The 288,358-nt window shown below is 38.4% G+C and overlaps 3 protein-coding genes across 3 annotated transcripts; all 3 read right to left on the minus strand.

The window, feature by feature from the left end:
* Nucleotides 1-39,963: 39,963 nt before the first annotated feature.
* Nucleotides 39,964-203,642, minus strand: LOC120308280 (metabotropic glutamate receptor 7-like; the record flags this gene model as incomplete). The annotated part of the gene is made up of 2 exons (XM_039344142.1): nucleotides 202,042-203,642; nucleotides 39,964-40,180 (listed from the first exon to the last, which is right to left on the minus strand). Coding segments are annotated over exons 1-2 (736 nt in total), but the record flags the coding sequence as incomplete, so codon positions are not given.
* A 32,938-nt stretch (nucleotides 203,643-236,580) lies between these two features.
* Nucleotides 236,581-238,472, minus strand: LOC120308281 (metabotropic glutamate receptor 7-like). Its single transcript, XM_039344143.1, has one exon. The coding sequence runs from the start codon at nucleotides 237,718-237,720 to the stop codon at nucleotides 237,016-237,018; it is 705 nt and encodes a 234-aa protein (XP_039200077.1). The 5' UTR covers nucleotides 237,721-238,472; the 3' UTR covers nucleotides 236,581-237,015.
* A 4,150-nt stretch (nucleotides 238,473-242,622) lies between these two features.
* On the minus strand, nucleotides 242,623-244,448 carry LOC120308282 (endogenous retrovirus group PABLB member 1 Env polyprotein-like). The gene is made up of 2 exons (XM_039344144.1): nucleotides 242,885-244,448; nucleotides 242,623-242,791 (listed from the first exon to the last, which is right to left on the minus strand). The coding sequence occupies exons 1-2, from the start codon at nucleotides 243,252-243,254 to the stop codon at nucleotides 242,673-242,675; spliced, it is 489 nt and encodes a 162-aa protein (XP_039200078.1). The 5' UTR covers nucleotides 243,255-244,448; the 3' UTR covers nucleotides 242,623-242,672.
* Between the last annotated feature and the right edge of the window lie 43,910 nt (nucleotides 244,449-288,358).

Here is a 288,358-nt window from a genome sequence, read left to right on the forward strand (position 1 = left end):
GTCAGCTATTTAGGGGGATATTTAGACAGAAATTTTGTCCTGGCTACAGATTGCTACATCAAGATTTTTGTTGAGTATATGAGAGCCAGAGGCTATACTTTGAAAGAGGGAAATGAATGGGATGAATGAGTCAATTCATTTAACTAAATTAATAACTATTGGTGAAAATTAACTAACTGCATTGTAAGGTACCCCATTTAGAAGATTCATGGATTCCCATTTACATATAAACAGAAAAATCATTCTCTGTCAAACAAACTCTGTGTCTCTCTCTTACACACACAAACACACATATTGACAGAGTTCCCTCTTCAGCAGCTGTAGGAAAGACCAGATAAGATAAGTGTACTTGCACTAGGAAAGGAATAAACACAGTGGGATAGAGGCAAGGGGATGGGGATGATGGACAGAGAAAGAAAGGAAATAGATTTTAGATAGCTCAGCAGGAAGACTATCAACCTACAATATGCATGTTTGCCCTGTAGTAAGTGATATTGATTTTAGTGTTTCAAATTACCAAGATTTTGCTGGATAGCTCTTGCGGGTGTCACTAGCAGTATTTAATATAGCACTTTCCAATCCTGTCTGAAAAAAGGAATAATATTTCTGAACATTTGACAGAAGGAGAAATATATGTAATTCATTATGAGCTGAAGTTCTAAATACAAACTTATTTTCCATAGATTTGTTCTGTAAGGCATGCACTTATTCCCAGGGCTTTTTTTCTCATAGAACGCCCAGAACGGAATTCCGGCACCTTTTTGGGATGGAACCTTGTAGGGTAGGCAAGGCGGGTTGTATGATGTGTGTGAATTCCGCCACCTTTTTTTTTTTTTTTTAGAAAAAAAGCACTGCTTATTCCAAAGAGTCTAATATCAGTACTACTGTTCACATGAAAGTTGTAATAAAATAGTTTCCTTCACACTAGCAAAGTGTATTGTAATGTGATGGTAATATTGTAGCTCTTACATCAACTTATGTTGCCTCTTTCAGAACTTTGTTATGACTGGGAACTCTCAGTATAGTTGACATCCATTTTTTTCTCCAACTTCTAGTTGATGAGTTGTTAATTTGGGATCTCTTTTAAATATTTGTCCTTATTTATAAGTTGTATAAATCTATATTGGCACTGCATAAAATCAACAGAGTTTTCATCAACAAAACGTGACAGAAAAGAATATTAATAATAATGATGATGATGATGATGATAAAGTTAGAAGGGACCTTGGAGGTCATCTAGTCCAACCTCCTGCTCAGGCAGGAAACCCTATACCATTTCAGACAAATGGCTGTCTAGTCTCTTCTTAAAAACTTCCAGTGTTGGAACATTCACCGTTCTGGAGGCAGGTTGTTCCATAAATATATTTCTGGATATGGTTGGAACTTATACCACTATTGGAGATTATTTTCAGAAATAAGTTTCATGAAGCCCAGGCTGCTTTCTCAAGAACAACACAACAAAAGGAAATTATATTATACAGTGTATTCAGAAAGTATTCAGACTCCCTTCACTTTTGTCAATTTTGTTATGCTGCAGCCTGATTCTACAGTTGTTGAAATTTTTTTTTAATCTACACTACAAGCCAATGTGATATTTCTGTTTTTTCTTTTTAATAAATTTACATATATTTTTAAAATTCTGTTTTCATTTGACATTATGAGGTACTGAGTGTAGATTAATGAGAAAAAAGTGAATTTCAACAACTGTAGAATCAGGCTGAAGCATAACAAAATTGAAGTGAAGAGGGTCTGAATACTTTCTGAATGAATGTACTGTATATAGTGAGTATGGACCCATACAATTAATAATATTCAGTGCCAATTGAAGAGTTGGGCAAGATCCAATAATACTGCTCCTGACAAATATTATACTCATAAAATATTTGATGGGGAACTCATCAAATTTACAGGCAACACCAAGCTGGCAGGAATAGCCAACACTCCAGAAGACAGGCTTAAGATAATGAAGGATCTGGACAGACTTGAACACTGGGCACTATCTAACAAAATGAAATTCAAAGGTGAAAAAAGCAAGGTTCTACATTTAGGCAAGAAAAACCAAATGCATAGGTATAGTATAGGAGGTACCTTGCTCAATAGTAGTAACTGTGAGAGGGAACTCGGAGTCCTAGAGGACAATCACCTAAATATGAGCCAGCAGTGTGCTGCAGCTGCCAAAAAGGCCAACACAGTACTAGGCTGCATTAACAGAGGGATAGAATCAAGATCACATGAAGTGTTAATATCACTTTACAATGCCTTGGTAAGGCCACACTTGGAATACTGCATTCAGTTTTGGTCACCACGATGAAAAAAAGATGTTGAGACTCTAGAAAGAGTACAGAGAAGAACAACAAAGATGATTAGGGGACTGGAGGCTAAAGCACATAAGGAATGGCTGCTGGAATTGGGTATGTCTAGTTTAATGAATAGAAGGATGAGGGGGTACATGATAGCAGTGTTCCAGTATCTCAGGGGCTGCCACAAAGAAGAGGGAGTCAAGCTATTTTCCAAAGTGCCTGAAGGCAAGACAAGAAGCAATGGGTGGAAACTAATCAAGGAGAGAAGCAACCTAGATCTAAGGAGAAACTTCCTGACAGTTAGAACAATTAACAGTGGACCAACTTCCTCCAAGACGTTGATGCTCCAACACGGAAGTTTTTAAGAAGAAGACTGGACAGCCATTTGTCTAAATGGGTATAGAGGTTTCCTGCCTGAGCAGGGGTTGTGGACTATATGGCCTCCAAGGTTCCTTCCAACTTTATTATTATTATTATTATTATGGATCATCGCACAGTCAGCCAGATGTTCAGACTGGATTTGGCATTTTGTCTACTTATCGAGTCCTTACACAGGACCTGGGATAGGCAGATGTGGATGTTTGATGGTATTACAGATATCGTCGCAGGATGGAAGCAGTTCCTAGTAAGGCCGCCTTTTGCAATTGACTAATAGCAAAATTGTCAATGCCAATGGTGTTCAAGTGGTGCTCCAGTTGTTTTGGGATTGCACCCAAGGCGCCTATTACTATTGGTACTACCCTTGCTTGCTTTGCCACAGTCTTTCTATTTCTATTTGTAGGTCTTTGTATTTTGTTATCTTCTCCAGTTCTTTCTCGTCTATTCTGCTGTCTCCAGGCACTGCCACGTCCAGTATCCAGACTTTTTTGTCTTTCTTATCGACAATTGTTAATCTGGGGTGTTATGGTTGCGGTGGCTTTGTCTGTTTGAATTCTGAAGTCCCAGCCGTTTAATTTATAATTTCTATGACTTCTCTATTTTATGATCCCACCAGTTTTTTGCTTACAGGCAAATGATATTTTTTGCAGATCTTCCAATGCACCATTGTTGCTACTTTGTCATGCCGCTGCTTGTAGTCAGTCTGTGCAATCTTCTTGCAACAGCTTACCAGGTGGTCCACTGTTTCTTCAGCTTCTTTGCATAGGCGGCACTTACTGCCTGTTGCTGTCTTCTCAATTTTGACTTTATATGCATTTGTCCTTAAGGCTTGGTCTTGTGCAGCCAGAATTAGTCCCTCGGTCTCTTTCTTCAATTTTTCTGCTTTTAGCCATTGCCAAGTCTTGTTATTATCTGCTTTCCCAGCTATTTTTTTAATGTATTGGCCATGTAGTGCTTTGTCTTCCCATGCCTCTATTCTGTTCTTCATTTGGTCTTTCTTGTAGGCCAGTTTGGTCTCTCCATTAGTTAGTAAGCCTTCCTGATATACTAATTTCAGTGCATCTTCATCATTGTTCTTCAGATATTCTTCCAAAGCCATTTTTTCTTCTTCAACCATCTGATGTACTTGTAGCATTCCATGCTCACCTATTTGCCTTGGTAGATAAAGTCTATCAATGTCACTGCGTGATGAAGGGCATGATTCATTGTCATTATTTTTCTGGTCTGCCTATCCATTGCTTTTAGTTCTCATTTGAGTCCGTCCACTATTCGCTGTGTACCTATGACTGGGATTGCCAAGTGTTGATTGCCTTTATGGTAATTTCCTCCATTGAGTTTTGGATTTTTAAGATCTTCCTTCACTCTCTTGATGTATTCACCTCTAATCTTTTTTCTTGACTTCAGTTGTGCTTGATGTTGATCCTCTTGAAGGATACCCCAAGTATTTGTATGTATTCCTTCCTCTTTCCGACTCTTAATTTATTTTCGTGGGCATCTTGATTCCTTCAGTTTTCACTATTTTTCCTTGTTTGATAGTAAGTGTGGCACATTTGTCCAAGCCAAACTCCATTACAATATCTTGGCTATATATACGGACAGTGTTGAGCAGAGATTCTATTTCAGATGATGTTTTTCCATACAGCTTCAGATCATCCATGTAAAGGAGGTGGGATAGTCTGGCAGATGTTTTTGATGTTTGATAGCCATGTCCTGATTATTCAGTATTGTTGACAGAGGAAACAGTGCAATAACAAATAGTAATGGTGATAATGAATCTCCTTGAAATATCCCTCTCTTGATATTAACCTCTCCCAGCTTCTCACCATTGATCTGCACCTGTGTCTTCCATTGTGCCATCGATCTTTGCACAAATTTTCTGATGTTTCTACTGACTCCTGTTATTTCTAGGCACTTGATTATCCAGTCATGTGGCAGAGAGTCAAATGCCTTTTTGTAGTCATTCCATGCCACATTCAGGTTGGTCTTCCTTCTCTTGCAGTTTTCCAAGATCATTTTGTCTATTAGAAGTTGATCTTTTGTTCCTCTGCTATTGGAGCAGTTTCCTTTCTGCTCAGGTGGAAAGAGATTGTTTTCAACTAGACTGCTGTTGTAAACTGCTTAGCTTACCTACATAGGATACAGTTAGTAATTTAGAATGTTGTATGGTAGCAGGTATTGGCCTGGTATTTACCTGTGTTGCCCCTTTTGCTGTATTTTCATTATGTAGGTAGGTTTTCCCAGTTGTTAGCCACTTTTCAATTTCTCCTCCTTGTAGTATAATTGTTAGAATTGCTTGCGAATGAGTGGGTTATTAACATTAGATGTTTCAACCAAAACCCATGCCGTTCATTTCACCTGGTGCTACCAATTTTTTTGATTTCTTTGCTCGTTTTTTCTACCATTTTGTTTGTTTTACTAGTTCTTTCATTTCAAACTTCTGTTTTATTTTGATCACCTTCTTTTACCAAGCTGCTCCTTTGTTGTCTTTTCTTTGGTTATCCCATATCTGCTTCCAGAACTGCACTGTTTCCTCCTTGTCAGGTACTGACTGATTCCTTGCAGTTTCTCCATTGATGGATTGGTAGAAACTTTTCTGATTGGATTGAAATTGGAGGTTCTGCCTATAGTTTGCAATTCGAGCTTCATATCTACTGATTTTCCTGGCTATAGCTGTTATTTGTTGCTTTATTATTTCCAGTGCTTCCTTGATCTTCCTGTTTCTAAGTGGTATTTCTTGATTAGGTATTCTTTGGTCTTCTTGTTCTTCAGCTTCTTTTCTTTCATCTGTTCTAGCTTGCTTTCATGTGATCTTAACTTGCTGATCTTATTTTCTAGTCTAACCTTCCATTTTTGTGGTGCACTGTTTGTTTGTTTTTCTTTTTGTTGATTTTACATCCCAGGGATTCTGTTATAACTGCAGCTGTGCTGTACATTAGTTGGTTTGTTTCTTGCAGTGAATTGGTGCTTATACTTGCTATTGCAGTATTTGCATCTGTTAATGCTTGTGCTAGCTGTTTCTTTGGAACAAGCTTCAATGCAGGCAGCCTTATTCTGTTGTTTTTGTGCTGTTCTAGATGCTCAGTTATTCTTTGTTTCAATTCTTTTATTTCTTTAGTTAGAGGGTTTTGTTCTTCCTGAGGAAGAGGTGCCTGGTTTCCAAATGAGAACAGTTGTATATTATTATTATTATTATTCATCGCACAGTCATCCAGATGTTCAGACTGGATTTGGCATTTTGTCTAACCTATCCGAGTCCTTACCCAGACCTTGGATAGGCAGATGTTGTGGATGTTTGATGTTAGTACAGATATCGTCGCAGGATGGAAGCAGTTCCTAATAAGGCTGCCTTTTGCAAGTGACTAATAGCGAATTCGTCAATGCCAATGGTGTTCAAGTGGTGCTCCAGTTGTTTTGGGATTGCACCCAAGGCGCCTATGACTATTGGTAGTACCCTTGCTTGCTTTTGCCACAGTCTTTCTATTTCTATTTGTAGGTATTTGTATTTTGTTATCTTCTCCAGTTCTTTCTCGTCTATTCTGCTGTCTCCAGGCATTGCCATGTCCACTATCCAGACTTTTTTGTCTTTCTTATCGACAATTGTTAAGTCTGGGGTGTTATGTTGCAGGTGCTTGTCTGTTTGAATTCTGAAGTCCCAGAGCAGTTTAATTTTATCATTTTCTATGACTTTCTCTATTTTAATGATCCCACCAGTTGTTGCTTACAGGCAAATGATATTTTTTGCAGATCTTTCAATGCACCATTGTTGCTACTTTGTCATGCCACTGCTTGTAGTCAGTCTGTGCAATCTTCTTGTAACAGCTTCCCAGGTGGTCCACTGTTTCTTCAGCTTCTTTGCATAGGCGGCACTTACTGTCTGTTGCTGTCTTCTCAATTTTGACTTTATATGCATTTGTCCTTAAGGCTTGGTCTTGTGCAGCCAGAATTAGTCCCTCGGTCTCTTTCTTCAATTTTCCTGCTCTTAGCCATTGCCAGGTCTTGTTATTATCTGCTTTCCCAGCTATTTTTTTAATGTATTGGCCATGTAGTGCTTTGTCTTCCCATGCCTCTATTCTGTTCTTCATTTGGTCTTTCTTGTAGGCCAGTTTGGTCTCTCCAGTAGTTAGTAAGCCTTCCTGATATACTAATTTCAGTGCATCTTCATCATTGTTCTTCAGATATTCTTCCAAAGTCATTTTTTCTTCTTCAACCATCTGATGTACTTGTAGCATTCCACGCCCACCTATTTGCCTTGGTAGATAAAGTCTATCAATGTCACTGCGTGGATGAAGGACGTGATTCATTGTCATTATTTTTCTGGTCTTCCTATCCATTGCTTTTAGTTCTGCTTGAGTCCAGTCCACTATTCCAGCTGTGTACCTAATGACTGGAATTGCCCAGGTGTTGATTCCCTTTATGGTATTTCCTCCATTGAGTTTGGACTTTAAGATCTTCTTCACTCTCTTGATGTATTCACCTCTAATCTTTTTCTTGACTTCAGTGTGCTTGATGTTGTCAGCTTGAAGGATACCCAAGTATTTGTAGTAATCTTCCTCATCCAGACTCTTAATGTTATTTTCGTGGGGCATCCTGATTCCTTCAGTTTTCACTATTTTTCCTTCTTTGATAGCAAGTGTGGCACATTTGTCCAAGCCAAACTCCATAACAATATCTTGGCTATATATATGGACAGTGTTGAGCAGCAATTCTATTTCAGATGATGTTTTTCCATACAGCTTCAGATCATCCATGTAAAGGAGATGGGATAGTTTGGTAGATGTTTTTGATGTTTGATAGCCATGTCCTGAGTTATTCAGTATTGTTGACAGAGGAAACAGTGCAATAACAAATAGTAATGGTGACAATGAATCTCCTTGAAATATTCCTCTCTTGATATTAACCTCTCCCAATCTCTCACCATTGATCTACAACTGTGTCTTCCATTGTGCCATCGATCTTTGCACAAATTTTCTGATGTTTCTACTGACTCCTGTTATTTCTAGGCACTTGATTATCCAATCATGTGGCAGAGAGTCAAATGCCTTTTTGTAGTCAATCCATGCCACATTCAGGTTGGTCTTCCTTCTCTTGCAGTTTTCCAAGATCATTTTGTCTATTAGGAGTTGATCTTTTGTTCCTCTGCTATTGGGGCAGTTTCCTTTCTGCTCAGGTGGAAAGAGATTGTTTTCAACTAGATGCTGTTGTACTGCATCAGCTACCACACCAGTTAGTAATTTGAAAGTTGTTGGTAAGCAGGTAATTGGCCTGTAGTTGCCTGGTGTTGCCCCTTTTGCTGGATTTTTCATTATTGGGTAGGTTTTCCCAGTTGTTAGCCACTTTTCAATTTCTCCTCCTTGTAGTATATTGTTGAACTGCTTGGTAATGAGTGGGTGTATAACAGTTAGATGTTTCAACCAAAACCCATGCAGTTCATCTTCACCTGGTGCTGACCAATTTTTGATTTTCCTTGCTCTTTTTTCTACCATTTTTGTTGTTATTACTAGTTCTTTCATTTCAACTTCTGTTTTATTTGCATCCACCTCTTTTAACCAAGCCGCATCCTTGTTGTATTTCTTTGGGTTATCCCATATCTGCTTCCAGAACTGCACTGTTTCTTCCTTGTCAGGTACTGACTGATTCCTTGCAGTTTCTCCATTGATGGATTGGTAGAAACATTTCTGATTGGATTGAAATTGGAGGTTCTGTCTATAGTTTGCAATTCGTGCTTCATATCTACTGATTTTCCTGGCTATAGCTGTTATTTGTTGCTTTATTATTTCCAGTGCTTCCTTGATCTTCCTTGTTTCTAAGTGGTATTTCTTGATTAGGTATTCTTTGGTCTTCTTGTTCTTCAGCTTCTTTTCTTTCATCTGTTCTAGCTTGCTTGCATGTGATCTTAACTTGCTGATCTTATTTTCTAGTCTAACCTTCCATTTTTGTGGTGCACTGTTTGTTTGTTTTTCTTCTTTGTTGATTTTGCACCCCAGGTATTCAGTTATAACTGCAGCTGTGCTGTACATTAGTTGGTTTGTTTCTTGCAGTGAATTGGTGCTTATACTTGATATTGCAGTATTTGCATCTTTTAATGCTTGTGCTAGCTGTTTCTTTGGAACAAGCTTCAATGCAGGCAGCCTTATTCTGTTGTTTTTGTGCTGTTCTAGATGCTCAGTTATTCTTTGTTTCAATTCTTTTATTTCTTTAGTTAGAAGGTTTTGTTCTTCCTGAGGAAGAAGTGCTTGGTTTCCAAATGAGAACAGTTGTATATCTCTGCTGGATTCCTTCACTGCCAACTCCCCCTGGTTTGCCTCTACATTCTGGTAAGGCTTTGATTATTTCTTCTTCTTCTTCTTCTTCTTCTTCTTCTTCTTCTTCTTCTTCTTCTTCTTCTTCTTCTTCTTCTTCTTCTTCTTCTTCTTCTTCTTCTTCTTCTTCTTCTTCTTCTTCTTCTTCTTCTTCTTCTTCTTCTTCTTCTTCTTCTTCTTCTTCTTCTTCTTCTTCTTCTTCTTCTTCTTCCTCTTCCTCTTCCTCTTTTTCTTCTTCTTCTTCTTCTTCTGATTATTATTATTATTATTATTATTATTATTATTATTATTTCAATTAACTGTACCTTATATCAATTGAAAATATTTCTATAATAAAAATGAAGTATAATACATAGAAAAATGAATCACGAGAAGTGAACTTGAAACTCCATTTTATTTCATATATGAGAAAACATTTTCTACTGCTTCATGAATGTTGTTGGAAATTATTATGAAGTGGAAAAATGAGCTTCTTTCCAAATGTTTGTTGTTGTTAATTGCGAAGTCGTGTCCGACCCATCGCGACCCCATGGACAACGTTCCTCCAGGTCTTCCTGTCCTCTACCATCTTCTGGAGTCCATTTAAGTTCACACCTACTGCTTCAGTGACTCCATCCAGCCATCTCATTCTCTGTCGTCCCCTTCTTCTATTGCCCTCAATCTTTCCCAGCATTAGGCCCTTCTCCAGTGAGTCCTTCCTTCTCATTAGGTGGCCAAAGTATTTGAGTTTCAACTTCAGGATCTGGCCTTCTAAAGAGCAGTCAGGGTTGATCTCTTCTAGGACTGACCGGTTCGAACGCCTTGCAGTCCAAGGGACTCGCAGGAGTCTTCTCCAGCACCATAGTTCAAAGGCCTCAATTCTTTTGCGCTCAGCCTTTCTTATGGTCCAACTTTCACAGCCATACATTGCAACTGGGAAAACCATGGCCTGGACTATACGCACTTTTGTTGGCAGGGTGATGTCTCCAAATGTTATTTCATTATAATTTCTAAAAGTTGGCTTTTAGTAGCAGGCTGCAGAGAAATGGGGTACAGCAGCAGATTTTTATAGGGGGAACTTGAAGTGTCTGCAGGCTGATTCTAGGGTGACACTTGAAGGATGTGTGTTTGTGTGTGTGTGCATAAGTATGTTTATTGTTATGAACATGCAGTTCCTCTGAGAGACATAATGTAATGAACTGTTTGTGTTTGCAGACCTTAACCTTTGATATGAGGACTAGGTCTGGGTAACTTATTTGGGGGTTTAAGGAAGATTGGGAAAGGGATTTTCCTATTTACTATTTTTACATGATTAATTTAGTTTCAGCTTGACATCAATTACCTAGTGGAGACACTGATTCTCAGACCATTTGGAATTCTATCAATATTTTAAGGGAAGATGTATAAAGTATACATTTTTATAAAGAATAAAATATATTTTGATATAAAACTTCTCACAGTTGTTAACAAGATTTTACCATTACAACCTGGTTGGTAAATTTATCACAACATTGTCAAAAATACAGCAAAAAATCCCCCAAAACTGAAAAATGCAGGTCTCAAAAACACATAAACTGTGTTATTGTCCCTGTCATTAGTAGGGTATAAAATTAGTGCATTAATTTTCCTGTTCTTTAATTTATTCATGAGCATTGTAGCTATTATTTTGTCTACTTATATCTACACAGTTCTTCTAATTGATACTAGCAATAGGAAATAAACTTTACATCATTGTTTTTGGCAGTATTTTCCCACAATCATAGCTTGTTCGAGAATGAGGGCTGCAAGGCATTGACATATTGTTGCTAATTCATTCTTACTGTCCTTTTACAAGTTTCGTAAATAGGTTCTCTGAACTTGTACATTTTCAGGTTGCTGCCTTGCTTCCATGCTTGTTCATTGAACAGGGAAATGAATAGTAACAAACGTAAGTAAAAAAATTAAAATGGTTAGCTGGTAGAAAAGATGTTAAATGCAATGCATAAATACAATATAAAGTCTTCATTACTATTAATGGGGCTTACTTTTTGGAACTGAAGGAGCAAATTAACTGGAACACAACATTAAAAAAAAAACAGAGATTAAGAAAGAGCTGGTCTAGTTTAATGTTCTATTTCCAAAAGCATGAGTGGGACAGAAGGGCAGCCACTCCCAAATCCTTCATTCATTGGATTCACAGATTTTATTTACCATGATATATGGTAAATAGCTGATAGATCTATCATTACATCTAAATATTTCTTAAGTTCTATAAGTTAGTAGACATTGATGCTCTCTTTTTGGTAACCAGAGTCTTAGCAACTTCAAGCGGATGATTTATTTTTCAGTTAGAAGTTGAGAAACACCTCTGAGAACAGTCTCAATCCAGATAATAGCTTCTGAATCCATTAACACAGCCCCCATGACCCTACTTGAGAAATGCTGTTTTTGAAAAGAACTCCTCTCTGACATAATGAATAGTTTACATATTTCAGTGGTTGCCTAATATACCATATTTTCCGGCGTATAAGGCGACCCGGTGTATAAGACGACCCCCGACTTCGGCGCCGAGTTGCATGCCTAGAAAGTCATCTTATATGCTGGAAACTACCATAATTTCCGGCGTATAAGACGACTCAGTGTATAAGATGACCCCCAACTTCGGCACCGATTTCAACGCTTTAGAAAGTCGTCTTATACGCCGGAAAATACGCCTTTTATAGATAGTTCATTCCACATATGAATCCAAACTATAGCCAACAGTTTAGAATCTACAGAGTCAAGATCCTGGAGCAGTATTTAACCAGTGACTTATTTTAAAAAGACTGAACTAGCACATAGCCTTCCATTTTATTTTTCCTTATAGCTTTGGATATCATTGCAGGTCAGAATCTTAACTAGACTACTGCAGCAGATTTCATAAGAACTAAACACTGATTCAGACCATAGCTATTAGGACTGGACCAGCCACAAAACAGATAAAGTCAGAACTTATGTTGCAATATACCATAGGTTTGTTTGAAATATTCACCCAGCAGGGAGAGAATTTTATTTGGATTCTGTTTCAAGGAAGCAAACATTTTTTTTTTATCTAACTCTGCATGTGACATTTTGCAAAGCCACAGTAATGAAACAACATCATTAAGAAACCCATTTTCAAACAAACCGAACTGATAACGCAAACAGTAGATTAATATTTTCTTTTTGTCTGTTTGCTTTCTTTTGATATAAGCTGCTACAGGAAGACAAAAACAAAGTTTGGGGACTTTTTTTTCTTCCTCTAAAAAACTAATCAAGGAAAAAAACTTAGCTGAAAAATTATTATTCTTTCTTTCCGTTTAAAGACTTTCCTCTAAAAAAAGAGCTCGTCTTTAAAAAGGCTACTCTCTTTCCATAAGGTCAGCATGACATCGTTTAGATAAGTCCAAACAGAAAAATATGATCACAGAAGCTAAATTTTTAGATTACTGTATGGGAGAAAATTAGATCTTAGCAGTTTATGCTTCCCAAAATGAACAGTCACATTAGCTTTTTTCCCCTTTTTCTTTCTTTAAGAAGCTCTTTTTTTTTCAGCATAATTTTGCAATGCACTGAACTCTTCATTATATATGAAAAATAGAAGTATCTGAATACAGACCTGAAGATGGCCTGCTGATGCCTGTCGAACATTTCAAAATTGTGCACTGATCCAGAACCTATTGATACACTCCAGCTATGCCCCTGCGGTTATGTTCCACATGACTGAAAGCATATTATGTGTAAGCAAAGAAATCCTGCAGCATTTTCCTGGTGTATTTGCAATCCAATATAAAATGATGAGTGGGACACTAAAATGCCTTATGGAGTTTTGTGTTGGTACAGCTTTGGAAAGCTCATCTGCTGCAAATGATTAAGAGATTTCCAAGTTGTAAATTATCTTTGAATGAGTTATAGAAAACTGACTTCCACCCTGGATAGGAAAGATCACCTGGAGCTTAACTCTTATGGTTACACACACTCTGTGAGCTCAAGTTCAGTGTTTGGTTATTTCAATCATTTTAGCTGCTTGCATGGCTATAGCTTCATGTAATGAAATACGTAGGGGGTTGAAGTAGGAGATCTCTCCAATGTCCCTTCCAAACACTGATCTATGAAAAAACAAGATCAACCAAATATAAGATTTACAGTAATAGTGTCATAATACAGATGAGCAGAATACTTTGCTAAGCTGCTTTGTGAGGTCAAATCAAGAGAGAGAGAGAGAGAGAGAGAGAGAGAGAGAGATCTGATATACAACTTAATGTAAAGGCAGCACTATAGCAATAGCAGTAGCACTTAGACTTACATACCACTCTGTAGTGCTTTACAGCACTCTCTGAGTAGTTTGCAGAATCAGCATATTGCCCCCAACAGTCTGGGTCCTTATTTACTGACCTCAGAAGAATAGAAGGCTGAGCTGATCCTTGAGCAGAGTCAGGATTGAACTCTTGCCTATGGGCAGAGTTAGCTTGCAATACTGCATAAGAGTGGGATTTTGAATGTAGACCAGATCTTTAATTTTGACTGCTGAGTAGAACTGTCAAGGATAATCTTTCTAAAGATGATAATTAACATATTATAGTAAAGAGGACATCTCTTTCATGCTTTTCTATTCTAAATATGTATCCTTATTTCACTAGATTGTATTAGTTCCTATTTTAAATTTTTTGTATACCTCCTTACAAGAAAAAAAGAACTGTAGTATTGGTCTTTAAGCCTCCTTAAATCACAGCATCTGGTTACTCAAGGAAGACTATACTTGAAATATCAATAATGAAGCCATTTATATAGCAAACCAGGATAATCAAAACTAAGTTAATAATGTGCACAGTTGAAAGTATACAGTACATCTCTGTAATCAAGCTAAACAATTCATAAAAGAAAAATATCTGCTTGAAACAATTGACTCCATAATTCAATGGGGAAGATGAGAAATTATACAAAATACCAAACAAGAAGATTTCTAAGTGATTCTTTGGCAATCCAATTAAAAATTTCACAACTTTATATATTCAGAAGCCATTTTGGAGGGTAGGGTAACATTGCAGAAAACGTGGCTAATTTAATTTGTATAGAAAGTCTTGTAGCAAAATACAGACTCCATTCTATAGGTTGTTGACCATGTTAACATCCACAAATAGGAATGGAATGGATATAGTTATATTAATAATAACTATACATAACAGAAATAAATTCTATTCAGCGAATCCATAAAACCTTTAAAAAAGCTATCAGGAATAAATTTATAAATCTAATAAATAAACAAATGTGTATTATATAATGAAGAAAGATTTGGCCTTTGGTGAGAGATGATGGTTGATAACCTGGCATTTACTTAAAGAAATTGTGAAGGAAAATTAATATATTCTAAAATTCTTAAACCTAGGGAGCTGTTCTAATCACTGGATTGCTGAAGTGGTGCTGTAATGCCAAGGCACATTAACACTGAATTCCTTAATTCATAGTTGCATATGCTATTCTAGCTACATACCATTCATCTGATAAATGTAAAAATATGGAGATGTTTGGACTGAATAAGTACCCTAGGAAGCTGATTCTCGGTCATAGCTTTTAAAAGTTGATGATTTATAAAAATGGCATTTTTTCATGATTACAATAATAACAATAATCTGTCATATTATTGTACTAATGGTATCAAGGCTGAATAGATCTTCTTGATCATGTAGACTTTTCTCATAAAAAAGACATGCTGAAGAAAAATGCTAGGAGTAGAAGGGAACAAATACAAATTACAACATATACTGCAAATACCATCAGAGCACCTCACAACCCCCAGCGGAATTGTGTTATGTCACTCTACAACAATGAGAGATCAATGAATGCTTCTGGTGCCCTTCACATACATTTCTGAGAGTGGATTATTTTTCTGCTTCTGCATCTTTGACCATTTCCTTTCAATTTCAAGGAAAAGAAATGGTTTTAGGCTGTTGTTTTTCTCTTCTTCGAAGGAAAATAAAGGGTAGGGGAAATTCTTGTATATAACTTGCATGAAGTGTCCACAAAGTATATAGGTCTGTGTACTATGTACTATTTCATTATTTAAAAAATATATCAAGTGATTTGTAGACTCTCTGGCTTTACATAATGATCAAGCAATTATATTTTCACTTTTTCTAAGGTAATTTTATTAAAGATTACAATTTAGAACAATAAACACTAATACAAACTAAAAAACTAAAATTAAAAAATAGAAAGTGCAGAAAAAAGGGAGAAAAAGAAAGAAAAATAAAAAAGAACAAAGTTTAAAAAGAAATATGTAAAGAAGTAACTCGCCTCTTCATCCCAAATTGTAACAATTTTAGTAACTTATCATTTTCTCTTAAAAAGTCTTCTTCTCATATCATATTTTCTATCCATAAGCAAATCCATAAAATTTCATCATTTCAATCCTGATATCAGAAAAAGTCCTTTAAGGGTTTCTATTTTAACCTTGATAAAGTAAATTTTCTATTCCTTCCTTTTATTTTTAACAACCCTCTTCAAATCATGTCCTAGAACTTGATTTTTTTTCATTGTTTCTTTCTCCCTTCTCACAATTTTTTTTAAAGCTTTAACAAGCTTATTTTCTATATCCAATATAGGAAAATCATCCAAGACATTCTCTTGACTTATTATTGTGTACCCCTTTTAATTATTAAGACATCCACTAATTTATTTTGTATGACCAGAGTAACATCTTTTTTCATGTAATTCTTGTAGCCTGCCATTTTTAAATCCACTTTCAAGTTAGCCTCAGCCTTGTCAGGTAATATTTGTTCCACAACATCTTTTAAACACAACCTTTCTATAGAAATGGACCCTCTTAAAATTATCTTCAGAGTCCATTGTTCAAAAATATCCTTTAATATATTCAATATTACGATATTTTGCTTTACTCTATATTTAGTAAATCAAGTTGAACTTTTCATTTCCTTCTAGTGTCCAAAGTTCAATAACTCATCCTACCATGTTTTGTTTTCCTCTGAAAAGAATTCAAAACAAAAGTATTTTCCCAAAGACTTTTAAAACAAAAGACAGATGGAACTACCCCAAAGTGTAAGAATGATTTGTTGGTATTTGTTTTTCTTTAAGAATATATTTCAGAAGTTTAGTTTGTTTTTTTTTGGGGGGGGGGGAAGTAAAAGGACTTGGGTCAAATTTCAGAGTTGATTTTGAAAGTATCTAGAAAGAAATCTAAATCATACATAAAATAAAACTCCATGATATATTCTTTTTTGTTTATAATAACTGAACTCATACTTTATGTCCTTTTCCATTTATCAAAACTAAGTACATATATCTATATTGTCTATCTCCTTAGAATAATATAGGTTGCTTTTTACAACATAAATGATACAGATAGTAGGAAAAGAAGAAGGGGGAAAATGGGAAAATATAGGAGCTGAAGAGTATGCTTCTCACAAATTAAAAAATAAATAAATTCTTGGATTGAAATTAAAAAAAAGCTGTCCTATTTCATGCCCTGGGTTTCAACTGTGCCTACAACTTAGGCAATATTGCAAAGCTGTGGATTTAAAAAAGGAAGGAAAGAAAGTAAGTCAGTGCACAAATACCTCAGTTGTCTTAGATAGCATATATTGCTCCATTAAAAAAGTGTTTCAAAAGATACATGGAAGTGTTCATTGATTCCCCCAGTAGACTGGCAGTTCTGAGAGACCACAAAGTTCATATAGCAATAGCAATATCAAACGAACTTAGTGTCAATGCTGCAAATACTGTATATTCTTGCTTTGACAAAATGCAAAACTGTTGGGCATTTATTGGGTTAATACTTAGCTTAGACTGGGCGGGGGAAAAAAGCCCGGGAAAGAAAGAGGAAGTAAACTTTTGACCTTCTCACTAATTGGATAATGTGACCTGTGACTGCATGAGAAGGGAGGGGTTGAGCAAGGAAAGCTTGATGCCAGCCACCGGAAGTTCAGATTCTGGCATCAATTAGTCCAATGTTGACCGGCATAATTTGTAGCTCTGCAAATAAAGACTTTAGGAAACATGCCTGAAAGTTCTTTGAAGTGCTTCATTAGTCGGAACTGTGACATCATGCCAGAATCCAACACTCTTTTCAAACGATCTACGTCCCGATCTATCAACAGTAGCCTCGGGGGAGATCTCATTATGGAGAAAAAAAAAATTGCCTGAAACCAGCCCCGTAGCTGCAACAGTCTCCCCGGGGGGGGAAGCGACAGCCAGCAAGCCGGGGGAGAGAGAAATTTGGCAGATTTCCCAGCTGAGAGAGAAGACTTCAAAGGCAGAATGGACAGATAACACAGTTATGGGTGAGTCGTTGGAAAGATTTCAAAACTTAGAAATGAGAAACAGAAAACAGTCCCTACAAAGTAAAACCTTCATCCCTAAGAGAGAGAATCCCAGTTTGAATCCTCTGCAGCAAAGGGGAAATTGGGTTCCCCAGCAAGCGGCTGATCCATGTCCTCTGAACTTACCACAGCCAATAAAGGCCTTGCAATGCCTTGGGGTGGTACAGATGCCAGGAAATCAGCAGCTGGGGGGAGAACAGCCACAGCAAGGAGGTTGGCCACAGCCCCCAAACGTGCAACCCCTGGGCATAAATCTGCAGCCAGGTTGGGGCCTACAGCAACTGGGGTGGCCACAAGAGCGATGGGGAGCCCAGCAGGAAGCCTGTCAGACCCTGCCTTTGCCAGCCAGAGACCCCAACCCTGAAGAGAGGGTGAGTCCCAGTCTGAGGCATCTGCAGCAAGGGGTAGATGGGTTTCCCCGGCAGATGAATGATCAGCAGCAGCAGAGGGCACCACCACCCCCTCCAGTCCAACAACAGAGAAGACCACTACAACCCCCACTTGCGCAGCCACCATTGGGAGGCCTACAGCTGCAGGGGGTACCATCCATCCCCGCTGGCCAGCAGCCATGGAACCAGCCCCAGTGGGGGCCACAGCAGCCTGTGTTTGCACCACCCTTCAATGCAACGTTTGATGGGGACCCAGAGAAGCTGATTTTTTTCCTCAACCAAGTGCGTTCTCATCTAAATCGCTGGGCCTATCTCTATCCGGAACCAGGGGCCATGGTTGACGTCATTGGGGCCAACCTAGAGGGAGAAGCATCTGAATGGCTGAACAATCTATATAGCGAGCAAGCCCCCGAATTGGAAGATCCTCATCTCTTTCTCTTAGGACTGAGAGAACGATTTGAAGACCCATCCATCGGCCTCAAAGCAGCAGGACAAATTCACAAAATAAAACAAGCGGGGAGGCCTGCCCTAGAGTACGTGCGAGAGTTCCGCAAGATGGCAGGGCGAATAGAGGGGTGGCCTGAGCAGTCCCTCATCCATCACTTCATCGAGGGATTAGATGATCACCTCTCCCAGGCTTGCATCTATCGAGAAGTACCTGATCGGCTGCAGGAGTGGTACCAGACGGCCGTGAAGCTGGATGTTAAGCTCTCTCGCTATAAAAAGCCTCCCCCACAGGAACCCGAACAGCAACCAGAGCTACCTGAACAGCAATCACCCCCACGAAAGCCTTCAACCACTGCAAGGGCTGAGAGACCCAGGCCACCTGCACGCCCTTCCTTCAAGTGTTTCCGGTGTGGACAAGGAGGACACCGAGCGGCCACCTGTCCAGTCCCCTACCCTCGACTGCAGAGCAAGCCAGGACCGGCGATGCAAAAGAAACCTGCTCAGTGGCTACCAAGAGAAAAATCTAATTGACTCACGCAAGAACCAGTCGCCCAGGTTACACCCCACACACAGGAGAATGCCAAGACTCCAGGTGGACCTGCCCCTGCCCTTCCCTTCTTTGATAGCGACGATGAAGGAGAAAACGACCCAATGGTGAGTCAACAAATCCTGCCTTTTTCACTGCCCGCCAAGCTCGTAATCCCTACGTCTGGGGCACAAATAGACTTAAACGTACTAATTGATTCGGGATGTACCCGCTGCATTATTAGTCTGGCGTTTGCCATGAAAATGGGCATAAGGGCAAAACAGCTTTCCAAACCGATGAGATTTGAGCAAGCCGATGGCTCCCTGATGGGAGGGACTCTTATTACACAAATAACTGAGCCTTTACGCCTAGAAATAGGTGCACACTGGGAGTTTATTCGTTTCCTGGTGGCTCCAAAGATGACCGAGGCAGTGATCCTGGGACTAGCCTGGTTGGACAAATGGAAGCCATTTATCTGGTGGGAGAAAGGAATGAGAATTGTGAGACTACCTATAGGGCCTGATCCCCCCATTGATTCAACAGATGTTACCGGGCATCTTAGGCCACCCAATGAGCGAGCGCACATGGCCGTCTCACTGACCCCAGGTGAACCAGTCATCCCCAAAGAATACTTGGACCTGGCGGAGGTGTTCAGTGAAAAAGAATGTGATGCCCTACCCCCTCACAGACCCAATGACTGCTCCATCGAACTGGTGCCCGGAGCCAAACTCCCACGTCCGAGGATGTATGCTATGTCCCCCCTCGAAATGGAGGAGATGCAGCGATATGTGAACAAGAACCTAGCGAGGGGGTTTATCGAACGGGCCAAATCTTCCGTGGGAGCCCCTGTGTTGTTTAAAGAGAAAAAAGATGGGTCTCTTCGTCTCTGCGTAGACTACAAGGGACTCAATGCTGTAAGTGTGGAAAATAAATACCCCCTCCCCCTCCTAAAGGATTTATTGACCCACCTGGCTAAGGGGAGTGTCTTCACTAAGTTAGACCTAAGAGAGGCATACTACCGGGTGAGAATAAAAGAGGGAGACGAGTGGAAAACTGCCTTCAACTGTCCAATGGGGAGCTATCAGTTCAAAGTCATGCCATTTGGACTACAGGGGGCCCCAGCCGTATTTATGCAGTTGATTAATGAGGTTCTACATGATCACTTGTACAAAGGGGTTTTGGTGTATCTTGATGATATCCTGATATACAGCACAAACATGAATGATCACATAAAACTAGTGAGAGAAGTGTTAAAGAAACTATTGAATGCCAAGCTTTATGTCAAATTGTCAAAATGTGAATTTCACCGAACCCAATTAGACTATCTTGGCTACCGAATTTCCAATGAGGGTATTGAAATGGATCCAGCCAAGGTAAAAACTATAATCGAATGGCAACCCCCAAGGACTCGCAAACAGCTCCAAAGCTTTCTGGGTTTTGCCAACTTTTATCGTCAATTCATCCCTTCTTTTGCCGAGATTGCCCTTCCTCTTACAGAGCTACTCAAGACAGGCAAAGGAGGAGGGAAGCCACGACCGGGCCAACCACTAGCATGGACAATGAGCTGTCAAACAGCTTTTGAGAATTTAAAGAGACTATTTGCCGCTGAACCGGTTCTAAAGCACCCCTGCCCAGGGGAACCCTTTGTGATTCAAGCCGACGCCAGCGATGTGGCGGTTGGAGCAGTGTTACTTCAAAAGAACAAAAATGGGATCCTGCAACCCTGTGCCTACACCTCTAAGAAATTCACGGAGAGCGAGCGAAGATGGGCAATCTGGGAGAAAGAGGCCTTCGCAATTAGGTGGGCGCTATTGAACTGGCGACACTATCTAGAAGGGAGCAAGGTGCCATTTGAGGTATGGACTGATCACAAGAACCTAGAGGCACTGAAAACTCCTCGCAAATTGTCACCAAAGCAAGTACGGTGGGCACAGTACTTTAACCGCTTCAACTTCACTCTAAAGTACATACCAGGAGGAAAGAACTTTCTAGCTGATGCGCTATCCCGGTTACCCCAGTACAAAAGTGAGCGAGAGCAGGTTAACGAGGCAATTATTCCCAATCCACAAACTGTCACTCAACTTACACCTCGCAGGGTCCCCAATCCGGATGACCCTGGAGTGAAGAAAATAAAACGAGAGCTCCTCACTGACCAATGGTTCAAAGATAATCAATCGTCCCTAACATGCAGGGATGGCTTGGCTTACAAAGGGGGGAAGTTATATTTGCCAGAAGCGCTCCGTCTTAATGCTCTCAACCACAGCCACGATGTAAAGCAAGCTGGACACTTCGGATATTTGAAAACCCTACACCTCACCCGCCGGCAATTCTGGTGGCCGGGGCTGAAAAAGGATGTGGAAAACTATGTAAAAAGTTGTACAGTATGTGCTACAATGAAAAGAATCCCGGGGAAAACTCCTGGGTTACTGCAACCCGTGGCGGACCCTTCTCAACCCTGGGAAGAAATAGCTATGGACTTTATAGTGGACCTACCTGAAAGTAAGGGAAATACTGTCATTTGGACTGTGATAGACCTGTTCTCGAAACAAGCTCATTTCATCGCCTGCAAAGGACTCCCATCCGCCCAACGCCTGGCCAAATTGTTCCTGAAACATATCTACCGGCTGCATGGTGCCCCTAAGCGAATAATCTCAGACAGGGGGGTGCAATTCACAGCGAAGTTTTGGAGAAATTTCCTTACATTGATTGGATCATCTCAAGGGTTATCATCTGCTTTTCATCCAGCCACCAATGGGGCCGCTGAAGCCGCTAACAAAATGGTGGAGCAATATCTTAGGTGCTATGTTTCCTACCAACAGACGAACTGGACTGATCTCCTCCCTTTTGCGGAGGTGGCATACAACAATTCCGTGCACAGCAGCACCGGCTACACGCCTTTCAAAGTAGCCACAGGGAAAGAATTCAACCCAATACCTGAATATCCTCAGTTGCCCTCCGCTTCACAGACACTTGATCAATGGGTGAGAGGATGGGAAGAAGTTTGGAAAAACACAAAAACTGCTTTAAAAAAGACTTTTGAAACCTATAAAAAGCAGACCGATAAAAAGAGGGCTCCCCAAAGAACATTCCAAGTTGGGGAAAAGGTCTATCTGTCAACTAAATATCTACGCCTCAAATTGCCCAGCAAGAAATTGGGACCAAAATTCTTGGGGCCTTTCCCCATAGTAAAGGTCATCAACCCAGTCACAGTACAACTAAAGCTCCCTAAACTGTTAGGGAAAATTCACCCAGTTTTCCATTGTAGTTTGTTGAAGCCTTATCGGGGCTCCACTTTGAGACCTCCTCCAAAGAAGGCACCTGGACCCCTCGTAGTGGCAGGGCAGACCCACTATGAAGTGAAACGTATTCTTGACTCCAGAATCTTTAGAGGGAAATTACAGTACTTGGTACAATGGAAGGGATACCCATTGTCTGAAGCCACCTGGGTGAAATCTAGTGAAGTGAACGCTGACAGATTGATCGAAAAGTTTCATGTGAAACACCCCAGCAAACCGAAAGATAACCCTTAACAAATGCTTTTGTTTTCCTTACAGGATCTGTCCTTCTTGTAAGGGGGGCCGGATGTCAATGCTGCAAATACTGTATATTCTTGCTTTGACAAAATGCAAAACTGTTGGGCATTTATTGGGTTAATACTTAGCTTAGACTGGGCGGGGGAAAAAAGCCCGGGAAAGAAAGAGGAAGTAAACTTTTGACCTTCTCACTAATTGGATAATGTGACCTGTGACTGCATGAGAAGGGAGGGGTTGAGCAAGGAAAGCTTGATGCCAGCCACCGGAAGTTCAGATTCTGGCATCAATTAGTCCAATGTTGACCGGCATAATTTGTAGCTCTGCAAATAAAGACTTTAGGAAACATGCCTGAAAGTTCTTTGAAGTGCTTCATTAGTCGGAACATGTGACACTTAGACTTATACTGCTTCATAGTGCTTTACAGCCCTGACTACAGCAGAGTCAGCCTATTGTCCCCAACAATCTGGGTCCTCATTTTACTGACCTCAGAAGGATAGAAGGCTGAGTCAACCTTGAGCTGGTGAGAATCGAGCTGCCAAACTGCTGGCAATCAGCATGCAGCAGAATTAGCCTGCAATACTGCATTCTAACCACTCTGCCACCATGGCTCTTATATGGCATAGTGACATTGCTAAGGGTCAGAAGATGGTAATGTTACACAATTCAAGACTTTTGCTGGCTTCCAGCTGCCCTGGCCGATGCCCTCTTTCTTCAGAGTTCAGAATCTCTGTTTACATTATCTGGTTTGCCATTCAGATAGGAATAAAGAGCCAGCCACTCTTAGAGAACTGTCACTTCCATAGGTCCTCTCTCACTGGAGTGCAAAATAGCTTCATTTAAAAAAAAGGGGAGGGGAGAGGAGGACATGGGGAGATACAGGTACTCCTTAATTTACAACTGTAATGGAGCCTGAACATCATGGTCATGAGTCATGACTGTAATAAAACAAGTCGCTCACATGACCGATCTGATTTTATGACCATTTTGCAGAGTTTGTTAAGTAAGCACCACAGTCATTAAGCAACCCAATGGATCACCATGGGCCAGTTTTGGTGAAAAATCTAAGTAAATGCTAATATTTGGCAAAACAATTATAAAACATGGCCTATGGGATGCTGCAAAAGGCCATAATTGGGGACTAGTTGCCTGGTTGCAGTCTGTGAGAAGGCAGCCATCAGAACTTTGGAACTAGGTTATAAGTACCTACAGGGAGGTCCATTGTAACTGTGAATTGTTCCTAAACAGCCAATCGTAAGTCAAAGATTACCTGTAGCCAAGAAACCAATCTATAACTCAAATGTAACTGTTATATAGCAGAGGTTTGCCACTGTTGGAATACTTATCTAATTCAAAGCAGACTCATGATGCTTTGAAACAAAATCTAGGTCTGTGGTACCTTGGTGAAAAGCCCCATCCAGCTACTATTTTGTAATGCTGCCAGCCCTGCCTGCTGTTGGTCCTTGTTCACAGAGTGCAAACCAGAGGACAGGAGCTAAATGTCAGGATAATATAAATATATGTGTTGATATTTTTCTCCTTTTTATCTTAACTTGGCCTTATCTATCATCTCTCCTTTTTACCCCAAGACTGGAATGAATCATTTCTTTCTCATTAACGCTGCTAAAACTTGGGGAGAAAAAAGTAACACAAATATTTTCTCTACCAAACTTGACAGAAAGTCATAACATAGTTCTAGGCAAGTTTGCTCTAGATAGCTCCAGGCACATATTTTATGTCGGTATCATACTAATAAAATAATTCTTCCTATCATTATCAGCATCACAGCCAGCCAAGTCTCTAGCTTTTTAATAGAAGGATTCCAAAATCAAGATTTAGACAAAGCTCCATACTGTAATATTTTCAAATAGTAAATAAAATAAACCTTAATATGTGTTTCATATAGTGAATCTAATGCAAGTTTCTGCATTTGTCACATGCATAGATGCATGGACAGCATTAGTGAAATAAATATGTCCCAGTATTTAGTTTTTGTCATGATTTTGTTCTAATATCCAACTTTTTACTTCCTGCTTTCTTTGAAGAAAATAAATTTTAATTATAGGTTGTTGTTGTTGTTAGTTGCAAAATTGTGTCTGACCCATCGTGACCCCATGGACAATGTTCCTCCAGGCCTTCCTGTCCTCTACCACCTTTTGGAGTCCATTTAAGCTCACGCCTACTGCTTCAGTTACTCCATCCAGCCACCTCATTCTCTGTCGTCCCATTCTTTTATTGCCCTCAATCTTAGGCTCTTCTCCAGTGAGTCCTTCCTTCTCATTAGGTGGCCAAAGTATTTGAGTTTCAACTTCAGGATCTGGCCTTCTAAAGAGCAGTCAGGGTTGGTCTCCATTAGGACTGACCGGTTTGATCGCCTTGCAGTCCAGGGGACTCGCGGGAGTCTTCTCCAGCACCATTGAACTGAAGGCCTCAATTCTTTTGCACTCAGGTTTCCTTATGGTCCAACTTTCACAGCCATACATTGCAACTGGGAAAACCATGGCCTTGACTATACATACTTTTGTTGACAGAGTGATGTCTCTGCTTTTTAGTATGCTGTCTAGATTTGCCATAGCTTTCCTCCCCAGGAACAAGCCTCTTTTAATTTCTTGGTTGTAGTCCCCATCTGTGGTGATCTTGGAGCCCAGGAAGTTAAAATCTATCACTACCTCCATTTCTTCCCCATTTATTTGCCAGGAATTGAGAAGGCCGGTAGATCAATTAAAAACTTGCTGTTGTTTTGATGCAAAATATAACTGCATATTTTCTTCATTTCTAGTTTCAGTAGTTTATAAACTGTAGCATATTGTAATGAAAACCCAAACACACAAAATATTTCTACTGCATGATAACTGTTCCCAAAAAAACTATCTACAATCTTTATCCATCAACATAAGAACTTCAGTCTCTCTGTGAATCTGAATATAATTCAGGTTTGGGTTTTCTTTTGTTTACAGAAATAATATACGGTTTACTACAGCAATGTACTAGAGAAAGTAATCTTGCAACATTTCAGATTCAAATTCTTAATGCTATGTGACAACATCCATTTTCAATGCTCTATCAAATTCATCAAATTTTCAAAAGTCTCTTGAATACCACATTTCACATTTCAAAAATTATGAAGATTGCACATTCATTTTTTTGAGCAAGCACAAGCTGCTCGTGCTTCCTCCTAACTGCTATATGATTGCTTGGAAATTTAGTTCAAAAATATAGACTGACTATTTTGTTCATTCACAATCCACAAAGCTGTTGTTCCTATTTGTCTTGCTTCAGGCAGAATTAAGTCAAACACTTCATGTGGCTTTCTTAGTACTCTTATGGTTGACTGCACAGACCATCATATGTTTAGACTGGATTTGGCATTTTTAGGTTACCTTCTGGGACCTTCCCAATGACTGATGCAGACAGATGTTTTTGGTGGTGTTAAAGGAATACTGCAAGATCTAACCTATTCTGAGTAAAGCTGCCTTTTGCAACTGGCTGCTGGCGATTTTGTCAATGGTGTTTAAGTGATGCTTCAGATGTCTTGGCAGTGTATTCAAGGTGCTTATTACTATAGGTTTTCAGGTATCCACTTTTTGTTGACTTTATTTGTAATAACAAATCATTATTTCTTTGTTTTCTATTTATATATATTTGGGACGAATAAACAACATCTCTTCCAATAGTCCTGTAACTGTGGGCCCTGGTTACTCAGCTAACAATTTTGAGTCCCCTAGGCTAATTTCACCAGATGTCTGAGAATTCTAACACCTAACGTGGTCGCTGTTGATTTAGGTGATGACCAATCCTATAGGGGTTTCTGTAAATTATGTCTCAACACATTGTAAGTTAGAGAGACTCTCTTTGACTAATGAGACCATCATGATTGAACCTCTGGCATAACTCTCATCTTTGTCAGAGCAACACATGATTATATCACAGTGTTGCCCATTATTATATTAATTATAGTTATAAACCATTTAACATTCAATCAGTTACAATAATGACTTTTTTGTTTTTGTTTGCTGCAGTATTGCTGCTTTTGCCTGAGTTCAGAGGACAAAAATAGGCTCCATAATAAATGTTCACAATGAGTGTTTTTGTTTCCTAAGCCTGATAAAAAAAATCTTCTTCTCCTGAGATTGGACTTCAGGGTATGGAATTATCTCTGCACTTTACAGAGTGCAGCCCAAATCTACTAAATGTGCTTCCACTGAATTTCTCCGAGTGAATCTGAATTGGGTTTGTTTAGTCTAGAGAAAGGAAGGATGAGGTGTGACAAGATAGCAGTGCTCCAATATTTGGATGGCTGCCACAAAGAAGAGGGGTCAATCTATTCTCCAAAGCATTAGAAGGCAGAACAAGAAGCAATGGATAGAAACTAATCAAGGAGAAAACCAACCTAGAAATATGAAGAAATTTCATGACAGCAATAGCAATAGCACTTAAACTTATATATCGCTTCATTGTACTTCACAGCCTTCCCTAAGTGGTTTACAGAGGCAGCATGTTGCTCCCAACAATCTGGGCCCTCATTTTACTGACCTCGGAAGAATGGAAGGCTGAATCAACCTTGAGCCAGTGAGAATCAAACTGCTGAACTACTGGCAGCCAGCAGTCAGCAGAAGTAGCCTGCAGTACTGCATTCTAATGACTGTGCCACCAGGGCTCTTAGAACAATTAACTAGTGGAATGGCTTGCCTTCAGAAATTGTGGGTACTCCATCAATGCAGTCTTTTAAGAAGAGACTGGACAACCACTTGTCTGGAATAGTATAGGGTCTCCTGCTTGTGCAGGGGGTTGGATTAGAAGACCTCCAAGGTCCCTTCCAGCTCTGTTATTCTCTTCTCTTTTGTTCTGATCTGGGCAACCCCATTTCAGCCTCAGTAGCTAAACTTTGAATTGGGAGTAAGGAAAGGAGAAATGAAGCACTGAGGAGGTCTCCTAAAAATGCAAGACAAGCAAAGATTCTAAGAGAAGCAGATGAGATTCTGGAAAAATGACACTGAAGAATCTCTAATGAGAGAAGCCATGTGAGGATATTAGTATGTACTAAAAGCCACGCCATCCAAATTATGAAAAGTAATGGTGTATTCATCACTTGTTCCTTTTTTGATTGGCACTTGTCTCATGTCCAAAAGGGATTTTTCAGCCATGGACATAGTGAATTGGTGCAATATCCTTGCTGTGACTGAACAACACAGGCTGGGCTCATATAAGACATTTACTAGTTCTGGTAAATTGGGCATTGAAGCTCCATGAGCTGCTTACATAAATCCTCTCAGGGTAGAATCCCTTTTTAATACAAGCTGCAGATGAAAACTTTGATCTATTGGGCAAGTGTAAAAGAATTATTAGGGTTAAACAGCTAATGAGCTAATTCAAGCAGATTATAAATAAGTAAATATAGCTATGTTTTAAGCAGATGGGGAATCAGGTCTCTGAGTTTAAGCTTCAAACTCAAATTTACAAGTTGTCATTATCTTGTTATATTCAACCTGAGGAGCTAGTTAATCATCTGGTTGAAAGCAAAATCTTTGGACAAAGAATGCTTTAATTTAGATTATAAATATTTAGTTTCATGTTTGATAACTTGCAATCGTATGTGGCTTTAATTAAAAATGTTTTGAAAATCAAATATTGTAAGATTCATTACAGTCTGGTCCTAGGGGACCTACATTAGACAGACACTGCATATAAACTAAGGTCACTGAGTTAGTTAATTCAATGAACTACTAGTTAGATATTATATGAATATAGGACTTCACTTGAAACAGGAAATGAGAGCAAAGGAGAACCCTCCTGCAACCATTATCCATAGTGCTCAACAGCCAAACACTGAGATCTAAAGCTACTTCTAAACCCAGAATTGTTCAGATAGAGACATTTTTTGCAAAATTAGCCTACCTGATCCAATTCTTCACCCAGGCCTTCAGCAAGAGAGTGAGTTGTTTCATCATGCTTGTCATCTTTTATCTTTATTTTATGTTTTATTGATTTTATTATAATTTATTGTGAGTTGCCGAGAGTCATTGAGAGTCAAATGGCATACCGTTTAATAAATTATGATTCATCCACAGTCAGCTAGATGATTAGACTGGATTTCTATCCATCTATTGAATCCTTCCCAAGGACTGGAATAAGGAGATGTTGTTTGATAGTATTTAAGGTGTTGTCACAGAATATAAGCTGTTCCATAAACTGCCTTTTGCAATTGACTGATGGTGATTTTGTCAATGATGGTGTTCAAGTAGTGCTCCAAATGTTTTGGGATTGCACCCAAGGTCCCTATATCTATTTGCACTGTATCTATTTTCTTTTACCATAGTCATTGTCCTTCTACTGTATTTGCAGGTCCTTATATTTTGTGGTTTTTCTCCAGTTCTTTCTCTTCTATTCTGCTGTCTCTAGGTACTGCCACATCCACCACCTAGACATTGTTGTTGTCCTTGTTGATTGCGAAGTCGTGTCTGACCCATCGCGACCCCATGGACAATGTTCCTCCAGGTCTTCCTGTCCTCTACCATCTTCTGGAGTCCATTTAAGTTCATACCTACTGCTTCAGTTACTCCATCCAGCCATCTCATTCTCTGTCATCCCCTTCATTTTAGCTACTTCATTTTATATGATTTTGTCTAATTGTGGTCCCTACAGTTCTTGCTTGCTTGCAGATATTCCAATGCATCATTGTTGCTACTGTGTCATATTGTTGTTTGTATTCAGTCTGTGAGATCTTTTACAGCAGCTAACTAGATGTTAGTAAATAACTGTTTCCTCAGCTTCTTTTCAGAGGCAGCGTTTGCTGACAGGATTACTATTCTTTGCTGTAAATTAAGTGGTCACTTATCCTTAGAAGCTTAAAATATAGCAGAGGTTATGTACTTTAAGCTCCTCTGCATAGCTATTGCCTAGCAACCAGATGAAATTAAAGAAATAAATCTTCCCTGATTTTTACTTAAGACTTCTTTCTTTCTGTTACTGTTGAGTTCCATATTTTTTTTTTACTATTTTTGAACAGATTGGATTTAATCTCAATCACTCTTCTTTTTAAAATTGTTTATATATTCTGAATGTTCCTTTCATTTTTCCTATTTCTATTAAATGAATTTTATTTATATTTTATATATTGCTTTATGGGATAAGTACAACAAAAGGAACAAGATGATTATTTCTGTGTTGTTACTATGCATTCATCAAAAGAGAAGGCTTTATTTATGAGCCAAGTAAGTTGAGAAAGACAGCAACAAAATTATGAGAAAGGATGTACCAAGCAGAATTGATAATTGATTGATTTCAAAAAATTCTTAAATTCTAAGCTTTACTGGCAGAAATTCAGTTTTAACTTTTTTAGAAAGAACTAGTGATTCTAGTTAATGGGCAACATGTAAAAATTAATGTTCACACCACAGATGATAATCCTTTTCCAAAAACTAGATGGCATAGATACTGAAGCTTGGTATGGAAGCCCAACGTTTTAGTCATAGAACAGATATGTCCCATATTGATTGCAGGGGATGACCAGGTTTTTTAATATTCTCATATATGAGTTTCTAAATTCCCAAAACTGGTATAGCACGAAGGTTTAAAGTTTTCTTATCAACCATACTTGTTGGAGGTATATATCACCTATTGTATTCTAAGCAGCATAGTTCAGATAATGTTCTTACAATGAAGAGTTATACAAGTAATGGATTGTGATATATTATTCATAACTGAAAATGCTGGATTTAATGCATTGTTAACGTTATCAATTTATTACATTGGAACAAGGAAGGAAAAGAATATCACATCAAAGAGATTCTCAATGCAACTGCATTATTTGAAAGAACCATCCTCAAGAGCTTCAGAACTAATAAAAAATTTGCAAAGTACTCAGAAGTGTTAATTGCTTTTTAGTACATCTTACAGAACATTGGTACAATAGACTATCCAATTGTAAGGAACAATAATTAGTTTCTTTTAAAAGGTTATTGCCGAGATCTTGCCAGCTCCCCAAAAATTATATTTAAAATGCTTCCATGATTACCATTTATATATTACCTTCCCTGAAACATTTCAACATTAAAGATCAATCTCCCCAGTTCCATACAAACGTACCTCGGAGAAAGCATCACTCAGAACAGTGGTACTTACTTCTAATGAATTATGCTATAAAGGTTTTAAAAAGCAATAAGCTATCTGATTACAAGTAAAGAGGATTTGATGAACATAATCTCTATCATTGCCAGGACTATAAACAAGATGAGACAGGTTACCAACTGTTCAGATTTTTGACAAATCTCATTGATTGAAGCCTAACTATGCAAGTGCAAATCCAAAGGTTATTCTTCGACTTAATTTCACTATTTTGCTGAACAACATCAACACAGAAATTGAAGCCTTAATTTGTGGTTTCAACTATATATCCATTCACCAAATATAAAATATTCTTTACTTTAACTATTAGGGACATAGAGTAACATGTTTATATTGTTTAGAATTGTATTTCACTATGACTTTTGTAGTTCTAAAGCTTTACAATTCCAATATGATTATATATAGGGTTAAGGAAAACATTATATATAGGGTTAAGGAAAACATTAATAAAATTTAATGCAAATGCAGTTAATATTGAGTTTTCAGATTGGGAAGAGAAATAAAAAAAAATTCTTCAGCCTTCTGGAAGCCACAAAACACACACACATGATCTCATTTTGTTTTGTTCTAACAGAACATTTCAGATTTTTTTTTAAAAAAAAAACATTTTGACAAGTATGGATGTGCTTCTTGTTAATATCTTACTACTCATGCTATTACTGCTCATATTATTCTTTTATTTTATTGCCAATAAATTTTTATTTTACCTTTTCTATTCTGCTGTGGAGAATAAATCAACTGAATTTCAAAACTGAGGTTGTTGTAATTTGCAATAGATTTGTACTCATATCACATGCTGTCTTTCTCCCCTATGGCTTACCAATATGCACAAGCATACAAAGGCATATTAATTCAGATGCATAATTGCATCATATTTTTAACTTTGGTTTAATCAACATGGGTATTTAGAATTATATTGCTAAATCACAGTACAAAGTAGAATGCAAATAGAATGGAAACAGGACATGGCCTTGCAATAATTTCCTAAAATTAGTAAATAAAAAAGGGAAGGAGAATGTTAATCAAAATTTAGGGTATAGCAGTGGATTTTTATTTTTTGTTTTTAGCATTTCTGAATCTGCAGACATGAAAACCATTTCCCTTTATCCATGTGTATGTACCTATCTGTGTATTTGTGTAACTGGAAACAGATCAATTCAAATACTATCCCATTTAATATCCAGTGCCAAACCTGAAAAGCAATTCAGAAACTTAAGATTCTAGTTTACATTGTGTAATACAGAAAGTACTACTTTTCTATAATATACAATTCATCTATAAAGTTTTGATCTGTTAGCAGAATTGGATGGATTTATAACTATCCAACTGACGAACTGATGATGTCAGGTAATGAATAACAGAATAACTGATTTGAAAAGGACCTTGAAGGTCTTCTGGAAGTGTGTTCAAGCAGGAGACCCTACACTATTTCAGATAAACTGTTAGGTTTTGTTCAGACAAATAAGTTCACTCATTTTGGTGCTAGCTATCTTTCATTCTTTCTACACTCCACAATCTCCTAATTTTTGAGATGTTTCTTCATTTGAAATCAAATGTGATTGCTCCCTCTTTGCCATACGTCAATTATTTAGAACAAAACTTCACAACTTGAAGCCCCTGGATTTACTTAAAAGAAGATGAAAAGAATTTCCATCTTCTCTGTAGCTGAACACTCTTTATACATCCAGTACACACATTTCTTTTTAATTTTTAATCAGCAATAATGCTTATTAATCAAGTAAATGATGAAGGTCATAAATCACTTTTTTTCAGTGTCATTGTAACTTTGAAAAGTTTTAAACCTATGGTCATAAGTCAAGGGCTACCTATATGAAAAACAGCAAGAAAAGTTAAGTCTGGAAGTGTGTTTAAAATGCTAACAAAAGAATAATACTCTTAATACTTTGGCAAACATTCTGGGAAACAAGTCAGGATTTCAAATAATTTGGCATAATTATCAGGGTGATGATATAGACATTCTGAAATATATGAGGAAGTTGTATATTTGTCAAGAAAAGTGTAGCTTGGAAAAAGAAGAGAGGACAATCAATATCTCCAAAATTTCTTCTTATTCCAGAAAATACTTTAAATAGTATCGGTTCTGATAAAATATCAGAATCACACAAGTCATAGCTTAAAAATCATTACAAGAGGACCACCAGATTACTCTTCACGCCCATATATTCACCTGACAGTACTATCAATGTGCATAATACCTTGTGTGTGTGTGTGTGTGTGTGTATATATATATATATATATATATATATATATATATATATACACACACACACATAATACCTTTCACAAATACATACATAGAGATGCAGTGATTCATGAGACACCTCATATGTTGGACTTCCACATATATGTTCTGTATACATATACGTCATGCTCACAAATTATATAACCAGCATGCTGCACGATCACTATCTACATCAACACTGGTAAAACTTCTTAAAGTTTAAAAGCTGAGATATTCCTATACTACTATCACTATGAATCCTATATGGTTCCCAGAGCCAGAATGCTACGTTAATTGTAATTTTTAATCTGTAACTAAATGCTGTTTGTTATTGTTACTATTATAGTGTTGGTTGTGGCTGCTTTTGTACCCCACTTAGAGTTGCCTGGACCATATCAGATCATAAATTCACAAATAAATAAATAAAAACACTAGTTCTTTCTCAAATTCTCTATTCTGAGCAATTTTAGGAAAATAAAATCAACCAGGAAAAATAGCCATAATGCAAAATATATATCTACTGTTCAGATTTTACAACATTTTATAATTGTATCTGCTTAAAAAAATCTATATTCAGATGTGAAAATGCATTCCTCATTCTTATAATATTTCTTCTTTCTCTTTCTCCCTGCCCTCACCTTCATTTCTTTTATTCTTATGCATGAAGCAGAGGAAGTCAGAATAAAATTTGTTCTTGAGAAAATAGCCACTTTCAAAGGAATTTATAATTGGCCAATTGCAACCAAATTGCATGCCAGACATTGGAAAGAAAATAGAGACTGAATGACAGAACTTATGTATCTTTTTTCTAAGACTATATTTTATAAAATTCAGCATTGGTGACACAAGAATGTCATATAGTTACAGTAGTGGCCAAAATTGTGGAAACCTTTTGGGAAAAATGTACAGTAGAAATGCCACCTTTGGTTAAGTTTCCACCAATTTTTCTTCTAATTTCTTTAAACCTGTAGCCTTGTTCACTTAATAATACTATTTTGCATCGCTTTCTGGGCAACCAATCAACTCTTTGTACCATTACTTTAATTTTATTACCTTTTACAAGCTCACTAAATGAAAGAACACAAAAAACCCCAAACCAACTTGATAGCGATCACATAACACACTGACAAATGTCCTCCTTTCAGCTTCAATACATGTCATCAATAACTGAATCCTACTGTGATCTGATTGGCTCATTGCCAAAACAAGATGACACCTGATTGGTTCTCTAAACACTCATGTTCATTGGCTACAATCAGATGAAAGAAAGCTACCTGATATCAACCTAAGCAAGTTGTGTTTCCTTTTTCTGGTTATTTGGCTATAACGTTTCATAGAATACGTTACAGATAATTGAAAAAAACTTTGTTGCATTACATTTTTGATTAAATTATCTTTCCATTGATATATAATTTTATGGAACTACTCAAAAAAAAGTGGTGTTATTAGCCATACCAGTATACCAGGTCTATCTTGCATTTACTGTAAATAAAGGGGGATTTGTAAAGGAATAAGCATTTATCAGGATAATTATGTAGGAAAAAAGGTGTACCAGGCTAAAAAATAAAAATGCATAAGACTGGGCTTTTTTTTTTTTTCATTATTTGCACTGCTTGGGTTGTGCAAAGATACCTGGCCAGTCTCAATTCTGGATCCATTCTTGGAAGGATAGTAAATGCATCTTACATTGCCTATTGAATAGTGCAATCAACTGAATTTCATAGCCCAAATAATGGGAAGATAAATAATAAATAATATAATTTATGATAAATAAATGCATGTAAGTTGGATTTTCTCTGATTAAGGTGGGATGAAATTTGCAGAAAATTTAGCATATTGTAAGTGGAGAAAACATGCTATATTGCAATGAAAATTACATTTTACATGTGCCTAATTTAGATAGGTAAACTGGCAGATGATAAACAAAACAGTTTCCACCTGCCTAAAATCCTATTTTGAGAACTTTCTCTAGCTATTTTCAAACAAATAGATCAGGGGTGTTAAACTGGCAGCTCATACGCCAGATGTATCATACACAGGCCACGCCCACCTCTTTTACAAAGGTAAAAATGTCACAATACGTCACGATATGTCACATGACACAATCAAGTTTGACACTTATACAATAGATGGAGAGAGGGGAAGTACAAAAGGAAGAGATTGTGGCAAGGAGTAAATGTATAGATAAGGCCTACTCTGAGGCCTCCTATTCTAAGAGAATAGAAAAGGTAATTGTTAAGCCAATCAAGTACATAAATCAGCCAAATGTTCACATACTTGCCTATTTACTCACACACTTATTTTAAAAGACTTTGTATGGCTACCTATCTCAGGGTCTCTTACAACAATATAAAGCACAACAATATCAGAAAACCAATGGTAATAAAGCAATAAATAATTGTCTAAACCTAAAAAAGTGAGGTAAGAAAAAAGTTAAGTTCTTTCACATTTTTTCCACTGCTGTGCCCAGGGTGCTATGACCAGAGCAGCTGATGGCAGTCTGATTGCAATGATCACTGAAATTTCAAAGTGGTCTTGTCAGATACTGAACCCACCACTTCCATAAAAGTGTTACAGAAAAACCAGGAAGCCAAAAAGCAAAACAACATATAACAGACCAATCTATTTATCTAGTTCGACTGGGGATGCTTCCTTTTCATTCAGTATATTCCCAGCTTCTATAGAGTGGCACAGTAGCTTTGTGGAGGATCTTGAAAGAGTCATAAAGCAATTTAGAGAAAGATTTCTATGTCAACTTCAATCTTCAAAAATCCCAAATTGCTCCACTCTGCTCTGAATTTTTGTTGGTACCATCCACAGTTTACTGAATACAACAATAAATAGGGCAGATTTAGACAGATAAAAGCATCCCCTGACAAACATTCATCCTAATCATTAAAATAGCTGGAATTCCTCAGAAAATCTCAATAGAAACTACTTTTATTCTATATCCATTTCTGCCCATTCCATTCTTCTTCCTAGTATTGTAGATCCAGTTCCAATTCCACTGCTGAAGCTCACATGTGACATGCTTATCCATGGTTAATCCATTTTTTTAAGTTTCCACAAACTAGGCTAAATTCTTGTTAAGGATATTATACAAAAGCACTGTCTCAACATTTGTAATCCAGCCCTGACCTCACATATTAAATACTATTTATTGCAATGTTAGATTAGAAAGGAAATTGCAATGGTTTATCCAGTGCTTTTTTTCTTAAAAAAAAAAAAAAGATGCCCGAACTCACACATGTCATACAACCCGTCTTGCCTACCCTACAAGGTTCCATCCAAAAAAGGTGCTGGAGCTCCGTTCTGGGTGTTCTATGAGAAAAAAAGCCCTGAGCTTATCCCTTTAAATGATTGGTTTTTCTATAGCAGCTTGCTGTTACATACAACATTACAATATTTCACAAGTAGCTCTTTTGGTATTATGCTTTTTTTTTTTTAACCATTACTGCCAGAGGAAACTGATTCTATACTGCTTGGAACCATTTTTGTCAAAATAGGCCTGAAGCCAGCATGAAGATCAGTTTAATCTCCCTCCAATCTGTCCAGAAAATTGACAGAAAATAGAGGTGGAGTTTCCCCCCCCATCCTATTCAAGGCATAAAGACTCTTGATGTAGATTGAAGGAGAGGGCAGCCCCTAGCCTTTTAATTCACTAGAAAACAGAAGGTGCAGCTATTAGATTTCTATTTATTATCTGATATATGATAGTGCAAGAAATCTATTAAGTTTTCCCAATCCAAATCAGGATTTCTGAGCCAAGGATACTTTTCTGGAAATAATCCTGCCAGGAATTTTCAGAGGGGAAAAGATTTAGAAGAAGGAAATATGACAGAGAAAATGCCATCATAAAAGTCCTTCATCACCATGGAAGATGACAATATATCTACAAATGATCTAGAGATTCAGAGTTCACTGCTTAAGTATCAGCTTTTGCACTTCTCACATATAACTTTTTTCCTTTCTACTTCATGATTTGTGCAATTCCCCAAGTGTGCCATTCTATCCAACCCAGAGGAAACATTGGGCAATACCAATCTGGACTGGAAGTAGTGCAAGATTGGAAGATGTGGAGAGACCTGCCCATAGAATTGCCAAGAACTGGACACCACAGAATGAATAACATCATCACATCATCAATATGAACTGGGATAAAGTCTCTAATTAGAAACAAATCTGGAATGAGTTTTCATATCATGATATATAACAACGTACTTCTGTATACCATAATTTTCATTGAAAAACCTATTGGAAGAGAAGGAATTGGTGGAATAATATTTCATGGATGGGAAGCAAGATGCCCTATCCCACAGTACATATCTAATCTCCAAGCCATTAAGTGTGATAAAATAAGTAGAAAAGAAGAATACCCATATTCACATATCACACTAAAACAGCATATTTAATTCTGCTTTGTGGGACAAATTATAGGAGCCTGTTTTAAGCCACAATTAGAAAGATCACAAGTGGCATGAAACCAAAAACAGATGATATAAGTGCTGTGTATGAGCCCAGACAATATAATGGGACAATGAATCCATCATGGAATAGAGATTTTTTTTAAAAAAAATATCAAAGCTGAAACTTGGAATATTAATTAGAGGCCAGCTGATGTTAATGTCATTTAAAAATCGTAAGATCCAAATATTCCAGAACTCTTAAGCATTATAAGTGTTTCATTAATTATTTTAAGTAGAAAGATTATGTTTTTAAAACTGAATTTTTTTCTAACATTGTTAGAAACATTTTTTCAGCATTGTTTCAATCTAAATAAATTAATAAAATGCATATTGAAAATATGGTTGAATCATTAGTATCAGCATCTATTGCAGAGGTCTGCAACCTTGACAACTTTAAGACTTGTGGATTTCAGCTCCCAGAATTCTTAAAGTTGTCAAGGTTGCAAACCCCTGATCTATTGGATATGTTGATAATTTTACATAGATATCTTAATCAATAGGCAATTGTTATACATGTGCACAACTCATCAATGCAAAAGCTTTGGAAATGGATAAACTTGTATTTCCATTATTAATCCACATTTGGGTTTCATCCATTGCTGTGACATTGAATCTCAGAAATTTTCCCTATCTAATATTATATAAATATGTATCCAGACAAATAGGAAAATGCAAGCAAATACCTACATTTTATTGATTACCATCATAGAGAATCTTTCTCATAAAGAATTCTGTTTTAAACTGCAGCAGTGCCACAAAAGCCAATTCTTACATGGATTACAATGAAGAATAGAATACTTTTAATTACTCAGTGACAGTTTATAGCATTAGTAATTATGGAGGTGCTCTTTAATATATGGATAATATAGGCAGACCAAAAATTTAGTTTCTGCTGCTATCTGACTGATCATTTAATCTAAATAATCAGTCAAATAGAATAATCTCTTATTCAGATATTGCATGAAGTTTATCGTTTCATATGAACTGTTTTAGATTTAAAAAATCTCATTTGACAGCAAATCTATCTGATAAATATTTAATAAGAATTTGTAATCTAATACTATGTATTTGCTTAATCCAGTTCACTTTAGCACAAAATCTTTAGCCGAAGAAATGAATTAACATCATTTATTTCAAAGGCTTTCAATTGGGAGTAGAAAACCTGTGACCTTCTGAATGTTTCAGAACAACTAATCCAAAGATGAGTAATGCTGAACACTGCATTTTGGTGACAATGGGAAGACCACAAGTTCCCTATCTCTAGTCTGGAAAATAATGTATTTAATAAAGTAATATATGTTTCAGTCACAAATCAGTTGTATAGCAATGATTCTCAGTCATTTATATCTTATATCCATCAATAACTTTCAAAGAACCTTGGTTTCACTAAATTGGGCATACCCTCTTTTCCAGTTTAGGCAGATGAATGGCTTCCCATCTAGATTACTACTGGATTACAATGGCAAATAAGCACAATACTCTATGATGTTTCCTGCACTTGATATAATTCTATTTGTCCTCCTTGTAATTAAGGAACAAGCAAAATTAGAGAGGTATATTAGGAGTGATTTTTTTCCCCACTAAATTATTGTGATCTTACATGTGATACAATGCACCCTCAACAACACAATGAATGTGCTTTATATATATTTCACCATTATTATGATATTTTAGTGAATGATGCCAGTTTTGGATTATTTTCCGTGAACATTTTCTTTTTTATTTCAACTGTTGTCATTATTATTGTTCCAATATTATTGGTACACAATGGATACAATGAATTATTTAATCAAAATGCATCCTATTGTTGTCTCAAGTTAGTAAGGCAATAATAAATAACCACAGCAAAAGCCTTTCACTTAAATCACTTCTTTTCATGTATCCTTATTTGTTAATCTATCAAATATTTTAAGAATTTGAACTAACAAAAGACTAGCTTTCTCATACCCTGGGATATTCCAGAATCATCTCTTTCACAAACATTAAATAACTGACATATTCTATTGTAGAAAAACAGACTACATATTTTTATATTAGTTCTTTTAAATATGTTCTAAAGTATTCTGGGATTGTTTGGAAATTTGTCAGGGACCTATCAGTGAGATTCTTCACAACACCAAATAAACACAGACGGAATAGAGCTTTCCCACAGTTACTGATCTAGATTATAGTATACATCTGTAAAAGAGTGTATACTAATTCCAGAATGAGCTACAGAAACTTGTTTGAGCATTTTAATAAAATGTAGGAGAAGTTCCTTAAATCCAAAAGATTTCCAGCAAAAAAAAACATTTAAAAATCATAGATTTATTTGAAAATGTTGGAGTAGTGAGAGAGTACCTTCATGGACATCTATACAGTCCCTGAATATAAAGTGCAAGATTCTGAACCTCTTTAGGTTCCAAAATACAAATCTCAGGATTATTTCAATACTATTTCAGAGGTGATAGCATTTGATCCCTCTATCAGAAACAAGAGATTTCCTTCTTAAGAGAGCCCATCCAATTTAAAAAAAATGTAAAGCTACTTGAAAAATATACAAGAACTATCTGACACAGAGTTTGTTTTCTAACAAATTACCAGATTCAGAAGTACTCCTGACTTGAAGAAATAAAGACTCAATATGTTAAACCTTTGCTTGAACATTGTTCCAAAATATAAGATTTCTAACCGTGGGGAGTCAGAAACTCGCTTCAATTTCACTGTTCTATATTTTCCTAACAGAGTATTAATGCTGTTTAGTCCTTATATCTGAAAATTCTTAAAAAAGTCAAGAACAGTCTGAAGGACCTTTGAAACAAAATTATAAAATACAGAACTGTTAAAAAAAGTATTCTGAAGCACACATATATACACACATTCACAGATACAACTGAGGTATTTATTTATAAAATATTATAGTTTTAATTTACATAATATTATATTACATGCAGGATGATTTCTCACCTACCTGACTCTCTGGAAATTTGTATAAAAGATTCCATGCCTTTTTCGCCATAGCTGCCTTCAGAAGCCAAGGTGGAAACATAGTTCCATCTCAAAGCTCTTACAATGTCCACCATTGCCTGTGCTTGGAAGGAATCTGGAGGAACAACCCGTGAGAAGAAATCGTAACGCCGGTCATCACTTAGCTCTGGTGCAGTTGAAGCATAACTGATTTGGGGTATCTGTGGGGAAAAAGAACAGTTAATTGTACTTATGAATTGATAAATTCAACACATGTACAATACACTTAGTTTGAGCAGTAATACAATTAGCCTTCCAGATATTCATCTGTTACTTTCTATCTTCATCAGCCCTTAAGTGAAAATCAATGAAGCTATATTTCAAATAATTTTGATCATAGGAATGCTAATTAGTATTTCTATCAACCTTGAACCCCAAATTTACATTAACTTGTTTTTGATGAAGGGTAAGTCTATATGTAGATAAACCTGAGGTAAATACAACTGCTGAATCAGTCTTGTCCTGGGTGAATTGCCCCTATCTGTAGTGATTTGATATTTGAACTCCCTCAGGCTACAGTATACTACCATCATTTTGCACTGGTTTATCATCCATTTCATTAATAACTGTTGTCTAAATAACAATAAATCCAGTTAATCAGACACCACCACCTCCAGCACGATGCCTCCCCAAACTCCAGTCATTTAGTGAGGTATAACAACTTCAAGGAGCAGTTTGATTCTTAAATAAAAAAAAATGGGCTGCTTACTAAATACATTTCTTTTGGCTCAGGTAGGAAAGTGGCACAGGAATGTATAGCAAAATCGTAAGGTGTTTTAAACCCAATAAATGGGGTCATTTTCTCTGCCTTTTACTGAAAAAAGGAAGCCTTTATCCAATAATATTTTACCCAACAATAGCCCTATGCCACAAATTTCTGAAAGATTCCCTGAATATTTCACATATAAACACAAAACCCTACGAAGTGGAGAGGAAAGTTCACTGCCATACTACTACTATTAATATTTTTAGTTATTTAAAACATTTATATAGCTGCTTGTCTTCTAACCAACCCTGAGTGTCTCTCAATTAATATATGTATATATGTATGTATGTATGTATGTATGTATGTATGTATGTATCTGCTGTGATGGTACAGTGGTTAGAATATAGTACTGCGGGCTACTTCTGCTGACTGGCGGTTGCCTGCAGTTTGGCAGTTCGAATCTCACTGGCTCAAGTTTGACTCAGCCTTCTATCTTTCCAAGGTCAGTAAAATGAGCACCCAGATTGTTGGGGGCAATAGGCTGACTCTGTAAACTGTTTAGAGAGGGCTGTAAAAGCAATGTGAAGCGGTATATAAGTCTAAGTGCTATTGCTGTATGTATGTATGTATGTATGCTAACTAATAAATCCCTTCAGATTCATTGGTCCTGATTCCAAGTAACAAATCAAACTGTTTTTCAAATTTATCAAAAAAAATCCATCTAGATTAACAGACAATATTTTAACTGCTTACCAAGGGGCTAGATAAATTTATTAAAAGTGAACATGATTAAATTATTACATAATCACATTCAGAGCTTTAGGTCTTTGCTTTTTACTCTAGTGAAAAAAAATAGTGAATACAAGTATGGATAGCATCGAAGACTCTGCAAGAAATATTATCATCCTTTTAATTTTTTTCTTGCTTTTCTCATTTTATTCCAATATATCTTGCAGCTTTGTAGTCAATTTTTTATCATCTCCATTCCCTAAAGGAACATTGCCATTTGTAGGTCCATAGTTATCAACTTAGATGTACAACGCAAATAACATCTCCTCAAGTCAGTCTTTTTTTTTAAAAAAAAATGCTTCCTATAAATCTGGTTCATTCACTAAATTCAGTTCCTGAATAGTCAGGTCACTGATGAATTATAAGCTGCCAATTTGTTCCCAAGATAATGCTACATATCTGTAAATAAACATATCTACATATCTGTAAATAAACAGGTATATTTGTAACAAATATAAATCAAGCTGAAAGGGAGTCTTAGGAAATCTGAAATTTACATCTTGCTGGGCATTAAATTAGTGAACTACTGTGGACTGTGCATAGTCAGCTCTCAAAGGCCTTTTCATGTGGAAATGACAACATTGTTGTGTGCATAAATGTGCACATTTATTGAAAAATCTATCCTTTTTTCTGATGCTGAATTCAGTTGATCTCCCTATCTCAAGCAAAAAGTGCATACTCATGAAGGTAACAGAGGTAACCCACATAGTAAAAGAGAAGGAGGAAGAGGAAAGAGAAAGAATGAAAGAAAGAGAAAGAAAGAGAGAGAGAGAGAGAGAGAGAGAGAAAGAAAGAAAGAAAGAAAGAAAGAAAGAAAGAAAGAAAGAAAGAAAGAAAGAAAGAAAGAAAGAAAAAGTTGGAATACAGATTTTGTCAAACTCCAAAGTAGGCACAAATTAAGGTTAATCTCCCCAAAGATTTGAACAATACAATCAGAACTAAATAGTTGTTTTATTTCAGAAATGGTCAACATTGCAAACTGTTGACAACCATTGATTAGTTTGATAGTTTGATGGTGAAACAGAACTTAACATACATTTCTAATTGATATTTAGCACTCTCTGTTTCCATGCCTACCTTCTCACACATGTGCATGTCATGTAATATTTATTTATTTAATTTATTTATTAAATTTCTTTGCCACCCATCTTGCCACAGCAAATACATTTCTATTTCTTTGATAAATATTTGACATTCATGTCTCAAAATTGCTCATTAATGCAGTGGTTCTCAAAATGTTTCTCTCAATTATCCCCTTTCTTTATCTTAAATAATGTAAAAACCATAACCAAAAAAGAACCCAGGCTCAAGTGTCTCTATAGTAATGGCCTCAAACTGGCTCCTTGACTTACAAACAAGCAATTACACATTGTTCATTACATCAATTACTCCACTTTAAAAGGCTCTGCATTAATGGCTTTTGCATGTTTCTGAATTCCTTGCCATTTAAAGAGGCAGAATTAGTTTGGAAATTATGTATGTTGTAATATTATGCTGACTTGAGGATAGATATATAGCAGCAGGAAAAGGCCTAACCCAGATTTGTTGATCTTGCAACAACAACAATGGAAACATTTACCCTGTTTTCCATTTCAAGGGATTTCATCACAAAGCTTTTCTTTCTTTGAGTAGCATTACTAAGGTCAGATTAGCAGACAGGGTGGGAAAAACTGAAACCTGAAGGAACCACCAAGTACAAGGTGTTTGAGGAGGAAAGACGGGTTGAGACAAAGGGGCTGTGGAGAGTGTGAAAAATAAAGAATTGAATATAGCATACAAAACATGTATGGTCACTATCTTTATCCCATAGGCATTGCTGCTGGCAAGTTGCTACAATACTTCTCTAAACTCTTGCTGAATTTGTCAGCCGTGAAGCCATGTATTATTATATCAAATTTACATGAAATATTTACATATCAAGTCTAGTACAGATTTGCAACATATTCACCATGTTAAATGAGAGAATCTCCATTGCAATCAATTATTATGATCCTCATAAAGTTGGCTGGTAGGTTTAAGAAATGACCTCCTCCTCAATGGGTTCTAATTAATAGAAGACTGCCTTATTAGTGAGGTCGACCCATTCAACCTGTCCTACTTCACACAGAGGAGTAAAATAGAACAGCTTTTAATTTGGAATTGCTGAAATTTAAGTTAATTAAGATGTGATGCTTTTAAAACACACACATACCCATACTGAATATTGCCTTTTGGGTATTATATCATTTTTAAGTTTTCTTTTGTATTTCTTTCTCTCCATTGAAAAGCAAAATTTGGATCACGTGGATGGAGGGTAAGGACAATAGAAAAATGAAACAAACTTGAGCAGAGGATGAGAAGGAACATTGTAAACCAAGATAATCTTGATAGGGGATTTAGGTTAATATATAATAATTCAAACAGAAAGAGTTTTCTTCCAAATCGATATGATAACAAAATCTGGCACCACCACATCTTAATGGAAATAAAGGAGAAAGCATCTTGCCTTTGAAAATTATAGTTTATACTACTATTTAAAAGTAAAAAGCTGAGGTTTGATGTTACTAACTTATTTTACTTCATCAAAGGGAGTTGGAAGTCAATGCCTTTTCTTTCTTTTTCCCTTTTTTCTGCACTTTTCCCTTCCTTTTTCCCGCCCCTATTTTTCCTACTATTTGTTTTTGTATTTTTGTATTTTATACTATAAACTAATAAACAGAGAGAAAGATATAGTTTTTACAAGAAGATAAAATCATATCAGTTTATTTACTTAATGGAAAATAGGCAGCATCTCCATACAAACACAAAAGAAGTAGACTAAAGTGTTCTGTGGTCTTACATCCCTTGCTCCCCTCCCCCGCCCCTGCCGTATGAGTGAATTCAATTTATTCTTCCCAGGTTCCCAGTTTGTCAATATGTGTAAATCAAGAACTCTTGCTTTAAAACAAACTACTTTTTTTCAAGAAACATACAGTTTCATGGATGGCTTGTATAATAATTCTTTAAATCAATTCTCATGCTTGAGAAATCCATAATTTTTGATGTCTTGAAAGAACCACAGAAAATTTGTAGCTGGCTGATTTATCACTTTCTTTTGAAATACAGCTTCTAGCTTATATATAAAAACTAGTTCGGTATTTGCTAAAGTAGAAATAAATTTGTAGGGATGAGAGAAAGTGAAATCTCAGGGTTTGAGATGGATTTCTATTTATGCCTGCAGGTACTTAACTTTTTTATTGTCACATAACCAGCATGAGATTTTATTTTTTTTAAAATCAGGAGGGAATAGGCTATATGTGGTATAACATTATAACATACCAAGAAGCAAACATGGTGACATTCTAATGGAAAGCTTCAATAAAATAAATTTCATTTTCACTCTAAAAGTCTGCTAAATGCTCTGAATGCTTCTACTTCATATACCTGCTTGTCTTCTCTATTTGTGAAGGTAAAGGGATAAGGTGCATTTTCCTGCAAAAACAAATGTTTAAAATGTTACAAGAATATCTTAAGCTCTGATTCTTTGGGGCATTTATGTGAGATTACAACACAATATAAGGGGACCAGCTTGCATCATGATAGCACAAGATAGCTTTTGTCAGACTAAGTGTTTTGATATCACCCAAAGGTTCCCCTGTTTTAGGAAGAAGTAGTTTATAATTAGAATAGGACATGGCACAGAATCAGTTAAGAGAAAATTATATGAATCAGAATATAATCAAAGAAATTATAATTTCAAAAACTGTAAGGTAGTATCTAGCACTGTAATATAAGTAAGCAATTAAACGGAAGTTAGAATATCTATTATTTGCATTTTGTTCTGGCTAAACTGAACCCATTAGAACTTGGAATCCAGGTATTAAATTCAATAAACATTTGTCTGAATTTCTGAAGTAAGCTTGCAGGAATGCTGTAGAGTCTAGGGCAGGGGTAGGCAACCTCGGCTCTTTTATGACTCATGGACTTCAATTCCCAGAATTCCTGAGTCAGCTGCTGACTCAGAAATTCTGGGAGTTGAAGTCCATGAGTCATAAAAGAGCCGAGGTTGCCTACCCCTCGTCTAGGGGACTTTTATTTTTTCCCTTTATTTCCCAAGCAAAAAAGAGAACATTGACCATTGTAGAAGGCATAATGCAGAAAACTGGTATACAGGGATGGCTATTTTGAAAGATGTGTGGGCTTTTTAAGAAATTAACCACTGCTTCTATTACTATTATCAGCCTTCATGCATTACTTTACTGGTTTGTGATGAAAATCTTGTCAATAACTGTGGAAGTGACATTCAACCATTTCTATATGAGAAATGGTTATTGCAAGGCTATCATTAGTGGAACCCAAAAACAGTATAGTATGATAGTAAAGATGTCACATTTGAACCAACGATCAATGAGTCACGTTAGAACCAGTCATGATCTCTGTCAGCCTCAAAAGGTTGTGGGGATAAAATTAGGAGATGCTTCTCCATTAGCTACCTTGAACATTATAATATCAACAACATTTGCCTCTTCTAGATCCTTGGGAAACTGAATAGGTAGATAAAATGTCAAATCCAGTCCAAATATCTGGCTGTTTATATGATCAATAAAAAGCCTAAACATCTAGCTGGCTGTGCAACCAGTGTGGGATTCAGCTGGTTTGCACTGGTTCGGTGTTCTACTAATTTTTTGTTGACTTTGGTGAACCAGCTGATGCCCTAGCCCTTTTTCACAAGGCCCAGAATGGACCACCAGAAGTGCATGGACGCCACTTCCAGAAGTCCGTTCTGAGCCAGGGAGGCCTCCCCCATGCCTCCAAGGCTTAGAACGGACTTTTGGAAGTGGCATCCACATACTTCCAGTGGGCTGTTCTGGGCCTGGGAGGCCTCCCTGGCTCAGAACGGACTTCAGGTAATGGCATCCACACAGACACCTGGTAGTTCAGGTATTTGAATCCCACTACTATGTGCAATTAACCATAATAAAAATAATACACCTGAGACATTAGAAAGTCCAGCTTTAGCCATACGATTTCAAAAGTCTCCGGTTTAATTTCAGCGTGATGAATCTATACACATGAGAAATATGATGAAGCCAGATTAGACATACCAATTAACTTTCAAAAAGCCAATATCTGGATTAGAATCAGACAAATTATGACATAATAAGAATCCTTATTTTGGAAGGCAAATTAAGGGATACACAACATTGTCATATCTCATTTACAAACACACTGCACTGCCACCACAACTGGTATATTCATTCATATATATATATATATATATATATATATATATATATATATATATTCGCATTTAAGAAAATTAAAAACGTGAACCCTGGGAATATTCATGGTGAGAAATAAAATGATCACCAGGGTAATAAAAAACTATAAAATTTATTAAAAAGCGCCTAGCTTTCGCCGTCACCTGCCGGCATCCTCAGGGCTAGTGCGCCAGGGAGTGAGAGAGTCACTTTTATAGGTGCAAACAGGTCTGCGCACGACTCCTCGACCTTGTCATCGGGCCTGAGTAGAGTGACTGCGCATGGCTGGTCTGTTCTTTTCTATTCATTTCAACTGCACATTCATCCTCCTCCACCCTTCTTTCCCTCAATCTTAAGGTGGATGGGCAAATGTCTCTGTAATTGCAATAGTCTCTATGTTTTAACTCTTCTCCGCCGGGGGCAGGTGGCAATACACATTTCATGTTTATTTTGCGATCCTCCTTCGTCTCATTGTTCTTCCTGTGGCAGGTTTTTCTTTTAGTTTTGATGTTTTTACTTCTTATATGGATGTCGTCTGGGTGGTCCTGTGGGTCCTTTCGGGGTAGTTGTAATTCACCGCTGGTCTGGAGCTGGAGGGGAAGCCGTTCGATCACAGAGGGGGGGGCGGCGATTCCTCAATCACCCCTGCATCTGGCCGCTTTGCGCGCGCTGCACCATAATCAAGCAGTCCGGGAGGGGCAGTGACGGAACCATGTCCTCGCTCTTCCCTCTGGGGCAAGCACCGTCCAGATGATCCCACAGACCCCTCCCAGATGGGTGCAGCTCGTCGATGGTCCAGAACTAGAGAATGAACCGCTCGATCGTGGGTGGAGGGGGGCGGCGGCTCCCCGGTCGTCACTACGCCCAGCCGTCCTGCGCGTCCCCTACTGCGGGTAATCGGTCCGGGGGAGAGGGTAATGGTGGAATCACGATCTATTTGATCCTCGCAGCGTCCCTCCTCCGCTTGTCTCCTCCCTCTTGTGTCGTTGGTGGCTACACAGATCCTCCGGAGTTCTCTGGGATGCGCAAGCAGGGGGGATGACAGTTTGATCTCCTGAGTTCTTTCTCCTTCTCCAATGCCATTCAAGGGTCCGCCTCCGATCGTGCTCTGCGGTTCCCTCCCTCCCAAACCAGTCATCCTGATCTGACAGGGGGATCTCTCCTTTCCTTCCAAAATAGCCAACGCATTTTCTTCCATGTGCGGATGGATTGCCGTGTCCAAGAGTCTCTCCCCCCCTCCAATCGCAATATCTTCCTTTATACTGGTCACAACACCTCGAGTATCTGTGGTATCTGGGTTCTGAGTTTTGGTTCCCACAGTCCCTTTAATCCTTCGGAGCTGTGATGGTGTTACCGACATGGTAGAGGTGTTTTCCGATTGTATTTCCTCATTCGGATTACTTTGGGTCAATTGGGGAGTTGGTTCCTCCTCCTTAGTGTCATTAAAGTTGTTATTGGGACGTCGGGGGTGCTGTCTTTGATTATTTGTGCTCCACAACCTTAAAGCCATATATGCCGGGCACAGGTCCACATGCCGATTAATAGAATTGTCATCTGAGAGCCATGCCTCCTTAGTAGGTGGCCCCCCTTGGTGTTGTCACCAGTCAGTATGCTAACCTCACTGAAATTGAATTTATGGTCGAATTCCGCCATGTGTGCCCATATCTGGGAGTGTTGGTCTCCCCTTTTCACTGCTAACCTATGCTCATGGACCCTGGTTTTAATCCGTTTAGCTGTCTCCCCAACATAGTTGGACTGGCAGTCCATACAGTTGATCCTGTAGACGGTTGCCGATCTTTCAATGTTGGGGAGCGGGTCCTTGGGGCGCATTATAGCTGCCCGCAGTGTTTGGTTGGGTCTATGGGCCACTTGTATCTTGTGCGGTGCCAAAATCCTTGCAGTAGCCTCTGAGACATTGTGAATGTAGGGGAGAGTAACGCGTGTGGTTGCCTGAGGTGTAAGTCTTTGGGGTGTGGGATCACTCCGGGGTCCAGATGGTTTATTGAACCGATTAATAAACTTGGCCAGGTACCCATTATCTTTGCACACCTGGAAGAGATAATTTCTCTCCTCTCTCTTGGCTCTGGCAGTGCTGCAATGCGACTCCACTCGCTTAAATAAAGTCCTGACACAGCTGACTTTATGGGCCATGGGGTGATTACTCTTGAAGTGTAAGTGTAACTACTGCAAACTAGCATTCCTCCATGGATGTATTAAGGAGAATTTAACACCGAAATCATTAAGGAGAAGACCTACGGTGGACTCCTTGGAATGCTGGCGAGCGGTTCATCAATTCCAACGACGTACGCTGTACGCATTAATCAATGACCAGCATAGGAGGATACGGTACCTAAAGGCATGGATTCAAGAACACCGAGACTTTTGCAACATGGAATTGAGAAACCAACATTTCATGATGCTAGACCAATATATCCGGCAAACCATGACCCAGATGACTCGGCGCATGATGGAGGTGTTCCTAAAAAGAATGAACACGCTACGTGAGTCTCGTAATAATATCCCACCGGGAAAAGTAGTACCCAACCTATCTTCTAAAGTATTAAGCCAGTCACAACTCTCCCTGTTACAGCGAGACACAGGCCATAATCTCACTGACGCCAGCGCACTTGATTTTGTAGCAGCATTAGAGCCTGCTTTGCTCTGCATGGGAGCGGGAGAGGAGACTAAGAACTTAGTCAGGCAACAGGTCACAAGCCTTATCATGAGCCATAAACGCTACCAAACACTGTCAGCAAGGGAAAAAGTAGCCCTGAGCCAGCTCAGAAAGGATGACACTATTGTCATCCTTCCAGCTGATAAGGGGAGAGCAACGGTTGTCTTAGATAAAGAGGTGTATGTAAGTAAAGCTTTGGAACTACTTCAAGACAGTGCTGCCTATAGAATAATCAATAGAGATCCCTCCACTACGCTAAAGAATTATACCAATAAACTCCTTGATGCCCTAAAACGCAATGGAAGAATGGGGGAGGACGTATTGAGGAAAGTACGCCCTGGCGATTCAGCGCTTGCCAGATTCTATGGCTTACCAAAGGTGCATAAACCTGACGCCCCCCTACGCCCCATTGTCGCGTTCAGAGGCACACCCACTTATGAACTAGCTAAGTGGCTGAGCACACGCATCAGCCACTTGACGGACAACGGCAACACTACTGTGATGTCGGCAGAGGAGTTCCTTGACAAAATTAGGGCCCTGAAGGTGGAAAAAGATGAAGTCATGGTCTCCTTCGATGTAGTCTCCCTATTTACTTCCATCCCGCAGGAACTTGCCATTGCGGTTTTAAGGGACCGACTGAATCAGGGAGACCAAGGATTACACCAAGACTCCCTTCGGACGGAAGACCTCATAAAATTAATGGGAGTCTGTCTTAACACCTATTTCACCTTTCAGGGCACGATATATGAACAGATTAAGGGAACTCCTATGGGGTCGCCGATCTCCAGTGTGATTGCGGAGGTGGTGCTCCAGCGATTGGAACACATAGCGTTGGCCCAATATCAACCAAAATTTTGGGCCCGCTATGTGGACGATACGTTTGTGGTCATCAAGGAGCGGCACAAGACTGACTTTATGAACGTCCTGAATTCGGTATACCCAGACATCCAGTTCACCATGGAAGAGGAACACCAGGGCAGTTTAGCGTTTTTAGATGTGTTAGTGCAGCGCCAGGTGGACGGATGTCTGACTACTAAGGTATACCAAAAACCCACATGTACAGACAGGATTTTACACTTCGAGAGTAATCACCCCATGGCCCATAAAGTCAGCTGTGTCAGGACTTTATTTAAGCGAGTGGAGTCGCATTGCAGCACTGCCAGAGCCAAGAGAGAGGAGAGAAATTATCTCTTCCAGGTGTGCAAACATAATGGGTACCCGGCCAAGTTTATTAATCGGTTCAATAAACCATCTGGACCCCGGAGTGACCCCACACCCCAAAGACTTACACCTCAGGCAACCACACGCGTTACTCTCCCCTACATTCACAATGTCTCAGAGGCTACTGCAAGGATTTTGGCACCGCACAAGATACAAGTGGCCCATAGACCTAACCAAACACTGCGGGCAGCTATAATGCGCCCCAAGGACCCGCTCCCCAACATTGAAAGATCGGCAGCCGTCTACAAGATCAACTGTATGGACTGCCAGTCCAACTATGTTGGGGAGACAGCTAAACGGATTAAAACCAGGGTCCATGAGCATAGGTTAGCAGTGAAAAGGGGAGACCAACACTCCCAGATATGGGCACACATGGCGGAATTCGACCATAAATTCAATTTCAGTGAGGTTAGCATACTAACTGGTGACAACACCAAGGGGGGCCACCTACTAAGGAGGCATGGCTCTCAGATGACAATTCTATTAATCGGCATGTGGACCTGTGCCCGGCATATATGGCTTTAAGGTTGTGGAGCACAAATAATCAAAGACAGCACCCCCGACATCCCAATAACAACTTTAATGACACTAAGGAGGAGGAACCAACTCCCCAATTGACCCAAAGTAATCCGAATGAGGAAATACAATCGGAAAACACCTCTACCATGTCGGTAACACCATCACAGCTCCGAAGGATTAAAGGGACTGTGGGAACCAAAACTCAGAACCCAGATACCACAGATCCTCGAGGTGTTGTGACCAGTATAAAGGAAGATATTGCGATTGGAGGGGGGGAGAGACTCTTGGACACGGCAATCCATCCGCACATGGAAGAAAATGCGTTGGCTATTTTGGAAGGAAAGGAGAGATCCCCCTGTCAGATCAGGATGACCGGTTTGGGAGGGAGGGAACCGCAGAGCACGATCGGAGGCGGACCCTTGAATGGCATTGGAGAAGGAGAAAGAACTCAGGAGATCAAACTGTCATCCCCCCTGCTTGCGCATCCCAGAGAACTCCGGAGGATCTGTGTAGCCACCAACGATGCAAGAGGGAGGAGACAAGCGGAGGAGGGATGCTGCGAGGATCAAATAGATCGTGATTCCACCATTACCCTCCCCCCCGGACCGATTACCCGCAGTAGGGGACGCGCAGGACGGCTGGGCGTAGTGACGACCGGGGAGCCGCCGCCCCCCTCCACCCACAATCAAGCGGTTCATTCTCTAGTTCCGGACCATCGACGAGCTGCACCCATCTGGGAGGGGTCTGTGGGATCATCTGGATGGTGCTTGCCCCAGAGGGAAGAGCGAGGACATGGTTCCGTCACTGCCCCTCCCGGACTGCTTGATTATGGTGCGGCGCGCGCAAAGCGGCCAGATGCAGGGGTGATTGAGGAATCACCGCCCCCCCTGTGATCGAACGGCTTCCCCTCCAGCTCCAGACCAGCGGTGAATTACAACTACCCCGAAAGGACCCACAGGACCACCCAGACGACATCCATATAAGAAGTAAAAACATCAAAACTAAAAGAAAAACCTGCCACAGGAAGAACAATGGGACGAAGGAGGATCGCAAAATAAACATGAAATGTGTATTGCCACCTGCCCCCGGCGGAGAAGAGTTAAAACATAGAGACTATTGTAATTACAGAGACATTTGCCCATCCACCTTAAGATTGAGGGAAAGAAGGATGGAGGAGGATGAATGTGCAGTTGAAATGAATAGAAAAGAACAGACCAGCCGTGCGCAGTCACTCTACTCAGGCCCGATGACGAGGTCGAGGAGTCGTGCGCAGACCTGTTTGCACCTATAAAAGTGACTCTCTCACTCCCTGGCGCACTAGCCCTGAGGATGCCGGCAGGTGACGGCGAAAGCTAGGCGCTTTTTAATAAATTTTATAGTTTTTTATTACCCTGGTGATCATTTTATTTCTCAATATATATATATATATATATATATATATATATATATGTGTGTGTGTTTGTGTGTGTGTGTGTGTGTGTGTGTGTGTGTTTTCTGAGGTTTTCGCGGGTATTTGTATGTAGGTCTTTGGTTGTTCGGGTTTTCTCCTGCGTAAAATTGGAAGTGTCTTGGCAACGTTTCGACGAAGTCTCATTCGTCATCCTCAGGCTGGTGTCTTCAGCTTCGTGCTTTGAGCAGCAATGTGTGGTCTTAGCTGTTTCTTCCTTTTAACTGCCAGTGGGGGTATGAACTGATTGGGTGGGAGCTTGGCTGTGTTCTGATTGGGTGGAGGTGTGTTCTGAATGGTTAGGGGCTTGGCTGTGCTCTGATTGGCTGGGGGAGTGTTCTGTTTGGTTGTGCTCAGGTTAGTCTGAGTTGCAGAGGGGTTTAAGATTTTGGGCTGCCTTGCTATTTTTTGGCTTCTCGTTCGTGGTTGTGTCTCCTCTTCATGGAGGGTGTCAGTTTGCTTCATGTATGGATTGGAGGGGTTTAAAGTGGCTAATGATGCAGCTGTGGTCTGGCTTCTGGTTTGTGGTCGTGCCTCGTCATCGGTGTGGCTTTGGGTTTGCTTTTTGCGTGGATGTGTGGTGGTGACATCCTGTGTGGTTTTTGTGAGTGTGGGTCTGGTATCATTTTTTGTGTTAGGGAGTCGTTTGTCAATAAGGGCGGGTTTCCAAATGGCTGGTAGGCGGGAGGTATCATCTCGCTTGTTCATGCTGTGTGGGCGTTTTTCTATCTCGATGGCTTCTCTGATTATTCTGTTATTAAAATGTTCACTTTTGGCAATGGTTCTGGTATTTTTAAAGTCAATTTCATGTCCTGTGGCTTTAAGGTGTTGGACCAGGGAAGATGTTGGTTCCTCTTTTTTGACTGAGTTCTTATGTTCTTCAATGCGTGCACTTATTCTTCTGTTGGTTTGTCCGATGTATGTGGTGGGACAAGTGGTGCATGGGATTTCGTATACTCCTTGATTTTCTAATTCAATTTTATCTTTGGGGTTTCTAAGGATGGTGGATATTTTTCTGTTTGTGCAGAATGCTGTTTTGATGTTGTGTTTATGGAGGATCTTACTGATTCTGTCTGTGGTGCCTTTTATGTATGGGAGGAGGGCTTTGCCGTTTTCTTGTTCTTTGTCTTGGATTTTAGTGGGGGTTTCTTTTTGGATTAGGTTTGTAATCTTATTTCTATGGAATCCATTGGATGTTAGTACATTGGTGAGAGTGTGTAGTTCGGGTTTTAGGTGTTGTTCGTCAGCTAAGCGTTTTGTTCTGGAGATGAGTGTCTTGGCTACAGAGTTGATCTGTGCTGGGTGGTGGTGTGAGAGAGCGTGCAGATAGCGGTTTGTGTGTGTTTTCTTCTGGTAGATGGTGTGTCCTAGGGAGCCATTGGATTTCTTGTAGACTAAGACATCCAGGAAGGGAAGTTGGTTGTTAGCTTCTGTTTCCATGGTGAACTGTATTTTGGGGTGTAGGCTGTTGAGGTGTGTGAGGAAGTTGTCCAGTTTTTCTTTCCCATGTGGCCAGATTATGAAGGTGTCGTCTACGTATCTGAGCCAGAGTTTGGGTTTGTGATCCGATTTTTCTAGAGCTTGGGTTTCAAAGTGTTCCATGTAGAGGTTGGCAATGACAGGTGAGAGGGGTGATCCCATGGGTGCTCCTTCTGTTTGTTTGTATTTTTGTCCATTATAGATGAAGTATGTGTTGGATAGGCAGTGGTTGGTCAGATCTAAGATGTGTTTGGGGGGGTTATATTTGTTTTGGATAGCTGTCAAGGCTTCTTTGATAGGCACTTGGGTGAAGAGGGATATGACATCGAAGCTCACTAGTAGGTCGCTGGGCTGTAAGTTTTGTTTCTTTATGATCTCTATAAACTGGAATGAGTTTTTTACGTGTGAGGTGATGGATTCTGCATAGGGCTGTAGTTGTTTGGCGAGAAATTTGGCTAGGTTTTGTAGAGGTGAGCCTATGGAGCTGACTATAGGTCTGAGTGGGGTTCCTTCTTTGTGTATCTTGGGGAGACCATAGAGTTTGGGGCATCTGGATGATTTCTCTCTGGGAATGATTCTTTGCTGGATCTCTTCGCTAATGGGGGAGGCTTTTATTTTGGATCTGGTGGTTTTTTCCAGGTAGGTGGTGGGATCTGTATTTAGGGGTTTGTATGTGGAGTCTTGGAGTAGGTTGGTTAATTTGGTTTGGTAGTCAGATGTGTTCATAACCACCGTGGTGTTGCCCTTGTCTGCTGGTAGGATTATTATGCTGGTGTCTTCTTTCAGGTTATGTAGTGCTGTCTGTTCATCTTTGGGTAAGTTGCTTTTGGGTGGCTTGCTGGTGCAGAGGATGTTGGTGATTTCGAGTCTGATTCTGTTAGCGTTGTCGGGGTTGATTTTGGTCAGGCTGGTTTCAACTCCACATATAATGGTTTCAGTGGGGATGTGTTTGGGAGCGACTGCAAAGTTGAATCCTTTGGAAAGGACATTGGTTTCGGCTTTGGTGAGGATCCTATCTGAGATGTTATGCACTGTTTGTTTCATGTGTGGCTGTGAGGGAGGAGGGGTTTGTTTCTTCGGAGTTTGTTGGTGTGTGTATCTGTCTTGAGGGTGGTCTGTGTTTCGGCTCTCCAGACAGCTCCATAGGCTCACCTCTACAAAACCTTCCCTATCCCTCCACTATTGGTCATCCGGAGAAAAGAACATAACGTTATAGACACATCTTGGTTATCAGCTGGCCAATCAGGGCCAGTAACATGGTCTAGGAGCCATGCGCAAACGCTACTTGAACCTACTTAAACCACCTTTATTGTAATGGCCTTTTAGCCCTGACGATGCTGAGGAGTTCCCCCAGCGAAAGCTTGGCAACTTTTTAGTATAAGTATATTTTTAGTAAAGTATTCTTACCCTCCCGGTGATCGTGTTTTATTCTTTTATTCATAATTATGCCCGGGAGTCGCATTTTTACCAATGTTCTTGAATATATATATATATATATATATATATATATATATATATATATATATATAGTTTTATAAAGGTAATAAAGGGATAGGGTCAAAAAGGATAAGACAACGGGAAACATACAAAAAGGTTAGACCAGGGGAAAGGGGTAACACAAAAGTGGGATTAATCCCACAAAATAACATTGCTTCAGCAAGTCTACCAGTCTGGGTTTACATATTAAATCTTAATAATTACTCTATTATTAAAAGCAGTAAAAGTGCTACACTCAATTTGCCAACAAATTTGGAAAACTCAACAGTGGCCACAGGATTGGAAAAGGTCAGTTTACATTCCAATTCCAAAGAAAGGCAGTGCCAAAGAATGTTCAAACTATCGCACCATTGAACTCATTTCACATGCTAGTAAAGTTATGCTTAAAATCCTACAAGCTAGACTCCAGCAGTATGTAGATCGAGAACTACCAGAAGTACAGGCAGGATTTCGAAGAGGCAGAGGAACTAGAGATCAAATTGCCAACATACGCTGGATCATGGAGAAAGCTAGGGAGTTCCAGAAAACATCTACTTCTGCTTCATTGACTATGCTAAAGCCTTTGATTGTGTGGATCACAACAAATTGTGGCAAGTTCTTAAAGAGATGGGAGTACCAGACCATCTCATTTGTCTCTTGAGACACTTATATGCAGGTCAAGAAGCAACAGTGAGAACTGGACACGGAACCACTGATTGGTTCAAAATTGGAAAAGGAGTCCGGCAAGGCTGTATACTGTCGCCCTGCCTATTTAACTTATATGCAGAGCATATCATGAGAAAGGCAGGGCTAGATGAAACAAAAGTTGGAATTAAGATTGCCGGGAGAAATATCAACAACCTAAGATATGCCGATGATACCACTCTAATGGCAGAAAGTGAAGAGGAACTAAAGAGCCTCTTGATGGGGGTGAAGAAGGAGAGTGCAAAAGTAGGCTTGAAACTCAATATTAAGAAAACCAAAATCATGGCATCCGGCCCTCTTAATTCTTGGCAAATAGATGGGGAAGAAATTGAGGTAGTGACAGATTTTATTTTTCTGGGCTCCAAGATCACCTCAGATGGGGACTGCAGCCAAGAAATTAAAAGACACTTGCTCCTGGGGAGGAAAGCTATGGCAAATCTAGACAGCATACTAAAAAGCAGAGACATCACCCTGCCAACAAAAGTGCGTATAGTCCAGGCCATGGTTTTCCCAGTTGCAATTTATGGCTGTGAAAGTTGGACCATAAGAAAGGCTGAGCACAAAAGAATTGAGGCCTTTGAACTATGGTGCTGGAGAAGACTCCTGCGAGTCCCTTGGACTGCAAGGCGTTCAAACCGGTCAGTCTTAGAAGAGATTAACCCTGACTGCTCTTTAGAAGGCCAGATCCTGAAGTTGAAACTCAAATACTTTGGCCATCTAATGAGAAGGAAGGACTCACTGGAAAAGGGCCTAGTGCTGGGAAAGATTGAGGGCAATATAAGAAGGGGACGACAGAGAATGAGATGGCTGAATGGAGTCACTGAAGCAGTAGGTGTGAACTTAAATGGACTCCAGAAGATGGTAGAGGACAGGAAGACCTGGAGGAACGTTGTCCATGGGGTCGCGATGGGTCGGACACGACTTCGCAATTAACAACAACAACAATTATTAAACAACTTTCCATATAATCATGTAAATAACAAATTAGTCAATAAATCTCATTCATTTCACTACTTAACAATGCTTAGTATTAATTAATTATAATCACTTTAAAAGAATAATATATTACATATTAATTATAGTTTACCATATTATTTAAGATCACAAATATACAAAGAGGAAGAAGAAGAAGAAATAAGAAAAAGTTCATACAAATAATCATGGAATATAAATACAAATTATCAATTATCTCTTTAAATTTCATAACCTTTTCTCATTCTAGCGTGTTTCTAACCAATAATAAAAATTTCCCCATGTTTTAAAGTAAATTGTTTCTTCTTTCTCTTTCATTTCTAAAGTCAATCTATCCATTTCTGCACATTCAAGTATTTTTGTTATTACAGCCTGGTCAGATGGTAAATTTTCATTTTTCCAAAATTGGGAAAATTTCTGGCATTGATTTAACATGGTAGTCATACTTGCAAATTCAAACAAGATATGAAAAAGATGTAAAAGTAATGGGATTTTACAAAGAACAGACACCACTAGATAAAGTACTTTTGAAAACAGATGAAAATCTGATTAAGAAACTTTATAAATTCCTGGTAAACTGGAAGATGGAAGAAGAACAAATGAAAGAAACAATGATAGTGTGGGCAAAGAATTTTGGGTATTCTATAGATTTAGAAGATCGGCAAAAACTATGGGACCGAAATATTAAATTTACTAAAGCAGCTGCATATAAGGAAAACTTATATAAAATATTTTATAGATGGCACATGACACCAGTTAGATTAGAGAAAATGTTTAAAAATGTATCAAATATGTGTTGGAAATGTAAACAACAACCAGGCACTTATTACCATCTCTGGTGGATATGTCCTAATGCTAAAAAGTTTTGGTTTAAGATCCATATGTGGCTAGAAGAGATGGTTAAAATAAGATAGAATTTAAGCCAGAACTCTGTTTGTTAGGAATATTAGGTTTGAATTATAGAAAAGAGAATGAGTATTTAATATTGCATGTGTTCACAACCGATATATTCTTTATGTAAATAGGAAATAATTATTAGGCTGAATAAGAGCACTTAAGGCAAGCTGTTTTGTCCCATATCTAGGGTTACTAGAGTCCAGGAAAAAGGGGACAAGTCCTCTTTTTTGTCCTCATGTCCTCCACCTGCGAGACATCAAATATTGCCCAGCTTTTTGAGTGTCTTTTTTTTTGGTGTGGGAGGGAGACTCTTTCCAAAAAGCAGTCAGTCGGACACGACTTCGCAATTAACAACAACAACATTATTCATAAATATTTTAGTGTAATTTTTGTACAATGATCTACAGAATTGATTGAGGTGCTCCCCTTGTTCTTCTTGAATTTCTTGCATTTGAGGATTTTCTAAACAGTGTGATCAACAGAATGGGTGCAGTGAAAAGTAACTTTGGCAGATGAATACAACTCAAGTCCAAAGTGAAAGAAATCAAAAGGTTTCTCATTGTCTTTTCACAAAAAGAAGAAAGCAAAGCTCTGGAGAAAAATATTCAGAGAGATGCTTGACTCATGATTTACAGCCCTTTTGAGAACCCTAAAATAAATTAAAGCAAAACGGGATAGTTCTCCCTTCCTCATAATAAACAGAGGTAACAATCGCCAAATGTAACTAAATATTCTGAATTACAGACATGGTTTTTACTTAGCTGTTGATATTTAAGGAGAGTGGTCTTGATGCACCTCCAGACTGACAACACAGTTGCAGAGGATTGTCCTCTGCAACATTCAATAATGTTATTAGAATTATAGATGCTGTTTGATGGCAAATACATATGTGTGTATGTGTATGGGTATCTGTCTGTGCTCCAAGATGCTCTAAAGCATGGCTTTTCAACCAGTGGTATGGGTACCACCTGTGGTACATTGGCACCTGGCAGGTGGTACGTGACCATTCTAGAAAAGTAGCGGGGGAGGGGAATGAGCTAAACCGGTGGCAGCACCGCACAAGCCTGAGCGAGAGATGGCTGGAGCTGCAGGGCTGTCAGGGCTCAGCGGAAGTGCCAGGATCAGCACCAGGCTCCAGCTGAAACTTGGTGCTGATCCTGGTGCTTCTGCTGAGCCCTGAAGAAGCATCAATCAGCTGGAAAGCAACACTGATCCTGGCACTTCTACTGAGCCCAGAAGAAGCACTGATCAGCTGGAATGTTGCAGCATCTCCAGGGTCTTGTGATTTACATTCAGATGCTTGGCACTGATTCATATTTATGATGGTCACAGTGTCCCAGGGTCATGTGAACGGACCAAAACCTGCTGCAACCACCCAGCAGATGGGGATAATAAAAACCAAATACCCCCCATCCCAGCCCCGCTGCCAATCCTCAACAGAAATGCTCACAACAATGAAAACCTCGGACAGGAGGAAGAGTGCCGCCGGGCGGGCAGGCAGGTGTCTTGCTCAGCTGTGGCTTGGGGGGCACTTTTTTCAGTGCCATTGTAACTTCGAACAGTCACTAAGCAAACTGTTGTAAGTCGAGGACTTCCTGTACTTTATCGCTTTTTTCCTTTTTTGCGAGGGTCATCAAGTTTTTGACACCTTGCTAGGCGACTGGTGGTACTCGGAAGTTGCCATATCCTAAAGTACAAAGTACAATGGGTGAAAAGATTGAAAAGCCCTGCTCCAAAGTAATAGAAAAATATTGTTCAAAAACCAAATACTGAAGATTTCATTTTTTAATAATCCACAACCAGAAGTATCCACAGAGAGGGGTCAAAAAGTCAAGTTGGTTGGTGCATCAAAGATCTTCTCCTTTTTTACATTCATCCTCAGATAGTGGTGATCCCCTTGACTTTTTGATTCCCCAGGGGACACTTCTGCCAGGAATAATAATGTAAAATTCATAATATTGGTGAATCAATCCTTATACCATCTGCCATCCCTCAGTTGATTTCAGTTAAATGTGCCAAATGTGTTCTCCTCCTCCTCCTCCTCCTCCTCCTCTTCCTCCTCCTCCTCCATAGCTGCTCAACTACAGTGAATGCCAGATGATGCACAAAATTAAATAAGAAATTAAAATGGCTACATATATTAAATCTTGAATATTTGGGGCAAATGTCCAGCACATTGCAGTTTAAGCACATTGCAGTTTAAGCAAAATATTTTAAAAAGAAAAATAAAAGTAGTGATTCAGCTGTGCTGATCTCATGACTGCAGAGAAATCTGAAATACAGATGATTTTCCAACTGGAAACAGGATAAAGCAACAAATATAGCCAACTTGGTTGGCTCTGATATGTGTCCTAGTAATTACTGACTTGCTTTGCCCTGTTCTTGTTCTGATTCTTCACTCCTTGCAAAGAACTACAGGCACTCATAACAACATAAATGCAGCATCTCATAGATCAGAAATTAGTAGTTAATTTTCCTATTAATCTTTTGTTTTACTACACAAGTGGTATTTAATAAAATAAGATCAGCTTAAACTTAAAACAGAAGAGTTGTCAAAAACATTATATAAAATAAAAAAGCAATTTCCTGAAGAATTATATGCGATTAAGATTTATTTGCTGACATATTAATTAAAGCCAACTAGGGCATTATTAAGTGCCCAGTTTGCTCTAATTTCACTTTCAGCTTTCTATTAAATTTTATTGATATAGTTTTCAGACAATAGGGTGAAAATGTACAAAAACAAATTTCTAACCTTTTGATCTGTAACTTAGTATTAATTTTCTCAATGTCTGGTTTTTTTTAAAGAGGAGCAAGTGAAGAAGTTTGAATTGTGCACCAAAAATACTAGAATACTCGATGGGTGATCAACACCATCCATTCTGAATTTACTAGCATCTTTAGTCAGTCATAGTGATATAGAAATGTTCTTTTGACATAGCTTAAATATCAGGTTTCAGAGATGTCATTTGCCAGTTTCTTTATTCATTACATAATAATAAACTTTAATATTTTGTCTGTAATAAATACTTCTTTTTAAAGAACTTCTGAATTAAGATTAATTTAAAACTTCTATTCCTAGTACACTGATAGCTAGCAAGAGTAAAAATGTGTAACTTCTGTTCTTAAATACCCAATAACATGATGGGGGTTAGTCCAGGGACAACACACTGCTTTATTAGAGGACAATATTTGTAGCTCAAGGTTGAAATGATGGGTTTCAACAGGCACAAAGACCCAAACAACAACGTATCATTCAAAAGAGATAATCAACAAGCCCAAAAAAAGGGAACAAAAAAGAACAAAACACCTCTTCACCAGCAATCAACACCCAGATGAGCAGGGATTAATGCCAAGATTAACATTAGACTAACAATCATGAAGCAAACCAGTAGTGGGATTCAGCCACTTTGCACCATTTCAGCAGAACTAATAGCTAATTTTTTGTTGCTCAGGCCCAGAATGGACTTTCGGAAGCAGCATCTACACAGAGAATCGGTTGTTCACATATCTGAATCCCACCACTGAAGCAAACCATATCCCAATCAAGGAAGCCAATAGCAAGCAGCCCAACCAAAGAACCAGCACAACCACTCCCACCAGTACTGATAGGCAAGCCATTGGAAGATAAAATGAGAGCAATTCCCACTCCCTACTAGCACTAATACCGTTACCTAGTTTGAGTAATGAAATGTCTGCAAGGAAACAATCAAGCTCACTGCATTATTAACACGCCATTTTCCCTTTACACTGTTATATTTGAAAGTCTGTAATCTTAGTGAGAATTGAGAAATTCCAGAATGGTGACATTCAAAGCATGTGCCCAGTTCAACAATATAAAAAGGTTTGCTGCCTAGTGTGATATTTAATCTGTGCATTTTGCTTTAGTCCCAAAGGATTTTTATTTCTCAGAGAAAAAAGGTGGAAAACAAATGTCTGACCAGCTCCTGAAATCCTAGAAGCAGCTTTCTAGGGTTGGGATATTCCCCAAGATCAGAAAACCTGTTTGGAGCATTTCGAGAAAAAGGAGAAAGGGAAAATCACATTGATTCATGCATTGTTCAAATGCCTTAAATATGCCCCACTAAAAAGAAAGATTTTAAAAATACTACTTTACTTTCTATCCCTTACCTATACAATATCTGCACCAAAGATGGCACATTGCCTATGCAAAATAAAGGCACTGTATTGATACTAAAATTATTGTTTCAAAAGAAATTAATGCCTGTCCTGTGATATCCTCTTTATAATAATTCTTCTAAACTTTAAACAATTTCCAGTTTACAAATCCCTAGTTTTCCAGCCCATGTTTGACACCTACTAAAATTATTTATGTTCAGGCAGAATTCTGTGTCTGACATCACAAGTTTCCTGCTTTGTTATCTTAGCTATATATTTATAACAGAGAATAAACAGTTCTTTATGCCAGAGTAGGAAATCTATAGTATTTTTACAGAAACAAACAACTGAATACAAATAAGATCAACTGGGAAATACAAGTTACAAAATGACAAAAACACAAACTATTTTCAGCGACATAAGATGTAAAATTGGTAGGCAAATGGCTTATGCTGATACTAAAATCCGATTTCTGTTCAAAATATGTTGACAAGAATTTTTATGAGAAAGGTCAATAGGTGACTCAGCCATTTTTATTTGTGGCTTTGACCTTTTCAGTCCCCTATTCCTGCGATTCACATTCATTATAAATAAAGCCCATAGTTTTCACTGTTTTCATTCTATTCAATGATAAACAAACACTCCTATTGCTAAGAGCCTCCTGGTATAAAATGAACAAATACTGCGGAGGGTAGAGCACTTAAATGTACTTTAAAACATTAAGGAGTCAGGTGATGTAGTTACAGTGCCTTTAAAACCCATTATTGCATAAACAGTTGAGATAATCTAACATAATTACCTACAATATACTACGCAAATGTTTTGGTCATGAGCTATTAGAGAAAAAACTCCTGCTCTGGAGAGCCAAATAATATGGAATGTTATATTTGGAAAATACAGTTCCTGGTGATCAAAAGTTTTTTTTGTTTTGTTTTGTTTTGTTTTAGTTTGAGGGGCCATCTTCAAGCTATGCCATGATGCATGTGGGGGGTGTTTTAATTTTTTTTCTCCCCAGCCTTGATTATGATGTGGTTATTAAATGTAATAAACTTTCATTGGCACTAATGGAATGTTTACACAACTGCCATGAATAAGGCCAGTTCTTGGGACATTGTAATTGAAAATCACATACTACCAGTGGTGGGATTCAAATATATGAACAACCGGTTCTCTGTGTGGATGCCGCTTCCGGAAGTCCATTTTGGACCTGGGCAAGAAAAAATTAGCTACCAGTTCTGCCGAAGTGGTGCACACTAACTAAATCCCACCACTGTATACTACCATTGGGATAGAGACTGTATATGAGGCTGTGTATGAACAATCCCACAGAACTGAAGGTTATATAAGTATGCAATTTGGCAATGCAAGGGAAGTTATTTTTTTTGTTGTTGTTGTTTTTCACTGGGGCTCCAAGAATACAAACTGATGATATTTTGATTTACTATTAAGGACAAAGTTCAACTGAACTTTGGTTGGTAGGTCATTGTTAGAACCTTACAGATGAAGACTTAAATCAGCAACTTACTGTAAATTGTCTCATGTATATACATACCTACATACATACATACATACATACATACATACATACAAAAATAAAAAGGTGATTCCTGGGTAAACTCATGTTTAGCTAACAATAAACATAAGAACACCAGGAAATTATAAAAACTATAAAAAGTTTTAATAAATTTAAAACACCAAGCTTTCGCCGGCAACTGCCGGCATTGTCAGGATGGTTTCCAGTCGATGGGAGAGGCTATTTATGGCTGTGGCGTTCTTTGTACCCGACTCATGGATCTCATCACGGATGGATTGGCTGGGGCCCGTGACGAGATCCATGAGCCGGGCGGAAAGAACACCACAGCCATAAATAGCCTCTCCCATCGACTGGAAACCACCCTGATGATGCCGGCAGTTGCCGGCGAAAGCTTGGTGTTTTAAATTTATTAAAACTTTTTATAGTTTTTATAATTTCCTGATGTTCTTACATTTATTGTTAGCTAAACATACATACATACATACATACATACATACATACATACATACATAATTTGCACTGTTGGTATTTGAATTGGCTTCATCATTCAATGTGGTATTCCTGGAAACAAATTGATATATTTGTATGTCTGTATATACTGCAAATGGCTGTGTATAACTATGTATACTGCAAATGGCTATCAATATACTGTAAATGGAAAAAATATTTTTTTGCATTCAATATACATTGAAATAAATAAATCCATTTATATTTATGTAAAATTACATTCAAATATTGCTGAGAGAAAATATAACTTAGAAAAAAATCTCTAAGCACTCTCAAAACACCCATAGGGACTGGGATGAAACATCCTAATCATTCAGTTACCTCTGAAAAGGTCAAGAATGCCAACCAACCACATCTGAAATTGATCTAAAGGGATGACCACAATGTATTTTACATTCAGATTTCCTTGCATCTGATCAGATATAAAAAGAGGTGTAACAGTTGACTCCCTGCTGGTGCAGTGGTTAGAATGCAGTATTGCAGGATAACTCTGCCATAGCGTGGAGTTTGATCATAATGGGCTCAAGATTGACTCAGCCTTCCATCCTTCTGAGATTGGTAAAAGGAGGACCCAGAGTGTTGGGGGCAATATGCTGGCTGTCAATGCTGCTAACATTGGATGATTTTGCTTTGACAACAGATGTAGCCATTTTCTTCTTTTCGCTTTTAGAATTAGATGATGCTGGGGAGGCGAGAGATGTGCATGAGAGTTCAGCTAAACATAATAATACTGAACCTAGTGTGAGAATCAAGGTTGTTGAAATAAGAGATGATAGGAATTGGCAGGCTGGAAAGCTGGAGGGAAATCCCACACTTTAAACTAATTGGGGAATGTGATTTATGACGGTTAATTGGAGGAGGGAATTGTGCTTTGATACTATGTGCTCAAGGGGGGGGGGGATTCACTTTTTGGCTTTGCTTATGTTAGTGCCGATATTTTGCTTCTTAAATAAAGATTCTTTAAGGTAAACAATACCTCAAAGTTCTTCAAAGAGTTTCATCTGTCGGAACCATGACACTGACATTGTAAGCCACCCAGAGAATGCTGTAAAGCACTATGGAGCAGTATATAAGTCTAAGTGCTATTGCTATATGATGGAGCCAAATCATTTTGGACAAGTCTATAGTTGCCGTGAAATACTGAAGCTCATTTAGAATACACTCCTAGGACTTGAATAACCTGAAAAATTCCAAGATCACTCCTATTATTGACCTAGGAACCAAAAAAAAACCAAGTTATTGAATGAAAAAGTTAATTATTGTCATGCCCCTGAAAACACTGGAGACTGATCACAATGCTAAACATAGGAGATCCACAATCTAGTGGCAACACAGAAGAAAGCCCTTTTGTAGATTCTTGAAAATGAGACTCTGCAAAGGGTGTCATCTCCACAGTTTACTTCCTGATCATAACTTACGGCCAGGCTCATACCGAAATGGATATTCCTTCAAATAGATATGCTCCAAGTTTTTTAGTGTAAGGTAGATAAATTATAGTCAATGAGCCCCATTTTTGCAGTTCCTTCCTCCACCCCAGAGTTCCTTATGGAAGTGCTGAAAACTGATGGAAGTGCTGAAAACTGATGGTGTTTTATGACACTTCAAGACAGGAAGCATTACAAAACTGTAACATACATCCCAAAATAGACTTAACAAAACTTTTAAAAAACATCAAAACTCCTTTCAAACACCCAGGAATATAAAATAAAAAATCAGGGCATTATGCCCAGAAAACAATTGGCATCCAAAGCAAATTTCCATTGTTGGAATGATATATTCCTAGTACTGCATACCAGTTAACTGCCTAGCTGCTACATTTAACACCAATTTTTGGATGCTGTACAGTGGTACATCCACATATACTATAGCATGTAGCAGTTGCTTAATTAAGATATAAACATGGTAGGAGTAATTGTTGCCATGTCAATCTAGCTCCAAAAGTTAAAAATTGAGACCCAAGATATGAGACTGAAACAGCCTGGAATGGCTTGTATTATTCATGCAGAAAGTTTAAAAAGTTTCCATGCAGGGTACAGAATAATAGATGTAATTTTATGGAGATGAATTCCACCCAAATGTAACAGAGAACACTACCATCTAATAGTCAAAGCAAATCAACAGTGGAAATAATGACCCAGAGGTGGGGGACTCTTTAAACAGATGTGTTCAAACTATTATTGTGGATACTTTCATTTGGATCCCTACATCAAAGGGCCCTAAATGTTATATTGTCATTCTCATCATTATTATTACTGTTTGCATATTCATGAAGCTCAAGGCAGTTTGCACAAGGGTCTCTCCTAACTGTATCCCCTTAACAACAATCCTGCAATTAAGATTGAGTCCAGATAGAGGCAATCATCCAAGTCACCAAGTTAGTGGGATGGGGAATTGAGTTGGGGCTTCACAGACTTTACTCATTAAATCATGCTATACCCTCTCATTAATAATTATCAAGCATGACATTGCAATAATTATTTCTTAGGAAGAAACAGGTCAATCTTATTTTCAGAGTGTTTTTTGCCAGGATTTCCAGTCCAAATCAACAAGTTGGATGGAGGATCAAGACAGTAATAGGGAGCATTCGTATATTAAAGGGGATAGGGTAATTTCTTTCCAAAATGCTCTTAAACTATCCATTCTAAAAAGCCACTTTCCCACAAGTCCTCTATCATTCATTTCCTCCACTATCTCCTCTGTTCACAAATGGGAGCATTCATCCATATTTTGACCTTTGGGTCTTCTCAGTTTATTCTACTAATATCATCATATTTTTCTTAGGCACACAAACAGCTATTATACCCCATCCTGCCAGATTAACATTCTTCTGCTTCGCTGAGAATTGGTTATTTTTGATCTTGGCCTTGAACATGATTTAAATAAAAAAGGGAAAACTCACAAAGGCTTTGCCAGCAGATATTTTGAAGAGCCTTTGGGTGACTAACCAGGGTTTAAAAAAATCAGATAGAAAGGAAAATGTTACAAAGAATAATGTTTAATAGAGTAAAAGATAGTGCCCTAGGGACTAGACACATAATTCATATAATTACAGCAGGTCCATTCACCATCCTGGCTTGGCTCCCGGTGGGGAGAATCCAGGTCTTCAGGGACTTCTTAAAGGCTAGCAACCCTTAACTACATTCTGTTCACTTATTGTAATGACAACCCTGATCATGTACTCTTTTTTGACCAATTAACTCGCCGTGACCTTTCCATGCTGCCATAAAACCTGGCACAATAAATTCCAAGTCTTGTTCAAGGAATCGGTAAATGACATCAAGTTATTCATTGACCTGTCATATTTTATCACAGCAAAGCATGGAGCTCAACTGAATGAATAGTATGAATTACAGGTCTCACTTCAGAACTTGCAAATGGGCATCCAATAAACGTGTGGGTTTCACACAAGGAGCTGACTGTGGAGAAACATGAAACAAACAAGGGTTTCTGCTGAAATACAGAATTGACAGAAATCTATCTTTCTTTGGATCAACTAACTATTCTCTCTCTCTCTCTCTTTCTCTCTCTCTCTCTCTCACACACACACACACACACAATGCACATACCAACCCCTCAGTATGGGAAAACTGACAATAAACTACATGACAGAGTTGCATGTATATATCACAACATTCTCCTCTCAACATACTCAAGTTATGTATACCCATGAATTAAGCCATACAGTAATTTTGGTTAGTGTTTTGGTTTTGGTTAGTTTGCAAACCATTGTTTATAGGTTAACTTGGAGGATACATTACAGGTAGCCCTCAACGTATGGCTGGTTATTTAATGACTGTTCCAAATTACAATGAACCACCCATTTTTAAAATCACGATGGTTGTACATGTCATGGTCATGTGATCATATTTGGGAGGGGACTTAAGAACCAGCTCACCTTTACGGCCATTTGCAGCATCACCCCAGAAGACAAACTCAGGATCCAAAAAGATCTTGACAAACTCGAACAATGGGTCCTATCCAACAAAATGAGTTTCAATGTGGAGAAAAGCAAAATCTTACACTTAGGCAGGAAAAACCAAAGGCACAAATACAGATTGGGTGAGACCTGCCTTAAAAACAGTAACTGTGAGAGGGACCTTGGAGTCCTAATGGACGATCATTTGACTATGAGCCAGCAGTTGCAGCAGCAACCAAAAAAGCTAATACAATCCAGAGTTGTATAAACAGAGGCATAGAATCAAGATCACATGAAGTACTAGTACCACTTTACAAAGCCCTAGTAAGACAACACCTGGAATACTGCAGCCAATTTTGGTCACAATATCACAAAAAAGATGCTGAGAGTATGGAAAAAATTCAGAGATGAGCAACTAAGATGATCAAAGGCCTGGAGGCTAAAACTTACAAAGAACAGCTGCGGGACTTGGGTTTGGCTAGTCTAAAGAAAAGAAGAAATGGGGGTGACATGATTGCAGTGTTCCAGTATCTGAAGGGCTGCCACAAGGCAGAGGGGGTTAGGTTGTTCACCAGAGCACCAGTGGGAAGGATGAGAAACAATGGTTGGAAACTGGTCAAGGAGAAAAGCAACCTGGAATTAAGGAGAAACTTCCTGACAGTGAGGACAATCAACCAGTGGAACAGCTTACCCCCAGAAATTGTGGGCGCTCTATCACTGGAAATTTTTAAGAAGAGACTAGACAATCACCTGTCTGAGATGTTATAGGTTCTCTTGCTTGAGCTGGCAGCTGGACTAGAAGACCTCCAAGGTCCCTTCCTATTCTATTCTATTCTATTCTATTCTATTCTATTCTATTCTATTCTATTCTATTCTATTCTATTCTATTTCTCAGTCATGAAATTTTTTGCCAGTTTTCAGGATTTACTTTTGGTTACTGACAGTAATGGGATTCAAATATGTGAACAACAGGTTCTCTGTATGGATGTCGCCTCCGGAAGTCCATTCTGGGCCTGGGCAATAATAAATTAGCTACCAGTTCTGCCAACTGAGTCTCACCACTGGTTATGGGTTGTGGTGATAAAAATCATCAATTGAGAAAAAATTGATTTGCTAAACAATGTTTGTTTTCAGTTACATTCTGTAGCATTCATTTAGTGATGGCAATATTCGTTTAATGTTTGTGACATTTGCTCAACAACTTTCACAAAAGATATCAAAAAATTAGGTCTGATCACCTGATACCTTATAATGATAAACTGAAGATTTTAATTATTAATAAGTTGAGAACCACCTTACCTTTTTTTTCTTGAGCATTGTTTATTGGTTAAAAAACAAATTATAAATGAAACAAGTACAGTAATAAATGAAAAAAAGGTACTGGTTCTCTTAATGGGTAAACAAGAAAGATGTGATTAGATGGAACTGAGAGAAGCCTGCAAAAGAGAAGAGAACTTTAATAAATAAAATTATATGAAACAGTGAATGGATGTGGTTGAAGCATGGATGGTTTGCAAGAATAGATGATGCAGAAAAGTATAGAAAATGATGTTGCTGTAAACAAATTTATCCATCTTCCTGTCCTCTTAACATGCTTTGAATATTCTCTGAATATAATTGCTTACTCCAAAAGAGAATTGTGCAATAGATACGTATGAATATATATATTTAAAAATCTTGAAGGGAATTGTTATATTACTCCAAACTTCAGAGTGAAGCATTTTATTTATTATTCAAGCTATCTGTTCTAGACTTTAAGATTAGACTTAAACTAGGATTTAAGGCTGCCTCTAAATGCACTGAATCAAAGTGAAAACTGACTTAGTACAAAAGTAGATTGTACTGATGACTGCAGAGTGGATATGAAATCTGAATGTGGGACTTCACTAAACAAAACAATTCCTTTCAACAGCATGACTGTAATTTCCAAACTCAAAGAGAACAGTTTTAGAGCAAAAAACTTGCTACATTTCTGTCCTGAACTTTTATTTTCATTTTTTTTTAAGTAGGAAAGTACCTGCCTCTCACTTCTGCACAATAATGTTAGAAATCTGATTATTTCCTGTTTTCCTGGATTTTTTTGAAGTTGTAAAATAGGGCAAAATTTCTTGCCGTTGATGCTTGATGCAAACAGCTTTATTTTGTATTTTAAAAGGAAGGAAAAAAATAAAATATACAAGTACTTCTCATTTAGTACTGCCTCATTTAGCAACGGTTTACAATTCTGACGATGAAAAAGTTAACTTTACAACATGCTTTAGAAAAGTCCTTGTATTTATGACCTCCACAGATCTATAAAGTAAAGGAAAACTGAAGTAAGACCATAAACACTGTCGCAGTTTTACTTAGTGAACATTTTGCTTAGCAACAAAATTGTTGGTCTCAATTGTAGTTACTGAACAAGGATGATCTATAAATAATTCATATAAAACATGGGCCTCCAGTTGGCTAAAGTCCAACTTCTCTTTGATAATTTAGGACATTCAGAGATCACTGGATGAGGAAATAAAGTTAGCTGCAGCATTCTGGGATTTTAACTTGAGTATCTTTAACCGAAACTCCACCAAATTAAGCCTAAGAACTTCCTGCATACCAAACATAGATAGAACCCTAATTTGTGCTTCCTAGGTAGCATTGACGCAATTTTAAACAGGAGGAAACATGAAAAAGCATTTTTAGGACAATTTTCCTTTAGCTCAGATGCCTTGATTTAATGCATACCAGTCAGTCAATATATTTAAATGTCTACAGGCTTCTGAAAAGTTTTTTTTTTTGTTTTAGATATGTTTCATTTACCTCTGCACAACACAAGTCTTTCAAAATTATTCATTTTTTTTTTTTAAAAAAAAACAGCAAACACTAATACAATGACAGCTTTACAAACCCTAAAAAAAGACTCGGCTATTCAACTTACAACATAATAGGTTTCATGCATAAGACATTTTGGAGGAGAGAAATGAGCTGCATATGCATGGATAATTTTGATTTATAAATGTACAAGGATTTAAAGTGAAAGAAACTAACAAGATATGGCCCTTACTTGTCATGAATCTATGAAAAGGAATGACAAACAAGATACAGACAACATTAGTTCATAAAACATCCACTCTCACACAAATACCAATAATAGGCTGGGGTCCTAGTTTGGAAGCAGCTATATTGTCTCATTATTTGCTTGCTTATTTATTAGAGTTGCACCCCACCTTTCCTGTATTAGCTCAAGGCAGCATATACAGCACTCTTGATAAGGTTCCTATTGCTCTCTGAACTTGGTTGCTTTCTTGCAGAGATTTCATTACCTGGCTAGTTTACATTATCAGAGCAAGGGATGTCTGGGTTCATTGGTGGTTTACATATATAATAGCTTGCCCTGCCACTTTGGGTAGTGATATGGGTTCCTCCTGAGTGGTACCTTGATTGGGGTATTTAATTAATCAATTAACAGATTTGTATGGCGGCCCAAGTCACACACTGTGAAGCCAGGTGGCAGACAAGATTAAAAATCAACAATATAAAAATCCCAAAATCACACTCCCCCATGGCAGTGATAAAAACAATCATACAAGGTACTTGACATAGTCTGAATCAATTTGGGGTTCCATGTCTTCAGGGCCTTCTGGAAAAGTGACAAGGAGGAGGCCAACCTTATTTCTGAGGGAATAATGTTTCAAAGGAATGGAGGCCCTTCTAAGTCCCATAAGATATAACTCCTTAGTAGATGGAACCCACAGCATACCCTGCTTTCTTGCTCTGGCAGGCTGGGGTATATGTAATTGGGGAGAGGTAGTCCTTCAAATACTCTGACCCCAAGGCATGCAATATTGCTCCTCCCTGATTATTTATCTGGTATTTATTGGGGTGTTATCTGCTGGATACAGCCACGTATATTCTCTTCTATGACTGTTGTTTCTGTTACCCTGCTGGTTAAGGCAGGGCTGGAAAAGCTGCTACTGATAAAACACCATCAAGTCAATTTTGACTCCTAGCAACCACATAGATCAGACATATCAAACTTGTGACATCACGTGATGTCGTGCGACGTATCGCAGCTTTTTTGCCATTGCTGGCAATGGGGTGGGTGCAGCTCTGGTATGATGAAACCAGCCTGCGGACCGGCAGTTTGACACCCCTGACATAGATAGATTTCTCCATGCCTGAATGCCCCACCCATCTTGTCCCATATTGCTGCTGTGATGCCCCACAGTCCTGCTGTCATCCTGGGGGAGGGGTGCCCAGTTGTTCCTGGTGGGATGAGTGAAGAATGCAGAGTTTGCACGCCAAAAGTGTATATTCTCAGCAAGGGAATCACCCATGGTACGAAGGTCATCCCGGCTTTCCAGCTAAAGCAAGCAGGAACCTCTATTGGGCAGCTATAATATAAGAAGATGCTTGTAGCTGATGATCACTTTAGTGCAGGGGTCTTCAAACTTGGCCCTTTTATGACTTGTGGACTTCAACTCCTAGAATTCCTCAGCCAGGCACACTGACTGAGGAATTCTGGGAGTTGAAGTCCACAAGTCATAAAAGGGCCAAGTTTGAAGACCCCTGCTTTAGTGGCAATGGCAAGGGCATCAATTCCTACTGTAGAGGAGAAGGCAACGGGAAACCACTTCTGTATTTTTACCAAGAAAACCGCATGGATAGGAGCAAATGACTTAGCCAAAATCACCCATGCTGTGAGTCCAACACCCTAATTGTTACACCAAACTGATTACTGCAGAGATACCGTCTCTTCCACAAGGAGCAGGATAATCATCATCAATTGAATAAATGAAGAAAAAAAGTGATTATTAATATTCATCCACTGTAAGAATTGTATAGCCTTTTTGTTAAAATTTACTTGTAATTGTTTGCTGTAAATGAACAAAAATCCACAATAGGGGATTCAGTGTTTGTTATCATAGTGCAGAAAGGAAATGATTATTATGTCACTATATTATTTGAAACTTAAAATTAGATTATGGCATGACTGGGATTCAGTTCTTATTGTATTTTATCTGAGTTCAAAATATGAACTGGAATTGTGAATTTCTTTGAAGAAAGGCTTATGTTGTATTACACTGAGCTCATAATTTTAGCCATTTTTCTACCTTATTGTTTTCATAAGCCCTTTCAGTAAAATTCAATAAATTTAACTTCAAGGGTTTTTTTTTGTTGTTGTTGTTAATTGCATAGAAAGCCAGTTTAATGCAGTGGTTAAAGACAGAAACTGAGAGGCCAATATATATCTATTATGTATATTCTTGGATCTTGTACAGCAGACATTGCAAATTTGCTTCAGTGTAACATTTATTTGCCTTAGCAATTACCTGTAAAAATAACTTCAAAAACAACAAACAAATACAAAAGTGCCAGATGCAAAAAGTGTGCTAACAGAAGAACAAGGAAGAAGTCTTAAGAAAAAAGTGGTTTCTGAAACTAATTCAAATGGGGTATTTAATTTCATGTCATGATGATTGAAATGTATTGTTTGTATATGTATATGAATGCCTGTAATGTATGTATGTCTTGAAACCCCCTGATCATTAATGCCATCTAGTGGTCATTTTAAACTGTTGTTCTAAATCTGAATTTCAGTTTTCAAATGCCTAAAATTGAATTTCTTTCAGATTGGATATCCATTTTGGAATCCCTACTTTGCAGCTCTCCATTATTCACAAGCACTTTTATTACTCATCTTAATCCTGCATTCTGCCTAATATGCCTTCTAATTTCTGAATAGTGTTTCAGGAATTAGAAAGAATAGCTTTCTAATAAGAATAGCCTTATTTGAGGCCTTCAACAATTTATTCTCTAGGAAATCTATGTACAGTATTCGAGTGGAATTATTCTGCTATGCTTTTGTGGCTCAACCAACAGTCCACACATGACTGTGGACTCAACCAACATCCTCATCTTTCACAACTGTATTTCTCAGAGTTATGAAACATTATCAGCAGAAGTACTGAAAATCATTCTAAGAAATGCATGCACTGTTAATTTATCATCTAAGGTAAGAGATGAAAAAAATCTGCTCCATATCTTAACTCTTCTGTACATTCTAAGTCTTCTTCCATACGAGGACTTTAATTGGAAAAATAGAATAGAACAGAACAGAACAGAACAGAATACTTTATTTAGCCAAGTGTGATTGGACATACAAGGAATTTTCTTTGGTGCAGAAGCTTTCAGTCTACTACTACTACTACTACTACCACAACTACTACTACTACTAATAATAATAATAATAATAATAATAATAATAAAACCCTATATCAGCGGTTCTCAACCTGTGGGTCGCAACCCTTTAGGGGTCGAACAACCCTTTTGGGGGTCAATCAACCCTTTCATAGTGGTTGCCTAAGACCATTGGAAAACACATATTTCTGATGGTCTTAGGAACTGAGACACCGCTCCTCTATCCAGGCAAGGGGAGCAGGAGGTGGAGGAAAGCCCAAGCAGGGAGGAATCTGGCCCAGCGAGGGCAGAGCCGCATTCGGGCACTGCTTCTGAAGGCTTATTTATTTATTTATGAGACTTATATACCGCTTTAAGTGCAAGCACTCTCTAAGCGGTGTACACCAGTAAGCAATGTATATATATATATATATATATATATATATATATACATTGCCCCCAACAATCTGGGTCCTCATTTTACCTACCCCGGAAGGATGGAAGGCTGAGTCAACCTTGAGCCGGTGAGATTTGAACCGCTGACCTGCTGAACACAGTCAGCTAAAGTGGCCTGAAGTACTGCACTCTAACTGATGCGCCACCTCGGCTCATGGAGATGAAAGCTGTTTTGGGTGGATGTTTTGGTCTGCAGCATGTGTTTCCCTTTCCCCTCCTGCCTGCCTTTTCTCTGTTTCCTAGTGTGCCTCTTGAAAGCCGGGAAGGGGGGGGCAAAATGAATCTGCTCCTAGTGTGGAATCAAGAAGCTCCAAGGAGCCTTTTCTTGCAGTTGCTGAACTAATGCCCCCCATTCTTCCTGCCCTGGCTGCTGCACCAAAAGCAGTTGATTATTTTCAGTGGAACCAGCAATGGAGTGGGAGGAAGGAATAGATTTCCCTTCTGCTGCCTACCTCAGTGGACAAGACCTCCTTCCAAATATCTCTCCTAAGATTCTGGCAGGCACAGCTCCAGAACTGAGCTATGCTGGCTCAGGAATTCTGGGAGTTGAAGTCCACGAGTCATAAAAGAGCCAAGGTTTCCCTTCTGCCTTCTTCAGAGAGAGAAGCTCTGAAGGTCATTAGGATCAATTGTCCTGGAAGGACAGGGGTCCTCTTCCACACCCTCAGTGAATTTCAGCTGGAGGTAGAAAAATGGGCAGTGGCTCAGGCTGAAGAGGCAAATTGTGTGGGCCACATCACACACATGGACAACAAATAGCTACAAGTATAGTTCCCCTTGAGTATTACCTCAACTAATCCTTATTTTCTCCCACCCCAGAAGCACTCCCCCCCCCCATGCACAATCATATTAATTTTTCACAGGTCATGCTTAACCTAATCAGGCAACTTCAAAGGCTCATTTAAAGAAGAGAAAAGGTCAGGTCTCCCTTCAGAGCCATAAGTGGAGCAGCTGAAGGTGTGATTCGGCACCCATGCTTCAAGACAAAATTTCATTTATTTGTAATTAGAAATAAATATTTCACAATATATAATTACATATTGTTTTTGTGATTAATCACCATGCTTTAATTATGTTCAATTTGTAACAATGAAAATACATCCTGCATATCAGATATTTACATTATGATTCATAACAGTAGCAAAATTACAGTTATGAAGTAGCAACGAAAATAATTTTGTGGTTGGGGGTCACCACAACATGAGGAATTGTATTAAAGAGTCACGACATTAGGAAGGTTGAGAACCACTGCCCTATACCATTTCAGACAAATGGCTGTCCAGTCTCTTCTTAAAAACGTCCACTGTTGGAGCATTCACAGCTTCTGGAGGCAGGTTGTTCCACTGGTTAATTGTTCTAACTATCAGGAACTTTATTGAATTTGTACAGAGAATCAAGAAGCAATTGTGTGGGGGTTTTTTCTTCTAATTCAATTCTATATAGTTGCTATAAGATATTTTAAAAAACAGACCCTTTCTAATTGTTTTTTGTTTAGCATAGAACATTAGTGATTTCTAATTCATATATATATATATATATATATATTTGTTTTCTGAGGTTTTCGCGGGTATTTGTATATAGGTCTTTGGTTGTTCGGGTTTTCTCCCACGTAAAATCAAATATGGGAGAAAGAAATCTTCTTTCTTTTCTTTTCTTTTGCCTGTATCAGCTCAATCCAGAGCCATCCACAAGCAGCAGTCGCCAACTGCGACATCATATATATATGATGTACAGGGTGCACATTCAAGGTTATATATATATATATATATATATATATATATATATATATATATATATATATATCCTTAATGACTGTAAAAATCAGAATCCCGGGCATATCTGTTCAATAATATACAATCTTCGAACTCCGGGAGGTCTTGGGGGTGGAGAGATCTCTTATAAGCCTTGATAACCTAGTTTCTTACTCACTGACCGTATGATAGGGCGAATGGCTTATAAGAGATCTCTCCACCCCCAAGACTTCACTCTGAAGACGCTGACAGTGGATCAGTGAAAGCTAAGTTTGTTTTAGTATTGTAAATAGTTGCTTTTATTGTTTTTAATTTTTTTAACAATAAACAGCTGATTTATATTCCTCCCAGAGTTCGAGGATTGTATATTATTGAATATATATGTAAATGTGTATGTATATATATACAGACACACACACACAGACACACACAGACACACACACACATACATGGAAAGAAACTTTAAGTAACAGCATTTTTTTTCATAGGAAAATAAAGTTCAATAAAACAAAGGACAAAATAAAGAGAAGAAGCCGGGTGCTTAGAATGGTACTTGGTCATTTAAAAATAATGGATCACTAATGTATTAAACAGGAAACAATGAAATACAAAAACTGCTAGGAAATATCTTCTAATTAAAGCTGTACAATGTCACTGCACATATAGCCTGATTTGACTAGTGTTTAGACATGATTTAGAAAAATGGAGCTCCATTCTCCTACAGTTTAGTATGAAAAAGACTCTTAAGTACAGTAGCTGTAACTGGCAGATACGTTATAGCTTTATAAAGAGATAACTGTGCTTTATTTCATTAAAAAACAATGCTGGGATTTTGAATTAAGCTTCATTAAAATCAGATGTGATCTTTTTGCAGCTATCATAGCCATTTTTTCAACTTTCAGATGCTTATAGAAAATCCCACTGAGTGGGATTTTAATTTAAAAAAATGATGGTTAAATTAGGCAAAAGCAAATTTACAAATGCTTTCCTTAATCTTCCTACCATCATCCCACTAACACCACCAATATTATCCCCCCCTTCTGATCTTCTCAGTTTCTTTTAACTGACCCATTAACTCTGATCTTTCCAGCATCTACTTGCCATCCAGCTCATTTTCCAATGTTTTCATTGATATTGCCATTAACCAAATCCCAAAATCTTTTCAGTGTATTCTTATTATTGCTACTGATTTTTCTGCTGCTTGACCACTATTCTATCTTCTGCAATATGTTGGAGCCTGCTGCAGAACATCAATAGGTAAGATGTAATTTAGCGGGGGAAAAACTATTTCATATGAAAGGAATCCAAGTGGCTAATTGACACCGTTGGATTTATACCTAAAGAAAGAGGTGTGCATATAAACAACATTGATATCCCTTCCCAAATGTGCTGTACTAATTATCAGGAACTGAAGTAGAAGTATATAGAATTAAATTGCTGTTTTGTTTTTACCCATAACATAAACCACTAAATAGACCAGATTGCTGGCTAATGTCACTAGATGTGACTAAAGATGACACTAAATCCTGTCAAAATTAAATGCCAAACAGCTCCACTGGGGAAATTATTGGAATTAAGGATCTTTTTTCAAATACAGCCCTCTAAACTGTGATTGTGCTGACTACAAAATTTACTTGTCTGCCTCTGAATCAAGTTCTCCATTTCCCTTTTTTCACCATCATGGTGTTTTATCATATCTGTTTTCAGCCCCTACCCCAAAAAGCTCTGACAAACTCCTGGATCGGATCAGCCTTTCTCTCTCTCACACACACACACCCTGGAATCATGAAAGGGCAAGGAAGGGCATGGATCATGGCCACAGGTGATGGAGGTCATACTCTATACACTTCCTTGCAACTAACAGATCACAAAATGGTATTACAGAGTCCTGTCATTACACTGAATTTTACCCACGATGAGTCCACACATACATGTTAAAATGCTGTGCAAATTTATCATTACAGGCAGGTGGAGGAGATTTTGTTTTCTTTTGTTTTCAATAATTTTTAATTAAGGGGTATATATTAAGCAGACACAACAGATACAAAAACCTAATACAAAAATACATAAAAAAGAAGCAAAAAATATTTAGAAAATGCAGAAAGATCCCCTCCAAAAAAAGAAGAAAAAGAAAACATAAGAAAAAGAAATGTTCATCCCCCACAAGTATATTCAACATTAACAATTTATCATTGTCTCTTAAAGTACAACCAAATACATCTTCATTGTATATCTCACCCCGTTTTCCTATAAAATCATCTCTAAATTCTCAGCCCACCTGATTAATTAGCACAGTTCCAATAACAAAATACTTAACAACACTGATACATATTCTCACTTCTGTTTGAAACCTAATCCCCCTAATGCCTCTCTATAATAATCAAAATCTAATTTAAATTAACTAATCACTAAAATTATTCAATATTACCAGAAATAATAATCCCTCACTTATATATCAAAAGCACTAATGTACATATTACAAACTAACCCATTACACCCAATAAAACATTTTCAGAGCAAAAAGTATCCAATCAAATATCACTAAATAACACTAGAGATGATAAACCTTGATTATAATAATCCCTTGTTTATATACCAGAATAACATAGATATTACTGACTAAACCAGTGCCCAATCAGTCAAAATAACCTTTAAACAAAAACAGAAGTAACAGCCCATTGTGTAAGCATAATCAAACAAACCAATCTTGTATTTGTTCTTTCTTCGAGAAATCTTTAAATCATGCACATCTGCTTTCTTCTGCTTCTCTCCAAGTCCTTGTCGTTTTTATCAAAGTCCATTTGTAATTACAGGGTAGCCTGCCCAGCAAATCTTTCATATTTCAACTTTTAAAAAGTGATCCACATTAATTGTTTGATAACTTATTTGTGTAGCTCTGTTATTATTTAAACAGTCCTCCAGCTCAATTTGTAAATCTAATATTTTCATAAGTTATAGGGTAGTTTTGGGGCCTTCTATAATATCCTTATCATTTATACAAAAACATTTTATTTACTCCAGCACTTTTTGGGCTGCAATATAGGATTAGATATGGGTAACTTTCACAGTTCTTGAGTCCACAGATCATAAATCCCATCTAATTCTTTTCAGTGGTTAGCCTTATAAGTCTTTTTATCAGCAACTTGTAAATAATGAAACTCTTTCATATAGGCAGAGTTATTTTAAGTGAACCTCCATACTTTTCTTTAAAATAAGTTCATCCAAATTCTAAACAGTACTATAGTCATCTTTTTGATATATATTACCAAATAATAATAATAATAATAAAATGTTACAAAACTGAAAATTTTGACTTTTTTATTTTTTTAAACTTGATTAAAGAGAGACTCACCCAGGGAATAGAAAGCTTGCAAGTTCTAAAGAATTTTCAATTTAAGGAGATAACAACAAAAATTAAACTCCAAGGTGATTTTAAAAAATGAGTTTGGGTTGAATTTTGAGTCCTTAAAAAGGCTACATTACTGACTCAGATCATGATGAAATCCATGATTCCCACTTGATCACAAGTGGTTGCATAACACCCATTTCTGCTGTTAACTCACCCAAAAAAACAAACAGGAAAAAAAGGGGGGAAATCCAGAATACAGAAGAGTGACCTCAAGACCTCTTATTCTAGAGAAAATTATCAGCAGTCTAGATCTTGTGTCCAGCTGCTTTGGGGCTGCAATGTCCCCTGACAATACAGAGTATCTATTGCCCACCTCACCAGAAGTGTTCCAGGGAAGATTTTGTTTTCAATTCTTTCCTAAAAGAAAGTTTGATATCCTAATAGGAGCTGAGATCTTGTTGATGCAGGAGATGTGGAGATGTTTTACCTCCCTTATCACCATTGTGTAGACCCGAACATGAGCACATACCCATTCTCACCTAGATTCATCTCTCATCTTCCACAATTTATATTCCAGGCATTTATTCTGCTCTTTCATTTCTTGCAGTAAAAGGAGCCAAATAGCTGCAGAGGGAGGCAGCTCAAATACAATCTCATCAGGGGACCTGCTAGTACCTGATGTTGTCAATAATACCTTGACAGAATTCATTTGTCAAGTTTAGATACTGCCCATCTCACTTACAGGATGACTTTAGGTGATGGACAATTAAAAAAAAACACAAAGTAAAAATGTAAAATACCATACTTCAATAAAAGAACCAGATAAATACAAGAATAAAATAAGTTAAAAGTTAAAAGGTGGGAGGAGGACCGTCAAGTGTTATATACTGCTTATTAAGCCACATGCAAGTTGGTACAGCCAGGTCTTCAGATTTCTTTGAAGGCCAGGAGAATTAGGCCCTACCTTGCCTCTGGAAGGAAGGTATTGTAGAAGGCAGAGGCAACAGAAGAAGGCCATCTTCCTGGATCTTGCCAGTCAAAATTCTTTAGCTGATGGGGTCATATTCTTATCCTACCTGACCAGGTGTGATGGGCTGATGTGATGGGAATGAGATAATTCCACAAGTATCCCCATGCCATGTAGGACTTTAAAGATAATAACCAACACTTTAAATTGTACCCAGAAGCAAACCAGTATCCAATGAAACTCCTATAGCAAAGGGGCAACCAAAAGTGCTCTCGCAGTCACATTCTGTACCAGCTAAAAAAATGGCCTGCCAGATGAGTGGGAAAGTCCCCAAGTACCCAGCAGGATCCAGCAGGATCATAAAAGTACCTGGAGCTGACCCTCTGAACCAGTCCATTTGCTTATGTGGCCAATCGGTGGGTCGTCTATCTCATCTGAACAAGGAAATAATCTATCCACAGCAATTGAGTGTTGACAATCTTCTTATTTGGATCAATTCTTCGCTGTTGTGAAATTTAAAAAAGGTCTAATTTGTGTCCATCTATATGGATCAACCCTAAGATTATTTGAGGTAAATTTGTGGTTGCCCTGGAGGCCATGAAAACCTGCACTCTTCATAAATTTGGTTTAATCAAATATGATGGAACTCATTCTGTCACATTTATTGTGAGTTGTAGAAGTGACACGGTTAAAAGGAAGCCAGGATGAGAGACCTGAAGAAATTTTCTCTGGGGAGCCAGCCTAGTTATGGGTTCAGTTTCATCTGCATGCATAGTCTCCCTGATTTCCCCATAGTGTACGCCTGCTTTCATATAAGCAAACACTGCACAGACGGATGTGCTAATGAGAACCTTATAGCATTTTGAATTTATAGATTTAAATTGCTAGGGCAGGCCATAGCTAAAAAGAAGCAAACCCATTTTAATCCCATTTTACCTTCCCTTAAATAAATGATTGGAAAAGGGAAGGAAAACAATAATGGGGAATATTTGTAGTTTTGGGTTGAAATGAGGGGTTCTTGATGCTCTCTGAGCTTAGTTGTTTTCTTGCAAATGTTTCATTATCTAAACGAGGTAATATTACCTAGTTTAGGTAATGAAACGACTACAAGAAAACAACCAAGTTCAGAGAGCATCAAGGACCCACTCAGAGAGAAAACATTCTCCCTATCCTTGTTTTTTTCTTTACCCAGATGATATAAAGAACATCATAAATCCCACAGTGAAACATAGCCCATGACATCCTCTAAAATAGGGAGACATGAGCATTGCATTACACAGGTCTCAAGATCCAAAATATACAATTCAAAATTGGGGAATAGCTCTTCTTTTTTCTGTTTGCCTTTAGATCTTCATAATTTTGTTCTTCACATCAATTTAGAATTTGAATTTGGGCTGACCTCTAGCTGACTTTTGTCTACTTTATTTTTGCCCCCATTTCCCACCCATTCCAGACATTGAGTCAAGATGTTACTTTTACCCTTCTCGTGTATTCTGAAAAATGCATTCTGGAATCAATGCAGTAAACAAGGTTCATGTAATGTCTTGTATTGTCTACCAAATTAGGACAATGAAAAATCAAAATACCCATTCATCTGGAGATTCCCTTTTGATTAAAGATGGTTGCCCTTCATGTGTGAGAATGCCATTTGAGAAAGAGAGAGGCTAGTGTGCTTCTTTCTGATTCCTTGAACGAGAATAATACCTCACAATTTCTCTGAATACCCGAACAGAGCTTAAAGGTTTGCATAATTCTTATCTCTGACTGTAAACTCTCATAATAGAACTTGTTCTGAACAGGGGCCTCCAAATGACATAAACAAATAAATAAAACCAAGACTGCTCTAGCTAAATAAAAGATGCTTCTCTATTCTCCTTCTGAAAAAGATTCATTTTGCTTTTTCAGTCCCATACCTCCTAAATAAACATTTCTTTTCTTTTCTTTTCTTTTCTTTTTGTTCTGTAGTTAACCATTCCATGGAAAAAGCTCCACTTGCCTCTGTTATCAAAATCTGCAGGCTAGCTATTAATTACTCAGTTCACAGTGATCAACGACCTTACAAAACACTTCAGAATAGGAATTCAATTGGTTTCTTTTCACAGAGACACAACAAATATTAGGCCTGATCTCCCCACACCCGCCCATCTGCATCTCAGAAGTCCTGCAAATAAAGGACTTTCCAAGATGCTAGACTCTTCTATTATAGCAGCCTAGGAACAAAAGGGGGGAAAAAGAACAGAATTTTGAAATGACAGCCCCCTTTATGTAAGTGCTGTGAAATGCCTTTTCCATTTGGTCACAAGTGAAGCAAATCATTTTTCTCCTTCTCCCTACCCATTCACATCTGATATTATTATGACAGAAATATATTTTGCTAGTTCTGCATGATGTTTGAAGCGTAGGACTGACAATCCACTGGCAGGTCTACTTAGTGGCAGGGACATTATTATTAATTATCCAACATAGCTGTCAGCCTGAAGGAAGGAGTCAAGTGATGAGGCAGACATAATCCACTGCCAAGGAGTTAGAAGTAAGAAAATTATGGCCACCAAGAAATAGTCCAACTTTGCTCATAGAATGTGCTGAGCTTTGCCCTTTTTGAAAGGAATGGATCAGATTTTGAGAAAAAAAAAGCAGCTAGACATAGTTCTGTCACATGCAATGACTTACTTTCTGATAAACAAGGATTACAAGTCATTTTATTGCATTTTTGGGCTCATATGAACACCTTATGGTAAATGATCTGTACATCTCAAGAACATATTCTGATTAAATATGAACTTCTCCAGGTTTTTTTCTTTTTTGAGCATGCTTTAATAATTACCTTTAAGTATCTTTTGAAGCAGAAGAAATTACAACCTGTCCTAGGAAAAGAAAAGACCACTCAGGAGAACTATATTCTTTCAGACTACATGAATATTACGATAACAATCCAAACTAATGTTACCAATTATGACTGCTACCATACCTTTATTGTGTTATTCAGACTGTATCCAGTTAACTGAGCAGCAGTGAGATAATGGTTATTATTATTTTTGAAATAATTAGTATGAAGTGTTCCCAGTTATTGCACAGGCAGCAGTAATTTTTCAGAACTGCTAAAAATGATCATTTTTCTGGAGCAAAAAGAGGAGTGTGAATGACATCAAATTAGGGCAGAAACACATAAATCGTACCTTTGAAGTTTCTATCAAAGATGGTTCTTCAGGCCATATCTAAGGACTAGCAAGAGGCATAAAAGAAGAAAGAATGCCTGCCCTAGATTCACATATTATCTAAACTAGTTGCTGTTCAGTAATGTAAATCCAAAATGTATCGCAATCATTTTGTCCTTATCTCAATATTAACTTTTCATAGAAAATAATTCCCTGGGTTAAGTGCTCTAGCTTTTCATGATAGGCTTCAGCCCATGTAATATTGGTGGCTCTCTTTTTAAATCTTCTTTAGTTCTGCAGATGCCATACAGGAATTTGGATATAAAGCAGGAGAGCTGGGTTAGATCTGGTGGGAGCACACTGCACTGTAGCTATATCACGAAAAGAAAATGCTTGTTTGAATTAAGGAAAAGTATGGCCATTTGAGTGATGATGTCTTGAAGCAAAGGGCATGCTTGTGGTTTACCACAGATATTTATGCTGTACTGGAGCATGGCACACAATATATAGCTCTCTAGATATTGTTCAACGTTGCTTAAATAGTCCTACCTGTTGGCCATATTGTTGAGTCTACTGGAGATACAATTTAGAACATCTTGAAGAAGGCTTATTAAATTTATGAAATAGGCTATGCCATCAACTGGGAGACAAACTCTGCACCAAGTGGAAGATCAAACAGATTCCTGACAAACCTAGCAGACAACTTTGTCTCCCAAAAAGTAGAGAAGGGAACTAGGGGATTAGCCATTTTGGATCTAATTCTCACTAACAGAGATGAAATGATAGAAGGTGTTGAAGCCTAGAATACCATTGTGGGGAATTCCTGGGCACGCTATAGAGGGGATAAGGAAAGGAGTGAAAATGGATAGGATCTCTTATAAACAATTGCTTAAGTGGGAAGGGAATAATTGGCAATTAAAATCTATGGAGGAACTAACGCAAGAAAATATTATTTATTCTTGGTTTCAGTATAGGCAATTATTAGAAAGATGGAGTATAGATCAAAAATTGGGTTTTATTACGGAAGATGTGAATTTGATGAAACAAATTAAAGATCAAAATCGAGCTCATATAAAAAGAGTTTATAATGTTTTAGTGGAATTGGATTCAGAAACAGAATTAGTTAAGGATTGTATGGTTAAGTGGGCTCAAAATTTTGAAGAGCCGATTTTATTAAATACATGGGAGATGATTTGGGTGAGGAATGTTAAGTTTACCCAAGCTCAAAATTTATGAGAAATTTTTTATAAAATATTTTATAGGTGGCACCTTGATCCACAAAAGATGTCTTGTATGTATCCGAATCTACAGCCCAAATGCTGGAGATGTGGTTGTTTGGATGCAACGTACTATCATATTTGGTGGTCATGTAGAAATATAAAGGCTTTTTGGATTAAGATTTGGTGGAACATTCAGAAAATTTTTAATAGAAGGATAAAATTTACATCACAATTATTTTTGTTACTTATTATTGAAGATTGTGATGGTAAAGAGATTATCTTAATGTTGAATTTTATTACGGCGGCAAGGTTATTGATTGGGCAATATTGGAAGAAAGATTCCTTGCCTACTTTAGAGGAATGGTTTCTTAAAGTTTCTTATTTATCAGAAATGGCTAAAATTTTGGCTTATCTGAAAGACCATTCACAAGAGAGATATAATTCTGTGTGGAAAAGATGGGTAAATTTTGTACAGAATAAATATGGGATTAGAAAGTATTATTTAGCCTTTGAATAATTTATAGTTTAAAGTAGTTATGGTTAGATTTGTTGTTTTTAACGTATTGGAGTTAAAGCATTTTTAATCTTTTTGGATGTATGTATATTTGATTGATGTTTATTTAATTTGTATGTTTTTTCTTGTTTTTTTTAACCCTGTATTCAACTCTGGGAAGGAGGGGGGAGGGTTATGGGGGGAGGGAGGGGGGAGGTATTTTATTGTAAAAAGTTTATAAAAAATTCAATAATTAAAAAAGAAGGTGTTGAAGCCACAGGAACCTTGGGGGGAAGTGATCATGAATATTGGAATTCAACAAGCAACAGAACACAGTCAAACTAGAGTCTTGGATTTTAAGAGAGCTAATTTCAATAAACTTAGAGAGAGCTTGGGAAGGATTCCACGGATGAGAATCCTCAAGGGGAAAACAACTCAAGAAGCTTGGGAAATTTGAAAAGTGAGATAATAAAAGCCCAGTCATCATGATGTAAAAAGATGTTGAGACTCTAGAAAGAGTACAGAGAAGAGCAACAAAGATGTTTAGGGGACTGGAGGCTAAAACATATAAAGAATGGTTGCTGGAATTGGATATGTCTAGTTTAATGAAGAGAAGGATGAGGGGGAACATGATAGCAGTGTTCCAATATCTCAGGGGCTGCCACAAAGAAAAGGGAGTCAAGCTATTCTCCAAAGCATCTGAAGGCAGGACAAAAAACAATGGATGGAAATTAATCAAGGAGAGAAGCAGCCTGGAATTAAGGAGAAATTTCCTGACAGTTAGAACAATTAACCAATGGAACAACTTGCCTCCAGAAGCGGTGAATGGTCCAACACAGGAAGTTTTTAAGAAAAGACTGGACAGGAATTTGTCTGAAATGGTATAGAATTTCCTGACTGAAAAAGAGGTTGGTCTAGATGATCTCCAAGGTCCCTTCCAACTTTATTATTATTATTATTATTATTATTATTATTATTATTATTATTATTTGCTTAATGGATATTCAGTCTGTATAACATATTCTTTAGTTGTTTATTGACTAAACAACAGCAAAGAAAACTTTGGACCATGAATGAGAACTTCAGGACTTGTAGTCCAAACTGAGAAAAATTCTGAACAATGAAGTTTGAAAGAAATGAAATGCTGAAGGTACAATGAATGCTAAATAGCCCAGTAGCAACAAACTTTGACAAAACAATTAGCACACATGCTACAGTCTTTTTGTAAGATGAGCTGGTTAATAAGTCAGTGTTCAGTATGGATACCTATAGAAAATGCGGTTGGGGGGATAGATAGTTGAGAGAGGAGTTGTAACCTACTGCATTTTGCTGTTGTGTCTATTCTTGTTTACATGTATTGTGTACATGGCAGCAGGTGTCCCAGGTTTCATATGGCATCTTAATAGGAAATAGAATGAAGTATCTATCTATCTATCTATCTATCTATCTATCTATCTATCTATCTATCTATCTATCTATCTATCTATCTATCTATATACACACATTGGCACCTGCTAAACCAAAAAAGCAAATGTTTATTGGGAGTTCGTTATGATTGATTCTGAATAGTTTGTAAAAATATTTGGTTAAAGGTGCATTGCTCTCATCACAAATTATAAAGAAATATGTTCATAAATTCACAAAGCTCTATTTGTTGTAGCACTGTGTTTAGATAGAAAGTTAGAAAGCAGTGTGGGAGGAGAATTGTCAAAATCATTTTTGTCTTCTTTACAGAAGAGATTTGATAAGATCTGTCTGTAAGATTCTCATAAGGCTGGCATGGAGACAGTGGGCTAGAAAACAAGAGAACATGAATTCCAATCCTGCCTTAAGCACAATATCATCTGTGTGACTTTGGGCCAATCACTCTCTCTCTCAACCCTAGGAAGAAGCCATGAAAAACCATTTAAAAAAATTAGTGCCCAAATCAATTGCCTTGGTTTATTCATATAGTTGCTAGGAGCCAAGACTGACTTAAAGACCCACCCTCCCCAATCCACACCCTACAATGTTAGGAAATGTCAGGAAGCCCTTTATGTGTACACTCATTGATTCTAGTTTGAACCGGAGTACCACAGAAATCTCTCACCTTTGAATGATAAACCAGATGATTGCAATCTTATATCCCATCTTTCTGGTTATACAAGCAGTACATGCTCAAGAGTTCTTATAACAATAAAATAAAATGCAAAATATGAAACCCATGCAATTAAAATCCAAATTAGAGGCAAGAGAATTGAAATCAATTTAATAATGACTTAGTGAAACAGTCACAATTTGTTTTTGCCTTTTTTTCCCTAAATGCTGGAAGGCTGAGGAGGAAACTTTTCCACAGTCAGGGTGCCACATGGGAAAAAGCATCCTCCAGCACATTCAATAGATGATCTTCTGTCAGAGAGGGAATCTTTGCATGGACCTGTCCTACTTTGCCTCTTGAGTATTTGCCAGGAACATCACAAAATGTGCACCATTGAAGACAAACTATTTTTACACATTCCCCCAGGACTCCATGGTGAAATAATGCAGAAATTAAAAACACAAGAACTTCAGTGAGAATTTTGAAAACATTCACAAAGCAAAACAAAAAAACAAAAAAAGCAGCAATGAATCCAATTTGGCTGAAACATCAAACCCTTCTAAATTCTTGAAAATATGATTTGTTTTCACTCTTCCATTAGCTACCTAGACCCAAAAGGAGAGAGTTCAGGAATTCCACTAGAACTCTGGAATACATAGGACCAGCCCCACACATTGCTAACTTGAAGAGGAATTGTTTGTTAGCAGCATATTTTGCAGAATTCATAAACTCATAAGTGCAACACTTGAATGGGATGGATGATCTTAATTGTTTTAATTAATAATTAATCAATTAATCAATTAGGTACATTTCAACAATCTGGTTTCCATGATCACTAGCTACTAATTTCTAGCTTTGCATTAAATTTTTGTATTTATTTCAAATAATTTCCCTATTTATTTGCTTCCAGTATCTTCCCTTATCCCCTTACTACAGCTTTATGATTATTTCACTTTATGCCTATTACAATTTCCACTCAGTAAGCCTTTACATCCATAATTCAGAACAAAGTTCCTTTTTTATTACAAAGTGCTACCAGCCAAGCATCTGTTCGTACAGTAATAAATGTATTACCAGCCAGCCCAGTTTACTTAAAATGGAGTGTTTGCAGTTTTTCATCTGAATAGAGAAATAAATCTTTTTTTCCCTTTCCTACCCAGGAATACAGTGGAAAGCTTAAATTCAATAGCATTGCTTTCAGAATGTCAAGTGAATATTAAAAAGGGTGGAATCACACATACTTCCTTCAGAAATGTATGTATAGGACAGTTACAATTAAGGGATCAGGGTCAAGTCTGAGGTAAGTAGATTAATCATAAACAATTAAAATCATCACAAACTTTCATCAGAAAAATTAATCACTCTGTGCGGATCTCTAAAACAAATGCCTCTTACAAAGAATTGCTCAAGCTGGTATGCAACATGGGGGCTGCAATAGTGTGGTTTCCTAATTTTCCAAATGTCCATATATTCATTTTGTTGAAGAAGATGCAAAACCCAAATAGGATCAAAGGTGGGGCTGGATCAGAATCCAATTTGGTGGGAACATAAGTTTCAATATTTATTTCTGCATGGATCTTTAAAAATTTAATGGAAGTTTTGGAATGAGCTTTTGATTCATAGAATAGTTGGGAATTATTATGATCAAAGATACTGTATTTCCTTGGACAGCCCATTCATTTTTTGCCCAGTGTAAAGACTACGTATCAGAAGAGGAGCTGTAACCATTGTGAGATCTTTCATTCCAAATACTGTCCTATTTAAGAAAACAATCAATATCATGCACATTAAATCAATCTTCTCTGTTTGACGGTAACTGTTTGATAGGGGTTTTTTCCTTCAGCATTTGTTGTTCTTTTATAAGATATTCTCAAATGTTTTACAACCTGCTACTTCCCTATGGCATATTCCCTAGAAAATTAAAAATATAAATATTCATATTTGGCTATACCCAAAATTTAATGGTCAGATTAAAGATTTGCTGTTTGTTTTTTACTGTCTACCAAAAAGATTATAGCATTACTCTATTGCAGGCATCCAATACATCAGATTAGATACTCATAATGAGGCATTAGTTTAGGTCAAATCAACTGTATTAATTCCTCTTAAATAGGTTGCTAATCTGGTTATCAGGCAAATTAGTTGGGAATGCTAAGAAAATATCAATTTTCAGCCGATCTAGTCTGTAACAGCTCAGGAGCTTGAGCAATATGGCACATTTTTACGAATGCACCAGGGAAATCATATGATGCAAGATAGCAATAATTCAGTATGTCAACAAAGAAAAAATAATAATTGAGAAGTTGTGCGTTCTGCAGAAGGACATATGTGGAGTCCATTTCAAGGGTATTTCTGGTTCATAAAAAATTAATTGGTTGAAGGTAGCATCTGCCCAACTAAAAGTAATATCAGCTAATATAATTTAACATTATCAGAGTGATCTAGTACAGTCATACAATAAGGATGTATAGGATTTGCAGCTGAGCCAAGTATGGCTTCTAATTCTGATGCAGAAGTGAAAATGGAAATGAGATGACACGTATCATAAATTGTAATCCTGGGTATATTAAAAAAAGATATGAGTTTAAATATGAATATTATTCATGGTATAATCAAATCCAATCCAATTCAAGTGAGTAAAATTACAACCAATCGGCCTAGAGAGCATTAGATAGATAGATAGATAGATAGATAGATAGATAGATAGATAGATAGATAGATATTTGCATTGTCTCTGGGCATAGGGATACCAGTTTTGCCCCTGTACGTCTCATATAAGGACTGGTTGTGATATACACTATACACAGATACAAGTATAGTTTTTCTCCCTTCCTTGCTAAATCTCTTAGTTGAATTCGATCTTGGCTGCAAACCAAGATAAAACTCTTTTTTTAAAATAACAAATTTTAAAATAGGCATAATTATCATCAAGTTAATTATTTAAATGTAAAAATATTTATGACTTTTCATCAGTTACTGCAGTTGTAAGGAGGTGCACACTTATCTAGATAATTTATTTCCACTAGAAACTCCTATTAATTATTAACCAACCTGCCTTAATTTGTATTCTTTTCCTCTGCCTCACTGATGCAAATTAGTAATATTGGGGTGCTCTTAAATAGTTAGCCTAGTTTTGAAAAATTCTATTGTCAGAATAGTGTCCAGAATAACCAAATGTCCAAAATATCTTTACTTTCCTAACAGTGTTGTTGTGATGTTTTGACATTTTCATGCTAGTGTATAAAGTAAACCCACATAAGTCACTCTCCTGATTTATCTACATCTCACTAAATAAAGATTCCAACTACCTCTGCAGGGCTTCTGGAGAAAATACAATGTGCACAATGGATTAGTCTAATACAATATCTCATAAGTAAAAAGTTCCAGCTAAATTATTATCACCTGTACTGTGCAAAAATATATTTTTCTTTTAAAATCAGGTATTAAGCTAATTCACTTTATAGCTGCATAACTTACAGATTCAGATTCAAGAATCATTTTACAAGCCACTGCACCACACTCAACTCCCAAAGATTATACATTCAGTATATTTTTTAGGCACTTAGCAGGTTATCAGAATATTAATGCAAAGTTATGCTGCTCTGTACTTTCCTGAAATATTTATACAAGATTACATAATTACTTTATAAATTTAATCATATCTCACTTCAAAAGTTAAGAATATTCAACAAGGTTCTTGAAAAGGTGGCTAACACTACTTTCTGGGAGACTAAAAAAGACACAACTGAAATATCTCTTTTGGAGGTTATCCCATAGACAAATCTGGGCCACCACATTAAGGATTTTTATTTCAGAAGCTCTGCTGATTGCATGCCTTATACAATGCTTATTTTAACTCAAGGAAGTATAAAGAAAAAATAGCTTTGAGCTTGAAAATGTCCTTTAAAAAGTATGTCGCTTTTGTCTCTGCATTATTCTAAATTTGCAGATACTTTCACCATCATGTGCCCATATGATAAGAAGCCATATGATAAGAAGACTTTAGAAGATGCACCTGCCATATGGAGATCACCTTGAAAGCACCTGCATAATTCTGTAATTTTTAAAATCAGACCAAAAAACTGTGATGGGCTTTTCAACCATGTGCACATCCTGCATCTTTTTATACAAGGAAATACCAATCAACATAAAGAACTTGCAGTGAGGAATAGTCTGAACACAGCTCAGTGAAATATGCATTACACAGAAAATATTTATTGGAATGGACTATGAGTCACATAACGTTTCCTATAATGCTCAATCACAGTAGACATCTCTAATCCAGGGCTTTTTAACCTTTTCACCCATTGCCCCATTTTTAGGATATGGCAATATCCAAGTACTACTAATTGCCTAGCAAGGTGTCAAAAACTTGATGACCAAAAAAAAAAAACAAAAAGGAAAAAAGTGATGAAGTACAGGTAGTCCTCGACTTACAACAGTTTGCTTAGTAACTGTTCGAAGTTACAAGGGCACTGACAAAAGTGCCCCTCAAGCCACCAGGTGGCGCTCTTCCTCCTGTCTGAGGTTTTCATTGTTGTGAGCATTTCTGTTGAGGATTGGCAGCGGGGGTGGGGGGTGTTTGGCTTTATTCCCCCCATCTGCTGGGTGGTTACAGTAGGTTTTGGTCACTTTACATGACCCTGGGACACTGTGACTGTCATAAATATGAATCAGTTGCCAAGCATCTGAATGTAAATCACAAGACTCTGGAGATGCTGCAACATTCCAACTGATCGGCTCTTCTGGGCTCAGCAGAAGTGCCAGGATCAGTGCCGAGCTCCAGCTTGAGCCTGGCGCTAATCCTGGTACTTCCGCTGAGCCCTGACAGCCCTGCAGCTCCAGCCATCTCTCGCTCAGGCTTGTGCGATGCTGCCACCAGTTTAGCTCATTCCCCTCCCCTGCTACCACTTTTCTAGGATGATCACGTACCACCTGCCATGTGCCAATGTACCACAGGTAGTAATCGTACCACTGGTTGAAAAGCCTTGCTCTAATCCACTTCACCCATCCCCCTCACCTGCAACCATATAAGGGGATGGAACAATGAGAAAGATGTGAAATTTTCAGGGCTATCTATTATCAGAAGAATAATTTGGGGCTCCAACTTGAGCTGAGGTTAAACAAGAATAAATAAAAATGAGATCCAGACAGGTGTGAAGAAAGAAGAAATATTTATTCCTAAAAGCAAACTGTTTGCCTTTAGGGACAGGTACAGAAAAAACGGATACAGTGATAGACTTTTATAGGACAGCTTGTCCTGGTGTGCCCAGACAAATAATTAACTCTATTTGTGTTTTCTGGCCTTAACTTTCAATATGTGGATTAGGCCTAGGTAACTTATTTGGGGGGGGGGGGGTTTGAGGAAGTTTGAGTAATGATTGCTATGTTTACTTGATTAATTTAGTTTCAGCTTGATCGTCAATTATCGATTGGAGTCCCCGATTCTCAGTCCACTGTGGATTCTGTTAATGTTTAAAGGGAAGATGGAAACAGTATAAAGAATAAAATATATTTTGATATAGAACTTCTCATACTACTGATACACAACCGGAAGAATGAATACCATCGGTGATTTCTGAAGAGTTCCAAGTGCTGGTCCCTATATTCAGCCAAACCAAAGGCAGAAAGAATTTGGATGCAAAACAATGCAGAGAAGTATGAAGTTTTTTGGGGGGAAAGCAGACAACAAAGACAAGAACAAGGAGCATGCCAACAGTATTCACTAAAATATAAGGCATAAATAAAGATGAAGTTTGTCACTGTTCCTATTCACCCATCTTGTAATGAGCTTCTATAGCAGACTTGTCAAACACAAGGCCCAGGGGCTGGATGCAGCCCGCGAAGTCTTTTCATGTGGTCCGTGAAGCCATCCTGGAAACAGTGAGGGAATGTCCCCTGCTGCCTTGGCTCTGGCTCAGGCTGGTCGGGAGCCAATGTACAATTTTGTGGTGGACATCTATGCTGAAACGCATTCAGTCTTAGCTCCACAAGCCTGTCCAGAAACAGCGAGGAACCAGCCCCTGCTGCATTGGCCCTGCCCCCTGGGTGCATGCTGGGGAGGTGTCACCCTTTGTGAGGAATGAATAAATGCTCCATGCCTTGGCCCTTGCCACAGTCCCACCCCCTTCTGCCAGAGACCCCCAGATCTGTCCCACTCCTGCCCAGGCCCCCACAGGCACCCTTGACACGAACGATGTAGAGCTGGCCATGCCCACCCAGTAGGCCACACCCATGACATCCACACACACCCAGTGGGCCGCACTCACCCTGGCCACACCCACCCAGCCCCCCAAGGACAACTGCAATGCTGATGCGGCCCTCAATGAAATTGAGTTTGACACCCCTGTTCTATTGTCTGTTACTTAGAATTCTTGCTAGTTTCTCTATTCTGGCACTATCTTTTGCTTTCCCAGCACACACAGATCTCAATTACCCTGAAAGCAAAATGGCTGAAACAAGTAGAAAACATGGGTGCAGTTGTGAACAAAATCAACAGTCTTTTGCTAAAAGCAGAATAATTTAGAAATCATACGCAATAAAACATATTAATATACACAAAAGCTTATGTCATTTTAAGCTTGCAGGTTGTGAAGGTGCAAATGAATAGAGGTCATCCTCAACTTACAACCACAATTGAGTCCAAAAGTTCTGTGGTTAAGTGAGACGTGTGTTAAGTGAATTTTGTCCCATTTTACATCTTTTCTCGCCACAGTTGTGAAGTGAATCACTGCAGTGGTTAAGTTAGTAACACACTTGTTAAGTGAATCTGGTTTGTCCCTTGACTTTGCTTATCACAATGCAAGACCCCAGAAAACTGCAGCTGTCATAAATAGGGGTCAGTTGTCAAGTGTCTGAATTTTGATTGTGTGACCACGGGAATGCTGTGATGGTTGTAAGTGTGAAAAACAGTCATAAGTCAATTTTTCACTGCCGTTGTAGCTTTGAACAGTCACTAAATGAATGGATGTAAGTCGAGGACTACTTGCTACTATCATTCTGGAGAAATTAGGAAAGAAAGAGATCCTCTGGGTCATCTTTATTACAAGTCATACTTCATCAATCAAATCCACAGGCTCATTCATGCAAGGAAGTAACAATAAATACTTGGATAGATAAGTAGTTGTCCTGATGTAAGTAAGAATGGGGGGCTATAAGGAATTAAAACTTAAGACAAATATTAGAAAAGAGGTGATGGATTGAAGAATACATTGAGATATTGATTCTGTTGGAGACTAAGATTATTAAACTGCTAGTAAAGTGAAGATTTAGGAAGGTTGGGAAAGATACCGTATATGCCGCCGTATTAGGCGACTCAGCGTATAAGACGACCCCCATCTTTATAGCCGGGCCGCATTCCTAGAACATCGTCTTATACGCCGGAAACTACCAGTATTTCCGGCGTATAAGACGACTCGGCATATAAGACGGCCCCCGTCTTTGGCGCCGATTTCAGCGCTTGCGGAAGTCGTCTTATACACCGGCATTTACGGTACATAAGATCTCAATAAAACCTTAAAGTAGGAAAGATACATAGAACATGCAATATGATGCTATAGTGTGGCTTGTTCAAGTAGCGAATAAGTTCACCACGGCTCTTTTAGTGCTTATTCCTTATCATTACTTTGCTTTCTCCCCTGCCTCCCACTCTCCCTCTAACTGGCACACAGTAGCAGCCATTGAGCTACTGGTATCTCAATTCTTGTTGAGATTTTTACACACAAACATCCATAAACTTCATAGTTTATCTCCAAAGCTGGGGTTTGGTTTTGGGCAGGCTGATGTCCTCTTCTACATGCATGGTGCTAATCTATTTACATAAGAACTGACATTCAGAAAATGAATTTCCAATTGGAAAATAGGGGTAATGGTGCCAGACTTTCCATTTGCCTGTCATTTGTTCCTTTTATAAAGATTTCAGGGAGAATGAATTCAAAGAGAACAAACAAAAAAAATGGGATAGGATGGGGAAAAGTATTGTGTTTTATTTAAATCCCTACTCCATCTACAGTGTGTAATCACTTACAGCAAAGGCTCATTTGTTTCTGGGAATGATCTCCTGACCATGAAGTGTTGAACGGTCAAGTGATTTTTTATTTTTTGGTAAAAGAAGCTGAAATATGAAGATACTGCTGGTATTGCTAGATTGTAAGGTTATTATTTTTGGAAGGTTTGAGTTAAAGAAGTTAAGGTGAAGGCAGTTTTTTACCCCTTGTGTGATTTATTTTTTCCCCCCAGAAATTATTTCAGTACCTGTAAATGCCACTTTGCAGGGTGAGCCTTGAAAATACATGGCATTTGATTTGGTGCAGCTCTTGTATATATGATAATAATTCAGGGCAAAGGCACTGCAGTGAAATGATGCAATTCCAGAGCAAGAGGAATGAGAGAGAGTGAAATCTTCTGCCATTCTTCAAAAGAGATGAAAAGGCTGGCCACTTGAGGAAATGGACAGAACGGTATTTGAGGAGAGCTTCTCTAAAAATATGATTAGAGAGCTGCCATGAACTAATACGGAGAAGCAGGGAAGTGCGACCTAGAAGCTGCATATTATACTCAGAAGGATCTTATGTGAGATTGTAATCATAGCTCAATAGCAGATTAAACTACAAATCTAACAGACCAGAACATAAACTACAAATCTCTGACACTGCCAAAGCATGCCAGATTTATTCATCTAAAGGCTCTTCAGTGTATTCATGGCTCATGGCTTAGTGTACTTTCTGAACTATGAGACCAGTCACTGCTAAGTAGAGAGGGGAGAAGTGATCACTGTATTATATCCTGGTCATTTAGCATTAATCTAGGTAAATTTATCATGATGATGTGATTAATGCTGACCATCCCTTGTACTGGGAAATTTAAGTTTTATAACACAGACCTTTGGAAGTCATACGGAAAATGTCAAGCAGTGGGAAGAGAGGCGCAAAAAAATTAATATGGTGGTTTCAACTATGACTACTATCTATGCATAATAAAAAGTACAATGGATGGCTATATCCAGTGGCAGGATTCATATACGTGAACAACCGGTTCTCTGTGTGGATACTGCTTCCGGAAGTCCATTCTGGGCCTGGGCAACAAAAAATTAGCTACCATTTCTGCCAAACCAGCTGAATCCCATCACTGGCTATAAGCTTTAATATGATTCTTGGACAATGTGTCAACTGTGCCCTTGATGGTTACATGTGGAGTTCACTGTCTTGCTAAAATGGTTCACCAAATATACTGAATATAAAAAGAAGCCAAGAAAGATATTTTTAAAGAAGAAAACCTATATTATTTTTGCTTTTTCTGACTCCAATCTTATATGAAGTGACTAAGTTACATTCAGGTAGTCCTCGGTTTACAGCTATTAAGTGACCATTCAGTGACAGCACTGAATAATGTAACATATGACTAGTCCTTGCACTTACGACCACTGCAGCATTCACATGGTCTTATGATCAAAAAAATCAGACCCTTGGCAGCCGGCATGAGCTTATGGCAGCATCCATGAGTCATGTGACCACCATTTGAGACCTTTCCAGCAAGCTTCTGACAAGCAAAACCAGTGGAGAAAATTGAATTCGCTTAATGACCACATGATTCACTTAATAAGTTCAGTGATTTATTTAAGAACTGTGGCAAAAAAAGCTGTGACTCACTAAACAACCCCTTAGCAATAGAAATTCCTGTCTCGGTTTATGGTTATAAGTCGAGGACTAACCACAGTTACAAAGAAACTCTGATGGGTTGTGGTTTGCTATTAACCCAATAAGCAAAAGCTGGAAATAAGTATGCCAGATCCATAGCTTCCAATAAACTAAAGTACCGATAAAACTGAATTATAATATTTGGATATTTATATGAAATTCAGTCCTCTTTACATTCAAAAGAAATTATTTCTTTGTAAATTCTGCAGATTAATTTATTTAAGTATTGCAAAGGTCTCCCTCCATATAGAATTTACCAAGCAGTCAGAAGACATGATAAAAATACCTTAATTTCACCACACATGGGTAGACTTAACCATCGTTTCAGCTGGGAAACTGTGAGCACCTGTAACTAAGCTAAATCCAAAATATTCTAGGGAACTTCTAGAAGTTTGACATTCAGACAAAGTAGCCATCAATGGACATAAATGTAAACAACATTTACATACTGTTCAAAATTGACAATAAAAAAGCTAAAAAGGGAACCAAAAAGACCAAAACCCAGTCAAGCAGAGATTAATACCAAGCTTAATACCAGATGAACAATCAAGCAATAAACAATACACTAATCAAGGAACTACCAACTCAAACAAAAAAATTAAGCAGTTAATAACAGCTCAATAAAGGAACTACTATAGAGAAAAGATCACCCCAGAAACATTGACAGAGCAAAGTACTGCATATAAACAGAAAGCAAACACCTTCTAGCACTGAAGACATTACCTAGCTGGGTAATGAAACATCTGCCTGAAAATAAACTCAAACAACACCAAGGATTCTACAATCCTGTCTTTCATTTTCCCTCTTGAAAACCAGATATGCTGCACTGTGACTAATTTGCACAAAAGAGTAATCTTTCATGGTTGGGGGTGACTGTTATCTGAGTCTCCCCCCCCCTTCTACTCCCAACACTTTAAGTACTGCATTACAGTGTTCTTGCATAAGAATAACCCTGTGCAAATCTCAATATGTGGAGTCTTTGGTGCTCTCTGAGCTTGGTTCTTTGCTGGCAGACCTTTCATTACAATCATTCATTATATGGATAATGTCATTCTTTGCATGGATAATGAAACATCTGCAAGCGAACAACCAAGCTCAGAGAGTACTCAGAACTTCACAGTTCATCCTGATATTCTCTTCTATTGAAATCTCAGCATGACTGTTCAAGAATGGAAATCTCTACTGCAATAGGGAACAGTAGGTGAGGTACAAATATCTAATGTGATGGAACTTGAAAGAGAAAGCATAAGACCATTTATTCATTTAGACTGAGTAGGCTACCTAACTCCTTAATGACTTTGAGCAGATTAAAATTTAAAGAATAAATAGGGGAAAAAAACCCTCATAATCAATCCAAAAGAACCACCCAACACTAAGAACTAGAAGAATCATATTTTAACAGGATCTTTTTTTAAAAAAATATTCAGGGAGCTATATGAAACTTGAAGCAGATGGTTCCGGATGACAGAGTGAGTGAGAAAAAATACCACATGGACAATACCACTCATACATGATATTATATGCACACCAACCAGAACTGCAAATATAAGTGGGTGTTATTAAGCAGAGAATAATAGCTAAGTAGTTAATATTAATCTGGATACAGATAGAGCAACTTCACCTCATTTGTATGCCATTACAATATCCATGCATATAATATTATGATTCCTAGTCTATATGTATGTGTTTCTACACCAACTTTTATAGCTCAACATTAACTATAAAGACACACAGTCCCCACCACCACCGCCACAATTTTAGTTTCTATCCAGAAATTGCTTCCAAAAGCCGGCATCTCATGCTCTATCTATAATTCTCCCATCTATTTTGACATTTTTCGCTCACATAGCCCCTGTTGTTTTTCTTGTTACAAAAGAACTGGACATTTTGCCTTCTTTCTCCATCCACTGAGCTTTTGATTACCTTTGTAGGCAGAAAGGTTATTGTAAGAACAAAGTACCCACCACTTCACAATAAATAAATAGAAAATAATAAATACTGCAATTCTGGTTATTATTCTTTCCCTATCCTTTGCTTTTGCTAATTTTGAGGTCATTTCCTTCCTTTTGTTCTTTTGTTTAAAAATCTCGTAATATAGTTGATAGAGATACTTTTCTGGATGTGATCTAATAGGACGATGTTATATCAAAAAATGAAGAGAGAAGATGAAAGCCAGCAAGCACTTTCCATCTTCAATTTTTTTCTATCCACTTCTCCTTCCTTTATTATTTACCTCAGAAGAATGAAAGATCTCCAACTAATTTGCATTTGCATTTAATATAGAAGGTTTAAGGAAAGCAGCAGAAAGCAAAGCAATGAAACAAATGTGCATTTTTTAAAAAAATGTATTTTATCCTAACATCATTGTTTCATTCATATGATATAAATTTCAGCAGCTTTTCATTTTCCAGTTTTTAGTCATTTCATATTTTCATTATATCCAGATCTGTTGGACCTTATGTTGATTGAGACTTTATGACAGCTGAAAGTCAACAAAACTGAAAGACATTAGTCTTCAAAAAGTGAATTTACAGGTTATATTCAGAAATTATGATTTTAACACTAGAGGTTTTTTTTTAAGGAAGGTTTGACTTAACATACACAAAACAAACATTTTTGTCTTTTCATTTTTTTTCTTTTACAAATTATGTTACATTTATCTTGTAGCTCTGTAATACAATGAGAAAGAAAAAAGTTGTCATTTTAGTTCGAAATAGATTGAAACAGTCCTTTTTCTTAATATGAAATGTAATTTTGTTTTCAGACTGTAACTTGATAAGACTCAAGCTGTTTCAATAAAAAATGTATATGTATGTAGCACAATTCTAGGATAATATTTAATATTTTCAGATTTTTTAAAAATGCACTTGAATTCTTGAAACAAAACATACTAAGAAAGCATAGATGCATCATTGCATCTGTTACGTTGGAATTCTGTGAACTAAAACAAATATTACATTTTTTTGTATTTATTGCTGATAATTGTGATCCAATAGCTATGTGGAATTCCATAGAATTTCTTGTGCAATAAAAATGTATATCACTCTCTAATGTGAATCTGCAAAAAAGATTGATTATGTGCCATCAAGTTGGTATTAACTCTTAGAAACCACATAATTTTTTCTTGATTATAATCTTTCCCTAATTTGGTCCTTCATGTATTCCAATATTGCATCCATTGGCACTGTAACAGAATCTATCCATTGTTTATCTTCTTTTTCCTTCCACTTTTTCCAGCATCAGAGTCTTCTCCAGTGCCTAGGTCTTTGCACAGTGTGCACAGTGTGAATTTAAGCCAGATCATTTCTATCTTGACTGAGAACGTTGGGTTGTTTTGTTCAGTGCTCCATTTTTTGTCCTGCCTAGCCACAGTATTTTCAGAAATACTTTCCAAGTCAAAGTTAAAAAAAACCCTCATTTTTCTTTCTAACCTGCTTCTTGGCAACTAATCATCTACTACAGTCTAGATGAAATGAGTTCCAAATCATGGTAGTGTAGAAACTGATCAATCTTGAGATTCAGTGAGGAGATGTGAAGTTAAATTTGGGAAAAGGAAAGGGACTTTTATGTACTTTTTTTTTACTATTTCAACTTCTATTAACTCTCAAACACTTTGTAGCCTGATGTTCCTGTCAAAATAAGAATCTGACCATCTGAATCTCCACCACTTACTTACTTGCTGGTTTTGCAATTTCTAATTCTTTTCTAGCAAATTTATGCTTTGCCCAACGTGTGCTTTCAAGAAACTAACAGAAGCAACTCTAATATTAGTTTTCTATTAAGACAAAAGAAAGTAGCTGAGGGAGAGGAAACACTTGGCAAATATGAGTAGGAATAGGAATAGGAGTAAGAAGAGTATAAGTAAGAAGAAAGAGGAGGGAGTTCCATCTTGCAAAGACCCTCAAAAGAGCACATCTTTTAGAATATTTGTAAAAGAAGAAAATAAAAACAAGTGGACTCTGCCATCTAGAATTCTCTCAACTCATTCGGTCATATTTGCAAGAAAGGAGTAACTACCATTCTGGTTTTGTCTATAGAGAGGAAGTGGGTATCTCATTTGCTCCTGGCATGTGTATTAAAAATTAATTTGCACAAATATCTTTCACAGCTAAGACAGCTAATTATATTGCATCCATTTAGTTTCCAAGCCATTAAATAAAGATTTTTTTTATTGATTTACAGATTACAGGTTGATGGCCTATAGCAGCAGCATTTCTTCCTATTTCCATTTTTGGCTCCAAACATGGCTTCTTTTTCAAAATCAGTACTGATCTTTGTTAATCAAGCAAGAAAGGTGAAAGGTTTCAAACATCAAGCTTTCAGTTGTTGACATTTTTAAATACTTGAGGTAAATCCTACTTTAAAAAGTATTAGAAAACTAGATTTCTCAGAGTGTCTGCAAAAATATAAATAACCAATATAGCTGCTATTCAAATTACAAGGTGTTACCTGACCTGCATGTCTAGGCTTTTGATGTGGAATCATTGGATTCATTCCTTACAAAGACAATGAGATTTTGAAAGTAATGGCAAAATTTTGATCAGTTGAAATAATTGGACATGATCAAGATCAGATTTAATCAACTTCCTGGTATAGGCATTCTACAAAATACAAGGACAAAACATGCATTGCAAAGATTGCTTGGAAGTGGGAAATACTTCTCATGTAATCTACTAGATGTCCCTGTGACTGTGTAGGACAGATGGTGAGGAAGCTAACCACCAGATTGCAAGAACAAAATGAGGGGTCAGATGAGAAGACCCAAATTCATGCGTAGCCTCACACTGCAATGAACAAGGGCACACACTCAATTTTGCAGCTACTAAGATTGTTGGTCATGCCAGGTACAAAGATAGCCAGGGAAATTATTGAAACCTGTGAAACAGACCCTTTGTCAGTCAATAGCTGATTTACCATCAACTTATCAGGAACTTAGGAGCCAAGACTTGGCATCACAAGGAAACAACAGCCAACATCTCAATAGCCAGCCATCAACACCCCAATCAATCAATCAATAAGAAACCATACCCAACCAAGAACCACATAAATACTACAATAGAATAGCCCAAAGCCCACATTCCAGTAGACAGATGTTTCCTGAAGATGAGCTCCAGCACAAGTCCAAAATCTCAGAAGACTAAACCTCTGGTCCCAGTGACTGCCCAGATTGGATCCTGCAGAATATTTCATTTTAAAATATACTTATATGTAAAAATTAAAAAAATATTGCCAACTGAAACCATGGATCCTTCTGGATCAGTATTCACTGGCTGACAGAAACTCAGCAGTTTTTAGTCTTTTCCAATCCTATTTGGAAATCCTATATCCTAGCTACTCAATTCTTCAGAGAGTAACATCGACTACACAATTAAATGCTAGAGCATCTGGTGAAAATTACCGACATTTGTGGATATTCAAGTCAGTTTTGACTCCTCATGTTTACAAATCTTTGCAGTTTTCTTGGAAGAGTTCAGAGGTGATTTGACATTGCATCCTTCTTAGAGCTGAGAAAATGTGACTGACCCAAAGTCACCTACTGTAGCTGGCTTCATATCTAAGACAGAACTAGAATTCACAGTTTCCCAATTTCTAGCCTGATGCCTTAATCATTACACCAAACTGGCTCTCTACTTCCCTATACATTATTTCAGACACATCTAACAAGAACCCTAGGAGGAGAGGAGAATAATTTTGCTTGAACTTTGCAAGATGACAGTCACTGTAAATAAACTGTCAAGCTTGGTGGAACTATTTCTGAAGCAATTTACATTATACCATTTGAAGGCTGGGTTTACCATAAATGTGGAACATCATAAATAAGCAATTAATATACAGAACTTCCAAAACTGTGGACTTATTTAAGCTATCTCATCAGTAGGCATCTTCTTCATCAGCTGACAGGAAGACATATCTAGTTTGTTCATATACATTATTAAACAGTGTTTTGAGGCAACAACAGGCAGAAAGATATTGGTTAGGATACAGAATCCATTCCAGAAGTTCATAGAATAGGATAAGAGAAATTCCAACAATGTACAGAATAGAATATGGAAGTGGAGTCAACAAAAAAAAAAAAAACTTGACATGCCTGATGATAAAGGAAAGTTGTTGCTATTCCAAATATAAAGGAGAAAGGGTAAAATATTGCTACCAGCGTTTTGAAAAGTTTTAGTACAAAGATTTAATTAGAAGGTGATGCAATAAAATCACAATTTTGAAATAACTGAAACCAATTTTGCCTTCAACTCAACTTGGCAATTCAAGGGACTTTACCATAGGTACACATACACTTTTTGGCTGTCTGATTTGCTGATTTAATTCAGAATCAATCTGACTTTTCAGCTGACCCAACTAATCAAATTGGTGATGAAGAATGGATGATTTATGCATTCCTATGTCTTATCTTCCTGTCTACCAATGGACTTCTGTGAATGTTCTCTAAACATCATTATCATTGCTGGGTTTCTGTGTTATTTCCAATTTCAGCATTCCAAGTTCCTACTGGCAACTCTACTCAAAACATCTTCAAGTTTTCTTGATGATTGTAGAGTTTTCCATGCAAGATAAATAAGAATCTTCTTAAATTCTAGGTATAGCAAGAAGCTCTTTCTTGTTTAGTCAACTTTATTACCTGTCTCATTCTCTTCCCCTCAGAAAATTTAAGCTTTTGAAGTTTTCTATACCATCCCATATATGCTAATATATTGGGAGATCATGCACTGTGATCTGCACTTCTTGAAATAAATAACAGAGCTTCGGCATGAATGGGAAAAGGCTCAGCTTCAATTCAAAGGCAGCATATCTTGGTTTGATGAAAGAAAGGAAGAATATCTAATTCTCCCACCAATAAAAAGCTTTAAATTCTACTAACATATGGAACCTTAAGTTGAGTCTTTCATTCCAATACCCTTTTGAGAGAAAGCAAGTATGAATGAAAATCCTTACAGAAACTGTTCACTTAGAACTAAATCAATTTACTTCCAACAATCTCCTAGAGTAGGGGTTCTCAACCTTGGCAACTTTGAGACTTGTGGACTTTGTATCATTTCAGACAAGTAGCTGTCCAGTTGCTTCTTAAAAGCCTCCAGTGATGACGCACCCACAACTTTTGAAAGCAAGCCATTCCACTTAATTGTTATCTCTCATAGGAAGATTTTCCTTAGTTCTACGTTGATTCTTTCCTTGATTAGTTTCCATCCTTTGTCACTCTAGCTCTCTTATTTCTATGCCAAAGTATAGAGACAATGACATTTCTAAAAGAGTAGTGGTGGTTAGAACTTTATTTCCAAGTCTTTGTCTTCACAGATACTCAAGTGTACTGGGATGTTATTCTATCCCAGCAACAGTGCTAGAATTTGCTTCTGCTTTTTGTTTCAGCTCTGGGAAGTGCCTCACCTCATTCTTCTCAAATGAAGGTAACTTCTAATACAGGTAATAAAACTGCCTTTTTATGTATCTTTCAATGTACTCAACCAACAGATTATTATCCGAAGTAGCAAAGGTCACTTCAGTCTGCCTTTTACAAAGCAATTTTGTAAAGCAAAGCAAATCGATCTGTCAGCTATTTTCATTGAAGAGACACAGAATGGTGGAGATGTAATAGAGACCACCATGGCAATCTCCAGCAACAAACTAACCAGAGATGTTGCAACTAGTTTGTGGGCATTGCCTTTGGCAACTCTTATTAAACACCAACATTCTTTCTGTCATCCCACTCAACTATAATCCAGCCCTCCAAACCGTTTTCAAGACTTTAGATTTTAGGTGGAGAAAAAACTGCCCTACCCTGACTTATTTTTCATTTATTATCAACTAGGCTAGCTGCCAGTGCAAAAACAAAACAAAACAAAATCAGCTTCTTAATGTCCTTTTCCCACTTCTAATTCATCTCTGTGGTCATCCACATTTGAATTATATCTCTAATAACACTATTTTTTTTTTGCTTAAAAGTATCCAAATAGTATAAATTATGCAAAACAACCCAGCTGTAATGGGAAATTATACATTCACTGACCAGGGATAAAGAAAAAAAAAAAAAACCCTAGCAAAACACATATTTGTATACAAGCTAATTGAGGCTTGTTGTGTTATTGAGTAGAATGGTCATTTTGGCCATAGATGCTCCAGATTAAGTGGGGAGAGCAGACTATCCATTTGTGCTTTATTATAATCTAGTTAGAGGTCTCTGCGGGTTGAGTCTGGAAAGCCCAGATGATGACCACGAGCAGATCATTTAGATTCCATCACTTTTTTTGTTTATTATACATGGAGGGAGGGTTTCAGGTTGAGATCAAGGCCATCATCTTGACTTTTTTAAATCCTGCCCCTGGCTGGGTTTAAATCAGATGTTGTGAAAGACAAAGTCTTTTTTCCAGTGTTGACTCAGGATTCAAAGATAGTTATGTGATTTCCATGTATGGAAATACGTATTGGGTGAGATGGGGTGTGGAACCTGTTGATTTTTTTCCCCCTAACCTTGAATCAAACTCATAGTTCAGCCTCATCTTGCATCTACAAGTTTACAATAAGTTAGATGCATTTTTCTTAGAGAAGAAATGCCATAGCATAGGGAATTTATGACAAAAGTCTGCTCCAGTGCTTTCTTGAGATATATCTGAGCAATTTTATTCACAAGTAAATTTATATGGTAGCAAGTGGTGAGCTCTGCTTCCTATTAGTACATAATGATATTACATAAACTAGTTACTGTGTACTCAGATGTACAATTTCCAGCATAGCTCCACAATATAAAACTGAAGAGTAAATATGAAAATAATCTAGAGGCTAACTGTTGTGCAGCAAAGTGTCTAAGATCATAAACTACTTCACTTGGTTCATTAAACAGATTTCATAAGAACTAAAATCAAAAATAAGGGAAGTGGTAGAAGTATAAGCAAAGCAATATAGTTATTACAGTACAAAAGTTCCATGGACTGATGTACTGATCAGTGGATTTAGTTTGTGTGGGGAAGAAATCAATACATTATAACATTAGACCATATTCTGTTTTAAATTATTAAAATATACTTGAATGTGCAGAAAAATATTTTTCAATTTCACATTGCTATTCTCTGTTCTCCAAGCTCAGTGGTTCTCAACCTTTTTAATGCCACAACTCCCAACCGGTCGTAAGTCGAGGACTACTCAACTGGTGCAGCACCATTTGCAGAATGGGACTTTTGGCGGGCTCAGCAGGGCAGAGACAGCCTGGACAATTCCCATTGGCTTTTGAAAGCCAATAGAATTAGACTCTGTTCAAGAGAGTCAATTCTATTGGCTTTCGAAAGCCAATAGAATAAAAGGGAGTAGCACAGCTAAGGAAAAGGGGAAAAAAATGGCAGACTGCGTTGTTTGGCAACCCCCGTGAAATGGGGTCCCATCCCACAGGATGAGAACCACTGTCCAAGCTACACTGCATAGGGCTGTCCTTGAAGAGTACTTGGAAACTACAGTTAATCCCAGATGTAATACCTTGCCTGTTAGCCAGTGACACCTGTTACACATATAGAACCTTCTTGCTATGGGCTTTAGATAGATTACCAATAAGATTCTGGGTACAATTCAGTGCTAGTGAAGTTCTATAATTCTTGGCACCTGAGTATATGCAAGACTGTCTGCTTCAATCTATCCATCCAAAAGACCAATATTCCCCAACCTTGGCTACTTCCAAGAATATGGGCTTCAATAACCAGAATTCTTACCAATCGCCTGCTGGTATTGGAATTCTGAGAGTTGAAGTCCATACACACACAGAAATGGCCAGAGTAGGAGACATTGCAACAGATGCATATTGGATAGGAATGCTGACAGTTCCTTCCTGAGTAATCTAATGGATGAGAAGGAACAACTGGTGTTTTTCAGGCACCAGATTCTAGAAACCTTCTTCCTGATGATACTCTTGTTTCTGCTGTTTAGGAAGAAGTTAAAACTAGGCTGTTCAGAAGAGTGATGAACTCTTAAGTTTTGGAATATCCTGCAACAATATAATGAATGCTATAACTTATGAGATACTGAAAATGTGTTACTCTGTTTTATTGTTGTTCTTGCATGATGCTTCCTTTTCTTTATAAAACATCAGGAGTCCTCTGAGGGAGACTCAAGGAGAGTTAAGGAGAAAAATGGGTATAAAGAGTAAGACAAGCTTTTCAGATCTTGAAAAAGAAAGCCAATATCTAGCCACCAAGAAATCTGGCTGAATCCAATTCCAGTAAGTGGTCAGAAGACTAGAAATGCACTGACTATATAATGGAAAACTAAATTAGCTGGACATTTTTTTTCTTCCAGAATGAATTCCTGGGAATTACAGACTGATCAAATTCTCAGCCTCTTTTTCTACTTGCCCTGAATTACAGATATTAATCAAAACTGCAAAAAGAAGGTTAATTATTAATTGGAATGACTTTGAATTGATTTTCAATTACAGGATATTATTTTTGTTGACATTTCAAAAAAGCTGCAGGAATCCATTTAAATCTTAAATGGTCATCATTAATTACCACTAATATACAAGCATACAGAAGCAGTTGGCAACAGTGAATTCCATTATCTATTCCCATTAAATTTCATTCATTTCAGGCAGTTCCATTTCAGTCCCACAATAACGGCTACCTGGCATATCAATGCACTGAGGGTTTCAGTTTGACAGGAGCACAACCTACCTACCAATACCAGTTTTGGCATATTTTTCAGTTTAAAATATCAGCATATCTTCCATGCAGTTGAAGGAAGTAGCCAATTCATTTTAACAGTGGTTTTTAGAGACAAGTAATTTCCAGGCATATATTAAAGATCCTGACACTTCAGAATTCTGACACTTGGAAATGTAATGCATTCAAGAAATAAAAATAACTCCCATCTTGCAAGTACCTTTCTAAAAATAAGCATGCAGCAGCCTTTTCCCTCCCCTCCCCACAATGATTTATTCCCTGTTCAACTTCTTTCACATTTTTTTCTATAATGTGTGCATATATAAATTAAAAGAGTTTAAGTAGCACCCAGGAAATCATACTCCCTATTTCTAGTTAATAAACCCAAATAACTGCCATTGTAGAGTTTGTCATTTCATTTTATGAATAGGAATTAACATAACAATCATTGTATACATATTTTGAAAAACAGAGAGGGGCCAATAGACCTTACCATTACTCAGATATTTGAAATTGCCTAGGAAAATTCCCACCTGTTGAATGTTTAACTAATAGGTAGAAACAAGGAATTTACAAAAAAGTTCTGTTTCCTAGGACTTTCCTCCACTTACTTATTATCTCTGGGCTACAAACAAGCAAGTATCATATTTAGCAATGTTTGTACCAATATAAAAGAATATTTGTGATTCTGGGTTGAACTGAAGGCTCGTTAGTGCTCTCTGAGCTTGGCTGTTTTCTTGTAGACATTCATTACCCAGGTAGGTAACATCATCATGGTGATCTTACCTAGTTGAGTAATAAAATGTTTGCAAGAAAACAACCAAGCTCATAGAACAGTAAGGACCCCAATGTTTCTTCAACATAGATAATCAAACAGTTGCTGGTAATACCACTCAGCTTCCCATGACAGATAGCCTGAGATGCACTCTGATGTCAGCTATGTATCTTAACTGCTTAACATCCCATATGAGAGAAGGGTTTTCATCTTAGCTTGATGTACTGCTTTCCCTTCAGGACTTTTGGCTAGAAATATACCATATTCATTATAAATCAGCCCCTAAAACTCAGGACAGGTCCAACTATTGAACAGGTTCTTTTGTATTGCCAGCTTTATATAGAACCTCAAAACGTTCCAATTATCCCATTCCTAACCAGCAAAACAGGATTCACCAAACAACACCATAAGCAATTTTTGTTTTCTTACACCAGCTCTGCATAATGCACAAGGTTGTCAGGCTTTGTGTGGAGGTATGCCAAACAGGCAAAGAATAACTAAGAAACAACTGAACCTGACTGAGTATGGACAGCCAGAAATAGCTGAGGATTAACCATTGGCTACTTTTATGCTTTGGTGAATGCATGCCATGTCAGCTATTATAAGTTTATAATCTTGTTATTTTATCTACTTTTTTGCATTTCTATTTTATATTACTGTTTTAAAGTTGCTTAATTTTAATACCTTTCCCCTTCTGCTGTATACGTGTAGTCCAAGCAAGCATCTTAGCCTATTCTTAATGCAATATTATTTTTTGAGACAAACTTCTTTCTTTATAGGTACCTTTCCTAATGAGCTTGGTATCGTCAATTTTGTTTTAGATATTTTAATATCAGGTCTATAGTGCTGGTTAATAACCACAATAAAGCTATTTTGGTTTAGCTAATAGCCTAAAACAATCAGGCACTTTGGGCTTCCGCTTTTGCGGAGTAGCACAGCAGCTGAAGGATCGCGGGGCTCTGCACCCTATGGCCGATTTCTGCCTGTTAGGGGACCCTAAATGGGCCAAGGTCGCCCCATAGAGGCAATAAGGAAAGAGGGAAGTCCCGCTGAGTGTGGAGAGATGATGGTTGATCCAATCGGTCTGGGAAAAGCCCTCCAGAAACCAGTAGGAGAAGGGCTAGCTTAACTTCAGAGTCTAGCCCAAGTTACAAGCAGCCGAAGCCCAAAAGCACTATTTTAAGCTGATTGTAAACAATGTGCTTAGAACTGGGTAAGAACAGTGATTTTTCTTCTTCTACTTGATAATTGATTTCCTAGAAAAAAAGCAACCCCAGGAAGCAAAAAGCCTCCAAAAGTAGAAGGAGGGGGATCTTTGCTCCACCCTCCTATAGACAGAAGGGGCGAATTAGACCTTTAAGTGGGGACAGAAGTACATTGAAATGAAATGAATATAAGACCTAAATCTGGATAAGTTTGAAATTAGTGGAATGTGTGAAGATGTTCCTTTTAAAGCATGAAAATAAACGAAAACAACCGTTTATTTTGAAAACTGAAAAACTAGTGCCGACATCTAGTGGTGGATGAAAATATTGCCGTTGCTTAAATACAGCCCAGGAAAAGATAACTTGTTTTTGATGACCTTCAATGTCTTAAAAACAGAGAAAAAAAAAGAAAACATTTTGGGCTACTTACAAAGCGAGAATTATAAACCTTAGAAGAAGAAAAAATGACCTTTCTGGATTATAAATACTTATTCAACTGAGAGTTTAAAGCTGTCTGCAGAGAAAGGAAAACCCTGATTTCTGGCTATCTGCAGAATGAATATACCAAGAAAAAACAAATACTTTCCAGGAGGAGATGTATGCTATGTTGCAACTAATTCAAACAACAATGTTCTCAAACCACAAGGAAATTAAAAATAACTTTGAAAACATAAATGAATACATCTCCAATTAAACTTTACAACAAAAAACTCTCAGAAAATAAAAATAGAGAGTGAGCAGATAAAACAGACAACTGATGAACCATAGGAAAGAGATTTAAAGATGGAACATAACAACAGAAGGAAGTATGACTCACCTCAGGTGGGAAAAAAATTACAGGAAATAATGTACATGGAAAAGATAACTTATACTCTAATATCACAAAATAAGTCTGAGGACAAGAAAAAAGATTTGACAAAATGGATTACAGAACTTAAGAGACAAAAAATGATAATGAGAAATTAAGAGATAAAGAAAGGGAAAAAATGAATATGAAGGGGTAAAACCTTCCTATAAAAACATCTCACCTGATTTGCCATTTGTACCTACAACAACATCCATAAGACTATTGGAAGACTTTTTGATTCAGAGAAACATATTGATCAGGAAAGATGTTTGGCAAAAAAAAAAAAAGGCTAAAGTGAGAATCAAGAAATTAGATTATGGGATCTATCAGACAGAATATTTGAAAATTAAACATCTGTTTGAATATGGTTAAAGAAATAGAAAGATTTTGGATATAAATGAATTTTAGTTTAAGAGGGATGCGTGCTTCAAGTAATATAGTATTTCTTCTTTTTTTCCCTTTGTGTTTTGTTTCTTGATATGAAAAATGTAAAAATGTTGGGATGGTTCATATAAAGAAAATGTTTTAGATACTTAAGTAAAATTCTCAAAATTGATTTTGAGAAAACTGTGAATGGATAAAAATGTTTTGATTAGATCCAAAAGATTAGATAATTGAATTTATTAAATGGAATACTTAAAGATTAAACGTATGTCTGAATATGGTTAAAAAGAAGAGAAAAATTCTGGATATAAATGTACATTAATCTATGAGGGATATGTATTTTAATTAGTATACTATCTTTTTATTTCTTTTTCTTTTTTTTCTTTTTTTTTTAAAAAGATGAGAAATGTAAAAGTGTTGGGATGGCCTATATGAGGAAAAATACTTAAATATTTAAGTGTAATGATAATTTTAACCAGTAAGAATGTTTCAAATATTGTGGGGAAAACAAACTTAAATAAGAATTTTAAACAGGATCTATGATAAGGCAATCAAGATGATCAGTTAGAAAAGAAACTTTATATCAATGTGGTTATTATTTGCAGAAATATTAGAAAAATGTCTATATTTGTTATTTATCTAAACAATAAGAATTGTATTAATTAAAGGTTGGCAAAAGACAACATTTTTGGAAGAAGAGAACATCAAGCAAAGCTATTATGTGGACTATAGAATTATAGAAACTAATTGTTATTAATTGTTTTTTAAATATAAACCCAGACAACACGATATTAAGGTGACTACATAAAAAAATTAATAAAACATATTTTTGAAAAACAAAACAATCAGGCACTTTATCATGTAATCACAGAATCTTATGAATGAAAGAGAATTGGAGATCATCTAGTCTAACAGGAAATTACTATTATAATATTTATAACAGATAGTCATTCAGCTTTGAAACCTCTTCATTGCTATGAGTACATATCACACTCAAATCAAACACACATATTCAATACCTATTTCTGAAGCTCCAAATAAACTGTTATTTTCAGAAATATACAGATTTTTTAAAATTTGCTTCTAAATATGTGGATTTTCCTTCCCTTTTTTAATGGTCCAGACAAATGAGTTTTGCTGCTATTAATATCTTGAAACATGATTTATCTTGCCAGCTGTAAATATATCCCTTTTACAATGCTGATGTCCCTTGAATTTTGAAAATGATCTCCTAATATATGGGAGCTAATTATCTTTGTAGAGATAATGGCATTTGCAATGAGAACACTGGTATTCTTTTTTCCAATACTCCTCTAAATTGAAAAGCTGCAATAATTCACACTGTGATATGTTTTCCTATTATACTAGGAATTACAATAGAGAACTCTTTTCAAAATTACCATCTTTCATTTTTTACAAGTTAGTGATCAAACTGAGATGGATCGGATATGCACAGTTCCATCTTGTGCAGAACAGACAATTACTGCCAAACAGATGGAAAAGAGTTCTAAGAGATATTTGTACAATTAATGATCCATGGGGTTTGATCTGGTAACTTAGATAGAGAAATCTTGATCATAGGCAGCTCAATGCATGGGAGATCCTGTGGATTCTGAAATCTTTACATTTGCAGATCTCCATTGTACAAATCATGGATGTTAGAAGACAGGACCAAACTAATATCTGACTCTACTGTCAGTTCAAAAAAAGTGAAAGATAAAACTGAGTTTATTCCTCCCTGAAAACAAGATTTATTCTGTTGATTGACCAACTGTGGAAATTTCAACTCCCACCATCTTACTTCCTGACCAAATGGTAAATGAACACCTTCTAAAAACAAATAAGTAAAACTTATGTCTCCTAAATTTTTAAACTCATCTTCTCAACTCTACACAAATGATTCAAAAAGTTTGTGATAAAAATATATGGATTTTTATATACCGTAAATGCCGGTGTATAAGACGACTTCTGCGAGCGCTGAAATCAGCGCCAAAGACGGGGGTCATCTTATACGCCGAGTCGTCTTATACGCCGGAAATACTGGTAGTTTCTGGCGTATAAGACAACGTTCTAGGAATGCGGCCCAGCTATAAAGACGGGGGTCATCTTATACACCGGGTCGCCTAATACGCCGGTATATACGGTAAATAAAATTATATGGAAAATCCACAAATGTCCACATTTTAAAATAAAAGTAAATAATATTCTCTTTGGCAAAATAAAGTATAGAAAGAAGTAGGGGGACTTCGGACTTTCTGTTCTTTACATTCTGCTGTTTTTATTAAACATTCCATTCATAGAAACAAAATAGATAGATAGAATTAAATATTATGAATAGTTATAGATGTAACCCATACTCAGTTTCTGAATAATAGAGGTGAATATTTTGCCTGTGGAAGAAAGGAGCTTTGCAGTTTGAAAAGCGTATTAAGAAGATTCAGTATTTTTTTCATGTTTTCTTTGATGAGAAATAGTAATCAAAACTGGCTACTGCATCCAGGATCTTAGATAAGTTCATCAAAGAAGGTAGAGTATGTGTTGGGTGCCTGACTATGTTTTGTTTGGTTCTGGCTATCAAAGACAAGATGATTATTTAAACTTTTGCCTTAAATGGTTTGTTTGGCCTGGAAGAATTCCAGCTTTCAGATACTTTGACCCAGAAATCTACCCTTGTTAAGAAAAGACAAATGTTGCCCAAACTGGGAGGAATTTCTTGCAGCTATCCATGCTCACTCTATTCAGAATGTTGTATTATCAGATTAATCTGAGAATCTCATTTCTTTTTGTTTCACATTATCTTTTTAAAAAATAGGGGGGGGGAGGTTGTCTTGCTTTTAAGATAAAGCTGTTTCTTCAAAGGACATTCATGCACATTACTTTATCTAAACCATTTCTTATCCACAATGCGGAGTTTTTTAAAAAGTTGACGGCAAAGATGCTTTCTCTCTCCCCCAAATGAGAGACGTTTCAAGAGATGATTTTCAGTTAAAGTGCTGCCCCACTAATTAAAATTAATCACTCTTTACAAAGGTACTGAGCAAATATCTCAAAGTAAACGTGTCTTGAGGGAAATTTCCCTTTATCAAGAAATTTGCTTTTTTAATATGCCAGCTAAGCTATGAATACTTTAACTGCGTAAAGCGATCTTGTATCACAAATATATAAACACATCTGAAACCTTTATTCAAAGGTTCTAAAGGGGATGGGAATGTGTGAAGATAGAAATATATATTTTTAACTGCAATGTTCACATTTAGTTACATATCTATATGTATAGAGAGTCTGTCTAGTAATTAAGGCACCAGGAGTGTATGAGGTCTTGCCTTGGGCATGAAAACTGGTTGGGTGACTTTGGGCTAATCATTCTTTCTCAGCTCAGGATGTCAAGGTCAATTGACAAGCTGGTCAATCAATTCATTCCAACCAAATTGATCAACACTTGGTTGACTAAAAATAACCCCGCACTTGCAAGAAAATGTATAGTTCTAAACTCCAAAGACTAATTTTCTCAGTGACATGGGAGGATCTATGCAAGCATCCATGCCTCAAACAATAAGGAATATTCTTTATTGGTGAGGTGTGATGGGAGACTTAAAGAGTTTGTCTCCGATGCATAAGCTCTCACTGTACATACAAACAACAAAGTGGTAAGTTCTAGATCATAAATCATAAGATACAAACAATAAATGATAAATCATGAGATACCAATAGGAGAAGATAGTAAAAAAGATGAGATGAGAAAGATGAGAAGATGAGAAGGATAATGACAATACCACCTACTATATGAATAAATATTTTTAGGCATGAGACAATGCTGTGGGAATTAGGTGTTTAGCAGAGTGATGGCATGGGAGAAAACTATCTTGGTGTCTAGTTGTTTTGGCCGTTTTAGTTTTATAACTTTAAAAAGTTTATACTTTTCAGGCCAATCTTGGAGGGATCAGGTATTAATTTGTTTTGTGAGGGGAGTTATATGTGAATAAAAGAGAGAGAGAAAGCAGAGGAAAGGAAGGGAGGGAAAAGAAATCGTGGGTCATGTTCTCTTCCAAATACCAGCTCAAAGCAACCAAAGTAGAAATGTAGAAAGAGAAGAAAGAATTGTCACAAAAACCCTGTCCCTGGGCACATATGTAAAAGAAGCTGAGCTTCAATTGTGCTTTCCTGCTTGCTTCCTTCAAGATTTTGCCCTCTCCTCTGTGAACATCCATGTTCTGAAAAAGTAGTTGAAAATTAAAAATAAAGGTTAAAATACTGAGGGATTTTTGAATACAAACTGATAAAATCTTGTCTCATAACAAACCAGATTGAAAAGAAAAAAGTGTAGATAATTGATATGGGAATAGGAGATAATAGACTAGAAGAAAAAGAATTGGAAAAGATCACAAAACATCAGAATTTGAAAGCTGAAATTGAAACATTATGAAATAAACTGGCCATGATGATCCCAATGGTTATGCACTCATGCACCCACTTTCTCTCATATGCACATTCCTCACTCACTCCTATGTCACTGCAACTGTTTTTTCTCCCATTACAGTCAATGTCCCAGGAAATCCCAAATATTAAAATAATTTTTTGTATTGTATTTTAACGTACTTAGTTTTACAAGTGTCACCAGCCACTAATCCACTTGTCATTTCAAACTTTGAAGCATTCTGGAAGGATGCTTCTCATCACTGCCCCCATCCTGGCAGGCTGTCAGAAGAACAAATGAAGGAAGCAATAGGCAATGTGTAGAGAAGCACAAGAACACCCTTTAGGTCTCTGCCACTGTCCTTCTAGGAGGAGAAAGAAGTTGTTGAAAGCATGTCTTGGCTGGTATCCTTAGGCACTATTGTGATGGAGAGGGTCAAGTAAACCCATCTGCACCTTTGATCCATACCAAACTGAATGATTAGAAAGGCTAAGTTGTCCTTGAATGTAGAAACAAAAGAGTTTAAAGCCCAAACAGTCTCCATTAAGAGACTTGGACTTCAATTCCCAGAATGGGACTTCAACTTCCAGAATTCCTCAGCCTGTCCATATATGTATGCTGACTGAGGAAGGCCCTATGAAGAGAAAAGCCTAAGAAAGGCCTCACTGGACTTTTTCAAGGCTTTAAAAACTTGGCTACATACTGAGGCTTTGGTGCTCAGATTGTAAGGGCCCCATTAGTTGGCTTTACTGCTATTGATTAATCATCACGGTGGCTGTTTGTGCTTATTTATTTTACAGATGTTTTTATTATTTTATTATTTTTAATTGTTTTATAATTTTAGAATTGTAAGCCACCCGGAGTCGCTTGGTTGAGTTGGGCAGCTACAGAAATGTAATGAACAAATGAATGAATAAATGAGAAGGGAGAAGAAAGCAGAATCAGGTGAGGCAGATTGATGAGGTCACAATCTAGGAAAGGAAACGTTAAGTCAAAGGGAAGGGTACAAATGCAAATAATCCTTGACAGCAGTCATGGAGTGAAAATTTGAAGTTACAAATGACATAATGAAATGAAAAAAAATGACATAATCTGTCCTCGCACTTAGGACCATCAAGCCTCCCCATGGTCATAGGATCAAAATTCAGACATTTGGCAACCAGCAGGGATTTATGACAGTTGCAGAATTGTGGGATCATATGATTGCCCTATGCGACCTTCCCAATTGGCTTCTGACAAGCAAATTCAATGGAGAAAGCTGGACTCGCTTAATGACCTCATGATTCACTTAGCAGTAATTCACTTAGCATACATGGCAAAAAAAAATTGTAAAATCAGGCAAGATTCACTTAACAATCGCCTTGCTTAGTGACAGAAATTGTGGTTCCATTTGTAGGTTGAGGACTACCTATATCTGTGGGCATATTTAGGAATTCAGTCTTAAAACCACTTCCAGAATCATGATTAACTACCCAGACTTATTAGGATTCATTTGAATTAAAAGGTCAAAATAAAGTAGTGCAAAATTGCTATAAACCTGAATTATATCAACTGAAAATTTGCCAGTGGTTTAAAACAGAGCTGAAAAAAGTGCTAATATTAAAATAAGCTTCATTAATTAAACGGTGGTTTATAAGTTACAATAAGCCATTATTCTACTTTATTTTGTACTTTATCTCAGTAAAACCTCACACTGAAGGCAGGGTGACCCCTGTGCTAGGCATATTAGGAACACCGAAAGCTTAACAATGCTGGTTAGTTAATTATGGTGCCAGCCAGAAACATATCTAACAATGACAGAATGCAAACTTATGCTTCTTACATATAAAATAGAAAAAAAATAACTTTAAGGCAGTCCAATGTTCTCCAGCTGAGAACTCGCCCAAACAATATTATTACAAAAGTTTATTTCTTAGCAATGAAAACTCAGAAATCCCCAGGAGCCCACAAAGTCATTTTAAACACAGTATAACCAATTCAGGAAGTCCAAAACTATATATTAGTTGAGGTTAATACAATATGGAGAACTCTGTTGCAACTAATATGAGGTTCTGTTATTGCCTTTCAAGATATCTACAAATCATTTCATTGCCATGCAATTTGTTTAAAGATCCTGCCCTGTTCCATAGAACCACAACCAATTACATTGTTCTCATAAGTGTAGAAGGATCAACATATTTATCTAAGTCGAAATCTATACTTTGGTTGCAAACAAGATGGAGAAGAGGAGAAGTATGAACAGTAGAGCCACCACAAATTAGATGATCCTATCCCAGGGGTGGTCAAAGAGGACTTGTTGCTTTAAATAAAAAGACCCTATTTGCAATGAAATGAAGATCATTATACAGTGGATCTCTCATACTCTACTTCTCCAGTGGCTGCTGCATTGGTTCTCAATCTTGGTGACCTACAGGGATCACTCTGAAGGACAAGGGATCCACTTACTCTGTAAGGCAGCCCTGTTAAATGTAGATTTCATGACCATCTCAAACTGTACTGAAATCCCTACAGTATGTAGGATATGCACTGGATGGGTGGCTTAACTGGGAACATGCTCTGAACAGCTATTCACTTCAGCAGTGGCTATTCCCATCAGGCCTCCAGAGAGATGTAAATTAAAAGGACAAGCTGTCAAGAAACATAGCTGAGCCTAGGGAGATGCAAGCAGATGGGGAAAAAAAGTGCTCCATGATAGGGTGTTCAGAACATTAGGTAGTTTTTATATATTATTGTAGAACTGGTACTTGTTTAGGGGAGAGAACCACACTTGTCCTTCAACAGGGGTGCTAGTGGCCATATTTTTTTTTTTTAAAAAAGACAAAGTATTTGATATAATTTAAATGTACAGTATTTCAATTAAAATTAACTTAAAGCAAAATAATAATTTGGAATTTTTCACAATTCTTTGAGAGCCAGTTTGATCTAGTGGTTAAAGCACCTGGCTAGAAAGCAAGATACCATGGGTTCTAGTCCTATCTTAGCCACAAAAGCCAACTGGGTGACTTTGGGCCCGTCATTCTCTCTCTCTCTCTCTCTCTCTCTCTCTCTCTCTCTCAGCCCAACCCACCTCACAGGATTGTTGTTGTGGGGAAAATAGGAGGAGGAAGGAGCATTAGATATGTACATCATCTTAAGTTGTTTATAAAAAAAATAATAAAGTCGGGATATAAATTAAATAAATACAAATATATAAATGGGTTTCTCCATGGTTGACAGTAACAATTTCATTTCGGCAGCAATATGAAATTTTGTAAGTTATGGGGCAGGAAAAGACAAAGCAAAGAAAATCTATGGGTGCAGCGGAATTGCTGAATTCTGTTAAACTTTGTTAAATGTCTTTCACTGCTTTTAAGAAACACAAGATCTGGTTCATATAATACTTGGCTTCCTCTCCCAACCAAAAGTTGAGTAAGAAGGGAAGGGAAAGTTTGGTTAATAAAAGTTTTCATATGACTTAGGAACTATAAAGTTTTTAATTAACCTTCTTTTCAGCAGAACCTCTTTTGTTCAGATACCTATTTCCAAATATAGTAAACTTCTGCATTAAATCCACCTTTCAGACAGCTCAACAGCTATTAATTTCTGCATCTGATAAATTATCCATACCATTTCAGGTATTATGCTTTTCATTTTAGTCCCTTATTGATTATCATTTTATTACTGTGCCTTTAATTTTTCTTGGATCATTAATATAGAGAGATTTTTGTCCTTTGCTGCAGTGTTTGGAAATCAAATCTTTGAAGAATGGCTTTGTGTGAAATGAAAATGAAGGTTGAGCTGTCCTTTCTGTTCCTTGGCTGAACTACACTTACTCTCCTCCCATCAGCATTTTTTTTAAAAAAATATTAAATATATATCCTACCCTCTTCATGAATTCTACAAACCTGAAAAAAAAATAGAACCTGAAATCAAGATGTAAAGTACAACCTGTCTTTAGATTAATTCTAAAGATATAATTAGAGACTGATCTTGGGATCAATATGTACTCATGAGAGGAGTGTCAGTTTTGGGGTTGCAGTAGGGCTTGTGAAATCTGCTTGTTAAAGCATCTTTTCCTTATTATTATAAAAGTATTATTTAATTAGAATGTAACTGATGAAACAGTTACATTATAGCTGATGACCATTTTATGAACATTTATTTTAAAATACATTGGAGTTATTACAACAAACTGATTAGGCATGTGGCCACCAAAAGGTTCTCTCGTTTCATGAAGCTTTAGATTGTTCATCAACCCTGAAACATACTACTTTAATAGTACAAAGAAGGGGAAGGGGAAGGAGAAGGAGAAGCGGCAGGAGAAGGGGCAGGAGAACGAGAAGGAGAAGAGACAACTCATAGTTGCTCTTGCTGGCAGCTGACCATCCAACCCTGGGTAACACTGCTATTAATCACCTCCCTTTTAGGATTAGGGACTGGCATGGGCCTCTATGGAAACCCCAAAAGTTTAATTTACCCCGATTCACCTTCCATCATTTAACAACCACTTATTGAACTTCAAACATTTACTGACCTCCTTTTCATTCCCAGCCATTTGTCAGCCTGTTGGAAAGGTCCATTGACTCTTGGAGGTTGATACTAATCCCTTTGGAGATCCTGATCTGAATCAATTCTATATTTTCAAGCAAGAACACATTCTTCTTAACAAAAAGTGTTTGAGACACACTGTAGTGTTTGGGTAAACAAAGATTCCCAACATAAAATCACAGAATAACAACTCAACTTAATACATTCGCTATCATCTCTCTATTTCCTTCAAGTAACATAATAAATTTAATATATTTCATTTCTATCCTAAATTTCAATTACTACTAAACCTGTTTATTAAAACTTTATCAATTTCAATTACCATAATCAAATAATGTTTTACATCAACATATTACCCCTTCAAATATCTCTTGCAAATAAATTCAAGTTCTTAATCTCTCTCATCCCTTTTTATCACCAATCTTATTTATTTCTTCTTCCAATAATAGCTAATTTAGTTTAAAAAAGACAATATTATCATATCTTATCAAATTGTATTATTATACACAAATATCTCCTAATTAATTAAACATTACACATATATATAGTTATAATTTTCTTACTTCTAAATCTAGATCATTATCTTTAACCTTTCAGCCAGTAAGTCCATTTTTGTTACTTATCGTAATCATTAACTTAATTCATTTCCATTCATTAAACAAACCAAATTCCATCCATTTAATTACCATATCGAAATATATTATTATACACAAAAATCTCCTAATTAATTAAACATTTCAAAATTCCAATCTAAATCAATCTATTACTCCAAGAAATACATTCTTAGTCTCTGTAAAGCCAAGTTTCTTTTTTTATTCCACATTTAACTTTCATATTTCTATACCAAACAAACTTCCATGAAACAAAAAAGCCATCAAACTAAATTAAACACATATGAATATAATTGTATATTTCTTACCTCTAAGTCTAAATCATTATCCTTAAAACAATCCATAGAACCAACATTGCCTTTTAATCCATTCAACAATTTTTACTAATTTAAACACACGTGTATAATTGCGTTTTTCAGCTCTAAATCATTATCCTTAAAACAATCCATGAAATCAACATTACCTTTTACGCCATTAAACATTTTTAAATTTGTTTTTGACTCTAGTTCTGGGTTTCTTTCTCTGCCACACCGGCTTCCATGAAGACACTTCCCTTTCAACCAGTAAATCCATTCTTGATGCTTGTAGTAATCTTTGAGCAAATATATGTCCCTTTCTCTGTAGTAACCATCTTTTTTCTCTTTCAACCATTAGATCAATTCTTATTGCTTGTAATAATCTTTGAGAGAGTATAACTCTCTTCTTCTGCAGTAAACATCTTTTTCTGTTCTCTTTGCGATGTAGTTGCTTTGTATTTTGAAGTCTTAGTCTTTGCTTCTTCTGGTTCTCTAAGTTGCTGGAGAAGGGATTGTCAGATGAAGTAAATTCCACTTCTATCTCTGTAAATTCCTCTTCTGGCACATTTTTATTTATGTCATAATCAGTTGTAACCCGGATATCAGTTTGGGCAAATATAGTAGAGACTCTAGATCTTGATTCTAAAGTACAGTTTTTAAATGTAGCAGAAATTTCTGCAGTGGCCTCATAAATCTTTTCCAATATAAGTGCACAATTCAGTTGTATCTGAGGTTTCTCCATTTTAATACTAATGCTTAAAAGGAGATCTCTTTTTCTTTTTTGTAGAGGCTTTGCTTAATGTAAAAACATCCACCCCCACATCTTCACAGGTGCAGAGCTTATCTTTAGTGTTTTAAAGTTCATAAGAAAAAATAATCAAAGTTGCAGTGTTAAATTTTCACCACTAGATGTCCTCAGTAAGTTAAGAGAATCCTTTCTAAAAATCAATTCTTTTTTTTCCTGTCTTTTAAGGCAGTGTTTCCCAAACTTGACAATTTTAAGGCATGTGGACTTCAACTCCCAGAATTCCACAGCCAGCAATGAGTTGAAGTCCACATGCCTTAAAATTGTCAAGTTTGGGAAACACTGTTTTAAGGTAATGTATATACATAAAAAAGTAAAAATAGTAAATTTCTTAAAAAGAAAGGAGAGAGAAACATTTTCCTTTTTTTTTCCTTTTTAGTGGCCCAATAAAAATAGATTATAGCCTTTCAGTATTTATGAAATGTCTTTCTTCCCATAAAAAAGCAGAAGCCGCCTTTCCAAGCCAGGGAAATAATTTCAAAAGCTCTTTACAGGCACACAATCGAAAAAATAAACGGAAAGGAGAGAAAAATAAAAAGAAATTCTCACCCGGATTCACCACGGGAGCACTAAAAGCTTAGATGTTGTTCGACTTATGGTCTGAAGCGGCAGGGCAATCGACCATTTTCATGGCCGATCTTCTTCTCCATCAGTCCTTAGAGTTTCGTCCGGACAGCTGGAGGAGCTGCCACTCCTCCACAGCCAGACCGCAGCCTCCTCGACAGAAGTCGCACCCTCCAGGGCGACTTTGGACCCGTATAAGGGTCCACCGACGGAGGGAAACCTAGTCGGCGAGGAGAGAAGTCTCCCCGTATGACTAGTGACGCCGCAAACCAGAACTGGAAGTTCAGAACACATTCTTAAGGCTTCTTATAAACTGTCATTTGATCCTTGCAAAGAAGCTTGCACTTTCCATGTTTATCTTACAAAATGAAGTGCTTTACTACTAAGAACAGATATACTTCACTATTCATTAATGACTTCTCAAAAGAGAAGGCCCTACTTCCTCAGAATTACTGTCTACACAGTCACACATTTCATTGTCACAACATCATCAAATAAAATAAATACTGAACATGCTGGTAGTTAGGCTAGTAATAATTTATCTTTACCTGGAATGAACTAAGAGCGTAGGTTTCCCGGGTTCAGAAGCTAAAGTACAGACTGAGAGAACTTTGGGGGGGAAAACTGTCTCAAGAGCAATCTGTACTCTGTCTTGGCAATTAAAACAAGATATGCAATCAAAATATTTCTATTACGGTACTTTGTATCAGTATTGTTTTCCAATATTGAAAATGTTTTTCATTTATCTGAGTTCAGCAGAAGGACATGATCTTATCCCATTCCACACCTGGCTCCATTTTGGAGAGAGGTGAAGAGAAATTATACATTTTAGAAGGAATTTAGTTTCGCTGCATTGATCGCACATTAACCCTGAGCAATTATATGACAGTTTTGTAAGCCTGGTTAATTGACAATCAATCAATCAATCTTCATTTGAGTGGTTAAAAATATTTTCAGATGCAATGTGGTATTGTGTGCTCTTTTGCAATATGGAAAAGGAAATAATAACAGTAATCACATCGAGTGTATTTCCTCCTTAAAGTCCAAACTCAATAGAGAAAAGTTGATAAAGGCAATGAGTTAGGGGAGGGGTGTCAAACTCAATTTCATTGAGGGCCGCATCAGCATTGCAGTTGCCCTCGGAGGGCTGGGTGGGTATGGCCAGGGTGGGTGTGGCCTACTGGGTGGTTGTGGATGGAGTGGATGTGGCCTACTGGGTGGGCATGGCCAGCTCTACATCATTCGCATCAAGGGTGACTATGGGGGCCTGGGCGGGAGTGGGATAGATCTGAGGGTCTCTGGCAGAAGGGGGTGAGACCAGGACAAGTGCCAAGGCATGGTCCACTGGAGGAGCCTCACTGGTCCTCTCAGGCCATGCGGGGGGGCTCGATGGTGGTGCGAGCTGCCGGGAGCTCTGGACAGCAGAGGTCAAATGCCCAGCCTGGCCCTTAAGCACCTGCGGCACCAAGCCCAGCCTGACTTCCCCAAGGGGACGCCCAGTTGCACTTACCTTCTCCTCAAGGCGGCTGCTGCTGTGCTTCCTCTCCTTACCCAGGTTGCTCATGATGGGTACAAGGGCAAAGTCAGAGGGAGGCCCATTCCCTCTCCATAGGAAGAGACCCGGCTTTGTATCCAAAGCTTCTTTAGCAATAGGATGGGAGACCCCCAGGATAGGCCAGAGGAGGGGGCAAGGGGATGGAGAAAGGACAGCAGGGCAGGACTAAGGCAAGACTTCCTTCAGATCCTCCCTCTCCTTTCCTTCTTTCCTTCCTAAGTACAGAGTGGTGGGAAAATATTTGAGATGAGGGAGGGAGAAAAACAGGCAAGAAATACAGCTGGGGAGGTGTCACCCTTCATGAGGAATGAAGAAATGCATCATTGCCTGGAAGTGGCCAGCACATGGCCCTCACCTACTTCACATATCTGGCTTGGTGGGCTCTGGAGGAGGGGATGTCATGAGCAGTGTGAGAGTCAACTTTACCTGCGCAATGCCATCTAGCCCCCGGCCTGCCCGGTTTCGGCAGGCAGCGAGGCACTCTCTCACAGCACCAAGAGGCTGAGCCAGGCGGCGCAAATCTGAAAAGAAGCGTGATGCTGCCCAGCCCCCAGCCTGCCCAGTTTCAGCAGGCAGCGGGGCACTTTCCTCACAGCGCCGAGAGGTTGAGCCAGGCAGTGCGAAGCTCGCCAGCTTTGCACCTTGCTGCCTGCTGAAACCGAGCAGGCTGGGAGCTGGGTGGCCTCGTGTTTCTTTTGGGATTTGCCCCGCCTAGCTTAGTCTCTCGGTGCTGTGAGGAGAGCGCCCTGCTGTCTGCTGAAACTGGGCAGGCTGGGAGCTGGGTGGCCTCACGTTTCTTTTGGGATTTGCCCCACCTGGCTTAGCCTCTTGGCGCTGTGAGGTGAGCGCTCTGCTGCCTGCCGAAACCCCTCCCCCAAACAGCATCAAGCCGGATATGTGAAATAGGCGAGGGCCATTTGCTGGCCACTTCCAGGCAATGGTGCATTTCTTCATTCCTCACAAAAGATGACACCTCCCCAGCATGCACCCAGGGGGTGGGGCAGACGTGGAAGGGGCTGGTTCCTCACTGTTTCCTGACAGCCTTGTGGAGCTAAGACTGAATGCGTTTCAGCATAGATGGCCATCACAAAATTGTACATTGGCTCCTGGCTGGCCTGGGCCAGGGCCAAGGAAGACGGGGCCATTCCCTCACTGTTTCCAGGATGGCTTCGTGGGCCACATGAAATCACTTCGCGGGCCACATCCGTCCCCCGGGCCTTGTGTTTGACATGTCTGAGTTAGGGTTAGGGTTAGAGTTAGGGTTAGGGTACACAGCTGGAATAATGGGCTCAAGCAGAACTAAAACACCTGGATAAGAAGACCAGAAAGATAATGAAAATGAATCATGATCTTCATCCATGCAGCAATAATGGCAGACCCTGCTTACCAAGAAAAATAGGTGGGCATGGACTGTTGCAAATTCACCAGACAGTTAACAAATAAAAAGGGCCATTGGAAGTAAACCTCAACAACAGTGACAAAGATGTACTGAAGCTAGTATACCATGAAGGTTTACTGAATGATTAAGAGATCAAACTGACCTACAAGAAGATGAAGAAAACAAAAGAGACATGGCAAGGCAAGTATTACATGCCTGGTACATGAAGAAAAAAAAAGGTAAAGCAGATAACAACAAAACCTGGCAATCTCTAAGAGCAGGAAAGCTGAAGAAAGAGCAGAGGAGCTAATTCTGGCTGCACAAGACAAGAACAAATGCATATAAAGCAAGTATTGAAAAGACCGCAACTAGCAGGACATCCTGCCTCTGCAAAGAAGCTGAAGAAACAGTGGACCACGTAGTTAGTGTCTGATTACACAAACTGACTACCAACAACATGACGAGATAGCAACAATGATGTATTATAATATCTGCAACAAATATCATTCCCTGCAAGCAACTAGTGGAACAAAAAAAAAGAAAAACAGACCCCCCACAAAAAATAAAAACAGAAGAAGCTAAAGTGATCTTGGACACTAGAATTCAGATAGAGTGGCACCTGCCACAAAGCAGCCCAGATTTAACTATTGCCAATGATAAAGAAAAAAAAAAGTTTGGATAGTAGACATTGCAGTACCTGGAGATAGCTGAAGAAAAGAGAAAGAAATGGAGAAAATCATAAAATATAAAGACTTCCAAATAAAAGAACAAAGGTGGCAAAAGAAAGCAAAGGTAATACCAATAGTACAATCCCCAAACACCTGCAGCTCCACCTGAACACCATTTACATCAGGGGTCTTCAAACTTGGCCCTTTTATGACTTGTGGACTTCAACGCCCAGAATTCCTCAGCGAGAGTGCCTGGCTGAAGAATTCTGGGAGTTGAAGTCCACAATTCATAAAAGGGCCAGGTTTGAAGACCCCTGATTTACATTGACAAAATCACTATCAAACAATTGCAAAAGATAGCAATAATATCTTTAAAACCACCAAACCATAACATTTGCATGTCCCAGGTCTGGGATAGGTGGGTAAAAATGTCAAGTCCAGTCTAAACATCTGGTTGATTATGCAAATAATAATAATAATAATGATGATGATGATGATGATGATGATGATGATGATGTGTCATGAGGCTTCAGCAATCTTTTCCTTGAATTTATTTCTCTACTAATAATCCCCAATTGGCATAGATGGAATGGTTTTGCAAGTTACTTGCTATAGATCAGGGAGATCCAAACCTAACTTGGCATTTCCATGGGTTTCTATGCATGAGGGTGAACCAGCTTCCGGGCCAGGAATCTGCTTAACAGGAAAAACATTTGATGCTGTTTTTCGATGATGCATAAATTACATATATGTTGAATAACTATAGTATCACATTATTGGTACTATAGTTCACTTGCTGGCTCTATTTTTTCCCCAGTAAGATGATGTTGACAGAGTTATCTGTCTTTAGCTGCAACTGCTCTTAAGCTTGGCAATGCACAGGCAATATCAAAAGAGCTGTGAAGGCCTCCAGGAGCCAGGCCAAGTCTCTGAGCAGCTGTAGCTGTTGTATGGTTTTGAGAAGCAAAGCTGGGGGTCTTATACAAATTCAAAGGCCTAGTTTTACAGCTTTTACAGGATCAACAGAGTAACAAACCACATGGCATTGACTTAAGAACTGGAGACAAAAAGGGAAAATTCTTCATATTTTGCTACTGCTGCTGCTGCTGCTACTGCTGCTCAAGGGAAGTGTCCATTCTAAGCAAATTTGAATTTAATTTTGGCCTTCATTGGCAGGTGAAGTGTTGTACAGCACAGATATGATGCTTCCACCCTGTTGAGAGGATAAATGATGTTCTTGTTATTCCATATAACAAGGCTCCCCTGTTGGATTATAATAATGCAATCTTGAAAAAAAGAGTTCTTTATTATAGTCGCTGAATGAATGTCTTTTATTATTATAAGCAGTTTATTGTAAAACTAGAAGAGAATGAAATCTGAAATCAACCCAGCTGAAATATTGGAGCCCCCAGCATAATAGTCAATAGCCGCCTATTTGCGGAAATTATTTTCAGAAGATTCCTCCCTTCTTAACTGAATTTAGTCTATTACGAATCTTTTTACCACTAATGTCTATGGTGGGGGAGGATGGGAGGTTTACTTTCATGTACTTTGTAGTCCTCAAAATCATTCATGCAATCCTGAAATCGAGACTATTGTTGCATTTAGTGTGCTTGATATATTACTTTTCATTCCCCCAAAAAGCAATTCTCAAGGAGTTTTTGATTGTGTTCCAATTATTCTGATCAAGGGCAACAATATTGGCCTGACAGATTATTTCTGAGCAACTAGCATATTTCTTAATGAAGCCAAATGAATTGACAAATTATAGAAAATGTGGAGCTACCTGCATGGTGTGTCTCTTTTCTGACTGTACAAGATGTCAGGAAAAGATGTCCATAAAATGAGCTTTTCTCATTAGTTTGGGTTATTCTTGTGGACGAAAGCTAGCAAAAACAATAGTGATGGGTACCAAGAGGTATTTCCTTTTGTCTGGGTTTTTGTTAGAATTAAATTCAGCAAAGACAAAAAGTTTTCCTCTTCTTGTTTCCCCATAATATCGAGCATGGCTCACCTATTTCCAATGCTAGCACAGATCCTCTCTTTGGATATGTTTGACTTAGTTATACTGTTTGTAAAATGGATATCTACAGAAAAAAAGTTAAATGTTTAGCAATCCTATAAAGGGCGCTGACTTCTGACTCCTTTTAGCACAGTACAAAATAAAAATACTCCAGCCTCAACTTTTTACTTTTATACATTAGTATATAACTAGCTATTTCTATAACGATAAATCTATCTAATCGACAAAACCAAAGTCAAAATTTCATTTTTTTTAAATCACAAGCACAAAATCCAGAAGTTATATCCAAGTGAAAAATGTTAATGCCTTTTCTCTCTTTTTTCCCTTCTACCTCACATTTTTCCCACTCTCTTTCCCCCCCTTAATTTCTTATTTCATTTTTCTTTGTATTATATATATAGAAAAGGCAGTACGTTGAGATAAGAAAAATATCAAAAGTAGATCTGAGTAGTGGACTTGTAAGAGGTAATTCTGCTTGATCTGGAAAAAAACACTTTTCTACTTAATGTTATTTATTTATTGTAAGAGTGTATCATACCCTATAGTTGTCTGCAGAATCCAGTCCCAAGATGGGAATCTTGAATCATGAACATGATGAGACTTGGCTTCCTGATCAGCTTTCTAGAAACAGATTATATTTCTAGATTACAAAACTATTGTAGATGATGAAAGAAAAAAATGAAGTACGACTAGATTTATTTATTTACTTTGATGTAGTTTAGGGAAAGGTATTTTAATATTTTGATATTTATTCAGAGGTGAACCTCATTAATACTCAGTGAGACTTTTTTCTGAGTTTATATACATAAATTGTAGTGTTCAGCATTGTTCTCTTCACTTCTGCCAAGATAAACACTGAAATAAGTTACATGTTTGATTTTTTTGCTTTTATTTATATAGAACCCCAAGTGGTTCTTCTCCTAAAATACAATTGCACTAGGTAAAAAGAAAAGTAATAAAAGAAAGGAAGCTACAAAGATATATGAGTGCTAAGGAAGGAAACTGAGGATAGAAAAGAGAGAAAAGAAATCTCCAAAACATAGGCAGAAGTTGGTTCCTCTGAACAAGCAGGAAATGGGAAGAAAAATGATTAAGATAAAAATAATATTCATAGGAAGGTCATTTCCAATATTTAGTAAGGTCTCTTGTAAAAAAAAAGTGGTGGTAAGTATATCTCCAGTAAATTTTCATAAACTTGGATAATGCAGCAAGTCTATGGTAGGGGCAGCATATTGGGTGAACCCATTAACCCATACAGTGTTCTGGCAGGAGAGAAGCACTTTTAAATTAAAACTTTATCAAGTAGCTCCCCAAACATTCATCCATGTTTTATGAACCACCCCCCCCCCACAAGCCCAGTCAACTGTAGGATGGTATCCTGACTTCAAGGAAGCAAAACATACAGTGTATAAAACAAAGTTCCCATGAACAGATCCACGTGGAGGGGATAGCAATAATTTATAATAAATATTGAAATATGGGCACTATCTCTAGAATGCACAGCTCACTATACCATAAAACAATAAAAAATAATTAGGAATAATTAATTAAAAAACAACAATGGTCACCAAGTACAAATCCAAACAAAAGATTAACAGAGATCCTATGATTCTATGATTCTAACTCTCAGTGAGTCACCTAATCTCCTGATCCCAGGCCTTGGAGTGCATCCACATCCCAAAAGGCCAGTAGAGTCTGATCTTGGGAATATATACTATTCCAAAGGGCAGATGCTATGACCAAAACAGCATATTTCTGAGGCCCCACAGGATAACATTCTTTACTCGTAGGAACCCAAAGCATGCCCTTCCTGTTAGACCTAGTAGGACAGGTACCAAAGAAATATATATATGTATGTGTATATATATATTTAGCTTGAGTGTTTTTTGATGCACCCTGTCGGCCCAAATATGGGAGAAAGAAATCTTCTTTCTTTTTCTTTTTCCAGGTTCGAATCTCAGAAGGGTATGTCTGGCTGAAGAGAGTTAAGAAGCTCAAAATAGCTATTCCAGTTCTCTCTTTATTCTTTGTTAGCAATCTAAAAAAATGTATGTATATCAGCAAGATTACTTCATGCACAAAAATGGAAAGATACTTTGATTCCCACAATGGATGAATGGTTGCAAAAGTTGATGGAGTTAGCAGAGATGGCTAAATTGATGGCTTTGATTTAAGAAAAGAACACAATTACTTTTCTTTCTACTTGGAAACGACTTCTGGACTTTGTGCTTGAGGTGGAAAAAAAATGAAACTTTGATTTTGGGTTTTCCCGATTAGATAAGTTTGTTGTTATAGAAATGGCTAGTTTATATTATTATGTAAAAGTAGAAAGTGGAAGTTTGATGCTATTATCTTATTCTACTGCACCAAAGGAGTCAGAAGTCAAAACCTTTTCTCTCCCTTCCCCCTTTGCCCTACACTTCTCCCTTCCCTTCTCCTTCCCTTATTTTCCCACTATTTTCTTTTGTATTTTTGTATTTTATATTATAAACTAATACAATTTTAAGCACAAAAAAGATCTAGCAGGACAGTAGAAACAACCAGGGAGAAATGGTCCTGCAAATAACTTGGCTTCATGTTATGGTGGGGACTCTATAGGTGACAACCTTGAACTCCACCCAGCAGCACACTGGGAACCAGTGCAAGTTCTGGAGTGGAGACAATATCAAGAAATGATATAGGTGCCCATGCTGCCACTACATTTCACTCTAACTACAGCTTCTGGGTGGTTTTCAATGATAGAATATAAATGATGTGCCAATGGTCTACCAAACCAGTGGTCAAATAAAAAAAACCTGGCTCTGGAATAGAACCATAATTTGAGAAAGCCTCTCAGACAAAGCCCTCCCTAACTCTCACAAAGCTGAAGAGAGGGAGGGAGGAGCACATTCAGATTTGCAAGATGTTGTAACTATAAACTTACAATAAAAGTAACATTGCCCTGCAAGAGTTTAGTTTTCGATCATAAGTGGTACTTCCTGATTCAGAAAAGAATGCATTTCCCCCCCCCCACAAAATGAATGTGCACAACGGCTCTCCAACCACAACTGCCATCTGTTCCTTCAACAGAAGCTATGAGTCCAAAAAGACACCTAAATACAACCCTCTCAGAGATTACAGATGAAAAATCCTCAGATAACAACAACAATAATAATAATGTTGGAAGGAGCCCTGGAGGTCATCTAGTACAACCCCTTGCTCAGGCAGGAAACCCTATATCATTTCAGACAAATGGCTGTCCAGTCTCTTCTTAAAAACTTCTAGTGTTGGAACATTTACCGCTTCTGGAGGCAGGTTGTTCCACTGGTTAATCATTCTAACTGTCAGGAAATTTCTCCTTAGTTCTAGGTCGCTTCTCTCTTTGATTAGTTTCCATCCATTGCTTCTTGTCCTGCCTTCAGGCGCTTTGGAGAATAGCTTGACTCCCTCTTCTTTGTGGCAGCCCCTGACATTGGAACACTGCTGTCATGTCCCCCCTCATTCTTCTGTTCATTAAACTAGACAAGATCTGGAGCATGGTAAAGTCAAAGCCATTTGATCTTGCTAGGTTGAATTGTAACTTGCTCTTCCTCTCCCAGAACCCCAAAGCATCCAGGCACTAAGAAAGAACCTCAACCAGTGGTGGGATTCAGCCAGTTCGGCAGAACCGGTAGCTAATTTTGTGTAGCCCAGGCCCAGAATGGACTTTTGGAAGCAGCATCCACACACAGAGAACCAGTTGTTCACATATCTGAATCCCACCACTGACCTCAACCATATCATTGGGGTAGAGATGTATTCCTGAGTCTCATCAGTGGAGTGGTGATACCTAACCCCTTGCTTGCAAATGACCTCACTCATGTATATATTAAACAGAAGCAAGGAGGAGAAAATGAGTGGTTAAGGCACCAGAGACCATGAGTTTGACTCCTGTCTTAGCAATGAAAGCTGGTTGGGTGACCTTGGGCCAGTCACTCTCTCTCAGCCTAACCCACCTGACAGAGTTGTTGTTGGGGGGCAAATAGGAGGAGGAAGGTTTATTAGGTATGTTTGCCAGCTGGAGTTGTTTATAAAATAATAGATATGGAAATCAATCAATCAATAAATTTAGGTCAGAATGCTGCCCCATCTTCTCTTTTCTCCAGAGTAATATACATTGAAAATTATAATTGATCAGAAAGCAGTATTCATTATTCATGAGGGTTGCCATAAGTTCTCTGATTTATTCATCATCATCATCACCACCACCACCACAACAACAACAACAAACATCACCATCATCTGTCACAGTAAACAAAACTGGGTCAGTTCACAGGAAAATTTATCTTGCTAAGATCGCATAATGTGGAGTGGTTTTTTTTGCTGAATTCTGGCACTTCATTCTTCACATTTCTAAGCAACAAATCAAATTCCTCCCACACAACACCCATATATTTTCACCCAACTTCAAGGCAGAGCTAGCCTCATATCATGGATGCCAAGTATCATGTTGTTATTTCCACAGTGTCATTTCAACTAGCATAGAAATGTATTTTTATCATGACCTACCTAAAAGACACTATTTTACTTCCTGATTTGTTCCCTTTCATATGACCATCAAACCTTAAAAAAAAAATGCAAAGCAGAGGAAGCAATTATTGCCATATTCAGATAATATAACATGCCAATTATAGCAACAAAACATAATACCAAAATAAATAAAGGAGGAGGAAAAATCAGTGATATTTATTCCTGCATTTGAAAGCTCATCATCTACAGTTACAAAACTATAATTTGTCTATTTCCACTTTGGCCAGAATTTTGCTGAATGCCCTAAACTTGTAGTTTTCAGGGAATGAAACATGGGCTGATGTTGCTTAAAATGCCACTAGCAAGGAAATGTGCAACTCTTTTTCATCAGTACGGCTGGCTTCTACATAAAATCCTGGGGAAAATAAGCCTTTCATTAATCAGCTTCTATTTCCAGAATCAGGGACAGCAAAAATTCTACATTCAGTTTTGCTCTCAACATAGTTGATGTGCATATACCCATAACTATAACTGCAGTATGGATAAGAAAGGAAAGTGATGCATTTAATTTTTTTTCCTTCAGTTTAAAATTTGCACTTTGACACTGTTCTTAAAAAAATATTATCCTGTCAAGATTTAAGAATTAACAGAAAATGTGTTAATTTCTCTGCCAACTCCTTACCAAGTCAGATAAGATAGAATTCAAGGCAGCCTTGTTATTTCATCATCCAGGCAAGCTACTCCAATATAAAAATAATAACTTAAATAACTTTGATGACCTTTGATGGAATCCAAAACTGGCTGCCTGAAGTCACCACTTCACTAATAACCTTGGAGGTCATCCTTGCTCAGGCAAGAAACCCTATATACAATTTCAGACAAATGGCTGGCCAGTCTCTTCTTAAAAACTTCCAGTGTTGGAGCATCCACAGCTTCTGGAGGCAAGGTATTCCACTGATTAATTGTTCTATCAGGAAATTTCTCCTTAGTTCTAGGTTGCTTCTCTCTTTGAGAGAACTTCAAACACAAAGGCTGGCTATGAATCCTCATGATCTTCTGAGATCCTCCTGTATTTCTATTGCAACTCTTCATACACCCAACTTTACATGCAGTACCTGAAATACCATGATGAACGCAATGAATTTAATCTTGCAGGTACCAGAACACACATAAAACAACTCTAAATATGCAGGGCCACTGAAAAGGCTGTACACCTAACAGGTGTCTCACTTTTGTTTCTTAATATATGACCATTCCTTATTTCTTCTTGCTCCTTTCTCCTCATTTCTCAACACACAGTATAGTAATTTATAAGGAAAAATAGTTCTAGACATACTGTAAACTCTCTGGCAAACTCGTATTTGAGTTTCTTGTTTGTTGGTGAATTCACATCTAATACTTGGTTGCCTTATAATTCTCTTATAGCCATTATTAACTCAGTCACTCCATCATCTACACTCTTTGCCAGCAGTAGCTATTCAAGAGATGACCTTTTAACTCCTCAACACTGATCTGATTGTAGAATCCCTCAGAATATATAATTTGTCTCATCAGTCTTCCCTCTTCCATGCTTCTTCTTCCGGTTGAACTCCACTGTGACAGCCATCTGTCTGCTCTCCCTCTCCACTCACCCAATGACTTTGAACAACTACAAATAATTATTTAATGAAATAATGTAATCTCATGGAAATTCATCTCCCTCCCATTAATTAACATTTACGTATATTTAAATAACCTGGAAAACAGAAATGTTCTACTTTGCCTAAAGAACAGCCATAAAAAAAAACTATAATGCATCAACCACCCACAGCAGCAGAGCGATATTTTCCAAATGAAATGCAGTTCAACTCGCAGCATATTCAGAATAATTTTAATGCAAATCAGACTTCAGATATTTTGGCTGCCTGAGGCAGAAGCTCATGCTCTCATTTCATTATAATCATAAACCCAAAAACTCTCAGAAGAATCTCACATTGTGCCTTCCAAATCTGCACTAGAACCCAGACAGATATTGGTACCCAGGCTCTAAACTGAGAGAGAGATTGAGCATTCCAGTCTGTTTAAAAGTCACCCTGTGCCTTTAAAAAAACTTTATGCTCCATTTTCCAACACATCCCAATTCTACAATTCAGCTTGCACTGAAATAGCCTCTATAATCTTTTAGGAAGTGGAGCAGAACCGACAAGATCTATTCTGCTTGCTAGTAAAGAAATGAATGACATTCTCATAATATTGGGCTGCTGGTGCTAAAGGAGGTTATCCTTCCTATTCTCCCAAAGAGTTAGGAGGAAGAGGAGAGGGCTTCCTTATCTTGTAAAGATGCCAACATTTTCCACACATACAATTTATCTCAGTTTTTCTACTTGTGGAAGCTTTTTCTTTTGATCAACATAGAACATCAATAGCATTTTGTCTACATACAGTGAATGCATGTGTAGTGTGAACTGTGACTTCATTGTATTTGTTTGCCTCATAGTGGGGGCAATATTTTGTATTTGGCAAACCCTCCCTCACATGACATAACAATATAACCACGGAGGTATTGCAGACAAAACATTCCTTCACTGCAGTCAAGAGCTATAAGCAATCTCTGAATATAATCTCAATTGTTAAGTGATTCAATACATAAAAAAGCTACAGTGATAACCTCAAACTTGGATGAAGTAGAATGATGCTACGCAGTTTTTCAGCTGCTGGAAATACTATATAAGGGGATAAAAATCAATATTGGATTTACAACACAATAACCTAGTTCTACAGTATGGTCAAGACTCAGAAAAACAGAAGAAAATCAAGTGTACACATCTGCACAATCTTTGCATATATTTACCTATATGGAGGATGATATACATTTCAAAATCTTTAGTATAAAAGAAGAAAAACAATTTATTTCCCCTAAGAGAGGAGGTGATGACTAGGTAAGGTGAGTGTCTGCTTAAGTCTTCTGTCCATGTGCTAGCTACTGATGGACACTTTTGTGGTTCCACAGGGTTCTTTATCTTTAAAGTGCCCGAGGATTGGACAGAACCAATCACTCAATCTAGGATGAAATAGATTGCTCTCTTGAAGCAATGGTCAGCAAGCAGAAAATCACATACTTAGGCATGTGATGCCAGCAGATGATGGTCTAGAAAGCTGATTATGTTTGACAAGATTGTGGAAAGTAGAAGGGAAGGTAATGGACAAGGAAGATGGATGAGATTAAAAAGATTACATGAATGTCCTTGGAAGAGTTACAGGTTATTACCTAATGGCAAGCATTTGTCCATATAGTCTCCAGAAACTTAACTTGCCTCGATGGCTCATAATTAACAAACTAGGAGTGGACAGCCTTTCAAATAAGGCTTATTTATCTTTGGGAAAATAAGTCACATGATCCATTTGAAGATCCTTTTCCTGTTCTGTTGGATAGGAAGCTAATGACAGAAGTATATTGGGATACATTGTTCTTTAACCAGAATGACATTTTAAAAACCTACAACAGAATAGAACAGAATAGAATAGAATAGAATAGAATAGAATAGAATAGAATAGAATAGAATAGAATAGAATAGAATAGAATAGAACTGGAAGGGACCTTGGAGGTCTTCTAGTCCAGCCCCCCACTCAAACAAGAGAACCTATACTGTTTCAGACAAGTGACTGTCCAGTCTCTTCTTAAAAACCTCCAGTGATGAGGCACCCACGATTTCTGAAGGCAAGCTGTTCCACTGGTTAATTGTTCTCATTGTTAGGGACTTTTTTCTTAATTCCAGGTTGCTTCTCTCTTTGGTCAGTTTTCAACCATTGTTTCTTGTCCTGCCCTCTGGTGCTTTGGAGAATAATTTGACCCCCTCTTCTTTGTGGCAGCCTCTCAAATACTGGAATATTGCTATCATGTCACCCCTATTTCTTCTTTTCTTTAGATTAGCCAAACCCAAGTCCTGCAGCCATTCTTCATATGTTTTAATCTCCAGGCCTTTGATCATCTTAATTTCTCTTCTCTGAACTTTTTCCAAGGTCTCAACATCTTTTTTGTAGTATGGTGAGCAAAATTAATTGCAGTATTCCAGATGTGGTCTCATTAGGATTTTATAAAATGGTACTAATATTTCACTTGATCTTGATTCTATCCCTCTGTTTATGCAACCCAGGATTGTATTAGCTTTTTTTGGCTGCTGCTGCACATTGCTGCCTCATAGTCAAGTGATTGTCCACTAGGACTCCAAGATCCCTCTCACAGTTACTGTTTTGGAGCGAGGTCTCATCTAATCTGTATTTATATCTTTGATTTTTTTCCTGCCTAAATGTAAAACTTTGCTTTTCTCCACATTTAAACTCATTTTGTTGGATAGGTCCTATGTTCCAGTTTTTCAAGATTTTTTTGAATCCTGAGTTGTTTTCTGGGGTGTTGGCTATTCCTGCCAGTTTAGTATCATTTGCAAATTGGATGAGTTCCCCTTTTATTCCCTCACCTAAGTCATTGATGAAGATATTGAAGAGTACTGGGCCTAAGATAGAGCTTTGTGGTACCCCACTGCTTACTTCTCTCCATGTGGATGTAGTGCTATTGAGGATTACTCGTTGAGTATAGTTTGTCAGCCAGCTTTAAATCCATCTGGTGGTGATGTTGTCTATTCCACCTTTTTCTAGATTACCAAGCAATAGATTGTGGTCTACTTTGTCCAATGCCTTACTGAAATCTAAGTATACTATGTCCACAATGTTTTGCTGGTCTACTAATTTGGTCACTTTAACAAAAAATGAAATAAGATTGGTTTGGCATGATCTGTTTTTAACAAACCCATGCTGGCTACCACTTATAATTTTTTGATATATAGCTATACATTTATAAACAATTTAAATTCTTGCCTGTTGCTTATGTCTAACTCTTTCCCTGCTTTTGCCTGCCTTTTATCCTGTTTTAGCAAGTTATTTCTTTTGCTGCTTGAAAATGTTTAATACACAAACACCAAACTAGCTGTATCTTGTGCTTGAGCATACAGATTGACTGCATATATATTATTGGTGGAAACTAAACAGGATATTACTTATACTAATTGATTGCACACATGTCTACAAACTACCAAAATGAAAGCTGTATACTCACATATCACTAGATCAAAATTTTATTGGTCTAAGTCAGTGTTTCCCAAACTTGACAATTTTAAGGCATGAGGACTTCAACTTCCAGAATTCCACAGCCAGCGTTGCTGGCTGTGGAATTCTGGGAGTTGAAGTCCTCATGCCTTAAAATTGTCAAGTTTGGGAAACACTGGTCAAGAGGAACATCAGGAATAATTTTGAAGTCTTGATCCTTATTAAGGAGGAATCAGAAGTACAAAGGAATAAAGTCAAAGTAGTTTGTAAAACTAAATGTGCAAACTGGATGTCAGAACAAACAATGTAAATTACTAAAAAGGGAAGGGAAGTCCAAGCAGAGAGAAAGAAAGCTTTCAGAAGAACTTAACAAACAAAGGATTTCAGAGATTAGAAAACACAAGAAACAGTATTATAATGACATCTGTAAAGACATTGAAGATGGAAACAAACATGGAAAAGTAAGGAAAATTTTTGAAAACATCTCCAAAGCCAGCAGATGGTTACAATTTTGAACTGATATGGTAAAGAAGATTAATTGACAGATAGCAACTGATTGAAAGATAAAAAATTGAAGAAATATATTGAAATTCTTTATACAGTAATGATGTCAACATCCAAGCTTCTTTAGAAAATGTTCCTACTTTTAAAAATTTGAATATTAAAAGTTAAAGTTAGGTCAGCACTCTAGTCACTATTACATTGGAAAATTTCTGAAATTGATAGAATATTAATAGAAATATGGCAAGTAATAAAGAATCAGAAAAAGCTCTAAACAAAATGCACAAGAAAAACTGGAGAATGATACAATGGCCAGCAAATTGGATGAGGTTAGTGTACATATCAATATAAACAAAGTAGATTTAACAGAATGTGGAAACTATTATAGAGTATACTTAATTTCAAATGCTGGCAAAATAATGCTTAATATCATCCAAAACAGATTGGAACCCTAAATGCAACTGGAGATGTCAGATATACAAGCTGGCTTTTGAAAAGGCCAAGACATTAATACTGATACAAACTGGATAATTGAGAAAACCAAAGAATGCCAGAAAGAAATCATTGATTTTTAAAAAGCTGTCAGTTATCTTAATCAACTCAAGTTGTGCTATATATTTAGAAAAATGGAAATCCCAGAACTTCTCATGTCCTTATGCAAAAGCTATGCACAAGTCAGGAAGCCATAGTCTCTATGGAACATGGCAAAACAGACTGACTCCAGGTTGGCAAAGAAGTACACAAAGCTCCATACTCTCCCTTTATTTATTCAATCTATATGCTAAATATGTTGTGAGGGAAACTGGATGGGAAGAAGACAAATACAATTTTAAAGAAGGAAGGAAGAAGGAAGAAGAAGAAACATCAATAACCTGAATTCTACTAATGACATTACTCCAATAGCTGAAAATGCAAATAATCTGTAAGCCCTTACAATAGAAGTCAAGAATAGTGAAAAAATTAGGACCAAAATTAAAGGATGAAAATTAATGAAAATAGATGCAGCAACCAACCTCACAATTGCTAATATTGAAGAGGTGGATAATTTTTGCCCTCTAAGATCAACTGCCAACAGGAAATAAACCAGGAGTCAAAAACATAGGACTAGGTAAAGTAGCAACAAAGGCTTTAGAAAAGTTATGCCAAGTTGTGTCAATACCTACAAAGACCAGAATCATGCAGTTGATAAGTTTCTCTGTGACACTCTGCAGAAGCCAAAGTTGGACATTGAAGAAAAAGGATAGAACAGGAGTGGGCAACTGTGGCAATTTCATGACCGTGCTGACTCAGGGATTCTGGAAGTTGAATTCCACAGATCCTAAAGTTGCCATATTTGTTCACCCTTGGGATAGAAAGAGTATTGGTATTTTTGAATGTAGGGGTTGAAGTAGATTGCTAAGAATACCATGGACAGCCAAGGCAAAAAACAAATGGATTGTTGAACAAATCAACCAAAAGTTCCCATTTGAGACCCAAGTGATAGGGCTCACGTTATCATATAGGAATGCAAACAAATTCCTAGACATATTCAGAAAACTTGAACTGGATACGTCTGCATGAAAATAGGACTCCCCCCAAATTGCCCTATATTTGCATTTTTTCTATCTCTCTAACACACGTCCATAATCTTCAGCCCTTAGAGAAATCTGTGGCATCCTGCAGTTCAGCTGCTCTATATTTCCTCAGAGAAATCCAACTAATTTTTTGCACTTCAGTAAATTTTGCCTGGCTGTCAACACCTTCTGAATTTCAGTTGCAGCCAAGATTGTCAGTTAAGTTGGCTTCTTTTTTTAGCATTAAAAATAGCCTTTGGGGAAAACCTCAAATACAGAAATTGGGGTGTTCTAAAATGATAATTCTTTAGGAATGCACAATACTGAAAATCTTTTGATAAATGGATACTTTATGGTAATGCTTTTGAAAGTGCGGCAAACCATGATAACATACATAGTTTGACTGTGGATACTGTTTTCTGGTCACTGACCTTGCTTTTCTATTATATGCTTCTCTAGAGATGATAAGAAGAGAAATCTGCAATTAGAAATGTCCAAACCTTTAGAGTTGATTTTTTACATAATTGGGTGAAATAAACCAGAATCTAATCAATGTGTGTATTTGTGTGTGTGTGTGTGTGTGTGTAGAAGCAAATGTCTTGTGTTGACCGATTCACTTTAGATTTTGAAAACACGTGATAAACACTGAGAAAATACCTACTACAAGGAGCTTTGCATTTACAAAGGAATCGCCCATGAGCATAAAAAGTTACAAATCATTTAGTAAAAGAGAAAAATGATGAGCCCTCTTTCCTGGCTCTCCCATTCTTGCTTTCTACCACTCCAGATCTTTGTCTTTTTTTCTCCAGGGCATGTGATCCCATTTCCAAACAAAAGGAACACACCATTTTTATGTTCCAAGACACCTGATAGATTTATAAGGGATTAAAGGCATTCTGATAAATAAAAAAGGTGCTAAAGACTGGCATTTTGATTTATAATGTGCCAGTGTCATGGTTCCGATAGATGAAACCCATCAAAAGAACTTCAAGGCAAGAATTCCTCCTCAAAGAACATTTTATTCAGGAAACAAAGTATTGGCACTACATAGTTGAACCCAAAACTAGTTTCCCTTCCCCCGGATACAAAGTAACAAATTGCAGTTCCCACCCCCAACAAGCAGTCATAAATCACGTTCTCCAATTAGCCTGAAATGCGGGCTTTCTCCCCAGCTTCTCAGCCCGCCATTCGTCCTTGGGTTCCCACCAAGCAGCGATTATTATTATGGCTAGCTGAGTTCAAGCATTCATCCCAACCCCCTTCGGCACCTGATTTCTAAATAGAAGAAAAAGCATGTTAAAAGCAAAGAGAAAATGGCTGCGATTTTCATCAGAGCGGGAACATCCAATGTTTACAGCGTTGACAGTCACTTTTGTGTTTAATATTTAAACCAAGACACAGCAGGCAAAGAGTACAGCAGATAGCATGAGAGGGGTATAGGTAAATGCCGGTTCCCCTGGGTAGTTCTTTGTCTATGTCTGGTTTAACCTCCTGGAAATAGCCAAATCATCCTCTTACATGGAGATTAAAATCCAGACTAGACTGCACCAAGAAAGCAAAGGACCCACCGTGTTACAATAACACAGTCAGGTTTTACAAGAGGATTATGGAAAATTAAGAGGATGTTAACCAGAAAGTCCACTCTAGCCATTGCAAGGTAGGAAAAAGTCATAGTCTTGCCATTTCTTGGATATCTTAAGGAAGGATTCCTGGTTTAGGATTTTAAAATTTATTCCAGATTAATAAGAAATGCAATTGTTTTCTTTCTTTTTGCCCTGAGGCAGAGTGCAAAAAGAATCTTTAATCTGTTGTCTAAATAAATTACTTGAAGTTTTATTACTATACAGCTCTACTCTGCTTTTTTAAAGCTGTATTTCTTTCATTTTTTTACTGTTTTCATCAGATAATTTTCAAATTACGCTCCTGGAAAATTCTATTGAAATCAATGAGTTAGTCATCACAACTAATTTAACTATTATTAATTTCAGTGACTATCAGTCACATTACGCTTAGAAAGGCAAAATGTATTTTATATATTTTATTATATATTGTGATAAAAGTACTATTCGTGCTCAGAAACATGTAAATAAGCCATCTTACTGAAGTCTTGCAAAGTGTTGCTCTTCAGGTGACAAACCTAGGAAGCTTACTTTCCAGTAATGCTAATCCATGCGCATCCATGGTCCATTTGCTCCATTTTCCCCTGAAATAAGTCGCCATTTCCATTGTTCTGAGATACTGAATACTCTAGAACAGTGGTGGCGAACCTATGGCACGCATGCCAGAGGGGGCACTCAGAGCCCTCTCTGTGGGCATGCGCACCACCACTGCCAGCAGCTTGCGCAGGTCCATTAGGCTGCTACCACCCAGAGCAGCAGCCCCACTCAGCACAAAGGAGGTAAAGCAGCCAGCTAGCAAGCCCGAGTAGAGGTGGTAAAGCACACCCACACCCAGTAAGCCAAAGGCCACCCCAAGCAGGGAAAGCCAGATACCCACCGGTGCCATGGCCCTTCAGTGCCAGCTAGGATTGTGTGCCTACCCCCATCTATGCGGGCCTCCTGCCCACCGCCTCATCCATCAGAGATTCCATGGATCTCCACCAACCCTACCCGTCCCCCACAAGCATCCCCCCATAAGCAACATCGAGGTGGCCATGCCCACCCCAGGCATGCCACCCAGTCTGCCATGTCAACTGCAGCCATGCCCACCCAGTGGGCCATGCCTCCATGGTCCCCCTGAGGGCACCACAATGCTGATGCAGCCCTGGCACTTTGAGATAAATAAGTGGGTTTTGGGTTGTGATTTGGGCACTCGGTCTCTAAAAGGTTCACCATCCCTGCTTTAGAAGCAAGACCCCAAAACCTTGTGACAAGAGGGACCAATCAAACATATCCAAGAATACAGAAAAGATCGCAGCCGCAAAGTAATGTTAATAGAAAGAATACCTTTTCCCCTTTAAAGAACCTGCATGTTGCAGCGTTAAAGTTGTTTATGTCAAATCTTTCTTTTTATTAATCTGTCAGTCTCTGGATGGTGTGGTGTCCTTATTTAGAAACTTCAGCGTTGTTCAATATATGCATTAGCCTCGTGAGTGCTGATTTAGGACTTCACTTATGAACAGGACAGTTATATTGTTGTCAGCTAGGAATGAAACATCAAGCTTTATTAGTTGAGCATGGCGCGCATAGCACATAAGCCAAAGTGTCGTTGTCTTGAATAAGAGAAATTAGGTTCTATATTTCAACAGTTGCTAATTTAAGGTTGAATTTGGACAATACACATATAGAGTATATATTACAATTCCCTTCTGAACCTTATGGGTGCTATTTGTGTTCTTTAATCTTGGGTCCTCTACCAGAGGCCTGGGAGTTTGAGGGTTCTGCATAGGATATTAGCTGTTTCTAGCACTGCACTCTTCTGCACAGAGAGCTCTGATGTTGTTCTTGGGATCAGCTGGAGCCACTCTCCCAGCTTAGGAGTCACAGCCTCAAGTGCTCCTACCACCACTGGGACCACTTTGGCCTTTACTTTCCATGTCTTCTCCTGTTCCTCCTTCAGGCGCTGATACTTCTCCAGATTCTCATATTCCTTCTTCCTGAGGTTGATGGCACCACTACATCAATCACCACTATTGGCTTTGGTCCTTAACTACTACTATCTGATTGTAGCATCTGCCTGTCTTTCTGGGCCTGGAAGTCTCACATGCTCTTAGCTTTTTTATTCACTGTGATCTTCTATGAGATCTCCCATATGGACTTAGGATAATCTAGTCCATATTACTATGGGGGGTAGAGTATCCTAATTCCATGTGGGAAGTCCCACAGAAAGGAATCAAGAATAAGATATATGTGTGTGTGTGTATTTGTGTGTGTGTGTGTGTGTGTGTGTGTGTGTGTGTGTGTGTGTGTGTATACAGTTACCAAGCAGAAAGGTAATGTGAAAGCTAGCAAGGATCCAAAATTAGTCCATTCCAAAGTATATTAACTATTTACATTTACTTACTGTTCAGTTACTTAAATATTACATGATGATGATGATGCCATGCTGGACTCCCCTCCTGGGGACTATCCAAACAAATCCATGCAGTTTTCTTGGTTATATATTTGGAGGTGGGTTGCCATTGCTTCTTTCCTACAGCTGAGATATAGGAACTGGATTACTCATCAAACTGACTTCAGGCCTAAAGCAGGACTAGAACTCATAGTTTCCCGTTTTTCTAGTCCAATGTCTTTAACCAGTACATCAACTGGCTCTGTTTACTATAATATTATTTGTTACCTTCAAGGAACTGGCGCCACATGAGTAATGACCAATGTATCCCGTATGCCTCTTTCTCCCATACGGGCCAGCGCTATTCCATTTCCGTGAGTTTCTTGGATGTATATGCACAGGGTTGCAATACCCCTTCATGGTTTTCTTGTAATAGTACAACCCCCATTGCCACATCACTTGCATCCGCCTGTATTATGAAGGGCTTATCCATGTCTGGGTGCCTCAGTACTGGTTCAGCAGAGAAAAGTCTCTTTAATCTCTCAAACACTGCTTGGCACTCCATTGTCCATGTTAGTGGCTGGCTAGGTTTTACTGAGGATGCTCCCTTCATTTTTAGTAAGTTCGTGAGGGGCAGGGCTATCTGGGCAAATGAGGGGATGAATTGGTGGTAAAAGTTTGCGAAGCCCAGGAAACTTTGCAGTGCTTTCTTTCTTTCTTTTCAGGTGCCCATTCTAATACTGTTATGACCTTCTCTGGGTCCATTTCAATGTCCTGTGGGGATATGCGATAACCTAGGTAGTCTATCCTTTCCTGGTGGAATTTGCATTTTGAGAGTTTGGCATATAGGTGGGCAGCTCGCAGTTTCTTTAAAACTACTCTGACTAGATTGACATGTTCCTCTTTTGATTCGGTGAAGATAAGAATGTTGTCTAAGTAAACCAGGACCCCCTTAAATAGGTGCTCCCTTCGAACGTCATTAATTGCATAAATACTGTGGGCCCCCTTGTAATCCAAATGACAAGACTTTGAATTGGTAGCACCCCATGGGGCAGTTAAATGTTGTCTTCCATTCATCCCCTTCCTTAATTCTCACACGATACTAAGCTTCCCTTAGGTCTAGTTTAGAAAAAAAATTCCCTTTCGAGAGGTGTGACAACATGTTCTTCATGAGGGGCAGAGGGTATAGGTTGCTTTCACTGATTATATTCAGGGCCCTATAATCCACGCATAAGCGTAAAGAGCCATCCTTCTCTCTAAAGAGGACCGGGGCAGCCACTTTAGGCTTGGCTGGCTTAATAAACCCCCTTTCTAGGTTTTTCTCTATGAATCTTTCCATTTCTCCTTTTCCTTTGGGCTCACAGAGTATAATCTGGGCTTTAGGAGTTTTGCCCCAGGCTTGAATTCAATGGCACAGTCTGTGGGTCAGTGAGGGGGGAGCTCATCCGCCCTTTCCTCACTGAAAACTTCAGCAAGGTCTCTGTATTCCTCTGGTATTTCTGGTAGTCCCTCTTCCTCTCCCATGGATGCTTTTTCTGTTCTTGATTCTGGTAGCCCCCCTTGGGATTTTAAGTCCATAGGGTCCCCCTTCAGGAATTTGATTTCTGCTGTCCTCCAATTCACCCAGAGGTTCCATTTTTTTAATCATTCCATCCCTAGCATCATTGGGCATTCCATGCCTGGGGTCACCACAAACGTTATGTCTTCCTCATGTTTGCCCAGGGAAAGGTGTATTGGTAAAGTGCTAGGGTAGCTGGCACCCCCCCTGCTATGGACCCATCTAGCTGGCCAAATGAGATTGGTCGTTCCAGTCTCCTCAACAAAATGCCCAGAGTCCCCACTAGTGTTGGGTGCAGCCAGAGTCTATTAAGGCTTTCACCTTCACAGCTTCGGGCATGGGGGGAATTAATATAGTCACTATCTTGAGGATGGGTGCGATGCATCCACTTACCAGGGGTTTGCCCTCCGAGCTGTCGTCTGAGGCGTCCACCGGTGTAGGCTGGAGTTCTTTCCCCCTGATGAGCAGTGGTGGGGGATTCCACAGCTTCCATCATTCTCATGGCAGGTTCTTTTGGCTTAGCTGGAGACTTTCCAGATTTGCTGGCTGGTGATCTGTCTGGGTTGTCCTGGGGGGCTTTTGAGTGGCATTCTACAGCCCAATGCCCTTCTCTCCCACACCTGAAACACCCATTTGCTGCTTGGCCATAGCCAATGGTTTCACTGGTTCGCGTGTCAACTCAGGCAGTGAGAGGCTCCATTGTTTTCCTTGGCGGTGCCTCTTCAATATGTCGATCTCTGCTTCCTCTGCCAAGACGTACCATTCCTCAAGTTGGTGTGGGTCCCCTCGGAGCAGGCAAGCGTTATATAGGTCATAATTTTGTCTGTCTTTGAAATGGCTAAGGAGGATGTTTTCCGGCCAGTTCAGTTTGCTGGCAATGGCCCTGAATTCTTGCATATATCTGGCTACTGAGCATTTGCCTTGCCTCATCGTTTTTATCCTTTTGCGGGCTTTGCGATCAGCCAGGGGGTCCTCAAATCGCCTTCTCAGAGAGGACATGAAATGGTTGAAGTTGTTGAGCTCTGGGGCATTGGAGTCGTGCAAGTTCACCACCCAATCTGCGGCCGGCCCGTCTAGGGCAGATTGCATGATCCGGATACAGGCTTTGTCGCTGGGTATGTCCCGCCCATATTCCTCCATGTAGCTGAGGACTTGGGTTAGGAAAAACCCCAAGTGTGTTGGCTTCTCCTTGAATTTCACGTCCAGCGGCAGGAGTCTTTGAATGGACCGGTGCCTTCGTTGTCGCCATCTGTGGGTTGGCAGGAAGTGGGGACTACTGGATCAGCAGATGTCCCTGGGCTGCACTTCCCCCTAGGTGTCTCTCCCTTTGTGGCTCCAGGAGCTGGGACAGCCGTAGGGCTCAGAATTCTCCTCTCCTAGGGAGATGAGAGTTCTCTTCATCAGGTCGATAGCTTTCTTTAGGATCCAGCCCGAGTACGGTGCCCAGCTCCCTTCCTCTTCACTTGCGTGCAGGGATCTCTCCATTTCCTGTTCCATTCTGGTTGGTTGGCCCCATCTCAGGGTCACCTTTCTTGATTTTTTTTCCCACTTGCCTTTCTTTCTAATGCCCATTGACCACCGAGGTTTGTCGTCCCCTGTCTCCACCACCTCTTCTCCTGAGGAATCTGACCTCTCAGATCCCGACATCTGGCAGGGTTTCAGTCGGGGCAGCGGCTCCCTTTCCGGGGAGTTTTTTCCCTTCCTTGCTCCGTCGTCTGAGATGGTAATTTTTGCAAAGTCCCCCGGCAAGGTTCTCCCTTCCAGGTGACTAATTCTGCAGGTCCTATCTAATGTAAGGACCCACCCCACTTTGCATCTTAAGAAGACAGAACTCTTGGAATATTTCTTCTAACAGGCATCCTTTATTAAAAGAAAATGGTTGCAGGTGTTCTAGACAGGACCTGGGGCCCAAGCCCTACGGTTCAAGGTTTTAAGGGGTCCCCAGCAGCCTCACCCCACCATCTTTCCAGTGACAATCCCAGGCATTACATTTCTACCCCCTTTTTCCTCACTGCCGGTGGAAGGGAGACTTCAGAGAGGAATAGATGAAAGCTGATGGCCCCATTGTTATGATTTAGTCCTTTTGGTGGTATCCACATTCAATCCCTTTGAAGTTGTACCAAAGGAAGTGAGGGCCATAAAACCCCTTTGTTTACCCCCCTTCCCGTTCATCGCATGACAGAATCCAGAGAGGGCAGAAATGGGGTTTTCCAATCGATAACTAGAGATGAAATATAATTGGATTCTGACAGGTGTCATCAGTTTCTCCTGTACACTGACTCTAAATTGGAAATGGATAAAAATACTTTTAAATTCACTCTTGTACCATACAATTACTTCCATACTGTACTTCCAATTTAACACATCATTATTTTGAAAAGGAAATTTGCTGTTGATGCAGTATTGAGTGATTGATGTGCTTAGTTAATAAGATGTTAATTATTGTACAATGGTTACTGTACGGTGTGTATATATATGTGTGTGTGTGTGTGTGTGTGTGTGTGTGTGTGTGAAGTATGTTAAAATCTTTACTTAAGACAGAATATTAGGATGCAATTGCATTACAATCTATTTGATTTGGGGCCTTATGCTGTGGCTTGGCTGTTTAGTCAAGATAAATAAAAAACTAGCATACAGTACTTAGCTAAAATATTACATGCCAGCTGCTGTCAACCTGATTTCCTCCAGGCCAGCCAAGCTAAGTAGGCAGTGGTTCTCTTAGGCAGAATGTATTCAGCAAAATGAGCAGAAAAGCTACCAACTGCAGCACAAGCAGCTTGTCAGCTGGTGAAGTAAATAAATGCATGTGATGATCAGCTAAAAAAAAAGGAGTCTCCCACAGGAAAACCATTCAATCTGGAGTTTAAACTTAGTAACTGCATTGCAAATCTGAGAAGGCCGCTATAAACCTCCTGTAGAGATAACCAAAAGGAACCACAGAAAGGCTTCTGAGCATAGCAGAGTGATTCTTGTCAGACATATTTTGTCTCATAGTGATATAATCTCTTTCTATCCAGCTCTTCATGACAATGTGTATCCACAGATATGGCTATTATCCTAAGCAAAAATTCAATAAAATAAATAACAAGATAAATTCAATAAAATTCAATCACAATAGAAGCACTCTATGTGCTTCATGATCAACTGTGAAAGATAGGAGCTTTTACGCTTCTGAACAATCTAATCATTGAAAGGTAGAAAATGTTTCTGACAATAAATATTCATTTCAGACTCTAGAGAGTGTTATTACTAGGAAGGCAAAATGCCTTATACCTAGGCTGCCAGAGAAGATAGAGCAGGGATGGGGAAGCATGGCCCTTTTATGACTTGTGGACTTCAGCTCCCAGAATTCCTGAGCCAGCATGCTCAGGAATTCTGGGAGTTGAAGTCCACAAGTCATAAAAGGGCCATGCTTCCCACCCAAGACAGAGGGGGGGGAAACCCCTAGAGGCCAATGTCATGTGGGGGTGGCAAGTGGAACACATAACTTTTAGAGATTCAAATATGTGAACAACAGGTTCTCTGTTTGGATGCCGCTTCCAGAATTCTATTCTGGGCCTGGGCAACAAAAAAATTAGCTACCAGTTCTGCTGAACTGGTGCGAACTGGCTGAATCCCACCACTGCTCTGCTGGAGAGGTGAATCTGTTTGGCTTTGTCTCCTCTTTGAGTTTCTATGCAGTTGGTCTACTGAAGGCCAAGCCTGCTCCTCCTTCACCAACAGTCCCTGTTAAGCTGATGGTTGTTCCACTCCTTCAGTTACAATTTTTTCTTGTTTGCCCTCCCACATAAGACAAATCTTCCTCTACTGCTATGAGCATTTTCCTTTTATAATTGGAGCCAGGTATGGTCCAGTGCTCTTCAAGCTACTTTAAAGTCCTGGGGGCGTGGGATGCCAGTGCAAAGCTTACCTGCCTCCTACATACATCGTACATATTTCTAAGCAATTAGCCATTGCTTTTCTGAAATAGAAAGTGGGAGGACACTGCATTAAGGGGTTGACCAATGGGAGGTTATGGTAGCTTGCAATCCAGATTAATTGTCTTAAATGCTGTTGCTAAAATATCTCAGTCTAAAGATGATGTATTTAAAGACCACTTAGTTTGAAGATGGTATATGTACAAGACAGGAGAAACTTAAATTTGTGCATATGCCCTTAGTGACAGCTTTGTATGGGTTGTGTAGACTAATTAGCACCCTGTGGTGCCAGTTTCCTCTCTCTCTCTCCAACTGGCTGTCTTTCAGAATATTATAGTCGTGTTGCACCTCCACTTTGCTCAACTTATATATAAATACGTTAAAATGTTACATAATGGCATAAATCTCCAGAAACCTCTTCCCACGAGTGCTAAATTTGGAATCATTAAAACTTGCTTTTTGGAGACGCAGAGTGCAGATCACAAAATAGGAACTGCAAAGAAACAGGTAGAGAAATTTGTACAGAAGACAAGACAGATCACTCATTAATTTTTAAAAAGGGAGGAAAATATTGTGGCAGTTAAGTCTTTCCCTTGAAAAGTAATCAGATTAAAACTTGCCAAGAATTGGGCAGGAACCAGTTTTGGGGGGAAAAAAAAATCAGTTTGTGTGAAAGCATGGGGCTGAGAGATTGACCATCACTGAAGGGATTGTTGGGAATTAATATTTGTCTGAAAATGTTTAAAATTCTGTGCAGTGCTATACATGCTTGCAAATTCAATGTTAGCTATATTAATTTGCATACCTAGCCTTTGACAGTTGCTATGAATAGTGCTAGTTTTGCTTTCCAAATAATCTCCCTTGTTTTCTAAGTTAATTCCAAGGAGTGACTTACATACTTTGTGGTGAATCTAACAACTGAAAAGAATCCAATGAACATAGTAGTTACAGTGTTTAGATCTTCAGAAATCTTTAGACTTTTAGACTGGAATGGGGGATCTAAAATAGACAGCTATTATTTCTAGATCTGTCAGATTTTGCCTAGAATCTAGCAGAATTTGCCATAAATTTTCAAAGCAAGAAGCAACAAAAACCATCCCTCTGCTATGAATCAATATTTCCCCAAAATATTTCTTTTAGAATTTTAATAATGCAAATATTATCTTCTTTCAGTGGGCCAGACTTTGTTCATTAATTTGGAGATGCTTAGATGGTTTGCCAATTCAAATGAAGTGAGGTTTTTTATCTGCATAATCTACTTTAGCGAAATCTGGTTTTTTTTTCATTTATCAAGCTTGCTACCACTTGTGAAACATAGCCTTAAACATGTTAAGCCTTTTATAATATAAAACCTATGAAGAACAATTGGAGGAATTGGGTTTGTCTAGTCTATTGAAAAAGGGTGATATGATAGTAACATTCCAATATTTGAGGGACTTCCACAAAGGGAGAGGGGGCAACCTATTTTCAAAAGCACCAGAAGGCAAGACAAAAAATAGTGGATGGAAACTAATCAAGCAACCTAGAAGTAAAGAGAAATTTCCTAATGTGAAAACAATTAACCAATTAACTGCCTTTATAAGTTGTGGGTGCTTCATCACTAGAGGCTTTTAAGAATAGACTGGACAGACACTTGTCTAGAATGGTATAGGACAGTGGTGGCAAACCTATGGCACGGGTGCCAGAGGCGGCACTCAGAGCCTTCTCTGTGGGCACGCACACCATCACCCCAGTCCTAGGCCTTCAGCTGGGTTTTATAAAAACTTTTTGCTTTAGGCCTCGGCCGCCATGTGCAAAAAAAAAAAAGGTTCAATCAGTCAATTTCAACTTCTTGCGGGAAAAAAAAGATCTTGCAAAGTTGGAATTGATTGAATGAACTTTTTGTCCCACCCAGTCTGCCGTTACCACAGCAGCCACACCCACCCAATTGGCCATGCCCACCCAATGGGCCACACCCAGACAATGGGCCACACCCACCCGGCACTCGATGATGCATAAATGGGGTTTGGGTTGCAGTTTGGGCACTCAGTCTCTAAAAGGTTTGCCATCACTGGTATAGGATCTCCTGCTTGTGCAATGGGTTGGACTAGAAGACCTCCAAGATCCTTTCCAACTCTGTTATTCTAGTGGGCCGCTCTCAGGTAAATTATGTGCCTAAGCCAAATCCCCATTTTTGGACCCATGTCCTCACTCAGCTAGAGACAGGAAGACAAACAGACATGTTTCCTTTCCACCAAAGCTTCATTTTCAGAAAATCACTTCATTCTTAAACTGCCATGGAGCCAGGAGGGCAGGACATAGATAGCAGTTGCTTAATCTTAATTGTAATTAAAGTGGATGAAATAGATTGCTTGGGACCATCAGGTGGATAGAATTGATACTCCTCTTTCTAACTACATTTAAATCTTAGTTTGTTTGCTTATTTTAAAAGTAAAGAGATCTCTTTAAATCAAATAACAGGCAAACACAATCTCTTAAGGGCTAGGAGTTTCAAATATATAACTTACTCAAAAAAAAGATTATTTAGAACTCAAAACCACCATCCCCCAGGGAGCAGATTAAATGAAAAAGGCTCTTTTACAATACTCTCAATGACCTTCCATTTAAACGGGGAAGATGCCTCTTCTTCAGGTAAATACTCTATCCATAAGAGTAAAAGAATGCTGCATCTGGGTATTATTAGAAATTTTAAAAGAAAAAGAAATCAAAGGATGCATGAGCTTTGTTACTTTTGCATAATTCATGAAGTTTGGGTTTCATTTTAAAGGCAGCCTTTTTCATTGTACATATACCAGTATTTGTCATCAATATTTACCCTACATTGAAGCAACTGTAGAAAATCCTGAATCAGACAAGTTAAGTTGTTGAGGTGGAATCAGTATGCTTGCAGCCTTCTTGCTTAAGTTTTGTACTTTTTTTTTTTTGCATCTTAATTAAAATTCAAGGACAGATTGTAGAATGTACTGCTGACATCTGTAGTTTAAGTGAACCAGCTCTGAACTTAGCATTAAACATGCTTACTATGTTTTATTATGTTCCCTTCTACAGACACTGCAAAAATAATGGCTATATTGCTACATAAAACATCAATGGAGATTCTGGAGATAATCCTGAAATATTTATGAGATAATCCAATCCAACTAGTAGTCATCAGTGTCAATGGATCACCAATACCTAGTATTAGCTTATGATAAGATCAGTAGGTATCAGTTGTGTATACTCTGCAAAAAGGAGAATTTTGCCCCCTTGAATTATGTTTATTTATTTAACATATCCACCTCACTCTCTGAGCTGTTATGTTAAAAGCTGAAATCCCCAATCAAAGCAATTATAAAATGGCAACATATTTTTAACTTAACTTGAGATTTTAACAGATAAATCTTCACCACTCTGTAAACCAGATGTGAAATTTTTTTAATGTTCATTTCAAAATATTATTCCACAATAGAATTTTCAAGCACATAGTCCACTGGTCCTTGGAAAATTTATAAATGATTGCTTTTTTTCTTCTCCAATATAGCACTTGCAATCTGAACATTATCTGTTCAAAGAGGATATCTACATTTTAAAAAAGTCTTACTTTACACCTGTGTAAAAACCCATCTTCATTTTGTGCAAACATAAAGGAACAATAACAAAAAGGCCAATACCACAGAGATGCAAAGATGCAAAAATGCAGTTAGTGACCATATGTAAATCTTTTCAGGTTGTTTTATACATAGAAACATGGTTGGTAATGTTCCTGGAAATGCAATAAATATTCAAATTATGTGTAGCCTAATCCAACCTAAGGAAAGAAGATAAGAATATCTTAGACCTGCAAATATTTTATTGAATATTTGAAGAGAGTTTAGATGTCCAGATAGCAATACTTACTTCTCATTATATGTCATTTCAACACAGAACAATCTAATTAGTGTATAAATTCTCAAAACTGGACCGTCATTCATGAAAATATCCAGAATTCTTAAGTAAACGCATAGATATTTTTCCATAAAAATGAAAAAAAGAGAATTATGTTCTAATAAAACAACAATGTTCTTCCATTGGCAACTTTATATTGCTTCATATGATGCTTCCAAATGAATTGCCAAGACAGACTAGAAGATCTACATGCTATTACAGAAAGGTTGACACTTCCTGGAATTTAAAATGTTACATTCTGGATTTATGAAAGAAAACAAGCAAATGAGTTGAGTTCGCTATCTTTATTCAACTATCAGTGAACCACAGAACTGAAAGCATGACAGAAAATATCAAGAAAACTCTCATCCATTGAATAACCCACTTTTTGTGCTGCAAGTTGATGAAAGTACTGATTCAGAAGATGCTTCCAGTTTGATGTATGTTGTTAGGCTTGTTTATGAAAGCTGCAACTAAAAAGATCTTATGTTTATTATATCATCTTCAACAAGAATAACAGCTGATGAAATATTTAAGTTTATTGATGGTTTTATGAATCAAAATGATATTTACTGGGAAAAAGAAACATGTCACCTGGATTAGTAATGGAACTTCGCCAAAGGCTGGATTCCACAGTGTCTTTGTTCGTGGTTTCAAGCTGTAGCAGTTTGTGTACTAATAATAATAATAGTAAAGTTGGAAGGGACCTTGGAGGTCATCTAGTCCAACCCCCTGCTCAGGCAGGAAACCCTATACCATTTCGGACAAATGGCTGTCCAGTCTCTTCTTAAAAACATCCAGTGTTGGAGCATTCACCGCTTCTGGAGGCAGGTTGTTCCACTGGTTAATTGTTCTAACTTGTTCTATATTGTCAGGAGGTTTCTCCTTAGTTCTAGGTTGCTTCTCTCCTTGCTTAGTTTCCACCCGTTGCTTCTTGTCCTGCCTTCAGGTGCCTTGGAGAATAGCTTGACTCCCTCTTTGTGGCAGCCCCTGAGATTTTGGAACACTGCTATCATGTCCCCCCTTGTCTTTCTCTTCATTAAATTAGACATATCCAATTCCAGCAACCATTCCTTATATGCTTTAGCCTCCAGTCCCCTAATCATCTTTGTTGCTCTTCTCTGTACTCTTTCTAGAGTCTCAACATCTTTTTTACATCGCGGTGACCAAAACTGGATGCAGTATTCCAAGTGTAGCCTTACCAAGGCATTGTAAAGTGGTATTAACACTTCACGTGATCTTGATTCTATCCCTCTGTTAATGTAGGCTAGCACTGTGCTGGCCTTTTTGGCAGCTGCAGCACACTGCTGGCTCATATTTAGGTGATTGTCCACTAGGACTCCGAGGTCCGTCTCACAGTTACTACTATTGAGCAAGGTACCACCTATACTATACCTGTGCATTTAGTTTTTCTTGCCTAAATGTAGAACCTTACTTTTTTCATCATTGAATTTCATTTTGTTAGATAGCGCCCAGTGTTCAAGTCTGTCCAGATCCTCCTGTATCTTAAGCCTGTCTTCTGGAGTGTTGGCTATTCCTGCCAGCTTGGTGTTGTCTGCAAATTTGATGAGTTGGACATCTAGCCCCTCATCCAAATCATTGATGAAGAAGTTGAAAAGCACTGGGCCTAGAATAGAGCCCCAGGGCACCCCACTACACACTTCCCTCCATTTAGATGCAGTTCTATTGAGGACCACATGCTGAGTATGGCTGGTCAGCCAGCTATGGATCCATCTGGTGGTGGTAGTTTCTACCCCACATTTTTCTATCTTGTCAAGTAGTAGGTTGTTATCTACTTTATCAAATGCCTTACCGAAGTCCAAGTAAATTATGTCCACAGCATTCCTCTGATCGACTAATTTTGTCACTTTGTCAAATAATGCAATAAAATTTGTCTGGCATGATCTGTTTTTGACAAACCCATGTTGGCTTTTAGTAATGGCTGTTTGCCTCTAGGTGTTCACTGATTTGTTATTTGATTATCTTTTACAGAATCTTCCCAGGTATTGAGGTCAGGTTGATAGGTCTGTAATTTCCTGGATCCACTTTTTTCCCTTTTTTGAAGATGGGAACTACATCCAGTCCTCTGGTAGTTTCCCAGTGCTCCAGGATCTTTAAAAAATATAGTTCTGTGGTTCTGAGATCACATCTGCCAGTTCCTTGAGAACCTTGTGGTGTAATCTATCTGGTCCTGGCGATTTGAACTCATCTAGGCTGGACAGGTACTCACCATTTTCTTGCCTATCTTAACTTGTGTTACTAATCTGTTTTTTATGGTACTGTTTTTGATAGGTTGGACTGTTTTTTCCCTTTGTGTAAAGACATATGCAAAAAATGAATTAAATAGTTCTGCTTTCTCCCTGTTGCTTGTTACTTTCTTGCCACTTTCCCCCACTAATGGACAATCATTTCCTTAACTTTTTTCTTGTTTTTTACATGTTGAAAGAAGCTTTTTTGTTATTTTTGACTTTGGTCACAAGCCTTAGTTCATTTTGAGCCTTGGCTTTCCTCACTTCATCTTTGCAAACCTTGGCTATTTGCTGATATTCTGACTTACTTATGTGCCCCCATTTCCACTTTTTATACTTATCCTTTTTATCTTTCAATTTATCAAAGAGTTCTTTATGCAGCCATGCTGGTTTCTTTTGAGAGCTGTTATTTTTCTTCTTTACTGGTATTGAGCTAAATTGGGCTTTTACTATCTCACTTTTCAAAATTTCCAAAGCTTCTTGAGTTGTTTTCCCCTTGAGGATTCTAATCCATGGAATCCTTTCCAAGCGCCTTCTCTAAGTTTATTGAAATTAGCTCTCTTAAAGTCCAAGATTCTAGTTTGACTGTGTTATATTGCTTGTGCTTCCCTAATGTTGAATTCCAATATTGCATGATCACTCCCTCCCCCAACGTTCCTGTGGCTTCAACACCTTCTATCATTTCATCTCTGTTAGTGAGGATTAGATCCAATATGGCTAATCTCCTAGTTCCCTTCTCTATTTTTGGGGAGACAAAGGTGTCTGCTAGGTTTGTCAGGAATCTGTTTGATCTTCCACTTGGTGCAGAGTTTGTCTCCTAGTTGATGTCAGGGTAGTTAAAGTCCCCCATTACTATTGTGATGTGCTTCCTACATACCTTAGCTGACTAGCAAAAAGTACATTTATTTTCTCTGTTTGGTTGGGTGGCCTATAGTATACATCTATGGCAATGTCATTTCCCCTCCCTTTATATTGACCCAAATGCATTCATTTTACATTTGATAATAACTAAAAATGCAAAATTACTTTCACAGTCTAATGATATGAGTGATGTCATGCCCCCCCAAAAAATAGAATTGATTTTTCATTTTAGAGACTCATTTTAAAATAATTCATTTAAATAGCTATCTGGTGCTTTCTTTTTTTAAAAAAAGATCCTTATGTTCATTTCCTAATTAACTGCACAATACAATGCTAGAATTTAAAGGAATTAAATTTTATGGAATCTATAAAGTTTATGCATTCCTGAAGAGTACAATTCAAATATACTCTCAGCTGTACATAGTCTGGCAGTATTACACATTAACAGCAACATGTAATACCGAGCCAACATAGGTTTGTCAAAAATCATGCTAGACAAATCTTACTGCATTCTTTGACCAAGTGTACATTTAGGCAAGAAAAACCAAAGTACAGTTATAGTATAGGTGGTACCTTGCTCAATAGTAATAACTGTGAGAGGGATCTTGAAGTCCTAGTGGACAATCATTTAAATATGAGCCAGCAATGTACTGCAGCTGCCAAAAAAGCCAACACTGTGCTAGGCTCATTAACAGAGGGATAGAATCAAGATCACTTGAAGTATTAATATCACTTTACAATGTCTTGGTAAGGCCACACTTGGAATACTGCATCCAGTTTTGATCACCACAATGTAAAAAAGATGTTGAGACTCTACAAAGAGTACAGAGAAGAGCAACAAAGATGATTAGGGGACTGGAGGCTAAAACATATAAGGAACGGTTGCTGGAATTGGGTATGTCTAGTTTAATGAAGAGAAGGACGAGGAGGGTCATGATAGCAGCGTTCCAATATCTCAGGGCTGCCACAAAGAAGAAGTCAAGCTATTTTCCAAAGCGCCTGAAGGCAGGACAAGAAGCAATGGATGGAAATTAATCAAGGAGAGAAGCCACCTAGAACTAAGGAGAAACCTCCTGACAGTTAGAACAATTAACCAGTGGAACAACCTGCCTCCAGAAGCGGTGAATGCTCCAACATTGGATGTTTTTAAAAAGAGACTGGACAGCCATTTGTCTAAAATGGTATAGGGTTTCCTGCCTGAGCAGGGGGTTGGACTAGATGACCTCCAAGGTCTCTTCCAACATTATTATTATTATTATTATTATTATTATTATTATTATTATTATTAATTATATCTGCAACTTTTTTTGGTTCATGAAATAATTTTCCATAGGATTCATAACATCACCTCATTATTTTTTTAAATAGTTATTTTAAAGTTATAAAGTACAGATATAATGAATGATTTAAACTTGTACTTCAAATAATAAGTAAAACATTCATTTTTTAATATTTAAAAAAATGCATTTTGAGATTGCAAAAAGAGATATTAAAAAAACCTGATCTCTGACTAGATGAAGTTGGAAAAACTCTGCTCTAGAATATACATATTCATTTAGAGAATACATTGTGGCTTTTCACATAACACCTATTCCTCTTAGAAAAGGAAGTAGGTGGAAAACTGATTTATAAATTTAGTAATACTCAAAAGACCAAAATTGATTATTGTGTTTGAGGTGAAACAATGTGCTTTCTACAAAATTGCTGGAAACCCGTTACAAGTCTCAATCCAGTAAGGTTGAGAATTCTACATATTTATATAGTCTGCAGTAGAGGGGGGGGGGAATCCTTCCATCTGCCTTTCTTTGAGGAGCCAAGAAAATTAGGGTGTTTCTCTATCAACAGAGCACAGGTCTCTGATTCCAATTGACTGTGTTTAATTCAGTGAACCAGACATTTAATGAAATCTAAGGACACATTCAGGATTGCAGCACCAGTAATTAAGCAGATAAGGACTATATTACATTTCAGTGATGAATAAGGGAAAGGGTCTTCTGATCCTGGCTGTGTGTGTGTGTGTGTATGTGTGTGTGTATAGGTCTTTGGTTCTTCGGGTTTTCTCCCGCGTAAAATTGAAAGTGTCTTGGCGACGTTTCGACAAAGTCCCATTCGTCATCTTCAGGCTGGTGTTTTCAGCTTCGTGCTTCGAGGAGCAATGTGTGGTCTTAGCTGTTTCTTCCTTTTAACTGCCAGTGGGGGTATGAACTGATTGGGTGGGAGCTTGGCTGTGTTCTGATTGGATGGAGGTGTGTTCTGTTTGGTTAGGGGTTTGGCTGTGCTCTGATTGAATGGGGGTTGGCTGTGCTCAGATTGGATGGGGGGTTGGCTGTGCTCTGATTGGATGGAGGAGTGTTCTGTTTGGGTGGGGGCTTTGTTGTGCTCAGGTTAGTCTGAGTTGCAGGGGGATTTAAGATGGTGGGCTGCCTTGCTATTTTTTGGCTTCACATTCGTGGTCGTGCCTTATCTTCATGGTGGGTGTCAGTTTGCTTCATGTATGGATTGGAGGAGTATAAAGTGACTAATGATGCAGCTGTGGTCTGGCTTCTGGTTTGTGGTTGTGCCTCATCATCAGTGTGGCTTTGGGTTTGCTTTTTGCGTGGATGTGTGGTGGTGACATCCTGTGTGGTTTTAGTGAGTGTGGGTCTGGTGTCATTCTTTGTGTTAGGGAGTCGTTTGTCAATATATATATATATATATATATATATATATATATATATATATATTCCAAAAATGGATCCTAATCCTCTGTAAAACCATTGAATTCAGTGGGTTTACTTTCATGGTTGTGGGTAGGAATATAATCCTATATATAATTATCTTAGTATATACTGCAATAAATAAAGTTTAAATTTAAGCAAGTCTGTCCAGGATTGGGTTACTTTAACCTGCAGCAACATGAGATGGGATCAAGTAGACATATTCTACTTAGATATAATGGAGTGCCATTTCTTTAAAAATACTCCTCTCACCATTCATGGCAAGGCAACAATTCTGTCTCAAAGGCATCTTTCCTCAGACACTACTCTTGATACATTTGTATAACATCTGTTAGAAAGCTCAAGACAGTTAAATCATTGCATATCCTAAATAACTCAGAATATCATTTGCATTATTCCAAAACTTTCTTTGAAGTTGTGGGGTTATTTCCCCAAACTCTCCTTTTTGATATCAATTTATAAAGCAAGTGCTCTAAGGGAAAATAATTTCTGTGCTTTTTTGATTCTTGGAAAAATATGTTTTAAACTTTTCTTTTAAAAACAAGAGAGTTGCTTCTTGTGAAATGGGGGACCATATAAGTGTGTATGTGTGTTTGTGGCTTCATGTGTGTCTGTGTGCGAGAGACAAAGAGAGAGAATAGAAAGATAGACAAAAATTCTAGGGATATCTTTAGGGATGGAATGTAAATGTTTTGTATTTATTTAGTTGATCTTGATGTGTGTGGGTGGGTGAGGGTGGGTGAGGGGTGTGTCCCATCCTTCCTTGTAAAGCCTCTCTTATTTGTCTAGACGAGGGGTCTTCAAACTTGGCCCTTTTATGACTTGTGGACTTCAACTCCCAGAATTCCTCAGCCAGGCATTGAAGTCCACAAGTCATAAAAGGGCCAAGTTTGAAGACCCCTGGTCTAGACCTACCCTGGTTTCTCATTCTCCAATTAAATCCCAAGCATGCAGGAACTCCTTCCTATGGGCTTTTTCAGATTGGGAAGCATGGGGAGACCAGGAGATTTTAGAGCAATGGAAAGATGTGATTGACAGAAAGAGTAGCCTGTTCTCCAGACCCAACAATAATGGATGTTCAAAGTACTACCAAAAGAAGGTAGAAAGAAATTATTAAGCACCTTGAGAATCAGACTGCAAAATTTTCACGGAAGGCATTTTTGGGGAAATCGCAAGGCAGATTTAAAATAAAATGTTAAAGACAGCTTTTCCAGATTGAACAAACCAATTCTGAGTTCTCTTGTCCTTGAACAGGAAGAACTTCCTCTATCTGTTTTCCCAGGGCTTTTTTTGTTATACAACGCCCAGAACAGAGTTTCGGCACCTTTTTTGGATGGAACCTTGTAGGGTAGGCAAGGTGGATTGTATGACATGTGTGAGTTCCGGCACCTTTTTTTTTTTTTTTTTTTACAAAAACACTGTGTGTTCCTAATACAGCAAAGTTCTAAGCCTTGAAGGCACATGAAGTCCAGAGAGGCTCTACTTTCCACTGCTTTGTTAACTTCCAATAAAGCTGCTTCTCGCAAGAACACTATGAAATCTTTAAACACTAAGTTCTTATTAAAACAGCTGCATTGATTAAACAGGGAACACAAGAACATATGTTTAGTCTTTTATTGCCAAGACTTCTGCTTTTAATTGAGTTCCAGATTTTTTTTCCTGGGCCTATTATTACAGATGAAGTGTGATTCTGATATACAGCTCTGGGCAAGCTTTTCAACACAATAGATGCATTGGCAAAATATGTTTAACTTTTCCATGTCAGAATCCCTGTAGCTGCATTTGTCCAACAAGGCTGTTAAGTACAGTTTATTTAAACCTTGATTAGTTTTGTTTGTTTGTTTCTGAAAGAGCATGTCTATGACTGAAGATATTGTGTGAACCCAGACCATTTGGTGAATTTAAATTTCAGCATATTTGGAAAACATAGTATATGGATTAATTTGGTAACCAAACGAGCAAATAAATTCTCAAGCTAGCTGTAGGAGAAGAGCAGGCAAAGCTGGAGGTGGACTTAAGCATGCCATCAGCTTAGAATCATTATAGTCCCACAAATGGTCCAAGTCTAACTCCTCTTGAATTCCTTATATATTGCCAAATTAATATTGAAGTATAGTTGACAAGATTCTTGTGTATAGGTGTGAGCAATCAATCCTTTTTTCAATTACAAAGAAATATAAACTGACAATTCTATCACCAATTATTATTACCTGTCCTTTAGGGACAATTTACTAAAAGCTCAATTCTGAACACTGAACAGCAAAAATTTCTATAAACCAAGTATGCATGAGGGAGATTTTTCACTGGATGGGAGAATAGTATTTCCTCATAATTTTGCTGAAATCCGTGAATAATTTAACATATGAATAAAATAGAATGGAGACATTACGGAAGTCAATACAATTAACATGCACAAATTCAGTTTTGCACACTATTTTCATAATATTAATGAGGCTACTCCAGGACAAACTTCCAAATTCTGCCTATTTTAAAACTGCAAGTCCAGAGCTCATAATTCATACATTTATACTTCCCCAATATCCTCATAGACAAGGTCTGAGTTTCTTGACTTACCACTGCTATCCTAAATGTCTATGGAGATTCTCAATCATCCAGGTCATGGTTGTCCCAAAAGTACTTTTTCCAAAAGGCAACTGGACTTTCTTGGGTTTTTTCTTTGAAAAAGTTTTGCTTCTCACCCAAGGACAGAACAGAAAAACAGAGTTGGAAGGGACATTGGAGGTCTTCTAGTCCAACCCCCTGCTCAATCAGGAGACCCTATATCATTTCAGACAAATGGCTCTTCAGTCTCTTCATAAAAGCTTCCAGCCTCCACAACTTCTGAAGGCAGTTGAGTGAAAATGTGAACTGACATCTAACAATAACTGCAAGGCTACTCCTGCTGTAGGATATCACTAAAAAGGACTTTGTAGGAAAAAAGTCTATGAAATGCATGCAGCAACACGAAGAGGCATTTTTATGAGACTTGGAGAGAGAAAGAGTTATTTCTCTGTCCTGCCACTGTGCCCAATGTTTAAGTTTCCAATGAAGAATGGAGCTTGCTGGTTGACTTTCTTAGCCCAACCTATATTATAGATTTATTGTTAAGAGGATAAACTGAACGAAGTGTACCACCTTCTGCTCTAAGTATAACAGATAATACAGATGTATAACAGATAACAGAGACAGATGGAGGGTATATTTATCTCTCTCTCTGGTCCCTAACTTCAGTCAGACAATTAACATAACATTTTGTAGTTAGCTCAGGATTAGAATTTAGAATATAAAGTAAGTTAAGACAATGGCTCGGAAGAGACTAGTTAGAAAAGAAAGGGCTATGGAACATTTAACATCAAGTTATCAAAGTGGAATTTCATGAGATCCAAAGTTATTGTTCTACAGAACCAGGAAAAGCAAATCAACAATGATCAATCATATAGCATGATATAATTAACTTTTTTTGTGAGTAGATAGGGATTGTCAAATAACTTGGCCCATGAATTAAGAGCACAACTCCCAAAATACTCCAATTGTACTCCTTTTACTAGAAAAAACTATCCCCCAGAAAAATGAAAAACAGCCTCAATCCAAGACATTCATCAATTCTAGGTCCAGAAGTTGAAACAGCTTCTCTCTCTAGTAACAATTCCATTTGAGAGCTCTGTACTAAAATAAATGGAACTGGATAAAAACTATAAGTGTGTGTCAAATAGCTCATGCTGAAAAAGATAGCTGAACAAAGTTGCATGTTTATTTTTTTTAAAAATAATGCTTGGGTGAGCTACACTATAAAATTTGTGAAGTTCTGTGGAAAAAAAAAAACAACCCAGATTCCAGCTTAGCTATCTCCTAGAGTACATGCCAATGGGGGGGGGGGTTAAAAGGAAAACAAAGAAATCTATTAAGAATTTAACTTAAAGACATAGGTTTTGGTCTCAGAAAAAGGCAGACCAACAGCCAAATCTCCTTGCATGCCTTTTTATAAATACAAATCTGCCCGATTACTAATATGTAGATGAAATAATCCCTCTTTTACTAATTCCTTGGGTGCACAAATTCTCTTCTTCTGATGTTACTTACCCCACTGAAGATTTGCCACCGTATTTGTATTTAAATTTGGCTTAAGATATATGATAAAGAAATGTGTAAAGAAAATTACAATTGCCACTGTGAATGGTTTTTGGAGAGTCAGAATTGGAACATCATTCTCTTTCCTCAATTTCAACAAAGAGGTTAAACATTCCCAACATTTCTACAGAAAAAAAAACCTCATCAGCAGCTTCTGAGTATCTTTTTTATTGCAGTCAAAAGAATGCCTTCAAAAATAACCACTCTGCTTTATTTATGTATAAATATCAATTCCACTTTTCTTCACTGGTAAACCTGTGATGGCACATGATAAAAAAACAACTATTTACAGAACAGCAGAAACAAGAAAAAAAATTGAAACAGAAAATTAAGAAACTGATTATTAAGAAACCAATGAAAATATAGGATACACATTGTATATGTCAATAAATAAATAAATAAAAACTGAGAAATTCAAATGATTTTTTAATGCTTGCCAGTTATAAGTAACAGGCCTAAAAATGATTTCTCTTATCTCTACATCACTGTAGATCAGTGGTTCTCAACCTTTCTAATGCCGCGACCCCATAATACAGTTCCCCATGTTGTGGTGACCCCCAACCACTTATACATCACCGGGTGCCAGAGGTGTGGCCAAAGAAAAGGGGGAAAAATTGGCAGACAGCCTTGTTTGGCGACCCCCATGAAATGGTCGTTCGACCCCAAATGGGGTCCCAACCCACAGGTTGAGAACCACTGCTTTAGAATATATAGATGGCCTAATATAGCTGAAAATCTTGAGACTGAGATGAAAAATTAACCAATCAAATAAATAAGTACATTTCGCTGTTTGAAACAAAAATGCGTTCAGACACTTACCAGACTGGCAACTGAATCTTACTTGAACATGTGCAAATACTGTCCTTTTCTGCAGCTCAGGGTGATACCAGGTTAGTTTAAGGAAGATGGGACAAGACAGACCATGAAACACATGTTTTGTGCCTTTATGTAGATAATAAGACTGGGAAGCAATTAAGTAAGAATGCCTTGGTGAGTGCTACACTTTGTAATAATAATAATAATAGTAAAGTTGGAAGGGACCTTGGAGGTCATCTAGTCCAACCCCCTGCTCGGGCAGGAAACCCTACACCATTTCGGACAAATGGCTGTCCAGTCTCTTCTTAAAAACTTCCAGTGTTGGAGCATTTACTGCTTCTGGAGGCAAGCTGTTCCACTGATTAATTGTTCTCACTGTCAGGAAGTTTCTCCTTAGTTATTGAGATATTACCTGCAAAGGTATTTACGTGTCCCTAAGATAGTAAAGCATGACTGGCTAGGGAATTCTGAGTGTTGAAGTCCAGATACCTTAAAATTGCTGAGGCTGGAAAACACTGTGTCAACAATCCTACTGGATCCCTGGCCCGAAGAACGTGAAGACAACAAGACTCAGGAATCAGTGGTTTACTTAAGGCATTGTTGGTATCAGCATAGATATACAGCATTCAAAGCTTCTTGCAGAAATGAAGATCACGCTGAAAACAGCCACTCCCAGTTCAGATTAAATACACTGGCTCCAGAGTTATCCCGCCCTTTGCCCAATTGGCTAACAACCCCACCCTCCGCCCAACTAGCCAACAACCCCTCCCTTCAATTAGCTACCAACCCCACCCTCCAATCACCCAACCAGCATCCGGCCATAGTTCTCCCTCATCGCAGCAGCTGTGTAAGCTTAACCCCCTCCCTCCTGTTCGTCTGTGTGATTCCAGGCTTCTTGGGATGCCCTGCCCAACAGCACGCTCCTGTAAGCCAGCTGCCCGGCGGCCCCTTGTGCAGGCGTCTCCTTCTGCATGGGTGTGCCTCTCCCCGTTGTCCGACGTTCCGCTTGGCGTCCGTTTTCGGCAGCATCAGTTGTTCGGCGGTGTCAGCTGCTAGGCGACTCGAACTGCCACCGGAGCGCCGCAGTTCGAGCTTCTGCGCGAGCGGTGAGCTGCCTGGGACCCGATGCTGGCCGTCCTCTTCCCCAACGTGCTGTCCTCCACCTTCCCCCCTTCCTGTATGTCGAGCCCAGGAGGGCTTGACACACTCGTCTAGTGGAATGGAATCTCAATATAATTTTTTTTTTTTAAATGATTTGGGGATATCTTGGTTCCTGAATTCCAACTGATCAAATGAAGGGAAGGCAAACCTCTGAATCCTTTAGCTTTATTCTCTGAATAATGGGCCTTCCAGGAAAGTCTTAGGCCTTCTACCATTCCATACAAATAACTGAATAAATCTACTAGGTTTGTTGTTTTGCTTGTTTGTTTACAAAATATATAGGCCACTCCATCCATTACAACTCTGGGTGGTTTGTAAGATATAATATGAGTACAGAAAACTGTCTCAGAAAGTAAGAAAAAAAAAAACAGGAATCATTTAGAAATCTCAAAACATCAGATTAGGGGCTCAATATGTCCATTCTAATCTGGGATCTGGGGACAGAGTCAGATTTTAAGAGCTTTTTTAAATAGGGTCAAGGTACGTTTGGGTTTGGCTAATCTAAAGAAAAGAAGAAATAGGGGTGACATGATAGCAGTATTCCAGTATTTGAGGTGCTGCCACAAAGAAGAGGGTCAAATTATTCTCCAAAGCACCAGAGGGCAGGACAAGAAACAATGGTTGAAAAGTGATCAAAGAGAGAAGCAATCTGGAATTAAGGAGAAACTTCCTAACAGGGAGGACAATTAACCAGTGGAACAACTTGTCTTCAGAAATCATGAGCACTCCATCACTGGATGGACTAGAAGACCTCCAAGGTCCCTTGCAGCTCCTATTCTATTCTATTCTATTCTATTCTATTCTATTCTATTCTATTCTATTCCATTCCATTCCATTCCATTCCATTCCTTTTAAGTAAACTTGTTGAAAAGCCTCTGTGCAAACAGGAGCACTACATTTCCACATTCTCCAAAGCATGGTGCTTTCTAAACATTCTGCCAAATGTGGTAAGAAAGCCTTGTGTCCATTTTGCCATATTGAAAAGCTGAAGTGAAGCCATGGAGATAATGGGATCATAAATGTCATGCTCATTTTTCACCATGGAAAGCTTCCATACACTATTCAAATGCCTTCTGTGTACAAAATAGAGATGAATACATACTGCCAACCCAAATGGTCCGGTTTGCAAGCTAATGTAATATATCTCTCCGTTGTCATTGAACATGGAGTCCCGGACTCCATAACACAGTGTGAGAAAACAAATCTTGACACCAAGTATGCTGTTGTAACATAATTGAGCTGTACTTCTTAGCATCCATTCTCAGGAGAAAACTTAATCTGTGTCAGTATGACTTTTAGTCAGTAAATTCCCCCAGGATCATGCTTTTCAAAAGAGTCACACCTGGTTTACTATTAAATATAACAGCTGATTTTCAAAGCTTTCTAAATGAATTATATTAGATCATGTTATTTGCCTGAATGAGGCAGTTAGAGATAGGTATGCATGAATAAAGGCCCATCTCTAGCATTAAATTACTCTCAATTCCACTTTAGGCAAGAATAAGACTGAGCTAAAAGGCTAACTTGTGGATTTATAACTTCTTTCTTTGTCCATCACAACCAGCTCAACTGTTTCAGTGGGCCTTCCTCCCAAATGAATACAGGTAATCCTTCACTTACAACCACAACTGAGCCAAAAATTACTATTGTAAGTCATTGCAGTTGTAAGTCAAGGCCTCATGTAACTGGACCCAATTTTTTGATATTTTTTGTGGCAGTCGTTAAGCAAATACTTCAGTCATTAAGCGAATTCTACAGTAATTAAATGGATCCATTTACCCCAATGGGTGTCTTTTGCCATAAACCAGAAGTAAACATTGGAAACTGGCAAAAAAAACAACATCACAAATCACGGACACATGACTGTTGGACACTGCAAATAGCCAAAAAGGTGGGCTGATTGTCAAGCACTGAAAGTACAATCATATAACCATGGGTTTATACTGTATGTATGTGCAACCATCATAACCTTGGAAGTGGTTTAGAAGTAGTTGAAAGGAAGTCCATCATAACTTTGAATGATTCTTAAGCAACTGGTCATACGTTAATATAGAGTCATATATACTCATACAAATTATTATTACATAAGGCAAAATAGACAATTTCATGAACTTGTCATGTTTTCAGTTCAGTTCAGGTCCCATTAATTTAGCCAATATATCAAAAGCAAATCATTGTGGCACTAAATTACACAGTGCTTCAACCATGGATATTGCCTACTCAGAGCATGCAATTTTAATGCTGGCTGAAAATCACTTTTGCATTTTTCCTATGTCCTTCGCATAGATCTGAGAGATTTGCTTAAACTGTACATAAGCATATCAAATAAATCTTACCCTTTTAAATCAATGTGAAAGATGTGTCATATTAAAAATGGAGGACTTATTTGAATCCTATTTGTGAGTACCAGAATTTATATAGAAATAAATTAATCACTTGAAAGGCTAAAGGAAATTGTGACCTAAATATCTAGAGTTCAGAAGCTGTTGACGATCAAGAGAGCCCCTGCTGACTTTTCCTACTGGGCTTTACCTTTAAGCATATTCAGATAAGACTTCCTTCTGTAAAGTAGACCATATGACATTTAAGCCAGTTTAATTTGATTAGAATGGGTCAAATCACTGAACACGTCCTTGTCTAATCCATATTGACTGGACAACCATTTGTCTGAAATGGTATAGGGTTTCCTGCCTGAGCGGGGGGGGGGGTTGGACTAGACCACTTCCAAGGTCCGTTCCAACTCTATTATTATTATTATGGATCATCGCACAGTCAGCCAGATGTTCAGACTGGATTTGGCATTTTGTCTACCTATCGAGTCCTTACCCAGGACCTAGGATAGGCAGATGTGGATGTTTGATGGTGTTACAGGTATCGTTGCAGGATGGAAGCAGTTCCTAATAAGGCTGCCTTTTGCAATTGACTAATAGCGAATTTGTCAATGCCAATGGTGTTCAAGTGGTGCTCCAGTTGTTTTGGGATTGCACCCAAGGAGCCTATTACTATTGGTACTACCCTTGCTTGCTTTTGCCACAGTCTTTCTATTTCTATTTGTAGGTCTTTGTATTTTGTTATCTTCTCTGCCACGTCCACTATCCAGACTTTTTTGTCTTTCTTATCGACAATTGTTAAGTCTGGGGTGTTATGTTGCAGGTGCTTGTCTGTTTGAATTCTGAAGTCCCAGAGCAGTTTAATTTTATCATTTTCTATGACTTTCTCTATTTTATGATCCCACCAGTTTTTGCTTACAGGCAAATGATATTTTTTGCAGATCTTCCAATGCACCATTGTTGCTACTTTGTCATGCCGCTGCTTGTAATCAGTCTGTGCAATCTTCTTGCAACAGCTTACCAAGTGGTCCATTGTTTCTTCAGCTTCTTTGCATAGGCGGCACTTACTGTCTGTTGCTGTTTCTCAATTTTGACTTTGTATGCGTTTGTCCTTAAGGCTTGGTCTTGTGCAGCCAGAATTAGTCCCTCGGTCTCTTTTTTCAATTTTCCTGCTCTTAGCCATTGCCAGGTTTTATTGTTATCTGCTTTCCCAGCTATTTTTTTCATGTATTGGCCATGTAGTGCTTTGTCTTCCCATGCCTCTATTCTGTTCTTCATTTGGTCTTTCTTGTAGGCCAGTTTGGTCTCTCCAGTAGTTAGTAAGCCTTCCTGATATACTAATTTCAGTGCATCTTCATCATTGTTCTTCAGATATTCTTCCAAAGCCATTTTTTCTTCTTCAACCATCTGATGTACTTGTAGCATTCCACGCCCACCTATTTGCCTTGGTAGATAAAGTCTATCAATGTCACTGCGTGGATGAAGGGCATGATTCATTGTCATTATTTTTCTGGTCTGCCTATCCATTGCTTTTAGTTCTGCTTGAGTCCAGTCCACTATTCCAGCTGTGTACCTAATGACTGGGATTGCCCAGGTGTTGATTGCCTTTATGGTATTTCCTCCATTGAGTTTGGACTTTAAGATCTTCTTCACTCTCTTGATGTATTCACCTCTAATCTTTTTCTTGACTTCAGTGTGCTTGATGTTGTCAGCTTGAAGGATACCCAAGTATTTGTAGTACTCTTCCTCATCCAGACTCTTAATGTTATTTTCGTGGGGCATCTTGATTCCTTCAGTTTTCACTATTTTTCCTTGTTTGATAGTAAGTGTGGCACATTTGTCCAAGCCAAACTCCATTACAATATCTTGGCTATATATACGGACAGTGTTGAGCAGCGATTCTATTTCAGATGATGTTTTTCCATACAGCTTCAGATCATCCATGTAAAGGAGGTGGGATAGTCTAGCAGATGTTTTTGATGTTTGATAGCCATGTCCTGAGTTATTCAGTATTGTTGACAGAGGAAACAGTGCAATAACAAATAGTAATGGTGATAATGAATCTCCTTGAAATATTCCTCTCTTGATATTAACCTCTCCCAGCTTCTCACCATTGATCTGCAACTGTGTCTTCCATTGTGCCATCGATCTTTGCACAAATTTTCTGATGTTTCTACTGACTCCTGTTATTTCTAGGCACTTTATTATCCAATCATGTGGCAGAGAGTCAAATGCCTTTTTGTAGTCAATCCATGCCACATTCAGGTTGGTCTTCCTTCTCTTGCAGTTTTCCAAGATCATTTTGTCTATTAGGAGTTGATCTTTTGTTCCTCTGCTATTGGGGCGGTTTCCTTTCTGCTCAGGTGGAAAGAGATTGTTTTCAACTAGATGCTGTTGTACTGCATCAGCTACCACACCAGTTAGTAATTTGAAAGTTGTTGGTAAGCAGGTAATTGGCCTGTAGTTACCTGGTGTTGCCCCTTTTGCTGGATTTTTCATTATTAGGTAGGTTTTCCCAGTTGTTAGCCACTTTTCAATTTCTCCTCCTTGTAGTATATTGTTGAACTGCTTGGCAATGAGTGGGTGTATAACAGTTAGATGTTTCAACCAAAACCCATGCAGTTCATCTTCACCTGGTGCTGACCAATTTTTGATTTTCTTGCTCTTTTTTCTACCATTTTTGTTGTTATTACTAGTTCTTTCATTTCAACTTCTGTTTTATTTGCATCCACCTCTTTTAACCAAGCCGCATCCTTGTTGTATTTCTTTGGGTTATCCCATATCTGCTTCCAGAACTGCACTGTTTCTTTCTTGTCAGGTACTGACTGATTCCTTGCAGTTTCTCCATTGATGGATTGGTAGAAACGTTTCTGATTGGATTGAAATTGGAGGTTCTGCCTATAGTTTGCAATTCGAGCTTCATATCTACTGATTTTCCTGGCTATAGCTGTTATTTGTTGCTTTATTATTTCCAGTGCTTCCTTGATCTTCCTTGTTTCTAAGTGGTATTTCTTGATTAGGTATTCTTTGGTCTTCTTGTTCTTCAGCTTCTTTTCTTTCATCTGTTCTAGCTTGCTTGCATGTGATCTTAACTTGCTGATCTTATTTTCTAGTCTAACCTTCCATTTTTGTGGTGCACTGTTTGTTTGTTTTTCTTTTTTGTTGATTTTGCATCCCAGGTATTCTGTTATAACTGCAGCTGTGCTGTACATTAGTTGGTTTGTTTCTTGCAGTGAATTGGTGCTTATACTTGCTATTGCAGTATTTGCATCTTTTAATGCTTGTGCTAGCTGTTTCTTTGGAACAAGCTTCAATGCAGGCAGCCTTATTCTGTTGTTTTTGTGCTGTTCTAGATGCTCAGTTATTCTTTGTTTCAATTCTTTTATTTCTTTAGTTAGAGGGTTTTGTTCTTCCTGAGGTAGAGGTGCCTGGTTTCCAAATGAGAACAGTTGTATATTTCTGCTAGATTCCTTCACTGCCAACTCCCCCTGGTTAGCCTCTACATTCTGAATTACTTCTGGTAAGGCTTTGATTTCTTTGCCCTGGGTAAACCTTTGCAGTTCGTCCAATTCTGTTTCTGTGAATATTTTGTTTCGTGTTATAAATTGGCGTTGATCTGCTAGTCTCTGTTCTGTTATTTCTGATTCTGGATGTTGTTCTTTCCAGAACTGGTGCATTCATTTTAGATATCCTCTTCTTGTTGGACTTGATCTGTAGTAACAGATCATTATTTCTTTGTTTTCCATCACTGTGTATCTGCGACGGGTAAACACCTTTTCTTCCAGTAGTTCTGCAGCTGCTGGCCCTGGTTGCTCAGCCAACAGTCCTGAGTCCTGTAACCCATTTTTCACCAGATATCCAGGAACTCTGATATCTAGCGCGGACCTTGTTAACCCGGGCGACGTCCGAGCCGGTATGGCATTCTGCAAGTTTACGTCTCACCATATTTTTTATGGGAGAGACACTCTTTGTCTGACTCCTCTGATGAGACCTGTCCAGTATGGTTGAACCTCTGGCATAGCTCTCATCTTCCTCAGAGTACACAAGCCCCACAACCACGTCAAGGTAGTGCCTCACTGGGGGGTTGTTGTTATTATTATTATTATTATTATTATTATTATTATTATTATTATTATTAATTTATATTTGCATGCACATCCACTTTCCATTAATGAACCAAGACAAAATGCATTGTATTCTTTCCATCTTTTCCTTTCTAGTCTTTTACTGATTGATGTCTTTCTCTCTCACATACTAAAAATATCCGACCTGGATAGAACATGCATGGATTCTTCTCATTTAATCCCCTAGCCAATATCATTAAATGGGCAGAGAACATCCTTTTGGAAGAGAGCTGAGGATAACTTTTACTTAGAATGTAGCCAAAATATAGATACAATAGACAGAGCATCTTCTGTGCTGCAGTTCAGCCCATGGGATTAAGGCAAGGGTAAGAAGTATTTTTCCAGCTGAGAAAAATTTTTAAAAACTGAGTGAAAGCAGGACAAATAAATACGGTCAAGGAGAAAACCTCCCCTAGAGGTAAATTTTAGTTAACTAATTAGTTAACTAATTAACTAATTTAGTTAAATAATCCAAGAGAAGATTTCATCAAATTTACACATTTTCAAATCAAGCTGCCTGGGCTGCTCAGAAAGCTCCATAATGATAAAGAGACACATACAATGAAAACAATTTTGTCATCTTGCTACAGAAAAAAAAAAACAGTATCAAAAACCAATTATAGAGCTCTTTAACAATAAAATACTGATATCTGCAGAAAAAGGAAACATTCACTTCCACCCTCTCTTAAAATGCATACAATGCATATGCTCAGAGGAGCAAAGATAGGACTCTCTTTTGATTTTGATTGCAACCCTGCATTTGCTTCTTTTAACTTTGGTATCAGCCATATGGATCTTTTATCCAGTGATTGTGGGCGAAGAAACATAACAGGACTAGAAATTTCTTTCTGATCTCCATCACAGCCTTGTTTTGACAACTATACAACACAATGCAGCTGCACTTGTCATCAGCAGCCAATCTTTCCTTTTCAAGCTGAATATTTGTGATAGTAGTCTAATAATCCTCTGCCACCTGAAATACATACCAAGCTCTCTCTGTCTTTTAAGAATTCTTTACAATGAGTCCAGATGAGTCATGTTAGATAGGTTGAATCCTTCAATCAGGCCTGCTTATCCTTGCTTGCTGAATGTTTTGAGTGTTTATGATAAATCAGGCCCATTTCCTTTTTCCTGAATTCAGTAAATGCAGATTTCAATTATCGTTCCATTTGCTGAAAGCGGAGACATGACAGAAGGCTATCTTAAAACAAGAGACATTTTATGCATGCACGGAGCAGTTAAAAGTCATGATTTGATAGCACACTCGTTTCAATAGCAAATAGACTTGCTTGAAAAGTAAATGTGCTGCATCATTTTGATTGACAGTGAGCTTAACCCTTTTAATCTTCTTTATGGACTATTGTCCTCATGGCACTTGAGCTAGTAAAAAACTTTGTTTTTTTTTTTTTTTTTTTTTTTTTTTTTTTTTTTATTGAAATTTTTCAAAAGTTTTACAAATAAAAATCCACCCCCCCCTCCCCAACCACCCCACTCCCCCCCCGACTTCCCAGAACTGAATATAGGATTATTTAACAAATATTTTAAAAATAACATTTGCAATTTATAAAATAATTAATAATAATAATAAAAATCACAGTAATAATATATATAGAAATAATATACATAACATAAACTTTAAAATGAATAATATATACTAAAAAAGAAAAAAAATAAAAAATAAAAAGAGAAGAGAGAGAGAGAAAGAAGAAAGAAGAAAGTAGACGAAAAATAAAGCATATATATATATAAAAAAAAAAAAATATATGAATAATAATACATTAAAAATGTATATATATAAAAAAGAAAAAGAAGAAAGAAAGAAAGAAAAAACAATCATTACAAATTATAAAAAGGCTAAATAATATTTTTCCATATCCAAATTATGTTGTATAAAATTTATCCATTTTTCCCATACCGCAAAAAATTTTTCTTGAGATTGCTCCTTTAAGAAAGCCGAAATCTTTGCCATTTCTGCCAAATACGAAACTTTATGAAACCATTCTTGTAAAGTAGGCAAAGATTCCTTCTTCCAATATTGTCCTATTAACAACCTAGCGGCTGTAATCAAATTTAACATCAATATAACCTCCTTAGCATCACAGTCAATAACAATACCTAGTAAAAATAATTGCGGAGTAAATTTTACCCTTCTTTTAAAAATTCTTTGAATATTCCACCATATCTTAATCACTCAACTGGAATATTTAATCATAAACAACTTCTCTCTCCTCTTCAAATAAAATTCCCCATTACAAATGAAAAATATAGTTAAAAGCAGTTCCACTTAGATGATATAAATGGCAAATTCAGAGCAGGTAAATTGGCTTAGCAAATAGTAGCAAAAAAAATCTGTGTTCTGTTTGTGAAGTATGCCATTTTATTTAGCTTCTTGACTGGAATTTGACAGGAGAAAACCTATTCCCTATCCTTGGACAGTTATATACATGAATGCAGTAAATTATGAATTCAAATTCTAGTTTACTCATTAAACTTTCTGTTTAATGAACTTCAAGGACTTCTTGGGATACAATGGAAAAACCTTTATGCAAATTAATAAGGAGAGCCAATAGCATCAGACCCAACACCTAATTGCAGGTTCTTTGGACTGATGCTATTCAGGCAAATACAGTAGCTTCATAACACAGTCTAATATAATTTAATTAATTAATTACAATAATTAAGTCCTTGATTTACAATAATTTGTTTAGTGACCATTCATAGTTATAACAGCACTGAAAAAAAGTGTCTTATGGCTGGTCCTCACACTTGCATCCCCATGGACACGTGGTCAAAATTCAGGCATTTAACAATCAGCATGTATTTACGAGAGTTGAAGAGTCTTGTGTATGATTGCCATTTACAACCTTTCCAGCCAGTTTCCAACAAGCAAGGTCGATGGTGGAAGCCCAGTTTGTGTGACTCACTGAACAGCTGTCATGATTAACTTAACAACCATGGCAAAAAAGGTCATAACATTGGGCATGAGTCATTTAACAATCACCTTTGCTTAGCACTGGAAATTCTGATCCCAATTGTGATCATAAGTCAAGGACAACCTGTAATCAAGCATTGTTCCTAATGAGCCCAACAAGGAGACTGGCAAGAAATCCACAACCAGCAGACGAGCTCTATAACTGTCAACATCCAGCTCGAGGATCCCAATAAAACTCCAGGTTTGTTCCATTTCTGAAAATCTCACTGTTTATTGAATAGACGGCATGGTGATGTTGAAGCAAAACTAACTCTGAGGTTCCTAGACACTAGTTCATAAAATTAAACAATAATTTATCTGGCCAAACCCCCACCCTCTCACATAGCCCATGTAAACAATATCACTTTATTATGGGAACCATCTGCTTCCTCTCCACACCTGCTGCAGTTTCCTTGGAAAGGTTTCAGGCTCTCACGGTCTTCAACAGAATTGTAGAGGTGTCATTGCTCCATCTCCCCCCCCCTTACTCTAATGGCAAGTTGAAACAAAGTGGCAATAATGTGCTTCTGCTTATGTTCTCCTCAGTGACTATAATGATGATATTTTCATCTTCCATGTATTTGTCTCTTTGTGGACATCATTACTTCTGAAGCAAATGCCACATTTTAATCATACTAAGAATTTCGGGTCATTGGTCCTGAACTGTTTATTGTTTCATATCATTAGATAAACCTGTATTATCTATCTGGTATATCTTCCGAATTGGAGACACTCTTTTTGCACACAATTTCATTTTGAATAACTTTGAATAATTGCTTGTACCCAAGCAAATATGGCCTTCTCCAGATCATTCATTATCAGATTATAAAGCAGTGGTCCAGAACAGATGTTCAGCACTGTCACTATTTACATCCATCTACTATAATAATTTTGCATCTATTTGTACTGTCTGTTTTTTCAATTAGTGATCCAATAAGACAACCTAAATATTATTAGCTAAGTTGGAACCTCCATAATCCACAGCTGGACTAACAACATAATACAAAATGGTATGAAAGCTTTTGAATTGTCCAAAACTCTTCATATTGGGAGCAGAGAAGAAAGTTTAAAGTTATGAATTCTGTGATGATGCTAGCCTAACTTTATTTATTTAACTTATTCTATATTTTTTTCTAAGTTTCTGTTACTGTGGTTTGAGCAACCCCACAGTAGTCTATACCCAGTAGTCTGCAGAAAATTGATCCTTGTGATTTCTGTTCAATTTCTTTTTAATTCTTCATTTTTAAAGAAAGTGCATTGGGAGGAAAAAAACCCTTTTTTCTCAGAGTACTGAGTTGGCTCAGTGAAATGCTACCTGTAAAGACAAAGGAAAGAGAAGTATCAAGGGGGAAGGTCCTTTAGCCACACCAGAAGTCTCATTAGTGCTAAACTTAAGTAAGTATTCAAAGCATGGGCATTAGTGTGTAATACACAGTACTATAACAATGTAGTATGTATAGTAAGGATCACAAAAGTACTCTAGTACTTTTGACTAAAGAGAGGGTTGAGCAGTCAAGGGTGGAGTAGAGAAGGGGAAAGTTCATTCAGGAAGTAAGGAAGCTAGAATTATGTCATAGACAAGGAGAAAGGGTGGGCGGGGGGCTTGGCTGAGAAGGGGAAAAGAAATTCCTCTGGCTGAGAACAATGCTTTGTCCATTTCTGTGAGAAGGAATGCAGAAATTCTAGGAGGATGTCACAGACACTAGCAATAGCACTATCACTTAGACTTGTTTTATTATAATTCTTTACAGCAGGGGTCCCCAACCCCCAGTCTGTGGACCAGTACCGGGCCACGGCATGCCAGTAACCAGTCCGCACAAACAAGTAAAGCCCCATCCACAGGATGCAGGCAGCACATAAAATCACGTCCCCTCCAGTCCGTGGAAAAACCTCTCTCCACAGAACCGGTCCCTGGTGCTCAAAAGTTGGGGACTTCTGCTTTACAGTACTCTGTATGTGGTTTACAGAGTCCACATATTTCTCCCACAATCCAAGTCCTCATTTTACTGACTTCAGAAAGATGGAAGGCTGAGTCAACCTTAAGCCAGTCAGGATCAAACTCCTGGCTGTGGGCAGAGTTAGCCTGCAATACTGCATTCTAACCACTGCATCACCATGGCTCATTATAATTGTGTTCATATAGGTTAGAGGGTAAACTTGCATGAGATCTCCAAAATCATGTCATCTACAGTAACTGTATGAAAATGCTTTAAATTTTAATGAATTAGATGGCACCAGACTGCATCTCTAGACTTTTGCAGCTACAGATGATTTTCTTGCAAGTGTGTCAATGACTTATAATCTGCTCCAAATCAAACATGTTCTTATTTCATAACTCAGAGGCAGCAACATTTATACCCAGATGAAATACCTTTATTAGCTGGAATCATTTTGGGAGCTTTCACCCTCTCATTCAAGGAGATTGAGGACATGATTCCTGATTATTTGCTTTTCACCTTCTGAAACTCCTTTGAAAGGAACAGACTTTCAGCTTCACATGTCTTAATATTCATCTTCTCTTTTATAGCAGGAGAAATTATCGTGCATTCTAATGCGTTTTTGATCACCTAATAACAAGTGTACACTTCATAAGCTGTAATGTTTCATTTATTTTCCCTGATTTGTCATTCTTCAGCTACCTCTCCATTTTACTTGCCACTCCTTTCTCTATTGCTTCAATAGAGCATTCTTTTCCAACGTTCTAGATCTCTTTTTAATACAGGATCTCCCCATTCGTGTATATTTTGTTCATTTTCCAGGCTTTCTTCTGTACTGTTGCATGAAAAGGAACTTTAGGTATATACCAGTGGTTCTCAACCTTTCTAATACCGTGACCCCATAATACAGTTCCCCATGTTGTGGTGACCCCCCAACCACTTATACATCACCGGGTGCCAGGGGCCTGGCCAAAGAAAAGGGGGGAAAATGGCGGACAGCCTTGTTTGGCGACCCCCGTGAAATGGTCGTTCGACCCCAAATGGGGTCCCGACCCACAGGTTGAGAACCACTGGTATATACACATAATTAAAAAAAAATGTATGATTTTATTTAATCCCTAGATCACTTTGGGGAAAGAAAACCATTAGATTGTTTTGCAAAAGCACTTTTGAAAACCTTCTCAGTTCCAAAGTGATTTCCAGGTTGGATGGAAGGATTTCTAAGAAACACAAAATATCCCTGGATATCCAACACTAATTATATGATTGCTTAACCATGGATGATAAATAAATCTTGTACAAAAATAAATAGCTCAATTTTTAAAATAAACCCATCTAAATCCATGGGAATTCCTACAAGTTTTCAACAAATATGAATACATCCATTTTCACCTTTTATACAATTTTAGTACCTGGCCCAAATTAGGACTCAACATTGTTATCATTAAATAATTAGCATTAAGGAAAGTGATCTTCAAAGACACAATACGTTGAATGGTACTTTATGTCAGAGCTCATTCTATTGTGAAAGTTAGCATCATTAATCAACATGTCATGCCAAATTAATGGAATGACAACCAACTATTTCCATGGTACTTCATTTTAACCCAACTGAGAACTGAGTTCATATATTCTACAGGTTTAGACAGTTCTGATCAGTTTAATGTGTATCTGTAGGGACAAAGTGCTCAGATATAGAGTGTGTATTAAGTCTGTTCTCTAGCACAGGGATCCCCAACCCCCAGTCTGTGGACCAGTATCCAGCCACGGCATGCCAGCAACCGGTCTGCACAAACAAGCAAAGCCCCATCTGTAGGATACAGGCAGCATACAAAACCACACACTGTCTGGTCCACGGGAAAAATCTTTCTCCACAGAACTGGTCCCTGGTGCCCAAAAGGTTGGGGACCTCTGCTCTAGCACTTCAAGAATACTAAGTTTTACAGTGCCATCCTACTTATATCTATTTAGAAGTGACTATCACTGTTCAATAAGGCTAACTCTCAATAACTCTGAGTCATCGTGAGTTTGTGGTGAGGAGGGGCACAGAGGGAGACTCAGTCAATTTCACTGTATACATGTTACACTTTGATAATAAAGGGTTTATTATTATTATTTATTATAACTGTCTAAGTATACAGCCTGAATCTTCTTAAACCTTAGTTCACATTGCTTTCAATGGAATTTAATTTCAAGCTTGCATGCTCTGGATTTGCACTGGGGTGTGTTGAAAATATTTGATTTTTCATTCCATTCACTTACACATGCTCATAAAGTGTGAAGATTGGAGTATCGGCCTGAAACTAAATATATTAATATTTATTCTGTTTGTATATTGTGTACATGATAAAAATGTAATTTTCCCCTGGAGTTCTTAGTGGGATGCTTCCTTCAATTCCCCAAATCTTTTTGGAAAGTTCTAATCTGAAATTCATTTGAATGAATTTTTATATCTTTAGATCAAGCTGATACAAGCATTTAAGTAGCCACTAATAAATTGTAAGACATCAGGATATACACATGCTGACTTTTGTAGAATTTGCATTAACATTGATTTATAAATTCAATAGTGAGGTTCATTGGAATGCAGAAAGTCAAGGGACCTTTGTTAAACTAGGACAAGTGTGCAAGTGTGCATTGAGCAAGTGTGCATTGAGCAAAGTCTTTTCTATTTTAATGCCAGGAAATTAAAAATAGTTTAATGAATTCCACTTGCAAAAATCTATCAAAGCTTTGGAAAAAGAACAATACTTAAAAGATGATATTTCAATGTGCCATTGCCATTTGCCTTGTCACTTTATAATTATAAGGAAAGATTCTCCATATCACAAAAGCAAAATAATCACAGGGCTTTTAATATTACCACCTTAATTGTCAATAAATTTTATGTTCAGGGGAAATTATCATGATATTTAAATGGTATAATAAACACAGTGTCCAAAGAAAATTGCCTAGATTGCTTGAATCAGCAGAGTTTTCGTATCATAAATAATATTTCTCAAACATATCTCTAGAGTACCAATACTCACCTGAATTTCATTGGCAAGAAATGATCCAGTATGAACTGGTTCACTGTCTGAAAAGTCCCTCCTCAATGTTCTTTTGTGCACTAAGACTGGGGGCCTGACAAATAGTAAGACTTCCTCTAAATGGATTATTGTTAAATGATTAATCTGAAATAATTCCAAATATTTAACAAATATTTGTTAATTTCACCATGGGACATCTACAGTAGTAGCTTTTGAACAGTACAGGACTATGTCTTCTAGGGCAGGGGTCCCCAATGTGTGGGTCACAGCCCACTACCGGGCTGCAGTGTCACGGGCATTTGAGGCTCCATTCACGCAAGTGCTTGTAGCCCCACTTAAGTGAGTAATGGGGGTTTGTGTGCATGCATGTATGTGTGCATGTGTTCACCCCACACAAAACCATCCCTTCTTTCCTTCCTCCCCCCCACTCCAGGTCACCAGCCTGGAAAGGTTGGAGAACTCTGTTCTAGGGAGTCATGTCAGGTGTAAATCATCAGGTCCACATGTGAAATCTGGTAATTTGCTATAATCTACAGTATGTACAAGAATCTTCTGAACTAACAGTCAGTACTTGCTTAGAGTTAAATAAAGGTCAACAGCATTCATGGACAGTTGGATTTAATTTAATTTGCTTGTGGCTACATAGGGACTCTAGGCTGATCCTTCTTTTCACTCCACATCCAGGTTTTACAATATTCACAATTTGTGAATATTGATTAGTTTTTGTCATAAAGCAAATTGAATGCAATTCATATACATTTTAGATAGTTCTACCAATGTTTAGTAGATATATTTTTCCCATTACTAAACTACTGCTTCTTTTCTGCTATCTAATAATCCCTAGTGAAACATATGGCTTCTGTCTCTGACAATTTGTCTTGCACTGTATCTCTCCCATTTTTCTCCTTTATTATATTCAAGTACCTAATAGCCATATTGGGAAAGTTTTTACATTAATTTTTATTATAATGTTCTTTGAAAGTCCTTGTGTGGTGAATCACACTTGAGCAATAAAGTATTCTATTCTATTCTATTCTATTCTATTCTATTCTATTCTATTCTTTGAGGTATTCTGCATTCAAATAAAGGCTACTCCTCTGTGTAAACAATATTTATAAAAATATAAAAACTTTGGACATTGAATGAACATTTTGGAGTACCATTCTTCTTTGTTGCATTTCATAAAATGCACAACTGTAGCCAGATGTCTTTTATATGCCTGAAGCCTTTTCTGATACAGTGCCAACAATATGCCCATTGAAATTGTAATGTTTTTGGAAAGCTGCATAAGTGTTTTGCTATTATAATTCCACAGAATTTAGTATAAGACTTGGGGAAAAGGTATATGGAAAAAGATTAGATATATTTTATTACATAGACTGCCTAGATAAATAGAAAGGAAGGTAATCTCTAAGACAATTAAATGGGTCAATAGAAATCAGGAAAAAATCGGGGAGGATAATTGCTAAAATCATTGTCTAGCTTTTAAAAAAGCTTTAGATAGAATAGTTTGATTAAGTTCAGCCAACTGAGGAAATACTATTGTGGCTTTTTCTGGATGTACACAAACAATGTCTCCCTACAGTTAGGCCAGTGCTGAATATTCAGTGTTCCTTTAGTATGGTCTCCAAGGTATTATTCAATTAAAAATATGCCACATCTATGATGCAGGCACAGTATACGGAATACATAATAGAAAATATTTGTTTTGACTCAACTGATAAAAAATGTGAAGGTCATGCTGTCACTGCATAGAAAGAAGAAGAAAAAATTCCCTTGGTTTTCTGCATGGCAAGCATTCAATTGGCTGTTTTACCTACTACATCTTGCATCAATCTAATATTGTTATCTTTCAGGACTAAGAAAATATGTCTTCTCTGTTGCAATGCCAGCTTTCTGGAATAGCATCTCCCCAGACATATAAATTTCTCCCATCCTTTAAATTTTCCAGTTTTCCAGAAGTTCTCTTAAGACTTGGCTCAGTTCTTAGACCTGGAATTAAGGTGTTTACAGAGTTCCTTGGAATTTTTGTTCCCCATCTATGTCTTCTTGCCTGGGCAATCATGTTTTTTAAATTATATATCATACTAAGAATAGAGTGATCCAATTTTCTTTTTGGAGTCATGCAGCCTTAAAAGCTAATAAATAAACAAATTTATTTAGTTTTAGCTTAGTGCGTTGTGTGAACCAGCCATTAATAAATTTAAATAACTTAAAATAAGTGATTATTACTTTAAATAATAATTAAGAAATGTAAATTATCTAAATATATAGTAGAGAATATTTTTATAATTGTATCATTGTATACAAATATAAGAATAAAAAATTAATATACACTAAAAATAAAAAAACTGCAGAGAAAAAAAGAGAAAAAACATTTATTTACCCTCCCCCAGACAAGTACAAACTACTTCAGTAACTCACCATTTTCCCTGATATTTTAGTAAAGGATCTCTTCTTCCCATATCTCATTTTTTATCAATAGACAAATTATAAAATCCCATCATTCAGTCCTAATCAGCAAAAGTATATTAGGGTCTAAAAGAAATAATAACTTATTTTATTTTTAATAACATAAATCAGTTTTATATTCCTTTCTTTTCCTTTTAACATAATAACTTACTATTTTCTCTAAAAATGCAGCAAGAGAAATATTTATCCATGTCTTACCTGTTATCTCTAAACAAAACTTTAAATCTCATCATTCAATCCCAGTTTAAAAAGGAGGGACCCTTAAGAGTTACCAGGCAGAACAACATATACAGTACATTTCAACCTTGATCAAATAAATCTACTTTATATTCTTCCTGTTTGCTTTTTAAAAGCCTGATGCTTAATCTCTTCAAATAATGTCCCATGACTTGATTTCTTATCATGTTTTGCCTCCTTGCAGAAACTCCTTTACTGTTGTAACATGTCTCTTTTATAAATCCAAGATAAGAAAGCTATGCAAGTCTCTCTTCTGATTTATTATGTGTATGTCCACTTTAATAATTAAAACAACATCTAATTTCATTTGTAAATCCAGTGTGGCATTTATTTCCACATGGTTCTTATGGTCTGGCATTTTTAAATCCACTTTCAGATCCATATTTGAGTCAGCCTCAGTCTTTGTCTCATTCAGTAAAATCTGTTCCTCTTTTGTAGCTTCTTTTAAATCCATTTTTATAGTAGCAGACAATATTAAGAATAATTTCTGCAACGTGTTTCCAATATCCCTGAATTATTTCACAGTCACATAATATTACTCCGTTGTATTAATGAGTCTCTTCTATAATTGTAATCTTTGTTGTCTCTAGTCAACCTTCAAAGTCTCCACTTATCAAGTGCTTTTTTTTCTAATTAACACATTATCCTGGGAGGATTTCTCAGTTTCTTTTAAAATTTATATAGAGAATTTACATTATATATAATGTAAAATTTTAAACAACTTACAGAAAATAATCTTTCAAGTCCATCTGGTTTTTTAATCTGTTTATAATTTTCCAAAATCAACATTCTAGACACCCTTTTGCTGCTTATTTAAAAATAAAATATTTTCTTTTTCAAGTCCTTAAACTTACATAAAACTTTTTTTCTTCAAAAATGGAAGAAAACTCATAAGGTATAATGAAACTTGCCCTTCTGAAGGTTCTTAACACCCAAAAAGCCATTAATAAGCAATTTTCTAAGGTAATTAAGGGAGGAAGGATCTATTTGAAGGTGTCAAACTGTTGCATAAGCACAATGACTTTATCCTGGCTACCAGATATCTAAAACTCTCCAGAAACACTGTCGTATGGTCTCCACATGGGAAGTCTCTTTATGGAACACTTGTGGGCAATCCTGATTCCCTTCCTAGTCCAGAGAGGAAATCTGTAGAGCAGAATCATTCACTGGCTCCCCTTTCTGCTGGGTTCATCAGCTCCATTCTCTGTGGAACTATCTTCTGTCTGATATTGTTTCCCCAGAAGTCCCCAAATGTATAATAGAGAACCTTGAATATGGTTGTAAGATTCTGCTAAAGCTGTTATTAAACTGCATCTTAATGTAACTGAAGGAAAAAGTATTACTGTAAATATATAAATGGACTGTTATTTTTATATTGGCAAGATACAGCAATTCTCAACATCTTAATTGTTAAATAAAGCATGTTTAAAATAAATTAATATACAGCCCAATTGATTAACCAGTCATTATTGAGGAACCCATTAAACTTGCTATGATTTTTATGATTATGATTAACTACAATGAAGATAATAAATGCATGGATGAAACCTTACAGGATCAAAAATCATATTCATTCACATTATATAAATAGCAATATAGTCCAAGAACTGGTTCACATATTTTACAACAGGTAATGAAACTGTGGCTTGGCTTATACACTCAACAAAGTTCAGCTTAATGTGTTAAGAGCTTGCATAAAGAAACCATCCTTGTTGATTAATTAGTTATAATTATAGTTATAGACATTAGAGAAGCCAATAAGAGAAGTCAGAAAATTCAGCAAACAACCATCTGTTCTGAAAGGAAAGAAAACAATGCATTTTGTTTGTGAGCTGTAGCAACTATAAAACTGACATTTAGAGCATCAAGGGATAAACTAAAATTGTAATACACACAGAAAGAAATATCAGACAAAAGATGATTAAAGGGTAACTTTATATTGCCTCATTTCCATTTATAAAGTTAGCAGTGTACCTGATGAATAAAAACAGCTGTTCCTTGGTGGATTACAAAACAAATCTTCTAAGCATCCAATATCAACACAACCTATTGTTTTTTTTCATCCTTTCTGCAGGCAATCCACAAACCTTTGTTTCATGCACCATAATCCCCAAAATAGCTCTTTATTTTACATTTCTAGTATAGTAGTCTAAACCTGAGTAGCTGCCTATTCCACTCAGTCAAACATTTGAGGTTAACCAAGTATACCAAATTAGCATTTCAGTACTCAATTCATTCATCATGTTTTCTTTCAAACTCTATCTATTGAAGTAATTTGGTTTATGCAAATTTCATTAAGCCATGAAGCATAGTTTACAAATCACAGCAGCTGGGTTTGCATCTCATGCTTAAACCAAAACCCAAATAAAAAAATAAATAAAAATCCACCCATAACTTAGAACAATGGTGTGCCCACTGCTTGTACAAATGGAGCTTTAGGTGCTTATGCACTTACCTGCAACTTGCGTGGCCCAGTTCCCAATGGGCCATAGCCTGGTACTGGGTCATGGGCCAGGGCTTAGAAGAGGGGTGTCAAACTGCCCTCCTGTGGGCCGGTTTCATCATACCAAAGCCGTGCCCATCCCATTGCTGGCAGTGCAAAAAGAGTTGTGATATATCGCAACACGTCATGTGACGTGGCAAGTTTGACACCCATGGCTTAGAGGATTCATTTGCATCCGTAACAAATCATGGCTGTATCAAAAAGACACACAAACAAATTCCATGATTACGTACATATTCAGGATGGCTGATGCAAGAACATAAATCAGTATTGACTTCTCTTGCCCCATGTCTGGCAGAAGTTCACGGGTTCACCCTATGCACTTAATAAGTGGAATCAAGCTGATTAGAACACCAGATTAGAGGTTGAAGAACATCAGATTAGAGGTTTTATTAGGGTCTTCCTAGAAACTTTTCAAGTTAATTTGCCATGTTCTTTTCTCACTCATTACCTAAGGCCAACAGGTGAGAATGAGACATTCATAAAAGAGTAAATGACTGTAGAATTAGGGCAGGTACAGTGCCCTGTTAAAATAAAGAAGTCAAGAGGAAGTAGGTGTTTGGTATAACTTCCTCATTATCTGTTTTGTGAAATTGGTGTCAATACCTGGGGCTTTCCAAGAAAATCCCAGAATCTCTGATCAAGAAGTAAAGCTCTAATGATAGAAAATTGGCAATACAATGGAATTTGTTCCAAATGTAATTTATTTATGCACATCTACATATTAAAGTTGTTTGAATTTTGTAAAAAAAGATGTAAACTATTTACTGCAAATGCAAAAATGATGCCTCAAATATACAAAGATTAAAGTTTTCATTCCACAATTAATTAAATCAATTAATGTTTTTACCGAATAAATCAAGGGAAGTGATTAAAGCCTGGGAAACAAACCCTTGTCAGTCAATAGAGGAGTGCTAATTTACCACCAGCTTATCAAGTACTTTAGGAAACAAGGGCTTGGCAACACAAGGAAGCAACAGCCAACAACTTAATACCAGCCATCAACACCCCAATCAACATCTAAAAAGCCACACACAATTATTCTTCTGTTTGTTGTGCCATATCCGTTATCGGACGTTGGCGATCATGTTGGCAATCCTGTTTTTATCAGCAGCTGCACGAAAAAGTGCTGCTGAGTTTTGTCCAAACTAATCCCTTAGATTTTGAAGCCACAATGTTCTTCTTCTGCCTGGACCTCATTTGCCTTTAATCTTTCCCTGGAGGATTAAATGGAGTATGCCATATTTTTCTGGGTGTCGCAAATATGCTAATTTTCGTTTTTTAATTGTTTTGATGATTTCCCTTGGCTTTCTCAGGTGGCTTATCACCTCCTCATTTTTGATCTTGTCAGCCCAGCTTATACGTAATAGCCGCTTATAAATCCACATTTCAAATGCTTCTAGTCTCTTCAGGTGGCCATCTGTCAGAGACCAACTCTCTACTCCATAGAGCAGGATAGAAAAAATATAGCATCTGACAAGCCTGATTTTCAGTCTTAGGTTTATGTCGTGACTGCAGAAGACCTTTTTCATTTTGAAGAATGATGTTTGGACTTTTTCCACACATAATGGGCACCATATAAATACCACACAGAGAATAGCCCAAAGCATACACTCTACTGGAAAGAAGTTCCCTGAGGATGGGCTCCAGCATGAATCTAAAGCTTGAAATACTAAGCCTCTGGTCCTGGTGACTGACCCAGATTGGATCCTGCAACATTTTCCTGGGACATGTACATTTGCCTTCATTTGTGAAATAAATTAATATTCAGCCATTGGGATGTGAAGACTTTTCTTGAAATAATTGCTATAGATGCCTTTGGCTGTATTTGAGAGAACTTTAAAAAAAAAATCTTTAGGGTCTTGTGGAAACCCATCAAGTTCTTGTAGAATCCTAGAGTTTTGTGAAGACAGTTTCAAAACCCTGGTCTATGCTTCTTGAAATGTCAGAAAAGATGATACAACTAAAGACAAGATCATGAAGATATATAGTCAGAAGTTCTTCTTTTTCCAGCATTCGTATGCCTCGGTGGTCTACACAAAAATGCTTCAAGCATTGCCAGTTGAAATATATTGTGCACCACTTCTGTCCTTTCCAGTATTATTAATTTCTTTTGGAGAAAGAAAAAGAAGAATGGAAGGAAAACACAAAAGTGTTACAAGCATTAATCGGGAGCTCTTAAAAACAAAAACCTTCATCTCTCATATGTGACAAAAGAGTTGGGTGGAAACAACCATAACATATGTGCCTTTGTTTATTTTATTGTGTCCCTTATGTCAATTTCTGCAAGATCTCTTCACAAAAAAAATAAAGTTCTCAAAACAGTTCTCTAAATTTGGTTTGGGCAATTTATCAGTGTAATCTCAAGGGAAGAGAGTGGGAAATGTAATATGATTTGCAGCTCTATCTCATGATTCATTTAAAGAGTCTTTTTAGCTTGAAAATTATGGAGATGGGGAAAGAAATACGTCTTTTCTTTCTTGCTTCGAAATGGCAACTTTTCCAGCCATCACTTCACCTGGGGAACAAGCTTGCTTTAGAAGGTTAAGAAAAATAAATTGACTAGAGGCCTCAAATACTTTTATGAACAAGTTAATGGGATTCAAGCTAATATGTAGGTAGGACCAGCAGAAATAATATTCAGTATGTCTTTCAGCACTAAGGAACAATGGAATGGGACTTTAACACAGAATTTTGGGTACCACGTGACAACACACCAGGCACCTTTCCATTTGACATCCCTTTAAGTCTTAAAGCTTAAGTAACCAATGTTATAAATTATTCATTTTCTAATTCAGCTAAATTATTCATCTCTGCTTGGGTCCTTCTTTGTGGCAGAATTTTAACTGAGTTCATAATGAGTATAAATGTGCAAAAAAAAAAAAAAGCATTCATTTCCCCCTGGTGCTGATAACTAGGAAGTCATTTTGACCCTTGTCAGGGACTTTTTTTTCTGTATAGCGTTTTTTTTTTTTTCATTTCTTCCTCTGCAATCCACTTTTGGATATCCAGGTCAATTAAAGAATAAATATAACTTATTAATCTTGTATGACAAATATTAAAAGCCGTGATTTCACTTCAGGGTTTGAGTGGGAAAAAATTACCTTAAGAAAATAGAAGTTAATTTTATCTTGCCATTTATCAACATACTGTATTTTTCAGTAATTAGCAAACTGGTGCCCTAGACAGTATCCTGCCGGACAAAAAGGTTATACTTCAAAGTTGTGTTGTCCATGTTGTTTTACATAGGAAACATTGTTCTGTGATGCCCACCTTTGCAATTAGTGGTTTCAGTATTAATCAGAATTTCTTATGCTTACTTTCTCCTGTGAACAGACTATCCCATTCACAGTCCTAGATCAAGTAACAAACAATGCCATGATTACAGAAATTCCAGTGGGAATACACTCATTAATGAACATCTGTACATGGCATATTTCCATGCAATCCAAGAATAACCAGATAAGGTTACCATTTTTCCTTTTACGATTGTCCCAATTCCTACACTATTTGTGATGGCATGGCCCAAAGATGGAGAAAATTTTCCTGGCATAAAAATAAACAGACATAGGGAAAACAAGGGCAATTGAATGTGGATGGTATCAGACTGTCACAAATATTACAAGAACAAGATTAGAATACAAATAAAGCAAAACTCAATACAAAGGGAAGTGGGTTTTTCTCCACAGGTTGATCTTCAATCCTTTCTACCTACTGAGAGAGCAAGTGGTTCACATCGGTCCCACAGAGAGTGGGCAAGCTTTAAGCAGAGATGGAGTGGGCAGTTTACATCCTCAGAGTTACATGCAAAGGCAAGGTACATGTATGCTTTATATATGCATATATGAAAATAGAAATATATGCTTTAAAGCTGTTTAATACAGCTAAAGCCAAGAAAATAAATCCTCCAACACCCTTTAACAATGTCAAGAACATTAAAAATAGAGAAAAACATAATCACATCTCTGCCCACTGAGTCTGTATCATCATTCCTCACAATGTAACCCTCGCATCATCCCCAAAATGTTCTGCTAAAAAATTGTCTCTTTCAGGGTAGATTGGATGATAAGGAATAAATAATAGTATTAAAAATAATAGATAGATACCATGTCCATATGCTCATGTCCATCATCTTGATATTTTTACCTACTCCTGTAAACACTGCTGCTAATACATTTACATACACAGAATATCTGTCAACTCTGCAATGAGTATGGCTACAGCCATTTTTTCTTCTCATTTTAGGTTGCCACACAGAATGGAGGGAGGGGGGTTGCCCAGGTGCTTCGTTAGTCAAAATAAACTTTTGTCCTGTGGGAACCAAGGTCATCTACTGCTCCCATGATCAGGGACCAGGGAACATAGCTTGCATAGTTTAGTGGGTGGGACATTATAATTTGTAATTGGGTAATTATGGGGTGCCCCAGGACTCTGTTCTGGGCCCAGTGCTCTTCAGCATCCTCATCAACAATTTGGATGAAGGAATAGATGGGAAACTCATCAAATTTGCAGATGACACCAAGCTGGCAGGAATAGCCAACACTCCAGAAGACAGGCTTAAGAAACAGGAGGATCTGGACAGACTTGAACACTTGGTGCTATCCAACAAAATGAAATTCTACAGTGAAAAAAGTAAGGTTCTACATTTAGGCAAGAAAAGCCAAATGTACAGGTATAGTATAGGAGGTACCTTGCTCAATAGTAGTAACTGTGAGAGGGACCTCGGAGTCCTAGTGGACAATCACTTAAATATGAGCCAGTAGTGTGCTGCAAAAAAGCCAACACAGTGCTGGGCTACATTAACGGAGGGATAGAATCAAGATCACATGAAGTATTAATACCACTTTACAATGTCTTGGTAAGGCCACACTTGGAATACTGCATCCAGTTTTGGTCACCATGATGTAAAAAAGATGTTGAGACTCTAGAAAGCGTACAAAGAAAAGCACCAAAGATGATTAGGGGACTGGAGGCTAAAACATATAAGGAACAGTTGCTGGAATTGGGTATGTCTAGTTTAATGAAGAGAAGGACGAGGGGGGACATGTTAGCAGTGTTCCAATATCTCAGGAGCTGCCACAAAGAAGAAAGAGGCAAGCTATTTTCCAAGGCGCCTGAAGGCAGGACAAGAAGCAATGGGTGGAAACTAAGCAAGGAGAGAAGCAACCTGGAACTAAGAAAAAACTTCCTGATAGTTAGAACAATTAACCAGTGTTATAACCTGCCTCCAGAAGCAGTGAATGCTTCAACATTGGAAGTTTTTAAGAGACTGGACAGCAATTTGTCCGAAATGGTATAGGGTTTCCTGCCTGAGCAGGGGATTGGACTAGATGACGTCCAAGGTTCCTTCCAGCTAAGGTTGTTGTTGTTGTTGTTGTATTCAGACTTGGTTTCACTTTTGACTATGCCGATACTTTGTAAGTAATAAACATGTTCTTTGAGGAATTTTCAAGCCCTGGAGTTCTGCTTTATTCATCTCTGTCTGTCGGAACCATGACATTCTGTTTCTTTCTGAGTTTTGTTCCATCACAGAACACATCAGTGATACATGCAAAGTGATTTTTCCTATAGGCAGAAGAGACACATATATGAAAACTGAAAAGTTGCTTCCAGTAGTACTCTGTTGAAGTCAATGAACTATAGGACTGATTTGATAGTGCTAACTTCTTGAGTTTCCCTTAGAACAACAGTAAAATCTAAAGATCCCCATAAGAAAAGACACAATATCTTCCTTTTTATGGGCTCTCTAAAGGTTCATTATTTTTATAGCAGTTTTAATATGCAAAATGTTTGAAGCTACATTTAATTAGGAAATATTGTATATCATGAAAAGACAAATAGGTTGGCCATTACTATGACCTTGTAAGAATTTAGGACAAGATCATTAAATATAGTTAAGAATTTAGGGTACAATTGAGATACTTGCCTTTAAATTCCAGATTTCAAAATCAGTATGATTATTCCTGAAACCTCCAAGTATTTTTATATCTGTAGAGTGCTGGATCTGAAGAAGTCTTCTTCAAGCTTAGTTTTAAGATTCCTTTACATCAGAAAAGAATGATGCCTTGTTGCAAAGGCCTTGATATTTGCATAAATTAAGAAGAAAAGGGGACAGTTCCTCACTTACAACCATTCACTTAGTGATAGTTTGAAGTTGCAACAGCACTGAGAAAAGTGATTTACAAGCAGTTCTTGCATTTACAATTGTCATAGTCAATTGTAACATGATCAAAATTTGGGTACCTGACAACCAGCATGTACTTACGATGGTTGCAAGACATCCCGGGCTCAAATGATCACCATTTGCAACCTTCCCCAGCTATCTTCCATCAAGCAAAATCAATGGGGGAAGCCGGATTCACTTACTGTAATTGCCTGATTCCCTTAACAACTGCAGTGATTTGCTTAACTATGGCAAAAAAAGATAGGAATTGAGTGTGGCTCACTTAACAACTGCCCTGTTTAACAACAGAAATTCTGGTCTCGATTGTGATTGTTTGTTAAGGATTACCCATAAAGCATACAGACTTATGTTACATTTCATCACTCTTCGTATTTAATGCTCAGATATTCAGCCATAGTTTCATTCCATATAGCATTAACCTTGTGAACTCTCATACTTCCTCCTTCCGTTATATATTCAAGATGGACAGTATTTAATATTTATTTGTTATGTATATGTAGGGGTGTGAGTCTATACATATGTTGTATATAGTATGTTTAGGTGTGTGTCATGTATGTGTTTCACTTTGACAGCGGGCAAACTAAATTTCATTTTTGATGTGTGCTGTTATGCCCATAGTAAAAAAAAATGAAGGTTATCTTATCTATAACCAACCCTGGACTTTCATAAGGCTCTGAGAGATACAACTTGTGACTTTATGCCTGTGTCTGGTAACCGATCCTCAGAGATACAGTCAATGTCCACAGAATGATGGAGTCTAATACAAGTTATTTTATAGATGCCAGTCAAGTATGTGCCTCTATAATTTTACTGTTCCAGATCCTTAAAGGTATGTTGCACAGGATATATTTGCTAGTTCATCATTATTGTACATTTTGTTTGTTCTGCTGATTTCATTCTAGCAGAACAATGCATTAAGGAGACAAAAAGGTTTGTGTTTTTTTGAACTGTAAATACAATTTGAACAGAAAAAGAATTTTTTCTGGCACTGAAGATATTTTTCTTTTTTACTATGAACTAGAAGTTACATTTTGCCTCCTATTTTTGCCTTTGGGGCTTCCATAAATTTATCAGTTTCAATGCAGATAGAAATTCAACAGATGTAGCAATTCCTGTACATGAGATGCAATGCTAAACGTAAGGAGTTGTGGAAATTATATAATAGTCCAAATATAAGGAAGGCTATAAATGGTAACCCCATTACAATTAGCCATTATCTATCCACTGTAGGATGAAGGTCTCTTCTGCACATTTCCAACTAATACAGTTCTGAGCTTATGTTTACGTATATGCTGTATATGTATAATGTATGTATGTCTCTGTTTTCCTTATAGTATTTATCTTGTGGCTTGTTGCATCAACTGATCAGATTCCTATTTGCTCACGGAAGAAATAAATAGGAATAAAAGTCATCACCAAGTGCAATAAAACAAAACAGGAAACGGTTTTTATACTGTAGATAATTTTGAGAATTAGAAACTCCAAAAATGCACATGTCCTAGTTTTTTAGCCCTGGCTAAAAAACTAGGACATGTGCTTCAGATGCTACTGAAGTCAAAAATATTTTTCACAGCCTTTTTCACTTACTAAATTACTATCATAGAATTTACTTGCCTCATTGAATTTCCTAAAACTTCAGGAATCCTTTGAAAAAAACACACACCAAAGGAATGGAAAAAAATCAAAGGTGCCCACCTCCACCCCGCTTTTGGATAATTCATTCAGCAGCATATTTGCCAGTTAATATAAACATTGTTATCAGGCAAGTGTTACCTTTATAGGACTAGCAATAGCACTTAGTTATATACTGCTTCACAATGCTTTACAGCCCTCTCTAAGCTGTTTGCAGAGTCGGCATATTGTTTCCAACAATTTGGGTCCTCCTTTTACTGACCTCAGAATGATGGAAGGCTGAGTCAACCTTCAGCCAGTCAGGATCAAACTGCTGGCAGTAGGAAGACTTAGCCTGCAATACTGCATTCTAATCACTGTGCCACCTTGGTTCTTTATGTACAACTCTTAACCCTTAACTGCTGTTTGATTGGAAAACTGACAAATAAAACTTGCTTAGAAATTAGGACAAGATATAATTCTGAGCTACAGCATATTTTCTACTGTGCCAAACTAGTATAATGATGAGAAACTCAAAAGAGAACCTAATCAAAGATAGTTGCAAACCCATTCAAAAGGTGCAAGATATTATAAATACTTTTAGAACATCTTAGAGCAATGTTTTTCAACTTTAGCAGCTTTCAGATGTGTAGATTTTAATTCTAGCTTGGGAATTCAGGCAATTGGAATCCAAACATTTGAAAGCTGCCAAAGTTAAGAAAAACTGTGTTAGAGGAAACAATTTCAGTGTAAAATGAAGGTAATATGCAGGTTACTATTCATATATTTGTGAAGGACCCTCCATCATGGCCCATTCTTGTGCACAAGAAAGCAATTTTTTTTAAAAAAAAAAATAAAAACTTGGATTAAGGAAATTTTTATATTTTAAAAGCAGATGGTCAAGGCTATGAAATATTTTTAGGAGGAGAGGGAGGATCCCCTGCCTTTCATAAAATGATGGCAAACTTGGAAATAAATCACATGAATTCTTTCATTATGAAATTTGTTTGCTGTAAGCAATCATTTTCCAAAAGTCAACCTGTCTTGGACATTTATGCCCCTAATTCTCAGGACAAAAGTTGTTTGCAACTGGAAATATTTGCAGCTTAAAGGGTGATTTTGACTGAGGATTTTGACAAATAGTCAGGCTTACTGAATCAGTGCAACTGGAAAACACAAGCTATTTGTAATCTGTGATTTGTCACATGCTGGTGTCTTTCAATCTAAAACGAAGTGTGGTTAACATAGGTTTGCAGCGCAATCTAAAAGAATGACTATTATTGTGAATTTTCATGCTGATTGGTACTTTCTTTCCTTGATAGTTTGTCTGTTTTAGTAGTATAAGAGATGTAGACTCCTGGGTGTTTGCTAAATGTCAACATAACATGCTACAAAGTAAAACAAACATTTCCTTTCCACCCCAGAGATCACATAAAGGTTTTGGTTTCTAATAAGTTCTGTCTGAAGGACATAGCTACCTGACATTTCCATTCTACCGAATCTTGCATTGAATTCTGTCATCCCTTTCCCTAAACTATTTCTTGTGCAAGAGCCTTTGATTTTTGACCTAATTTCTAGAATGCTTTAGATTTTTTTTTCAATATATATATATATTGTATATTAACCTAATGGCCAAAGCTACAATTGTGGATATTTGCTACATACTGTATCACTCTGTAACCTCATGGAAGGAGTTTCCTTATTTCTTACTTTGGGATTAAATTATAGCATGGGAAACTACACTAAAGTTAGTTTACTGGCAAGCTAAAATGAGATTATTGTATGCCCAAAGAGGGAAAGATTCAATAACTACATTTATTGCTGACTGGAAACCTATTATAGATTTTATATATTACAGACTTTATTATAGACAGAAAAAAATATGATTTATAGTTTTGATGATTAGACAAGATAAATTATAGAAAGAGTTGTATTGTAACCAAATAGTAAGAGGAAAATTATGCTTATAACTGCTGAAAACATCAGAAACTATTTTTCTGTATCTTTTTTCATTGTTTCCTATTTTTCTTTTACTTTCCCCCCCCTCTATTCCACTTTTAGCTTTCTTGTTTTCTTTTACTTTATATTACTTTGCATTATTATTAGTTTATATGATAGATGATAGATAGATAGATAGATAGATAGATAGATGATAGACAGGCAGACAGGCAGGCAGGCAGACAGACAGACAGACATAAGCATTTGCTGCAAGAACAGTTATACTTTAATTTGCTGAAGAAACAACATTGTACTATGGATCACAAGGAATCAAAGAATGATTGTAGAGGATTATTTGTATTGCTTAACAATTAAAAATATAAGTGTTCAGATGGGAAAAAAATAGAACTTCAAACTACTGAGGATATAGTACAAGTCACTTCCACATCCACATCTTATCTATTCATGATAAAGGTATGTATAGAAAACCATAATGCACTCACAAAATTTGGCAAAACATGCAGAAAAAATTGCAAAACATTATTTATTTATTAGGATATATATATATATATATATATATATATATATATATATATATATATATATATATATATATATATATACATACATACATACACATATACATATACATATATATACATACACACACACACACACACACACACACACACACACATACACTCAAGGTAAATCTCCTCCCCCTGTCTCTTCCCTCCCTGATACAGCTGACAAAGTGAGAAAGAGCCTGTGGCCTAGAGTTTAATACAGCTGCCTAACATGCACACAGCCCAGGTTCGAATCTCAGAAGGGTAAGTCTGGCTGAAGAGAGTTAAGAAACTCAAAATAGCTATCCCAGTTCTCCCTTTATTCTTTGTTAGCAATCTAAAAATATATATATATATATATATATATATATATATATATATATATATATATATATATATATCCAAAAGAACTTTGGCACCATCAGTTCTGCCATACAGACACTTCCTCTATCATTTAGCCTATGATGTCATCTAAGTGGCATGTTCAAATTTTGTTGATTTGTTTTCCATATCCCATGCTATCTTTCTGTCTTGTTATTATATATCAATCAATCTATCTATCTATCTATCTATCTATCTATCTATCTATCTATCTATCTATCCACCATCTATCTATTATAATTATAATTATACTGCTGCCCATCTCAAAAATATGATTCTGGGTAGCATAGAATAAAAAATATAAAATAGCAATATTAAAAAATCATTCTACAATTAAAACATTAATATTATTATTTAAAGACTAGAGGAGAACATTAGATATTAAACTGTAAGCTTTTCCCTGAGACATACAAATCTGTTGACCCAGCCAAGTATTGAGTGAATTCTGGAACATTGGCAGAGATGGTGCCAATCTCATTGGGAGAGGGGATGATGTTCCACAGAGTGGGTGCCACAGGTGCTTCTTATAATTCATTTTTCTAGATCCGACTACCTCAAACTTGGATATCTAGATCCCATATCCCCTTGGGCATACTGAATGGATGATGGAGGATCACATAACATTTAAAAGTCCATAACTAAGTTAGGCTTCTAAGTCTTAATCACTAGAAATATGCATATTTATTATCCAGATATTGACTGCATAGTTATTTAGTTTTTTGTATAGTACCTGAAAGTAGAGCCTGATACTTGGCTTAATAAGAAGCATCCTTCTCATCTCACACTTATATTTCTAAATTAAGTATTGTAACACACCCACTTTCCTTATGTCACATTTGTACTATATATTATTCTATCTACAGTGCACTGATTATCACATATTCTACTTCTCAAGTAGCTATAATTTTAGACTTTGCACATCTCTTAATTTAATAGGAAATAGAGGACCATATTCTTATTCCCCACCCAAAAAAGAAAATCCTCTGCAGTCACTTAGTGTAATCAGTTTTCTAAATAAAAACAAATACAAATACATTTTTATGGCTTATGTATCCAAGCAAAAGTGATTTTCACAGAAATGCAAGAATGTGATACCTGAAGACTTATCATATTACTAGTGTCATCCCTACTGTAATCAGTGTTTTCCCCTTTTTTCATAAATGTAGAAAGGTGAAGAAACAAAACAGATGTGGGCAAAGGTTTGTGCTAGGAAAATCAATTCTGTAAATAGGAAAGTTGAGGAAATCTGGAATAGCAATATGGTCTCAGACAATAGCTACAGGTAAGAGATGTGATTGGACAGGCTAAAATTGCTTATAAATCAATTCCACTGCTAAAATGGAAGAGCTTTTTATATGGATCTACACTGAGATATCATCATTCCCATATCCAGTAAAAAAAAAAAAGACACAAATTTCTGGAAAGATCTTTTGTTAATGGACTTTTCAATTCCAGGTTAAAGTCTGAGAAAGTTTCATGCTCTCAAAAAGATCACTTGATGATTACACAGTGCATGACTTGTGGCAGAATGAATGACCAACTCCACTTCTTTGGAAAGTACATGGAAGCTTTAACTACATTTGTTCTAGTCCAACTTGTTTACTTATACCACATATTTTTAAAGGGATCGTGACAAATGTGTATCTCCAAGAATGGCTGATAGGCATGCTTTATGTCACACTCAGCAGTATTAACCCTTGTTCAACATCAATTCTCCCAATTATTATAAAAGCCTACAGATAGTATCATTATATCCAAGCTATGAAGAAGAGCCTTGAGATTACATGAGAGTTCCTTGCTTAAATAATATGATGGGAAAGGCAGACAGTCTTGTTTGGGGCTTCCTTTGCTCCTTCCTTCATCTAAACTCCAAACTATGACATAACATATAGCAATACTGTTATTTAAAACCATTGTCTTTCTTCCCGCATTATCTCCTTGTCCTGTATCCAACACAACATTCAGCTGCTCCAAGGGTGGCGCTAGCAATTTTTTTTTCATTTTTCTTTGAAATGTGAATACACAGCAGGAAAGGAAAGCATAAAGGCTCCAGAGCACAGTGTGATGAATACTGACAGTACAGTAACCCCTGGTGGGGTTGAAGCATTATATGTACTATCTGTTATAGTTTTGATTCTGTTAAAAGTTGTGCATCAGATTTTGGATGTCCAATTGAATTTGGCTGGTTGAATTATCCAGAGACAAAAATGAATCACAAATTATTGATGATGCAGATCTTTATATTATACCCGAACTGCAGAGATTTTGTAATTGATATTTAGCTTGAGTAAATATCTATGGAGATTCTCAATCATCCAAGTCATAGTTGTCCAAAAGGACCATAGGAGAGCAAACCCATCAGATAAGATTCAGTAGTCCATCTGTACTTAAAAGACAAAGGCCACTCTTTTAAAGACAGCAAAGTCCACAGTTTGCACAGAGAGGACCACTGGTTTGAAAGAGGGGTCAAAGTGGCCATTTATATCAAAACTGAACAGCCCTGTCTCAATAGAGGAGGAGGGATATGACATCATCTATCTCCAGTCTATACAACACAGTTGTTGAGGTTCTGATCAATGAGGCCAAATAAATCAGAGGCAAGAAAGTAACTCAAAGAACATGTTTATTGGATACAAATTGGCACATTCAAAAGTGAAACCAGATCTAAACTTTCCTTCCAAGAATCAAAGTAATACAGTGTAACAATTCTGACCCCTCTATTCATACTACCCAATAGAACACCTTGGCAGGCTTTCTGACTTAGCATGGGAATGAACTTTGGTTCCCACAAGAGTTTCTCATGTTTAGACTACCAGGAATACCATCTCCCACTCTCCCTTCTTGTAGCAACCTAGAATGAAAAAAATGGCTGCAGCCAGCTTCGTTGTAGAGTTGACAACAGTCCTTTCAACAGTTCCAAGAAGGCTCCACACCCATTTGCACTACTCAGGTGACCCTGATGACACAGATAAGCCTCCAGGGGCATAAACGACTCGCTAAAAGAATGCAAATGACCAGCTGTCTGCAAGGAGTATAAATCCTTCCATTCCCCATTGTCCAGTTAGAGCTAAAAGAAGCTCCTTGAATGAGAAGTGAAATGTCTTCAAAGAAAAAAGTTTAGTTTGAGTAGTTTGCCCAAGTCTAGTTAGAAAGTTATGGTTTCAATGAAAGGTTACATTTGAGTGGTGTTCTTTAATTGTTTTCATATTTACCTAAATTGTTTATTCCAAAAGCTAGCAAGCCTATAGAAAAATTAAGTCCATTTAAAGATCTTTCCTTTCTCTTCCACATCTATTTGTCCCCTCCAATTAAACACTTTGGTATCAGTGCTCCATTTCATCTTTTTGCCTCCTCTCAATTATTTCTCATTTTTTCTTTCAAATGTGGCAACATGGTAGGGAAGAGAGCATAGAGTTTCAAGAACAGGGTGTGAAGAATAAAGACAAGACATCAACCTCTAATTACAGTAATGGGCACCTGATTTCTAAAATATTCATAATCTGTCAGAGCAATCCAGACAGCATTTTTTGTTCCTTCATGACATTGCTCTACCAAAGTAACCTGGGACTCAAAGAGAACAGAGCTGATCTGCAGCATCTTTTGCACAAAAGTTTCTCATGAACAGGAAATTGAACAGCTTGACCTGAAGCTACATTATGTAATATCTAGAATGCTGAGGCCATTGTGAAACTGTTTCATTTTTACATGGAAAGAACCAGAGACTGGAGGAAAAGCTGTTTTTGCTTTTGTTTCAGTATGAGATTAGTTGGTTGCATCTGAACCCGACACATTTTCCTCAAATAGCAGCATTCATGGGGGCAGGGAGACAAAGGGTGACGGTATCTATAGCATTGTATAAATGTGCCCCTTTTAAAGGTGCATGCAACATCAAAGCACACAGAAAAAGAATGGGGTTTAGATCAAACAGCTGCAATTGTCACCTTGACTATTTTCAGATACGGACACACACACACACACACACATAGCAGTTCTAAGATCCTTTGCTTATTCCACACTGGAAATTTGCAGGGCTAATTGATATGCATGTGAATGTGGCTGATTCATTTGTAGTTCAGCAAATAATGAAGGGAAGATATTTTAGAATGTTTGTGATTGGGCTTGAGGCTGAATGGTCACTTTAATCTTGAGAGGATGTAAACTTCTCAACATCATAAAGGGTGGCCCAAAGTCTAGGAATAGATTTGATTGTGTCTCAAGGCATCTGACTGAGTAACTCTGACTTTTCGAAGGATTACAGAACTTCTCAAACACCAGTAACCAGTATTAATAAAGCTGTGGCCCTGTTTTAAATCTCTATGGTTGTTCTAGTCAGATATTAGTTAAGCAATTAATATCTGTGAGACCTTCTGACAGTTGGTCGCATATAACCAATCCATCAATCATTGTGTGAGATCAACCACGCAGATTCTAGCCCTATTTTGCACTAAACAATTTGTTTCTTTCCAAGAATGTTGGCTTAAGGAAGATAACTTCTGCTTGGATCAATAGAAGATCCCCAAATTATTTTCTCCAAATATTGCTTGCTGCAATGGCATGAGACTGGCTGAGGTATTTTCCGGAGAAAACATGCCCACAAACAGACCACCAGACCCTGAGGCCCAGAGACCAAGCAGCAAAGGGAAGCACTTTCAAGCCCCTCTCTCTGTTGCTTTAGGGCAGGGATCTCCAAACTTGGCAACTTGACTTGTGGACTTCAACTCCCAATAATTCCCCAGCTACCTGCCACGTTTGAAAATCCCTGCTTTAGGGTACCAAGGAGATCACAAAGAGCCGAGGGTTGGCAATGTTGACCAGTCTCCTTCTCTGTAGGGCCAAGACACCTCTTCGCAATGGAAGGTGTTCAGGAGCGAGGCGAGCAAGGAAAGAAAACGAGAAAGCAAGAGAGACCTGGCGGAGGAGCGAGACAAATTCAGGACCCTGGAGCTGAACAGCTCCCTACCGGCTGAGCTCAGCTTCTCGGCGCAGGCTACAAGTGGGCACCCCGCAGCCTTTCCTCGTCCGCTCAAAGCGGTTCTTTTTTTTCTGCTCCTCAAAGGACCTCCAAGCCAGACTCTCGCTCTCCGCCTAGCGTGGAGTAATTTCGGCGCACCCTGGTAATCTTTCCTCAAAAAGGAGGGGGGGGGGAGGTGCATTCAGAATGAAAAGTGGCGTCACTCAAAACATAGGTTTAAGAGCAACTGCTTTTGAAGAATCGGTACTGAATCCAAGTCGACAGTTGTTCGAACTGCTTAAGATTTCGAAGTATGGGGAAGGGCGTAGTTTCAGACCGCGACGGAGTCGTGAGTCTCCGAGGAAGAGAACCGCTTACTTTGGCAACTGCTTCGACGCAATTGCGGAATCTTTAGCACCCGAGGGAGAATTCGGTTTGGGAAGCGAGGCACAGGCTCTCTCGGCCGCAGTAATAAGACAAGCCACGTGGAATAAAAGGTTTCGTAGCCCCACCTACCACACGCTCGGCATCCCACGCCCTGCTCCTCCCAGTTCGCTCCTTTCGAGGGAGGCATTACAGGCGGCGGGAGAACGCTTCTTCCCAGCGTTCATTGAAGCAACTTGCTAAACTGGCTACGTTGCCAGAGAAACAGATCAAGCTCTGAAAAGCGTTGAAGTGAAGAGGTTTGGATTTCCAAAGATCTACCACTAACGAAGTGTCTTATTAGAACAGGCTAATTGCTCTCCTGATCGCTCCAGCCATCATTTCATCTGTGCGTTGGAATATATACTGAACGCTCTTCTGGTTAACCAATTTGCACGCCCCTTGAGGAAGTGGCCCAGCACACGTCGCTGACGACATTTACTGAAGTTCACTTTATATTCCCTCCCCACTCCCCCAGATGCTTACAGGGAAGTTAAGGAGAACAAGCGACGCCATTAACTTAAAGAACGGCCGAATTCAGTTCTCCTGTAGCCACTTGGAGCAATTAAGCACCGTAACCCCTAGAAGGCGGCCTGTTCCCTAGAAACTGCGGAAGGAAACCACGGCAGTTGCTTCTCTGCTCGGTGGTGAGAAGAAAAGCCATGACAGAACCACTGTCGCATTCTTTACCAAGTGGTAATGCTAGCCGAACGTGAACCACACTGCCATCATCCCTAGGTATCTTTTCACTGGTCTTCATCCCCAGTAACTCCATTCCGCGCAAACGCCACGATTCCGATCGCTTTTTGAACCTGGAACCATACGCCTAGGAAATGCCTGTCCAGGAGGCAGCCCCCCCCCCCCGTCCCAAATACTCGGCTTTTCGCAGAGATAGTGCGCTCGAAAGGGAAAGCCAGCAAAAGAGAAATCCGGAAGGTAGGTCGACGAGAAAAACTACCTGGAGAAAGGAGTGTGGGCCCGAAAGCAAACCGAGGACTGGCACTGCAGGCAGGTAGCCTGGGGTCCACTGCATTGTTAGTGCTTTCGCCTCAAAGCACGGCGGAGCCACAGGGGGAGGGGGCTTAGGCAAGTGAAATGCGAGCTGAAAGCGCTCCCGCGCACGCTCGTTTTATCTTTCCCTCTTCGGCTGTGCAATCCGCCTCCATCAAAGCCCTGGGTCTCCCGCCCGGCGCTCGGCTCTCGCCAGCCACCTGCTGCTGGAGCTGCCGCCCGAGCACGCGTCCTACCTGGAAGAGTCTGAGGATGTTGGCCACCATGATGGAGACGGAGCTGGCCGAGGCGCCGATGACCCCCAGCACCTTCTCGGGCTTGACGAAGACGGGCGGCTCGCCGTTGGTGCAGCGCACGTCGGAGGTGTCCTTCTGGATGAGCGCCTGGACGAAGGTGAGCGACTGCTCCAGCGCGTAGGTGTCCCGGGAGCAGGTGTCCAAGATGCGGGCGCCCAGGGTGACGTTGGGCAGCAGCTCGGGGTCGCTGTTGATCTGGTCCAGGGCGTAGAGCATGGCCTCCAGGCGGTGGACGCCGTCCTGCTGCTGGATGTCCCCGCAAGGCACGCCGCTCGAGCCCCGGGCGTGCACCGGGAAGAGGCCGCCCAGGGTGATGTCCCCCTCCAGGCGGATGGAGTGCGGCGCGTACATCTCCTGGCCCCGCGCCCCCGCCCAGCACAGCCACTCCAGCAGCAGGCACCAGCAGGGCAACTTCGGCAAAGTCAGCGGCTGCACCCCGCGGAGCCCCGGCCCGAGCATGGTGCCCGGCGAGAGCGGAGAAGGCGGCTGAGCCGGCGGAGGAGGACGCCAAGGAGCGGGCAGGGCAGGGCAGGGCAGGGCAGGGCTGGGTGAAGAGAAGCGCCCGATCCGGCGGGGTCCCTCCGCGCGCCCCCCTGCGATCGGCGAGGATTCCCCCGGGGGCGGAGAACGTCGAGGCGGGGAAGAGAGTCGAGTCCAGTCCGGCGCCTGCTGCCGTCGGCGCTCTGCCCGCCCGCGCTGCCTTTCCTGCCGCAGCTCAGCACTGGGCGAAGGGGAGGCTCGGCTGTCGCTTTAAAAGCTTGCTCGGCTCCTCTCCGCCTCCTCTTCTCGTGCTTTGCCCACCTCCTTCGCGCTCGCCCTCCTCTTCGCTCCTCTCCCCATCCTGGCCCGCCTGCCTCCCGCGCGTCATTACGCAGAGATGCGGGCCGAGGTAACCGCCGCTCGGCGGGGGAAGCCAAGGCGAGGCACAGCGGTGGTGGAGGGGAAGCTTCAGGGGTGCCTGGCGGCAGGGGACGGACGGCACGCCGAAGGCAGGCAGGCAGGCAGACAGCAAGCCTTGTCACCGAGCGGATTTGGATCGTTTTTTTTTTTTTTTTTTTACCCACCTGTTACCCTTCTGACAGTATTTATTTTTTATATTGTATAATCGTCCTCAAAGAGGATAATCTCTCCATTGTGTCCCAAATTCTAATTTCCTTGGAAGGAACTGTGAATAAGAGACAGCCTAAGTGATCATCCAGCCACTGGGATCTTAAATCCTGTACAGTTGGGTGACCTGATATTTTTTTTTCTTATTAAAAAATGTTTCAGTATCCTGTAATCATCATTTTGTAATTCCCAATCATAAGGTCATCTTGTATAACTCTGGGTAATATTGTTTCATCCAGATATGTGGTATGTAACTGGAAGGACTCTAAGAATTAGGAGGAATTACAGAAACGCAGAAATGGAATTATGTCATTTCTTAGTTGCCTCTGAAAAGAAACTGTCCTTCAGTTGGGATGAAGAAATTAAACACCTGCTCCACAGTCACATTTCAGCAAGTTGTTCAGCTATGCTTTTCCTTCAGTGAATGGATCTAATATCCCTCTAGCTTGCTCTTTTTATTTGGTTTAACATTTTAATCTTGTTTTATCTTCTTTATGATGTGTTGGATGGAGAGGATTTCCAATGCATGGTTGAGACATGAAATTGGAAAATGAGACTGCCCGGTTTTATAAATCCAGTTATCTATTTTAAGAATAGGAAAGATATGATTTGTTTGCCATGATGTTATGACTTGTTTGTTAAAGTAGCTTACAAAGCAAACTATGTATGGATTATAGAATAACCAAATTATATTAGGAAAGGCTGGAATGTGGAACGTGGAAGATTACCATTGCTTTCGGTAATAAAATGAAATGTGCAATACATGGCTTGGAATATGGGAAGGTACTTTGTATGAGGTGTGTCCAAAATCTGGGGCTGGGTGGAACACCGTGTGTACCTTTAGCATTGCAATAGCTCAGTCTAACTTTCAGCCAATTTCCAAGGTCTCAGAAGACTTTCTAGATATTTCATCATAGGCACTCTGGCATGGTTGGGCACATATCCTCATCAACTGTTAACTTATTTGCCTACCAGAAAGTACACTTAAATTGTTGTCCTGGTCTGTTCTTGATGATAAGCAGACAGACTGAACATATTCATGGATTCCATTATTGTTTTCAATATTCCAATTTCTTTTTTCTTAGTTGTAACTGATTTGCATGGGTTTCCCCCCCCCCATTATGAGCTGACCAGGCAGATAACAACTATTTGGATATTATGATTCTATGTTGTAGCTGGCTGTAATTTATATGATGCCATTCAGTTGATTGAGAGTTTCTACACTTTGCATTTTCTTGAATTATCCTCTCTATTCTGTAAACCAAAATCTTTGATATGGAGGGCTTTTGCCTTAAAGCATGACCTATTTTTTTTAAAAAAAGTATTATAGTTCACAAAGTCAGCCAGCTGTTTAGACTGAATTTGATTCTTTGTCTGCGTATCCAATCTTCGCCAAGGACCCGGTATAGGCAGATATTGTTTGATGGTCTTAAAAGTATTGTTGCAGGATGTAAGCTGTTCCAAGTAAAGCTGCTTTTTGCAATTGACAAATGGTGATTTTGTCAATGCTGATGGTGTTCAAGTGGTGCTTCAGATGTTTTGGGATTGCATCCAAGGCACCTATTACTATTAGTACTATAGTATCAGGGCTGAGAGTGGAGTCAAACTTGGTTTTCCTCCACTGGGGATGAGAGCATCTTATTCACTACTCCATACCCACACTGGCTATCAAATATTTGCATGAGGACTTATCCATGATTCTTCATTACTGGTAAAAAGCATAATGTACAGAGAGAGGTACTCATTTTTCTGTTTCCACATTACAGTTAAGTGGTTTGCATGGAACACTTAAAACTAGGGTTGAGACTTGGCAATTGCTTTTCTTCTCTTAGTCCTTATGTTCTCTCATTACTCAACAGATTCCTGAGAGTGATTCCTCAGTGCAAATTGAGCAGACAACCCAAAAATAGATCTCACACCAATTTTCTGCCCACTGCTCTCATCATTTGCTGACACGAAGGAGGAGAGAAAAAGAAAGAGGCAGTGGACAGCAGGCAAAGAATTTACTCAATAAGGGATTAACTCATTTGGGATCTGGGAGAGAAGCCAACCTCAGAGGTATCTTTATGTAGGTAGTTGGGTGGGATAACACAGTCATATATCTTGATCTATTGCCATAACTGAAAGAACTGGAGGCTTCAGTGACAGAGCTGGAAATTCAGATAGAAAACCACACACACACACACACATACATACACATGCAAGATGACCATTGCTCCCATGTTTGCCTGTCCTTATAGGATTGACAGTGGCTCTTTTCATCTTTTCATCTGCAATTGAGCAATAGCTTAGCCCTTGAAGATAGTACACAATGCAGCAAATCCTCAGAGTCATTCCTCAGCTGTCAGGCAGTAAATGTTGACAAAGTTTGTGAGATCTTCTGTGACATTTGGATTAAGACTTTGGAAATGCCCAATTCCATTAAAAAGGGAAACAGAAAAGGCTAGGAAACCATCTTACAGAATCAGAGCAAGAAGTAAATGTCTCTTTATGATGAGCTCTAGATTCTTCTCAGGTATCGGGTCAAGTTGCATGGTCTAAAGTTGCTTGAATATCTCCCACCCCACTTTTATTTTTTAAGATAAGAGCAACATTTACCCTTTTTCAATTACGGTATCTGGCACTACCCATTGTCCAAAAATAAGAGAAGGTTCAACAAGGCCATCATCAATTTCCTTCAGTGCCTAAAATGCAATTCACCTAGTAAATAGTGTAACTATCCCTTGACTATATTTCTATCAACTTCAACCCATCCTGCCTATTAATTTCTTCTTCTCAGCTGCCTGGTGGAATGTGTGCTCTCTTGTTGGGGAAGGCTGTGTCAAAATACGAGTTAAGTAGCTCTACCTTTTCCTTTTCCTTTAGCATTTTGCTATCTTCATTCAGAAGCTAGTGATTTTTTTTAAAAAAAAATCTTCCTTGTATTTTGAAGGTATCAGAAAAAGCCCTTTCCATTGTTCTGAATTTGAACTTGCATTGATTTTTAGCTTTTCTGACACCATCTCTAGATATCCAGGCTTCTCTATGCATTCTTTCTTGATGACATGGCCTTCTTCCCACCTTCTATACATGTCCTTGGGGTGCTGCAATCCTCACTAGGCTTTTTCTGTACCCGCATTAGTATCTTCTGTCATCTTCTATTTCTGTTGAAATTCTTTGCAGTCATGCTTTCATTATCTATTCTTTAAAGCCATTCTGCCATGTCTCAAACTCTTTTTGCCATTAGTGTCCCCATGTGCAAAATACTGTTTCTCAGTTCTCTAAGATTATTATCTTGAACTTTAGGGAATTCAAGATAAAGTATTTGCCCACACTCCCTATTATTTTCCATAACACAAGAATTTTACATTTCCATTTCTTCAACTAAGTCTTTCTGCTTGGTTAGTATCAAGTCAAGGATAATTGATCTTCCTGTGCAGTCTCCCATTCCCTGAAAGTAAAAGTTGCCAGCTAGATAAGTCAGGAATTTCTGAGGATGACATGATTGATAGATCTTGAAGTAATTAAAGTGGCTCATCACTATTGCTTCCTGCCTCTTTGAAAGATCTGCAGCTCCTTTTTGGAAGACATCATCCACATCTTGCCCTTGGTTGATTAGATAATGCTACCTGCTAATTATAGTACTGCTTATAGTTATCCCTCCACTTATTTTAACCCAGATGCTCCCTTCAGTATTACCATATGGAAGGAGAAACGAATGGGCTGATGGCCAACTCCCATACTGCATCCCTTTTTTCTTTTTGCTGGTTTTCTCCAAGTGGCAGGAGGGCAACAGCCTTCCAGCAGAATTAGGGGAAGGACCGAAGAGGGAGCAGCAACTGAAGCCATTGTTCAATAGAGAGGAGGCAAGCAAACAAACCCACTGAAAGCAGTTCTTAGAAAAGACACACCCAGAAAAAAAAATAAAGCAGATACAGCTTAATAGTCTGGATCACTCGTAAAAGATAATGCATTTTATATAGTCTTTTAAAGTGAAATGATTCATGATTTCAATTTCTGATAAAAGGTTTGAACCTCATAGTATACGATGTAGCTACTGTAAGTACATCTGAGGCTTCACAATAAAGTTGGAACCAGTCACATACTTCCTTTGGTGATCATTGTAACTTCAGTTCTGGAGGACTGAGAAACAGCTTTAAAGTTAACGAAACAGGTAGAAGACCATCTGAGAACTGAAGCTACCCTGAGAAGAAAAGATAACATAGCTTGAGTCTAGGGGAAAATTGGGGCCCTTCCCATCAGAATGAAGTCTGTTCCTAACCAGAACAGCTGCCAAGGTGGCATCAGCAAGTACAATAACACTATGAGGCTGCATCTGATTCCAGTAACCCTGGTATAGCACAAAGGTGGAGGGATGGAAGGAAGGATGGATCAGAAAGCCTGAAATTATTATTACAACTTTTGAGACACAAGAAAGAAACAGACATGGATACCAGCCTCCACTCAGGATCTGGTCTCCTAGGCCATATGGGTAATTGTGAGGCAGGTGGATCGAAAGGATTAGAGGGATGTAGAAAAGCTTAAGAGAAGTGGTCCAGGCAGAATTCAAAGGAAAAATAAATTGGAACGGTTTAAATAAGCTAATATAGTGAGAAAGAAGATTAGATTGTAGAGATAAGTGGATAGAATGTAGGAAGATAAATAAAGTAGTATTGGATAAAGAGTAGAATAGAATAACAAAAGGTAAGCAATGACTGGGAGTAAGCAAAATAAACCACCTTTATATTATAGAGATTTTTTTAAATGTGTGATAAAAACTTAAAATCTCCCTTTTAGAAGGCACTTCTTTAGTCTTTGTCTACTTCTCCTAAAAGGAATCCATTCAGTTACATTTGGGAGCAGGTATAGATACAGTAGAGTTCCTTGTCCTTTCTATTGCTTCTGCTCCTTTGAGAAAAGCTGCATCATTCAGTGTTGTATTTGAATTATGACTGCAACCGCAACCAATGCTGGTTCAACCAGGGCAACTGAGATCTAGAAAGTCTTAAATCTCAGACTTTTTACCAAACTAGAGACATATTTTTGATACTTTCTATATTGGCTGAAACGTGAAATGCAGTACAACTTGCAAGCATAATACACTTGACTGTAGGAATTTTACCCCACACGCAAGACTGACAGAGGTTTTAAATAAATAAAATGAATAAAAATAGGATGGCATGGAACAGTTCGGTGAATTCTAGAAGTGTCATTGGTATCAAGATTCTACATTCATTCATTGACATTTTACAGCAGTATTTCTTGGCAACTTTGAGAAGTATGAACTGCAACTCCCAAAATTCCCCAGCCAGCCATATTAAGGTTGAGAAACACTGCTTGGAGCATGGAAGAAAAGAACTGCCCCTCAACTGCAACTTCCGTGGATTGGGAGAAAAGAAAGAGCAAAATAAATGGCAATTTACCAAGCCTATTAAGAAATTGCATATAACTTCTCCTGCCCCAATATTGTTGTTTTTCCTCTTCTCCCTCTGGCTTTCAAAGTATATTGTACTGTTCTCTTTTTCCAGCTAATGTAACAGCACTTACAGAATTGAAGGCCTGAATTTCATTGAACACTTAGGGTGCTTATGTTCAAAAATAGCCCAATTACAATCATGGTTTCATTACAATTGGACTTCAGGGTGGAGGTGGGCAAATTACCATCTTGAAAAAAGCAGTTGATTAATACTTCAAATGAAATAAATCTGCTCACTGTAGGCATGCTGAGGTAGGCATGCTCCGCCAGAGTTGTGGCTGGGATGTTAGGATTCTCATTTATTATTATGCTTTACAGATATATTATTCTTTTCTGTAAAAACCAGCTTAAAACTTGGTTCTAAAATTACATGGTTGTACTGCTATTGATAATGTATAGTGTTGTTGGGAACACTGAGCCACTATCAGTCAAAAATGTGAACGTTCTAAATATCTAAACTTTAATAAGACATTGTGTTGCAGCTAATAAGAAACCTGGCTCACTCAAGCCATCTTAGAGTCTATCTAGCCTAGAGTCTACTCGTGTTCTATATTAGGGCTATGTGAAGTTTCAATCAAGCTTTAATGAAGCATCTTCTCAAAACATTTAACAAGGCAACAGTGGTCCCCTTTCTTCTAAGACTAAAGTTATATGTTTGGGTTGCTCCTTTTAGACCTACCCTGTTTCCCTAAAAATAAGGCCCACCCCGAAAATAAGCCTAGTTTGATTTTTTGGGGTGGGCCTAATATAAGCCCTACCACCAAAATAAGCCCTAGTTTTGGGAGAGGCACACACCTAAAAATCAAGCTAGGGCAGGGGTGGGGTGTGTGGAACTGCCCCACGTGCTCCGCACCCACTTACCTTGCAACCAGGCCTTGCTGGCCCACTTCTTCTGCGGTGTCTTCTTCAGCCTGCACTTCACAATCAGAGGCCTTTCCAAGAAGGCCACTGCAGCTGAGAATTGAGGTATGGATTCAATCCATAGCCTGGTTCTGCAAAAGATCTGCAGCTGAGGAGGGAGCTATGGATTGAATCCATAGTTCGTTATTCGTCTGCAGAGGCCTTCCGGAAAGGCTTGACTGCAAAATGCAGGCCGGAATGCAGCTGCAGCACGAAGCTGCCCCTTCAGCCCAAGAAGAAGTGGGCTGGCTGGGTGGGGCTGTCGGTGCCAGAGTGAAGTAACAGATCCCCCAAAAGTAAGACCTAGTGCCTCTTTTGGAGGCAAAATAAATAAATAAATAAGATTCAGTCGTATTTTCAGGGAAACACAGTATCACTCAGCCTCATCCAATAGGGAAAAACATCAGAGGAACCTTTCTGAATGAGTTCCATAAAAGGAGGCAAAGAAGAGCCTTTTCCTGCAGCATTGACTAAGGGATCATTTAGTCTTAGACCGTGCATGTGCACTACAATGTAGACTCTTGGGAATCCTACATAATGTGCAGGACACAGATGTCTGAAAGCCTTCTGAGGATGGGCAGCTTCAAAATCACTGAACGGACCATACAGAGAACAAGTTCAGAGAGACTTTGGCCTGAACTAAGGCTTTCAAAGCCTATGTATCACAAGCACAGACTGCAGAGCATCCTCTTAGACCACTCATTTGGTTGAAAGAGACCAGAAAATATAGAAAAGTTCCTTTTTTTCTGCCACTGGGATCTCCCAACTGTTCCCTGGCAGATAATAAGTTAAGAGAAACCAGAAGTAGGAAAGGATCCATACATTAGCTTGCCCTTTCCTCCCAAATACCAATAATTGAGACAGACCAGTGTGAAGAAAAGCTCATTTCATGCCACAGAAATCTTATCTCACCAGCAGAGAGAGACATCTCAGATAGGAAAGGATATCTCCTTTTACCCCATTGTCCTCTTCTCTTCTGGAGAAAGCCAGACCAAAAGACCTTCAGAAATCACTGTTAGGAGAAGATGGAGAGAAACTTTCCTCACATTGCTGGCTGTAGTACTTCCAGCACGCTATGACCATTTTATAACCTTGTCGCCAATATTCCAGAACCAAGAGAACAATGATTTGTGTACATCCAGAAGAACTGTATTTGTATACCTTAGTATTAGTTCAGAGATGGTAAATAGTATGCTGGGATACATCAGTTTTGACTAGGTTCTCTGATGCCTGAAAATTGGTTAAAGGGATTAGGGCAAGTTTTACAGTGCTTTCCTGTACTCAAAATGGTGAGGATAATTTTCTAAGACCAATGGATCCAGGGAGAGCCATATAAAGAAAATCTATATGCTGCAGAATCTATCAAAGAGTTGGAAACTGAAAATTAGCATACTGTGACTAACAGGATGTGACTTTGCTTGTCCATTTCCTTTTCAGTGACAAATGTCACTGGCATGATGATGTCAGCTTGGATTGATGTCTCCAAAGGAAAGAAGATTTTGTACACACACACACACACACAATTATATTTAAGAATTAAAGCACCTTAATTAACATTACCAGGCCAATCCAATCAATGCAGTGTGGAGAGCAAGGACAGGCCTACCGATCTTCAGTTTTAAGCATGTATTTATTCATTTCGAGAATTATTTAATTCATAATAGCCAATAATAATTTAAATCAAGTATACAGTAGGATAATACTTCCAATACATAAAAAACAGAAATCAGTCTAGGATATCAAACATTGGCAGCAGATTTTTTTAAAAAAAAATCTTTTCCAATAAAACTATTTTTCTATTGCTTTTACTGTACAGTGAAAGACTAAGAAAAATATGACAGCTCACTTTCATGAGACAAAGAATCGCACGGTTAACTTTAGCCCCCAATTCCTTATCAGCTCTGGTTATAATAACCTTGTTTCTCACAGTAGGTTTAGTGTTGTTATGTCTAGCTGGACTCTCACATACATCCCCCCTCCCAGCATCATCTAACTCTAAAAGCAAAAGGTAAAAGATGGCTAAATTTTCATCTGTTGTCAATGCAAAAACATCCGAGATTAGCAGTGTTGACAGAGTGTTTGAAATTCCCAGCCTGATGGAAAATTAATAAAAGTCTACTTTCACCAAGTTAAGGACTATATAGGCATTTATTTCCAAACTTCAGCCTTCTGGAATAATCAACTGAGTGACTTCGATAAGAGCCAACATTGTTCTTAAATGTGACCCATTAAGGCAAACTCTACATCTCTGCAGCAACTAAATTCCATAAAAGCAAAGTGCTCACTTCTAAAGTGCTTTGGAAGCTATTTAGTCTAAATTTCCCATAGCTATATTCATGTAGCTATCTCAATGGCTTCTACTTGGATACAGCTTGGTGTACTCTGGCTTGGAGTCTGTGTGAGTCTTTTGCATTTCAGATTTCAGTTGAAATACATTTGAGAGATGTGTCTCTCGTTCATCTTATTCTGATAGGTTTATCTAAGGAGGCAAATTGGCTCTTATTTGACTAGTTCTGGCTTTTCACTCCTGGCTGTGTATCACCCTTTGGCCTAATTAAAGCCTTTGCTGGATAAACAGAGAACCTGGGATGTAGATCTTCAAATTAACTCCTTTCCATTATGACACAACTTCTGCCTTCTGTCCACTTGATCTCTAGATACCTTTATAACATCTTACATATTTCTTTAGGAAGTGTTCTACATTAGCCCATTTGGCATGTTACTCCTCATAATAGCATCAACAGACAGCTATACGAGTCTCTCATATGATAATCATATTTTTGTGTGTTTAGACACAGAGTAAACCATGCACGATTAATTTGTACATTGTATCACCCATGGCATTTAGCATTTATAAATCCATTTACCAGAAACTTAGTTGTCTCTCTGGGCAAAGGATTATAGACTTTCTCCGATAAGACCAAATAAAGGCAACTACTAAGATATTGCCAAGTTTTTAGCAATATTTATGGCTTGCAGAAGTTGGATGGTATCCTCTTTTTATTATTTATTGTTTCACGCCTGGCTCACTATGTACTTTTAAGCTTTGTATTGGTTTCTATTTTTATTAGTCTAGGACAGCAGTTCTCAACCTGTGGGTTGCGACCCCATTTGGGGTCGAACGACCATTTCACGGGGGTCGCCAAACAACACGATCCGCCATTTTTTTCCCTTTTCCTTAGCTCTGCTACTCCCTCTTATTCTATTGGCTTTCAAAAGCCAATAGAATAGACTCTCTTGACAGCATGCCAGAATCCTTCTTGCAACATTCTTCACCAATAGCAGTTTACAAACATTCTTCAATAGCGGGGGGTGGTATTCTGGCTCAGCAGTTAAGTCACTGGGTGTGTTGGCTGGAAAGTGGCAGCCCTGGTTCAAGACCCAAGCGCCATGCAGTGGGTGAGCTCTGATTCTCCCCCCAGCTCTTGACAATCTAGCAGGCCACCTGATTGTGGAAGTTCTTCAGATATGCTGGCTCAATGACCTTGGAATGGAGATGAGCAGCACCCCTTATAGTCGGCAACAGCTAGTGCTGTAGGAACTCCTTCAATAGTAATCCAAGAGCAGCACATTGCAAAACCCATTCTAAATGTAACTAAACCATTGTGCCCACCTCCAGAATAGTTAAAGTTTGTGTCCCATCCTAAACTGGGCAAAGACACTGCTTATTAGAGTCGTTACATAAATATGCAGTATGAAGTTGAAAGCTAAAGCACTTTAAGAGATGTATACTATCCCCCCCAAAAAGAAAACAGATTATCCACTATTCCAATGTTAATCATTATCTCAAATAAGCTATTTAAGACCTCCAAGCCCCAGCTTCTTATATGGAATGCAAAGAAGGATTTGTATTGTGCTTGATCTGCAAATATTGATAGTTCACCAGTTATATCAGGAAAATTTACCTGGTAAATTACCAGAGTTACCTTATGGTAAACTGGATAGCCAATAAATTTGATAGAGATAGATAGATAGGTGGATAGATAGATAGATAGATAGATAGATAGATAGATAGATAGATAGATAGATAGACAGAAAATTTCTCACAGTGGTTCCAGGTAGATTCTAGGGTATATACTAAGTATAATGAATGACAAGATTGAATAACTTGCAGCAGTGGCCAGTAGCAATGACAAAATCAGTTTTTTCAAACTAATTATTGAAGAAACAGTAGAACAACAGGAGCAAGAGTTAATCTCTGCCAAGTAATGCAGAAGATCCTGATGGTTAAAAGAACCAGCAAATCCAGCAAGAAATCAATAGCCAAGTAAAGAACCAAAAGCAGTGAAGAAAAGTGGATCAAAAAAATCTAACAGCATATCCATCTTCAATCTAATCTTTATAATTCTGTAGTAGACAGATCCCCTTTATGGATTACTGCCTACTACTGTGAAAGTTGGACCAGGCTGAGCGCAAAAGAATTGAGGCCTTTGAACTATGGTACTGGAGAAGACTCCTGTGAGTCCCTTGGACTGCAAGGCGTTCAAACCGGTCAGTCCTAGAAGAGATCAACCCCGACTGCTCCTTAGAAGGCCAGATCCTGAAGTTGAAACTCAAGTACTTTGGCCACCTAATGAGAAGGAAGGATTCACTGGAGAAGAGCCTAATGCTGGGAAAGATTGAGGGCAATAGAAGAAGGGGACGACAGAGAATGAGATGGCTGGATGGAGTCACTGAAGCAGTAGGTGTGAATTTAAATGGACTCCAGAAGATGGTAGAGGACAGGAAGACCTGGAGGAACGTTGTCCATGGGGTCGCGATGGGTCAGACACGACTTCACAATTAACAACAACAACAACAACAAAAGTAGACAGATAGCATTCTTCCATAGTAAACCTCTCCAGAAGCCCAGGTGGCAATCAAATTTCAAATGTATACAAACATCCACTTTCACTCTGCATTTACCCCATCAAAATGGAAGAGAAAGACTATCCTTTCCCCAGGACAATGCACAAAACATAGAAGCTTTAAACTTTGGCATTGATGAAAACTCCTAAGAATATTGTGGAGAGCTAAAAAAGAAAAGAAATGGATCATTAAACAAATCAACCCAGAGTTCTCATCAAGACACAAATAACCAAACTCAAAATCTACTTTACATACATTATGTAAAGACCTAGCTCTCAAGAGCACTAATGTTGGAAAAGGTGGAAGGGGAAAAAAAAGAGGGCAACTAGCGGAAAGGTGAATGGACTATGTGGTGGTGGCAATGAGCGCAGCATTGTAAGATTTGAAAAACCAGGTTAGGGATAGATCATCATGGAGAAAAGCTATGTGATCACAAAAAGTCAATTATTTGATAGCACATAATCAATCAGTCAAGAAGCACCCAAAAAGGAGCAAATACACATTGAAAGGAAAAGATCATGTCATATATCTCAAGTTGTGTATGTTTCTATATGAATGAATAGACATGCGTAGAACACAAGCATGCAAGAGCATAATTTATTTTCAGACAGAGTCACTAGTCTAGTTGATCAAGGGAATACGGTAGACCATGTGTCTCATAATTTCAGAAAAGCATTCAACATAGTCTCTCATAAGATTCTAGTAGAGAAGATGACAAAACATGGCTTGATTATGCTACCACTGAATGGGTACAGAGCTGAATGAACAATTCCACCCAATGAGTTGAAGTGGTACAGGGAAAGTATTGAGTGGCACACCACAAGATTCCCTGTGCTGTTCAACTTATTTAACAATTAATTAGATGAGCGGGGAAACAACAAACACTATATCAGGACTCAGGAGAATATTGCCAGGCCTAAACAAATAGAAATTAACAAGATCAATTTTAATTTGTCCATCAATTTCAAGATATGCAAATTGAAATTCCTTCATTTGAACAGAAAATAAATCAAAGGCTTGGCTACAAGATCAGGGAGATCATACTGGGTGGTAGTACTACAAACAAGATCTGGGTATCTTAGTTGAATATGGGCCAAAAATGTGATGCTCTATTATATGAAATTCTAGCTAACATAATCAGAATTGACGTGCCAAGATTCCACATCATCATCATTGCTGTCTTCTTTGAATTAGTCAGATTATACCTAGAATAATGCATCTGACTCTGGGTACCACGTTTTAGGAAGAACTCTAACAAGCTGGAGTATGTTCAGAGAGAATCAAAATGGTAAAGAGACTGGAATAAAATAACTTACGAGAACAATTGGCCTATGCTTCACTTGGAGAAAATAAATCTACAGGAACACATAATAGTATTTGAAGAGTTGTCATGGAGGAGATGGAAAAGACTCATTCAGGGATGTTCCAGAAACAGTGGATTTATTTACTTGTTTGCTTGTTTAAAACATTTATATAGTTGCCCACCTTATAACTAAACCTGGGTGGCTCCCAATCAAAAGTTAAGCTCCCAGTCCAAAGTTAATTTAAAATATCGATCATTTTAAAACACAAGGGTTACACAGACAAATTTATGATTATTATTTTTAAGAAATGCTAACTCCACACTCACATATCAGGTGCCCAGACATCTTAACCCAAGTTATATAACTTAATCAAGTATGTTGTTTTATTGTCCCATTACTTTTTCTCTTCCCCAATAGCAAATTTGATCTTGACAGGGCTCATTTTCCCAAGGACTCCGATTGTTGGGGGCAATATGCAAAACATAGTAAACCACTCAGAGAGTTCTAAATGCTATTGCTATTGATAAGTACTCATGTCAAACCATTTCTCTTTTTCCTGTACTCTTTTTATTGTAAAGGCTGGTCAAAGACCATAATAAAGATATTTGATGTTGATTTGATTTAAAGTACGAAGATTGTTAGTTCATATCAGGAAGAAGTCCTAATGGTAAGAAGTGCTGAATAGAGGAACAGACTGCTTTGGGAGAGGTGATTTTTTTTCTTTCACTGGAGATGCTTCAACAGAGACTAGGAGACCATCTGTCAGGAATTCTGTAATAGTGAATTCCAGCACTGGGCACAAACAAAAGATGACTTTCAAGATACTTTCCAACTTTTATACTTGATTATTGTATAGTTTACAACAATCCTATTAAGGTATAGTATAGGGGGTACCTTGCTCAATGGTAGTAACTGTGAGAGGGATCTCGGAGTCCTAGTAGACAATCACTTAAATATGAGCCAGCAGTGTGCTACAGCTGCCAAAAAAGCCAACACAGTGCTGGGCTGCATTAACAGAGGGATAGAATCAAGATCACGTGAAGTATTAATACCACTTTACAATGCCTTGGTAAGGCCACACTTAGAATACTGCATCCAGTTTTGGTCACCACGATGTAAAAAAGATGCTGAGACTCTAGAAAGAGTACAGAGAAGAGCAACAAAGAGGATTAGGGGACTGGAGGCTAAAACATATAAGGAACGGTTGCTGGAATTGTGTATGTCTAGTTTAACGAAGAGAAGGACGAGGGGGGACATGATAGCAGTATTCCAATATCTCAGGGGCTGCCACAGAGAAGAGGGAGTCAAGCTATTCTCCAAGGTACCTGAAGGCAGGACGAGAAGCAGCAGATGGAAACTGATCAAGGAGAGAAGAACTTAGAACTAAGGAGAAACTTCCTGACAGTTAGAACAATTAACCAATGGAACAACCTGCCTCCAGAAGCGGTGAATGCTTCAACACTGGAAGTTTTTAAGAAGAGACTGGACAGCCATTTGTCTGAAATGGTGTAGGGTTCCTGCCTGAGCAGGGGGTTGGACTAGATGACCTCCAAGGTCCCTTCCAACTTTATTATTATTATTGATCATTGCACAGTCAGCCAGATGTTCAGACTGGATTTGGCATTTTGTCTACCTATCGAGTTCTTACCCAGGACCTGGGATAGGCAGATGTGGATGTTTGATGGTATTACAGATATCGTCGCAGGATGGAAGCAGTTCCTAATAAGGCCGCCTTTTGCAATTGACTAATAGCAAATTTGTCAATGCCAATGGTGTTCAAGTGATGCTTCAGTTGTTTTGGGATTGCACCCAAGGAGCCTATTACTATTGGTACTACCCTTGCTTGCTTTTGCCACAGTCTTTCTATTTCTATTTGTAGGTCTTTGTATTTTGTTATCTTCTCCAGTTCTTTCTCTTCTATTCTGCTATCTACAGGCACTGCCACGTCAACTATCCAGACTTTTTTGTCTTTCTTATCGACAATTGTTAAGTCTGGGGTGTTATGTTGCAGGTGCTTGTCTGTTGAATTCTGAAGTCCCAGAGCAGTTTAATTTTATCATTTTCTATGACTTTCTCTATTTTATGATCCCACCAGTTTTTGCTTACAGGCAAATGATATTTTTTGCAGATCTTCCAATGCCCCATTGTTGCTACTTTGTCATGCCGCTGCTTGTAATCAGTCTGTGCAATCTTCTTGCAACAGCTTACCAAGTGGTCCACTATTTCTTCAGCTTCTTTGCATAGGCGGCACTTACTGTCTTATTATTATTATTATTATTATTATTATTATTATTATTATTATTAAATAATTGTGGATAAAATCTGCTATTGTAAATTTCGGGCAACTTCTGTATGCTTGTAGAGGATTCCACAGGAGGCTTGTTGTTCTTGTTAGAATGACAAAAGCAGCTTTATGGCATCACAAGCTCCACTCCTTTCAACCATGCCTGTACAGTCATGTCATAACAGACATGCAAAAAGGGGGAGCTTGTGCTACAATGTTATCTTGATCATTCTGCCTCTCTTGCCCCCCACCACAGAAGCTACTGGGGAAAAGATACTAGAAGAAAACCTGAAGCAATGAGAAGAGCCATTATTTTATTTTATTTTTTTTGTTTATTTTTATTTTTATTTTTAACTAACAAGACAAAACAAAACAAAGCAAAACATAACACACATACACAAACAATATATACTCCTCCTTTTTTTATAGCAATTGCGTAACGGTAATCTATTATTTACATTTCCCCCCTTATTCTTTTTTAGAATATTTGTCCTTATAGCCCCGTTATTTCTTATTTACATTTTTCTTCCTTCATGTTCTACTTCTTACTAAGAATAATTCATATTATTATTATAATACATTATTATACACATATTTTCACTTTTGACCTTTCCATATTTATTCTCCTCTATTATTTTTAGTCTCCAACCAGACATACAACTTCTTCCATGTTATATAATACTCTGTCTTCCTTTTCTTTTATCTCTTTTGTTAATTTGTCCATCTCAGCACAGTCCAGGATTTTTCTTATTACTTCTTCCTCTGATGGTATATTCTCATTTTTCCAGCACTGTGCATATGCTATTCTTGCTGCCATTATTATATGTAAAATTAAGTACCATATTTCTTTACTATATTTTCTGTTTAAAATACCCAACAAAAAGATCTCTGGTTTCCAGTCTATGGGTTGGTCTATTATTTCGAGAAGAGCCATTATTAAAGACCATTAGATTAGTTATGTTTTGGAAAAATGGGGTAGAGAAGTGTTTGGTTATTGCACAGTTCATTCAGTATCCTAGCATAACATTCCTGTTATGTCTGTGTGTCTACAAGATTCATGCCCCCTTATGAATGGTTTCACAAGAACCAACTGTTCTGAATTAGAGCTAGAATATTACCAATGAAGGAGACTATTTATAGCTCAGGGTTGAAATGAGAGGTCCTTGGTGCTCTCTGAGCTTGCTTGTTTTTTTGCTAGGATATTATTTTTATTATTGTTGTTGTTGTATGGCCCAGGAGAGACAGAAACCATTGCTTTGAGTTCCCCCTGTGGGTGGAAAAATTGATAACTGGCTCCAGGGTTAGACAAAGAGCAACACATAAATAAAAATAATATCTAAACAAATGTTTGCAAGCTGATCAATAACAAGAAAACCATCTACTTAAAGCAGCCAAATAACAGTTGCCTTTTTCTCTGAAAGATATTTGTGGTATATACATATATGTGAGTATGGACAAGAAACATCAATAATGTCTTAAATAGCAGATCCATCTTATAACAAGGACATCAATATTGCATTTCTACCAAATAACCTTTTATATGAAGCAATTTTCTATATCATAACCATAAAATAAATGTTTCATCATATATAATCTTGGCCTCATACATAGTCTGCTGTAATGTCACTATTAAAAGATTATTCTGGTTTGCTTAGGGAATAAAAAGAATTGAAGTTGCATCTCTCTTCCTTAGTCCATATCACTATTCTTCCGTTTTTGTAGTTATCCCTAAAACCTAATAACAAATCACCAGAAGGAGCTATCTTCACTTCCCTTTCTGTTCTGCATCCCAAATGTCAAAAAGCAGAATTTTAAACATTCTTTAAGTATATACACATCTTAACAAGATAGCCAAAATATAGGTCCCCTTCAAACACAGACATATAAACAATTGGTTTTTATATTAGATACATAGTGAGTCTAATAATAGTTAAGTGACTCCTAACCCAGTCCTCTAATAAAACTCCTTTTTTATGCTTGTAATACTACAGAAAACATTTTTCCTGTCCCCTCTCAGGAAATATGTCAGCAGGCAGAACCAAAGTATTGCTGAGGCACACAACCTATTCATCTCCTTCCCACTTTTTTCCATCTCCGTCCCACTTTTTCAGAAAGAAAATGGAAGAAGACAGGGTGTTTCTACCTATGCCCAAGCATGAGAAAATCTCAGAGGACAAATTTGCCATACAAAGCCTGCATGTTGGAGATTTTTCATCTCTGTTCTTCATGCCTAGAATACTTAAAAATTATCCTCCCTTTTGAATTTAACACAAGCTCCTTCCTTGGTTAAGTGTATAAAAGAATTCAGCCTCAGTCTTGATATCTATCTGTACAGATATCCCTTTTCAATTAATGCAAATATGTAGTAGATCTAGCCCTTAACCCATAAAATCAGTGAAGCAAGATTACAATTAATAACTACACACCAACAGCTGCATATTAACAACCAGAAATCATTATCTCTGATCAAAATTGCCTGGAGCGGATGCCTAAACACATTGAGGAAACTAATCAGTCTGTTGTCTTGGAGAAAAAAAAAAATTGTAGTTAGGCATTTCCTTCATTTATGAAAACTTGAGAAAGCCTTTTCATGGATCGCCACACATTTCACATTACAAAAGAGTGACACAGATCCAAATTCTTCTTGAGTCCAGTATTTAGGCAAGCCATTTTCAATGGGCCAGATTTTAAAATGCCAAATTCTGCCCGCCCATCTTTCTATGCTGATTTCAGTGAAATAACATCTGCCCTACTTATCTAAAGAGAGTCACTGATAAATGATTGGTATAACAGTGTATGTACTTCATCTATATTTGTTGAAGCCAATCAACACATATGGCTAACTGCGTAGGTGAAGAGTCCCAACACAGAAGCAGGACTTTCAAGGATTTTTTAGGGGGAGTGGTGAATCTATCTTCTCAAGAAGCAGAAATTGTTTGAAAAAAAAATGATTGTAAAGTATAGAGTCCTTCCCAAAATATAATCCTGGAATCATTAGATAAAAATGATCAAATAACTGCATATGAAAAAATCTTTGAAATTCTCTGCCTATCAGACAAGATTAGATTGAAAGGATAAATAGGATGGTTGATTACAAAGTAGCTTCTCCTGAAACCATGTAATTGTTCTGATCATTTGGATGGATCCTACTTGTAGTATGGATGTCCACTTACAGTTCATTCTTTGGGAAATCTGTCATTCAGAGTCCATTAGAATTCTTACACTAGAAAGAAAAAGACTTGAGACTTCAAATGACAATTGAATTTCCCTCTGTTCCAACCAAATTAATTTTGCATCTTCTTTAGGCAGCTATTAGAATAATTCATAAGAATATCTCTTCCCAGATTTCCCAGCAAATAATGAAAAGTAAAGATGTGCTTCCTGGTGCTTCAAAATGGAGTGACGTTTCCCACATATGCATGTTGTGTTGGCACTATTGGAAAGATGGCAGAAATAACTATTTTTGCTATCTTACTTTGCATTTGCCCCTTCTGGCACAATGAATAAAATGTATCCAAGATTATATTAACTCCTCACCAGCCTGGTCAAAAGAGGAATGCATTTTCCATTTCCTCTTAAGCAAATAAGAGTAAAATCAGAATTCATGTCTAAAGCTGCATATTGGCCATCTTGACTTGTATCTTTTGCAATGCTTGGAAACATAGTTTATTTGTCAATAAACAGTGTGATCCTCTCACATTTTCAGAATCAAATTAGTACTTTTTAAAAAACCCATTTGTTTGGCATCCAGTTTGGTTCAGAAAGTTCTTTACCTCTCCATTACGATGACTGTCTCAAATATGCTCCTTAAGTGACTTTAAGATAGAACATGTCTCTCAATATTATCATATTCTTATCTTCTTTGTCTTGAGACTAATTACATATTGCTAAAAATAGAAATGGCATCTGATACTATGATACAGCACATTTTGTTGCGTGGATCAATGGTTCCAAGCACAGAGAATTTTCTTGGCATAAAACACAAAATATGGCATCTGTAATTGTGTGCCAACCTTAGCATAATCAATGCTGCTTTTATTAAAAATGTAATCTGTTTTTAAAGAATCCTTTCATCACAATAACCGTACTTTCAGTTCATCAGTCTTTCTACTTCCTACTTTCTACTTCCACACATTCAGAAAATGATTTGTTGTTAATATCATAGAATTCCATTGTTAAGAGGTGTTTACTAGATTGATTCTAAATTTAATTAAAATTACTGTTTTTAATCTTTGGATTTTGTTCAATTTCTCAATTATTCTTGGGCCACAACAGTTAATAGTGCAAGTCAATCTGTCTATTCAAAAATTATCAAGTGCACTGAAACTTATTCCAATGATGTTTTGGCATAAAGACTGGGTGATGCTTCAGAAATAATTTGGAAAAATGTTTTTGGAGTGTGCAAGAATGCAAATATCACACTGATGCAACTCTTTAAAGCAGCTGTATTGGAGCAGAATGAGTGATTATATAAATTTCCTCTTGTGGTCCAGGAAAGAAAATGGAAAAGAATTGTTAGTGACATTTTTTTCATAATAATTTGCAAAGCATTTCATAGCTATGATGAATACATATTCCTACAAGTGAAAAGCTTCCTTTCTAGTTACTTGTTAATGAGACTAGTTGCTTGCACAGCCACTTGGCTATTTCCACTATATTTTCAAACTTTGGAAGAATCTAGTCTTTTTCTTTTGCAATTATAATATACTTCTGTTGCTTTTTATGCTCTATTTTCATCTGCTGATTTGCCGTATTGCTGGCCATACTCTACCTCCAGGCTTAAAGACAGCATTATATTCCAATGTAAGGTACTTAGAAACTGGGCTATGTCCTTTCAATTCAAGACTTCTTATGGACATTGACTTGGCCAATAGGGAAAAAAGAGGTCTTCTGATTCAATCACGTAAATCTTTTTTCCCTTATTAACTGAATTTCCAGACAAACATGCTGTAATATAGAGGAAAAAATGGATGTCAATGTTTAGCCTTTCCCAGCTTAGACCCAGCAATAACAACAAAAACATCAAATAAGCAATAACTCCAAAAAATGCTGGAGAACTAACCTAGAACATTTTGAAGACATTTGTATAGTGACAAGATAAGATTATAATGTTTATGTATCTTTCACTAAGGCCCATACCAAACAACCAATGTAAAGCAATGTGAATTCCAGGATGTCAAAGACAGCAAGGAAACACATTTTCTTTCTGAATTATTTCCAAAGTGCTGTACAGCACAGATGGTTATATTTTTGTATACAGTCCAAAGATAGGAATCAAGCTTCTTTATTACACCAAAGAAAAAAATAATATATATATATCCTTAATGGTTGTAAAAATATATATACAATTCCTTCCTAATCAACACTCCCAATCCAGCAGGTTTTAAATGATAAGAGAAGCCATGTGCCCAGGGAAAGGGGAGAGAAGGCTGATATTTAGATGGTTAAGTTTAGGTTAGTGGTTGGTTCCCATTTCTGCTATAAACTATTGGTAATGATGCCTGAAGAATAATATCTTAATTCCTTTATGTCTCTATCATCAGTTGCTCAAGATACTGGAAGCTCACTTGTGTAGCCTGAGTTTATATCTTAAATCAGTCTCTGCAAGGTAGCTGAATGACTGGAACTTTAAAAACTAAAGGATATTGTTAACCTTCCAGTTCACTACATAGAAAAAACCACCAACATATCATCTTCAATAGAGAGACAGGCTATTCTTAACTATTCCAAATGCTTTCCAAATTCTCATAGGGAGTTGTTCAGTATTAAAGGTATTTTTTTTTTACAAAAGAAGAAACTTTTATTTGGTTTTGTGTTAACTAAATCATTTCAGGGAAATGTTCAAGTTTCCTTCCATCTCACTTTTGTCTTAACCTCCTGCTATGTATTAAGTAAGGATCAAGTACATGGCCCTATAGTATCATCACTGTGATTGAAATCTATTAATTGGAGGAAATTTGTCCCTTCTGGACAAATAGATAGCAACTATGTTTTGAAGTCCTTGTATAAAGGCTATCCAACAGAGTTTACCCATAACTCTTTTTGAGAGATGCAACAGTTTTATTTCAACAATAAGTTTCACAACCTCAAAAAATCTTCACTCACTTTCACTCAGACAATCTGTGACTTAGAAGTCAGAAGTGTTTTGAAGTAAATGTGTTGTTGTTTCTCTGAGGGTCCTTCTGTAAAAAGGATGCAATATATTTGGGGTCATCCAAAATACTATGCCTTGAAGGATTTCTCTTGCATTGAGCTGGGTGTTTGGACAAAGCTTTTAGTACAAATGTGTCATCCATTTGATAATATCAGTGCCTGTTAAATATGTGTCCATTTAGCCTGAAAGATAACTTTTATTTGCACTGATGACATGAATAATTATTATGTCAGTTTTCTCCAGTACTTACTGCTAAGTGTTCAAACACATTCCAATAGGCAGTTGCTTTTGACACAGCCACAAACTTTGTATTATTGTGCTTTTTTTGAGAAGTACAATACAGACTCCTCAGCCTAATAATTTGCTTCAATGAGATAACAACTATTTCTGTCCAATAATAATAATTGTCCTGTCATTCATATGCTTTCATTTGGCACTGCTGTTTATATATTTTCCTTCTATTTGTCTTCTGGAGATGACTGAATGTACTCATCATAGGTCTCGCTTCAGGTTAACCATTTTAAAAATAAACAAGACTTGCTTCATCATGTTTCATAAATACTTTCCAGATTTTGCATGCCATTCCACTGAATGCAGATTAACTTTTGAGAAATTGCAGGAAAGCAGATGTATTAGATATTTCATTTATTCAGTTTATCCAAAGTTTCTGTTCAATAATAGTTGAGATGCTGAACCTAGGTAGGACACAGATATGTCCAAGACAGCTGTGCAAATAATCCAGACTAGAGTATGCAGACTAGCTACTATAGAAAAATGTAGATTAGCTACCGTATATAAACCGAGAGCAAACCACATTCCCTTTTAGTTCTGAAGATATTACCTACCTGGTAAAGAAATATCTGCAAGAAAACAATCAAGCTCAAAGAACACCTAGGACATTACAATTCAACCCTGAGCTATTCTCTTCTATTGATAGTGTCTGCATATGATTCTCCAATGTCATTTTTAAACTTAATACCCTCAAAGTGGGTATGGCTCAAATTTTCAAGCCTATTTGTTCTGTTTTATTGCAATGAAGAGTTGATGAGCAAAATGGCAAAACTACTTTCAGGGATTTCAGAGACACATTTCATCCTTAAAATATGCACCTCTCTCTCTCTCTCTCTCTCTCTCTCTCTCTCTCTCTCTCTCTCTCTCTCCCTCCCTCCCTCCCTCCCTCCCTCTCTCTCTCTCTCTCTCATGGCCTGTCTCATGCCATACAAAGCCTGCAGTGGTCCTTGAGGTGATGAAGGTTGCACTTTCCTGCTAAAAGTTTTTTTTTTTTTTAAATGTTATAAGAGAACTAGAGTCTGTCTAGTTTAAATCTCTGAATTTTTCAGGTTTGGATTATGGCAATGAGCCTCTGTCTCCATGTCACTTGCATTCTCTTTCAGGGAAACATTAATATTTCAGTGCTAACATTTCATACATATTAAACTGTATAATAGGCCACTTGTTAACAAATGATTTATAAGGCCAAACTTTTGGGTTTTTTGTTCCTCTAAAAATAACATCTTTTATACAAAAAGAATAACAAATTAACATGCCAATATTTTACAAGGTGGAAATACCTGAGGTATTGGGACTCTAGATAGGCTTTTACAGTATGTATTCTTCATCTATGATGCTATCAACTCAGTCAGGAAAAAAAAGTCCATTAAAGTAGCTCAGCATCGTTATGTCTATTTGGTTTGGCGGCATCCCAAGTTGAACTGAAATAGTTTGTAAGATTTTGTGGCTTCCAGAGGTGAAGAAAACTTTCCTTTCAAGTAATCAGAACTGAATCTGAATTGTCTCAATGCATTAGGAGTGTTTTGATGCTTCGGTGGGCTAAAAGCAGGAAGACAGTATGTCTGCAGAGGAATTACTATGTGCCTTTTGCTTTCTGATAGATGCAAAATATTGAAGAAGGATTGTAACAAGAGAAGTTAAGTAATAGATAAATTTATGTGCTACTGAAAAACAATGGTTTACCAGGAACCTCAGAGCTTTCTCTAGTATGTGTCATTAATTTATTATTGTAATTTTGGAGACAGAGTAATTTCCCAGAAATATACATCTTTATTTGCGGTCAGGTTTGGATTGGTTTGTGATTACTTTTTCATGTTTGCATCTCATAACTCACCACATGAAAATGTCGCCCCATGACCACGGAAATGTCTTCGGACAGCACAGGCTCAATGGCTTGAAATGGAAATGAGAACTGCCTCTCCAGAGTCAATGATGATTAGCAGAGTAAAATCTTAATCGTATCTGTTTTAGAAAAGGTATCTTTCTGAACAACAAGTATATTCTTTAGAGTTACTATTACTCTGTCTCCATGTATCTACTAGCTCTAAATTGTTCATCAGTTCATAAAAGTGTTGGGTAATGTACCTCAAGTAGTTTTAATATTTATCCAACTGTGGGGAAAATATCCCATTCCAACCTTCCATTTTATAAGAAAAGCTTATTAATTTCTCCATAAGTCATTTGTAAAAAAAAAAGATTTATTTTCATGTGGGTCATAAATTCCCAATATTATAGTGTTAGACCTATGTAATTCAACTTCAAGTGTCAGTTCTGATTTTAGTTGAGGATTAGTATGCATATAAATAATATAATAGTAAAAAAAAGAGCCAAGCTAAAACAGTGGCTGTTATAGATGAAATAAAAAAGAAGAAGAATTAAAGAAATCTCCAGTATCCCTTTCCAAATTAACTTTTTACAACAGTTATTCAGGTTAATAATTAAAGAAATTGAAATAAAATTGAACAATAGAAGTAAAAAAATGAATTTCCAAACAAACTAGGAAAATGGTTAGCATATAAATTTTAAAAAGAAAATGATATTGGAACTTCAAGAGGCACACACTGTATTAACAAATGCAAAAAACCCACATTTCATCAGTATTCCAATCTATATAAAGGACATGATATTCCCTTAGGATAAAATAGACACATTTAAAAACAATTATCAAAAATTACACCGGAAAATGTATTATGAATTATAACAATTAGAGGTTTCTGGAACTATTAAAAAAAATTAAACCAGGAAAAGTGCCTGGAACAAATGGATTACTTGATTCTTACTATAAATGCTTTGAGAATTAACATTTTACAATCTTTGAAAAACATAATGAATTTTATTTTACAGAGAAGAAAATGTGTGACATTTAGGAAGTTGCAAATATAGCATTAATACTCAAAGGACAGGATTTAACAAGAAATTATAAAGTAATAACACTATTTAGTAATAATTATGATTTGCTCACAATTATCTTAGCTGATAGAATGCATATACTGTTATTGTATCAAAATTTTTTCATGAGGATCAATATGGGTTTTTATCTAAAAGAAAATTAAAAGATAATTTTAGAACAGCATAATGAAGCTGTTCAAAATATTCTACAATATAGAAAACTTTTGACGATTTGAATTAGACTTTTTAATTTAAAATTTTGGAAAATATGACCCTTGCATAGAATTGTATAAACTGGATTAAATAGGTACATAGTTCAAATGAACTGGTTAAATAAATATATAAAGAAAGAATAGCTTTTGGAGATCAAAAGTGCTGTTTTTAGAAGATCCTTTAAGGAAAATTGAAATATTAATGGGAAAATTAAAAGAAGTTGGTGAATTAGCAGATTTTAAGATCAACGAACAAAAGACAAAGATATTGACTAAAACTATGAAACTACAAGAACAAACAAATTAGATGAATAAAATGGGTTTTAAGATTGAGAAGATAAAATAGTAGGCATTAATATGACAAATATGAATTGCATGTTATTTTTAAACAAAGATGTTAAAATTTCAAATAAAATTTAAAAAGATATGTTAAGATGGATGAAGAAACAATTGATATTGCTGTGGGACTTTCTGTGATTAAAATTAATATTTTGCCTAGAATCTTATTTTCATTTCAGACAATATCCATTTTGAACTGATGTACCAATTAAACAATGGCCCAATGATACATCTAAATTTGTGCGTCAAGGGAAAAAAAGCCACCCTGAGTTAAATATAAGGTGTAACAAATGTAAGAGAAAGATATGCAATAATACTTTGCAAGTTGTTGTTTAGTTTGAATGAAAGAAGGAACATTTTATTCATTCACTGAACCTTTCATCCAAACTAAACAAAAGACAAAAGACATTTGGAATTAGAAAGACAAGACCTGAGATTTGGTGGCATGGATATTTATGGTATAACAAAAGTAAGATTAATGTAGACTTTAAAAACCATTTGTTAGATGTGTCATACTGAAAGTATAGAACAGATATAAGTTGTGTCTGAAAATAACTGAAAATAATATAGGAAGCATTTTATAGAAGACAAATTATAACTAAACATAAATTATTAACTTTTTCTGGTATACTAGAATTTTGTTGAGGAGAATGTACAATTGAAAAAAACCCATTTTTTTGTATGTGGTAACTGCAACAAAAGTATTATTTGCACAAAGTTGGAAAGATTTAACTACAATGGAGAAATGGATGGTGAAGATGATGGAACTTGCTGAGATGGCCAAATTGATAGCTGTAATTAGAGTTAAAACACGGTCTAATATTGACTGGAAACAACTTGACTTTTTGCATGACATGAAAAAAAAATGAAATTATGATGTATGGTTTTGATGATTTAAAAAAATAGATTAAAGAAAAAAATGTAAGCAATGTTATAACCATGATACCTATAACTATTGTGAAAGAACATCAGAAATCATTATTTATTTTCCTTTTTGTCTTTCCTTTATGCATGTTTAGTTTTGTTATTTTCTTGTTTCTTTCTTCTTCCTTCTTCTAAATATTAGTTCTTTGTCTTTTAAAAATTTTAATATAGTTTTTTTTAAAAAATCAGAACTGTTTTTTTTTCTCTACCTATACCCATTTGTCCCACAGATCAATATAACATTCAACTTTTGAACAATGGTGCCACGTTTCACATTTTTCATCCAGCTGTGTCAATTTTCTTTTCAAATGAAGAGGCTGGAGAACAGTGTGTGTTAGAACAACAAGAGTACATCAACCTCCAGTGAAAGCAATGCATACCTTTTTTGTTGTTTATTGTTTGTTTGTTTTTTGGACAGACCAGAGCTGAATTCACATAAAATAGAGCACATTTTAAGCCTCTATAAGTTTACTTTATTTAGAGTTCCCATGAAAGGAGTTCTCATGATGCCTCATACCAAAGCACAATTGTGTAAAACCAGTGGTGGGATTCAAATAAGTGAACAATTGGTTCTCTGTGTGGATGCCGCTTCCGGAAGTCCATTCTGGTCCTGGGCAACAAAAAATTAGCTACTGATTCTCCCAAGGTGGTGCGAATTGGCTGAATCCCACCACTGTGTAAGACACAGAATGATATTGCAAACATGTTTCATTGTTGCCGGAGTGGAATAGGAGAAGGGAGTGCGGCAGGAATAAGATTTATCCTATGCTTTTTTTTTTAAGAAAAGGTTTTTTAAAAAGCTTGAAGTACATTTTCTTCTCAATTTAATAATAGAATATGACATTACTTCTGTATCTCTTAAAGTCCAGGGTTAGTGCTATTTAAGAGAAAAGTTAATTTGAATTCAAGACTCAACAACCCCTTGAAAGTATTAAAAAATACAATGAAGGAGGTGAAAAAAAGACTTTAGGACAAACCATGGTCTTTTCTCCCATTCTCTTTCCATCACTATATTCCTATGGGTGGTCTAAAGCAATGGTCCCCTACCTTTGTGACTTGATGGCGCAGCGGGGGGGGGGGGGGAAGGGGAACTGGCCTGGTGAGCAAATTAAGCTGCATGCATGTCAGCCCACCACTTGCAGGGTCTGGTTCTGAAAAGGCCAAGGCCCAGTAGTGGGCCACAGTCCTTGGGTTGGAGATCCCTCATCTAAAAATAAATGGTACTCATACTGACTAGACTACATAGTCACTCTCTTCTCCAACACATTTGTAGAACAAAGAAAAAGGAAAGAAGAAATCTCTCTGCCATTATAGAACCATCCAAGTTAACACCACCTTTAATTGTGACCAGCTAAGCATCCCAAGATTCTAACCTGCAGATTACAGTAACACCACAGCGCCCTGACAATCTGAATCTTTCTGTTTGATCTCATCTCATTCTCAGCATATTATGTAAGCAGTGTTATGCTGCCCCTAGAAGAGTTCAGTACTGTCTCCTTAATCCAACACTTTCCTTCATGGACTAGAAGAATTCAACACTGTGTCCTTAATGCAAAAATTTCTGCCACAGGTATAAGATGCAAATAATCTTTGCTTTCTGGAGGCAAAATTATGTAGCCTGATTAGATGTGGCCAACCTAGAACTAAGAAGAAATTTCCGGACACTGAAAACAATTAACCAGTGGAACAGCTTGCCTTCAGAAGTTGTGGGTGCTCCATCATTGGAAGTTTTTAAGAAGAGACTGGGTAGCCATTTGTCTGGAATAGTATAGGGTTTCCTGCTTGAGCAGGGGGTTGGACTAGAAGACCTCCAAAGACCCTTCCAACTTTGTTGTTCTGTTATTCTGACTAGATATATCTTTTGAGTTCACTGGGAGGCCTGGACATGTATCAGCCCTTCAGAGTAATTGAGACCAGGAAACCACAACCAGGAATACTAATACTATTTTTATTGTAAGATCACAGCATCAGAATCATGTAAATCTAAAAGCACTCCCCTCCCACTCTATCTTTACATTCTAGAGAGCTAGGGAAGATCAATTCCGAGGTACTTTCTCTATCTCCATTCCTGCTTTGTCCTAGGGCAGGGGTAGGCAACCTTGGCTCTTTTATGACTTGTGGACTTCAACTCCCAGAATTCCTGAGCCAGCATGGCTGGCTCAGGAATTCTGGGAGTTGAAGTTCACGAGTCATAAAAGAGCCAAGGTTGCCTATCCCTATCCTAGGGCTAGGCTGTTTCTCAAGGTTACTCTCACATCCATTATAGCATGGTTATACCAGCCAGCTTGTGTCACAGCCATTTCTCTCCCAATATTTACCCACTCTGTTAACATATGTTTCTGAGGTTTTTCATGCCCATCACTTCCCTGCTGTCCACAGGCTTCCAATTAAGGTCAAGATAGGAAAACAGAGAGTTTCACTCTTTATTCAGGGTTTAAGAGGATGCAATATATGTATTTAAGTAATTCCAAAATGGCTACATTTGGAGACCTTTACATTTAAATCTTTTATCCCTACTGATCCACTTTGCTCTGTCCTGAAAATAATAACAAATGCAACTAGGTCTTTGTGGATTATTTTTCTGTATTTGTCACTTTCAACCATTCTCCTACTTTCAAGAACTAGCATGTTGCACAATCAAGACAGGGTTTCTTTCCTCCCTCCCTCCCTCCTCCCCTCTCTCTCCATCTATTCCTCTCTCCCTTCTCCCTTCTCTTTTTCCAGTCTGGGACCATTTGTGATCTGGGTCTCACTGGGTACCTGCTATCCAAATTATGTTTGGGGTTGCTTGCTTGATTTGATAGATTGAAGCATCTTCCCACAAGGTTCTGCATTTCACATTACTTTTAATTTGCAAAATCTCCAAGACGATTTCTCCTGTTTACTGGAAAAAAGTAAATTCCTACAAGGAGGGATGTCAGCAAACCCACAGGAGAAAAATCAGTCAGTGCCTATAACAACTGATGCATCTACAAATCAGAATAACGAAATATGTCTGGGAACTGCAACAGATACAAAAGAAATCCCTATATTATTTACTCAAAGCTATTTTTTCACAAACTGATAAACTGTTGAGAAAAATTTTATGAGATGGATGAGTCTATGAGTTTTCTTTATCAAACTTGCAATTCTGTTTAATGAAGAAAGAACTTTACCTTCCTGGATTATCAAGTATATCATTGTATCTACTGTATATTATCTTATATTTCTTTATGGAATTCAAGAGATTTTTTGCTGAAAAGTATTATAGTTTCCATTGTATATTATATACAATGGAAAGTTACTACTTGCATCCCTTAATAACTTGACATGGACTTGGTGTAGTCAATATTTAGATTTTTCCAAGATTAAAGATGGCTATTCATATATTTAATATGTTTATATATTTAATATTATTAAAAAGAGAATTGCAACAGATACAACAGAGAAAAGATACAGATCAGCAATAAGCAGTATGGACAGCAGATGTTACAATGCTATTATTTTTATGCCAAGAGGGAGGAAGGATTCTAATTCATTGGTGAGAAATGGTCACTATGTCGATCATAATTTTCTGGCAGAGAGCTAAACTCAGCAAAGGTTTCTGTTTCACTGTTCATCCCTTCCCTCCCCAATTTGTTAGTTGTTAAGTCTGGCTGTTTTAATAGTTGGGTTCCCTGTTGTGAACCCAGTGATTAACTCCTTGAAGTAGCCTGAACAACACTTGACAAGTGTGATGGTAGGGTCACATTGTGATGGTGGAAAGGGCTTTTTCTTAATTCACCTCAGAACGTTCCAATGCCACCATTGCTGTCCAGCTGATAGTCCAGCTCAGGGGTCTGCAACCTTGACAATTTTAAGACTTGTGGACTTCAGCTCCCAGAATTCCTCAGCCAGTTTAGCTTAGCTGGCTGTGGAACTCTGGGACCTGAAGTCCACAAGTCTTAAAGTTGTCAAGGTTGCAGACCCCTGGTCCAGCTGATCTCATTCTCAAAGCTGGAGATCAGTTCTGAGAACAGGCAATCAAAAATATGCATTTGAAAAAAATTGAATTCTCTTGGTGTCCAAAGAAGAATGACCCTTGAAGACAGAATGTAGGGATTGGAGATAAGAGGTATGTCCATACATGCAGTTAATCGGTTAAATCTACCTAGAGGTTCTTGATTGTACAAATGGTCAGAGTAACATGCCGAGTTGCATCCACAGTACAACTGCTGAACCTTGTTGCCTCCCGAAGGGAGAAACCACAACTTAAGACTGGACACCTAAGGATAACTTTCAGTTGTCTTGGATCAAATTAAGGTATTGCCATTATAGGCATGAAAGGAAAATGAGATTGCTGGGCATGATCATAGAAAACTGTTCCTATATTCTGTATCTTATGATATCCTTCCATATGAACATGGGAGGAAAATGAATGTAGGAACTAGGTTCTGTCCACCTACCCTAGATGGATTATAATGCCAACTGATTTCTTATTACAATCCCATCCTGCCTTGCTCTCATTGACCTGCACAATGCACCTGTTCCAGTGAGAAAGAAAATGAGTGAGATAATGCCTCACTTAAATCATGAGGCACTATTTTGAATCAAAGTCTGACTTCTCTTTCAATGACATTGAAATATGACATCTGAACAAAGGACGTGGATTCTCCATGTCCTATTTATAACACTGAAAGATATCAATATATGTCCTGAACTATTCAATGGTTTTGAGCAGTTATTTAAAAAAATCTATGGAAATATCCATCAAAAGTTAGTTATAGACAATTACAATGAAATATGACTACCATTTATTGAAATCTCTTCTAGTCCCACCCCTTTCTAGCACTGATAATGTTATCTAGTTTGATCATGAAATGTTTGCAAGGAAACCACCAAGCTCAGAGACCACCTCCTAGTTTAGCCTTAAGCTACAAATAGTCTCCTCTACTTATTGCAATACTTATGTAGAATTATCCATGAAGCCTTAATATGCTTTTCTCTCTCTTTCTCTTTAGTTTTACTTCCCCTATTTTTTTATAATGTCATATATTTTGGTGTATCTGTATGTTTTGTATTCAATTAATATAATAAACTTGAGTCAGAGTAATTAGTAATTACCTTGTCTAGTTGCAATGACAAAGGGTGGGGGGGAATAGCCATAATGACCAATGAGGAGTGAGTGTTTTTTTTATTACTAACTCAGAAACCAGGTAATCCCATACAAAAGATAGGAGAACACAGATACCAGTCTACTTTGCTGTTTCTCAACCTCAGCATGCTGGCTGGTTGGGGAATTCTGGGAGTCGAAGTCAATAGATCTTAAAGTTGATAATACCAATATTTCCAACGTAGTTTCTAGATATCTAGATTTTTTAACTCCCAAAATTCCCAGCAATAATCATGGGGGAATATCTAAAACTTGAAATCCACATGTCTGGAAGTTACTGAGATTGGGGAAGTACCTAGACCAGGGGTAGGCAACCTTGGCCCTTTTATGACTCGTGGACTTCAACATGGCTGGTTCAGGAATTCTGGGAGTTGAAGTCCACGAGTCATAAAAGAGCCAAGGTTGCCTATCCTTGATTACCTAAGCCAACACAAGTAAACTGTATAAAAACGAGACGGAATGTGAAAACGTGATGGTGGACAGTCCTTTAATATTTCAGTCCCAACATAATAAGTAAGGATGAGGCTTCCTTCCACTCTGAAAGAATTTGCTAAAGGATATTATCTAGCCATGCATCTATCTAGTTCTTGCGGACAATCCCAACAATCAATTCAGAAGCTCTGTTCAGGTTGCATCTCGGGTGAGAGAGATTGATTGGAGGTATTAACTTTCTGGGGCGAGCGGGAGAGAGGGGGATAACGGGTCGCTAGGAGAACGCTTTGAAGCCCGAGCACAGGTGCGATGCATGACAACGCCACTTCTGGCGCTGCTTCTTTGCAGGCTAAATGGCTACGGAGAGTCTCAGTCTCAGTGCTTTTTCACAAGGCAACTGGACTTTCTTGTTTTTTTCTTGGAAGATCTTTCGCTTCTCATCCAAGAAGCTTCTTCAACTCTGACTGGCTGGTGGGGAATGTTCCGAAATGTCTTCCAAGAAAGTCCAATTGCTTGTGGAAAAGCACCTTTGGGATAGACGCAGAGACCCCCCCTCTCGTCCCCCCCCCCGGGCCTGCCCGACAAAGGGAAAGGTTCGGGACCGAAGCCTTGGGAAGAGAGAGTCTCAAAAGCTGTCCCGGAGACCTGGCGGAGGAGGGGAGCGGATTAAAGAGTTCTGAACCGGACAGCGCCCTCGCTCAGGCTACAAGTAGGTGCCTCGCGCTCTCCTCACCCGCTCCTCCTCTCACGCACCGGCAGCCTCTCTATACCGCATTGGCTCCACCGGCTCTTCGGAAGACTGCTGAGGGCAACTTCAGCGCAAACTTCGCATCTTTCCCGAAAGACGAGTTGGGGTCCGGACCCACCCTCACCTCCGCCTCCACACTCCCCAGACGGTGTTCAGTACGAAGTACCAAGTTTTTTCTCTCTCTAATATCTGGACAAACACTGTTTGTAGATTTCTCTTCTTGCTTGTAGAGCGCTGACGAAGCTGTATTTGGACTTACTCCGAGGAAAAAGGAAGGAAAGGAGGGAGGGAGGGAGGGAGGGAGGGAAGGAAGGAAGGAAGGAAGGAAGGAAGGAAGAGGCGGGGGGAGGGAGGGAGGAAGGAAGGAAGGAAGGAAGGAGGGAGGGAGGGAGGGAAGAAGGAAGGAAAGGAAGGAAGGAAGGAAGGAAGGAAGGAAGGAAGGAAGGAAGGAAGGAAGGAAGGAGGGTGAGGGAAGGAGGGAGGAAAGAAGGAGGGAGGGAGGGAGGAAGGAAGGAAGGAAGGAGGGAGGGAGGGAGGGAGGAAGGGAAGGAAGGAAGGAAGGAGAGGGAGGGAGGAAGGAAGGAAGGAAGGAAGGAGAGAGAGAGATAGCAACAACATATCCCATTCTCTCAAGGTGTCGAAAAAAAAAACACTGACTTCAAGGTAATTGCATCTATATTCCTTCTTTCTTAGATGAAAAGGCATTTGACTGCCAGAGAGTCAGGTTTATATCTCGCTCATCGGAAGTTGTTTCATCCAAGGAAACGAAAGGGGTGGGGTGGAAGGGCTGTTGCAGATCTTGCTCTTATTAGAATATTAGTTCTTAGTAGTACACACATAAATAAGAAGCTGGCTATGGGGAAATGTTTCCGTAGAAGACAGGAGAAAAGGAGGCCACGCTGATACACACAACCCACGATGTGCATGCTGCATATCTAGCACACTATGGTTTTGTTTGTTTTTTAAATCCCATGTTCTCCATCTATCCCTCATCACAAGGAATGTGTTTAGCTTTCTGAGAGTTAAGTGACATTTTGATGGTTGCGACTGACTAGAAATAGTAAGAAAACGACAGTTGTTCGTGAGTCTATGGCATCCGGTTGAGATTGTTCTGCTCAATACAGTTTTGATTTGTGCAGAATACACTTGAATAGGCCTCCCTTAGGATCAGAATGTGCCTCCACGCAGCAAACACACCGCTCATGCTACAGATTGTGCCCAGGTTACTTTAGGCTCGGAATTTAAAAGGGAACAGCCACGAAGTAAATGAAAAAGCCACACTGCCAATAGGCCTATTCCCTTGTTCCGAAGGGTTAGCAACCCCAATTCCAACACAATTAATAGGCAGCCGGGAAAAGGCTGAATCCAGGAAATTGTCTAGGAAAACATTATCAACATTTTGTATGCTCCAGAATTTAAAAATCAAAGCCTGCCGTTGGTACCCAGATTGCTGTCTCCGACCAAACAATAGTTCCCCTGATGTAAATTTCAGTGAAGCCAGGCTCTCGCATCTCCCGCGCATTTGTCCTCCATTCTATCCTCTCAGTCACAGACCCGAACGGACAATCTGTGAGCTTGAATCACAGACTGCTTGTAACTGGGATCGTACATCCAGAGGCAGCCTCGGAAAAAAGGGTCGTTGCAGGGAGAGTGCACTCGAGAAGGGAAAGCCAGCGAAAGAGAAACTGGGGAACAAATCGATAAGCAAAACTATCCGGAGGTGGGAGTGTGCGCTCCGGGATCAAGGCACAGCATGCAAACAAGTCAGTGGTCCGCCTGCGTTCCTCCACCCTCTACCCCAGAAATAAGTGCCATCACCCCAGAAGTGAGGTCGTCGCGGAGGGACAGAGAAAAAGATAACCAATCTGACTTCCAGGCCCCCCCTAGAAGTCAGCTCTAAGGCTGCCAACAGCTCAGTGCAGTCGCGGAAACGTGAACTGAAACGCCTTTGCTCGCGCTCGGTTTATCTCTTCCTGCTCCGCGGTGCAACCGCGCCTCCATCAAAGCCCTGGGTCTCCCGCCCGGCGCTCGGCTCTCGCCAGCCACCTGCTGCTGGAGCTGCCGCCCGAGCACGCGTCCTACCTGGAAGAGTCTGAGGATGTTGGCCACCATGATGGAGACGGAGCTGGCCGAGGCGCCGATGACCCCCAGCACCTTCTCGGGCTTGACGAAGACGGGCGGCTCGCCGTTGGTGCAGCGCACGTCGGAGGTGTCCTTCTGGATGAGCGCCTGGACGAAGGTGAGCGACTGCTCCAGCGCGTAGGTGTCCCGGGAGCAGGTGTCCAAGATGCGGGCGCCCAGGGTGACGTTGGGCAGCAGCTCGGGGTCGCTGTTGATCTGGTCCAGGGCGTAGAGCATGGCCTCCAGGCGGTGGACGCCGTCCTGCTGCTGGATGTCCCCGCAAGGCACGCCGCTCGAGCCCCGGGCGTGCACCGGGAAGAGGCCGCCCAGGGTGATGTCCCCCTCCAGGCGGATGGAGTGCGGCGCGTACATCTCCTGGCCCCGCGCCCCCGCCCAGCACAGCCACTCCAGCAGCAGGCACCAGCAGGGCAACTTCGGCAAAGTCAGCGGCTGCACCCCGCGGAGCCCCGGCCCGAGCATGGTGCCCGGCGAGAGCGGAGAAGGCGGCTGAGCCGGCGGAGGAGGACGCCAAGGAGCGGGCAGGGCAGGGCAGGGCAGGGCAGGGCGGAGCTGCGTTGGGTGAAGAGAAGCGCCCGATCCGGCGGGGTCCCTCCGCGCGCCCCCCTGCGATCGGCGAGGATTCCCCCGGGGGCGGAGAACGTCGAGGCGGGGAAGAGAGTCGAGTCCAGTCCGGCGCCTGCTGCCGTCGGCGCTCTGCCCGCCCGCGCTGCCTTTCCTGCCGCAGCTCAGCACTGGGCGAAGGGGAGGCTCGGCTGTCGCTTTAAAAGCTTGCTCGGCTCCTCTCCGCCTCCTCTTCTCGTGCTTTGCCCACCTCCTTCGCGCTCGCCCTCCTCTTCGCTCCTCTCCCCATCCTGGCCCGCCTGCCTCCCGCGCGTCATTACGCAGAGATGCGGCCGAGGTAACCGCCGCTCGGCGGGGGAAGCCAAGGCGAGGCGCAGCGGCGGCGGAGGGGAAGCTTCAGGGGTGCCTGGCAGCGGGGGACGGACGGCGACGCGCTCGCCGGAGGGAGGCAGGCAGCCAGCGACTCTCCCCTGTCCCCGTTCCCGGAGAGTCGCGCGATTTTCTCTCTCACCCACCTGTTATCAGCTTATAGATATATCTGGGCCTGAAAAGTACGTTTGTGACCTAATATATGATGCATTTTTAAAAAGTCGAGCCCAGAAATCAGGTATCTGACAGGTAAGCTGGACAACATCATCTGAGAAAGGAACTCCGCCCTGTTGTTTCTGGAGAGCCCCCCTCCGCCCCCAACCATTTTCTCTCCGTCCAGTTGATAATAAATTCACAACATGCAAGGGGGCAGTGCACCATCCCAAAATGTAAATCACCTGGGACCGGAGGCCAATGCACCACTAATGTTCATTTCAGGTATTAATTTTTTGTGTTACATCTTTGGCCGTCAAATAATTAGATCTCGCAGTGCCTGCCGTCACAAAATGGAACAAAATGTTAAACTATTTTAAAGAATCCTCTTTGAATGTGGGTCATGAAGGTTTAAACCACCTTTCATCAAACCAACAGCCTTAATGAGAGTAAAAGCACCTGAAATGCTACAAAATGAATCACAAGGCACAAAATTTGCAAGGGATCTTGGGATTCGCGTGGCATGCCTAATATTAAAAAGTGCTATTGAAAGAAATACCTCTGATGCAGAATTATTTTTGAAAATGTGCTGAGCTAGAATCAAGTTCTCTCTCTGGATCAGAATTGCCCCTTTTTTATCTAGAAAAAAAGATTTGGGCAACCTGTTACTTTCCAGATTGAGCTGTTGAGCAAATCAGTGTGGCCAGATCTGGTTGCAGACTTTTGCTCATTGCATACAGACGTGTTTAAAGAAAATTAATAATTTTCATTCACATCAGGTGTAAATATATTGAATTAAAAGTAGGTTACTTCTGAGCAAGCATATATAAGTTTTTAATGTTATAATATGTTAGATAAACTCTTAAGATGCTATTCAAATTCAACATGGCTCTTATGAATGTAGATGGTATAGTTGAAATTTTGGAATCCTCAGACTTATTCAGCACAAGGCTACTTGGAACAACATTCTGGAGAGAAACAATTAGCAAATGATTTCTGTTCTAGGCAGAAAAAGCTTAGTGATATAATATGGTACTGAGGGTCAGAATTCATGTTTTTCATATATGTAATAATCGTTCCCTCACTATTTTGGGGGGGAAAAAAGCCCTGCCAGGAACATAATTCCTACAACTGTGATGTCACCAGCCCCAGGCATTTTCTGCATCCTTAGGATGGTGCTGTAAAAGCACAATTTCATACAAACGTGGGAATTCTATGTTTTCTAAGTTTGAATTTAAAATTGTACTTATATTTTGTCTTTTAAAATTGCACGATAAAACTTAAAATGTCCTATAAATAAATACATTTGAAAACAATAAATATCATGTTTTCCAACTTTAAATTTCTCAACCTTGGCAACTTTAAGACTTGTGGCTTAAAGCTGGCTAAGGAATTCTGGGAGTTGAAGTCCACAAGTCTTAAAGTTGCCAAGGTTAAGAACCCTTGCTAGGTCTTTGCTGGCTGAGGAATTCTGGGAGTTGAAGTCCGTAAGTCTTAAAGTTGCCAAGGTTGGGAACCCCTGGTCTAGGTTCTCAAGCTCAACTAGGAGAAATTATGTTTATTTATGTACAGGTTTGGGCATCTTGGTATAGAAAAGGACTTAGCTTCTTGTTCCTTATTTTAAAGCCTGACATCTAGATAGCCAGGGTATAATGCAGATTAAAAATGCAGATGTAAAGGAAAGAAAAGTTGAAGGGAATGGGATCCGCCACGTACATGTACATGTCTGCCAGGTGAGTGAACGTTGCATAATTAGAGCAGAGCATGTAAAAGCTAAAAGTTTTCTACTTCAAGAAACAAATATTTGGGGAACTTCATTAGAGACACATAATGTGTGAGGTTTTTATGTAGGAAAGAACTCCCCAGAATGTTTAAGACAACTGCAGTAGCTTTAAATCCTAGGGATGTGCACGGCCCTCAACCTGTTTTCAGAAATCCACTGCAAGTTATTAGTTTAGGCTTCTAAGAAACACAAGTAATCTTTTGTGGGCAGGAAGAAAGAAGTCATCCTCCTCATTCCCCAAATCATTAGAAAGAGTTTCAAGCTGACTCATGATCATCCTCACTGCTGATGTTGGCCTCATGAGCAAATCAGGTTGGAATCATAACCAGATGAACTAATTCTAAAGCAACATTGACAGAATCTTGCAAGTATGACAGTACAATTCTTTCCCCCCCACCTGTCTCCTTTAAAGCCCAATAAATTAGGGAGAGTCTCTCCTGAACCTCTTATCCCTCCCATTATCCAACTCTAGGCCTACTCTTATCTGACTGTTCCCTTGGCAGCATCTTTTTCCCCAGTCTCCCAAGGTCTTTCCCATATCCCATTGTAGCTGATGGCCTAGGCCAGTGTTTCCCAAACTTGACAATTTTAAGGCATGAGGACTTCAACTCCCAGAATTCCACAGCCAGCAACGCTGGCTGTGGAATTCTGGGAGTTGAAGTCCACATGCCTTAAAATTGTCAAGTTTGGGAAACACTGGCCTAGGCCACTGTCTCCCAATAATTTAAAGTAGCACTACCTATCCCAAATCCTGCTTTATTTCAGGGTTCATTTCTCCTGTCTAAAGATATTCTTCACCATTATAGAAAGACTGCCTGATGATAATCCCTGAAGGTGATGTACTTTTGTACCAGAAACCTTTGTTTGTTTGATAATAGCCCAAGAATAACATTAACAGTTCTTTCATAATTATGCTCTTTTCTTGTCAACCACATTTTTCATAGCTCTGTTGTGCTAGACACATTATTTTCAGAAAGGTGTTCAAATCTTTTTTTTTTTAAATGAGATACAAGGAGTTATATCAAATGTTAGTACATATTAGAAAGAAAGAAAAAACAGAAAAACAACCAAGAATCCAGCTAAAGGGTAAACAAATAAAGCTGCAGAAATGGCCCTTGAATGGACCACAGCAGTGCCCTACTTGTTCCACTTTGCTGCCAGCCTCTTTGAAAAGGGTGATAGGAATAATTTCAGAACGTGAGGTGATTTAGCAGTTCCAGCCAAAAACAAATCCATTTTCAAACAAATCAACGCAGCATACTCACTGGAGGCTCAAAGGAGCACGCTTAAATTATCCTACTTCAGACACAGTGTAAGAAGACGTAGCTCTAATTAGGCTATAATGTTGGAAAAGTAGAAGAAATGAGAAGAAGAGGATGACCAGCAACAAGATCAATGGACACAGTTACAGTAACAATGTGGGAGAACCTAAAAGGCCAGACCATCAGGGAGAAAATCTATCTGTAGAGTGGCTAGGAGTCAACAAAGACTTGATGATACATTAATGAAATAGCAGTGCAGTCCCATGATTGTCTGAAAACTGAAGGGAGGGAGACGTTTTGGAATTTGTTTTTTGTTTTTTTTGCTCCAAACCCTCTTTATTTTCCCAAAATAAGCCTTTTTTGTTTTCACTTAGAATAACTCAGAATAACAAAGATGGAAGGGACCTTGTAGGTCATCTAGTCTAACCCCCTGCTCAAGCAGGAGACCCTATACCATTTCTGACAAGTGGCTGTCCAGTCTCTTCTTGAAAGCCTCCAGTGATGAAGCACCCACAACTTCTGATGGCAAGCTGGTTCCACTGGTTGATTGTTTTCATTGTCAGAAAAAAAAAATCCTTATTTCTAGGACGGTTAATCTCTTCTTGATCAGTTTCCATCCATTGTTCCTTGTCTGGCCTTTGAGTGCTTTGGAAAATAGGTTGTCCTTCTCTTCTGTGTGATAGTCCTTCAAATACTACTAATGCTTTATAGAGTGGAACTAGTACCTCATGTGATCTTGATTCAATCCCTCTGTTAATGCAATTTAGGATTGCATTGGCTTTTTGGGCTGCTGCCACACACTGCTGGCTCATCATTTATGTGATTGTCCATTAGGACGCCAAGATCCCTCTCACAGTTGTGGGTTTTCTCGCGCCCAGCGGTCTCCCATGGGTGTTGAAGAACAGACACGTACACGTGGTTTCCTCGGGATGGGAGCCTCAAACAAAGCCGAAGCATCCCTTTTATTGTGTTATCAGAAGGCGGGTTTATAAGCACCTGGTGACCACCTTACACCAACCACATTTGTCATGACACAGCATATTAGCATATTACACGTGCTAACTTTGTTTTGCACACGCTACTATACAGCTGTTGCACACGGCACTAACAAACACCAAAACAACATTCCCTTGCACCGCACGGCACAAACTTGTTTTTTCACTTTTGACTTCCTCATACCTTGGCCTACTGCAGCTGATGACTCAGCCTAACAGGCCAGATAACCCAATGACTCCAACATCTCCTACTTTTCTGTTTTATTTAAAAAATAAGGAGGTTGCGCTTTATAGGAAGTCATCCTCAGTGTCGCTTGGCAAAGTGAAGGCTGGTTTAGTTAGCAAGGGTTGCTGAACTGCAGTGATAGGTGTAGTTACTAAATTGACCTGTTGGTGGGTGACAGTTCCTGAGGAAAAATTTTTAAACATCATAAACAAAGAAGGCAAACATTGAATACAACAACATATCAGAACTAAAATAACTACAATAGTTATATTACCAGAAACTAAAGATCGCAGCCAGGTTCCGTCAGGTAACCAAGACCATAGGGCATCCCAAATGTTTATTGCGCCAGATCCGTCAGATTGTAATGGATCATGACGAACCATGTCTTCCATATGCTCAATGGTACCTGTGATATTGGCTTTGTAATCAGAGATATAAACACAACAATGAGAATGGATTAAGGCACATACTCCTCCTTTCGAGGCAAGGATAATGTCTAAAGCATAACGGTTTTGTAGAACAATCTCTCGTATTTCTGCCACTTCCTTGTTTAACAATTTGGTAGTCTGAATGGTAGCGTTGAACATGTGCATAGTCCAGTTATTTAATGCATAGATGTCTCTGTAATTCATGGCTACCCCCATAGATGGAAATATAGATCATGCAATTTGCGTTCCTGTACTGCCAGGTCCTCCCAGGCCATTTTCTAGATCTCTTCGATTGCGCAAACGGCCTGAAGGTGGCTGATCTGAAACAAAAACTGAGGGAGCAAGAAAGCCCAATGTACAACGGCCAGACCACCGTGGGGGTATACGTTGATATGCCCGCCGGCCACAAAGCATCCATACATTACTTAATATATTTGTAGTCGTGTTGGAGCTTTGCACAGTTTGGCGAGCCATGGCTCTTACAATACTGCAAAGGAAGAGTGTGGACATCGTGTCTGTGTTGCCGGGGTGACATCCTGTTGATAGCGAGCATCCAGTTATTTGATAGGTACACATATAATCAGAAAAGTCATCGAGGGGTTCAAAAAGAGGAATTTTCTTAAATGGATGTGGTCTAGTCATGTTGTTTGAAAGTTGAAATGTGATGTTACAATATGGGTATCTGCCTACTAAAACAGAGTTTTTAGCAGTGTTCTTATATTCCCAACAAAACGCTGCTTTTTCCTGGATTCTGCTTCCTATTGTATATACCGTATAATTCACCATAGCATTGGAAAGAGTCCCTCTAGACCAAGGAAATTGTTTCCAACCAGTTGTATTAAAAGGCACCGCATGCATAAAAAGTCCCCCCTCCTCCAGGGTTGGAATATGCATGCACATCCAACACTCAGTCTTGTTCAAAAGGCGAGAAATATTCTGCACATCTTTCATAAAAGAGTTGTGGGCCCAGGGTCCATGGTCATCTGATGTCTGGTTAGGATGGTGGAGATTGAACCAAATAAGGGCGAACACAGCGAGCTGGAGTCCAAATGATTTTGCCATGATCATCTACTGCAGCGTAGCCTCTCCCCCAGGTGATAAGCTCTGCAGGACCTTTCCACGTGGGGTCTGGAAGCCGTCGATAGTAGACTGGAGGTCTTGAAGTAGGGGGAGGGACTGTTGAAAAATGACGAGAGGCAGCTGTTGATGGTGGATCGCCCGTCAGATTTAAAAAGTTCAGTGTATAAAGGCACAAGTTAAGGATGTTTTGCACTGCTGGGAGGCCAGGGGCGATTTTCCCCTTTTCATTTAAATATCGATTGAGAGCTGTTTTTAATGTTTGATTTGCTCGCTCAACCAAGGCTTGACCTTGGCTATTATACGGAATGCCAAATTTATGAACAATGGACCATTTTGTACAGAATTCTGCAAAAGCAGAGCTAATATAAGCAGGTCCGTTGTCTGATTTAAGTTCTTTGGGGCGTCCTAACAGTGCAAATGACCGAATACAGTGATTGATAACATGTTTTGTGGCCTCACCCCTCTGGGGGGAAGCCATAATAAAGCCAGAATATGTATCAATAGAAACATGAAGATGTTTCCATGGGGCAAAGGGAGGATATTGAGTAACATCCATTTGCCAAATTTGACAGCTCTCCAAGCCACGAGGATTTACTCCTAGTGGTATTGAGTGTGCTTGCTTGCTACAGGTTGGACATTGCTGAATGATGGCAGTAGCTTCAGCAGCTGAAAGATTAAATTGTTTGATTAATGCTTTCTTGTTCTGATGGAAATAGGAGTGACTTTCCCAAGGGGTTAAAAAAGTGAGTGGCATATTAAGAGGTGTTTGTGAGGCGGCAGCATCGGCAACATCATTGCCTTCTTGGAGTGGACCTGGAAAAGGCTGATGGCTACGAATATGGGCAACAAAAAATGGGTGTTTCCGATCGTTTATGAGATGTTGCAAGTCCAAAAATAATGTTAACAGATCCATGGAGACATTTGGTGCTAAATAAGAATCAAAAATGGTTTTGACAATTTGGGTAACATATAAACTGTCCAGGATCAAATTAAAGGGTTGATCTTTAAAATGAAAAAATGCCATTGTGGCTGCCACTAACTCAGAGCGCTGAGCTGACGTCTGTGGGGGGGTGATTTTTGTACACCACTTACCCTCCTCTTTCCAAGCACAGGCTCCATGAGTCTTGCTGCCGTCTGCAAACACCGTTATTGCTTCTTTTAAAGGGAAAGAAACATAAGGAGATTGCCATTTAAATGGGACTGTTTTTAATAAAAAAATGCGAGGATCTGATGGTGGATGACAAGACACTTCTCCTGGCCAATCAGCAAGTGCTTGCTGCAAAGATTCATAATTGGCCAACAAACTTTCCCAAGCCGTTAGCGAACAAGGGATATATAAAAAGGATGGTTCAACACCCCCTAAAGCCTTTGCCCTAAAGCGAGATTTTGTTATAAGCTGAGCAAAGAGCGTATGTTTCTGTGAAATGGTGTTCTTTGGGGTGTGAGATAAGTGGATCCATTCTACAATCATCATTTTTTTGTTAGACACGATCTGAGCCAAAGCTGCTGTAGGAAGGTCAACAGTGTTGAAAATTAGCATAGAAAAAGGCATATTGGGCTGAACACGATCGACCCATACTTTTGACAATGCATGTTGAATGATGTCACAAGTTTTAAGTTGTTGTTGAGTTAACACGATCTTATCTCCTGGATTTTTTCCCTGCGTAAGAGCAGAGAACAATGGAGCCAATTGAGAGGTGGTTAGTCCCATGTAGGGACGGGCCCAATTAATTGATCCTAAATATTGTTGAAGTTGGACTAAGGTTGGGCATGGTGGAAGACACAACTTAGACAGCTGAGGCTCGGCGTGTGAGGCTAAAAGCTTGTGGCCCAAGTACAGAAAGGGGTGTTTAAGCTGAATTTTTTCAGGTGAAATAAAAAACCCATTTGTTTGAAAAATGGAGGTTAGAACAGGCAAGGTTGCTGATACTGTACCTGAGGGCCCTGGAGCTGCCACTAGAATATCATCCATATAATGGTAAATTTTAAAATGAGGAAACTTGTCCCGATATGGTCTTAAAACCTGATTGACAACATATTGACATATTGTAGGACTGTTTAGCATTCCTTGAGGCAAGACAGTCCATTGATATCTGGCTGTGGGCTTGGAGTTATTCATTTCAGGCACAGTAAAAGCAAATAGGTGTTTGTCCTCTGGGTGTAGTGGAATAGAAAAAAATGCATCTTTTAAATCTATAACCATAAGGTCATAGTCTTTTGGTATCAAATTAGGATTAGGTAAACCGCATTAGAGCGCTCCCATGGGGCGAATGATCTTATTGATAACCCGGAGATCACTTAAAATTCTCCATTTTCCAGATTTTTTCTTTATGACAAACACTGGAGTGTTATAAGGACTCAATGAGGGTTCAATGTGTTTTAACTCTAATTGTTGATCTACCAATTGCACCAGAGCGGCTAATTTTTCTTTGGTTAAAGGCCACTGATCCACCCAAACTGGGGTGTCAGTCAAGAGGTTTAACTTTATTAATTGAGACATCTTAATCCAAAATTAATTTTGCATTGAACTGACTCATCAAATCCCGACCCCACAGATTAGTATGAAGTGGAAGAATGACAGGTTTAATGTGGGCAGTGACTGATGTTTCTTCTGAGGTCACAGAAAGCCAGTGTTTGCTCACACGTGCGTGTTGGACTCCTCCCACTCCCCGAACCGACGGTGCGCTGTCGGTCTGCCACTCAGAGGGCCACTCCTCCTCTCTTATGACCGATACATCAGCTCCGGTATCTAGAATACCAAAAAAGGAGCGTCCATTGACTTGAAAGGCCATAGAGGGGTGGAACTTTTGAATTTCTTGCTCAATGGCCAAAACTTGTGGTTGTTGGGGCACAGGGACGGCAGTTGCCACTACTGTTCCCTCAAAAACAGTCATGGGAGTGTTAGGGGTAAATGCCAAAGCGACTGATGTAAAGTCAGCTGGGTCTTTCAAAAATGGCATAGCCATTACTCCCTGCATAATAAAGTCACGGTGAGGAAACACTAACAGAGGGGTGTCACAATCAGGGGGAAAAGGGACAGCCGGCTGGATTGGCAAAAAATATGACAGCCCAGATAAACCTGTGGTTATTGTCTCAGAGGCCACCAGGACAAAATGATAAGGTTCAGCCTTTGAGGCGGGGCTAGCTGAATGCCCCAGCTCTAGTTTCCCGGTTCCTGGGAATCAGCGGGCATGGGGTTGGAGCGACACTGGTTTGCCCAGTGAAACCCCTTTTTACAGCGCGGGCAGACAGTTTTTGGTCTGGCTCCTACTCCCCTGCTTTTATTTGCACCCCCTCCTGGGGCCCGGCACTGATTTTTAAAATGACCAGGCTTCCCACAATTAAAACAGTTACCAGCTTTACCCTCAGTTTGCCCATTACTTCCTGCTTTTTGTAAGGCCATAGCCAAAGTTTCCATGTTAAATGCATTGGTCCCCACAATTCTACAGGCTTGAATATATTCTGCCAATCCTGCATCAGGTTTGCTCATTAAGGGCTGCAGGATTCGTTTGCAGTCCTCATTGGCATTTTCAAAGGCAAGTTTCTTCAACAATTCCTCGCAGGCTATATCATTTGTGATTTCCCTAGAAATGGCCTTTTGTAACTGATCCACAAATTCCCCATAAGACTGATTAGGCCCTTGAAAAATCTTTACAAAAGAGCCTTTTGTTCCCCTTTGTGGGTCATCTACTCTAGTTAAAGCAGCTTTAGCAGCTAGAGCTGAATGGGAATAGAACAAAGGGTTCATTGCTTGTTGATTCCCCAGGTAAGTGTAATTCCCACTTCCAGTTAACTGGTCTACAGTGGGTGCATTACGGCCAGGCCAAGCTGAAACGATCTTTTGACATTCCTTTTTCCATTCTGATTCCCAAACCACATATTGAGAAGATGTTAAAATCATATTGAATAGCCCTTTCCAATCTTCAGGCAACAAAAAAAAACTAATAGCCATGTGACCTATCAGACCCAAGGTATAATGGCTAGAAATCCCATAATTTGATGCAGCTTGCTTAATTTCCTTAATATTTTTTATAGGAATTGTTTCATATCTGCGATTGCCTGTGATGGGATCAATAAAAACAGGCGCACAAAATTGATATTCTTCAGGTTGCAGTTCCCCTTTTTTATAAGCTTCGGCCAGTGCCCTGGAGATGGCGCTGGCCGGGGAAGGTAGCACGTTGGGGTTTCTTTGTTCTTTTCCTCCTTCCTGTTTTGGCGCGGAAGGTTCAAAAGACACATCGGCTTGATAAACTGCCAAAGAGGATTTTTCTTCTTCACTCTGTCCCTTTTTTAACTCATTGGGCTTTTCAGAGTCATAAACTGCCAAGGAGGATTTTTCTTCTGCACTCTGTCCCTTTTTTAACTCACTGGGCTTTTCAGAGTCATAGGCAGGCGGGGAGTCTACAGGCTTTTCAGAGTTATAGGCAGGAGGGGGGTCTACCCTCCCCTTCTCTGTTTTCATGGCATCTTCATGGATTTGGAGACATTCAATTACAATTCGCCATGTAGACAAAATTTTTGCAGGGGCACGAGGGGATTCATGAAAATACTTTCCTAATTTAACCCACACAGACATTTTTAGGGATCCTCTTTCGGGATATGCAGGGCAATTTTGATATACATATTTTAAGAGGAGGATCAAATCCCTTTTAGTGGGAAGCGGCAAATTTTTCCCATTGTTTTTCAAAATAATTATTGATGACTTGGTCAATTCCCTAAGTTCTGAGAGGTGCGCAACCTGAGGCTTAGAGAATGTTGTCCCCATACTCACGGTAATGTTTTGGGAGGGTGCTTCGTCTAGCTCTGACGACCGGCCCTGAGTTGCAGTAAGCTCTTCCGCTGAGTGAGTAAGAGGAGACGTGCTCAAAAACTTGAATCACGTCGGGGTCACCATTTGTGGGTTTTCTCGCGCCCAGCGGTCTCCCATGGGTGTTGAAGAACAGACACGTACACGTGGTTTCCTCGGGATGGGAGCCTCAAACAAAGCCGAAGCATCCCTTTTATTGTGTTATCAGAAGGCGGGTTTATAAGCACCTGGTGACCACCTTACACCAACCACATTTGTTATGACACAGCATATTAGCATATTACACGTGCTAACTTTGTTTTGCACACGCTACTATACAGCTGTTGCACACGGCACTAACAAACACCAAAACAACATTCCCTTGCACCGCACGGCACAAACTTGTTTTTTCACTTTTGACTTCCTCATACCTTGGCCTACTGCAGCTGATGACTCAGCCTAACAGGCCAGATAACCCAATGACTCCAACAACAGTTATTGTTATTAAGCCAGGTTTCACTTAATTTGTATATGTACTTTCTTTTTTCTTGTCTTACTTCTCTACTTTGAGTTTCATTTTGTTAAATAGGGCCCAATGTTCCATCTGGATCTTGAGCCTATCATCTAGGATGTTGGCTATTACTGCCAGCTTAGTACCATCTGCAAATTTGATGATTTCCCCTTCTATTCCCTTATCTGAGTCATTTATGAAGATATTGAAGAGTACTGGGCCTAAGATGGAACCTTGTGGTACCCCACTGCTTACTTCCCTCCATGTAGATGTACTACCATTAAGGATTACTCTTTGAATACAGTTTGTCAGCTGATTACAAATCCATTTGCTATCTATCCCACTGTTTTCTAGCTTACCAAGAAGCAAATTGGGGTCTACTTTGTCAAATGCCTTACTGAAGTCTAAGTATATTATGCCCACAACATTTCACTGGTCTACTAATGTAGTCATTTTGTCAAAGAATGAAATAAGATTGGTTTGGCATGATCTCTTTTAAAAAAAACCATGCTGGCTACTAGTTATAACTTTATTTGTTTCTAGATGTTTGCAGATCTGTTTTTGATTATCTTTTCCAATATCCTCCTGGGTATTGATGTTAGGCTGATTGATCTGTAGTTTCCTGGGTCTGATTTTTTTTCCTTTTCCAATCCTCAGGTACTTCCCTGGTGCTGCAGGATTTTTGAAAGATATGGTGCAATGGTTCTGAGATAACATCTGCCAGCTCCTTCAGAACTCTCTGAGCCCACTTTAAAGGCAAAACAGGGACAAACATAAATAATAAAAAGGCATTAAAAGCATTAAGTATTAAAAACTAAGCATTAAAATAGGGGCCCCCAACCTGTGGGCTATGTCCCACTACCAGTCCATGGCCTATTCACAACCGGGCCATGTGAGTGGTTGGCTGGTGCACATGTGTGCAAGTGCACAGCCACACTCACGCAAGCGTTGTGTGTGCTTGGAGCCTCACTCACGTGAGTGTTATAGATGCTTGTGGCCCCACTTGTGTGAATGTTGCAAGTGCTCGGGATCTCACTCGTTCAAGCATTGCGGGCACTCACGGTCTCGCTTGTAGCCTCACTTGCGCAAATGTCATGGGTGCTCTCGGCCCCACTTGCCTGAGCAATGGGTACTCATGCATATGTGCGCACACATACTTCTGTGGCTCCCCCAGCCCCATCTCCGGGCTGCTAATCTGGAAAGGTTGGGGAACTCTGCATCAAACACATCAACAAGAATGCTGTTAAGAATATTTGTAAGTGGAACTTTGTGATCAGCATCATATCCAAAGTTACAAATTTATCCTTCTCCTTCTCCTGCCTGTCTTTATTGTTTGTGTGTTTGTGTGTGTGTGTGTGTGAAATGCATATCAAATGCCAAGTGTACATACACACACACACACACACACACACACACACACACACACAGAGCAAGAGTCAGTTTCTAGTGCCCTCTCATCATTATTTCTAGCAATTTAAGCAAGGGAGCCTTTTAGTTGTGAGCCATTGTTAGACAACTGAAGATTGTAAACCCTGCTGATTTACCACAAAATGCCAATAGATCTATCCCAGTCTGCCCAATACTGTTGTATAAGGTTATTTGTGTATTCAGAGATATCAAAGCTAAAAGCCAGTGACTCTTCTGTGCAATGTCTTGCATTTAGAACATGTTTTCCTAAGCCCATATCTTCTAAATATATTGAGATTACAAAACAGACCTTCTAGACAGACTGAGTGGAAATAATCACAACACCATAAAAACCTACCATCTTGGTAAAAATCCATTACTTCTAATAAAATTCAAAGCAAATGTAGTACTTTTCAGAGCAAAAGAACTGGGGAAAAATGAATAACCATTCTATATCAAAATTCTCCCACAATGGGAGAAGGATTTTGTTCATTAGCAATTGTTGCTTGATGGAAGTTTCAGCAAAAGAACTGTAGAAGTTTCTCCTCAGAAGAAATATTCTAGAGAAAAGTAAAAGATATCTGAAAACCCCAATGAAATTGTCAGCTGAGAGAAGTGCAGGTGAAATTTCAGGTTAAGATTTTTGTTAAAAAGATCGTGTCACTCTGTCAAAAATAACATGTAATCATCTTCTACAATTCTAGGTAATATAATACATAAATGACATATCAAATGCCATGAATATTCTGCATGTAAATTTGTGTATAAAATGTAATGATTATGTTTGCTCTGTTCTCATGTTCTCTCAAGTACATGTTCTCTTGTTTTCTTAGTATAGCTTCTCCAGTCTGCTCATCTCCAAATGTGTATGGCTATAAGCAATATCACTTCATAGGTCATACTGATTAAGATGATTGGTGATGGTGCAACACTTCTAAAGCTGAGATTGATCTCATTTATAAAAGTTCATTAAAAAGTATTTTGGGACTGTTTGAAACTGTTCTGTTCTTCATTGACAATTTCTGGGTTTTATTCATCATGTAGAAGAAGGATTAAGTGATGTATTAAATTAGCTACATGCAATAAACTGGATTTACAGCAAGACAGAATCTCTTGATTTATCCTAATTCAGCCAAATTTTACCCCACAACATTAAGATTTTATAGTAGAAGTAGGCTAGCAGATGTGGCTTATCAAATTATAAGTGGTTCTAGCTGATTAATTCATGATTGCATTTTTAAAACTGCCCAAAGGGATTTTGATATGTCTCCCATTAATTTGAAACAGATATTCAGTGGAAAATTTGCATCCAAATATGCTTACAGAGTTTTGGAAACCTGTGCTGGAGACCAAGACTGGGCAGCAGGTGTTTTTAATTAAGTATAATATCCTCAGTCAGCTTACTTCAACTTGGAGCCCGCCAGAAGTGTTTGACCCTGTCCTCTACAACTCTCTAGTCAAAATGTTGTCTGAGGATGATGGGGTTAGGAATCTAATATCTTTGGAAGGCACAGTGTTGGAGAATTTATCCAAAGTTATTGCCAGTTGTCATAACCAGATGTTTTAAGAACAGAAGAATACAGAATGCACACTAAATACAGGGCTATGATTTAGACAGTACAAAGACAGTGCCAAGATTCTTTGAAGAAAGACTCTGACTTCCCCTCCCCCTGAGCAATGTCACCCCACTTGCCAGATGTGTATGCCTATATATGAATTCCACCCTTCTCAGATGTCTATTACAACTGGTGCTATACACGCAAGAATTGGATAAACTCAGTGATTTCATGCAGCAAATCTATTCAGTGATCTTCAGTGAACAGTCAAATCTGATTCAGATGCTGAGTAAGTTTTCTAAGGATGTGCAGAAGGCTTTCTTCACTGAAATCAGATTTTCTAATTAAATTAAGTCATACCTTTAAACTACCTATTTATGTAAAATGGGTGTTCCATTCTGGTATTTTGGTTGGATCAACTCAATGAATTAGAACCAATCTGATTTGTCCAGGCCTAATAGTTGTTACACCAAAAGATCAGGCTCTTTTAATGATCAATCAAGTAGTGCTATATTTGGACACAAGTGAAGTCTAAAATACTTTTTTCCAATTATTTTTGAGATATAGAGAGACCTGATAATTTGTTACTATTTTAGTCAGAAATATATCAAAATACAATTTCGAATAATCTCATATATCCCTCCCTCCCCCTCCCTCTCTTTTTTCTTTCTTTCTTTCTTTCTTTCTTTCTTTCTTTCTTTCTTTCTTTCTTTCTTTCTTTCTTTTTTTCTTTTTCTTTTCCATATTCTTTAATTAGTACAACATTATTCAGTCTGGTGCCTTCTAGAATGACTAGAGTACAACTCTGATAACCTCTTGTCACTAGTTTATTGACCAAAATTTTTGGGACTTGAAATAAAAAACAACTGGAGGATATGCAGTTTTTTATGCCTGTCCTAGCCAAAAATGTGCTTCATTAAAATGAACATAAGTTTATAATTCAAAAGGCATTCTAGAAAAGAATAATTGTTTTGCCTTTTGGACTTGAAGATCATGCTTTAGTATCAGTCAGTGGGACTTGATAAAATGGGGAGGATGGGCTGCAATATGAAAATCTTGTTACTGTCCTTACTTCACTGCTAAGTCAAAATGGGCTGAAACCAGGGAGGAAACAAGATGATTAACAGTAGTAACAGTAATTAGATTGCTCCTAGTATATGGCAATAGAGATGGATAGGCAGGACATAGTATCTGCAGGCATATCAAATGGGTTTCTTATAGAATAAAGTCATTAATATCTGATCAGGGTTGGACAGCAGCTGGACAGTGGTAAACAGAACAGAATCTTGTATTAAAATCTGGATTGTTTTGAAGGGTTACAGTCCTCTGAAATCTAAATTCTGCCACCTGTGGATTTGATTCATTTTTCTCCTTTTACAGATAGCTAAGTGGAATATGAACACTTGCCTCAGGCAATTTTCAATGTCTCTCTGGGAGAGGGCATAATATCATCTGCTTTGAAGGAGGTCCTGGTTTATCCTTCTCTGAAGATGCCTTCTACAGACCTGTACCCCTCATTTCTAGCAAAGGTGGTTGAGAAGATGGGTAGTGAATCAGCACAAAGGATCCTAGATGAAATGGATTATTTATATCCTTTTCAGTAAAGTGTCACGCCTGGTTATGGGATAGAAATAATATTGTTCAATTTAGTTGATGTTTCATTAGGACTCACATAGGGGAGGGCACATTCTTTATCCTATTAGAGCTCTTGGTAGGGTTTTAATCTATTAAATAATGTATCATTCTTTGCCATGTTGAAAGTGCAGGCATATTCTACTGTGGTTCTCACATGCTGCTCCTATCTCAATGTGAATTCTAGCCAGTATTCATAGGGTATTAGTATTCCAGTCCCTGAGAACTCCAATACAGAGAAACTCAAGAGTTTGTTGCCATGTCCTGAAACTATTAATTTGGACTACTGTAATGCAGTTTAATACATGAGGCTGCCTTAGGAAACAATCCAGAAGCTACAGGTGATACACAATGCAACAGCAAGACTCCTGCCTGAAGAACTCAATTATCCTAGAATAATACCTATTTTGAAGCCATTGTCTGGGTTGTCTGTTGATTTTCAAACCCAATTCAAACAATTGATCATTATCTAAAGCCTTAATATACCAGAATATATTAGGCAGTGCCTAGACCAGTGGTTCTCAACCTTTTTAATGCTGTGACCCCCAACTGGTCATAAGTCGAGGACTACTCAACCGATCATAAGTCGAGGACTACTCAACTGGTGCAGCACCCTTTATAGAATGGGACTTTTGGTGGGCTCAGCAAGGCAGAGACAGTTTGGACAATTCCTATTGGCTTTTGAAAGCCAATAGAATTAGACTCTATTCAAGAGAGTCTATTCTATTGGCTTTCAAAAGGCAATAGAATAAAAGGGAGTAGCACAGCTAAGGAAAAGGGGAAAAAATGGTGGACTGCATTGTTTGGCGACCCCCATGAAATGGTCGTTCGACCCCAAATGGGGTTCTGACCCACAGGTTGAGAACCACTGGCCTAGACTGAATCAAATTTGTTCCTGCAGTAGGTCTCCTCTCCTTTGGAGACTCATGGGGTATGGGCCAGGTGATAAGTCTTCTCAGTGATAGCCTCCATTTTATAAAATACTCTCTCCTTGGAGGTGCATGTAGCCTTGAACATGCTATATTTTATAAACTGACCAAAGCAGTTTTACTCCTAGAGCATTTACCCCTTAGTTCAGGTATTTAGTTTCCTGGTTCCCCATGATACCCATTGCTTGTTTAATATTGTTTTAATGTTACATATTTTATATTTGTTTGCCTTAACCTTGTTGTAACCTAACCAGAGTCCACCACAACTGGAGTAGACCATAAATACTACAAAACAAATAAGCCTAGCCTAAATTTAGAAGGTCTTACTTTTGGTTCCATCTGGACTGAGTTTAATTTTCAAGCTGGAACAGCTTGTGCTCTTAATCATTTCCATTCCAATTCCATACTATTCTTCCCAATACACTGGAGATGATTTCAGCCTGTGTGTTTCATTTCTTCCTTCCTTCCTTCCTTCCTTTCTTTCTTTCTTTCTTTCTTTCTTTCTTTCTTTCTTTCTTTCTTTCTTTCTTTCTTTCTTTCTTTTCAGAACTAGTCAATTTAAAAACAGAAAAAGATTCCAAAATGTGGAATAATGAACATGGTGACAGCTAATATCATATCTAATAATGGAAATGTAACATCATAAATGGCAACTGTAATGTGGCTTTAATTAATATCAGTGTCTAATGGCAATACAATATATTGAAAATCTTGCTAATGTACCAAGAAAAGAAAAAAGAAAGGAAGCAACAAAATTCTCAAAAGAGTTCGACATTTGTAGCTCTGTACCACTATTGACATTATTTTTTTATCTAATGCTATTTTTATGTAGCTGTTATCTTTTGAGTTTACTGAAGCAAAACAGGAAGGAAGGAAGGAAAGAAGGAAGGAAGGAAAGAGGGAGGGAGGGAAGGAAGGAAGGAAAAGAAAGAAAGAAAGAAAAAGAAAGAAAGAAGGAAGGAAGGAAGGAAGGAAGAAAGAAAGAAAAGAGGGAAAACAGAAAGAAAGAGGGAAAGGGGATATATGAGATTATTTGAAATTGTATTTTGATATATTTTTGATTAAAATAGTAACAAATTATCAAGTCTCTCTATACCTCAAAAATAATTGGAAAAAAGTCCTTTGGACCTTGCTTGTGTCCAAATATAGCACAGACTTGGCTGATTACATTAAAAGAGCCTGATCTATTGGTATAACCCTTTAATAAAGATGTTACTATTTTATGGAATCGTATCATGATAATTAAGGTGTCTTTTAAGAGACCATCTTAGCATATGTGCAAGCAAAAATCTCTGATCAAGAACAAGATTCTTAGGATGGTGTAAACTATAGAAAAAAAAACCTGCAGAGACAAAAATCAGAACCATGAAAAAAACAAACATTAATGAGTCCAAGGGAATCTTAGCAACTGGATGTTGGGCTTTTACTAGGGTTGTATGCACTTGTCTTATATATGTGTTACCCAGTTGCAAGGTAATGCTTGGTCATGCCTACTCATAGGTCACCCATTCATACATATGAACTAGGCAGTATTCTAAATTTTGAGGAAAAAAATTACACCTAAATCCATGTATATCTATTTCCTTTATATTCATATATCTTTATCCATTGTTCATGTATATAGGTGTATGTCTACATGATTGCATCTGACAAACAGTCCAGTGTAGCCACAGTATTTACTCAGAACTGCCAGACATCTTCATCAGGAGCCAAACAATGGGAAAGAGCGGAAAAGAAATCATGACCATTGTAGAGCCTGTGAAGACAGAAGCTAAATAAATATTATGAAAGAATGAGAGAAGGCATCTGTCTGACTCTCAGAGAAAAAAACAACTATATGTTCTTTACCCTTAATAAAAAGCTTTCCAAAGTTGAAGACTTCAAGAAAACAAGTAGAAATTCCTGCTATTTTAGCACCATCCTCAAATATGCAAGAAATGGGGGTTTCAGGCAGATAGACAGGCAGATCATGAGATAGTCAGGATAGAAATAGGACTTTCATTTTTCAAAAATGTTGGACAAGTGGCATCCAGGAGAAGGAAGAGCTATATTTGAAGTCTCTAGACTGCAATGATGATGCAAATCAAAAATTTAATGCCCTACCTCAGCTGATATGTATAACATCTATTAGGAAGACAACTCCCAGCATTCTCAGTCACCAAATCCAATTTAGTTGGAGAACACTGCTTTATCCTTGTGTATAGACACTTGGTTTAGTAACATAGCACTAAAGTCCTTTCCCAATTTGATGCCCTCCAGATAGGTTAGATGGTAACTTGCATAATTCCAGTCAAAGATGATGCTTTCTGGGTTTTACATGAATTGCAATTCATTATATTCAGGCCATTTCCAACTGGAGGAGCTGATCTGGATGCTTTGAGCTATAGGTAAGTAAAGTTAAAGGAGTTTTTACTTTTCTAGCCATAGCCGACTTTAGGGGGCAATGCTCATTTCTGTTTTAAGGCCACTGAGCCAGGGCTGTCAGAAGACATTTCTATGGTCATGTGGCCAGCATGATGTCACAGAGCATTGGTAGCTTCCCACCAAAATGGGAGCTTTGAACTATACACAATAAAAAATTCATTGTGTAATGTCAGACTATTTTTTCTACAGTATATAGAATAGAATAGAATAGAATAGAATAGAATAGAATAGAATAGAATAGAATAGAATAGAATAGAGCAGAGCAGAGCAGAGCAGAGCAGAGCAGAGCAGAGCAGAACAGAACAGAACAGAACAGAGCTGGAAGGGACCTTGGAGGTCTTCTAGTCCAGCTCCCCTGTTTAAGCAGGAGAACCTACACCATCTCAGACAGGTGATTGTCTAGTCTTTTCTTAAAGATCTCCAGTGATGGGGTACCCTCGATTTCTGGGGGTAAGCTGTTCCACTAGTTGATTGTCCTCACTTCTGGAAGTTTCTCCTTAAATCCAGGTTGCTTCCCTCCTTGATCAGTTTCCAACCATTGTTTCTTATCCTTCCATCTGGTGCTTTGGTGACTAACCTGACCCCCTTAGATACTGGAACAATGCTATCATGTCTCCCCTATTTATTCTTTTCTTTAGACTAGCCAAACCCAAGTCCCGTAGCCATTCTTCATATGTTTTTGTAGTATGGTAATCAAAATTGGCTGCAGTATTCCAGGTGTGGTCTTACTAGGGCTTTGTAAAGTGGTACTAGTACTTCGCGTGATCTTGATTCTATGCATATGTTTATACAACCCAGGATTCTATTAGCTTTTTTGGTTTCTGTTGCACACTGCTGGCTCATAGTCAAGTGATTGTCCACAGGACTCCAAGGTCCCTCTCACAGTTACTGCTTTTAAGCCAGGCCTTGCCCAATCTGTATTTGTGCTTTGGTTTTTCTTACCTAAGTGTAGGACTTTGCTTTTCTCCATGTTGAACTCATTTTGTTGGATAGGGCCCATTATTCAAGTTTGTCAAGATCTTTTTGGATCCTGAGTTTGTCTCCTGGGGTGTTGGCTATTCCTGACAGTTTGGTATCATCTGTAAATCTGATGAATTCCCCTTCAATTTCCTCATCTAAGTCATTTATGAAGATGTTAAAGAGTACTGGGCCTAAGACAGAACCTTGTGGTAGCCCACTGCTTATTTCTCTCCATGTGGATGTAGCGCTGTTGAGGACTACTCTTTGAGTGCGGTTTGTCAGCCAGCTACAACTACCATCTGAGGGTGATGTTGTCTATTCCACCTTTTTCTAGTTTGTCAATTAGTAGGTTGTGGTCTACTTTGTCAAATGCCTTACTAAAATCTAAGTATACTACATCCACTGCGTTTCTCTGGTCTACTAGTTTAGTCACTTTATCGAAGAATGATATAAGATTGGTTTGGCATGATCTATTTTTAACAAACCCATGCTGGCTATTAGTTATGACTTTATTTTCTTCTAGTTGTTCACAGATCTGTTTTTTTTTTTATTATCTTTTCTAGGATCTTCCCAGTAATAGATGAAGTATAAATAATTAATTTATTGGATGAAATTAGCAGTAGGTCTTTTGTCAGGACTTACATTTATTTGTTATCAAATAAATAATGAAATATTACCTGAGGACAATAGTCTGCCTGTTGTTCTTAAGCCATAAAGTTTTGCAGTTCTATCCAAAAGGGAAGAAATGTTTAGAGACCTCTAGTGGTAAAACAATTAGTAAAGTGTCTCCAAAGGAGTCCTGGCTAAGCAGATGTTTTTCTTTGTGGCTCAAAGCAGCATTGTACAAAGCAGTGCTAAATACCCATTGAATTCATACAGAACAAGGATGTTGGTGGTCTGCAGTTTTTTATGTTGTAGTTAAAGTTTTACAATCAATTCATAAGAGCCTGAAAACTATGGTTATATCTTGGTATATGATGCAGTTCTTGGGAACAGGATGTGTTGCCAAGTTTTGCCTTCCCGTGCAAGAAATTATAAAACTCAGCATGCATATAGTCAATCCATCCAGAATAATATAATAAGGGATTATAATGAGCGTTAGTGGAGAAATATATTCAGAGCAGTGTGAGAACAAAAATGTTCAAAAAGCCTGGAGACTTTCAGATGGAGACCTGAATCGTCTGAGGAAAAAAAGAAGAAGAATCTATTCATATACACCCCATTAAGTAAAAGCAATGCAGAATCTCATTTTTCCTTGTCTTTCAGAAATGTACCATGTATTAAGTCTCTCTTGTTACCTTCTTCACTCAACAGATCTAAGTAGGATAATTTATCCTTTTTTTTTAGAGGTGCCACATTTTTTCATTGCTGATCTTATTCCCGCACCATCACTTGTCCGTAGAAAGCCAGGGAATGGTCTTGAAGGGTAGGAGCAAGGGTTATTATCAAAACAATGGTAAGATTTTTTTTTTTTTTAAAAAAGGACTGAGTTGAAAGCAGGAATGCAATTTGACATCTCACACACAAGCCCCTTCCTAATTCTTTGAAACAAAAAGGGAGGGACCAGCGAAGGGCATTCAGACTTTCAAGATTCTCTTACTACAGCTTTACAGTAAAAGTAGTACTGATCTACATGACATTTGATTTTTAAACTAACGTACCTTTACATAAAGGCACGGCTCTTTTTTCCCGGGACTGATGATCTGTTAACTTCTACAGTACTTGAACTTCCAGATCCAGAGATTTATATGTTTTTTTTAAAATGAGGGTGAAGGTTCATTCTCCAGCATGATTGGATGGAGAACCCACGGATGGGTTCTCTTAATCTATCTGCTCCAATTAGACTAAGTCTGAAATTGGCAACGCCCCTCTGTGCCAAGTGCACCCCAGTTTTAGACTTAGTCTCTTTGCTCTAAGACGCGTTTTATCTTCGCTCCTGGAGCAGAAGACTGTTTAATTCCATTTATTTACTTAGCTCAGGCTATTATTTATTTATTTATTATTTGATTCAGAATTGATTAGATATAGAAGAAAGATCAATCATCCCAGTCTGAAGCTTAATCAGGCTGACAGACTCACAATCCTCTCTCTCCGGGGGGGGGGAAACTTTCCCCTTGTTTCTTTTCCCCTCAGTTAGGGACATCAAGATCAAACCTCTTCGATCTCAAGACTCCGTTTCCACCAAGGCGCTGCTCCGACGATCTCCCGACTGCCAGCTGATCGTCGGAGGTCGCTGATTCCATACGCTGATGGCCGGCACCTCCGAGAAGCAAGGGTAAGCTGCCGATCGCACTGGGGGCTCCGCAGCGACGATGAGCCTCGTCAAGCCCGGAGGGAGCCTTCCCAGATCCCTCGGCCCCAGCAGAAGGCAGCAGGTGAGAGTTTGGGCACGGCCCAATTTTCGGAGCCGGAAAGGCCTATCAGGCCTCGGACTACCTCAGCGCTTCCCAGCCGGCCTATTTACATGCCACCAGCTGCATTAGGAGCCCAGGCGATTCACCCGAACGAGGGCTCGTTGCAGCTTAGGCCCCAGGCCTCAAGGCCTTCTTCCAACGGCCGTTTTTTTGGGCGCGAATTTGGCGGCCGCCATTTTGAATTGCCTCTCGGCGGCCATTTTGTGTGTGGCTGAGGCCCAGACTGCCTGGAGCTTTCTCCTGAAGGCAGTATTCGATCATCGGTGGCAAGCTCTTCGAGAGAGAGCAGTTTCAACCGGGAAGGGCCTGCTCGCTCCCAAGGGACGCGGTGCCCACTAATTCCCCGCCCACCCCCCTCAAGGGCTGAAGTATCTCTGTAGACTCCCTTGGTGAAGTACAGCGCCGAGGGGGGGCGTTTTGCCAAGGTTGAGACCAGAGCAACTCATCATGGCAGAGAAAAGCAGCGAGCCGGCCAAGAGGAGACGCCAAACAGAGGCAAGTGGAAAGAGCACCACCAAGCGAGCCCGGCCAAGCAGGGAGCCACAGAGGGAGGAAGAGTCCCAAAGACTGAGAGCGGCCTCCCCAGATCTGACAGGCACGATGGGAAGGTCTATTTTTGAACCCCTTTCTTCACATAGTGCCTCAGCCCCAGGGGCCTGGTCTCCCCCCAGGGGAATTCCCCAGTCAGATTCAAACTCAACAGTGGCTTCAGGGAGGGCTATAACCGGTCAGGACACCTCAGGGCCCCAGGCCACATTCACCCCTACTGCAGCAGGGCTTTGCCCTCCTGAGAACCAGGCCTTGAACCCGAACCTCCTCCAGTCCATGATAGCCCAGGCTGTGGCTCAATTTATGGCCTCCAACACCCCACAGCCACCACCCCCAGGCCACGTATCATTCACAATCTCCGGATTGAATGGATGATCCCGCATCGGATTTGGAATCTACAGGAGCTGAGCAATCTGGCCTGATTTTGTCTGAGGATGAGGGCATCACCCCATCCGAACCCACCCCTCCTGTCGGTCTCTTTGACCATTCTTTCTTCAATTCCCTGCTTCTCAAGGCCTGCACTACTGCAAACCTCGCCCAAGAACAGGAGACCCCACCAACAACATCCCAGGGTCCCCATGCCATATACACTGAGCCCTCTGTCTCACAGAATCATATCCCCTGCCCTCCCCTTTTTCTAAATATAGTTCAGAAACAATGGGAGAACCTAGGATCCCCCTTAAGCCCTGGTGCGGTAGAGAGAACATTGTTCAATGTTGCTCCTTCCCTGACCTCCCTTTTGGAGATTCCTGAGATTGATGAGCCCTTGAACTCATTGTTTCCCAATTCCAACATCCCTGGGGACATAAATGAGGCACTAAGGGCAGAAGACAAAAAGATTGAGTCCGCCCTACACAGGTCCCACCAGGCATCAGCCTGGGCAATGAGAGCGGCAACCTCCATGGCCTTCTTTGCCAGGGCTTCGTTCCTGTGGTTATGGGAGCTCCAGGACATGATCCCTCTGGACCAGCTTAGAGCCCACCAGAATCTGGGTAAGTTGGTGGCCACGTCCCAGTATCTAGCTGATGCCTCCTTACACATAGCCAGATACACTGCCTGGACCATCGCGGCAGACATCTCAGCACGAAGGCTCCTTTGGCTCAGAAACTGGTGAGCAGACACCAAGGCCAAGTGGCATCTGGCCTCTAAACCTTACACAGGTGGACATCTCTTTGGTAAGGCACTAGAGCCATACCTAACCGAAGGTAAGGACAAACGCAAGACCTTGGTTAATACATCAAAGAAAGGAGATAGACGCTGGGGGAACTTGTCGCAGAGTAACTACAGAAGGCAGCCCTTTCGGCCAGCTCCATCCTGGGACTGGGCCCAGGGTCCTCTCCCCTCCTTTCAGAGACAGGAACGACAGCAAGATCGTTCAGCATACAGAGGCAGATCACAGTTCCAGACCAAGCGGTCCTTTTGAGGCGCAGGGAGCCGTTCCTTTAAGCGAGGCAAGTGACCCTGCAGCCTCACCTCCCCTAGGAGGCCGGCTGGCCCTCTATTCCAGCATTTAGGCAGCCACTACTACGGATGCATGGGTGTTAGATACCGTCACCCAAGGTCTGAGACTAGAATTTTGTTCCCATCCACCTGACAGATTCCGCTCTTGTCTTATTTCAACGAACAGGACCAGAGCTGAACTTATGTCAGAGGCAATAGCCCATTTATTGCAAATACAAGCAATTGAACCAGTACCACAAGACCAAGAAGGACGAGGGTTTTATTCAAACCTTTTCGTCATTTCCAAGACTTCAGGGGGCTGGAGGGCGATCTTGGACTTAAAAGGTCTAAACCTTTACTTGAGGTATAAAAAATTTAAGATGCAATCACTTCAATCAATCGTGGCTAGCGTCAGGCAAGGTGACTTTCTTACCTCGATAGACCTGACTGAGGCATATTTGCACATCCCCATTTTTCCTGGACACCGCAAATTCCTCAGATTCAGTTATGCCCAACACCACTACCAGTACAGAGCCCTTCCATTTGGCCTCTCATCTGCACCGAGAGTATTTACAAAGGTACTGGCAGTGATCGCAGCCCACCTTAGACAAATTCCCATCAGAGTTCAATGCTATTTAGATGACATTCTAATTCAGTCATCATCATGGCAAAGTGCTCAAGCAGACCTCGCCCTAGCCATCAAGGTTTTGCAGGAGCACGGTTTTTCTGTTAATTTCCAGAAAAGTCATACTGTACCAACAACTCGGCTCCTCCATTTGGGCGCAGTTATAGACACAGACAACTGCACAGTCTACCTATCTCAGGACCGACGGAACTCTATTCAAACTCTTGTACGTCGGATCTGAAGGGACAGAGTAGTCACATTGGCATCCCTTTCACAGCTACTAGGGAAGATGGTGTCCTGCGTGCAAATTGTGCCATGGGCACGTCTCCATGCCAGAGAATTACAGTAGCTTCTCCTTCCATTTCAGAGACTTCATACCAGCACATCCCACCAGAAGGTCCGAGTTCCACGGTCGGTGTTGAACTCCCTTCGTTGGTGGGACTCTCCGGCACTGTCACGGGGAGCAGAATTCAAAGAACCAGACAGGATCACCATTACCACAGACGCAAGCCTATTTGGGTGGGGGGCACACCTCCACACACACTGGGCCCAGGGTCAGTGGTCCAGGCAGGATCTAAAGAACAATATAAACTGGCTGGAACTAAGAGCCATACACATGGCCCTAAAGAGATTCAGCAGCTTAGTACAGGACCAGCACGTCCTGGTCTTAATCGACAACATCACAGCCAAGGCCCATATCAACAGACAGGGGGGAACAAGGTCCAAGCCTCTCATGCAGGAGGCCAGATTGCTGGGGTCTTGGGCGGAACTGAATCTTGCCTCCATCAGGGTGGAGCACATATCCGGAGTGGCCAACCAGCAGGCTGACTCACTGAGCAGAGCCACCGTGGACCATTCCGAGTGGCAGCTGGATCCAAAGATCTTCAGAGAGATCGTGGACAGGTTTGGTTCCCCAACCCTAGACCTGTTTGCCTCCCCAGCCAACTCACAGCTTCCCAGATTCCTTTCCAGGTTCCCGTCTCCATCAGCGGAAGGAACAGATGCACTCCGCAGTCCCTGGCCCAGGGAACTGCTCTATGCCTTTCCTCCACTACCTCTCCTACCGGCCACGATCAGGAAGATCCTTCGCGAACAAGCAGAGGTTCTCCTGGTCGCCCCACATTGGCCGAGACGACCTTGGTTCGCCGACCTGATGGAGCTCTCCGCATCGGCTCCATGGAGGATTCCAGCCAATCGGATCTCCCTCATTCAGGGGGAGTTACATCATCCAGACCCTCAATGGCTCCAGTTAACCGTCTGGCACTTGAGAGGCAGGCCTTAGGCCTAGACTCATATTCGTCAAGGGTCATAGCCATGATCCAGCAATCCAGGCGACCCTCGACGAATAGAATATACGATGCCACGTGGAAAAGCTTCTGTAATTGGTGTTTAGCTCACAAAATTGAACCCTTACAGGCTTCAGTGCCAGTTATTTTGGAGTTCCTGATGGATGGTCTGGACAAAGGGCTTTCCACAAGCACCATCCATAGGCAGGTAGCAGCACTTGCCACGGTTATTTCCTGTGGCAATGAATCCTTAACACAGCACCCTATGATACGCTCCTTCCTAAAAGGAGCTAACAATGCCAGACCACCAACGGTACATAGATACCCCTCCTGGGACCTTCATCAGGTTCTACAGGCTCTTGTCTCACCACCCTTTGAGCCTATTGACACTTGTTTGCTCAAACAATTATCAATGAAGGTGGCATTTCTGGTTGCTGTAACTTCAGCCAGAAGAATCTCTGAGCTGGCTGCCCTGTCAGTGAGAAAGGACCTGTGTATTTTCCATAGGGACAGGGTTACTCTCAGGTTAGATCCCTCCTTCATGCCCAAGGTCAACTCCTTGTATCATAGATCCCAGGACATAGTTCTGCCGGACTTCTGCCTGAACCCATCTAATGACATAGAGGTTCAGTGGAACAGATTGGATGTCCGCAGGGCCTTATATTGCTATATACAGAGAACCTCATCCTTCCGCAAGACTGAGGCTCTGTTTGTGTCATTTCACCCTTCGTCATTAGGACAAAAGGTTTCCTCACCCACTATAGGCAGGTGGATTAGAGCTTGTATTTCTCTGGCATACCAGACTCAGTCACTACAAGCTCCCAGCCATATCATGGCCCATTCCACCCGGGGCGCAGCCACTACAGCAGCCTGGTCTACCCAGGCATCTATAGAGGAGGTTTGTAGGGCAGCAACATGGGCATTGCCCTCCTCCTTTGTCCGTCACTACAAGATGCATATATATGCATCTTCTACAGCTTCATTTGGCCGCAAGGTTTTAGAACACACATTAACATTGGATGGGACCCAGGCCCAATCTAACTCCCCACCCTAGGGACACAGGGCTTTGGTATGTCCCATCCGTGGGTTCTCCATCCAATCATGCTGGAGAAAGGGGCGTTGTCTTACCTGAACGCCTTTTCTCAGCATGATGATGGAGAATCCACTCCCTCCCATTAGGTCAGTAGGCCTGGTTCCCATTTATTCAGACGCATCGGACTAAAGTCTGGGTATCGCCTTAGCCTAAAACTGGGGTGCACTTGGCACAGAGGGGCGTTGCCAATTTCAGACTTAGTCTAATTGGAGCAGATAGATTAAGACAACCCATCCGTGGATTCTCCATCATCATGCTGAGAAAAGACGTTCAGGTAAGACAATGCCCCTTTCTCCGAGCTTATAGGTTGATTTCTGAATGTTTCATTACCAGTCTAGGTAACAACTTCAGCAGACTTTAGGGATTGTCAGTGTCAGTGTTCTTGTGGGTGTGTCAAGTGAGGGTCTCTTGTGATGGCTCAGGTATGAGTCATCATTGAGAGGTTTATGATGGGTCTTGTGATGAGGAGGTTACATCAGGTCAAGGTCATTGGGAGGTGAACTGGTGGTGGGGCTTGTGTGGGTTTGTGAGGGTTGGTGCTGTTTCTGGTTGGCTGTTCAATTGATTTGGATTCTGTAGGGTTTGTAGGTTGGTTGTAGGTCAATATGTCTGTTGATAGAATTGCTTGTGGAGTGCCAGGCTTCAATGAATTCATGAGTGTGGCGGGTGGTAGCATGGCTGATGATTTTAGTGTTGCTCCAATTGAACTGGCGTTGTTTGATGTCAGTGTGGGAAGAGATTAAGGATTTGGGATCATGGTGTTTGACTGCCAGCCAGTGTTTGTGGACCCTGGTTTTTAATTGACGTGATGTTTGTCCCACGTAGAATTGGTTGCAATCATTACAGTTGATTTTGTAGATTACATTGTTTCTTTCATCCTTCTGTATCTTGTCTTTGGTTCTGGATAAATCCTGGCAGAGTGTGGCTGTGGGTTTATGGACTATTGCTATTCCTATTCTGGCTATCATTTCCAACAACGCTTTTGTGTATGGTAGGGTTAGTTTTTGTGTGGTGGTTGGCTATGTGGTGTGGTGTGGTTTGGGTGCTGTGTGTCAGAATACAAAGTTTTTTGGATAGCATGTATGGAGAAAATTTTTTTTAAATGCAACACTTACAAGTTTATCTATTAAATTTATATGCTGACCAAGCTTACTAGACCAAGGCTTGAATAAACACAAAGACATTATTTTCCTATTTTTAATGGCCTCCAAGGGATATGGAGGTAGCAAAATAACTTTGTTAACCCTACCCTATTATTATCCAACTCTATCATGGATAATAACATCAAAAACTGAGGACTGCAAGGGGGAGGCATCTGGAGAGGGAAGCAAGGTGACTTCACCATTGAAACCCCACCTTTTTAAATGTGCTTTGTAAATGAATTGATATAAAAAGAGTAGACTTCAGAAGTACCATTCTAGTCATCAAATTGACTTTTTGACTTTTGCTCCAGATGCCTCTAGTGATAGGGACTACATGAAACTTGAATGAAACCTGAATGGCCCTTTTGTACAAATTTATGGTTAGTGATCATTATGGTCTTAATTTAATGGAGCCTCTATAAAAGGACTACTGTGTGAACTTTGATAGAAAAAATATGGCTACTTTATACAATTAATTTGTATTCCTGAAAACAATTTTCAACAGCCCAGTTTAAATATGTCATGTTTTTTTCATGAACAGCTTGTGCAGACTACACAATGCATATTCATTTTTCAAAATACATTTACAGCCTTCTGTCACACCCTTATAATTCATATGACTTTCAAAATCACATCAATACACGTGCAATCACCTTGAATGCTATCCAGGCCTTTAGAAGAGAAGGATCAATCAATTTTGAAGAAATATGTGGGACCATTGGACAGTTCCTTTGAGAGTTCAGATATATCAAACAAGGAGACATATTAGATGAGTACTTGAAAAAAATCACCAAGCACATTGCAATCCAAAATGGGTGAACTTCCTCTCCAAAGCCAGAAATCTTTCCTTTTGTTGCATACAGCTGAATAAAAATATTTGAAGAAGACTTTTTACTCTTTTTTTATTTGAATTGCCGTTTATTTTTATTTGAATTGCCGTTTCTTTTCTCCAGTTTACCATTTTCTTTCTACTCAGCAAGAGTATTCCAATTAAACCTAGTAGGGAAGGCAACCTTTAACTCCTATCCTTCAGAGACTACCATCTTCTAAGGCTGCAGATATGGGTCTTTTATGTAGTTCCAACTTCTCCTTTGGAACAGTACTTCACCAAGGTCAGGTTAGCACCAACCCTGTGGGCCTTTAAGAAAGCCTTGTGGGATTGATGGCACTAATAGACATACTGATAGAAGAACAGAAGGCAAAAGTTAGCCTGGAGGCATTTAATGACACCCCTTAGGAAGGAACAGAAGAATACAGGTAGTCCTGAACATATGACCACGAGTGAGCCCCAAATTTCTCTTGTTAAGTGAGATATTGGTGAAGTGAGTTTTGCCTGATTTTATAACCTTTCTTGCCACAGTTGATTATAATTCATCAACTGCAGTGATTTAATGTAGTTAAGTGAATCTGGCTTCTCCATTGACTTTCCTTGTCAGAAGGTCGCAAAAGTTGATCACAAGACCTTGGGATACAGCAATGGTCGTAAATATGAACTGGTTGCCAAGCATCTGGTTTTTGATCACGTGATCATGGGGATGCTGCAGAGGTTGTAACTGTATGAAAAATGGTCATAAGTCACTTTTTCCAGTGTCACTGTAATTTTGAATGGTCACTAAATCAATTGTTGTAAACCGAGGACTATCTGTAAACACTGGACGAAGATATGAGGCACATCTAAACATTTTGATTTTGTACAATTTAACCTTATTTGTCTCCTAAAAATTGAAAGAGGAAGGGGTTTTTGTCCCTATCAAAGTTTTGATCAGCGATGCTGTTATTTTATTTTCTGGTTGTGGTTTTGCTCAGTTTTGCTCTAGAGAATTGCATTTATTATTAAACAAAATGGCTAGAGAGTACTACATTCTGCTCTCATCAAACTGTATTATACAGAAACAATTATCAGTTTCTTCAAATCACAGATTACTGTATAGATACTGCTTGTGAGAAAGAAAATGGAAGACCATCATTAAGAGCAGGCATATGCACCTTCCATAGGATAAGACATTTTTTTTTTTCTGAAAAGGTTCTAATGAAGTGGTGTAAAGGTTTTAATGTTGTGGTGGTGTCCTAAATAGGTCAGGTACTTTAAATAGTCGTACTTAAAAACTCTGGATTACATTTTCAAAACTTTCCTGAACCCAAAGGGGATTATTCAATAAGTACTTGAAATGCTGCAGTAGTTTGAAGGAGTGCAAACCTCCAAAACGAGCTTCTGAATCATCCTCAAGCTCTGCCTAAAAATTAAGGGATACATCCAGATTGATGTGACTAATGCTTCCTTGTACAAGAGGCAAACAGGGCAAATGCATCAACAAGAGAGACTATTCAGTAGAAACAGAACTGTCTCCATCAACTATTTATTTTAGAATGCAGAGTTTGAGGAGGACCTGCAATGGCCATGCCAAAACATCCTTGCTAGATAACCCTTGAAGTTTTATTTAGCAGTCAAGGCATCTGTTAGATATAAATCATAATCATCTCTGCTTTTGAAATCAACAAAGTGGTTAGTCATTTGTGTGTGTGTTTGTGTTTGTACTGTATATATGTATGTATGTATATATATGTATATGTACCGTATTTTTCCATCTATAAGACGTGCCCTTGTATAAGACACTCTGGCATATGAGTTTCTCCGTGCCGATCAGCTGTTCGGCAGAGCACCTAACAGCTGAGCCAGCAAATCTGGAAGTTTGGCCAGCCAACAATTTTGCCCCCGCCCCCTTCCATTAGTGGCAAGCCCACAGGCAGCATGGCAAACCACCCAGGCATGCCCTGGGCTGTGGAGATTACCATTATTTTTCTATGTATAAGACGCTGCAATTGTATAAGATGCACCTGATTTTTGAACAGGGTGTTTGCAGCATATTTTTCCGTATACACGGAAAAATATGGTATGTGTATTTTTATATTAAAAAAATGTTTGTTGCTGACAGAGTTAGTGGGAGACTAGTATAGCTATTTCAAGCTCTTTAGCTCTCATCAGCTAGTCATACCCCTCTGGGATTCGAACCTGGTCAGCTTACATGTTAGGCAGTTGCTCAGGTTCAAATCCCATAAGGGTATGACTAGCTGATGAAAGCTAAAGAGCTTGAAATAGCTGTACAAGTCTCTTTGTCAGCCACAAAAATTTTGAATTTACCGTGTTCACAGTAACGTCTACCTGCAAAACATGCTCCTAGATTGGAGCGAAATGCAGAACAGACTGATTTATCCTATCCTTGGTAGACTGGGTGCTCCAGCCAACATATACATATACATGACATATATATGTATATGGAAAAAGAAGAATTATGTGTCACCTGCTGTCTAACTGCACCCATGCTTTTATTTACAGTTACTCCTGTTCTTCCCATTCTGTGGCTGAAGGCAAAGCAAGATCTCTAAAAAAGTTTGTTCCGCTCACTCTCCTCCATTCCCTCTGTGGAGATTGCCCTGAGTATCAGATACCATCAGGCTGATCCAGCATTTTTGGTTTACAGCTCCTAATGGAAAGATGCTCAATATGCCTCTGGGCTTTCCTGACATACTTTTTTTTTATGAAATTGAACTACAGCTTATCTTCATGGCCTGACCTAGGTTTTGGGATGGGTATTCCTTGCTGCTGAAATAAGTTTTGGGGTTCTTGTTATGATCGATGTGGAAGGAGTATGATGTTTAGATCTGGTCCTTACCTTTTAAAAAGAAATAGAAATTGAATACATTAGAAATAAAAATAACATCAAATGCCATAGTTATTACTAAACCAGATGCTGAGACACACTAATCTTTATTAATTATGTATTATATATCTGCTGCACTTGCATATCCTGTTATTTTTTAAGCAGCTTGTATTGGTTTGTGTTTTAGGCACAGTTCTGAGTCACAATCCAATGATAACTCTGGAACAGAGAAAATAACATCTAAAAGTAAATAAAATGTATAATTGAGTAATCTATCACTCATTTCCTTTACCAATATTGTTAAGAATCTTTTTTTAGGACATTATGGTCAATCTTGCCATTTTCAAGCTTTAAAATCAACATATTCCTTTATAATATGCAATCTTAGTTCTGCCTGTACAAAAATGAAAGGAATTATCTATTCCATTAATGTCTAGAGGACACAGGGAGAAAAAAAGCTTCATTAAAATGTTTGAGATAGATTTCCAATTGAAATTAATTATTTTTATAATGGATATATATAATTGGGCAGAGATTACATCAGGAATGAATGAGCTTTGATAATTGAAGGTCTAAAAAGTTTCACTTGTAAGCCTCTTGGTCAGGAAATTCATCTGAATGAAAGATTGGGAACTCAGATTCATAATCTATGTACTATGTTTCATCATTTCATCATGTTTCATTATTATATTATACATCATTATATATATTTGGTTCCTCCTTAAAAAAATTAATATGGCAATATAATGTAGACCTTATTTGAAATTGTGTTTACAATGGCTTAATAAAATCTGATGCCAATTTAAAAATAAATCTGCTTGTGTGCATTGGACTTAAAACATTTTCATGCTGGAGAATTTGGGTTGAGAAACACTGCCTTAGATCTCTGAATATACTTTGAGCATGTTTCATCCTAAGATCATAATGTTCTATTCCAGGGGTGTCAAACTGCCAGCCCACGGGCTGGATGCATCATGCCGAAACCATGCCTACCCCATTGCTGGCAATGGAAAAAAAGTTGCGATATATCGTGATACGTCACATGACGTTGCGAGTTTGACACCCCTGTTCTATTCCATAAACAATTGACACATTTCCCCAAAGCACAAGTGCCTACAGGAGGAAATATTTATTATGAGAAATTATTCACTATTTTAGGGATCAAAAGCTTGGCTTTCTAATCCAGGAGACATCCCCAACTTGCAGTTTTTTACTCATAGTTCTAGTTCACAGTAAACTGACTCCTTCTCAAAGCAGCTTGCTTTTTTGTTGGATTCTTGGTGAAAATAAGTGGGAAATTGAACAAGATAGAAGCAATGATCAGGGCCACCCCAATCAATAAGTGAAGAGAAGTGTCTAACTCAGATTTCTTAATTAAGAGTTGTTGGGACATTTCAATGGCAGAAATGATGATACCCTGACTGTTTCTTCTGCTGAATTGCATATTTCTTTGTCCTGGAGGTACTGGGTTGCATGTCAGCCAACTTACTCCATGCCTTCTAAACCACAGATATTGTAAACGTTGTTAGAAAATTGTACTAAAACAGAGAAACTAATAAAATACATAAAAGAGATTAATAATTCACATTTTAATTGCACTTAATGTAAAGGAGATTAATATTAGATTTATCCTGACTCTCCTTTGGGAGATGTTTTTGGGAGGACAGCCTCAGCATACTAGACAAGGGTCAAGTATGGTCATTGGCCCAGAAAATATTGTATTCCTTCCTTTAATGCCCTGGAATTTAGTTTCCCAAACTCCAAATTGTGAAATGAAGCCTAATGTTAGCCTAGACAGCTAGTGGGCATTAGAATGCATTATGTTCTCATTTTGATATTTTTGTGGGAGAAGAAAAACAGATGGCTGAACAACATATTGATAAATTGGGACTATAAAGAACTGGAGTCACCAGCTCCACGGTGGGGAGCCAATGCTTCTTTAATATAACGGTCATTCCATTTTCAAGCAACAAATGCTGAAAGCTTGTATTTTCAGGGAGTGGGTGCTGGAGATTATTTCAATATTGTGAGCTCATGTGCATAAATGAAAGCAACTTTTAACATATGTTGATTTTTTTTTTTTACAAAGGCTTAATCAGATCAGGTACCAATTTCAAAAATAGATTTACTTATCTGCATTCAACTTAAAAAATAGCTTTACTGTTTTATCTCCTCTTTCAAGGAAAGTGTTTTGAAAAAGTTTTGCCAAGCATTACATGTTATGTCTGGTTTTAATGGAAAGATGTGCTAATAATTACACTGTATTGTGGTTGTTCTGTTATAGCAGGGGTCTTCAAACTTGGCCCTTTTATGACTTGTGGCTTCAACTCCCAGAATTCTTCAGCTAAGTATTATAGAATTCATTCAGAGAAGATTTCCCCTCTTGAGATTCTCTTCATACCACTTGGACTTGAAGAATCCCAGAGCTGCCTTTTTCATCTTTCATCTCATATATTTTAATATATACAATATACTCTGTTGATGGAAGTCATTAAAGAGTGTATTTTATTCATTCAATTCTCTTCATTGACTTAACGAAGTATTCCAAAGTGAGGAGAATTGAGAGTCAGATTGAAGATCCATTTATAAGGTTAATTGCAGAAAAGGAAAGGAAGGCACCATGTGGGAAATCTCAAGTGGTGACAGGATATGGATTATGATCTTCAAAAAGAAAATACCGATTTATCATCTAAAGTGCAAAAACTTCAATATTTGAAGGGTGATTTTTATTTGTAAGCAGCCTTTTATTTTCAAAAAAAAAATGCTTTCCAATAAATCATGTCAGGGATTTTAAAATGGGATAGAAATGAAATAGAAAAGAGAGAGATCTGGAGGTTTTTCTTTGCCAAGGATCCTTGAAAATGATGGCATCAAAATTATCTCCACAGATGAAGATGTTATCTTAAAAAAGGAACCTCTCTGCATTCTCCTATCAACTTCAATTGTTTTCTTACTGACGTCCAAGAGGAAGCTCAAAGAAGACATTTGGAATCTGAAGAGACATGGGGAATTCTCAGGCAATTCCCATTGGCATTACAGCTCTAGCAAGCAGCTATTATCAATGCAAACTCACTTGACAGGTAGAAGATGATCAAACCATATTTGGTGCCTTTCTTCAGTGCTACAGATATAATCCTGATTTGATTATAACATCCAGCCACCTGCATGAAAGTGAAAGGCTAAAGATTCATTTACTATGGCATATATTCATCAAAAATGGATGTTGCAAGCATATTATATTACAGGTGCTTTGTGTAGTTTTGTGTAACACAAGAAAATCCCTTGTTAGTTGATGCTCTTAACCTTGCTTGTTTGCTTGCAGACAACTAGGCAACAGCACTAGTTGGATAACAAAATGTTTGCAAGCAAATATTAAAGCTGAGAGAGCAACAGGAACACTGAGCTATAGATATTCTCTTTTATAGATAAGTTGCCTCCTTCATTTTTCTCTGCAGTTTTTTTTAACCAGTGTCTTCCCTAACTACTAGTAATACCTGTCTACACACACCTTATTCAACAGGCCAATGCTCTGAACCTGGAGAAGACTCATTTGGTTGTCCTCCAGCTAAAAAAAAGGTCACCATTGGTGGGCTAGAGGTCCTGATCAGACTAGGAAGTATATGCCTTACTTGCAGTTTTTAAATTGGATCTGAAGCCAAGCTGCTTGCTCAGCTCATTTCTATAGGAAAGGGCAGTGACCCAGAATCTGAAGATTTGCCCAGACTATTTTCTTTTGTTTCTAAAAAACTGAATCTTCTGTAGAATTGAGGGCAGGGCTTGAAGGCCTGACTATGTCAGTTTGGGTTGCCTTCTTGCTGCCAAAGGAAGCCATTAAATACTTAATTTAGCTATCTAACTTTGATTGTCCTCCTGAGTGAAACAAGCTTCTAAGAGAGATACTTGGCAGTATATGGTTGCTAGGGAAATCTTTATCATCTAATCAATCTTGACATCTAGCATCAATATAGTCATGGTACAAATGCTGTATATTAAGTGTTTCCTTCTTTACAGCAGAATTGCTTGAAAGTTCAGCCAAATTCACTTCCTTGAGCTCAATAGAAAATTAAGCCTACGATCAGGTTTCTGATGAAACAAATCGTTGGTTGTAGGAGTCAAATAACCAAAATAAGATAGAAGTTTGCTTCTCCACTAACTCTATAGTTAACATCTTGCTAAAGGCATTGCATATTGGCAGGATTTAATGAGGAAATGCAAGTTCCATCACACATTTGAATCTGAATCACCCACTCTTAATCTCTGATTGTCAAAGGTCAGCATCTTCTTAGTGTTGATAATTTGCACTGATATTGAAACGCTGTTTAGGTAGATCATAGATGCAGTTTGCAAACAGCAGAATGAAGATCCCATACATAGTGAGTTGACCAAAAAGTACCTAAGTAACTGCTTGCGCTTGTATATAGTACAGCACAGAATCTATTGCATTCAGCAGAATAAGTAAATTTCTATTCAACACCCACATGGAAACATTAAAACGGAACAATGAATTTTCTAATTATAATTCTAAACTCATAACATGGTGCATGCATTTAATTTTTAAAAAAGCTACCTTAAGTCAAGATAAAATGGGGTGAGATTGCCATCTCCTTTTTCATCTCCCACCTTTCCCACTCATCTGACAACATCGATCTGCCTCTCCCACAAAGCATTTCAGATAAGGAATTGTCCCTTGACAAGCCTACCAAGCACACACAGCTCCACAGACATCATGGCTGAGCTTCTGTTGTATCATGGAATATTCATGAAGATTAAACCTGCTCCTCCAGTCTTATTAGCAGTTAGAGGGTTGACAATTAAGGCAACTTCCCTGAAGAATGTGGAACCCCATTCTGAATGATCAATATTTCACTCACATCCTTACTTTGTTTATTTTAGAGCTACATATATCTAGGAAATGAAATACTTTTGTTGCTGGAGAGTGCAGAAAAAGAACCAGAGAGGATTAATTCATGGATGGTGAATGGAAAAGAGAATTATAAAAAAGTGGAAAGTGCAAGTGCTGCCCCTGAGTGGAAGTCAGGAGATCAGGTAAGAAGAACCTGATTCTGAGACAAATCATGGAAAAACCTACTTACAAGTATAACTATTTTCTTAACTAATGTACTTCTAATGATAAACATGCTTTAGTATTTTTCTTTGGCCAGTTCTCATTCACTTCACATAAGTCTTTCTTTCTTTCTTTCTTTCTTTCTTTCTTTCTTTCTTTCTTTCTTTCTTTCTTTCTTTCTTTTTCTTTCTTTCTTTCTTTCTTTCTTTCTTTCTTTCTTTCTTTCTTCCTTCCTTCCTTCCTTCCTTCCTTCCTTCCTTCCTTCCTTCCTTTCTTTTTCAGATAATTTGTCATAAATGGAACATGGAACCAGGGGTGGGGGTGGGCTTGCTTCAACTTGCAAGATTGTGTGCATGTCCTTTTTCCACTCTCTGTCTCTCATTATGGAATCATCCTTTCAATGGGCTGCAGGCCACCTGGATTCATATAAATCCCAGATGAGGTTCTACCTTTTTTTGGTCCCAAACTGAAAAAGGATGGGTAGCCTCAGAGCAGTGGAAAGAAGTGTATCAGTAAACAAGACCAACATTAACATCTTCTCCACCCCTAATAATAAAGGAATTTTTAAAAGCCACTAAGAGAAATTGACCACAAATTTTTCAGCATTCTGAGAACAGCATGAACTAGCAATAGATTCAGAGTCAGAGAACCCTTTTGAGAAATAGCTAGGCAGAGTCCATTATAACATGCTTCCTAGAATAAGTGTATAACACCACTCCCTTCATTTCTTCCAAATGAAGAAACAGAATATTCCAAATTCAGCATCTTAGTATTTGTATAAACTGAGCCATATTAAGGCATCTACCAGCACATTTATGGTTTTCTGTTAGTCTGAGTTCAAACTCACAGTTTTTCACTAAAGAAAATTAAAGTATTGTTTTAAGGAAAACCAATTAATAATTCATCTATTTCGATATCAAAACCTGTCAGATTTTTTTTAAAAAAAACAAGAGGCCCACAAAATACATAGGTGACAACAACACATTGGTATTATCTTTTATTGGCATTTTTTCAGAGTTCAAAATATTTTTAACAGGAATTCATCAAGATTCATCAACTCCCTGATGCCAGCTGAGATGGGTTCAGAGAGAAGAGGACCAGTAAGTTATGGACTCATGATCTTCATATCCAAGGGCTGATTATGATGTGGTTTATTAGTAGCACAGCATATCCACTTTTTAAAAAAAATAGAATATTTTTTATGTTCTCTACATCCTTGCTGCCTATATTCTCACTGCTCTAGTCAATTATATCAGTGTGTCTCAACCTCCACAACTTTAAGATCTATGAACTTCAATTCCCAGAATTCCTCATTCATTTTGAAATTCTGGGAATTGAAGTCTACAAATCTTTTAACTTGTCAAGGTGGAGAAACACTGAAACACTACCTGTGAAACTTGCAAACACTGGATAGCATTGACAGGAACCACCAGTGCCAGAAGTTGAATTTGCCACCTTTTCAAGCTCTTCGTTTCTGAAAAGATACCTTAACAATAGAGGAAATCAGTGCCGAATATACAGGAAAAGGGTATCAGTTCCAGATCTTTGATTTCATTTGCAGGGAAATGACTGCAGCCATTCTGAAAGTTAATGGATAGCAGCAAATGTTAAGGTTTTAATGTAGCTCTCCTGGGATATAGTTGACATCTAACAAAGAATTGATAAGAAAAATGTATTTGGACTGGAAGATGTTTCTTTTCAGTAAGAGGTCCTGTTGCAAATCCTGAAATTTTATTTCTATTTAAGGAATTTCTGTTTTACAAATATGATGGTTATTTAATAGCTCCTGATCTGGAAATAAAATTCCTTCGGATCCATTAACTCCATTTTCAATTTGGTGTTTTAGGATTTTTATGTTCCTTTCTTGTTTAACAAGCCAAAAAAAATCCCCCTCTTGGTTATTTATTGAGGATTACCAAATCCACAAGCCAATTTCTCATTTTCCTTGAGAAAGTTTCACAATGGTTTTTCAAATAACTAGTTAACACCAGTGGTGGGATTCAAATATGTGAACAACCGGGACTCTGTGTGGAACAACCAGTTCTCTTCTGGAAGTCCATTCTGGGCCTGGGCAACAAAAAATTAGCTACTGGTTCTGCCGAACTGGTGCAAACTGGTTGAATCCCACCACTGGTTAACACCCTTGTCTTAGAGAAGTTCAACCATACTGTCACTCTGTCCCTTACATATTTTCTGTTGATATTACCCCGACTCTTTGGTCATTTATCCTTTTTGTTTTAGAAAATGGAACAAAGACTTGGGAAGCTGCCAAGTGTAATTTTACAAATGTTTAGTCGCTCAGTTAGGGAATGAAAATGCTTGTTCTGTTGTTAACATTGAATGTAGTTGCCCCCTAAGTGATTTTTACTGATAGAAAAGAGTAGGTAAATAAGTAATTTTTGTCACATACAAGTATCTATTTGCCCAGTTAACCCTCATACTACAAATTAGCTAGTCCAGAACATAAGAAAGAAAAATTGGCTGAAATCCTTTCATCTCTATAGCTCTTCTATAACCTGGGCATTTCTTTTGCATATCAACTTTATGTTATTTAGTTAATCTACTGTACTCCAACTACCCTACAATTTCCTTTCATTTTGCAGGATTATGCTTTCTTCCTCAGATGAGGATAGGTTCAGAATCATAGCATCCAATGAACTTTGTTGAAAGGAAAGGAGATGAGCACCTTTAGTTGTCATGGAGTCTGGCTGATGTGGTGATGGATTGGACGAACCATTTTAGGGAAATGAGAGCAACATTTAGTGCTGGTTCTCACTTCAGGCTTGAAATGCCCCATTTCTGGATCCATGTGGCTGAACTGCTGCTGACACTGGCTTTGGAGGGCTAACGTAAGTGCCAGGCCCTTTAGTAATGACCACATTCACCCACAATTTAATCATAAAGGAGTAATCAGACTTGCTGTGCATTATCAAACCCTGGTGGTGCAAGAGGTTAGGTTATTGAGCAGCCTCAAGTCCAAGGCTGGGAAGAGGTTGTTGTGAACTAGAACTATGAGACATCCTTACCTGTGAATAGGAGATCCATTCCAGGAGATCTGGGTTGTAATGCCAGTGTGTTAAAGTGGGCAAGAGAAATATGTACCAGACTGATTAGTGTGGGTGGCATGTAACCCACAAAAGCAATAGCTAAAAAGTGAAGATAAAACAAAACAAAAAGTAAAATAAATAAAATAAAATAAAACAAAATATAAAATAAAATAGCTCCTTGTGTACCATGTGGTCTCCTGTCTGCAGAATTCTTTAAGAGCCATTGGGAGATTGTCCATTTTTCCCATTGCCCATGAGATTTCAAAATAATTAAAACAGAACCCCAGAAGAAAGCAATAGCAACACAGAGACATGTTCATGTAGTCACCAGGAGTTGAACCAATCTGAAGGAGATATTTTAATTAATTATAAATATTCATGAAACCCATCTGGATTGCTATTCTTCAAGCAAAACTTTCTTTCACCCTAGGTTCAAAGTTTAGATACCTTTGCCTATCTCAAGTCTTCACAATTGCATCCATTACTGGGTTTTAAGCAAACTTACTCTACCTAATAGTAGAGCAAGTTCTATCTTCATTTACAAAGCATTCCCAATCCAAAGAAGAAAATCCATATTCAACTAAAAGTGCAGATAGTATTAGGAAATACAGCCTATCTTCTTCTGTATGTGTATAATGTATATCCATGCAATTCTGTTACAGTTCAGTTGTTACTAGCTGCTGAATACAAAAGCTATTTACTTATAATAACATATTATTTGTGAGTGTAAAAAATGGTGCCTGCATCTTCTTACCTATCGTTTATCATCTTTTTAATTATATTAAAACCTCAAACTTTGCTTAGTAAGCAATATATAATAGCTTTCATGGGCTTAATGAAAAAGATTAACAGAAACAAACAGCAGAAACAGGCGGGCACGCACACATAGACACGCACACACAGACACACACACACACACCAAGTATCTATTTAGGATAATTTATAGTTTTTTCTAACAGCAGATTTCAGCAGTTTCATCTTAATATTTCATTTAGGATGGCCAATTCTGTTTCTCACAAAAAATATTGTTTCTCTGCAGCCAGACAGGGCATAAGAGGGATGGGTGGGTGTTGCCTCAGACTCTGATGGGGAAGGGGAGGGAAAAAGAGCTGCTTGAGTGTTGTACTATGGAACTAGTAAGGTCCAAGTGGAGAACCATCAAGTGATGGTTGCAGCCATGATGACGTGGTAAGAATATCTGCCTAATTGGATGGCTTTGCATGAACTCAAAGGCACTTGGCAACTCACATTGCTTAGCAGGCTAAGTTGTCTTCTAGATCATGTCTAGATCATATTGAACTTGAACTCAGCAGTAGGTTTAGCAGACTATGAAATAATGGGAAATTCTTTTAGGGGTGTTTTTTTTAAACAACCAAGGTAATTGGTCCAATCACTAACTAATTAGTATGCTTAATGCTCAAAACCCAATGGATGCAATTGTGGAGATTTGAGATAGGCAAAGCTATCCAAACTTTGAACCTTGGGTGAAAGAGAGTTTTGCTTGAAGTATAGCAATCCAGATGGGTTCCATGAATATTTATAATTAATTAAAATATCACCTTTAGATGGGCTCAACTCCTGGTGACTACATGAACATGTCTCTGGGTTCCACATGGAAATGGTTTGCTATTGCTTTCTTCTGGGGTTCTGTTTTAATTTCAATATTTACTGTTTATTCCTGGGATTTCCTAATCGTCTCCTATCCAAACACTGATGCTACTTAGCTTTTCTGAGATGAGCCAAGCTCAGTTGGGTCCTACTTCCTCCTGGGACAAAGGTTTATAATTTTCAGGATAAGAATCTTCCCAAAGCAGCTTTCAAGCTATATCATTGTAAATAAAAATATTGCATATTATTAAAAACAAAAAACAAATGTCTAGCATATTCTGTATAAGAAAACTGCAGTACTAAGAAAGGAAACTATACAGCTGAACAAGCTTCTGTAATGCTTGCTGCCTGCTTCTGAGGCTCTTTACTTGTTTCCTCTCTTCTTCCTAATGCTCCCTCACACCATCTAATGCTCCCTCTTCCTGTTAAGAGTAAAGGACCACGTAAATCCAAAGCCAAGGAAATAATCTCAAAGGTGCTTTTCCCAAAAGGCAACTGGACTTTTTTGGTTTTTTTCTTTGGAAATATTTTGCTTCTCATCCATGAAAAAGCTTCTTGGATGAGAAGCAAAATGTTTTCAAAGAAAAAACCCAATAAAGTCCAGTTGGCTTTTGGAAAAAGCACCTTTGGGACCACCATGAACTGGATGATTGAGAATCTTCATAGACATTCAAGGAAATCAGTATTTACTGGAAAGACAGAAATACATGTTGGTGAGGGAAAGAAATTGCTGAATAAGGACAGCATGTTAAAGGCCAGCCCATATACTGGAGAAGACCCCAAGGCTTTCTATGAAGTCTGGATGGTATGGAGTGTTGTAACTCAGCAGGAGAGCTAAATGGACCTATGTGGATTTAAAATGCTTATCCTTGGGTTAGGCTTGCCTCATTCAGTGAGGAAGACTTATAAGCAAGTCTTTATACAGCTTCTTGCTCTTGCCCAAGATCATTTATAAACTTTATAGAGTCCTTGCCTTAGTTCACTCAGAGACCCAAACTTAGTTTTCTTTAAACAGATTGTTCTTTGGCTTTAAAAATATGTCAGTTTTGTTAACATCCTGCAGTGCCTCCTATTATTGAGATTTACATTTGGTAAGATCTAGTATCTTGGCTCTTATGAACATATTCTTTATTAATTGAAATTTGGATACTAATTTTATAGTTAGTGTAGCAAAATAAAATCACTAATGACTTCAATTAAATTATATGCCATTATGTATTTAGTATATCCAAGTGACTATTCAGCAAATGTTTGTGAGCAATTCTCCAAATACATATAACATTTCTTGTCATTTTATTTTACTTATTTGTATCCCACCTGTGCTATTTTTTACAAATAACTCAAGGCAATGAACCATTTTCAGGTAGTTAAGGCTACTGATACTGTAAATCAAATCACACAGATTTATGATATCCCTTTTTCCTTATGGACAGTCTTCCACATTTTATTAAGGAAAAATATCTTCAAACAATTTACAGTGATAATTACTACCATCAATGCACAGATATTCTACAAAGATCTCTGCAAGGGCATTACAATAGAGCCACACACAATATATACAATCTATTGGCAATAAAATGTAAATACCCAATGTAAATACCCTATTTGCATGTCTGTATCAATAAAAGAAAATATTTGTAGCTCAGGGCTGAACTGTGGAGTCTGTTGAACTGTGACCAACTGAGCTTGATCATTTCCTTGCAGACATTTCATTATCCAATTAGGTAACATCATCATTGCACTGATGATGTTACCTAGTCAGGTAATGAAATGTCTACAAGCAAACAACCTAGCTCAGAGACCACCAAATACTCCACATGTTTATTTCACTGTCTGCCTTCCTAGATAGATCAGACAGGAAACAAGATTAAATGAGCTAATTCTATTTTACTGAAAAGGCACTTTAATAGAATCTTATAAGTCTTAGTACAGGTAGTTCTCGACTCACAACGATAATTGAGCCCAAAAATTATTTTGCTAAGTGGGACATACATTAAGTGAGTTTTGCCCCATTTTATGACCTTTCTTACCACAATTGTTAAGTAAATCACTGCAGTGGTTCAGTTAAGTAAATCTGGCTTCCCCATTGACTTTGCTTGTCAGAAGGTGCAAAGCTGACGTTATGACTCTGGGACACTGCAGTCATCATAAATATGAACCAGTTGTGAAGCATCCAAATTTTGATCACATGACCAAGGGGATGCTGTAATGGTGTGAAAAACAGTTATAAGTCATTTGTTTTCAGTGTCATTACTAAATGAACAGTTGTAAGTGGAGGACTATTTGTAGAAACATTCTATTGTCTTTTTTACAGCCTGAGAAATTAGGGAGGTTTTCTTCTGAGTTTATCATTCAGTTGATCTGAAAAAGCAGCCCCTGCACTGGGGGAGGGAGGAGGAGGAGGAGGAGGTTTATATTTCAAATCAGGCTACTCAGTGATGTGTGTTGAATTCAGTAAATAATTCAAAGCACTTATAGGTAGTTCTACAAAGGTGAAGCTGGCTTGAAACTATGGAGCAGAAGAAGCTAGTATTTTAGATGCCAAGATCTTCATGGTGCTCACTCAAGTGACTACAATCACATCCTCAGACAGCCCATCTTTGAGAGAGAGAGGGAGAGAGAGAGAGAGAGAGAGAGAGAGAGAGAGAGAGAGAGAGAGAGAGAGAGAGAGAGAGAGAGAGAGAGAGAGAGAACTGAAAAGCTCTTTGCCAGGCCAGAGATCTAGTGACAGACAATTCCAACCTTTATTGACTTGTTTCTGGTCAAACAGAAATAGCTCATAGGACTACAAAAGGGTAGATAAGTACAGCCCTAGGGTATATCAAAGGATTACAGATAAGTATTTTTATACGAACAAATACTATTTTTTTTTAGTTGAAGGAAACAAACAGGCACTTCTAAATTTACTGAATTATATATGCCAGGTATCTCTCTCTGTAGGATTCCTTTTTCTGCCCTTTCTGATGGTTTTACAAAAGGGTGATGTGATATCAGAGCAAGTCAGGATGCAATTTTCAGATTTTGGACTGTACAAAGATAGCAACAAAAAAAGGGGTCTGAAATTTTTGCACACTGACCGTTCTCATGGTCTCTAGAGCCTCTGAGTGCTAGAAATGAATTGCCAAAGAGCTGAACTATAGGTTTACCCATCTCTGCTTCATAGCTCAATGCATGGATTATTTTTGTATTTGTTCAGATTGTCCTGTGCCCATGAATTATTCTAAAGTACTCCACAGTATTTTCCTCTCTTCCCTCCTTTCCCAAATATTTGTGGTGCAATGCTTTGGCTCAAAAAAAAAAAAAAGGATTAAAATTGATTTTGTATGGAGACTTTTAAACAAAACAAAAAAAGTTCATGGAGAACCCATACCAAAATGAAATTGTTCAAAATAATACAAAATAAAAAAAGTCCATTTTAGAAGAATTAAGGTAACTGATTAAGGCAAATAGCTCAGCGTTAGGTGTTGCATGCTGAACTAGGTACTAGACACTTCCCTGGCACTTCCAGAGTGGGTTAGAAAGAGATCTGCATTAAAAGCTGACAAAGCACTTCCAACCTGTATGATGTTTCAGTTAGATGATTTGATGGCATGTCTCAGAGGAAGACAAAATGGCAAATTCCCGTTATCCTAGCCTTTAATCTTTGAGAGGGAGGCCATGGGTTTCAGAGATATTTGAGAATTTCTTTTCCAGGAACAGAGAGATGGGGAACATCTGACAATGTTGTAAACTCAGAGGACTTGACTTCAATCCAACTTGACTTCAGTGAGAATCAATTTCAATTGTCAGTGGATTTGCATTGATGGCAACAGAGGAAATGCTTCTTCTTCAACTCATAATTTGTATCTGGTTGAGGCAAGGAGTCTTATATTTGGAGAGCATATGCAAAAAACATTTGTCTCAAAGCTCAATGAGCATTTTGAAATGGTCAGAAGGTGACGTATGTTACTCAGTATCCAAGGAAGAAGATGTCATCACCTGTACTCAAAGTGAAGTACTGGTGTCAAATGTTCCCTTTCTGTGTAGGCCTTATTTCTAAATCAAATCTTTAATCTAATGAATTAGATTAGAAGAAATTAATGAATTAATGAAAAGGTAATCATTAGGGTAAGTGATAAATGATTAAAACAAAGATTTCAGTATTTTCACTCATGCTTCCCTACAAAAAATACAACAGAACAGCAGATGCTTCATGGACCAAGCATTGTCCAATGTGCGTGGGCTAGTAGAATATTTAAAAAGCTAAGGAAAAATTTCCTGATAGTGAGAACAATTCATCAGTGGAAAGGCTTGCCTCTAGAAATGGTTGGTGCTCCATCCCTAGACAGCCACTTGTCCCGAATGATATAGGATCACTTACCAGGGACAGGAGGTTGGACTAGAAGATCTCCAAGGTCCCTTCCAATCCTATTATTCTATGTTCTAAAGATTCTGCTAACAATTTCTGTAGCTTAGAAGTGTGAGAATACTTTTGACAGGGCAAATTGTATTTCCTACTGGGAACACTGTTTTTGACAGTCTTGGAAATTTGTCTTATTTATTGGAGCTGGTATAAATATTGCTCAAACTCTTCAATACTTCTAACTATCCTGTGTGATGAAAAATTTCTAACAATCCTGTGTGATGAAAAATTTTATTATTTTATAAAATTTCTTTTTGCCTAATAATGGTATCATCATGCAATTTGGCTTTTTTATCCCTTAGAACCAGCATGGTTACAATTGCTTTTTATCTCCTGTATGTTGACCATTTTCTACTTTAAACTTTTGAAATTAGTTGTTACTGAATCAACAATTTGATTAATAATCAAGGTAATAAAATATCTCATAAAGACTGAAGGTATACAAAAATCTAGCTCTTTATTCAGTATCTACATTTGTTATATAACACTGGACAGAGTGAAATTCATCAGTAACTATTCCTTTCTTTCCTTCAGTAGTCTAATGTAAGCTTTGAAAATGAAAACATTTAAGCTAAAATGGATATTATTTTATGAATATATAGAATTAAAGTACCTTGACTGTTGGCTTTGAGTATCTTAATCTTAGAATTTAAAATATATCTAATGTAATTAATCATGTAATCCTATTCAGGTCTACTCAGAACAAAATCCAAATTAGTTCAATGAATCTTGCTCCAGGTTGACAAGACAGGACTGCAGGCTTGAATTTCAAATACATTTATGAATGACTTCATAGTTTTGAAAGGTTTTCCAAATATTTGACCTGTGAGTGTCTGGCCAAGCTCAATGTTCCTTCGAAGTGGACTGGGCCAGGATAAAGAAGTCAGGAGAGTATGGAAATATAATTATTTTCAAATACTGTCTCTTTTGTTATGTTAGAAATTGCAAGTTGGGGCAATCTCTGGGAGCTTATGACTTCTTCCCTAAGATTTTGAGAGTCACTGTGACACAGGAATCATAAATGTTGTGACTGCCCTACACAATTCCTTGAATGAGCATACCAAATCTATAGTTCTGATTTTGTCTGAGGAAATTCCATGCACATAGATGGAATCTGGCAAGAATTCAGTTCCTTCTACTCAATAACTGTTGTTATCAACTGTGTTGTTGTTGTTGTTGTTGTTAAATCTTCAATTCGATTCACAGTCTGGGACTGGTAAAAACATAATAGTTCAAGTCCTAACCAAGGACCTAAGGGCTGTTAAGGTAGCATCTGAGTATATAGGAAGTTCCAAGGAGGGTGGTTTTTTTTTGTTTTTGTTTTGTTTTTGCAAAGTCAGGATATTCAGGTCTGATAAATTCAAAATTTCCATGTATCAAGGCAGTCCTTTGGGTATTGCTCCTAGGGCTCTTATTACTATTGGTACAACCATTGATTTCTTCCTCCACAATTGCTCAACTTCAATTTGCAGATTGTGCTATTTTATTATTTTCTCTAATTGTTTCTCTTCAATTGGTTCATCCCTTAGTATTGCAATATCAATGAACCAGACTTTTTTCATTTCCACGATAGTGATGTCAGGTGTGTTGTGGACCAGATGTCTGTTTGTTTGGATTCAAAAGTCCCATAGGTTCTTGATCTACCATTTTTCAAGAACTGTTGATTTGGTGTTCCCAGTCATTTTTGCTGCATTCGGACCTAAGCTTCTGGCAAAGCTTCCAATATATGATTTTGGCAATTCGTTCATGATATTTTAGATAATCAGTTTGTGAGATTTTACAAAAAATATTATTGTTATTGTTGTTATTATTGTTTCCTTCTACCCCTTAAAAATCAAATCATTATACAAGATAAATAAAACACAGAAGGATTCCACACAAAGTGATAAGACATGTGTTTACTTACTTTTTGTTATACAATGAATGTCAAATACTGCCCTGTCCTGAAGGCTTTTAAAAAAAATACCATCTTCCAATTATGCTATTCCATTTCAAGACAAGCAATATTATGTGAGCACAGAAAAACTGTAAAAAATAGCAAAAAAGGGATATTAAAGGCAGAAAAGGGAAGCCTGGTTAAACTTAGTTTGCATCAGCACCAACATCTCTCTCCATATTTCTCTGTCCTTAACAACCTTTTCTACTTACAAAACCAACCAGTTTGATTAAGGAAAAAATATGATAAAGATATTTCTTAAAGATTTGAAATCTAATATGGACTTTTGGCTGAAAGAAGAAATGACCGAATTGATGATATATGGATTTGGGGATTTAAAAAGGTAAGATGGTAACTACGTCACAAAAAGAAGGATGAATATAATTCCATATTTTCTTTCTTTTTTTTTTTTTTGGTCTTTCACTTCTTTCCCCCTTTTATTTTCTACCTTCTCTTTTTTCTTAATTTTCCTTTAAACATTTATATTTTGTTGTATTCAAACATTATAATTATATATGTATTTATATTTATTTAAAAAAAAACAATCTGTAGTTCTACTACATCCATCTACCTGCCTGTTGTTTTAAAAATTTCCCTGTTTGGAATTGCCTTAATCTCATACAACTAGTTGCTCAGTCTTCCCCTTTCTCCCATCCTACTCACTTATCCATTATAGACTTGTTTTGCTATTCAATAGTCATTCATTCTCTTTATATGATTAAACTACCAGAAGATTGTACAAAGGATATTAGCAAAGCCTTAAATAAGGTACAGGTAAAGTACAAGATACAGAAGGAACATTTTAAAAAATCAAATTCTCTATATCTTACTGCCTCTAGTGGTCAGTTGGCTGCAAGGTACTGAAGACAAGTGCAAATGGAAACAGACTTCAAATATTATACACAAAATACATTTTTGCTTCTTTTGTTAAACCTTCATTGCTAACAACCAAACCATACTACCTTATATCTTTTTAACAGAATTTTCACATCTTATTTTTTCCCATCAATTTCCCATTCTTTATCGTATACTTGTTCTCAATCAAACACATACAAAACGTTCTCAGCACCATACCAAAATCTGATCAACATATCTATTGCCTGGTGTAAAGCCATTGTGCATTTAATTTTTTTGCCCATTATTACTTATATGCTTTCAAACATAATTAAGGTCAATATCTTCCCAAGTACACTTAACAAATTAATTACTTGCTGGCTTTTTGCATTCATTTATTCAACTTATTCATTTATTCAGTAGCAAATCTTTCCCCTTGTATATTTGGAAACAATAATAGCATTTTCTAATCATTAAAATTGCTGCATTTTCTCTTTCTCCTTCTTTCTTACTTTGAATAAAGTCTTTGCTAGAACCGTAAGTTCTCAGATGGAAAAAAAATGAAGGTATTTTGAGGGCAGCAGGAAGATAAAAACAAAACTTTAACCTTTTCCTGCTATCTGGTGGATGTCTGGATTAATTCAGCCTGATAATGATAGCTCTATTTTTTTTTTTTTTTTGCATCAGCAATAGAGGTTCACAGTCCAAGAAATGCTCTTTTGAAGAAGCAGTTTTGGGCACAATTATGATTTTATTCCAAAGTAAGTCTTTGAAATATGTTGTACATCTTCTGCCCTCCTTTCACTGAAATATCCAATTTACTAATTGTTTCCTAACTTTTGCCATATTGCTAAGTTTTGCTGGATCAAAGGGTCCTGTCTTTCTTGCAAAGATGTACTACGAAGACATATACATTAATGGTGAACTGAAATAAT

This window comes from Crotalus tigris, unplaced genomic scaffold (genome assembly GCF_016545835.1).
Source record: "Crotalus tigris isolate CLP2741 ecotype Arizona unplaced genomic scaffold, ASM1654583v1 scf7180000017892.488125, whole genome shotgun sequence".
Classification (NCBI taxonomy): domain Eukaryota; kingdom Metazoa; phylum Chordata; class Lepidosauria; order Squamata; family Viperidae; genus Crotalus; species Crotalus tigris.

Coding starts and splice junctions, on each gene's coding strand:
- LOC120308281 (XM_039344143.1), bottom strand. CDS start 237,720: ATGCTCGGGCCGGGGCTCCGCGGGGTGCAGCCGCTGACTTTGCCGAAG.
- LOC120308282 (XM_039344144.1), bottom strand. CDS start 243,254: ATGGGGGTAGCCATGAATTACAGAGACATCTATGCATTAAATAACTGG. Junction 242,792..242,884: donor GCTGCGATCTTTAGTTTCTG/GTAATATAACTA, acceptor ATTTTTCCTCAG/GAACTGTCACCCACCAACAG.